Source organism: Pseudophryne corroboree, chromosome 5 (genome assembly GCF_028390025.1).
Source record: "Pseudophryne corroboree isolate aPseCor3 chromosome 5, aPseCor3.hap2, whole genome shotgun sequence".
Classification (NCBI taxonomy): Eukaryota; Metazoa; Chordata; class Amphibia; order Anura; family Myobatrachidae; genus Pseudophryne; species Pseudophryne corroboree.
The window spans coordinates 241,931,790-242,220,147 of record NC_086448.1 but is presented as its reverse complement, the minus strand read 5'-3'; positions in this window follow the sequence as shown (position 1 = coordinate 242,220,147).

Here is a 288,358-nt window from a genome sequence, read left to right as displayed (position 1 = left end):
AATAAAGCAGTGTGAGCACAGATATATGCAGCACACTGAGCACAGATATGGAGTGTTTTTCAGGCAGACAACGTATACTGGTGGTCACTGTCAGCAAAACTCTGCACTGTACTCCTCCTATATAATACAGCTGCTCCCCAGTCCCCACAATTAAGCAGTGTGAGCACAGACATATGCAGCACACTGAGCACAGATATGGAGTGTTTTTCAGGCAGACAACGTATACTGGTGGTCACTGTCAGCAAAACTCTGCACTGTACTCCTCCTATATAATACAGCTGCTCCCCAGTCCCCACAATTAAGCAATAAGCACAAATATTTGCATCAACATTAATAAACGGAAAGGACGCCAGCCACGTCCTCTCCCTAACATTTCCAATGCACGAGTGAAAATGGCGGCGACGCGCGGCTGCTTATATAGAATCCGAATCTTGCGAGAATCCGACAGCGGGATGATGACGTTTGGGCGCGCTCGGATTAACCGATCCATACGGGAGAATCCGAGTATGCCTCGGACCCGTGTAAAATGGGTGAAGTTCGGGGGGGGTTCGGTTTCCGAGGAACCGAACCCGCTCATCACTAGTTTATTCACCACTTGTTGTTGGCTACGGATGATGCCCCGCGAGGCCAGGGTCTTCGCTATGTTATGGTATATATGGGCATCCTTTACAGTACCGGTGATCTGGCGCCATATCTCCTCTACCCCTCGAATTCTTAAAAGCTCCCTCACCTCCTCATTTGTCCAAGACATTGCAGGGCTCCAGGGGTTAAAAAGCGCTGCGGGGGTCTGTTGTACCACAGAGCTGCAAAGTTCCTGCCTCCACGCTGTGTGATGCCTCTGAAAAATCACAACACCAGGAAGTGCCCAGAATAGCCAATCAGCATCAGCAAAGGCAACCCGGGAAGGCGGGACATGTCCCTGCACCGTTCATACTGGCCAGGGTCCCGGGAAGATCCCGGGACCAACCCTGGAAGATCCTGGGACCAACCATGGAAGAAAGCAGGGTTGAAATGCAGGGGCATGGTTCCCGGGATTCTGTCCCGGGACCCTTTCACACCAGCGCTACACCCGGGTTGTTGCCGGGATCATCCCGGGAAAATAGGCTGGTGTGAAAGGGGTATTAGTAACATGCAGGTGCACATGCAACAGAATCCTAATGCAACAATGTGTATTTCCAGAAACTGCCCCACTTTTTTGTACATGAAAAGAAACATCATAATTATCATTAGCACTTATACATGTCATACAAAAGAAGTAGTCAGTAGTCACCCCCTCGACATATGCAGGACTCAGAATATATAGTGACACTGGACGCACACCCACTACACTCACACTACACTTCTCTATGCCCAATTGACAACCAGAAATGCCCATTTCACAGATGGAGAGAAACATCCGCGATCCATCTGTCTCAGCCGGAGATACGCAGTGTGTTTGATATGACGTATATACAGTAGTGATGTGCACCGGAAATTTTTCGGGTTTTGTGTTTTGGTTTTGGGTTTGGTTCCGCGGCCGTGTTTTGGATTCGGACGCGTTAATAAATAATTTCCAGTCTATTCTGAACACCTCACACCTCACAATATTATTTTTAGTCCTAAAATTTGCACCGAGGTCGCTGGATGGCTAAGTTAAGCGACACAAGTGGCCGACACAAACACCTGGCCCATCTAGGAGTGGCACTGCAGTGTCAGGCAGGATGGCCCTTCAAAAAAATTGTCCCCAAACAGCACATGATGCAAAGAAAAAAAGAGGCGCACCAAGGTCGCTGTGTGAATAAGATAAGCGACCCAAGTGGCCGACACAAACACCTGGCCCATCTAGGAGTGGCACTGCAGTGTCAGACAGGATGGCACTTGAAAAAAATACTCCCCAAACAGCACATGATGCAAAGAAAAAAAGAGGCGCACCAAGGTCGCTGTGTGACTAAGCTAAGTGACACAAGTGGCCGACACAAACACCTGGCCCATCTAGGAGTGGCACTGCAGTGTCACGCAGGATGGCCCTTCAAAAAAATACTCCCCAAACAGCACATGATGCAAAGGAAAAACGAGGCGCAATGATGTAGCTGTGTGACTAAGCTAAGCGACCCTAGTGGCCGACACAAACACCTGGCCCATCTAGGAGTGGCACTGCAGTGTCACGCAGGATGGCCCTTCAAAAAAATACTCCCCAAACAGCACATGACGCAAAGAAAAAAAGAGGCGCAATGAGGTAGCTGTGTGACAAAGATAAGCGACCCAAGTGGCCGACACAAACACCTGGCCCATCTAGGAGTGGCACTGCAGTGTCAGACAGGATGGCACTTCAAAAAAATTGTCCTTAAACAGCACATGATGCAAAGAAAAATTAAAGAAAAAAGAGGTGCAAGATGGAATTGTCCTTGGGCCCTCCCACCCACCCTTATGTTGTATAAACAGGACATGCACACTTTAACGAACCCATCATTTCAGCGACAGGGTCTGCCACACGACTGTGACTGAAATGACTGGTTGGTTTGGGCCCCCACCAAAAAAGAAGCAATCAATCTCTCCTTGCACAAACTGGCTCTACAGAGGCAAGATGTCCACCTCATCATCATCGTCCGATTCATCACCCCTTTCACTGTGTACATCCCCCTCCTCACAGATTATTAATTCATCCCCACTGAAATCCACCATCTGAGGTCCCCGTGCACTTTCTGGAGGCAATTGCTGCTGGTGAATGTCTCCACGGAGGAATTGATTATAATTCATTTTAATGAGCATCATCTTCTCCACATTTTCTGGAAGTAACCTCGTACGCCGATTGCTGACAAGGTGAGCGGCGGCACTAAACACTCTTTCAGAGTACACACTGGAGGGAGGGCAACTTAGGTAGAATAAAGCCAGTTTGTGCAAGGGCCTCCAAATTGCCTCTTTTTCCTGCCAGTATACGTACGGACTGTCTGACGTGCCTACTTGGATGCGGTCACTCATATAATCCTCCACCATTCTTTCAATGGCGAGAGAATCATATGCAGTGACAGTAGACGACATGTCAGTAATCGTTGGCAGGTCCTTCAGTCCGGACCAGATGTCAGCACTCGCTCCAGACTGCCCTGCATCACCGCCAGCGGGGTGGGCTCGAAATTCTTAGCCTTTTCCTCGCACCCCCAGTCGCGGGAGAATGTGAAGGAGGAGCAGTTGACGGGTCACGTTCCGCTTGACTTGACAATTTTCTCACCAGCAGGTCTTTGAACCCCTGCAGACTTGTGTCTGCCGGAAAGAGAGATACAACGTAGGTTTTAAATCTAGGATCGAGCACGGTGGCCAAAATGTAGTGCTCTGATTTCAACAGATTGACCACCCGTGAATCCTGGTTAAGCGAATTAAGGGCTCCATCCACAAGTCCCACATGCCTAGCGGAATCGCTCTGTTTTAGCTCCTCCTTCAATGTCTCCAGCTTCTTCTGCAAAAGCCTGATGAGGGGAATGACCTGACTCAGGCTGGCAGTGTCTGAACTGACTTCACGTGTGGCAAGTTCAAAGGGTTGCAGAACCTTGCACAACGTTGAAATCATTCTCCACTGCGCTTGAGACAGGTGCATTCCACCTCCTTTGCCTATATCTTGGCCAGATGTATAGGCTTGAATGGACTTTTGCTGCTCCTCCATCCTCTGAAGCATATAGAGGGTTGAATTCCACCTCGTTACCACCTCCTGCTTCAGATGATGGCAGGGCAGGTACAGGTGTGTTTGGTGGTGCTCCATTCTTCTGTACGCGGTGCCTGAACGCCGAAAGTGGCCCACAGTTCTTCGGGCCACCGACAGCATCTCTTGCACGCCCCTGTCGTTTTTTAAATAATTCTGCACCACCAAATTCAAGGTATGTCCAAAACATGGGACGTGCTGGAATTTGCCCAGATGTAATGCACGCACAATATTGCTGGCGTTGTCCGATGTCACAAATCCCCAGGAGAGTCCAATTGGGGTAAGCCATTCTGCGATGATCTTCCTCAGTTGCCGTAAGAGGTTTTCAGCTGTGTGCGTATTCTGGAAAGCGGTGATACAAAGCGTAGCCTGCCTAGGAACGAGTTGGCGTTTGCGAGATGCTGCTACTTGTGCCGCCGCTGCTGTTCTTGCAGCGGGAGGCAATACATCTACCCAGTGGGCTGTCACAGTCATATAGTCCTGAGTCTGCCCTGCTCCACTTGTCCACATGTCCGTGGTTAAGTGGACATTTGGTACAACTGCATTTTTTAGGACACTGGTGACTCTTTTTCTGAGGTCTGTGTACATTTTCGGTATCGCCTGCCTAGAGAAATGGAACCTAGATGGTATTTGGTACCGGGGACACAGTACCTCAATCAAGTCTATAGTTGGCTCTGAAGTAACGATGGATACCGGAACCACGTTTCTCACCGCCCAGGCTGCCAAGGCCTCAGTTATCCGCTTTGCAGCATGATGACTGCTGTGATATTTCATCTTCCTCGCAAAGGACTGTTGGACAGTCAATTGCTTACTGGAAGTAGTACAAGTGGTCTTCCGACTTCCCCTCTGGGATGCCGATCGACTCCCAGCAGCAACAACAGCAGCGCCAGCAGCAGTAGGCGTTACACTCAAGGATGCATCGGAGGAATCCCAGGCAGTAGAGGACTCGTCAGACTTGCCAGTGACATGGCCTGCAGGACTATTGGCTTACCTGGGTAAGGAGGAAATTGACACTGAGGGAGTTGGTGGTGTGGTTTGCGGGAGCTTGGTTACAAGAGGAAGGGATTTAGTGGTCAGGGGACTGCTTCCGCTGTCGCCCAAAGTTTTTGAACTTGTCACTGACTTATGATGAATGCGCTGCAGGTGACGTATAAGTGAGGATGTTCTGAGGTGGTTAACGTCCTTACCCCTACTTATTACAGCTTGACAAAGGCAACACACGGCTTGACACCTGTTGTCCGCATTTGTGTTGAAATAATTCCACACTGAAGAGCTGATTTTTTTTGTATTTTGACCAGGCATGTCAATGGCCATATTCGTCCCACGGACAACAGGTGTCTCCCCGGGTGCCTGACTTAAACAAACCACCTCACCATGAGATTCCTCCTTGTCAACTTCCTCCCCAGCGCCAGCAACACCCATATCCTCATCCTGGTGTACTTCAACACTGACATCTTCAATTTGACTATCAGGAACTGGACTGCTGGTGCTCCTTCCAGCACTTGCAGGGGGCGTGCAAATGGTGGAAGGTGCAAGCTCTTCCCGTCCAGTGTTGGGAAGGTCAGGCATCGCAACCGACACAATTGGACTCTCCTTGGGGATTTGTGATTTCGAAGAACGCACAGTTCTTTGCTGTGCTTTTGCCAGCTTAAGTCTTTTCTTTTTTCTAGCGAGAGGATGAGTGCTTCCATCCTCATGTGAAGCTGAACCACTAGCCATGAACATAGGCCAGGGCCTCAGCCGTTCCTTGCCACTCCGTGACGTAAATGGCATATTGGCAAGTTTACGCTTCTCCTCTGACGCTTTTAATTTTGATTTTTGGTTCATTTTACTGATCTTTTGTGTTTTGGATTTTACATGCTCTGTACTATGACATTGGGCATCGGCCTTGGCAGACGACGTTGATGGCATTTCATCGTCTCGGCCATGACTAGTGGCAGCAGCTTCAGCACGAGGTGGAAGTGGATCTTGATCTTTCCCTATTTTTTTAACCTCCACATTTTTGTTCTCCATATTTTAATGCGCACAACTAAAAGGCACCACAGGTATACAATGTAGATGGATGGATAGTATACTTTATGGATGACGAGTGACGACACAGAGGTATGTACAGCCGTGGCCTACCGTACTGCTATATACAGTATAATGGACCTGGTGGACACTGTCAGCAGACTGCGTTTATAGTATAAAAAAAGACACCACAGGTAGACAATGTAGATGGATGGATAGTATACTTATGGATGACGAGTGACGACACAGAGGTAGGTACAGCAGTGGCCTACCGTACTGCTATATATAGTATAATGGACCTGGTGGACACTGTCAGCAGACTGCGTTTATAGTATAACGAAAAAAAGACACCACAGGTATACAATGTAGATGGATGGATAGTATACTTATGGACGACGAGTGACGACACAAAGGTAGGTACAGCAGTGCCTACCGTTCTGCTATATACAGTATAATGGACCTGGTGGACACTGTCAGCAGACTGCGTTTATAGTATAAAGAAAAAAAGACACCACAGGTATACAATGTAGATGGATGGATAGTATACTTATGGACGACGAGTGACGACACAGAGGTAGGTACAGCAGTGGCCTACCGTACTGCTATATACAGTATAATGGACCTGGTGGACACTGTCAGCAGACTGCTTTTACAGTATAAAAAAAGACACCACAGGTATACAATGTAGATGGATGGATAGTATACTTATGGACGACTAGTGACGACACAGAGGTAGGTACAGCAGTGGCCTACCGTACTGCTATATACAGTATAATGGACCTGGTGGACACTGTCAGCAGACTGCGTTTATAGTATAAAAAAAAGACACCACAGGTATACAATGTAGATGGATGGATAGTATACTTATGGACGAAGAGTGACGACACAGAGGTAGGTACAGCAGTGGCCAACCGTACTGCTATATACAGTATGATGGACCTGGTGGACACTGTCAGCAGACTGCGTTTATAGTATAAAAAAAAAAGACACCACAGGTATACAATGTAGATGGATGGATAGTATACTTATGGATGACGAGTGACGACACAGAGGTAGGTACAGCAGTGGCCTACCGTACTGCTATATACAGTATAATGGACCTGGTGGACACTGTCAGCAGACTGCGTTTATAGTATAAAGAAAAAAAGACACCACAGGTATTCAATGTAGATGGATGGATAGTATACTTATGGACGACGAGTGCCGACACAGAGGTAGGTACAGCAGTGGCCTACCGTACTGCTATATACAGTATAATGGACATGGTGGACACTGTCAGTAGACTGCGTTTATAGTATAAAGAAAAAAAGACACCACAGGTATACAATGTAGATGGATGGATAGTATACTTATGGACGACGAGTGACGACACAGAGGTAGGTACAGCAGTGGCCTACCGTACTGCTATATACAGTATCATGGACTTGGTGGACACTGTCAGTAGACTGCGTTTATAGTATAAAGAAAAAAAGACACCACAGGTATACAATGTAGATGGATGGATAGTATACTTATGGACGACGAGTGACGACACAGAGGTAGGTACAGCAGTGGCCTACCATACTGCTATATACAGAATAATGGACCTGGTGGACACTGTCAGCAGACTGCGTTTATAGTATAAAGAAAAAAAGACACCACAGGTATACAATGTAGATGGATGGATAGTATACTTATGGACGACGAGTGACGACACAGAGGTAGGTACAGCAGTGGCCTACCGTACTGCTATATACAGTATAATGGACCTGGTGGACACTGTCAGCAGACTGCGTTTATAGTATAAAGAAAAAAAGACACCACAGGTATACAATGTAGATGGATGGATAGTATACTTATGGACAATGAGTGACGACACAGAGGTAGGTACAGCAGTGGCCTACCGTACTGCTATATACAGTATAATGGACCTGGTGGACACTGAAAGCAGACTGCGTTTATAGTATAAAGAAAAAAAGACACCACAGGTATACAATGTAGATGGATGGATAGTATACTTATGGACGACGAGTGATGACACAGAGGTACAGCAGTGGCCTACCGTACTGCTATATACAGTATAATGGACCTGGTGGACACTGTCAGCAGACTGCGTTTATAGTATAAAAAAAAGACACCACAGGTATACAATGTTGATGTATGGATAGTATACTTATGGACGACGAGTGACGACACAGAGGTAGGTACAGCAGTAGCCTACCGTACTGCTATATACAGTATAATGGACCTGGTGGACACTGTCAGCAGACTGCGTTTATAGTATAAAAAAAAGACACCACAGGTATACAATGTAGATGGATGGATAGTATACTTATGGACGACGAGTGACGACACAGAGGTAGGTACAGCAGTGGCCTACCGTACTGCTATATACAGTATAATGGACCTGGTGGACACTGTCAGCAGACTGCGTTTATAGTATAAAGAAAATAAGACACCACAGGTATACAATGTAGATGGATGGATAGTATACTTATGGACGACGAGTGACGACACAGAGGTAGGTACAGCAGTGGCCTACCGTACTGCTATATACAGTATAATGGACATGGTGGACACTGTCAGCAGACTGCGTTTATAGTATAAAAAAAAAAGACACCACAGGTATACAATGTAGATGGATGGATAGTATACTTATGGACGACGAGTGATGACACAGAGGTAGGTACAGCAGTGGCCTACCGTACTGCTATATACAGTATAATGGACCTGGTGGACACTGTCAGCAGACTGCATTTATAGTATAAAGAAAAAAAGACACCACAGGTATACAATGTAGATGGATGGATAGTATACTTATGGACGACGAGTGACGACACAGAGGTAGGTACAGCAGTGGCCTACCGTACTGCTATATACAGTATAATGGACCTGGTGGACACTGTCAGCAGACTGCGTTTATAGTATAGAAAAAAAAGACACCACAGGAGTGTTTTTCAGGCAGACAAACGTATACTGCTGGTCACTGTCAGCAAAACTGTGCACTGTACTCCTGCTATAGCTGCTCCCCAGTCCCCACAATTAAGCAGTGTGAGCACAGATATAACATGCAGCACACTGAGCACAGATATGGTATGGAGCGTTTTTTTCAGGCAGAGAACGGATAAAAAACTGGTGGTCACTATTAGCAAAACTCTACACTGTACTCCTCCTAACAGCTGCTCCCCAATCCTCCCCACAATAAGCTAAGCAATCAGATCAACTGTGTATTATATAACTATATAAACGGAGAGGACGCCAGCCACGTCCTCTCCCTATTAATCTCAATGCACGTGTGAAAATGGCGGCGACGCGCGGCTGCTTATATAGAATCCGAATCTCGCGAGAATCCGACAGCGGGATGATGACGTTCGGGCGCGCTCGGGTTAACCGAGCCATACGGGAGAATCCGAGTATGGCTCGGACCCGTCTAAAAAGGGTGAAGTTCGGGGGGGTTCGGTTTCTCAGAAACCGAACCCGCTCATCACTAATATACAGTTTGATAAAACTCACTAGATGCAGACGCATTCAAGCTTATGTGTCACTCAGAATCAGGCCATAATTTGTGCCCTCAAAGTGTATCAATGCTTTGATATATATTGCCAGATAACATCAAAGGCTAGAAGTATTATATAAAGGCTGCAACTGAATAAAAATACACTGTTTTTCAATGCAACATACTGTAAAATACAGTATGACGTGGACCAGAATAAAAGGGGATTCAGTTCAAGTACAAAATATAAAAGAAATTAAACACAATTATCCTGAGATGAGTTACAGTATGAGTCAGACTATTCCTTATGTTTCTGGGATTGGTCTTTAATGTTGCATGAATGTTGCCTTATTTCAGAGAAAGTGACCTTTCTGAATCATGCTCTTTTCTTCCAGTATATTGTTACTTTTGTCTGCTGCTTGTTTCCAGTTGCCGTAAATGACCATGTAACATGCGGCTTCCAAGATTTATTTTCAGCAAAATCAAAATAATCCATGGCTATATCCAAAAATTAGCTTGAAAGCTTTAAATGGCAATATCTACAAAAAATACAGTTCTCAGCTGTATACAACTTAATCACTCTGTAATGATGCTCCTGATCCTTGGAAAATCCCTTTCAGTTTCCACTCCTCAGTAATACAGTACAAAAAATATTCCTTACTATACAGTAATTTAGAACGGTTTGTCTTCGGTCTATATGAAGCACAGACATAGGGGCTGATGCTCCGCTAGTGTATACTCATTTGTGGAGCGTGGTTTGAGAGAATTTGCACTATGCATGCTTAGAAATGGGTGCATGCATATAAGGTCAAGGCTGAATTGTTTGCAGCCCAAAATACACCTCTTGCACCTAGTATGGAGTTGGATGATAATGATGACTAGTAGCAAAGCAGGTACACCGATGCTTGCAAATCATCATATAGAAGAATATTAATTTTTCCCAATCTGGCCCATATTGTAAAATTGATTAATGCTGGTGAAGTTAAAAATAATTACTTAAGGTCAAATTAACCCAAGACACTGTTATCACCTGGCGTCATGTGTCCAAGTACGTACTCTCATCATGCTTAAGTCTACGGTTTACCACAGAAGTAACAGAGTTCTTACTGAAATCACATTTCACTACTGTTGAAATACATGAGTATATAAGCAAGTTAGCTAGTCATCCCCCCACCTCCCGCTCAGTATACAATGTACAAAACAAATTCCAATTCTTCTCCTAAGGAATTCAACTATTGAAAACACACATATGCACAAAGATACATACAACACACAATGAAAAAGAAGTTAGCAACAATTCCACATCCCCCATACTGTCACCGTTACCAACAGGCATGTATTCATAAAATGATTCTAACCACAGGGATGGGGAATACACAGTGCAATTTGATAATCCTTATGTTGACACTATATACTGTATGTATAAAAGTGGCATGTCATTGTTTACTCTAATACTAGTGACATTGTTAATATACTTTGAGTAGCATTTTATCGTTGTTGGCAAACTGGTGCTGGCAATTCGGCTCAGATGTCTGCGGTGTTGACATAAAGATTGGGGTTTTTTTTATCTGCGCACCGAGTCCTCTCTGTTTCGGACAAGCTGCCGTACTAAATAGGTGACCACCTACGTACGTAATCTATAGACAGGTAATTGTACTGCGCTCAGTCCTATGTTCATCTGTAGATGATGAAGGTCTATATATGGATAGTATTCTGTGTATTGATAAGGATAGTGGTAATAAACGATAACTGAAAAGGAGATTTTGTGTCTGTGTGTACCGTTTGTCTTGTGAGTTTAATAAACAACAGACCTGGAAAAGAATTAATAGGATTTTATTCTAATCATAAACTGTCCTCCGTTATGGTGCGTTTAGTACCAGAAAAAATGAAAACATAGAAGTAAAAATAATAAATAATAATAATAATAATAATAATAAAAATGAAACATATTTTTACTTCTATATTTTCATTTTTTCTGGTACTAAACGCACCATTTATTACCACTATCCTTATCAATACACAGAATACTATCCATATATAGACCTTCATCATCTACAGATGAACATAGGACTGAGCGCAGTACAATTACCTGTCTATAGTTGACATAAAGATTGTGGATATCCTTACTGCATATCCAGTAATGGAATACTCTGCTTCATACGTATCATGGAGCCCATCGAAACTAAGCTATCTGCAGGAAAAGCTAATCCCTGCTAAAAGTCTTTTTGATGGATACAACAATTTACAGTTCACCCTATGTGGCTGATTCTCAGTTGGGCATAATATCAATGTTCACGTAAGTTGTTATTTTTTTTTTGCATGTATCTAAATCCCTAAGAGTTGCACAGTGCATATACATCCCTTGTCTACACACAGAGTTTCAGGGCCGATTGAGTCTCACGAACTCTGTATTTGTCAGAACTGGGGATACTGGTGCCTCCGCAGGAGTTCCAGATGCCTGCTCTCTAAGTACTTGAGGAGCTTATAACATCCTGATAAGGTAGTGGAAGCAATAATGTAGAGAAATTGAAGGAGTTCTTGGGTCGGGAGTGCACTGTGGACACTTAATAGAACAAAGTGAAGCTATTATGAGTTGAGATCCGATGGAGATTAATACAATGGGAACAGAACTGATAGTGTAATTACTGGAATTGGACTAGAACTGGTATTACTGAGACGGCACTGGAACTGGAATGGCTGGAACCGGACTAGAACCGGAATTACTGAGACCAGACTGGAATTGGAATGGCTGGAACTGGAATTGCTGTGGCAGGGCTAGAACTGGAATTGCTGGAACCGGAATTGCTGGAACTGGGCTGGAATCAGAATTGCTATGACCGGGCTGAAACTGGAATTGCTATGACCAGGCTGGAATCGGTATCACTAGAGCCAGGCTGGAAATGCAGTTGCTGTGACCATGCTGGAATCATCATTACTGGATTGCTGAGACCAGGCTGGAACCGATATTGCTAGATCATTGAGACCAGGCTGTATTGCTGGATCTCTGAGACCGGGCTGGAAGTACTGCAGCGGGAGTCTGGTAACTGTAGTCAATGACAAAGGTCAGACACCAGACTAAAGTCTTGGAGGATATTTAAACCCTGGCCTGCAAGTGGATTGGCTGCCACACTCAGTTGATTGAAACTACGGTTCTCATTGGTGGGCAACCATCAGCTGCCTCTAGACAACAGGGTGGCACCCAGGACTGTAAGTGGCAGGAATGCCACAAGACTCCCCCACAGTTCTACAATTCCTGGGCCACCATCCCTGCTAGTGACACACACACCCTGACCTTCACTGATCGGGACCCTCGCCAGGACAGGGCTACATGATGGAAAGGCTGCGGCCGTGACCTCACAGTATTTGGTAATCCTGGGCAGTAATAGGATTGTTGCGGGTGTATTGCTGGAGTGGTTTCAGATTCAGATGCTTAATCACATAAATGGAGGTCATAGATACTGCACCTATCATGGGACTGGTGCATGTCCTGATGGTGCTTCCAATTGTTGAGACTGCTGCTGCTTATAGCAGTTATCCCAGTCCTTCAGCATTCAGATGCACTGCTGTTCACCAGAGGAAGGGCTGATACTAGCATTAGCATAAAGCAGAAGATGTAACTACAGTAAAAATAGTTAATAATACAATTGCAACAGCACCCAACTTAGGCATGTCCGGACCATTGGAGGGGTGGGCCGTAGCATTTTAGCTGGGGTGGGGGTGGGTCAGGACCCAGCATGTGGGACAGCCTTGCCCTGTGCTGGGCTGCCCACCGCATAAAAGATTTTTTGCAAAGCTACAACTGAAGCGGTATTGGGCCTTAAGTACCTTAACTGCATCTTTATAACCTCGAGCCTTAGCAGCTCTGCATTTTCGTAAAGCTTCATTAGACATCCATATTTGTCTTTTACGCTTTTTTACTTTTTGCAGGAAATTTTCACACTCATCAAGTACAACTTTCTTGATGTCTTCCGATAACTCATCTGGTGCATTGTTGTTTGTATCTAAGATGCTGAATGATCTTTGAATTCTAGTGGTATGTTTCAAAATCATATTTTGCTCTTTATATGATTGCTTTGCTCTTTTTAAGCTTTAATTTGATTTGAAATGCTAACAGTTGATGATGCATACCACAGTTGGTTCCAGGTTTCATCTTTGCTGAGATTATTGAGTTTTTCCATCTTATATACCCAATCATTTATAGTATACCCACTTAACTATGAGAGGTCTTCAGCTTTTACCCAGTAGCTTGTTGAGTACCTTCTGACCTGAAGGGCTCATCTTTCAGCACTATATTGAAATTTGTTTTTTGACAACTCTTCATAATTTTTCCAAGGCTAGATTACATATCTAGCATTGGAAAAATTATGGAGAGTTGTCAGGCCTTTCTTCCATGATTTGTCTTTGTCTGGCACCTCAACTGAGACCTGTTCACCATGAAAGGCCCTACCATTTGTAAACTAGTAATGGCATAGTTATTAACAAATTTCAAACTTAAATGTAATATTAATTTAAATAATTTTAAAATGGAGTTTAAAAGTGAATAGAAGGTGTCAATGAATGACTTGGATGCATCAGTTAGTAAGTGATGCAGCAGCGCAGTATGTGGTGATATATATTAAATGTATATAATTGAGGTAAATTCACAGAAAGTGAAAGTTTACTGCATCACTAATGAATCCCCCATATGTATTATTAATGTCTGCAGAAGATATTGGAGATATTTGGTGCGGCCCCATGGCAGAGCAGTCCCCATTGGTTTAGGTGGGCCTGGAATCTAGCTGTATGTATCAAGCTATGCTTTCTGGAGCTTGGTTCCAATAGCTAACTCCATCTTTAGATGTAGTTCTCCATTGTAGTTTTTTGTCCTGAAGAGGGATGCAGCCTGCGTATGTGTATTTCAACTGCTGATTCGGAAATCCAGACGTGCATCCATTGAAAAGACAACTGTGTATCAGAAGACCTTTCCTGGCAAGAAGAGAATTAAATGCTGTTATGCTACCAAGATAGGGAAGATGATTGCAATATAATTCCGATCAATGACACATCTTGCAATTAATAAAGATATATTAGTCTTGATTCTGTTTGGTATATGTGTGTGTTAGTTGCACAGTACAGAACAAATGTAATTTTATCTAAGAATGTTTTTGAAAATCTGATTTACTATTAATATTTATTTATTTAGTGCAGCCACCAATAATATTATGTAGTGTTGTAGAATATGTGAATATACAGTATAATCATTCCCACCAGTTCCTGACCTATTGGAGCTTACAGTCTAACTTCTGTACAGCACCAATACCCAACAGCTATCAGAAGCCAATTAACTGACCAATACTGTATGTATTTGAATCTTTGGGTTGAAATTAAAACACTCACATAAACAATGCAATCACAGTGAGAATATGCAAGCTCCATGCGGATAGGGTCCTATTAAACCCATAGTCCTGTGAGACAGCAATGCTAATTTCTGAGCTACAATGCTGTCATATGAGTTTGCTAACATATATTTTTATTTGTGCAGCTTATTATTTATCAAAAGGTTATTGGGTCTTGACGTGGTATCCGGTCAGAAGTTCAACAGTAACCATGTCGACATGCATAATGTTCAAACCACAATATCAACATCAGAATGTCAATAGGTTTACAATGTCGATATATGAAATGTTGCCATGTGAAATGTTGATGTGATGAGGATGCTGACAAGTAGGGTTAGGTTTCACAAAGGGGTTAAGTTTAGACTGCGGGGGAGGTTATAGTTAGGTTGCAGGGGGAGTGGTTAGGTTCTTAGGGGGCTAGGTTTAGGGACAGGAGAGAACTACCTACAGCAAAGCCACTGCTTCAGATGTCTGTACTGGGACTCATGCTCATGTGACCAATGGGACCTGGAAGAAGACACTGGAGCTGCTGCAGCTGCTGGGATAAGGTAAGACACCATTAGACCATCAGGGAATGTTTGTCGACAGTTCATCATGTCGAGATATTACCTACAGTATGTACAAAGAACAGGACGGAAAAGCCGCACACATTTCCATAGCTCAGTCCGGGTGCTGTAATTCCATATAGAAAGTATAATGAGACATTCCTATAACATGAGAATCCCTCCTCAGCCACAAGAAAGAAACCAGCACACCAGCAATAATCAATCCAAAAGAAGCTCTATTTCAGCATGGCAACAGTCAGAGTTGAAACCACATTATTTTCCAGTAAGGATAAACATGATACATCACATGTCCCTCTGGTGAAAAGGAGAATCCTGATCCACCTACAGTATGTAGATATGATGTCAACATATCAGCCATGTAGACATAATGAAGGTCTACAAGGTCCCTGTCGACATTTTGAACATGCCAACATAATGCATATCAACAGAGGGGATCATTAAATAATTTATATAAAGGGTGGATGTGATGAGTTGCTGGATGGAGGAAAAGAGACTTACAATAAAGAAATACAATTTACAATAAATAGTATCAGCAGTAGAGATGAGCGGGTTCGGTTTCTCTGAATCCGAACCCGCCAGAACTTCATGTTTTTTTTCACGGGTCCGAGCGACTCGGATCTTCCCGCCTTGCTCGGTTAACCCGAGCGCGCCCGAACGTCATCATGACGCTGTCGGATTCTCGCGAGGCTCGGATTCTATCGCGAGACTCGGATTCTATATAAGGAGCCGCGTGTCGCCGCCATTTTCACACGTGCATTGAGATTGATAGGGAGAGGACGTGGCTGGCGTCCTCTCCGTTTAGACACTTGATTTACTAATTTTGGGGAGCATTAGGAGTACTCAGTAGTGTACAGTGCAGAGTTTTGCTGATAGTGACCAGTGACCACCACTTTTATTTATAATCCGTTCTCTGCCTGAAAAAAGCGATACACAGCACACAGTGACTCAGTCACATACCATATCTGTGTGCACTGCTCAGGCTCAGGCCAGTGTGCTGCATCATCTATTATCTATATATAATATTATATATCTGTCTGACTGCTCAGCTCACACAGCTTATAATTGTGGGGGAGACTGGGGAGCACTACTGCAGTGCCAGTTATAGGTTATAGCAGGAGCCAGGAGTACATAATATATTATATAGTGAGTGACCACCAGACACACAGTGCAGTTTATTTAATATATCCGTTCTCTGCCTGAAAAAAGCGATACACACAGTGACTCAGTCAGTCACATACCATATCTGTGTGCACTGCTCAGGCTCAGGCCAGTGTGCTGCATCATCTATATATATATTATATATCTGTCTGACTGCTCAGCTCACACAGCTTATAATTGTGGGGGAGACTGGGGAGCACTACTGCAGTGCCAGTTATAGGTTATAGCAGGAGCCAGGAGTACATAATATTATATTAAAATTAAACAGTGCACACTTTTGCTGCAGGAGTGCCACTGCCAGTGTGACTAGTGACCAGTGACCTGACCACCAGTATATAATATTAGTAGTATACTATCTCTTTATCAACCAGTCTATATTAGCAGCAGACACAGTACAGTGCGGTAGTTCACGGCTGTGGCTACCTCTGTGTCGGCACTCGGCAGCCCGTCCATAATTGTATATACCACCTAACCGTGGTTTTTTTTTCTTTCTTTATACATACATACTAGTTACGAGTATACTATCTCTTTATCAACCAGTCTATATATTAGCAGCAGACACAGTACAGTGCGGTAGTTCACGGCTGTGGCTACCTCTGTGTCGGCACTCGGCAGCCCGTCCATAATTGTATATACCACCTAACCGTGGTTTTTTTTTCTTTCTTTATACATACATACTAGTTACGAGTATACTATCTCTTTATCAACCAGTCTATATATTAGCAGCAGACACAGTACAGTGCGGTAGTTCACGGCTGTGGCTACCTCTGTGTCGGCACTCGGCAGCCCGTCCATAATTGTATATACCACCTAACCGTGGTTTTTTTTTCTTTCTTTATACATACATACTAGTTACGAGTATACTATCTCTTTATCAACCAGTCTATATATTAGCAGCAGACACAGTACAGTGCGGTAGTTCACGGCTGTGGCTACCTCTGTGTCGGCACTCGGCAGCCCGTCCATAATTGTATATACCACCTAACCGTGGTTTTTTTTTCTTTCTTTATACATACATACTAGTTACGAGTATACTATCTCTTTATCAACCAGTCTATATATTAGCAGCAGACACAGTACAGTGCGGTAGTTCACGGCTGTGGCTACCTCTGTGTCGGCACTCGGCAGCCCGTCCATAATTGTATATACCACCTAACCGTGGTTTTTTTTTCTTTCTTTATACATACATACTAGTTACGAGTATACTATCTCTTTATCAACCAGTCTATATATTAGCAGCAGACACAGTACAGTGCGGTAGTTCACGGCTGTGGCTACCTCTGTGTTGGCACTCGGCAGCCCGTCCATAATTGTATATACCACCTAACCGTGGTTTTTTTTTCTTTCTTTATACATACATACTAGTTACGAGTATACTATCTCTTTATCAACCAGTCTATACATTAGCAGCAGACACAGTACAGTGCGGTAGTTCACGGCTGTGGCTACCTCTGTGTCGGCACTCGGCAGCCCGTCCATAATTGTATATACCACCTAACCGTGGTTTTTTTTTCTTTCTTTATACATACATACTAGTTACGAGTATACTATCTCTTTATCAACCAGTCTATATATTAGCAGCAGACACAGTACAGTGCGGTAGTTCACGGCTGTGGCTACCTCTGTGTCGGCACTCGGCAGCCCGTCCATAATTGTATATACCACCTAACCGTGGTTTTTTTTTCTTTCTTTATACATACATACTAGTTACGAGTATACTATCTCTTTATCAACCAGTCTATATATTAGCAGCAGACACAGTACAGTGCGGTAGTTCACGGCTGTGGCTACCTCTGTGTCGGCACTCGGCAGCCCGTCCATAATTGTATATACCACCTAACCGTGGTTTTTTTTTCTTTCTTTATACATACATACTAGTTACGAGTATACTATCTCTTTATCAACCAGTCTATATATTAGCAGCAGACACAGTACAGTGCGGTAGTTCACGGCTGTGGCTACCTCTGTGTCGGCACTCGGCAGCCCGTCCATAATTGTATATACCACCTAACCGTGGTTTTTTTTTCTTTCTTTATACATACATACTAGTTACGAGTATACTATCTCTTTATCAACCAGTCTATATATTAGCAGCAGACACAGTACAGTGCGGTAGTTCACGGCTGTGGCTACCTCTGTGTCGGCACTCGGCAGCCCGTCCATAATTGTATATACCACCTAACCGTGGTTTTATTTTCTTTCTTTATACATACATACTAGTTACGAGTATACTATCTCTTTATCAACCAGTCTATATATTAGCAGCAGACACAGTACAGTGCGGTAGTTCACGGCTGTGGCTACCTCTGTGTCGGCACTCGGCAGCCCGTCCATAATTGTATACTAGTATCCAATCCATCCATCTCCATTGTTTACCTGAGGTGCCTTTTAGTTGTGCCTATTAAAATATGGAGAACAAAAATGTTGAGGTTCCAAAATTAGGGAAAGATCAAGATCCACTTCCACCTCGTGCTGAAGCTGCTGCCACTAGTCATGGCCGAGACGATGAAATGCCAGCAACGTCGTCTGCCAAGGCCGATGCCCAATGGCATAGTACAGAGCATGTCAAAACCAAAACACCAAATATCAGTAAAAAAAGGACTCCAAAACCTAAAATAAAATTGTCGGAGGAGAAGCGTAAACTTGCCAATATGCCATTTACCACACGGAGTGGCAAGGAACGGCTGAGGCCCTGGCCTATGTTCATGGCTAGTGGTTCAGCTTTACATGAGGATGGAAGCACTCAGCCTCTCGCTAGAAAACTGAAAAGACTCAAGCTGGCAAAAGGCAAAGCACCGCAAAGAACTGTGCGTTCTTTGAAATCCCAAATCCACAAGGAGAGTCCAATTGTGTCGGTTGCGATGCCTGACCTTCCCAACACTGGACGTGAAGAGCATGCGCCTTCCACCATTTGCACGCCCCCTGCAAGTGCTGGAAGGAGCACCCGCAGTCCAGTTCCTGATAGTCAGATTGAAGATGTCAGTGTTGAAGTACACCAGGATGAGGAGGATATGGGTGTTGCTGGCGCTGGGGAGGAAATTGACCAGGAGGATTCTGATGGTGAGGTGGTTTGTTTAAGTCAGGCACCCGGGGAGACACCTGTTGTCCGTGGGAGGAATATGGCCGTTGACATGCCAGGTGAAAATACCAAAAAAATCAGCTCTTCGGTGTGGAGGTATTTCACCAGAAATGCGGACAACAGGTGTCAAGCCGTGTGTTCCCTTTGTCAAGCTGTAATAAGTAGGGGTAAGGACGTTAACCACCTTGGAACATCCTCCCTTATACGTCACCTGCAGCGCATTCATAATAAGTCAGTGACAAGTTCAAAAACTTTGGGTGACAGCGGAAGCAGTCCACTGACCAGTAAATCCCTTCCTCTTGTAACCAAGCTCACGCAAACCACCCCACCAACTCCCTCAGTGTCAATTTCCTCCTTCCCCAGGAATGCCAATAGTCCTGCAAGCCATGTCACTGGCAATTCTGACGAGTCCTCTCCTGCCTGGGATTCCTCCGATGCATCCTTGCGTGTAACGCCTACTGCTGCTGGCGCTGCTGTTGTTGCCGCTGGGAGTCGATGGTCATCCCAGAGGGGAAGTCGTAAGCCCACTTGTACTACTTCCAGTAAGCAATTGACTGTTCAACAGTCCTTTGCGAGGAAGATGAAATATCACAGCAGTCATCCTACTGCAAAGCGGATAACTGAGGCCTTGGCATCCTGGGTGGTGAGAAACGTGGTTCCGGTATCCATCATTACTGCAGAGCCAACTAGAGACTTGTTGGAGGTACTGTGTCCCCGGTACCAAATACCATCTAGGTTCCATTTCTCTAGGCAGGCGATACCGAAAATGTACACAGACCTCAGAAAAAGAGTCACCAGTGTCCTAAAAAATGCAGCTGTACCCAATGTCCACTTAACCACGGACATGTGGACAAGTGGAGCAGGGCAGGGTCAGGACTATATGACTGTGACAGCCCACTGGGTAGATGTATGGACTCCCGCCGCAAGAACAGCAGCGGCGGCACCAGTAGCAGCATCTCGCAAACGCCAACTCTTTCCTAGGCAGGCTACGCTTTGTATCACCGCTTTCCAGAATACGCACACAGCTGAAAACCTCTTACGGCAACTGAGGAAGATCATCGCGGAATGGCTTACCCCAATTGGACTCTCCTGTGGATTTGTGGCATCGGACAACGCCAGCAATATTGTGTGTGCATTAAATCTGGGCCAATTCCAGCACGTCCCATGTTTTGCACATACCTTGAATTTGGTGGTGCAGAATTTTTTAAAAAACGACAGGGGCGTGCAAGAGATGCTGTCGGTGGCCAGAAGAATTGCGGGACACTTTCGGCGTACAGGCACCACGTACAGAAAACTGGAGCACCACCAAAAACTACTGAACCTGCCCTGCCATCATCTGAAGCAAGAAGTGGTAACGAGGTGGAATTCAACCCTCTATATGCTTCAGAGGTTGGAGGAGCAGCAAAAGGCCATTCAAGCCTATACAATTGAGCACGATATAGTAGGTGGAATGCACCTGTCTCAAGTGCAGTGGAGAATGATTTCAACGTTGTGCAAGGTTCTGATGCCCTTTGAACTTGCCACACGTGAAGTCAGTTCAGACACTGCCAGCCTGAGTCAGGTCATTCCCCTCATCAGGCTTTTGCAGAAGAAGCTGGAGGCATTGAAGAAGGAGCTAAAAGGGAGCGATTCCGCTAGGCATGTGGGACTTGTGGATGCAGCCCTTAATTCGCTTAACAAGGATTCACGGGTGGTCAATCTGTTGAAATCAGAGCACTACATTTTGGCCACCGTGCTCGATCCTAGATTTAAAGCCTACCTTGGATCTCTCTTTCCGGCAGACACAGGTCTGCTGGGGTTGAAAGACCTGCTGGTGACAAAATTGTCAAGTCAAGCGGAACGCGACCTGTCAACATCTCCTCCTTCACATTCTCCCGCAACTGGGGGTGCGAGGAAAAGGCTCAGAATTCCGAGCCCACCCGCTGGCGGTGATGCAGGGCAGTCTGGAGCGACTGCTGATGCTGACATCTGGTCCGGACTGAAGGACCTGACAACGATTACGGACATGTCGTCTACTGTCACTGCATATGATTCTCTCAACATTGATAGAATGGTGGAGGATTATATGAGTGACCGCATCCAAGTAGGCACGTCACACAGTCCGTACTTATACTGGCAGGAAAAAGAGGCAATTTGGAGGCCCTTGCACAAACTGGCTTTATTCTACCTAAGTTGCCCTCCCACAAGTGTGTACTCCGAAAGAGTGTTTAGTGCCGCCGCTCACCTTGTCAGCAATCGGCGTACGAGGTTACATCCAGAAAATGTGGAGAAGATGATGTTCATTAAAATGAATTATAATCAATTCCTCCGCGGAGACATTGACCAGCAGCAATTGCCTCCACAAAGTACACAGGGAGCTGAGATGGTGGATTCCAGTGGGGACGAATTGATAATCTGTGAGGAGGGGGATGTACACGGTGATATATCGGAAGGTGAAGATGAGGTGGACATCTTGCCTCTGTAGAGCCAGCTTGTGCAAGGAGAGATTAATTGCATCTTTTTTGGGGTGGTCCAAACCAACCCGTCATATCAGTCACAGTCGTGTGGCAGACCCTGTCACTGAAATGATGGGTTGGTTAAAGTGTGCATGTCCTGTTTTGATTATACAACATAAGGGTGGGTGGGAGGGCCCAAGGACAATTCCATCTTGCACCTCTTTTTTCTTTTCTTTTTCTTTGCATCATGTGCTGATTGGGGAGGGTTTTTTTGGAAGGGACATCCTGCGTGACACTGCAGTGCCACTCCTAGATGGGCCCGGTGTTTGTGTCGGCCACTAGGGTCGCTAATCTTACTCACACAGTCAGCTACCTCATTGCGCCTCTTTTTTTCTTTGCGTCATGTGCTGTTTGGGGAGGGTTTTTTGGAAGGGACATCCTGCGTGACACTGCAGTGCCACTCCTAGATGGGCCCGGTGTTTGTGTCGGCCACTAGGGTCGCTAATCTTACTCACACAGCTACCTCATTGCGCCTCTTTTTTTCTTTGCGTCATGTGCTGTTTGGGGAGGGTTTTTTGGAAGGGCCATCCTGCGTGACACTGCAGTGCCACTCCTAGATGGGCCCGGTGTTTGTGTCGGCCACTAGGGTCGCTAATCTTACTCACACAGCTACCTCATTGCGCCTCTTTTTTTCTTTGCGTCATGTGCTGTTTGGGGAGGGTTTTTTGGAAGGGCCATCCTGCGTGACACTGCAGTGCCACTCCTAGATGGGCCCGGTGTTTGTGTCGGCCACTAGGGTCGCTAATCTTACTCACACAGCTACCTCATTGCGCCTCTTTTTTTCTTTGCGTCATGTGCTGTTTGGGGAGGGTTTTTTGGAAGGGACATCCTGCGTGACACTGCAGTGCCACTCCTAGATGGGCCCGGTGTTTGTGTCGGCCACTAGGGTCGCTAATCTTACTCACACAGTCAGCTACCTCATTGCGCCTCTTTTTTTCTTTGCGTCATGTGCTGTTTGGGGAGGGTTTTTTGGAAGGGACATCCTGCGTGACACTGCAGTGCCACTCCTAGATGGGCCCGGTGTTTGTGTCGGCCACTAGGGTCGCTAATCTTACTCACACAGCTACCTCATTGCGCCTCTTTTTTTCTTTGCGTCATGTGCTGTTTGGGGAGGGTTTTTTGGAAGGGCCATCCTGCGTGACACTGCAGTGCCACTCCTAGATGGGCCCGGTGTTTGTGTCGGCCACTAGGGTCGCTAATCTTACTCACACAGCTACCTCATTGCGCCTCTTTTTTTCTTTGCGTCATGTGCTGTTTGGGGAGGGTTTTTTGGAAGGGCCATCCTGCGTGACACTGCAGTGCCACTCCTAGATGGGCCCGGTGTTTGTGTCGGCCACTAGGGTCGCTAATCTTACTCACACAGCTACCTCATTGCGCCTCTTTTTTTCTTTGCGTCATGTGCTGTTTGGGGAGGGTTTTTTGGAAGGGCCATCCTGCGTGACACTGCAGTGCCACTCCTAGATGGGCCTGGTGTTTGTGTCGGCCACTAGGGTCGCTAATCTTACTCACACAGCTACCTCATTGCGCCTCTTTTTTTCTTTGCGTCATGTGCTGTTTGGGGAGGGTTTTTTGGAAGGGACATCCTGCGTGACACTGCAGTGCCACTCCTAGATGGGCCCGGTGTTTGTGTCGGCCACTAGGGTCGCTTATCTTACTCACACAGCGACCTCGGTGCAAATTTTAGGACTAAAAATAATATTGTGAGGTGTGAGGTATTCAGAATAGACTGAAAATGAGTGTAAATTATGGTTTTTGAGGTTAATAATACTTAGGGATCAAAATGACCCCCAAATTCTATGATTTAAGCTGTTTTTTAGTGTTTTTTGAAAAAAACACCCGAATCCAAAACACACCCGAATCCGACAAAAAAAATTCGGTGAGGTTTTGCCAAAACGCGTTCGAACCCAAAACACGGCCGCGGAACCGAACCCAAAACCAAAACACAAAACCCGAAAAATTTCAGGCGCTCATCTCTAATCAGCAGTTAATAATCTTAGAGATCTATTGCACAAAATTAAAGGAAACCATCACAGATAAATAACCTTAAAGTTGGAGCCTGTAACCTCTAACCGGGAAAGGTTATTCTCTGAAACTTAGTTGTTAACAGTCTCAAATGGATGTAGTAAAAAGTAGGTAGCAAAGGGTGAAGGTAGCTAGCTCTGCTCAGCCAGAAGTTAATGTCTCTTTTTCTATCTGGAAATAGTTACTGTACTTTTGGTTTATTACAATTTCCTGTTACAATGGAACTGTAGTAGATGCCTGGCAACTATGTGTCCTCCTTACAATGCTCTGGGTCAATTCACGGTTCGACGTGGTTCTCTTGGTAAAGGCTATGCACACTGTCCTGCTAGGCACTAGATGCTTTCATTTGCATGGCTCATCCTGGTACTCTTTATAAACTGTAGCTTCAAACTGTAGCTGACAACTAGCAATAAGGAATTATATGTCCCCGGATAAAGTTTATTTGACTAGTTAAGATTGCAGTTCTACGGGGCATAGGCAGCTGATGGGTTCAGAACTTATCTTGCTTGCAGCGTTCAATCTAAGTAACTGTGGATGCAGCTGAAAGTGTCTCTGTCACTGCTGTTCTTGCTCTGCTCTAACTCTGCAAGGACTAGCGACTAGTGATGAGTGGTGTGTGGCTACCGACCTGTAGTTCAACCAAAATGATGGCGCTATGACTGTATAAAAACTATTGTGATGTCCCTTTGGTATCTGCAATCACAGCTCTCTTTCTAGCAGCCTGTTACGGCCTCTTCTCTGCCCACTGGCTGTCAGTCTCAGTAAAGGTATTGTCTCCTGTGGCACCTCTCTGTGGGCGGAATGTATTAAAAGTAGAGATGTGCACCGGAAATCTTTCGGGTTTTGTGTTTTGGTTTTGGATTCGGTTCCGCGGGTGTGTTTTGGATTCGGACGCGTTTTGGCAAAACCTCCCTGAAAATGTTTTGTCGGATTCGGGTGTGTTTTGGATTCGGGTGTTTTTTCTTCAAAAAACCCTCAAAAACAGCTTAAATCATAGAATTTGGGGGTAATTTTGATCCTATAGTATTATTAACCTCAATAACCACATTTTCCACTCATTTCCAGTCTATTCTGAACACCTCACACCTCACAATACTATTTTTAGTCCTAAAATTTGCACAGAGGTTGCTGGATGACTAAGCAAAGCGACCCAAGAGGGCGGCACAAACACCTGGCCCATCTAGGAGTGGCACTGCAGTGTCAGACAGGATGGCACTTAAAAAAATTGTCCCCAAACAGCACATGATGCAAAGAAAAGAGAAAAAGAGGTGCACTGTGGTCGCTGGACGGCTAAGCTAAGCGACACAAACACCTCAATATCACAGGAATTATTCGTTCTAATCAATGGTATTATTGGTCCAAATCACTGGAAGAAAATGACAAAATCACTGGAATTATTCGTAAACATTTGTAGAAAGTCGCTGCTTTCTGATTCCAGAAATGCTCAGATATTCCTGCGAATCCACAATCCCTTCCCAGAGGAAAAAGAAATTGAGAAACTGTTGTTTGAGAACGTTTATTCTCTTTCCCTTACAAAGGAACAAACCACTTTCCAAGAAGACTGACGTTTTTGGGATTATGTAGACATAATGTTTTTGAATATAAATCCTAAAGCAGGTGGTGTATTAGAGCAAAAGAGTGCAAGAGAACAGCCATGCAGTTTCTGAAATATTATGACAAAATGTTACTGTATTTCATAAGCTCTCATTCTTTACTCTGCTAAGTACTGTTTGGTATACTGTATCTGGCTTCCATGATGTAGTTGTCCATTATTTCAGCTTCCATTGACCCTTTTTGAAAGCGGTAGAAGTTATTGATTCTTTTTTTTCCCCCTATTTTTAATTTTCTCCTGCATAGCCCAGTAAAATGTTGCAATGTTAAGCATTGACTTGTGCCTTCTGGGGGTCCACTTCTTCACCAAACCCAGCCAAATCTCATCCTAACCCTCTGTTCCACGTTCTCTATGTACCCCATCTGTGTCACCAATGTCTGTCTACCCCTCCCCTTTAGATTGTAAACTCTCACGAGCAGGGCCCTCTTCCCTCATGTGCTTATCCTTTGTCTTACTTTAATAATCTTCAACTGTACCACATCCAGCAGTCTTCTGCCACCTGATACTTATTCCAGTGTCATCTGCTGATGTAACTATGTTTATTTACCCTGTACTTGTCCTATACTGTCATCAACTATAAATTGCTGTTTTCCTGTTTGATTATTTATGTACTCTGTAATTGGGCGCTGCGGAACCCTTGTGGTGTCATATAAATAAAGGATAATAATAATAATAATAATAATAATAATAAGATTTTACTTACCGATAAATCTATTTCTCGTAGTCCGTAGTGGATGCTGGGGACTCCGTCAGGACCATGGGGGATTAGCGGCTCCGCAGGAGACAGGGCACAAAAATAAAGCTTTAGGATCAGGTGGTGTGCACTGGCTCCTCCCCCTATGACCCTCCTCCAAGCCTCAGTAAGGATACTGTGCCCGGACGAGCGTACACAATAAGGAAGGATTTTGAATCCCGGGTAAGACTCATACCAGCCACACCAATCACACCGTACAACTTGTGATCTGAACCCAGTTAACAGTATGACAACGTAGGAGCCTCTGAACAGACGGCTCACAACAATAACCCGATTTTTTTGTAACAATAACTATGTACAAGTATTGCAGACAATCCGCACTTGGGATGGGCGCCCAGCATCCACTACGGACTACGAGAAATAGATTTATCGGTAAGTAAAATCTTATTTTCTCTAACGTCCTAGTGGATGCTGGGGACTCCGTCAGGACCATGGGGATTATACCAAAGCTCCCAAACGGGCGGGAGAGTGCGGATGACTCTGCAGCACCGAATGAGAGAACTCCAGGTCCTCTTTAGCCAGGGTATCAAATTTGTAGAATTTTACAAACGTGTTCTCCCCCCGACCACGTAGTTGCTCGGCAGAGTTGTAATGCCGAGACCCCTCGGGCAGCCGCCCAGGATGAGCCCACCTTCCTTGTGGAATGGGCATTTACATATTTTGGCTGTGGCAGGCCTGCCACATAATGTGCAAGCTGAATTGTACTACACATCCAACTAGCAATCGTCTGCTTAGAAGCAAGAGCACCCAGTTTGTTGGGTGCATACAGGATAACAGCAAGTCAGTTTTCCTGACTCCAGCCGTCCTGGAAACCGATATTTTCAGGGCCCTGACAACATCTAGCAACTTGGAGTCCTCCAAGTCCCTAGTAGCCGCAGGTACCACAATAAGCTGGTTCAGGTGAAACGCTGACACCACCTTAGGGAGAAACTGGGGACGAGTCCGCAGCTCTGCCCTGTCCGAATGGACAATCAGATATGGGCTTTTGTGAGACAAAGCCGCCAATTCTGACACTCGCCTGGCCGAGGCCAGGGCCAACATCATGGTCACTTTCCATGTGAGATATTTCAAATCCACAGATTTGAGCGGTTTAAACCAATGTGATTTGAGGAATCCCAGCACTACGTTGAGATCCCACAGTGCCACTGGAGGCACAAAAGGGGGTTGTATATGCAGTACTCCCTTGACAAACTTCTGGACTTCAGGAACTGAAGCCAATTCTTTCTGGAAGAAAATCGACAGGGCCGAAATTTGAACCTTAATGGACCCCAATCTGAGGTCCATAGACACTCCTGTTTGCAGGAAATGCAGGAATCGACCGAGTTGAAATTCCTTCGTGGAGCCTTCCTGGCCTCACACCACGCAACATATTTTCACCACATGTGGTGATAATGTTGTGCGGTCACGTCCTTCCTGGCTTTGACCATGGTAGGAAAGACCTCTTCCGGAATGCCTTTTTCCCTTAGGATCCGGCGTTCAACCGCCATGCCGTCAAACGCAGCCGCGGTAAGTCTTGGAACAGACATGGTACGTGCTGAAGCAAGTCCCTTCTTAGCGGCAGAGGTCATGAGTCCTCTGTGAGTATCTCTTGAAGTTCCGGGTACCAAGTCCTTCTTGGCCAATCCGGAGCCACGAGTATAGTTCTTACTCCTCTACGTCTTATAATTCTCAATACCTTGGGTATGAGAAGCAGAGGAGGAAACACATACACCGACTAGTACGCCCACGGTGTTACCAGAACGTCCACAGCTATTGCCTGAAAGTCTCTTGACCTGGCACAATACCTGTCCAGTTTTTTGTTCAGGCTGGACGCCATCATGTACACCTTTGGTCTTTCCCAACGGTTCACAATCATGTGGAAAACTTCCCGATGAAGTCCCCACTCTCCCGGGTGGAGGTCGTGCCTGCTGAGGAAGTCTGCTTCCCAGTTGTCCACTCCCGGAATGAACACTGCTGACAGTACTATCACATGATTTTTTGCCCAGCGAAAAATCCTTGCAGTTTTTGCCATTGCCCTCCTGCTTCTTGTGCCGCCCTGTCTGTTTACGTGGGCGACTGCCGTGATGTTGTCCCACTGGATCAATACCGGCTGACCTTGAAGCAGAGGTCTTGCTAAGCTTAGAGCATCATAAATTGCCCTTAGCTCCAGTATATTTATGTGGAGAAAAGTCTCCAGACTTGATCACACTCCCTGGAAATTTTTTCCCTGTGTGACTGCTCCCCAGCCTCTCAGGCTGGCCTCCGTGGTCACCAGCATCCAATCCTGAATGCCGAATCTGCGGCCCTCTAGAAGATGAGCACTCTGTAACCACCACAGGAGAGACACCCTTGTCCTTGGAGATAGGGTTATCCGCCGATGCATCTGAAGATGCGATCCGGACCATTTGTCCAGCAGATACCACTGAAAAGTTCTTGCGTGGAATCTGCCGAATGGAATCGCTTCGTAATAAGCCACCATTTTTCCCAGGACTCTTGTGCAATGATGCACTGACACTTTTCCTGGTTTTAGGAGGTTCCTGACTAGCTCGGATAACTCCCTGGCTTTCTCCTCCGGGAGAAACACCTTTTTTCTGGACTGTGTCCAGAATCATCCCTAGGAACAGCAGACGTGTCGTCGGAAACAACTGCGGTTTTGGAATATTTAGAATCCACCCGTGCTGTCGTAGAACTACTTGAGATAGTGCTACTCCGACCTCCAACTGTTCTCTGGACCTTGCTCTTATCAGGAGGTCGTCCATTTTCTTCGAAGAAGAATCATCATTTCGGGCATTACCTTGGTAAAGACCCGGAGTGCCGTGGACAATCCAAACGGCAGCGTCTGAAACTGATAGTGACAGTTCTGTACCACGAACCTGAGATACCCTTGGTGAGAAGGGCAAATTGGGACATGGAGGTAAGCATCCCTGATGTCCCGGGACACCATATAGTCCCCTTCTTCCTGGTTCGCTATCACTGCTCTGAGTGACTCCATCTTGATTTGAACCTTTGTAAGTGTTCAAATATTTCAGATTTAGAATAGGTCTCACCGAGCCTTCTGGTTTCAGTACCACAATATAGTGTGGAATAATACCCCTTTCCTTGTTGTAGGAGGGGTACTTTGATTATCACCTGCTGGGAATACAGCTTGTGAATTGTTTCCAATACTGGCTCCCTGTCGGAGGGAGACGTTGGTAAAGCAGACTTCAGGAACCTGCGAGGGGAAACGTCTCGACTTTCCAATCTGTACCCCTGGGATACTACTTGTAGGATCCAGGGGTCCTGTACGGCTCCAGCGTCATGCTGAGAACTTGGCAGAAGCGGTGGAAGGCTTCTGTTCCTGGGAATGGGCTGCCTGCTGCAGTCTTCTTCCCTTTCCTCTATCCCTGGGCAGATATGCTTATGGGGACAAAAGGACTGAGGCTGAAAAGACGGTGTCTTTTTCTGCATAGATGTGACTTAGGGTAACAACGGTGGATTTCCCAGCAGTTGCCGTTCCCACCAGGTCCGATGGACCGACCCCAAATAACTCCTCCCCTTTATACGGCAATACATCTTTGTGCCGTTTGGAATCTGCATCACCTGACCACTGTCGTGTCCATAAACATCTTTTGGCAGATATGGACATCGCACTTACTCTTGATGCCAGAGTGCAAATATCCCTCTGTGCATCTCGCATATATAGAAATGCATTCTTTAAATGCTCTATAGTAAATAAAATACTGTCCCTGTCAAGGGTATCAATATTTTCAGTCAGGGAATCCGACCAAGCCACCCCCGCGCTGCACATCCAGGCTGAGGCGATCGCTGGTCGCAGTATAACACCAGTATGTGTGTATATACTTTTTAGGATATTTTCCAGCCTCCTATCAGCTGGCTCCTTGAGGGCGGCCGTATCTGGAGACGGTACCGCCACTTGTTTTGATAAGCGTGTGAGCGCCTTATCCACCCTAAGGGGTGTTTCCCAACGCGCCCTAACTTCTGGCGGGAAAGGGTATACCGCCAATAATTTTCTATCGGGGGAACCCCGCGCCTCATCACACACTTCATTTAATTTATCTGATTCAGGAAAAACTATAGGTAGTTTTTCCACACCCCACATACTGTAATACCCTTTTTTGTGGTACTTGTAGTATCAGAAATATATAACACCTCCTTCATTGCCCTTAACAAGTAACGTGTGGCCCTAAAGGAAAATACGTTTGTTTCTTCACCGTCGACACTGGAGTCAGTGTCCGTGTCTGTGTCTGTGTCGACCGACTGAGGTAAAATGGGCATTATAACGTCCCTGACGGTGTTTTAGATGCCTGGACAGATACTAATATGTTTGCCGGCCGTCTCATGTCGTCAATCGACTTGCAGCGTGTTGACATTATCACGTAATTCCTTAAATAAGCCATCTATTCCGGTGTCGACTCCCTAGAGAGTGACATCACCATTACAGGCAATTTGCTCCGCCTCCCAACATCGTCCTCATACATGTCGACACACACGTACCGACACACAGCACACACACAGGGAATGCTCTGATAGAGGACAGGACCAACTAGCCCTTTGGGGAGACAGAGGGAGAGTTTGCCAGCACACACCAAAAACGCTATAATTATACAGGGACAACCTTTATATAAGTGCTTTTCCCTTATAGCATTTTAATATATGTAGTCATATCGCCAAATCAGTGCCCCCCCTCTCTGTTTTAACCCTGTTTCTGTAGTGCAGTGCAGGGGAGAGCCTGGGAGCCTTCCCACCAGCATTTCTGTGAGGGAAAATGGCGCTGTGTGCTGAGGAGAATAGGCCCCGCCCCCTTTTCGGCGGGCTTCTTCTCCCGTTTTTCTGAGACCTGGCAGGGGTTAAATACATCCATATAGCCCCCAGGGGCTATATGTGATGTATTTTTAGCCATAAAAAGGGTATTATACATTGCTGCCCAGGGCGCCCCCCCAGCGCCCTGCACCCTCCGTGACCGCTGTGTGAAGTGTGCTGACAACAATGGCGCACAGCTGCAGTGCTGTGCGCTACCTCAGGAAGACTGTAAAGTCTTCTGCCGCCTGCATCTGGACCTCTTCCATCTTCGGCATCTGCAAGGGGGGTCGGCGGCGCGGCTCCGGGACGAACCCCAGGGTGAGACCTGTGTTCCGACTCCCTCTGGAGCTAATGGTGTCCAGTAGCCTAAGAAGCCAATCCATCCTGCACGCAGGTGAGTTCACTTCTCTCCCCTAAGTCCCTCGATGCAGTGAGCCTGTTGCCAGCAGGACTCACTGAAAATAAAAAACCTAAAAACTTTTTCTAAGCAGCTCTTTAGGAGAGCCACCTAGATAGCACCCTGCTCGGACGGGCACAAAAACCTAACTGAGGCTTGGAGGAGGGTCATAGGGGGAGGAGCCAGTGCACACCACCTGATCCTAAAGCTTTATTTTTGTGCCCTGTCTCCTGCGGAGCCGCTAATCCCCCATGGTCCTGACGGAGTCCCCAGCATCCACTAGGACGTTAGAGAAATAGGGTTTATAATCCCCAGGTGTATCTCACACATCACACAGTACAGTATATAGGGTGTATAATCCCCAGGTGTATCTCACACATCGCTCAGTACAGATTACAGGATGTATAATCACCAGGTGTATAACACACATTGCACAGTACAGTATATAGGGTGTATAATCCCCAGGTGTATTTCACACATCGCTCAGAACAGTATATAGGGTGTATAATCCCCAGGTGTATCTCACACATCACACAGTACAGTATATAGGGTGTATAATCCCCATGTGTATCTCACACATCACACAGTACAGTATATATGGTGTATAATCCCCATGTGTATCTCACACATCGCTCAATACAGATTACAGGATGTATAATCACCAGGTGTATAACACAAGTCGCACAGTACAGTATACAGGGTGTATAATTAATTACCAGGTGTATCACACACATCGCGCAGTACAGTATATAGGGTGTATAATCCCCAGTAGTATCTCACACATCACACAGTACAGTATATAGGGTGTATAATCCCCAGGTGTATCTCACACATCACACAGTACAGTATATATGGTGTATAATCCCCATGTGTATCTCACACATCGCTCAATACAGATTACAGGATGTATAATCACCAGGTGTATAACACAAGTCGCACAGTACAGTATACAGGGTGTATAATTAATTACCAGGTGTATCACACACATCGCGCAGTACAGTATATAGGGTGTATAATCCCCAGGTGTATCTCACACATCACACAGTACAGTATATAGGGTGTACAATCCCCAGGTGTATCTCACACATCACACAGTACAGTATATAGGGTGTACAATCCCCAGGTTTATCTCACACATCACACAGGACAGTATATAGGGTGTAAAATCCCCAGGTGTATCTCACACATCGCTCAGTACAGATTACAGGATGTATAATCACCAGGTGTATAACACACATCACATAGTACAATATATAGGGTGTTTAATCCCAAGGTGTATCTCACACATCGCTCAGTACAGTATACATGGTGTATAATCACCAGGTGTATCACAAACGTTTCCCAGTACAGTATACAGGGTGTATAATCCTCAAGTGTATCTCACACATCGCTCAGTACAGATTACAGGATGTATAAAATCACCAGGTGTATAATACACGTCGCACAGTACAGTATACATACTGGTCACAACAATGCAGCAGATATTGAGCACTGATCAGGATACTAGAAGTGACACAGAGCTGCAAGATACAGCAATGGCCTTCTGTACTGTACTATATGTATACTGCTGGTCACCAAAATGCTGCACTGTCCTACTATATACTACTCACAATATTGCAGCACAGAGATAGTATACTTGACACAGAGCTGCAAGATACAGCAATGGCCTACTGTACTGTAGTATATATGTATACTGCTGGTCACCAAAATGCTGCACTCTGCTACTATATACTGCTCACAATAATGCAGCACAGAGATAGTATACTTGACACAGAGCTGCAAGATACAGCAATGGCCTACTGTACTGTACTACTATAAATATATACTGGTTGTCCCCAGTCCCCACAATGCAGCACACTAAGCACAAATATTTGCAGCACACAGCACAGATATGGAGCGTTTTCAGGCAGAGAACATAGATATTTTCAGCACACTGAGCACAGATATTTGCAGCACACTGAGCACAGATTACGGAGCTTTTCAGGGAGAGAACGCAGCCATGTCCTCTCCGTTCAATCTCCAATGCATGAGTGAAAATGGCGGCAACGCGCGGCTCTTTATATAGAATACGAATCTCGCGAGAATCCGACAGCGGGATGATGACGTTCGGGCGCGTTCGGGTTAACCGAGCAAGGCGGGAAGATCCGAGGCTGCCTCGGAACCGTGTAAAATAGGTGAAGTTCGGGGGGGTTCGGATCCCGGAGAACCGAACCCGCTCATCTATAATTAAAATGCATTGCCGCCCCTCACCGTCCACTGCAGCAAGGCTAATCACATATGTACTAACATATGCAATTAGCATCGCAATGCGATGAAAGAGGCCCCCTGTGATACCTGTGAGAAGGTTTGCAGGGGTCTCTGAGGGATCCGTCACCTCCCAGCCCCAGGAGGTGATGTGTGCTGGGAGTCCCCAGGCTCCTCCTCCTCCCCCCTGCAGCCGGAAGCAGAAATGGCTGTGCTCCGGAGGACTAGGAGGTGAGGGATTGTAGAGCACACCAAGAAGCTGCCTGGACACAGGTGGCGGGGGGGTCGGCGGGTGCAGCACTGGGTGGCTGGTGCACCGGGTTACGGTAAGAAGCCCATAGGCTTCTATAGGGTATTGCCATAAAAAGGTGGCGATACCCTCTGTGTCAAAAAGCGGACGGCCAGGTCTTTGTACATATGAAAATGTGGTAAAACCCCCGAAAACTGGGTTTTATTGCATTTTTCCTTTAGTACATCCCGCCCGCAGGGAGGAAATCTGCTTCACCACACTGCGTTTATAGAGACACTGCAGGAGACTGGTACTGCACATCGGCTGCTGCTTCCCGGAAGCAGGGTCTTTTTTTCTGGTGAGCTGTGCAGCACTGCTGTCTTCAGTGATCACTGTTAATCCGTCTAAAATGGCCACCTACTGACTGCCAACTGTCCCGGCATGCGGCTGTTAACTGTCAAAGTGCATGCCAGCTGCAGCACAGAATATATCCTTAACCCAAGCTGCATTTTGGAGGTGGGGGAAAAAGTCACAGAAGTCACTTAAATGTCCATGGCAGCACTGATGGGTTTAACGACATTTAGTGTACACACTGGACGAGATTGTGAAAGATCTCGCTCAGATCGGCCCTTCTGAGCGAGAGCTTTCACTTTCTCGTCTAGTGTATATGGGCCCTTAATCCTGCCCTGGGTGAAACACAAAAGTACGTGTGATCAAATGCAAAGTATAATACAGCAATGATAAGGAGGCAACTTGTTTCAGAAAACAATTCATTCAAATTTACTGACTCTATATAACTACCAGCAATATTTCAGGGCATAGGGCTGGCATGCTTTTTAATGTATTGAATTTGACTCTAAGGCCTGTGTCTTGGGTCGTTTAAGAACCCATTAAACACTGCTGTGTAAACCCCAATGCACTAGCTGCCAAAGTACATTTGAGTGGATACAAACATATCACTGACAGGAAAATATACAACTTCCAGCTTGTAAACACTTCCACGTAAACTTTACTTTTTATTTCAGAGACATTTATTAAGCTAATGGTTTTGATGTAGCTTGCAAAATAAACAATATTATGGACTGAAAGTAAAGTAAAACTGTACCATTATACTATATTCAGCTTCTTAGCATATCATATATCAAGCACATGCTGTAGTCTCAATTAAACCATAAATAACGAGAGAACTATAACACAATTATTTGCCAATTTAAACTTCATTATAATAAACTGCACTGGTAATTAAACTTCAGCTTACAACATGGTCACCAAAGAGTAATTAAACCGAACAAAATGATTAGGCAGATCATTTCATTATTAAACAATTGATCATCTTTTAACAAACATCAGCATAAAAGTAGTCAAAACAGCTTACAGTCAGTAATAGCCATTTCTGCTTGGGTACTTTACCATATACAGTAGCTTTCAATAGTATTCATTTATGTTGCCATTTTTCATGTTTTATTTTCTTATGCAGTATCACAAACTAAAATTAATTTCTTAAGGGGTAATTAATTGAAATAAGGTTTGTGCAAACTGCAAGTTTTCACCTGATTTGATACACATGTCATGAATCAAAACTGCGTGGTCTTAAAATGGATTTATCAAATGGCGATTTATTAAACCATATGGCACATAGCAACTGAGTAGTCACAAATAAAAATACTAGAGATGTGCGGCGGACACTTTTCGGGTATTGTGTTTTGGTTTTGCATTTGGATCTCCATTCATGTTTTGGATCTGGATTGGTTTTGTCAAAACCACCCTTTCGGGTTTTGGTTTTGGATCTGGATTTTTTTCTTAAATAAACCATAAAAACAGCTAAAATCACAGAATGTGGGGGTATTTTTGATCCTACGGTATTATTATACTCAATAACATTCATTTCCACTCATTTCCAGTCTATTCTGAAAACCTCACACCTCACAATATTGTTTTTAGGCCAAAAGGTTGCACCGAGGTAACTGGATGACTAAGCTAAGTGACACAAGTGGGTGGCACAAACACCTGGCCCATCTAGCAGTGGCACTGCAGTGGCAGACAGAATGGCAGTTTTAAAAACTAGGCCCCAAAGAGCACACAATGCAAAGAAAAAAAAGATGTGCAAAATGGAATTGTCCTTGGGCCCTCCCACCCACACTATGTTGTATAAACAGGACATGCACACTTTAGCAAACCAATCATTTCAGCGACAGGGTCTGCCACACGAATGTAGCTGAAATTATTGGTTTGTTTGGGCCCCCACCAAAAAAAAGCAATTAATCCCCCCCCACCAAAAAAGTAGGAATTAATCTCTTCTTGCACAAACTGGCTCTACAGAGGCAAGATATTGTCCTCATCCTCCAATTCCTTACCACTTTCAGTGTGTACATCCTCCTCCTCACAGAGTATTAATTCGTCCCCACTGGAATCCACCATCACAGGTCCCTGTGTACTTTCTGGAGGAAATTGCTGGTTAAGGTCTTCCTGGAGGAACTTATAATTCATTTTGATGAACATCATCTTCTCCACATTTTGTGGAAGTAACCACCTACGCCGATCGCTGACAAGGTTACCGGCTGCACTAAACACTCTTTCAGAGTATACACTGGAGGGGCGGCAACTTAGGTAAAATAAAGCCAGTTTGTGCAAGGGCATCCAAATTGCCTCTTTTTCCTGCAGTATACATTTGGACTGTCTGACATGCAAACTTGGATGCTGTTATCAATATAATCCTCCACCATTCTTTCAATGGTGACAGCATCATATGCAGTGACAGTAGTAGACATGTCAGTAATTGTTGGCACCTCCTTCAGTCCAGACCAGATGTCAACACTTGTTCTTGACTGCCCTGCATCACCGCCAGTGGATGGGCTAGGAAATTTTATTATATTCCTCGCAGACCCACTTGTGGGAAAAAATTAAGGAGGAGCTGTTGACGGGTTATGTTCCGCTTGGAGTTGACAATTTTCTCACCAGCAGGTCTTTGCACCTCTGCAGACTGGTGCCCGCCGGGAAGAGAGATACATCGTAGGCTTTAAACCTAGGATCAAGCACTGTGGCCAAAATGTAGTGCTCTGATTTCAACAGATTGACCACCCCTGAATCCTGGCAAAGCGAATGAATGGCTCCATCCACAAGTTCCACATTCTTAGCGGAATCGTTCCATCTTAGCTACTCCTTCAATTTCTCCAGCTGCTTCTACAAAAGCCTGATGAAGGGAATGACTCAAGCTGGCAGTGTCTGAACTAACTTCACGTGTTGCAAGTTTGAAGGGTTGGAGAGCCTTGCTCAAGACGGAAATCATTCTCCACTGCACTTGAGTCAGGTGCATTCCCCCTCATTTGCCTATATCATAGGTGGATGCATAGGCTTGAATGGCCTTTTGCTGCTCCTCCATCCTATGAAACATATAGAGTGTTGAATTCCACCTCGTTACCAACTCTTGCTTCAGGTGATGGCAGGGCAGGTTCAGGAATGTTTGCTGGTGCTCCAGTCTTCAGCACGCAGTCGCTCAATGTCAAAAGTGGCCTGCAATTCTTTGGGCCACCGGCAGCATCTCCTACATACTCCTGTCGTTTTTCAAAAAATTCTGAACCACCAAATTAATTGTATGTGCAAAACATGGAACATGCAGGAAATTTCCCAGATGTAATGCACACACAATATTGGTAGCGTTGTCAGATGTTACAAATCCCCAGGAGAGTCTAAGTGGTGTAAGCCATTGTGCAATGATGTCCCTCAGTTTCTGTAAGAGGTTGTCAGTGGTGTGCCTCTTATGGAAACTGGTGATACACAGCGTAGCCTGCCTAGGACCAAGTTGGCGTTTGTGAGATGCTGCTTCTGGTGCCGCTGCTGTTGTTGAAGGCAATAAATCTACCCAGTGCACTGTCACAGTCATGTAGTCCTTAGTTTGCCTCGCTTCACTTGTCCACATGTCCGTGGTTAAGTGGACACTGGGTACAACTGCATTTTTCAGGACACTGAGGACATTTTTCTTATTGTCCCTGTAAAGTCCGGTAATCACTTGCCTAATGAAGTGGAATCTAGATGGGATTTGGAAGTCCCACTGCACTAATTGCGGATACCGGATGCACATCTAACACTAGCATAGTTGTTATGGCCTCAGTAATCCGCTTTGCAACAGGGAGACTGCTGTCATATTTCATCTTCCTTGCAAAGGACTGTTGGACAGCCAATTGCTTAGTTGAAGTAGTACAAGTGGTCTTCCAACTTCTTCTCTGGGATGATGATCGACTCCCAGCAGCAACAACAGCAGCGGCAGCAGCAGTAGGTGTACCACTCAAGGATCTTCTGGCGGAATCCTGGGTAGGAGAGGACTCGTCAGTCATGCCAGTGACATGTCCTGCAGGACTAATTACTTTCCTGACTGAGGAAGAAATTGATGTTGAGAGAGTTGGTGGTGTGGATTGCAGGAGCTTGGGTACAACAGGAAGAAGGGATTTAGGTGTCAGTGGACTGCTTACACTCTTACCCAAAGTTTCTGAACTTGACAATGACTTCTGATGAATGCACTGCAGGTGACGTATAAGGGAGGATGTTCCTAGGTGGTTCACATCCTTACCCCTACTTATTATGGATTGACAAAGGCAACACATGGCTTGACACCTGTTGTCCGAATTTGTGGAGAAATAATTCCACACCAAAGTGGTGGCTTTTTTGGTGTTTTGCCCAGGCATGACAATGGGCATTTTCATCCCATGGATAACAACTGTCTCCTCTGGTGCCTTATTCAAACAAACTACATCACCATTAGAATCCTCATCACCAACTTCCTCCACAGTGCCAGCTATACTAATATCCTCCTCATCCTGGTGTACTTCTACAGTGACATTCTCAATCTCAATATCAGCAACTGGACTGGTGGTGCTCCTCCCAGCACTTCCTTGGTGTGTGCAAATGGTGGTAGGATCCTCCTCTTTCCATACAGTCTTGGGAAGGTCAGGCCTAGACATCGCAACCGTAGACACAATTGGACTCTCCTTTGGGATTTGTGATATCTCTGAATGCACAGTTGTTTTTTCCTGGGCTTTAACAAACTGAATTTTTTTTATTTTTTGAGAGGGAGGAGGGCTTCTCATCCTCATGAGAAGCTGAACCACCAGTCATGAACATAGGCCAAGGCCTTAGCCTTTCCTTGCCACTTCATGTCGTGATTGGCATATTGACAATTTTACGTTTCTAATCAGATTATTTCTTTTTTTCCTTTTTATTAATTTTTGCTTCTTGGATTTTACATACCCTCTATGACATTTGGCATCAGCCTTAGCAGACAACATTGATGGAATTGCACCATCAATGTTCCGACTGGTGGCAGCAGCAGTTTCAGCACTATAACTGGGGACTGGTAGTAGTTCCTGATCTTCCACTATTTTTTCCTCCAAATTCTTGTTCTCCATTACACAGTACAGCACCCCTTTATTATTACAGCACACAGAACAGCACCCCTTTTAGTTTCAAAGCACCCCTGTAATTTTACAACATACAAGACAGGGCCAGTGTACTGTACATTTATTTTAACAACAGCACCACTGTATTTTTACAGCATACAAGACAGGGCCAGTGTACATTTATTTTAACAACAGCACCCCTGTACTTTTACAGCATACAAGACAGGGCCAGTGTACTTTTATTTTAACAACAGCAGCCCTGTATTTGAGCAGTGTAGTTTTATTTCAACAACAGCACCCCTGTATTTTTACAGCATACAAGTCAGGCCCAGTGTACTTTTATTTTATCAACAGCACCCCTTATTTGGGCTAGTGTACTTTTATTTTAACAACAGCACCCCTGTTTTGGTGCCAGTGTGCTTTTATCTTAACAACAGCACCCCTGTATTTTTACAGCATACAGGACAGGGCCAGTGTACTTTTATTTTAACAACAGCACCCCTGAATTTTTACAGCATTTCAGCATACAAGACAGGTCCAGTGTACATTTATTTTTACTGCTCCCCTGAATTTTTACAGCATACAAGACAGGGCCAGTGTACATTTATTTTCACTGCACCCCTTAATTTTTACAGCATACAAGACAGGGCCAGTGTACTTTTATTTTAACAACAGAACCCCTGAATTTTTACAGCATACAAGACAGGGCCAGTTTACATTTATTTTCACAGCACCCCTGATTTTTTACAGCATACAAGACAGGGCCAGCACCCCTGTATTTTCACAGCATACAGGAGGACAATGCCCCTGTATAGCACAGTGACACCCAGGACAGCAATACCCATGTACAGCTGCAGCACCCCTAACAGCACATGAAACACCAGGGAAAGCCAGGACAGCACCCCTAACATCAATGGGATACCACAGTGACAGGACAGCACCCCTAGAGAGCACACACTGATCCCTCCTGATGCCACCACCCACAGAGAGAGAAAGAAGTCTGTCTCCCTCACTCTCCAACTCTGGAGTGAAAATGGTGGTGACTCACAGCTCCTTATATGGAATCCAAAACCCGCAAGAATCCGACAGTGGGATGATGACATTTTGCCTTATTCTGGGATCTGCGTCTGGTGGGAAGTCCTGAGCCTGGCTTGGATCCCGGCTCGGATCGTGGTGTTCAGGGGGTTCAGTTCTCTGAGAACCGAACCCGCTCATCTCTAAAAAAAATACATGTTTTTTGTTTACTTTTTTTAACTATTTCTTCCATCAACAAGGGTAAAAATAAATAAAGAATTAAATATAATTTCTATACAATACAGAGATCCTTCTAGTGGTTTCTTGTAGAGCGCATTCCGCACAATACAGACAGCATTCTAATTAACTGCATAAAATCAGTGAACATTATATGGGATGTGATCAGGATGCCAGAATCCTAACATGTGGCCAAAATGCTGAGGCCGCAACTCTGACAAGGAATGAAATGCTGACTCCAGAATCTAGACCTCCAACATCCCAAACGTAAGTATGCTGAGGAATCTTAGCTTTAGGCCATGTGTGTGTGAGGGGGGCAGGGATATGGTTATAACTGTGGGGGTAGGGTTACGGTTAGGCTGCAGGGAAGGGAGGGCTAGAGTTAGGCTGCTGGTAGCGGGGTTAGTTTTAGGCACTCCCGGGGAGTTTTAGGCTGCTGGGAGGGGGGGTCAAGTTTAGGCACCACCAGAAAGGGTTAGTGTTAGGGACGTAGGTTAGGGTTGCACTGTAGGAAGGGAGGAGGGTAAGCATACTTACTTGACCCCTGCTGGTGTCGGTCTTCTGACTGCAGGTATCCCGAACCCCAGTATCCCGTATCACAATCCATTTTATAATCATTACACAACACAGAGAACATTTTATAGATCTTTACAACTTAGAGAGTGCATTATAGTGATGTCTACACACAAAAAAAATAAACCATTCTAGTGATATATAGAACAGAGAGCGTTCTAGAGCTCTGTATTCAATACAGTCAGCATCTTAGTGATATACTGTACCTACAATAAACTAAACATTATAGTAATCACTGCTAAATACAGAGAATATTCTAGTGCTCTCCGTACAATAAAGATATCATTCTAGTAATCTCAATATAATAAAGAGAACATTCTAAGACATAAATAATTCTCTGGATCAATATATCATACATAGACCATTCTTTAACCTCTACATAGAACATATTTTATGCTAATATTCAACTACAAACCTGCTCTGTAGGTCATTATAAAATGCATATCCCCGGATTCCCCAAATCTCTGATCACTCCACAATGTAGATCACCCACATTTTTGTTTGTACTACACTGTTGATTCCTAATATATCTAATGGTATTATTAGACCCCGGATATATAATGGCTTTATAAATAGCCACTATATTGGTGGTGTTGTCAGATGTCACAAATCCCCAGGAGAGTCTAAGTGGTGTAAGCCATTGCGCAATGATGTCCCTCAGTTTCTGTAAGAGGTTGTCAGTGGTGTGCCTCTTATGGAAACTGGTGATACACAGCGTAGCCTGCCTAGGACCAAGTTGGTGTTTGTGAGATGCTGCTTCTGGTGCCGCTGCTGTTGTTGAAGGCAATAAATCTACCCAGTGGACTGTCACAGTCATGTAGTCCTTAGTTTGCCCTGCTCTACTTGTCCTCATGTCCGTGGTTAAGTGGACACTAGGTACAACCGCACTTTTCAGGACACTGAGGACATTTTTCTTATTGTCCCTGTAAAGTCCGGGAATCACTTGCCTAGTGAAGTGGAATCTAGATGGGATTTGGAAGTCCCACTGCACTAATTGCGGATACCGGATGCACGTCTAACACTAGCATAGTTGTTATGGCCTCAGTAATCCGCTTTGCAACAGGGAGACTGCTGTCATATTTCATCTTCCTTGCAATGTCACGTCTTGCAAGGTTTGAGGATCCGGCAGCTGAGACTTGCCCAAGGAGGTAGTTGGCTGTGGATGAACGAGACGAGGGGGTTTGATATAGGGGGTAATTCGAAGTTGATTGCAGCAGGAATTTTTTTAGCAGTTGGGAAAACCATGTGCACTGCAGGGGGGGGCAGATATAACATTTGCAGAGAGAGTTAGATTTGAGTGGGTTATTTTGTTTCTGTGCAGGGTAAATACTGGCTGCTTTATTTTTTCATTGGAATTTAGATTGCAGCTTGAACTCACCCCACCCAAATCTAACTCTCTCTGCACATGTTATATCTGCCTCCCCTGCAGTGCACATGGTTTTGCCCAACTGCTAAAAAATTTCCTGCTGCAATCAACTCTGAATTACCCCCATAGTTCCTTCTCATGGGACAAGGGGCAATGAAGAAAGTAGCTGAGCTACGAGTCAGTGTATTGTAGTTCTTATGGATAGGGCTGAGGTAGAGAACTGTGGCTGGTGAACGATGACTTAAAGATGTAGTTGTAGACAAAGAACTGCGGGTTGTGGCTTGAAAGACGAGGTTATGAATAATGAACTGCGGAACTGTGAATAGTGGTTATAGACGTGGCTGGAGGCAAAGAACTGTGGACGGTGATTTGAAAGACGAGACTGTAGATCATGAACTGTGGTACTGTGGATGGTGGTTAAAGACGTGACTGGAGACAAAGGACTGTGGACTGTGGCTTGAAAGACGAGGCTGTAGATTATGAACTGCGAAACTGTGGATGGTGGTTAAAGACGTGGCTGGAGATGAAGATCTGTGGAGTGTGGCTTGAAAGACGAGGCAGAAGACCCGGGACCTACCGTGTCCAAAGAGTCTTACTGTACTGGGTTTTCCAGTTGCGCTTCCACAGGCAGCAGCAGGCTAGGAACAACAGGGCTGCAGCAGCAACAAAGAACCGACCAAGCAGGGTCGGGAGTAACCAGAATACAGCAAGAATCCTGGGAGCACAGGCTAAAGCACCTACAACAGGGTTGTAACTTGAAGCACTGGCGTCTTTGTCCTAAACCAGACCCCTTTTATAGGGAGAACTTCCCCTGGATTGGCTGGAAGAAACAGGAAACAGGAACTATGCTTCAAACTTGGTCTCCAACATGGCGGCACCCAGTAATGCAGACCTTTCTGCATAGCCACACAGCTCACTGCCCCTGGTCTCCTAGCAATGGCTCAGCAAGAGCTACCCGCTGCAGCGGCATCCCGCTGCCACGAGCGGACCCCCTCACCGCCGCTACTGCTACCCTTGAACCCGGCGCAGCAGCCCACCTCCGCCGCTGCCCGCATGCCGCCTAAGAAGCCAGCCCCACGACCCCAGCATACCGGTAAGACTTCGGACGCTGACATGAAAAGGACTGTTGGACAGTCAATTTCTTAGTTGAAGTAGTACAAGTGGTCTTCCAACTTCTTCTCTGGGATGATGATTGACTCCCAGCAGCAACAACAGCAGCGGCAGCAGCAGTAGGCGTACCACTCAAGGATATTCCGGCGGAATCCTGGATAGGAGAGGACTCGTCAGTCATGCCAGTGACATGTCCTGCAGGACTAATTACTTTCCTGACTGAGGAGCAAATTGATGTTGAGAGAGTTGGTGGTGTGGATTGCAGGAGCTTGGGTACAACAGGAAGAAGGGATTTAAGTGTCAGTGGACTGCTTACACTCTTACCCAAAGTTTCTGAACTTGACAATGACTTCTGATGAATGCACTGCAGGTGACGTATAAGGGAGGATGTTCCTAGGTGGTTCATGTCCTTACCCCTACTTATTATGGATTGACAAAGGCAACACATGGCTTGACACCTGTTGTCCGGATTTGTGGAGAAATAATTCCACACTGAAGTGGTGGCTTTTTTGGTGTTTTGCCCAGGCATGACAATGGGCTTTTTCATCCCATGCATAACTGTCTCCTCTGGTGCCTTATTCAAACAAACTACATCACCATCAGAATCCTCATTATCAACTTCCTCCACAGTGCCAGCTATACCAATATCCTCCTCACCCTGGTGTACTTCTACAGTGACATTCTCAATCTCAATATCAGCAACTGGACTGGTGGTGCTCCTCCCAGCACTTCCTTGGTGTGTGCAAATGGTGGTAGGATCCTCCTCTTTCCATACAGTCTTGGGAAGGTCAGGCCTAGACATTGCAACCATGGGCACACTTGGACTCTCCTTGGGGATTTGTGATATCTCTGAATGCACAGTTGCTTTAACAAACTGAATGTTAGGCTGCTGGGAGGGGGGTCAAGTTTAGGCACCACCAGATAAGGGGTAGTGTTAGGGAGGTAGGTTAGGGTTGAACTGTAGGAAGGGAGGAGGGTAAGCATACTTACTATACCCCTGTTGGTGTCGGTCTTCTGACTGCAGGTATCCCGAACCCCAATATCCCATATCACAACCCATTTTATAATCATTACACAACACAGAGAACATTTTGTAGATCTTTACAACTTAGAGAGTGCATTATAGTGATGTCTACACACAAAAAAAGAAACCATTCTAGTGATATATAGAACAGAGAGCGTTCTAGAGCTCTGTATTCAATACAGTCAGCATCTTAGTGATATACTGTACCTACAATAAACTAAACATTATAGTAATCACTGCTAAATACAGAGAATATTCTAGTGCTCTCCGTATAGTAAAGATATCATTCTAGTAATCTCAATACAATAAAGAGAGCATTCTAAGACATAGATAATTCTCTGGATCAATATATCATACATAGACCATTCTTTAACCTCTACATAGAACATAGTTTATGCTAATATTCAACTACAAACCTGCTCTGTAGGTCATTATAAAATGCATATCCCCGGATTCCCCAAATCTCTGATCACTTCACAATGTAGATCACCCACATTTTTGTTTGTACTACACTGTTGATTCCTAATATATCTAATGGTATTTTTTAGACCCCGGATTTATAGTGGCTTTATAAATATACTGTACATACAGTACACCCCCCCCCAATCTCTGTTGTTGACAATATACATATTCCAGATCTTTTGTGATGCCCCCAGAAATTTGTGAATAAATACAAGTGTACACAATCAGAAAAGCTGAACTGACCACAGAGCAGTCTCTTCAATTAATGGGTATGTGCTTGCAGTGCTTACAGTACTTACTGTATTTGTTCAGTTTTCCAGAGTGACAATTCTTAGATAGAGGTAAAGATAATGTGCATGTTATGCAAAGGCCTAATTGACCTTAGCACTGAGGAGGTTACAGAACTTGACGATAAAAAAATAGAGGATGCAAAAAAAGTAGAAGTGGCTGCCTATTTTTGTATAGCAAAATAATATCTAAAGCATTAAATGATTTAGTGTTTTTTTTGGCTAAATCTAAATATCAGAGTCTAAGTTGCGGCCAGTATTTTTTTTGTCAGATTATGACACTTTTTGTCTGTGCAAACTTTATTATGAGGGACTTCCACTGTGTTATTGACAACCACACTCACCCAGCAGCTTCTAAACCCCTTCCTCTTCTAGCCTCCTCAGTTGAAGTATATCACCCACTTATTGCTATGGCCACTATTTTATATAATTGTATTTTAGATTTTCCTATCTTTGCAACATTTCCAGATTTTTTTGTGTAAAGCTGGGTACACATTAGGTGATTTTGTTACAAATTTGCCCGATTCTGATGGATTGGAATGTCAAATTGTTAAAATCGTCCACTGTGTGCCCACTATGTCACTGATGATGCGTGCTACCACGGGTCGTCAATGATATTGCCTGTCGGGACCAGCTCAATCTGGTGATATTGTTAGTGAGGGCGATGATGCCAAATACAGCATGGCCCCCGCTCCCCTTTTGCCGTTGCTCCATTGCTGACAGCATCGGCAAGCGTGTATGCACTTGCTGATGCTGGCATTCCCTGATGGGTCCCATCTCTGCCTATGTAGTCTAATGTGTAACCAGCTTAACTTTTCCACCCTTCCACCTTCTCCTGCACTTGCACCTACTGTATATCCATGCACATGCAGCAGCAACTACAGTAGATGTCCTTGATTCTATTGTCAATTCAGCCTCTTATAACCACTCCTGTCTCTCATCTTACCCTACCTTCTGGCTCACAGATTTTGCCCTATTTCACAACATTGCTAGTTTCCTAGGGAGCCAGATATCTACATCTGTTAAAAAAACACTGACAATAGACAATAATTAATATGGCACATTAATACAGCCACTTGATGGGAATGCACCATATTAATGCACCATATTAAGAATAGGGTAGTCATTCCAGTTTTATAAATATCAAAAATAGAAAAAAGACAACAAACAAAATTCCCCAGTTTACTGCAAATGGCCCTGATAATGAGAATGAATTTGTACCTGACAAAAGCAATCCAGAGTAGAGATGAGCGGGTCAGGTTTTCAGAAAACCAAACCCAGACTAGCTTGCCCCTTCCAAGAGTATCTGAGCTAGGACTCGGATCTCCCCATCATCTCAGATTCCAAAACAAAGCAAAACATCATCTTCCAGGCATCAGAACTCACATTTTGGATTCAATATAAGTCCCTTCCATGGTGATTCAGGTGCCATTTCACACAGGACTAGCAGAGGTGTTGGATAAATAAGGACCCTTGCAGGATTTTGCATATTATATAGCGCGTAAGAGGAGACTATTTGTGTCACCCGCATGCCACTTTTAGTGTAAATAATGGCCAAGCTAGTTTTGATGTAGGCAGTTAGCAAACCATTATTTTTTATTTCTAGAGTGCAGGAATATGGTGGTGTGATAGCTAACAGAAATGCATTTCGGCTAAGTCTGATACATCATAAAACTGGTACACTCAACCCCCAGTAGTCCTCCTAATAAATAGGTCAGCATTTTATTTTTTAACTGGTGCACACATCCTAGTTCTCCTTCTACTATACAGAGCAGCATTACATTTTTTACTGGTGCACACAGCTTCCAGAGCTCCTTCTACTATACAGGGCAGCATTATTCTGGTCAGGTCTTTAAGAATTGGTCAACATTAGTTACACCTCTACTATGACTCAATTTGATATGTTAACCATTCATAGAATGGTGGAGTATTATTTTAATGACAGTTTACAAATGAGCATGTCAGACAGTCCCTTTGACTACTGGGCGTAAAAAAAGGCAATTTGGAGCCCCTTGTACAAACTCATTATGCCTTACTTAAGCTGCCCACCCTCAAGTGTGTACTTGGAAAGAGTTTTAACTACAGTCGGGAACCTTGTGAGTGATTGGTGTAGGAGGCTACTTCCTCAAAATGTGAAAAAGATGATGTTCATAAAATTTAAATGACAAAATCCATGAGGAAGACCTTTCCCACCAATTAGGTCAAAGTACAGAAACTTCTGTATTGTGTATTCCAGCAGGGATGAGTTAATATTTGATGATCATGATGTTAACACTGATGAGGGTGAGTATGAGGATGATAATGACAACATCTTGCCACTGTAGAGAGGAAATTATTAACAAAACAACACTGTTAGCTGTCTTAAGCCTGTAGAATGTTTTGGTTGGGTCCAAACAAACCAAGCCCTTCAGCAATAAAAGTGCCAGTCTATATTGCTGAAGTGCTTGGTTTGTTAAACTGTGCATGTCCATTTAATATACATTATAAGGTGGGAGGTCCCAAGGACCATTCTATATTGCACCAATTTTCTTTTCTGCCAGTGCTATGCGTCAATGTTTCATAGATATAAACTGCCATGTGTTTGTATCACTGCTCTGTCGCTTAGTAACAAGCCAGCTTGCTGCAGCCTTCTGCCAATATTGGTGAAAATTTTTTATGAGCTTCGAGGTGGTCAAAATTGACTGGAAACTAATGTTATTAATATAAAAGAAAAAATCATCACCAAAACATGTGAGTGCGGTTTTACAAAATTAGAACCACAACATGAAATTAATACTGATCCAAAACCAAAACATGGGGGTTGGTGCATATCTCTAAGATAGAGATCTCAGTTGAATGCATTTGCAAATCTATGGCAAGTCACCAGGCCATGGCAAGGCATTACTTTTGTGGTAGTACAGATATAGCCAGGCTCAGCTTACCCACAACGTATACACACAGGTGCACGCATCGTGAGAGTGACTAACTGAGCCTGGCTGCAACTATTCACACCCACGATTGCATAGTATGAATGCTATCAGTTGTGGGTGCAAACATATGCCTGCAATTGTGTGCACACACTATGAAAATCCAGTTATGGGTGTTAATAGCCACAGCTTAGATGACAAAGGCTACATCTGTACCTCTTCTACATGATAATAGCACCCATATATTTTTGTACTTTGAAATTACCTGGAAACACCCCAAGATCCTCCAACATAGCAATAATTTCATAATTTCAAGGGACTCCATGTAGTTCCAATTTATGTTCATTCTATTTTTTACATCTATTATGACAAATCACCACAGTGGGAACTCCAAACTTATGAACAGATGTCATCAATCTGCCCTTTAGCGCCTCCCACAACATTACTATAAATCCCAATTAAAGTCCATCCCCAGCCTGATGGAACACAATCATGGGCTACAGATGTGTAAAGAAGTAAAGTAAATTTATGAATGTCTGATAATCCATTTAGGCTTTTTATCAAAATGTCATGCACACCAAAATGTAAAGTAAAAAATGAATCAGTATGTAAACAAACATACCATAATATAATTCACTCACCCAGAACAATACAAGACAACAACAATAATAGGGGAGGACAGATGTTAGTAATACCCCTTTTATACTACATTTCCATGTCCAGCCTGAGTCACTGAACACTGGTTTCAAATTCAAGCTGTGTTACAGCAGCTTGAAACGCCAGTTACACAGTGGGCTGGACCTAGTTATTGCCATGGCTTCCCTCTGCCAGTACTTGGAGATGTCATCATTTCCAAGTATCAGAGAGACAGCTATTCATAGGATCTGTGTTGGATGACCCGGGCTAACCATTTAAAATGCCCCATTACATGGGTCCATCCCTGCCTGCTACCCATGTTGGATTTCCTGGTCAATTAACTTTGGTTCTTCCTCAAGGATGATTTTACACTGAAGGCTGACCCAGATCAACCTGGCAATAACCCGGGTTATTTTGGCCAGTGTGAAAGGGGTAAAACAGTGTCAAAGTATAACAGTGTAAAAAGGGGTATAACAAATCCTGACATGGTAACTGGACCAGAGGCGAACAAGAAAAATCTGCTAGGATATTTTCTATTGCATTAATATAACGTTCTTGTTGCTTTCATAATAAAATAAAAGTTCCTCAAAGAATCCCTGCAATCACAGTGAGTAGCTAGTCCTCAAGTTACCATGTCTAAACATAAATTCCTCAAAGGAACGTGTATGACCAAATAAAATGTTACAAAGCTTAGAAGTCATAAGCCAGTAGTCCTATCACATCAGTGGAAGTGGCTGCCTCAATATGGAATAAATGGTTGCCAAAATCTCCACAAGGAAGACCCATAAATATAACAAAATGCTTCAAAACTTGACCAAATTGATACTTGGAGACTGGAACCCCACAGCAATTGATATTATAAACCAAATAACATAAATCAATTTAGAGAGCAAATGAATCACAGGCGAGGATGATACATCCTGGTGGTTGATTGCATGTTTTTGCACTGAAAAACTATATTATGCAAGTGCTCCCATCATAATTTTAGAGAATCAATGATCTTCAAAAGCTTGAGCAACCTCCCTTAACTCAAACACCAAGCCAAGGCACCACACACCAGTACCCATCCAAAAAAGCGCCAAAGCTCATGGACCCTGTGGCATCAGTAAATAGTTGCAATGTCACATTATCAATCACCAGTGATAGCTGTATGAGCCAAATGAGCACATAAATTATATTAGAAAGAAAAACAGAGCAGATACTAAGGTTATATTTAATTTTTGCTGAAAAGTATAGAAACTGATTAGAATGGATGATACCAAATATGGACCTCATCAGTTTTCTACAATATGTATATGTGAACAAATAAAGTGGGGTACAGCACACAGAACAGTACCAACAATTGAACTCTCTCTCTCTCTCTCTCTATATATATATATATATATATATATATATATATACAAACAAGAGAGAAGAACAAGCTCCTATGGTGTAGTATTTCTTTCCAGGGTGCACAAATAACACACCAATAATAGAATTGCATACCAGATTGTGGCTTGTATTAAAGCATATCAATCCACTGCTTCATAATACATATACAGTATCAGAGTATGGCTATATTGTACCTTCCTCTAAGGAGTGGACTGGAGGCCGACCCCAGGACAGTGTGGGAAAGCAGCAGTGAGAGCCGAGGAGCAGAGAGAGAGGACAGCTGCGGCTGCTTGGCTGATACACGCAGCTCTCTCTTAGTCTGGTGGGAGTAAACCCTCAAGGAATCCTGGGATGTCGTCCAAACAATGTTGGCGCAGATGCAGGAAACTTAGGAGCCGAGTCCTACTGACATCAAATAGTGACAGTGAATTTGTTATCAGGGACTTGGATGACCCTTTAGAAGGAACATCTGCCCATTTAGGAATTACAACCACAACACTAAAAGACCCTCTCATAAAATCCAGGCCACCCATCGCGGGAGTCAAAACGAGAGACAGAAAAGGAGCCAACTCCAATACAGCCACACCACCATCCACTACTTGGACGTACTGGTGACCAGGGCCGGATTAACAATGGGGCGGATGGAGCTGCAGCTCCAAGCCCCCATTGAAAATAGGCCCAGAGAGTTCCCTGCAGTGCGGCCAGTGCTGACAGGAAAAAATATATTTCCTGTCATCACACACAGCAGCGCACTCACCTCCGGCTGCCCATTCACCCCACCACGGCACTAAACCTGGCTTTTCTTGCAGTATCGATGTGAGGCTCCGCCCCCGGGTCCGCCCAAAGCTCCTCCCCCATTCGACCAGAGGCTCCGCCCCCTACCAATCCAAAATGCATGCTTATACTAACCCTCCCCGCTGCAGCTTCCAAACAGGAAAAAGCTTCATGGAAGAGGGTGATGGTCTGGGGAGGGGCTGCTGTCTTTTGGGAGAGCTGTCTTTTAGGTGACTTGCAAAGCCAGTCTCCTCCTCTGTAAGTGGTGTCAATATCAGTAAGTTTTGTGTGTTGTGTGTGTGCTTGTGTATGTGTCAGTAAGTGGTGTCTGTGTCAGTAAGTGTTGCGTGTGTGTGTCAGGAAGTGGTATGTGTCAGTAAGTTTTGTGGTGTGTGTGTGTCAGTAAGTAGTGTCTGTCAGTTACTGGTGTCTGTCAGTAAGTTTTGTGTTGTGTGTGTCAGTAAGTAGTATGTTGTGTGTGTCAGTAAGTAGTGTATGTCAGTAAGTGGTGTCTGTCAGTAAGTTTTGTGTTGTGTGTGTGTCAGTAAGTAGTGTATGTCAGTAAGTGGTGTCTGTGTCAGTAAGTTTTGTGTTGTGCCATGTGTGTCAGTATGTAGTATCTGTCAGTAAGTGGTGTCTGTATCAGTACGTTTTGTGTGGTATGTGTGTCAGTAAGTTTTGCATTGTGTGTCAGTAAGTAGTGTCTGTCTGTAAGTTGTGTCTGTGTCAGTAAGTATTGTGTTGTATCTGTGTGTGTCAGTAAGTAGTTCCTATGTTGTGCGTGTGTGCCAGTAAGTAATGTCTATCAGTAAGTGGTGACTGCGTCAGTAAGTTTGTGTTGTGTGTGTCAGTTAGTAGTGTCTGTCAGTAAGTGGTGTGGTAAAGAATGAGTGTTTATGTTTTAATGTGGCACCTGTGAAAAAAAGTTAGTTATTAAAAACAAATGTTTACAGCCCTTTATATGAGCCCTTTGGCGGTGTAGTACACAGACTTGTCCGGAATTTAGACCTAACTGTCCCTACCTTACTGATGGCCACGGGATTACTCAGCCTGGTGTAGAAGCAGCTGTCCGTGGCTTGCTGGTATAATCGTGTCTCTCGCTACTGCTGCGTCCAGCGGGGGAGACGTGGTGGATAAGCGGTAACACAAAGGATCTATACAAACTAACGTCCAGCGGATCCAGCGATTGCCGAGTGACATCATCTGCTCAACTTCCCTGCAGCACGTCTCCCCCGCTGGATGCAGCGGTAGTGAAACGCGATTATACCAGCAAGCCACGGCCAGCCGCTACTACACCAGGCTGAGGAATCCCGTGGCCATCAGTAAGGTAGGGACAGTTAGGTCTAAGTTCCGGACAAGTCTGTGTACTACACCGCCAAAGGGCTTATATAAATGGCTGTAAACATTTGTTACTAATAACTAACTTTTTTTCACAGGTGCCACATTAAAACATAAGCGCTCATTCTTTACCACACATTTATTATTAGAATTTGAGTTGCTATATATCATTAGCGCAGAAAACATTTATATATAAATTGTCAGTAAGTGATATCTGAGGCATTTAGTTTATCTGTGTTAGTAAGCGGTATCTGTATCAGTAAGTTGTATCTGTGTCAGTAAAGGTTGTGTGTTAGTAAGTATGTATGTACCAATAAGTGTTATCTGTTAGTAAGTAGTGTCTGTGTCAGTAAGGGGTGTCTCAGTAAGTGGTCTGTGTCAGTAAGTTGTATCTATGTCAGTAAGGCGTGTCTGCCAGTAAGTTTGTATGTTCCAATAAGTGGCATCTGTGTCAGTAAGTGGCGTCTTTGTCAGTAAGGGTTATCTGTGTTAGTAAGTGGTATCTGTCAGTAAATGTGTTTGTATCAGTAAGGAGTGTCTGTGTATGTAAGTGTGTGTGTCAGTAAGTTTATATCAGTGTGTTTGTGTCAGTAAGTGTGTCTGTCAGTAAGGGGTGTCTATGTCAGTAAGAGGTCTCTGTGTCCGTAAGGGCTATCTGTGTCCATTAGAGATGTCTGTATAGGTAAGTTGTATCTGTCAGTAAGGGGTGTCCGTGTCCAGGGCTGCGTCAGGGGTTGGGGGGAACTGCTGGACAGGAGTACCAGTCCTGGATAGAAAGTGGGGCTCCCTCTGGCTCTTACAGTAAGGGGCTGACACTGTACTTAAGCTCTGGCCCGGCCGCGCAGAGCTTATCTTCCAGCTTAGATATGGCCCGGTAACCAGCCAACCTGGCAGCCCACCATTTGTGGGCCAGGAGAGTGCTCGGCAGCCAGCATCTTTTCACTGGTGAGAACCTTTATATTAATGTTGCTGCCGAGAGGGTGTGTGTGTGTGTGTGTGTGTGTGTGTGCAGTAAGTAGGTCGACAATGTTTTGGTCGAGCACTATTGGTCGACAATAAGTAGGTCAACAGGGTTTCTATGTCGACGGGGTCTTTAGGTCGACCTGTTCTAGGTCGACAGGTCAAAAGGTCGACATGAGTTTAAAAAAAGAAAAAAGAAATTGTTTTGAACTTTTTCATACTTTATGATCCATGTGGGCTACAATTGGGAATAGTAACCTAGCCCAAAGCATGCGTGGGGACACGGTGAACTAATTGGGGTTCCCGGTCACTGTACGGAGAAAACGACACAAAAAACCCATCAAAAAATCATGTCGACCTTTTGACCTGTCGACCTAGCATCCCTGTCGACCAATAGTGGTCGACCTACTTACTGTCGACCTTACATACCGCACCCGTGGTGAGGTGGGTCACAGAGACAGGAAAATGTGTGGGTGTCACTGACACAGATAGGAATGTGGGGGCAGTATTTGAGAGACAGAGGGGAATGTGGCGAGGGGGGTCACTGAGAGACAGGTCAATGTGGCCATGTGACTGAGGCAGAAGGTAATGTGTGGAGGGGGTGTAACTGAGAGACAGAGGGGAATGTGGCGAGGGGGTCACTGAGAGACAGGTCAATGTGGCCATGTGACTGAGGCAGAGGGTAATGTGTGGAGGGGGTGTAACTGAGAGACAGAGGGGAATGTGGCGAGGGGGGTCACTGAGAGACAGGTCAATGTGGCCATGTCACTGAGGCAGAGGGTAATGTGTGGAGGGGGTGTAACTGAGAGACAGAGGGGAATATGGCTATAGAGGCAGCATATGCATGTGTGAGGCTATGTGGGTCGAGGGGGGGGGGTTTACCTATTTTTTTTCAGTCCCAGGCCCCACAATTTCTGATGGCAGCCCAGTCCCTGCTAGTAGGAGTGTTTGTGTCACTAAGTTGTATCTATTATTAAGTATGTATGTGCCAATAAGTGGTGTCTGTGTCCGTAAGTGCCATATGTCAGTAAATGGTGTCTGTGTCAATAAATGTTTGTGTTAGTAAGGTATGTCAGTACGTGTTTTTGTGTTAGTAAGTGGAATATGTCAGTAAGGGGTGCCTGTGTTCATAAGTGATATCTGTCAGTAAGAAGTGTCTGTCTCAGTAAAAGGTGTCTGTGTAGGTGTCAGTAAGTGGTATGTATCAGTAAGTCTGTGTCAGTAGGTGGTGTGTATGTTAATAAGTGTGGCAGTTAGGTGTTTCAGTAAGTGAGTCTATATTTGTATTTGTGTCAGTAAGGGATGTCTGTTGGTAAGCAGTGTCTGTCTGCAAGTGTGCCTGTGTCAGTAAGAGATGTCTGTCGGTAAGTGGTGTCTCTGTCAATAGGTTTCTGTATCAGTAACTGTGTCCCATGAGCCCTCTGTTCAGTGTTTGCTCTGTTTTGCCCATATCTCTGCTCCCCTTTCCCTATCTCCTCTGTATTGCCCCCCTCTTTTCCAATCTTTCCACACCTGCTCTGTTTTGCCCCATTGTTTCTTCCCTTTCCACCTTCTTTGCATGTTGATACAGCTCTCTGTATCATATGGCGGTCACTGTGATGCTCCCTGTATTAAATGCTGGTCACGGAGATGCTCTCTGTATATATGGTGGTCACTGATGCTCTGTATTATATGGAGGTTACAAACTTTTTCTTGTTATAGCGCCACTATTAAGTGGTTGAAGGTAGGCATTAGCTTTAACCTCCATCGAGATAGACACACCCATGGCACAGGCCACACCCCTATTTAGACCACACCCACACCACACTGGTCACACCCCCACATCACTAATCACACCACCGCAGCGCTTGTCACACCTCCTGCCGAGGCACATAATAGGCCCTTCCTAAATTTCAGCTCCAGGCCCATGTGGACCTTAATCTGGCACTGCTGGTGACCCTACAAGCCAACAAGCTACATACCAAAGTGTTCTCTAAACAAACTGACCTAAACACCCTATTATTAGCATCCAGCCACCTTCCCAAACCGCTCAAGCGAGGTTTACCCAAATAACAAATGATGCAAGTAGTGAGGATATCCAGTAGTCCCGTGGCAGCTGCCAAAGTTATAGATACCATCATAGACAAGTTTGTAGCACGAGGCTACAACTTAAGTCTTTTACGGAAACAAAATCAGGAGCTGTTGGCGATCGTCAGGGAACAATTGTTACAACCAAAAGAGATATACAGTAATACCATGAAGGATGGCATTTACAGCATTGAGCCAGGCTGTACAGTGAGCCAGTCGTGCCTCATGGCCAATAATAATATCAGATAAAGATCTACATTCATTTAAACAGAAGAGATTTGTGACTTGCTATACAAGAGGAAGACACATTTGAGGCATGGTTGTCCATTCGGATATTACGGGATTCAAGAAAAGAGCTACTGAACCCCATTTTTTGACCAGACCCCCTGGATTTTATCGATGTCACAGATGCACTACTTGCTCCCATATGGTAACTGGCTCCACTTTCAAACATCCACAAACTTCACTCACTTTTCAGCTCAAACACACCCTCTCATGTATCTCCACACATGTCGTGTACATCATCATGTGTCCATGTAACCTATATTATGTGGTAAAGACCACTAGGACAGTCTGTGAATGCATGGCATTACACCAGTCATCAGTTAGCAAAGCTCTTACGACATCAGTGGCAGACCAACCAGTGGCACGCCATTTCCTACAGGCTTCCAATCCCCTGGCATCTGTGAAACACATACTAATCGATCACATACCACCATCCCTACGGGAGGGTGACAGAAATGGGAAGCTGCTTAGGTGTGAGAGCAAATTGATTCACATCCTAAACATTGTGCACCCCAATGAATTGAACGAGCACTATAATTGGAACGTGTTCCTTTAACTCATAATATTAGTGAACATTACTCCTATGCTTAATATATTTTGTACCGTATTTGGTTGCATCATTTCCTTCCCACATTTATTCAGATGAAGTGTATTATTATAGAGACTTAAATGCTAGCACTAGTCTTACCAATACTGGTTCTTATCTATTGCAACCCATTGTTTTGTTTATGCTGTAAGCATTTATTATTGTTAACCTTTGATATATATATGCTTCTGTTCCACAGCACCCCATGACGAGGGCCGTGAGGACAGCACAGTGTCATTCAGGTGGTAACCAGGCAACGGTGTACACTGTACACGTCACCATGCCAGCGGAAACTGTTTGATGTCACCAGAAGTGACACTCACAATTTCCAGCAGGCAGAAAAGCGGCCCGGACCTTGCTGTCCCGCGCCGTGATGTCTCCTGCCTATTTAAGTAAGTTGTTACTATACACACTGTTTATTCTGTCTGTTTGCTGGCCTTGATAATGGTGCATTAGAGCACCAAAATGTCGGCCATTTGTGCAAATATGCTTCTTCATACAAACCACTAAAGATTTTCATTGCATCTACTTTTGGAGTGCCGCAGTCCTTTCTGTTTGGATATTTTTACCTACCTTCTGAAGGCACCCATCCATTGTTCAGATCCAGCGAGAGTGCCGGTTCATTTCTACACACACACACACACACACACACACACACACACACACACACACACACACACACACACACACACATACACACACACACCCATACACACACCCACAACCACATATATATATATATATATATATATATATCATATTTATTTATTTATTTTTTTCAATTTCATTCAAGGGCTTTTCTATATAAGTGAATAAGTCACACTGGGGTGCAGAGCACAGAACAGTATAAACAATAGAACAATATTTTTGTTTACATTTTTTTCATTTCACAGCTCACCTCCTATTGTGGGTATTTAAAGGGCTTTTATATATACATGAATAAATGCAAGCAAAGGTTGTACAAACTTTAAAAACAACAAAACTTTTTTTTACTTTTTATTAACTTATATTATTTACTTGTTTCACAACTGACATGGGGATTCACACTGCTTATATGTGAATGCAGTGGGGTATGGCCTGCAAAGTCAGTGCAGCACCACTGTGTGATAGAAGTAATTAGACTAAGGGGACTGGACACAGCACAGCTACTTGATGGACACAATACAGCTTGTGAATGGACACAGTGACAGCACAGTTTGCGTATGGACACAGTGACATCACAGCTTGTGGAATATCACAGTGACATTACAGCTTGTGGAATGACACAGTGACACCACAGCTTGTGGATGAACACAGTGACAGCACAGTTTGTGGATGAACACAGTGACAGCACAGCTTCAGGGTGACTGATAGGGTTGCCACCTCATCCCTTTAATTCTGAATACATATTAATTACACATGTTCTGTGGTTGATTAAAACCAGGTGAAATGCAGTCTTGAAGTCAGCCAGCCACAGAACCTGTGTAATTAATGTGTGTCCAGAATTAAAGGGATGAGGTGGCAACCCTAGTAACTGAAATTAAATGGCACTGAATCACCACTGCAGGGTCCTTACATAGAATACAAAAGCCATAAGATTCCGATGCCGGGATGATAATGTTTTGCCTCGATTTAGAATCCAAGCCTGGTGGGAAAACCCAAGCCAGTGCTTGGATTTACTCGGTTACCAGAAGTTCAGATGGGCTTGGATTTCCTAAAATCCGAACCACTCATCTCAAGAAATAACGTATAATTCAAGTGTACATTCTGAAATCTGATCCTATAGGAGGTGGGGCCCACCGGGTGCAGGGGTTCACATGTACCTCTGTGGGCCAGTCCAACCCTGATCAGTTCTTTTAAGTTTTGTTTCAAACAATCATTTATTTGGTCTTATACAATAATAAAGTTGATAGTGCATGGTCTGCTTAAAATATTGCAGTTTTAAAGTTCTGTATCAATTACTGAAATGTCAAAACACACCTGCTCTTGTGTTCAGTTAAATATTCATTTTTTTCTTCTTTCCTCTATGGATGGGGTAAATTATCTTATAGGCAATTATATTATCTTTATTCCCTGGACAATTACTGACAAACAGATGTTCTTCACATATAAACATTATAATACCAGTGGAAGTGTAAAATTAATCTAGGTTGTGGGTTGGATGCTATTCAAGCCACAAACCTTTATTTCTTGATACTGACAACTAAAGGTTGGCTTGCAATGCATCATTGCTATCACTGTCTGACAAAAATGGAAAATATATCAAGTATATGACTTTTTGTAGCCAGGATAGTTAAAATGAATTTTTAATGGACACTTAAAATCAGATTCTTCTGGCAGAATGACAGGTGTTAAATAATAAAATAACAATTTTAAAATGAAATTACAGTCATCTGATTCCACTGCCTTTGAAAATTCATCTGTTTTAATTATGGGGATTTTAATTTTACAAATGATGTGGAGGTTTCCTGTGAACACCAATCGTTTTACGTTCTCCATCTGCTGAGTAATCCAGTAATAGGCCGAAATATTACGTTAGAGCTATCCAGATGAACTGCATGAAAAGGATTTAATGTACAACACTAGTATATGGTAAATGTATAATCCTCTAGCAGGACAGTGTAAACCTTTGCAGTAAATTGATCTCCTGTTGACCTGTTACATGCTTCTTGGGTTTCAGTAAAGGCCAGTACTCACGGCCCGATGCTGGAGAGATGTGTGCTGAGCGAACCGCTCAGCACACATCTCTCCCGGCGCTCAGCACAGCGCGATTGGTGCTGAGCGTGCGGGGGGAGACGGGGGGCCGCTCACTTCACCCAGCGGGTGAAGTGAGCGACCCGCTAGATTGGCCTGCATGCAGGCCAATCTAGCAGCAGCGATAGCGATGCGCGGGGCTGCGCATCGCTATCGCTGTTAGGGCTACACACGGAGCGATGTTGCTGAAAATCTAAGCAATCTAGTCAGATTGCTTAGATTATTGCTCCGTGTGTACCCCCCTTAACTCACCAAATGAACTTAATATTCGTTATAGGTAGATTGTATAGTGTACAATGAATGAATACATCAATTTCCCTATTAATTAACTTATGGATGTGGTACTTTCTTGTTTGAAATCATATTTTCTATGCTGTCTCAGCCATTACATATGAAATTTTATTCATGTAAATATTATAATTTGATAGACCTATTTGTGTTTTATATTAATGGTATGGATACTTATTTGTATGGTATTGAGCTATCATTCCCAATCCTTGCACATATTTAATTAATTATAAACTGCAAGAAAACAAAAGTTATGGTAGACTTAGCTTACTCTCTTTCTTCGAGGTTCATAGGGTCCACATGGAGAACATTGGGATTGTAGTTGGTGGATGAGAGCCAGGGCACCAAACAGTTAAGCTTTCTGGCTTCCCAGAACGTTCAACTCCTCTCCCCTACAACCCCGCCTCCATGCTCAATCAGGTCAGTTTTGTTAACAAGCCCAAAGCAGGAAGTGTATAGGAGAGAAGATATTGTACACATAAAAGAACACATTCTCGCAGGCAGGAGAAAGAAGTTCATCGATTAAGGTGAAACCTTGAGACCACTTTAGGAAGGTACCCAGGCCTAATCCGAAGAACAGCCCTATCATTATGAAAAATCAGGAAACGTGAATGACAGGAAAGAACTTCTAAGTCTGACACCCTCCTGGAAGAAGCAATAGCCAGCAAAAATATTGTCTTAGCTGTTAAACATTTGAGGTCCACTGACTCTAAGGGTTCAACAGGGGGCTCTTGAAGTGCCTCCAATACTACAGAGAGATCCTATGGAGCTACTAGGGGTACATATGGAGGTTGTATACATATGACCCCTTGAAAAAAAGTATGTATATCCGGTAGTGTAGCATTTTTTCTCTGAAACCATACTGATAGAGCAGAAATGTGTACTCTCAGAGAAGAAAGGCGTAAACCTAGACTTAATCCCATTTGAAGAAAAAACAGTATTCTTGATACTTTAAATATAGTATCGTAGCACTTAGAAGTATACCATGTGAAATAGGTATGCCATATCCTATAATATATATGTAAGTGCTGAAGCATGCTTGCGTGCCTTAAGCATCGTTTGAATTAGAGAGGTTGAAAATCCTTTTGCTGTTAAAATGGATGATTCAAGAGCCACACCATCAAAGACAGATGGTTCAGGTCTGGATGTAGACATGGCCCTTGAAATAGAAGGTCCTGTCGCTGAGGAAGTTAAAGGGGTTGCACTACTGAAAGGCTATGTAGGTCAGAGAACCAGTGCTACCTGGGTCATGCTGGGGCTATCAGAATGAGGTTTTCTCCTTCTTATTTGAATTTCCTTATTACCCTTGACAGAGGGGATACTGGGGGAAATATGAATGGTAGATATACTACTAGAACATCCATGAATGCTGCTTGCGGATCCCATGACCTGGATCCGTTTACTGGGACCTTGTGGTTGTGGCATGATGCCATCAGATCCACGTCTGGCCGTCCCATTCTGTCCACTTTTAGTTGGAACACTTCTGGCTGGAGAGTCCATTTGCACATGTGCACATGCTCACGACGGAGGAAGTCTGCTTCCCAGTTGAGGAGTCCTGGTATGAACACTGCTGATATGGCCGTTAGATGACGATCGGCTCACTTTAGTATTTTGGCTACCTCTTACATTGTCCTTTTGCTGTGATTGCAGCCCTGGTGATCGAAATATGCCAATGTTGTGGCGTTGTCAGATTTAATTTGCACAGGCCTGCCTTGGAGAATGCTGCATGCCAGTGTCAATGCTTTGTATACTACCCTCAGTTCCAGTACATTGATTGGTAACTGAGACTCTGCCAGGCTCCAACTCACTTGAAACTATTGTTGCTTGGTTACAGCTCCCCAACCGCAAAGGCTGGCATCTATAGTGAGAAGCACCCAATTTGAGATCCAGAAGGGGCGACTCCTGTCTAGGTAATTGCTATGGAGCCACCAAGTTAATGATAGGCGAACCTCCAGTCAGAGTCAGAGTTATTTTCTGCCATCTGATGAGGCTAACCATTCCATTTGGCTAGAATCAACTTTTGGAAAGGCCAAGAGTGAAATTGGGCAAATTCTACCATGTCAAATGTAGATACCATCAGGTCAAAGACATGCATGGCCAAGTGAATTGACACCTGAGGATGGTGAAGGGACTGCTGTATTTTGTCCTTAGTTTTCATATTTTGTTCATTGGTAGAAACAGTTATTGATTGTGAGAGTCTAGCAGGACTCCCAGATGTACCATCCTTTGGGATGGTATGAGTGAGGACTTTTTCCAGTTGATAAAGGCAACTCTGACTTTGTAGGAAGGCAATTGTTATTTGTAATTTGCTGTGTGATACCTCCTGTGAACTGTCCAGGAGCAGTATGTCATCCAGATAAGGAAGTATCCTGATTTCTTGATGATGCAGGTGTACTGACATGACTGCTATGACTTTTGTAAATATTCTGGTTGATGTATCCAGGCCAAATGTCAGTGCCTGGAACTTTTAGTGTTGGTTTATGATAGCAAACCTCAGGTATTGTTGATGTGACAGTGCAATAGGTATATAAAGATATGCATATTGTATGTCCAATGACACCATGAAATCCCCAGCTACATTTCTAGAACTATGGATCATAGGGTTTCCATGTGAAACTTTCACAAATCTATTGAGAGATTTGAGATTAAGAATAGGTCTGTATGTCCCATTTGGCTTTGGTACAAGGAACAGGGACAAATAATAACCCCTTCCTTTTGAGCCTGAGGAACTGGCACTATTACTCCTGATTGGAGGAGTGATTGAACCACTTTTTTCTGTGTCTGATGGAAGGATCATGTGAAAATACTGCTCAGGGGGACCTCCTTTGAAAGAGATTGGGTACCTGTGATAGACTACTTCTTGCACCCAAGCCTCTGAGTGGTCTTGATCTAGACTTGATCAAAGTGAAGAAGTCGGCTTCCCACCCTGATGTCCCCCAGGGGGAGGCCCGTCCCATCAGGCTATGGGCTTATCAGTTTTGCTAGGGGTTGTCTTGCTGCCCATGGCTGCTTAGTCTTGGGCTTAGTAGACTTCAATGCATTTGATTGCCTAGGAAACACTTGTACTTTCACTTTTCCTTGTGGGTGAAAGGTACGAAAATTTGAGCTCTTAGGCCTTGGTGCAGAAGCTGAATGGGGAAAAGCTGTTTTGGCAGCCACTAAGGATGCCACTATTTTGTATAGTTCTCCAAATGGAACATCTCTTGTAAAGGGTAGTACTTCCAGAGTTTCTTGGTGTCTAAATCCGCTTTCCAAGAGCAAAAACCCAATAATGCATCATGCAAGCACTGATGTTGGAAACGCTTTTTACTGCCAACACACCAGCATCAGATAGTGCTTCCCCAATGTAAGAAGTCGCTTTCTTGATACAATCCAAATATATTTTGCACTCTTCTGATATACTGTAACTAGAGGCAATTACTCCTCTATTGCCTGCCACCAAGATTCAATACATTTTGTTACTCATGAGGCTGCTATTGTAAGCCTATTTACAGCACCCATCAGTGAAAAGATAGACTTGAGGCAATTTTCAATGCATCATTCTGTGAGTTCCTTTACTGATGAAATAGTTGTGATAGGTAAGGTAGATGTTTTTACCAAACGTGTTATATGAGAATCCACTGGAGAAGGAGCCTCCCACCTCACACTATCCTCCAAAGGTATAGGATAGCGAGATGAGAGTAATTTAGACAGAGGAAACTTTTTATTAGAGGTTTTCCAAGGTTCCTGTCTAATTTCCATCAAATGGTCAGAATGTGGAAATTCTGATCTGATTATTTTCTTTCAGTTAAATACATCAGTTTTCTTAACAACAGCCGCAGGTTCATCTTCAGATAACTGAATGACTTGTTTAATTGCATCTATATTACCGGTACATCTACAGTAATAGAAGCCTCCTCCTCTGCTACACATGAATACATGACAGAGAGAGTATTCTCTTCACCTTCCTCCTCAGATGACTAATTTGAGTCTGATATAATAGTGGACTGAAAAGAAGATGTAGTATTACTAAAGATGAGCGGGTTCGGATCCCTGAGATCCGAACCCTACCGAACCTCCCTAACCGAGTCCGTATCCGAGTCAGGCTCGGGTTTTCCCACCAGACTCGGAAGCCCGAACAACGCAAAATGTCATCATCACGCTGTCGCATTCTTGCGGGAATTGGATTCCATATAACGAGCCGCGCATCACGGCCATTTTCACTCCAGTCTCGGAGAGTGTATTGAGAGGACGTTTCCTCAGTGTCTGTGTGGGTGGGAAAGTGGGGTGGCGAGTCTTGTGCTGTGTTGTGCTGCTCAGTCCAGTCCAGTGTAGTCAGTGTTAGAGATGAGCGGGTTCGGTTTCTCTGAATCCGAACCCGCCAGAACTTCATGTTTTTTTTCACGGGTCCGAGCGACTCGGATCTTCCCGCCTTGCTCGGTTAACCCGAGCGCGCCCGAACGTCATCATGACGCTGTCGGATTCTCGCGAGGCTCGGATTCTATCGCGAGACTCGGATTCTATATAAGGAGCCGCGCGTCGCCGCCATTTTCACACGTGCATTGAGATTGATAGGGAGAGGACGTGGCTGGCGTCCTCTCCGTTTAGAATAGATTAGAGAGACACTTGATTTACTAATTTTGGGGAGCATTAGGAGTACTCAGTACAGTGCAGAGTTTTGCTGATAGTGACCACCAGTTTTATTTATAATCCGTTCTCTGCCTGAAAAAAGCGATACACAGCACACAGTGACTCAGTCACATACCATATCTGTGTGCACTGCTCAGGCTCAGGCCAGTGTGCTGCATCATCTATTATCTATATATAATATTATATATATCTGTCTGACTGCTCAGCTCACACAGCTTATAATTGTGGGGGAGACTGGGGAGCACTACTGCAGTGCCAGTTATAGGTTATAGCAGGAGCCAGGAGTACATAATATATTATATAGTGAGTGACCACCAGACACACAGTGCAGTTTATTTAATATATCCGTTCTCTGCCTGAAAAAAGCGATACACACAGTGACTCAGTCAGTCACATACCATATCTGTGTGCACTGCTCAGGCTCAGGCCAGTGTGCTGCATCATCTATATATATTATATATCTGTCTGACTGCTCAGCTCACACAGCTTATAATTGTGGGGGAGACTGGGGAGCACTACTGCAGTGCCAGTTATAGGTTATAGCAGGAGCCAGGAGTACATAATATTATATTAAAATTAAACAGTGCACACTTTTGCTGCAGGAGTGCCACTGCCAGTGTGACTAGTGACCAGTGACCTGACCACCAGTATATATAATATTAGTAGTATACTATCTCTTTATCAACCAGTCTATATATTAGCAGCAGACACAGTACAGTGCGGTAGTTCACGGCTGTGGCTACCTCTGTGTCGGCACTCGGCAGCCCGTCCATAATTGTATATACCACCTAACCGTGGTTTTTTTTTCTTTCTTTATACATACATACTAGTTACGAGTATACTATCTCTTTATCAACCAGTCTATATTAGCAGCAGACACAGTACAGTGCGGTAGTTCACGGCTGTGGCTACCTCTGTGTCGGCACTCGGCAGCCCGTCCATAATTGTATATACCACCTAACCGTGGTTTTTTTTTCTTTCTTTATACATACATACTAGTTATGAGTATACTATCTCTTTATCAACCAGTCTATATTAGCAGCAGACACAGTACAGTGCGGTAGTTCACGGCTGTGGCTACCTCTGTGTCGGCACTCGGCAGCCCGTCCATAATTGTATATACCACCTAACCGTGGTTTTTTTTTCTTTCTTTATACATACATACTAGTTACGAGTATACTATCTCTTTATCAACCAGTCTATATATTAGCAGCAGACACAGTACAGTGCGGTAGTTCACGGCTGTGGCTACCTCTGTGTCGGCACTCGGCAGCCCGTCCATAATTGTATATACCACCTAACCGTGGTTTTTTTTTCTTTCTTTATACATACATACTAGTTACGAGTATACTATCTCTTTATCAACCAGTCTATATTAGCAGCAGACACAGTACAGTGCGGTAGTTCACGGCTGTGGCTACCTCTGTGTCGGCACTCGGCAGCCCGTCCATAATTGTATATACCACCTAACCGTGGTTTTTTTTTCTTTCTTTATACATACATACTAGTTACGAGTATACTATCTCTTTATCAACCAGTCTATATATTAGCAGCAGACACAGTACAGTGCGGTAGTTCATGGCTGTGGCTACCTCTGTGTCGGCACTCGGCAGCCCGTCCATAATTGTATATACCACCTAACCGTGGTTTTTTTTTCTTTCTTTATACATACATACTAGTTACGAGTATACTATCTCTTTATCAACCAGTCTATATTAGCAGCAGACACAGTACAGTGCGGTAGTTCACGGCTGTGGCTACCTCTGTGTCGGCACTCGGCAGCCCGTCCATAATTGTATATACCACTTAACCGTGGTTTTTTTTTCTTTCTTTATACATACATACTAGTTACGAGTATACTATCTCTTTATCAACCAGTCTATATTAGCAGCAGACACAGTACAGTGCGGTAGTTCACGGCTGTGGCTACCTCTGTGTCGGCACTCGGCAGCCCGTCCATAATTGTATATACCACCTAACCGTGGTTTTTTTTTCTTTCTTTATACATACATACTAGTTACGAGTATACTATCTCTTTATCAACCAGTCTATATATTAGCAGCAGACACAGTACAGTGCGGTAGTTCACGGCTGTGGCTACCTCTGTGTCGGCACTCGGCAGCCCGTCCATAATTGTATATACCACCTAACCGTGGTTTTTTTTTCTTTCTTTATACATACATACTAGTTACGAGTATACTATCTCTTTATCAACCAGTCTATATTAGCAGCAGACACAGTACAGTGCGGTAGTTCACGGCTGTGGCTACCTCTGTGTCGGCACTCGGCAGCCCGTCCATAATTGTATATACCACCTAACCGTGGTTTTTTTTTCTTTCTTTATACATACATACTAGTTACGAGTATACTATCTCTTTATCAACCAGTCTATATATTAGCAGCAGACACAGTACAGTGCAGTAGTTCACGGCTGTGGCTACCTCTGTGTCGGCACTCGGCAGCCCGTCCATAATTGTATATACCACCTAACCGTGGTTTTTTTTTCTTTCTTTATACATACATACTAGTTACGAGTATACTATCTCTTTATCAACCAGTCTATATTAGCAGCAGACACAGTACAGTGCGGTAGTTCACGGCTGTGGCTACCTCTGTGTCGGCACTCGGCAGCCCGTCCATAATTGTATATACCACCTAACCGTGGTTTTTTTTTCTTTCTTTATACATACATACTAGTTACGAGTATACTATCTCTTTATCAACCAGTCTATATATTAGCAGCAGACACAGTACAGTGCGGTAGTTCACGGCTGTGGCTACCTCTGTGTCGGCACTCGGCAGCCCGTCCATAATTGTATATACCACCTAACCGTGGTTTTTTTTTCTTTCTTTATACATACATACTAGTTACGAGTATACTATCTCTTTATCAACCAGTCTATATTAGCAGCAGACACAGTACAGTGCGGTAGTTCACGGCTGTGGCTACCTCTGTGTCGGCACTCGGCAGCCCGTCCATAATTGTATATACCACCTAACCGTGGTTTTTTTTTCTTTCTTTATACATACATACTAGTTACGAGTATACTATCTCTTTATCAACCAGTCTATATTAGCAGCAGACACAGTACAGTGCGGTAGTTCACGGCTGTGGCTACCTCTGTGTCGGCACTCGGCAGCCCGTCCATAATTGTATATACCACCTAACCGTGGTTTTTTTTTCTTTCTTTATACATACATACTAGTTATGAGTATACTATCTCTTTATCAACCAGTCTATATTAGCAGCAGACACAGTACAGTGCGGTAGTTCACGGCTGTGGCTACCTCTGTGTCGGCACTCGGCAGCCCGTCCATAATTGTATATACCACCTAACCGTGGTTTTTTTTTCTTTCTTTATACATACATACTAGTTACGAGTATACTATCTCTTTATCAACCAGTCTATATATTAGCAGCAGACACAGTACAGTGCGGTAGTTCACGGCTGTGGCTACCTCTGTGTCGGCACTCGGCAGCCCGTCCATAATTGTATACTAGTATCCAATCCATCCATCTCCATTGTTTACCTGAGGTGCCTTTTAGTTGTGCCTATTAAAATATGGAGAACAAAAATGTTGAGGTTCCAAAATTAGGGAAAGATCAAGATCCACTTCCACCTCGTGCTGAAGCTGCTGCCACTAGTCATGGCCGAGACGATGAAATGCCAGCAACGTCGTCTGCCAAGGCCGATGCCCAATGTCATAGTACAGAGCATGTCAAATCCAAAACACCAAATATCAGTAAAAAAAGGACTCCAAAACCTAAAATAAAATTGTCGGAGGAGAAGCGTAAACTTGCCAATATGCCATTTACCACACGGAGTGGCAAGGAACGGCTGAGGCCCTGGCCTATGTTCATGGCTAGTGGTTCAGCTTCACATGAGGATGGAAGCACTCAGCCTCTCGCTAGAAAAATGAAAAGACTCAAGCTGGCAAAAGCAGCACAGCAAAGAACTGTGCATTCTTCGAAATCCCAAATCCACAAGGAGAGTCCAATTGTGTCGGTTGCGATGCCTGTCCTTCCCAACACTGGACGTGAAGAGCATGCGCCTTCCACCATTTGCACGCCCCCTGCAAGTGCTGGAAGGAGCACCCGCAGTCCAGTTCCTGATAGTCAGATTGAAGATGTCAGTGTTGAAGTACACCAGGATGAGGATATGGGTGTTGCTGGCGCTGGGGAGGAAATTGACCAGGAGGATTCTGATGGTGAGGTGGTTTGTTTAAGTCAGGCACCCGGGGAGACACCTGTTGTCCGTGGGAGGAATATGGCCGTTGACATGCCAGGTGAAAATACCAAAAAAATCAGCTCTTCGGTGTGGAGGTATTTCACCAGAAATGCGGACAACAGGTGTCAAGCCGTGTGTTCCCTTTGTCAAGCTGTAATAAGTAGGGGTAAGGACGTTAACCACCTCGGAACATCCTCCCTTATACGTCACCTGCAGCGCATTCATAATAAGTCAGTGACAAGTTCAAAAACTTTGGGTGACAGCGGAAGCAGTCCACTGACCAGTAAATCCCTTCCTCTTGTAACCAAGCTCACGCAAACCACCCCACCAACTCCCTCAGTGTCAATTTCCTCCTTCCCCAGGAATGCCAATAGTCCTGCAGGCCATGTCACTGGCAATTCTGACGAGTCCTCTCCTGCCTGGGATTCCTCCGATGCATCCTTGCGTGTAACGCCTACTGCTGCTGGCGCTGCTGTTGTTGCCGCTGGGAGTCGATGGTCATCCCAGAGGGGAAGTCGTAAGCCCACTTGTACTACTTCCAGTAAGCAATTGACTGTTCAACAGTCCTTTGCGAGGAAGATGAAATATCACAGCAGTCATCCTACTGCAAAGCGGATAACTGAGGCCTTGGCATCCTGGGTGGTGAGAAACGTGGTTCCGGTATCCATCATTACTGCAGAGCCAACTAGAGACTTGTTGGAGGTACTGTGTCCCCGGTACCAAATACCATCTAGGTTCCATTTCTCTAGGCAGGCGATACCGAAAATGTACACAGACCTCAGAAAAAGAGTCACCAGTGTCCTAAAAAATGCAGCTGTACCCAATGTCCACTTAACCACGGACATGTGGACAAGTGGAGCAGGGCAGGGTCAGGACTATATGACTGTGACAGCCCACTGGGTAGATGTATGGACTCCCGCCGCAAGAACAGCAGCGGCGGCACCAGTAGCAGCATCTCGCAAACGCCAACTCTTTCCTAGGCAGGCTACGCTTTGTATCACCGGTTTCCAGAATACGCACACAGCTGAAAACCTCTTACGGCAACTGAGGAAGATCATCGCGGAATGGCTTACCCCAATTGGACTGTCCTGTGGATTTGTGGCATCGGACAACGCCAGCAATATTGTGTGTGCATTAAATATGGGCAAATTCCAGCACGTCCCATGTTTTGCACATACCTTGAATTTGGTGGTGCAGAATTTTTTAAAAAACGACAGGGGCGTGCAAGAGATGCTGTCGGTGGCCAGAAGAATTGCGGGACACTTTCGGCGTACAGGCACCACGTACAGAAGACTGGAGCACCACCAAAAACTACTGAACCTGCCCTGCCATCATCTGAAGCAAGAAGTGGTAACGAGGTGGAATTCAACCCTCTATATGCTTCAGAGGTTGGAGGAGCAGCAAAAGGCCATTCAAGCCTATACAATTGAGCACGATATAGTAGGTGGAATGCACCTGTCTCAGGCGCAGTGGAGAATGATTTCAACGTTGTGCAAGGTTCTGATGCCCTTTGAACTTGCCACATGTGAAGTCAGTTCAGACACTGCCAGCCTGAGTCAGGTCATTCCCCTCATCAGGCTTTTGCAGAAGAAGCTGGAGGCATTGAAGAAGAAGCTAAAAGGGAGCGATTCCGCTAGGCATGTGGGACTTGTGGATGCAGCCCTTAATTCGCTTAACAAGGATTCACGGGTGGTCAATCTGTTGAAATCAGAGCACTACATTTTGGCCACCGTGCTCGATCCTAGATTTAAAGCCTACCTTGGATCTCTCTTTCCGGCAGACACAGGTCTGCTGGGGTTGAAAGACCTGCTGGTGACAAAATTGTCAAGTCAAGCGGAACGCGACCTGTCAACATCTCCTCCTTCACATTCTCCCGCAACTGGGGGTGCGAGGAAAAGGCTCAGAATTCCGAGCCCACCCGCTGGCGGTGATGCAGGGCAGTCTGGAGCGACTGCTGATGCTGACATCTGGTCCGGACTGAAGGACCTGACAACGATTACGGACATGTCGTCTACTGTCACTGCATATGATTCTCTCAACATTGATAGAATGGTGGAGGATTATATGAGTGACCGCATCCAAGTAGGCACGTCACACAGTCCGTACTTATACTGGCAGGAAAAAGAGGCAATTTGAAGGCCCTTGCACAAACTGGCTTTATTCTACCTAAGTTGCCCTCCCACAAGTGTGTACTCCGAAAGAGTGTTTAGTGCCGCCGCTCACCTTGTCAGCAATCGGCGTACGAGGTTACATCCAGAAAATGTGGAGAAGATGATGTTCATTAAAATGAATTATAATCAATTCCTCCGCGGAGACATTGACCAGCAGCAATTGCCTCCACAAAGTACACAGGGAGCTGAGATGGTGGATTCCAGTGGGGACGAATTGATAATCTGTGAGGAGGGGGATGTACACGGTGATATATCGGAGGGTGAAGATGAGGTGGACATCTTGCCTCTGTAGAGCCAGTTTGTGCAAGGAGAGATTAATTGCTTCTTTTTTGGGGGGGGTCCAAACCAACCCGTCATATCAGTCACAGTCGTGTGGCAGACCCTGTCACTGAAATGATGGGTTGGTTAAAGTGTGCATGTCCTGTTTTGTTTATACAACATAAGGGTGGGTGGGAGGGCCCAAGGACAATTCCATCTTGCACCTCTTTTTTCTTTTCTTTTTCTTTGCATCATGTGCTGATTGGGGAGGGTTTTTTGGAAGGGACATCCTGCGTGACACTGCAGTGCCACTCCTAGATGGGCCCGGTGTTTGTGTCGGCCACTAGGGTCGCTAATCTTACTCACACAGTCAGCTACCTCATTGCGCCTCTTTTTTTCTTTGCGTCATGTGCTGTTTGGGGAGGGTTTTTTGGAAGGGACATCCTGCGTGACACTGCAGTGCCACTCCTAGATGGGCCCGGTGTTTGTGTCGGCCACTAGGGTCGCTAATCTTACTCACACAGCTACCTCATTGCGCCTCTTTTTTTCTTTGCGTCATGTGCTGTTTGGGGAGGGTTTTTTGGAAGGGACATCCTGCGTGACACTGCAGTGCCACTCCTAGATGGGCCCGGTGTTTGTGTCGGCCACTAGGGTCGCTAATCTTACTCACACAGCTACCTCATTGCGCCTCTTTTTTTCTTTGCGTCATGTGCTGTTTGGGGAGGGTTTTTTGGAAGGGCCATCCTGCGTGACACTGCAGTGCCACTCCTAGATGGGCCCGGTGTTTGTGTCGGCCACTAGGGTCGCTAATCTTACTCACACAGCTACCTCATTGCGCCTCTTTTTTTCTTTGCGTCATGTGCTGTTTGGGGAGGGTTTTTTGGAAGGGACATCCTGCGTGACACTGCAGTGCCACTCCTAGATGGGCCCGGTGTTTGTGTCGGCCACTAGGGTCGCTTATCTTACTCACACAGCGACCTCGGTGCAAATTTTAGGACTAAAAATAATATTGTGAGGTGTGAGGTATTCAGAATAGACTGAAAATGAGTGGAAATTATGGTTTTTGAGGTTAATAATACTTTGGGATCAAAATGACCCCCAAATTCTATGATTTAAGCTGTTTTTTAGTGTTTTTTGAAAAAAACACCCGAATCCAAAACACACCCGAATCCGACAAAAAAAATTCGGTGAGGTTTTGCCAAAACGCGTTCGAACCCAAAACACGGCCGCGGAACCGAACCCAAAACCAAAACACAAAACCCGAAAAATTTCAGGCGCTCATCTCTAGTCAGTGTATTGTGCTGCATCAGTCCAGCCAGTCACAGTGTTGGTGTCCTCTGCTGCTATATGTCCCCAGTGGTGCTGGCTGTTGTTTAAGTCCCTTGCATTTTTGCTGTGTTGTCTTGAATCAGACCAGGGGTAGTGTCTTGGGCAGCATCAGTCCAGTGACCAGTCACAGTGGTGGTGTCCTCTGCTGCCATATATCCACTGTAGCTGTATAAGTCCCTTTCAGTGGTGCTGGGTTGTCCTGCATTAGACCAGGGGAATTGTCTTGGGCAGCATCATTCCAGTGACCAGTCACAGTGGTGATGTCCTCTGCTGCCATATATCCAGTGTAGCTGTATAAGTCCCTTTCAGTGGTGCTGTGTTGTCCTGCATTAGACCAGGGGAAGTGTCTTGTGCAGCATCAGTCCAGTGACCAGTCACAGTGGTGGTGTCCTCTGCTGCCATATATCCAGTGTAGCTGTATAAGTACCTTACAGTGTAGCTGTGTTGTGCTGCATCAGACCAGTGGTAGTGTCCTGGCCATCAGTCATTCCAGTGACGAGGCAGTCACAGTGGTATACACTGCTGCTATATGTCCACTGCTGCCATGTAATAATAATAATAATAATAATAATAATAATAAGTCCCTTACAGTGTTGCTGTGTTGTGCTGCATCAGACCAGTGGTAGTGTCCTGTCCATCAGTCATTCCAGTGACCAGGCAGTCACAGTGGTATACGTTGCTGCTATATGTCCATTGCTGCCGTATAATAATAATAATAATAATAATAACAACAACAACAAGTCCCTTAAAGTGTTGCTGTGTTGTGCTGCATCAGACCAGTGGTAGTGTCCTGCCCATCAGTCATTCCAGTGACGAGGCAGTCACAGTGGTATACGCCAGGGACGTGCAGTCAGGGGAGGCAGGGGAGGCAGTGCCTCCCCTGTCATTAATGATTAAAATAATACAAATAAGATACTTATGACACATATTCTGTGTCATAAGTATCTTCTTTATCCTTTATATTATTTTAATAATTTTTATTGTGTTCAAAAAAAGTTTTAAACGTGTTTCGGAGGCACCGTTCTCGGTGCCTCCTGCTGTGAGTGTGAAAGCGGCGGAAGCGGGGGGCGGGGCCAAGCATCGGGCAGTAAAAGCCCATTGAAAAAATCCCTGTAAGCGGCACCCACTGGAAGTGCCGCTTTGACAGGGGCGTGCTTTCAGCCCATATGAAAGCACGCCCCTGTCAGTAATGTTGCTGTGATTAGACAGTGGGGTTGGCTCGAGTGGCAACCCGTCCCCAAACCACCTCCCTTCCTGGGCCAGCTACCACTCGCCCCCCCCCCTGCCGAGCTTACACCAGTGAGAGTCCCGTCCCCCCGGCCGTCCGTCCGTCCCCCCCGGCCGCCCGCCCGCGCGCGCGACGGAGTACACAACCGGGGCCATACCTGTTCGTTGTATGGCCACATCACATGCAGGGCTGCAGAGGAGGAACTGCCCCACTCCCAGGGCAGCACAGTGACAACCGCGCTCAGGGGCCTGAATGCTGTAGTCAGAGCTGTTTATGGCTGGTGCGGAGGGGATGATTGCTTTCCGCTCCTCTCTCTCTGTCCTCTTGTTTGTGGTGCCCTTATAACCTAGCTCCGAGTCCCAGCCATGGAAACAGCGCGGCCAGCACAGGAAGATCTGCGCTGCACCAGGTCAGATTTATAAAAAAAATATTTACTCGCTCTCACCTTGGGAGTGGGGGTGGGGGTGAAAAAGAAGCGCTGTATCACAGGGTGTCATGCGATGGGGGATACAGCTCACCTCAGATGTAATGAAAGGGGGAAACTGGAGGTTGTGGAGAGTGGAGGACCAAACTAAACTAACAGCACCAAAGCACAATGAGCAGAGTGGGTAGAGGGGGGGGGGGGATAGGATGGGAGTATGATGAGTCAGGGAGGTGAATAGGGATGGCATGATGAGCATGAAAATGTATATGTGTATTGGATAAGTGTGTACAGAATTTTCCCCTACCTCCAGTCTTCCTCTGAGCTGCGCTGTATCCCATCGCGCGCTGCACCAGGTTCAACAGAACCCGGCAAGTGACAAGATGCGGGTCACCTGTGTTGTGCTTTCTGACGGGCTGCAGATCTTATTCTCCCGCTAGTAGCTGCTTGCTGACCAGCAGGCCTGGCAACCTCCCTGCATCTCACAGATGTGCTGATTTTCTGTCCCTGGCCTTTCACACCCCTACTCCCTTGTCCCCTCACTGATACCTATTCCCCAGCCACTCACACCCCTTACTCCATGTCCCCTCACTGATACTTGTCTCCAGCCACTCACATCCACACCCCCTTACCCCGTGTTCCCTCACTGATACCTGTCCCCAGCCACTCACCTCCGCACCCCCTCCCACCATGTCCCCACACTAATACCTGTAGGCGACTCACAGCAGCAATGTACCTCATCCAACACCATATGTGGGTCTCCAACGTCCCTCAGCAACAGAACCAACCATTCACTCACTCACTCACTCACTCACTCACTCACAACATCACCCCACTGCCGGAACTCTTACAGTATAGATTAAAAGAGAGCAGGGTGACTTTATAGATGAAGAACCACAAGGGCCAGCATGTCCTCAAAGTCAGGGATGTATGAGGAGGAGGTGGAGGAATGAGATGGTGGTGCTCTGCATGGCATAATGTGTAAATGGGGCACTACTGTGCAGTGTAATGTGAACAAAATACACTACTGTGCGGCACAATGTGAATAATAGACACTTCTGTGCGGTATGATGTGATTTACGTACACTACTGTGTGGTGTAATGTATATAAGGATGGTGTAATGTGACGTGCAGACACTACTGTGTGGTGTTTCTTGTATAAGGAGTACTACTGTACCACCATATTTATGGCGCACGCTGTCCCTTTTTTGCATTTGCCCGTGGAGCCCCAATTCTCTTTCTGGCACAGGGCACCAAAATGTCTAGTTACAGCAGTGGTCTACCTCTTTGTCCTAGCCCCGCTGGATAGTGCAAGAAAGAGACGGGTGTGAGCTGCCGGAGGAGCGGGACCTGTCACTTCCACTCTGGCTGTCCGAGTGTACGTCATGTGTGAACTGTAAAGAGGTGAGATCCTTTTTCATCTTATATACTAACTTATACTCGCCGAGTCCCCTCTACACCTAACCTGCCCACTTCTTCCCCCCACTACTCCCATCCTGCCACCCCTTCTATTAGTCCCTGCCTGCCCCCTACTCTGCGCGGAATGCAGTTAAGTTCCTGACAGACGGGATCCCGGCGGGCGATATACGTTCCTGACGCCGAAATCCCGAAGGGCACCACAAGCCAGGCGTCTAAATACCGGTATCAAAATACCAACAGCCGGATTCCCGAATGTCCTTTTAGTGGGATGCGCCGGTGTCCTGCCGCAGGGGGGTCATGTTTAGGCAGGAGAAGGAGAGTTAGGCTTAGGGTGCAGGAACGGGAAGGTTAGAGTTAAGTACTGGGGATGAAGGGTTAGGTTTAGGCACATAGAAGGGGAGGTTAGGCACCAAGTGGGGAGGGTTTGGTTTAGGCATCAGGGAGGGTTAGGTTTAGGCACCCACAAGAGATGGTAAGGGTAGGGTGCATGGGAGGGTTAGGGTACTTTACAGGGACCTGTCGGCATTCTGATGGTTGGGATGCCGCTGTCGGTATTCTGACCGTCGGGATCCCGTCTGTATTTAAATCATACCAAACCCCTCTGCACTACTATTAGCAGTAGCGGGCATTGGCTCTGCGGTGGTAGGAATCTTTGGTGGGACTCGACGGTCATTATGGCTGCAGTGCCTCACCAGCCACTGACCTCACCGCACGCCACTGGTATACGCTGCTGCTATATGTCCACTGCTGCCATATAATAATAATAACAACAACAACAACAACAAATTCCTTATAGTGTTGCTATGTTGTGCTGCATCAGACCAGTGGTAGCGTCCTGGTCATCAGTCATTCCAGTGACGAGGCAGTCACAGTTGTATAAGCTGCTGCTATATGTCCACTGCTGCCGAATAATAATAATAATAATAACAACAAGTCCCTTACAGTGTTGCTGTGTTGTGCTGCATCAGACCAGTGGTAGTGTCCTGGCCATCAGTCATTCCTGTGCCGCATATGTGGGGTAATTCCAAGTTGATCGCAGCAGTTGGGCAAAACCATGTGCACTACAGGGGAGGCAGATATAACATGTGCAGAAAGAGTTAGATTTGGGTGGGTTATTTTATTTCTGTGCAGGGTAAATACTGGCTGCTTTATTTTTACACTGCAAATTAGATTGCAGATTGAACACACCACACCCAAATCTAACTCTCTCTGCACATGTTAAATCTGCTTCCCCTGCAGTGCACATGGGTGGTCATTCCGAGTTGTTCGCTCGTTGCCGATTTTCGCTATATTGCGATTAGTCGCTTACTGCGCATGCGCAAGGTTCGCAGAGCGCATGCGCTTAGTTATTTTACACAAAAGTTAGGTATTTTACTCACGGCATAACGAGGATTTTTCATCGTACTAGTGATCGTACTGTGATTGACAGGAAGTGGGTGTTTCTGGGCGGAAACTGGACGTTTTCTGGGAGTGTGCGAAAAAACGCTGGCGTTTCTGGGAAAAACGCGGGAGTGTCTGAAGAAACGGGGGAGTGTCTGGGCGAACGCTGGGTGTGTTTGTGACGTCAAACCAGGAACGAAACTGAGTGAACTGATCGCAATGGCTGAGTAAGTCTGGAGCTACTCAGAAACTGCTAAGAAATGTCTATTCGCAATTCTGCTAATCTTTCGTTCGCAATTCTGCTAAGCTAAGATACACTCCCAGAGGGCGGCAGATTAGCGTGTGCAATGCTGCTAAAAGCAGCTAGCGAGCGTACAACTCGGAATGAGGGCCATGGTTTTGCCCAACTGCTAAAAAAAATCCTGCTGCGATCAACTTAGAATTACCCCCATTGTCTTATATAACTTCCACAAAATAATGGAGAACAAAAATTTGGAGGTGAAAATAGGGAAAGATCAAGAACCACTTCCTCCTAGTGCTGAAGCTGCTGCCACTAGCCATGACATAGATGATGAAATGCCATCAACATTGTCTGTCAAGGCCGATGCCCAATGTGATAGTAGAGGGCATGTAAAATCCAAAAAGCCAAAGTTCAGTAAAAAGAACCAAAATGTTTTTTTTTAAATCATCTGAGGAGAAACGTAAACTTGACAATATGCCATTTGCGACACGGAGCGGCAAGGAATGGCTGAGGCCCTGGCTCATGGTTCATGGCTAATGGTTCAGCTTAACAAGACGATGGAAGCCCTCATCCTCCCACTTGAAAAATTAAAAGAGTTAAGTTGGATAGAGCACAAAAAGAACTGTGCATTCTGAGATGGTATCACAAATCCCCAAGGAGAGCCCAAGTGTGTCGGCGGTTGCGATGCCTGACCTTCCCAACACTGGATGGGAAGAGGTGGCTCCTTGCACCATTTGCACACCCCCTGCAAGGAAGGAGCACCCACAGTCCAGTTCCTGATATTGAAATTGAAGATGTCATTGTTGCAGTACACCAGGATGAGGATATGGGTGTTGCTGGCACTGAGGAGGTGTTAGGGTCTCCTGCTCTGTGATGCCATGTCGTCATGGCAACCGGGAGACAAGTGCTAGCGGAGTAACCTGAGCATAGCTGATACTCCGGTTCGGGTCTTTTGCTGTGCAGTGGTTACAGGCTCTGTGCACGGCAGGGGATCCGGTGCTGGTTTTTGTGCTCACAGTCTGTGAGGTCTGAGTGGGGCGTGGACAGCACCTGCTATATAAACCCTCTTCTCAGGTTAGGCAGATGCTGCTGAATCTTTGTTGGTTAGTCAGTTCCTGAAAGCTAGCTGGTACTGTGTAAACTTTGTATTTGTTTGTTGCTTACTGCAAATAGGCCTTGGGATTTGGTATTACACTCTGCCAATACAGACCTAGCAGTAAGACTGGAGTCAGTCGTTTAACCTGCTGGGGTTCTTTTGCTACTCTGTGAACCTAGCAAGTTTGCGGCTGTATTCTCAGACTTGCCTGCCAAAATCCTTTCTCACTGTGCAAGGTGTTCAGGTGTCAGTTTAGTGGCAGTAAGCTGAACCAGTGCACTGCAAGTGAGGACAAGGATTGTGGAGACTCTCCTTGTGTCTATTATTCCATCTCTGACCAAGGAGTTTACTGCCACACCCGTTGGTAACCCTTTAGGGTTTTGCTGTTGCCCTTAGCAACAGCATTTCGGGTTCTCTACGTATTAAATCACTACATCTTGCTTCTTTCCATCTGAGCATTCCTAATATTAGGGAGACACCCAGTTCCTTAGCCTTTGGGCTTCTCTGTTCACTTTGTGTTTATTTTGTTACCCTATCACCTTCTGTGTATGTAATGTCATATTCCCCAGTCTGTCTGTGAGTTCATTTGTTTTGCAGCCCTCACCGTTCAGACACCAGTACATTCCTGCTGGCACTGGTGTGCATAACATATTCAGCAGCCCAATACTCCTGTTGAAATTTTGTGGGAATATGGAGCATACCCCTCAAAATACTTTGCAACAGGTGGTCGATCAGGTGCAGGTCCTGACTCGACAATTTAATGATTTGTCCATTAAAATGCACACCTCGCAGGCCGCTGGCGGAGCTCCCGCAGCAGCAGTACCTTCAGGGGTTAAGGAGCCGAAAGTAAATCTCCCGGATCGTTTTTCTGGAGATCGCTCGCAGTTCTTTTGTTTCAAGGAGAGCTGCAAGCTATATTTCCAGCTTAGGCCTCAGTCTTCTGGGTCGGAGATTCAGCGGGTGGGCATAGTGATTTCCTTGCTACAAGGAGACCCACAGGTCTGGGCATATGGGTTGCAGCCTGACTGTCCGTTGCTTAAAAGTGTTGATGTTTTTTTTACGGCACTGGGCATGTTGTATGATGACCCTGACAAGACGGCCTCAGCCGAGGCTCAGATTTCGATCCTTAAGCAAGGGCGAAGGCCAGTTGAGGTTTATTGTACGGAGTTTCGAAGGTTGGCCCATGATACCCAGTGGAATGACCAAGCCCTGAGACACCAGTACCGAAGAGGTCTTTCTAACCAGTTAAAAGACCAACTGGTACAATATCCCTTGCCTGATAGCTTGAATCAGCTCATGCAGTTATCCATTCGGGTGGATAGACGGCTGAGAGAGTGCAGGCTTGAAAGGGAGACCGAGGTTTCCTTCTTTCCCAAGGGAACCTCAGACTCTGAGGAATTTTCCGAGGAGCCTATGCAGATTGGGGCTACCCAACTCTCCTCGCGTGAGAAGACGCGGAGGAGACAGCAGGGGTTATGTTTGTACTGTGGGAATAAAGGTCATGTGGTAGTATCATGCCCAGAAAAGCCGGAAAACTTCAGGGCCTGAGGGTGGTGGGAAATATCCTGTCAGGCCAGAAGTCAGAATTTCCCAAGAAGACTTTTATCATTCCGGTGACCTTGAAGATCCTCGGTCAAACTGTCAAGACTGAGGCCTTTGTGGACAGTGGGGCGACAGGGTTTTTATGGACCGCCAATTCGCCCTGAAACACTCTGTTCCCTTAGTACCCTTGGCATCGGAAATTGAGATTTGTGGGTTAAACGGGGAACCATTATCCCAGGGTAAAATTACCTCTTGCACTAGCCAGATTTCTTTGTCTATTGGAGCCACACACTCTGAAAAATTGTCCTTTTATGTGACTGTCTGTACTTTTGCCCCATTGGTGTTGGGGTTACCCTGGTTAAGGGCCCACAATCCTCAATTTGACTGGGTCTCTGGGGAGATTCTTAGTTGGGGTACTGATTGTTTCAGGAGTTGCTTGAGCCTTCCAGTCAGGCTTTCGCAGCTAAGTTTGCCAGGATTGCCAGGATGTTATGCAGATTTTGCGGACGTGTTCTCCAAAAGAGTTGCAGAGGTACTACCTCCCTATCGCCCCCATGACTGTGCCATTGATTTGTTGCCGAATGCTATAAGCTTCCCAAGAGCAGGTTGTACTCCCTGTCACGTCCTGAGACTCAGGCTATGGCAGAGTACATTCAGGAGAACTTGGCTAAGGGATTTATCAGACCTTCACAGTCTCCAGTTGGGTTGGGGTTCTTCTTCGTGGGTAAAAAGGATGGTTCGTTGCGACCCTGCATCGACTTCAGGGAATTGAACCGTATCACGATTAAAAACTCATACCCACTGCCTCTCATTTTGGTCTTGTTTGACCAGCTTCGTACTGCCACCATTTTTTCTAAGATTGACCTACGCGGTGCGTACAATCTAATCCGAATAAGAGAGGGGGATGAATGGAAGACTGCCTTTAATACCCACTCAGGGCATTATGAATATTTGGTGATGCCTTTTGGGCTCTGTAATGCCCCGGCAGTCTTCCAGGACTTCATGAACGATGTGCTCAGGGAATATTTGGATAGATTCTTAGTTGTATACTTAGATGACATCCTAATATTCTCCCATCCCCTGGAGGAACATCGGAAGCATGTACGCTTAGTCCTCCAGAAACTCAGAGACCACCGGCTTGGGGCGAAGCTGGAGAAGTGCGAATTTGAAGTTCAGCAAATCGCATTTCTAGGATATATTATCTCCCCAGAAGGTTTCCAAATGGAGGGTTCCAAGGTACAGGCAGTCCTGGATTGGGTGCAGCCCACTAGTTTGAAGGCGCTTCAGCGTTTTCTGGGCTTTGCGAATTTTTATAGACGATTTATCGCTGGATTTTCGTCTATAGTGGCGCCCTTGGTGGCACTCACTAAGAAAGGGGCGGATGTTGCTCACTGGTCTTGTGAGGCCAAAGCGGCTATTGCCCGTCTCAAAAGGGCATTTGTCTCGGCCAAGGTGCTGCGACACCCAGATGCAGAGCGTCCTTTTGTGGTGGAGGTGGATGCCTCTGAGATGGGTATTGGGGCAGTGCTCTCTCAGATGGGGGTGTCTGATAATCGCCTTCATCCCTGTGCTTACTTTTCCCGTAAATTTTCGCCTGCCGAGATGAATTATGACGTGGGTAACCGGGAATTGTTGGCTATTAAGGATGCACTCGAGGAGTGGAGACACTGGCTTGAGGGGGCTAAGTTTGTGGTCTCAATTCTCACCGACCATAAGAATTTGGCATATTTAGAGTCAGCGAAGCGCCTCAATGCCAGGCAGGCACGATGGGCTTTGTTTTTTGCTCGCTTTAATTTTTTGATAACATATCGCCCTGGGACAAAAAACATCAAGGCTGATGCGCTCTCGCGGAGTTTTGCTCCAATCCAGGAGACCACCGAGGAGCCATTGCCCACTGTGTCCCCATCATGTATAAAAGTGGGCATTACCCAGGACCTCTTGTCATTAGTCCTTAGAGCACAGGAGCAGGCTCCTCCAGATCTTCCGGTAGGTCATTTGTTTGTGCCTCCTAGGTTAAGACAGCGAGTGTTCCTGGAATTCCATGCCAAGAAGTCGGCAGGTCACCCGGGTATTGCCAGAACTCGGGAGTTGCTATCTAGGGCGGTGTGGTGGCCCTCGGTGGCTAGGGATGTGGATCAGTGGGTTCGGGCATGTGACATCTGTGCCCGAAATAAGACTCCTAGAGGGGTTCCTGTTGGCCCATTACATCCACTCTCTATTCCATCTAAGCCATGGACCCACATTTCAATGGATTTTGTGGTGGACTTGCCCAAATCCTCGGGGATGACAGCCATCTGGGTTGTCGTTGACAAATTTTCGAAGATGGCGCACTTCGTTCCATTGGTTGGGCTGCCATCGGCCAGACGCCTGTCTGAATTATTTATGCTGCATGTTGTGCGCCTCCACGGGTTGCCACTTGATGTGGTCTCTGACCGCGGATCCCAGTTTGTGGCCAAATTCTGGAGGGCATTTTGTTCCGATCTCCAGATTTCTGTCAGCTTGTCGTCAGGCTACCATCCGCAGTCTAATGGGCAGACTGAAAGGGTGAACCAGTCCTTGGAGCAGTTCCTCAGGTGTTATGTCTCCAAGTGTCAGACTGACTGGGTTGCTCATCTGTCCATGGCGGAGTTTGCCTATAACAACGCGGCTCACTCTGCTACAGGGATCTCTCCCTTCCTTTGTGTGTATGGGCATCATCCTAAGGCCAATTCTTTTGACCCCCTGGACTCCACGCCTGGTGGTTCCTCTGTGGTTTCGGTCCTTAGAGGTATTTGGAGGAAAGTGAAGAAAGCCCTTGTGTCTGTGTCATTAGTGACCAAAAGGGTTTTTGATAAGCGGAAAAGACCCTGCAGCTTCAAATTAGGAGACTTCGTCTGGTTGTCTACCAAGAATTTGAAGTTGAGACAGCCATCTCAAAAGTTAGGCCCCCGATTCATCGGTCCTTATAAGATCACTAGGGTTATCAATCCGGTGGCATTTCAGTTAGATCTACCACGTTCTTTGGGTATCAATAAAACATTTCATTGTTCCCTTTTAAAACGGGCGATTAGTAATCCTTCTTCCAGTGGAAGACCTTCCCCTCTTCTGATATGTGGCCAGAGGGAGTTTGTTGTTGAAAGGATTCTTGACTCCAAGATGGTTCGGGGTCGGCTGTCATTTTTGGTGCACTGGAAGGGGTATGGCCCGGAGGAGCGGTTGTGGGCGCGCAGTTGTGATCTTCATGCCCCCAGACTGTTACGCTCTTTCTTCTCGCAGTTCCCCGATAAACCCGGTGGTAGGGGTTCTTTGACCCCTCGTCAGAGGGGGGGTACTGTTAGGGTCTCCTGCTCTGTGCTGCCACGTTGTCATGGCAACCGGGAGACAAGTGCTAGCAGAGTAACCTGAGCGTAGCTGATACTCCGGTTCGGGTCTTTTGCTGTGCAGTGGTTACAGGCTCTGTGCACGGCAGGGGATCCGGTGCTGGTTTTTGTGCTCACAGTCTGTGAGGTCTGAGTGGGGCGTGGACAGCACCTGCTATATAAACCCTCTTCTCAGGTTAGGCAGATGCTGCTGAATCTTTGTTGGTTAGTCAGTTCCTGAAAGCTAGCTAGTACTGTGTAAACTTTGTATTTGTTTGTTGCTTACTGCAAATAGGCCTTGGGATTTGGTATTACACTCTGCCAATCCAGACCTAGCAGTAAGACTGGAGTCAGTCGTTTAACCTGCTGGGGTACTTTTGCTACTCTGTGAACCTAGCAAGTTTGCGGCTGTATTCTCAGACTTGCCTGCCAAAATCCTTTCTCACTGTGCAAGGTGTTCAGGTGTCAGTTTAGTGGCAGTAAGCTGAACCAGTGCACTGCAAGTGAGGACAAGGATTGTGGAGACTCTCCTTGTGTCTATTATTCCATCTCTGACCAAGGAGTTTACTGCCACACCCGTTGGTAACCCTTTAGGGTTTTGCTGTTGCCCTTAGCAACAGCATTTTGGGTTCTCTACGTATTAAATCACTACATCTTGCTTCTTTCCATCTGAGCATTCCTAATATTAGGGAGACACCCAGTTCCTTAGCCTTTGGGCTTCTCTGTTCACTTTGTGTTTATTTTGTTACCCTATCACCTTCTGTGTATGTAATGTCATATTCCCCAGTCTGTCTGTGAGTTCATTTGTTTTGCAGCCCTCACCGTTCAGACACCAGTACATTCCTGCTGGCACTGGTGTGCATAACAGGAGGAAGTTGACGATGAGGATTCTGATGGTGGTGTGGTTTGTTTAAGTCAGGCACCGGGGGATAAGCCCATTGTGATGCCTGGGCAAACTACGAAAAAAGCCACCTATTCGGTGTGGAATTATTTCTCCACAAATCCGGACAACAGGTTTCAAGCCATCTGTTGCCTCTGTCAATCTGTAATAAGTAGAGGTAAGGATGTTAACCACCTAGGAACATCCTCCCTTATACTGTACGTCACCTGCAGCGCATTCATCATAAGTCAGTGTCAAGTTGTGAAACTTTTGGTAAGAGCGTAAGCAATCCACTGACAAATAATTCCCTTCTTCCTCCTGTACCCAAGCTCCTGCAAGCACACCACCAACTACCTCAACGTCAACTTCCTCCTCAGTCAGGAACGTCAGTAGTCCTGCAGGACATGTCACTGTCAAGACTGAGGAGTCCTCTCCTAACTGGGATTCCTCCAGAGGATCCTTGTTTGGTATGCCTGCTGTTGCTGCCGCCACTGCTGTTGTTGCTGCTGGGAGTCGATCGTCATCCCAGAGGAGAAGTCGGAAGACCACTTGTACTACTTCCAGTAAGCAATTGACTGTCCAACAGTCCTTTGTGAGGAAGATGAAATATGACAGCAGTCATCCATTTGCAAAGCGGATAACTGAGGCCTTGACAGCTATGTTGGTGTTAGACGTGCGTCTGGTATCCACCAATAGTTCAGTGGGACTTCCAAATCCCATCTAGATTTCACTTCACTAGGCAAGTGATTCCCGGATTTTACAGGGACAATAAGAAAAATGTCCTCAGTGTCCTGAAAAATGCGGTTGTATCCAGTGTCCACTTAACCACGGACATGTGAACAAGTAGAACAGGGCAGACTAAGGACTATTTAACTGTAACAGCCCACTGGGTAGATGTATGGCCTCCCGCAGCAACAACAGCAGCGACACCAGTAGCAGCATCTCGCAAACGCCAACTTATTCCTAGGCAGGCTATGCTATGTATCACCGCTTTCTGTAAGAGGCACACAGCTGACAACCTCTAACGGAAACTGAGGAACATCATTGCAGAATGGCTTACCCCAGTTGGACTCTCCTGGGGATTTGTGATATCGGACAATGCCACCAATATTGTGCGTGCATTACATCTGGGCAAATTCAGCATATCCCATGTTTTGCACATACAATTAATTTGGTGGTGCAGAATTTATTGAAAAATGACAGGGGTGTGCATGAGATGCAGTCGGTGGCCCAAAAAATTGCGGGCCACTTTCGGCATTCTGCCACTGCGTGCCAAAGACTGGAGTGCCAGCAAACACTCCTGAACCTGCCCTGAAATTAACTGAAGCAAGAGGTGGTAATGAGGTGGAATTCAACACTCTATATGCTTCAGAGGATGGAGGAGCAGCAAAAGGCCATTCAAGCCTATACATCCACCTACAATATAGGCAAAGGATAGGTAATGCACCTGACTCAAGCACAGTGGAGAATGATTTCCATCTTGTGCAAGGTTCTCCAACCCTTTGAACTTGCCACACATGAAGTCAGTTCACACACTGCCAGCTTGAGTCAGGTCATTCCCCTCATCAGGCTTTTACAGAAGCAGCTGGAGAAATTAAAGGAGGAGCTAAGACGGAGCGATTCCGCAAAGTATGTGGGACTTGTGGATGGAGCCCTTCATTTGCTTTGCTAGGATTCAAGGGTGGTCAATCTGTTGAAATCACAGCACTACATTTTGCCCACCGTGCTTGATCCTATGTTTAAAGATTATGTTGTATCGTTCTTTCTAGAAAACACAAGTGTGCAGAGGTGAAAATACCTGCTGGTTAGTAAATTGTCAACTCAAGAGGAACGTGACCCGTCAACAGCTCGTCCTTCAATTTCTCCCGCCACTGGGGCTGCAAGGAAAAGGATAAGATTTCCTAGCCCACCCACTGGCGGTGATGCAGGGCAGTCACGAGCGAAAGCTGACATCTGGTCCGGACTGAAGGACCTGGCAACGATTACTGACATGTCTACTGTCACTGCATATGATTCTGTCACCATTGAAAGAATGGTGGAGGATTATATGAGTGACAGCATCCAAGTAGGCATGTCAGACAGTCCGTATGTATACTGGCAGCAAAAAGAGGCAATTTGGATGCCCTTGCACAAACTGGCTTTATTCTACCTAAATTGCCCCCCCCCCCCCCCCCCCTCCAGTGTGTACTCCAAAAGAGCGTTTGGTGCAGCCGGTAACCTTGTCAGTGATCGGCGTAAGAGGTTACTTCCACAAAATATGGAGAAGATGATGTTTATCAAAATGAATTATAAATTCCCCCGGGAAGACCTTTACCAGCAATTGCCTCCAGAAAGTACAGAGGGACCTGTGATGGTGAATTCCAGTGGGGACGAATTAATACTCTGTGCGCAAGAGGATACACACAGTGAAAGGGGTGAGGAATTGGAGGATGCGGATGAGGTCGACATCTTGCCTCTGTAGAGCCAGTTTGTGCAAGGAGAGATTGATTGCTTCTTTTTTGGTGGGGGCCCAAACAAACCAGTCATTTCAGCCACAGTCATGTGGCAGACCCTGTTGCTGAAATGATTGGTTTGTTAAAGTGTGCATGTCCTGTTTATACAACATTAGGGTGGGTGCAAGGGCCCAAGGACAATTCCATCTTGCACCTCTTTTTCTTCTTTGCATCATGTGCTGTTTGGGGACTAGTTTTATTTAAGTGCCCTCCTGTCTGTAACTGTAGTGCCACTCCTAGATGGGCCAGGTGTTTGTGCCGCACACTTATGTCGCTTAGCTTAGTCATACAGCTACCTCATTGCACCTCTTTTTCTTATTTGCATCATGTGCTGTTTGGGGCCTATTTTTTAAATCTGCCATCCTGTCTGCCACTGCAGTGCCACTCCTAGATGGGCCAGGTGTTTGTGCCGCACACTTGGGTCGCTTAGCTTACTCATACAGCCTCCTCGGTGCAACTTTTAGGCCTAAAAACAATATTGTGAGGTGTGAGGTGTTCAGAATAGACTGGAAATGAGTGGAAATTAATGTTATTGAGGTTAATACCGTAGGAGCAAAATTCCCCCCAATTTCTGTGATTTTAGCTGTTTTTATGTTTTGTTTTGTTTTTTAAATCATCCAGATCCAAAACCAAAACACGAAAGGGTGGTTTTGGCAAAACCAAGCCAAAACCAAAACACAAAAGTGGAATTAGAACCAAAACCAAAACACAAAACACGAAAAGTGTTTCACACATCTCTAAGTATTACTAGTTAATCTAGAATGCTGTTTGTTCCCTGGCAATATCTTTTGAAAAGCTGTAGATGTCTGTGCCAGACTTTGAGCTGAACTTGTCAGAGTTTCTACCCAGGGTAAATTTGTATCTGGGGCTGGTACTGGCATAGGGGACCCATGGCTGGTGTAAGTCTGTTCACCAGTTTACCCAATAATAGTGTAAAGGAAGCCCACGAGGTTCCTGTGTAGGTACAGGAGTAGTTGACTGACCAGGAGGTGTATAAAATGTAACAAATAGTCCATCTTGCACAACATCCTGTGTAGATAACCCCACAGAGCACATTTTAAATAAAAACAATAATGGGGTTTCTGACTGTTTGTGACCTTTTGCCTTGTTAGACATAACCGCAAAATTTGTGTGCCACACTCACACACTTTCATGGCAACAGTAACTGTATAACCAAGTGTAGCATGTGACAAAAGTCAGCAATTTAACTAATGCTCGGAATGTCCCTGAAAGCACCTGTCTCACAGGATATAAAGAAAAGTGATAGCTTTTATATATATATATATATATATATATATATATATACAGGTATATATATTAGAGATGTGCACTTGAAATTTTTCGGGTTTTGTGTTTTGGTTTTGGGTTCGGTTCCGCGGCCGTGTTTTGGGTTCGAACGCGTTTTGGCAAAACCTCACCGAATTTTTTTTGTCGGATTCGGGTGTGTTTTGGATTCGGGTGTTTTTTTCAAAAAACACTAAAAAACAGCTTAAATCATAGAATTTGGGGGTCATTTTGATCCCAAAGTATTATTAACCTCAAAAACCATAATTTCCACTCATTTTCAGTCTATTCTGAATACCTCACACCTCACAATATTATTTTTAGTCCTAAAATTTGCATCGAGGTCGCTGGATGACTAAGAAAAGCGACCCTAGTGGCCGACACAAACACCTGGCCCATCTAGGAGTGGCACTGCAGTGTCACGCAGGATGTCCCTTCCAAAAAACCCTCCCCAAACAGCACATGACGCAAAGAAATAAAGAGGCGCAATGAGGTAGCTGTGTGAGTAAGATAAGCGACCCTAGTGGCCGACACAAACACCTGGCCCATCTAGGAGTGGCACTGCAGTGTCACGCAGGATGGCCCTTCCAAAAAACCCTCCCCAAACAGCACATGACGCAAAGAAAAAAAGAGGCGCAATGAGGTAGCTGTGTGAGTAAGATAAGCGACCCTAGTGGCCGACACAAACACCGGGCCCATCTAGGAGTGGCACTGCAGTGTCACGCAGGATGTCCCTTCCAAAAAACCCTCCCCAAACAACACATGACGCAAAGAAAAAAAGAGGCGCAATGAGGTAGCTGTGTGAGTAAGATAAGCGACCCTAGTGGCCGACACAAACACCGGGCCCATCTAGGAGTGGCACTGCAGTGTCACGCAGGATGTCCCTTCCAAAAAACCCTCCCCAAACAGCACATGACGCAAAGAAAAAAAGAGGCGCAATGAGGTAGCTGTGTGAGTAAGATAAGCGACCCTAGTGGCCGACACAAACACCTGGCCCATCTAGGAGTGGCACTGCAGTGTCACGCAGGATGTCCCTTCCAAAAAACCCTCCCCAAACAGCACATGACGCAAAGAAAAAAAGAGGCGCAATGAGGTAGCTGTGTGAGTAAGATAAGCGACCCTAGTGGCCGACACAAACACCTGGCCCATCTAGGAGTGGCACTGCAGTGTCACGCAGGATGGCCCTTCCAAAAAACCCTCCCCAAACAGCACATGACGCAAAGAAAAAAAGAGGCGCAATGAGGTAGCTGTGTGAGTAAGATAAGCGACCCTAGTGGCCGACACAAACACCGGGCCCATCTAGGAGTGGCACTGCAGTGTCACGCAGGATGTCCCTTCCAAAAAACCCTCCCCAAACAGCACATGACGCAAAGAAAAAAAGAGGCGCAATGAGGTAGCTGTGTGAGTAAGATAAGCGACCCTAGTGGCCGACACAAACACCGGGCCCATCTAGGAGTGGCACTGCAGTGTCACGCAGGATGTCCCTTCCAAAAAACCCTCCCCAAACAGCACATGACGCAAAGAAAAAAAGAGGCGCAATGAGGTAGCTGTGTGAGTAAGATAAGCGACCCTAGTGGCCGACACAAACACCGGGCCCATCTAGGAGTGGCACTGCAGTGTCACGCAGGATGTCCCTTCCAAAAAACCCTCCCCAAACAGCACATGACGCAAAGAAAAAAAGAGGCGCAATGAGGTAGCTGTGTGAGTAAGATAAGCGACCCTAGTGGCCGACACAAACACCGGGCCCATCTAGGAGTGGCACTGCAGTGTCACGCAGGATGTCCCTTCCAAAACCCCCCCCCCAAACAGCACATGACGCAAAGAAAAAAAGAGGCGCAATGAGGTAGCTGTGTGAGTAAGATAAGCGACCCTAGTGGCCGACACAAACACCTGGCCCATCTAGGAGTGGCACTGCAGTGTCACGCAGGATGGCCCTTCCAAAAAACCCTCCCCAAACAGCACATGACGCAAAGAAAAATTTAAGAAAAAAGAGGTGCAAGATGGAATTGTCCTTGGGCCCTCCCACCCACCCTTATGTTGTATAAACAGGACATGCACACTTTAACCAACCCATCATTTCAGTGACAGGGTCTGCCACACGACTGTGACTGAAATGACGGGTTGGTTTGGACCCCCACCTAAAAAGAAGCAATTAATCTCTCCTTGCACAAACTGGCTCTACAGAGGCAAGATGTCCACCTCATCATCATCCTCCGATATATCACCGTGTACATCCCCCTCCTCGCAGATTATCAATTCGTCCCCACTGGAATCCACCATCTCAGCTCCCTGTGTACTTTGTGGAGGCAATTGCTGCTGGTCAATGTCTCCACGGAGGAATTGATTATAATTCATTTTAATGAACATCATCTTCTCCACATTTTCTGGATGTAACCTCGTACGCCGATTGCTGACAAGGTGAGCGGCGGCACTAAACACTCTTTCGGAGTACACACTTGTGGGAGGGCAACTTAGGTAGAATAAAGCCAGTTTGTGCAAGGGCCTCCAAATTGCCTCTTTTTCCTGCCAGTATAAGTACGGACTGTGTGACGTGCCTAGTTGGATGCGGTCACTCATATAATCCTCCACCATTCTTTCAATGGTGAGAGAATCATATGCAGTGACAGTAGACGACATGTCCGTAATCGTTGTCAGGTCCTTCAGTCCGGACCAGATGTCAGCATCAGCAGTCGCTCCAGACTGCCCTGCATCACCACCAGCGGGTGGGCTCGGAATTCTGAGCCTTTTCCTCGCACCCCCAGTTGCGGGAGAATGTGAAGGAGGAGATGTTGACAGGTCGCGTTCCGCTTGACTTGACAATTTTCTCACCAGCAGGTCTTTGAACCCCAGCAGACTTGTGTCTGCCGGAAAGAGAGATCCAAGGTAGGCTTTAAATCTAGGATCGAGCATGGTGGCCAAAATGTAGTGCTCTGATTTAAACAGATTGACCACCCGTGAATCCTTGTTAAGCGAATTAAGGGCTCCATCCACAAGTCCCACATGCCTAGCGGAATCGCTCTGTGTTAGCTCCTCCTTCAATGTCTCCAGCTTCTTCTGCAAAAGCCTGATGAGGGGAATGACCTGACTCAGGCTGGCAGTGTCTGAACTGACTTCACGTGTGGCAAGTTCAAAGGGCATCAGAACCTTGCACAATGTTGAAATCATTCTCCACTGCGCTTGAGACAGGTGCATTCCACCTCCTATATCGTGCTGAATTGTATAGGCTTGAATGGCCTTTTGCTGCTCCTCCAACCTCTGAAGCATATAGAGGGTTGAATTCCACCTCGTTACCACTTCTTGCTTCAGATAATGGCAGGGCAGGTTCAGTTGTTTTTGGTGGTGCTCCAGTCTTCTGTACGTGGTGCCTGTACGCCGAAAGTGGCCCGCAATTCTTATGGCCACCGACAGCATCTCTTGCACACCCCTGTCGTTTTTTAAATAATTCTGCACCACCAAATTCAAGGTATGTGCAAAACAAGGGACGTGCTGGAATTTGCCCATATTTAATGCACACACAATATTGCTGGCGTTGTCCGATGCCACAAATCCACAGGAGAGTCCAATTGGGGTAAGCCATTCCGCGATGATCTTCCTCAGTTGCCGTAAGAGGTTTTCAGCTGTGTGCGTATTCTGGAAAGCGGTGATACAAAGCGTAGCCTGCCTAGGAAAGAGTTGGCGTTTGCGAGATGCTGCTACTGGTGCCGCCGCTGCTGTTCTTGCGGTGGGAGTCCATACATCTACCCAGTGGGCTGTCACAGTCATATAGTCCTGACCCTGCCCTGCTCCACTTGTCCACATGTCCGTGGTTAAGTGGACATTGGGTACAACTGCATTTTTTAGGACACTGGTGAGTCTTTTTCTGACGTCCGTGTACATTCTCGGTATCGCCTGCCTAGAGAAGTGGAACCTAGATGGTATTTGGTAATGGGGGCACACTGCCTCAATAAATTGTCTAGTTCCCTGTGAACTAACGGCGGATACCGGACGCACGTCTAACACCAACATAGTTGTCAAGGCCTCAGTTATCCGCTTTGCAGCAGGATGACTGCTGTGATATTTCATCTTCCTCGCAAAGGACTGTTGGACAGTCAATTGCTTACTGGAAGTAGTACAAGTGGGCTTACGACTTCCCCTCTGGGATGACGATCGACTCCCAGCAGCAACAACAGCAGCGCCAGCAGCAGTAGGCATTACACTCAAGGATGCATCGGAGGAATCCCAGGCAGGAGAGGACTCGTCAGAATTGCCAGTGACATGGCCTGCAGGACTATTGGCATTCCTGGGTAAGGAGGAAATTGACACTGAGGGAGTTGGTGGGGTGGTTTGCGTGAGCTTGGTTACAAGAGGAAGGGATTTACTGGTCAGTGGACTGCTTCCGCTGTCACCCAAAGTTTTTGAACTTGTCACTGACTTATTATGAATGCGCTGCAGGTGACGTATAAGGGAGGATGTTCCGAGGTGGTTAACGTCCTTACCCCTACTTATTACAGCTTGACAAAGGCAACACACGGCTTGACACCTGTTGTCCGCATTTCTGTTGAAATAGTTCCACACCGAAGAGCTGATTTTTTTTGTATTTTCACCAGGCATGTCAATGGCCATATTCCTCCCACGGACAACAGGTGTCTCCCCGGGTGCCTGACTTAAACAAACCACCTCACCATCAGAATCCTCCTGGTCAATTTCCTCCCCAGGGCCAGCAACACCCATATCCTCCTCATCCTGGTGTACTTCAACACTGACATCTTCAATCTGACTATCAGGAACTGGACTGCGGGTGCTCCTTCCAGCACTTGCAGGGGGCGTGCAAATGGTGGAAGGCGCATGCTCTTCACGTCCAGTGTTGGGAAGGTCAGGCATCGCAACCGACACAATTGGACTCTCCTTGTGGATTTGGGATTTCGAAGAACGCACAGTTCTTTGCGGTGCTTTTGCCAGCTTGAGTCTTTTTATTTTTCTAGCGAGAGGCTGAGTGCTTCCATCCTCATGTGAAGCTGAACCACTAGCCATGAACATAGGCCAGGGCCTCAGCCGTTCCTTGCCACTCCGTGTGGTAAATGGCATATTGGCAAGTTTACGCTTCTCCTCCGACAATTTTATTTTAGGTTTTGGAGTCCTTTTTTTACTGATATTTGGTGTTTTGGATTTTACATGCTCTGTACTATGACATTGGGCATCGGCCTTGGCAGACGACGTTGCTGGCATTTCATCGTCTCGGCCATGACTAGTGGCAGCAGCTTCAGCACGAGGTGGAAGTGGATCTTGATCTTTCCCTAATTTTGGAACCTCAACATTTTTGTTCTCCATATTTTAATAGGCACAACTAAAAGGCACCTCAGGTAAACAATGGAGATGGATGGATACTAGTATACTTATGGATGGACTGCCGAGTGCCGACACAGAGGTAGCTACAGCCGTGGACTACCGTACTGTGTCTGCTGCTAATATAGACTGGATGATAATGAGATGAAATCAATATATATGTATATATAATATCACTAGTACTGCAGCCGGACAGGTATATATTATATATTTATTATGTAATGACTGATGACGGACCTGCTGGACACTGTCAGCTCAGCAGCACCGCAGACTGCTACAGTAAGCTACTATAGTAGTATGTATAATGAAGAAAGAAAAAAAAAACAACCACGGGTAGGTGGTATACAATTATGGATGGACTGCCGAGTGCCGACACAGAGGTAGCTACAGCCGTGGACTACCGTACTGTGTCTGCTGCTAATATAGACTGGATGATAATGAGATGAAATCAATATATATGTATATATAATATCACTAGTACTGCAGCCGGACAGGTATATATTATATATTTATTATGTAATGACTGATGACGGACCTGCTGGACACTGTCAGCTCAGCAGCACCGCAGACTGCTACAGTAAGCTACTATAGTAGTATGTATAAAGAAGAAAAAAAAAAAAAACAACCACGGGTAGGTGGTATACAATTATGGATGGACTGCCGAGTGCCGACACAGAGGTAGCTACAGCCGTGGACTAACGTACTGTGTCTGCTGATAATATAGACTGGATGATAATGAGATGAAATCGATATATATGTATATATAATATCACTAGTACTGCAGCCGGACAGGTATATATTATATATTTATTATGTAATGACTGATGACGGACCTGCTGGACACTGTCAGCTCAGCAGCACCGCAGACTGCTACAGTAAGCTACTATAGTAGTATGTATAAAGAAGAAAGAAAAAAAAAACAACCACGGGTAGGTGGTATACAATTATGGATGGACTGCCGAGTGCCGACACAGAGGTAGCTACAGCCGTGGACTAACGTACTGTGTCTGCTGATAATATAGACTGGATGATAATGAGATGAAATCAATATATATGTATATATAATATCACTAGTACTGCAGCCGGACAGGTATATATTATATATTTATTATGTAATGACTGATGACGGACCTGCTGGACACTGTCAGCTCAGCAGCACCGCAGACTGCTACAGTAAGCTACTATAGTAGTATGTATAAAGAAGAAAGAAAAAAAAAACAACCACGGGTAGGTGGTATACAATTATGGATTGACTGCCGAGTGCCGACACAGAGGTAGCTACAGCCGTGGACTAACGTACTGTGTCTGCTGATAATATAGACTGGATGATAATGAGATGAAATCAATATATATGTATATATAATATCACTAGTACTGCAGCCGGACAGGTATATATTATATATTTATTATGTAATGACTGATGACGGACCTGCTGGACACTGTCAGCTCAGCAGCACCGCAGACTGCTACAGTAAGCTACTATAGTAGTATGTATAAAGAAGAAAGAAAAAAACAACAACCACGGGTAGGTGGTATACAATTATGGATGGACTGCCGAGTGCCGACACAGAGGTAGCTACAGCCGTGGACTAACGTACTGTGTCTGCTGATAATATAGACTGGATGATAATGAGATGAAATCAATATATATGTATATATAATATCACTAGTACTGCAGCCGGACAGGTATATATTATATATTTATTATGTAATGACTGATGACGGACCTGCTGGACACTGTCAGCTCAGCAGCACCGCAGACTGCTACAGTAAGCTACTATAGTAGTATGTATAAAGAAGAAAGAAAAAAAAAAAAAACACGGGTAGGTGCTAGGTGGTATACAATATTATATATATATTATATACAATTATATATATATATATAATATATATTAAACTCATAAACTGGTGGTGATTATTAAACTGGTTGTCAGGTCACTGGTCACACTATCAGCAACTTGCAAGTAGTACTCCTGAGTCCTAAGCAGACAATCACAATATATATTATACTGGTGGTCAGTGTGGTCACAAACAATGGCAGTGTGGCTGGCACTCTGGCAGCAAAAGTGTGCACTGTACGTTATATGTACTCCTGAGTCCTGAGTCCTGCTCTCAGACTCTAACTGCTCCCCACTGTCAGTGTCTCCCCCACAAGTCAGATAATACAGTCACACTATCTCTCTCTATCACTTCAGCAAGTACTAGTAGTAGTAGTACTCCTCCTAATGCTCCCCAAATTACTACTGTGTCTCTCTCTGTCTCACTCTCTTCTCGAATCTCTATAAACGGAGAGGACGCCAGCCACGTCCTCTCCCTATGAATCTCAATGCACGTGTGAAAAATGGCGGCGACGCGCGGCTCCTTATATAGAATCCGAGTCTCGCGATAGAATCCGAGCCTCGCGAGAATCCGACAGCGTGATGATGACGTTCGGGCGCGCTCGGGTTAACCGAGCAAGGCGGGAAGATCCGAGTCGCTCGGACCCGTGTAAAAAAACATGAAGTTCGGGCGGGTTCGGATTCCGAGGAACCGAACCCGCTCATCTCTAATATATATATATATATATATATATATATATATATATATATATAGCAGAAAACCAGAAAAATCAGACAAAACTAGCACAAGTCACATACAATGCAGATAAATATACATTAATATAACTACAATGAGCATTTGTATCAACTACTCAGCTTGTTTGAAAGCAGGTAGGATATAAGTGTTTGTAAAAGACCTGGCTCTTTGGAGACGTTACAGGGAGACTGAGCCAAGAGTTATGGGAGACTTTGCTTGCTGCATGCTGAAGATGGCTGCCTTGGTCTCTGTGGGAAGAAGGGAGTGTTGTTTACAGCTCAAGGGTGATAAATCTGCAGTAGATTGACACCCAAAGCTGGGGGAGGGGATACAGGTTAAGCGCTGACTCCTCTTGCTGGACTTCCACCCCAGGTACTTAGGGCCTTTATAAATTTAGTATATACACTAAAACCTGTTCTATATATGCCCTGGTGGTCTAGTGGAATCCCTGACCGTAGCCAGTGTTCACGCCAGCACAATGGTCTGTATCCTGGGACATGCAGCGGACTGTGATTTAAATGTGGGTCCTTTAAGATGGGACCCTCTTACCTGCCCCCATATGCCAGCCATCCAGTCCTGGGGTCCCAAAAGTGAGCGGTGCTAGACACAGGGGAGGTAAAATCTGCCCCCCTCCCCTGCAGTGCCCATGGTTTTGCCCAACTGCTAACAAATTTGCTGCTGCAATCAACTCTGAATTACCCCAGTGTGCCCGCACACTGGGGTAATTCAGAGTTGATTGCAGCAGCAAATTGCAGCAGCCATCTTGGCATTGGCCATGCGGTAGTTTCGGCACCACATGGAGGTGATGGAGCTGTAGCACTGAAGTCTGCAAACTTACAGTGCTGACAAGCTCAGAGAAAAAAGACTTTTAAAATTGAAAACATAGGGCTGCTGCAGCATTCCCCTGAAAAGGTGCATCCCAGATTCCAGATGGCTCCAACACAAAACTGACCTGCCTGATCATGGAGGCGGGGTTATATGGGAGAGGAGCTGAGCATTCTAGGAACCAGAAAAAGCTTAACTGTTTGGTGCCCAGACTCTCATCCACCACCTACAACTCTGATGTTCTCCCTGTGGAGCCCTATGAATCCCGAAGAAGAAATCATAGTATAGTATAGTAAAATCATAATACAGGTTGAGTATCCCTTATCCAAAATGCTTGGGACCAGAGGTATTTTGGATATCGGATTTTTCCGTATTTTGGAATAATTGCATACCATAATGAGAGATCATGGTGATGTTACCTAAATCTAAGCACATAATGTATTTATGTTACATATACACCTTACACACACAGCCTGAAGGTAGTTTTAGCCAATATATTTTTATAACTTTGTGCATTAAACATTGACACAATTCATTTATGTTTCACATACACCTTATACACACAGCCTGAAGGTCATTTAATACAATATTTTAATAACTTTGTGTATTAAACAAAGTTTGTGTACATTGAGCCATCAAAAAACAAAGGTTTCACTATCTCACTCTCACTCAAAAAAGTCTGTATTTCGAAATATTCTGTATTTCGGAATATTTGGATATGGGATACTCAACCTGTAAATTATATACAGTATTACTTGAAAGCAGCCTTTATATATATACATTCATTAATATATCAAAGCTATAACTCATTGTCCAGAGTGGCCAATAATATTAATAATTTAATTTACATAGCGCTCTTTCTCCAGCAGGACTCATTTATGTTCAGAATCCACCAGCTCTCTCATGTGTACACTTAACGAATAAAAGAAATAAGGCTTCCATTCCCCTAACTAGCAGAACCATGGATTCAAATGTTAGGAACCTTTAACACTTAAGAGATACTCCCAAGTGTCCTGGCAATGGTTCAATCTCCTATAGTGCTGAAACAGGCAAAAGGTTGACTAGATGACTGTCTTAAAAATTATGGGGGTCAAACATGTGGGATCTCCATGGTTTTCAACATTTAAGGAAGGGAGGAAGCTCCAAAAATATACATACAGTATATGGAGTTCTTCTAAAAATAGCTATCCCTTCATCCATGCTTTCAAGACCCACCAGAGAAGGCACACCTTTATTTGGTTTTCATTTTTCAAAAGAGATTAGTTCCAAATGACTCAATGAAGATTACAAACTACTAATGTTAATATTGTCTGTCAAACTGAATGAAATAAGAACTGATGTTTCAGAACAGAATTTGTTCCATGGATTATGAAATAATTTAGTTGGGTTCCACTTCCTGGTCACAGTGAACACCAGTCCCTGCTTTACTGTATGTAGACTTTGTAGTTGTAATACCATATTCGAACCACAAATGCTGCTATATTTTGGAATTCTGCTGTTTCAGTAACGCAACAATGAATCAATCCTGATGCATTCCTAAGTATTTTATGAGGTTCACCTGTTGCTTGACCTTTAAAATATTGGATCTCCTTACTGTCAGACCCATGCCATTGGTGAGTTTATGCTGCCACAGAGTTATAGTTCCTATGATTTAGTACTGAGTCTGATCCTGTTCCTGCTAAACTGTGTTCCTGGCACTCTGCTACCAGTGTGCAATTACAATTTCCTGACACAATGCTGCCAATGTGCAATGCTGAGAGCCTGTCACTCTGTGGGCAATCCTGAGATCCTACCAGTCTACTTGCTATTTTAAATCATGAGTAGCTGATACATTAATACCTGATGGCTTCCTTGAGTTCCTGACACCCTGCTAATTGTGTAATCCTGATATATCTCTTTGTCTTTTGGACTACCAAACGACTGAGACTTCTCGTATGGTTTCAAGTATAATAGAGAACTCAGCCTACTCTGGGATTCTAGTGATGGCAATGGATAAAGCAGCATGCCTTCAACAAAATGAGAGACTTTGCTTGACCCTTTGGTAGACACATTTAAAAACATTTTTTTTAATATATTGATTCATTACCTGCTTATTTTTCACTAAATAACCACATTTTCGCATTCCTACATTAACAGCATACTTTGAAAGCAGTAATCTAATTACACATACGGTATGCTCCATAAATAGAATTTATTTTGTTAAATGATCTAATTAGCTAGAATTCATCCGACCAAACTGCAAACTTTGCAATTGTTTTTAAATTAGCACAAGCAGCAGATTGCCATAGGCAATGGATCATGATTTTTATCACACAATACAAAGCAATTTATTTGCAATGGGTTACATGATTACAGTCAATAAAAACCGGTCAAGGTTGCAAGATGAAAATAACATGAAGTTGTTCTTGTTAATACAGTGTATGTGGATTCATGTATAATTTATTTCCCATTTCCAGCATTATTCTTTCAGACTGCAAAGGTAACTCATTAACTTGGTTGTTTTGGCTATTTATCTAGATTTCATTGCTGCTTCCTTGTAATTTCTTTTGATAAATTCTCCATTTGATTTCCTAATGTGAAGTCATTACATTTTCTTTGAGCATTTACAAACAGAATGCTGACTGTTTGTTTCGTTTAATGTATTTAAAGTTCATCAATGAAACTGTTCATGCTTGTCTTACATTACATATATTACATTACTTCTAATAGGCTATAAAGTATAATAGTGTTAATATTATTTTAAAGGGGATGAAAACCCCAGTCTGCACAACAATATGTATCTCAACAATATTTATAATATTTAAGCAGTTTCACTTGTATCATGAAAAGGCACATGAGTCAGACCCTGGTGGTGCATATGTTTCATCAGGATTCAAGGTGGTTTTAAAAGAAAAGTCACAACAATTTGCTACAGTGTATTAAGGACATCATTCAGATGTATACAGTGCATCCGGAAAGTATTCACAGCGCTTCACTTTTTCCACATTTTGTTATGTTACAGCCTTATTCCATCCAGACTGGAATAAATTAATTTTTCCCCTCAAAATTCAACACACAATACACCATAATGACAACATGAAAAAAGCGTTTTTGAGATTTCTGCAAATTTATGAAAAATAAAAAACTAAGAAATCACATGTACATAAGTATTTGCTCAATACTTTATTGATGCATCTTTGGCAGCAATTACAACCTCAAGTCTTTTTAAATATGATGCCACAAGCTTGGCACCTTTATCTTTGGGCAGTTTCACTCATTCCTCTATGCAGCACCTCTCAAGCTCCATCAGGTTGGATGGGAAGCGTTGGTGCACAGGCATTTTCAGATCTCTCCGGAAATGTTCAATCGAATTCAAGTCTGGGCTGTGGCTGGGCCACTCAAGGACATTCACAGAGTTGTCCTGAAGCCACTACGTTGATATCTTGGCTGTGTGCTTAGAGTCGTTATCCTGCTAAAAGATGAACCGTTGCACCAGTCTGAGGTCAACAGCGCTCTGGAGCAGCTTTCAATCCAGGATGTCTCTGTACATTGCTGCATTCATCTTTCCCTCTATCCTGACTAGTCTCCCAGTTCCTGCCACTGAAAAACATCCCCACAGCATGATGCTGCCACCACCATACTTCACTGTATGGATGGTATTGGCCTGGTGATGAGCAGTGCCTGGTTTCTTCCAAACATGACGCCTGGCATTCATGCCAAAGAGTTCAATCTCTGTCTCATCAGACATAGACTTTTGTTTCTCGTGGTCTGAGAGTCCTTTAGGTGCATTTTGGCAAACTGCAGGTAGGCTGCTATGTGCTTTTTACTAAGGAGTGTCTTCTGTCTGCACACTCGATCACACAGGCCTGATTGGTGGATTACTGCAGAGATGGTTGTCTTTCTGGAAGGTTCTCCTCTCTCCACAGAGGAATGCTGTAGCTCTGACAGAGTGACCATCGGGTTCTTGGTCACCTCCCTGACTAGGGCCGTTCTACCCCAATCGCTCAGTTTAGATGGACGGCCAGCTCTAGGAAGAGTCCTGGTGGTTCCGAACTTCTTCCATGTATGGATGATGGAGGCCACTGTGCTCATTTAGACCTTCAGAACAGTAGATATTTTTCTGTACCCTTCCCCAGATTTGTGCCTCGAGACAATCCTGTCTACAGACAATCCCTTTGACTTCATGCTTGATTTGTGCTCAGACGTGCACTGTGAAGTGTGGGACCTTATATAAACAGGTGTGTGCCTTTCCAAATCATGTCCAATCAACTGAATTTACCACAGTTGGACTCCAATTACGCTGTAGGTACATCTCAAGGATGATCAGTGAAAACAGGATGCACCTGAGCTCAATTTTGAGCTTCATGTCAAAGGCTGTGAATACTTATGTACATGTGATTTCTTAGTATTTTATTGCTAAATAAATTATCAAAAATCTCAAAAAAAAACTTATTTCACATTGTTATTATGGGGCATTGTGTGTAGAATTTTAAGAGAAAAAAAAATAATTTATTCCAGTTTGGAATAAGGCTGTAACATAACAAAATGTGGAAAAAGTGAAGCGCTGTGAATACTTTCCAGATGCACTGTACCTCTGTCTAATTTATCATTTACAGTTAGATGCAATTACATTTAAATACAACCATAAAATGCACCCAGGTGAAAAAAAATGCAGGTTGCAACTGCAGTATGTAGAGTAGGCTACAAATGCAAAATCAGACAAGCTCTGCATAGGTAGCAAATGTACCACGCACACCATACAATTAACAGTAGTAAATGTGACAAGAATATGACTGGAGGCATGGCTTCACTGTGAAAGCAATAAATGGTCAAAAACACAGTAGACAAATCAAACACACAACAGTAAATGTCCAGAGAATTTAGATTATAAGTACCCAAGTCAATGGAGAATGTTAAATTAAAATCAGACAAGATGCAAACATACAATGTAACTTTTTTAAAGTGCTCACTAATGCTGCATACACACATATAGATATATCTGCAGATCAATTGGCTGTGTCATAGGCTGTGTTTGTAAAATATCTATAGGCGGATTGTGCAGCGTGTTGTGCATACAAACTGCCCGATCCATCATAAACGCCCAGTTGCGCTGTCAATAACAGCCGGCTTGTGCAGCAAGTGTACGGGCAAACTCGCTGCACAAGCCGCTGTAATATTGTGAGGAAAATAGAAATACATTTTGCAACTAATGATTTATAGCTGACAATCTGGCCTAACTTCACAGAGGCTTCTGAGCTTATTCATCCTTAAGTTTTGGTGTTAATATTTTATTGAACTGACAAAGTCACATTGGGGACTGCGATCCATTCCCATGCAAACACTATCAATCCTGTTACTGAAACCCTGCTCAGTCATTGTCTCCCTATCTATTTCCTACTATACCATTTCCCATATACTTGTATCACTGTTACAACTGCCTTTACAATGGTTTTAATTATCCATTGTTGTAACTCATTCTACATACTATGTTCTTGTCAAGTATTGCCATTGTAACTCATTGTAATAACTCATTTCTTCCTCTATGCTGTTTTAATTGACAGTGTCATACATCCTTGCATTTTAATTCCAACTGTACAAACCCATTGCCATTGTCCTATCTCACTGCAACTGTTATCCCTATTTGCCATTGTTATTTTTTAATTACCATTGTCATATCTCATCTATTTCCCTAGCCATTTACTTCAATCCAACATCTCATTTTTATTTTGTGCTTTAGATGTACTGACTTCCATTTTCTACCATCCTCATGTTCTGGTACTTTCAGTTGCTAGTCTACTCCTCTCTTCCTTTTTCATGCCCATATGATTTCTCAAATTCACCTACTTCTTACACTCCTTCTTCCTTTTATGTCTCACCTCACTGTCTCTTGCTCCTTGCTTTCACCCTCTATCTAATTTCCTCCTCCTTCCCACTCCTTAATGTCTCAGTACTTTCCTTCTCTTCACTACCTATTAGGTTTTAAGGGGTCTATTTACTAAGCTTTAGATGGAGATAAAGTGGACGGAAATAAAGTGCTGGCCAACCAGCTCCTAACTGTTATTTTTAAAACCCAGCTTGTGACATAGCAGTTAGCAGCTGATTGGTTGGTACTTTATCTCCATCCACTTTATCTCCATCCAAGTCTTAATAAGAAGATCCCTAACTTCCAGTTCTCCAGTTGGCTTTGGCCGTTTACTCATACAGCTGCACTGCTTCTCCTTTTCATGGCCACTGATGAGAATAATTTAAACCTTGGCCTTGATAGCTAAATTGTAGCCTATGGGCTACACACATCAAAACTTTCCTGTGGATTCCTCACCAGTACAATCCACTTGCACATGGTCAGGTAACACGTACAGCCAGTTTCCAAACCCAGAAGTAAAATGATCCCATTAGCAATCAGTTTACTTCTAACACATCTGTCTGTGGATATGATCTATGGTAAATCCCAGTGAGTCTTAGGCCCCCATTTATCAAGCCTTAGAGAGTGATAAATAGCACATTGATAAAGTACCAACCAGTCAGCTCCTAACTTTCATGTCATAGGCTGTGTTTGAAAAATGACAGTTAGGAGCTGGTTGACTGGTACTTAATCACTATGCTGTTTATCACTCTTCAAGGCTTGATAAATCTGGGCATTAATATCTTATTGCCACAGTAAGTGGCGATAAGAATTTATAATTATCGGGACTAATTCCTGATAATAAATATCCCCCACAGAATTCTTCCCATTGTGTCAATGTTATTGTCTCTTCAATATCCAGCACTGAGAAGTTCTTATAAGCAGCCTGTAGATATTTATATTATATATATATCTATAGATGTTTATTATTTGTTAGCACCAGCTCAAATCATACTGTACTTTAATAACCTAATGAATAAAGCATTGACTTAAAGAGCTAGTATGTAGCTGGATTAAATCAGAAGGAGGTTGTTCTGAATAGGAGAGACTGATCTGGATACTGGGGGTAATTCAGACCTGATCAATGCTGTGCGTTTTCGCACAGTGTGTGATCAGATCTGAACTGCGCATGCGTATGCACCACAATGCGTCGGTGCGTCGGACGACTGCACCGGGCATCGGTGCCTAGAAACGGGATGGTACGAAAAAAGCGATCACATGGGTGATCACAAGGTAATTGACAGGAAGAGGGCATTTGTGGGTGGCAACTGACCGTTTTACAGGAGTGTCTGAAAAAACGCAGGAGGGACCAGGCATTTTGAGGGAAAGTGTCTGACGTCAGCTCCAGCCCCGAAACGCAGCGGCTGAAACGCAGCAAACACAGCGGCTGAATAAGTCCTGGGCAGTGCAGAGACTGCACAAACTGATGTTTGTGCAGGTCTCCTATAAAAATTTAATGCACACCTACACACACACCATATACCCTCCACCTGTAGGCAGCGCCTATCTGATCGCAGGGATGCAAAAAATGCACCATAACGATCAGGTCTGAATTACCCCCATTGTTCACATGGAGTTCAGCTTAGAGATGCCATTAACTCTTCTAATCGTTTCATTGTAACACTAGCTGTTCTACCGGTTCTTCGCACGGGAGTTTCTGATTTTCACGGTTGTAAATATAAATGAGAGTTAAAAATGTGTTAAATCTATAGAGCTGTAAATTTTAGACTTTTTAATGTAAGTAAATATTAATCCATGGTACTTGGCGTTACCAGTGGAGCACTCGTAACAGATATGGTAAAAAATTGTCATTTTTCCCACCTGCAGAATACCTATGTTAAATTTCATCTTCCTAACATATCAGGAAGTAAGAGATTTAATGATGAGTCAGTCATTGAGTGAGTGAGGGTTTTTGCATTTGTAGTTTATTAAATTCTACAAACTGGAGGTGCAATCCAAACTTTGATCCGATTGTCCATTTGGATGTTATCATTCCTACAATGCAAGCCATGCATCGGTAATGATGTCATTAGGTCAACCCCCTTCTCATCCCCTTAGGGTTTTTTTTTTTTAAATCTAATGACGTAGTTTTCCTATTTCTCACCTGCAGAATACCTATGTTAAATTTCCTCTTCCTAACATATCGGGAAATAAGAGAATTAGTGATAAGTGAGTGAGTGAGTGAGTGAGTGAGTGAGGGCTTTCACATTTATATATATATATATATATATAGATATTATGTAATATTTAGATAGATAGAATTTTCTTGAATCTAAGCCATCCTTATGTTGACTAGCATTTAGAAAAAAATACAACTATGGGCCTTATTCAGCTTCAGCTGCAGTTTTGCTAATATAGCAAAACCACAACTGCTACCAGTCGCATGCTGGGGGCAGTCCAGCATGCTAATGGTAACCTATCAGAATACAATTTCGATCGCATCGCTGCTTTAGGGCAGCCTACTGCCTGCGCAGCCTGGTTGCGAAGGCAGTAGGGCCGCCAACATTTTTCCCATCACAGCGGCCGCATGTGACATCATGTGGCTGCTCCACAAATAGCCTCTGCCCGCCGTCATTTTCATCACCCCTCAATACCGCTTTCTCGCCCCATGAATGTTAACCAGGCAGATGAGTTATATAAGAAATGTCAGGTCTTGTGCAAACTCCTATCGTGGTAAAGGTAAAATGTAATGTGGTAAAATAAGAATAAAAAGTACAAAGTTTCTCCAAATTAATGAAATGTCTCATGTCCTCCAAGTAAAAACCTTTTGTTGGTCTTTATATTTTGAAATAGCCCATAAAAACTTTTTCTTATCCTTTATTTTCAAAGTGTGTTGATCGATTGTCCACCCTCTCTTCAACTCTGACTCTGGATGTATTATTTCTCCATCTCAGGTATATAGAGGGAGACAAGAGGTGTATGATAGTGTAATACAGTTTTATTTAAACAGGATAAGATAAAATCAAATGGCTGGCAGTATACCTCAATCAATGGTGTATAATGCACACCAAGTCTCATTTGTAATTTTGGCATCTACAGATGGAGCCACGTTCATCTTGGCTTCTCTGCTGCGCCTAGACACACCAGGGTTTATTAACATAAACCCTTCATCTATTGTTCTCAGCTGCAATACAATACACAGAGAACAATACATCAGGGGGTTAAGTCAATACAGCAGGGGATTAAGTCCGATTGCCCTGGCTCAATTAATACTATTAAAGGCCAAGATAAAGATGGCTCCATCTGTATGGTACCTCCCAGGAACAGGAACCCACCTTCAGAGTCCAAGGTTGGGTAATCTGTCAGGCTGGGTTGTCCTCACTAATGCATTTTGGCTCCCTGGAGGACATCAGACATTTCATTAATTTGGAGGATGTGAGAAACTTTGTATTTTTTTATTTTTATTTTACCAACTTACATTTTATCTTAACCACGATAGGATATTGTGCAAGACCTGACATTTCTTATATAACTCATCTACCTATATGCCATACAAGTGGGCATAAGGTCTTTAGCTGCACTGAAGCACCAAACTTATTCCATATTGTATCTGTTAACCAGCCAGAGGCGTTCTCATTGCTAAGATGCGATCGCATTTCCATGCTCCACGAACGCATAGTACAGGCCATGAGCGTGCATACTGGGCTACATAATGGGAAAATGCGATCTCATTGCAGCTGCTTATGCAGCTGAATAAGGTCCAATGTACATTTTGTGATATTATTGCTGTAAATAATGTATAACGGCATACAGATTATTGTATATGGAGAATATCTAAATGGCTTTTTAAACATTTTTCTTTTAGGTAAAGAAGAATCTTTGAACAAAAGAGTTTAAATATTTTCTTAAAATATTTCCTGTATTTTACTGTATTTTACAAATAGGAACCTTGCACACAGTTGCTCTCAATGCAATTGGATGTGGTACACTAATTGTAGTTCCCTGTGCTCTGACAGTGAAAAAAATGTCTGACCTTTTTGTGTTGACCATTTCCTGTGTCAACCTTTTCCTGTGTTAACCTTTTGTCAGTGTCGACCTAATGCATGTCGACAATATGGGGTCGACCTAATGACTGTTGACCTAAGCATTTTAGATATTCTATACGCAGGGTCGGACTGGCCCACAGGAGTACCAGGGAAACCACTGGTAGGCCCCACTGCCTGAGGGCCCACTCCTTCCTCTAGGGATCAGGTTCCAGACTGTGCACTTGTATTATACATGGTAGATATGTTGCATTACACTGCACTAACCTATTGTGTATTTCAAGCCTCTGTGGAGGCTGGCCACACCCCCTTTGTCGGCTGACCACACCCCTAAGTATGGGCCCCTATCACTGCATTCCCCCGATGGGCCCATCATGCCCCAGTCTGACACTGTCTATACCACACCCAAATTTTATAGAGCTACATTTAAGACAAACCAATTCTTGATATTCATATTCATTTTATTTGACCCAATATATTTGTATTCTATTTCTAAATGTTGTACTCCTCGAATGGTTTATTCATCTTACTATTTACATTTTTCTTAAAATTATTATTTTTTTGGGTCAAATTCTTTCTGTTTTGCTCAACTGAAAGCCGCTGTGTAATCTCTATATGAGTTGTTTTCCATGGTTCATTAAATTTGTTTGTTATTTCTGACTTTTAATTTGAATTACGTCTAAAAATGAAAATTATACACTTCTATTTTCATGGTCAGCACATCATTGAGTTTACAGCCTAACGTTTGAATTTTATTTATGCATCATAATATTTTTTTGTGTAGTAAATAGGAATTTGCCACCTGTTTATCTGCTGTTTCAAAATCACTTATCTTAATTTGCCACAGTGCTGAAGGTAATGTCATTTATTCTCTGACAGAGAGCCGTTTAATGTTTGCAGCTAGCATTTGATTAGTTTGTCTAGCAAAATGCAGATTATAATGCAGGTATCACAGAAGCTAGTTTAAAAATACTGTACTCCTCGATGGGAATATATGACCCATGCAGTCAGCTATAAATTTAAATAGACTTTTATTATTCAAATGGAAATACTGTGAATGCTGTTACAAAACAAATTATTCATGCAGGAAAATATATGAGTAATCAACAGAAGAAACATTAAATAAGTATAATGTTTATACTCTTGTTGTGTTATTATCGTTATTGAAAAGGAAAGTTTTTTCACATTACATTCAATATTGCTTTTACCTTTTAACCTCAGGGGTTTACAAATGAGCCACAAGATGGAGCTCTTCTTCTGACTTTAAGGTACTCCTAATTCCTTCTTGACTGGGGAGTGACAAAATCTTAAATATCAGGAAGTCTAACCTTCAGGCAGATGCCACCCAAATATGCGAATTGACCGCTTGGAACATAGTAAAAACAAATAGCTGTTCTCTGTTAAGTAGCAGTATAAATGATTACAGCACCTCACCTCTAATCACGTCTCATTGCACATCGTAAGTGCAGAGATTTTGCTAACCTGCTGGGGCCAATCTATACTGTTGTTCCGCAGAAAATCTGTGTGGATGCACTAAGGAAAACCCTCGCAGTGATGTATTTTCTGATGTGTAGTACAATGCTGAAAATGTAAAACTAATTGGCCTTAACTGGTGAGGCGAAGGGCTGGGTATGAAACCTGACCCCTTCACAAGTGTAGTTGTGGTAGCAGCAGGAGCAGTTTTATATTCCTATCAACCAGCTGGAGCCTCATTACAATTATTTAAATAAATTGCTAATTATTGTACCTCTAGGTTTCTTTCTATCTCATCAATTATATAATTTGTGCACTTCTCGATAGACTAAGGGCTCACAAAATTAAAAAAAAGTAAAATAAAAGTAAAAATAATAAAGAGTAAATGAATCACCTCTCTTAAGTAAGACATGATTTCAATCAGTAAAACTTGATGACCATTGTTCTATGTGTAATCACTTAGGAAGGACAGAAGGTTTTTTAAAATGCCAGTTGGAATTTAAACTATTAGGCTGTGTCAGAATATGTTTAGGAGCAAGGAGAGAAAAATTAAAGATATGTGTCTCCTCTTTATGGTCTGTTTGGGTAGTCCTGTTAAAGTTAATGGGTGGAGTTTTTGAGTTGGGTTGCTGGTTTAGAATGGAATACTGTAGAGGTGATGGGCTGACAGTTGGCCCCCATTTAAACCTTTTATTGTATAATTTGGGCAAGATGACAATACTTTTAGCAGGGCTGTTCCTTCCTTGCCGCCATATCTTTTCCCTCCTTTCATGAAATAAATAAAGCGGACTCTTTTCCCCACCAATTTATCTCTATGATTTTATTGTAGATTTTTTCCCCTCTTTTCACCTGGTGTGGAAATGCAGACAGACATCTACCTATAGGAGGTTAACCCCTTTGCTGTTCCTTTTGATAATGAGTGGCACTCTTGTCTCCATGTACACTACCCACTTACCTGGCATAAGATATAACAACCAACCAGATGGACTTTCATCACGTGACCATGCCCTCTTCCTCCATCCCTTCGTATTTTTAAAAGGAAATCAATTTCTCACATATGCAGAACAGATATCTTCCAGGTCCCTGGCTAACATAATTTGCCTATTTTTACACCCCAGAATGTGATATTCTGGAGTACATGTGTTGATTATAAATGTGCAAAGAGGGGGAACGTCAGGTCCTCTCAGGGCACTATGGGCACTATTACAATAATCAGTGCCCTCTAACACATGCTCTGCTGTGATCTGCACATGTATTGTATGATAAACTCGCCATATGCAACAGTCCACAGAGATTCATCTGGCTCACAATAAGACCCAGTATGTACAGTTACTATTGTAGTATGTAGTATATAATATGCAAGCTAAAACAGCTGTCACAGGGGCATCTACATGTACAATCAATTGGCTAAATAAGTAACAACAGGATTAAAAATTAGGTATATTTAGTGTGATTTTTGTTAGACATTTACAAGTCTTTTTTTTCAAAAATGTTTGTTTTTTTAATTGTAGCATTACATGAATAATAAAATATACAGTACCATCATACAGTAGCAGTGAACAATTTTTCCAAAAGTCTGTAGAAACTATAGAAATGTCAGTTATATTTATAACGATGGACAATAATCAGTAAATTTACAAGTGGGACAGAATGTCTCCGCAAGGAAAATGTACAATATATCAGTATAAAACAATTACATTGAAAAATAAAAGAAAAAGGAAAAATAAAGAAAAAGGTACCGTCCCTTGTACCCTCTAAAACACACCCAGGGGGAATGTCTCCCATGTAAAAAAAAAAAGGCCCATGATCACGTCATCTCCATCAGCAGTTATCTACCCCCTGGGTGATATGAGGATGAGCAGGGATAATCCTAAAGACAACACATTCAGGTGTAAGTAGCAGAAATTGACCAGGGAGTCCTCTGCATACGCCTTAACCTGCAGCCAATAACTTGAGTGGCATTGCCAAAAGACAACATACCGTATTTTTCGGACCATAAGACGCACTTTTTCTCCCCAAAAATGTGGGGGAAAAAGTATGTGCGTCTTATGGAGCGAATAAGAGCAGATGCAGATGGAGTTCGCGTGTAGCGGCGGGTCCTGGATGCTGCTGCTGCTGCTGAGCCGTCATCAGCAGAGCGCGGCGCATCTCAGAGCCCAGCAGCAGAGCCCGGCATCATGTGACTCCCCCCCCCGCTCCCCCACACCTCCTCCCTCCTCAGGAGTTTCCCTGCAGGCAGCGTTAGCTGAGTGCCTGGACATGGGGGAACCGGCGGGTCCTGGATGCTGCTGCTGCTGCTGCGCCGTCATCAGCAGAGCGCGGCGCATCTCAGAGCCCAGCAGCAGAGCCCGGCATCTACCCCACACCTCCTTGGTCCTCAGGAGTGCACCCGGGGCAAGCGTTAGCTGAGAGCCTGGACGCGGGGAACCACTGGTACTGTCTACAATATGTGTGTGTGTGTGTGTGTGTGTGTATGTGTGTGTGTGTCTGTGTATGCTGGCTCTGATGTGTGTGTGTGTGTGTGTGTGTGTCTGTGTGTCTGTGTATGTGTATGCTGGCTCTGATGTGTGTGTGTGTGTGTGTGTGTGTGTGTGTGTGTGTGTGTGTGTCTGTCTGTCTGTGTATGCTGGCTCTTTTTTTTCCAGTTTACTTACTCTAAAAACTAGGTGCGTCTTATGGTCCGGCGCGTCTTATGGTCCGAAAAATACGGTAAGTCTCAAGATATAAGTCTGCCATTTTCTCTGCACATCTATAACAGTTATACGTAGATGGTTGCCCCTGACAAAACCTCTATGAGGTGGTAAATAAGTCCTGTGCAAAATGTTTAATGATAGTTCAGATTATATTTTAGAAACAATTTACAGGCACTTACATGGGCTTTAAGTAAATTTTCTAAAGTTAAATGTGGAAAATTAGTAAAACAGTGCGATAAATCCTGATAAAATATAGAATGATTTAACTTCTCTCGGAGATGGCTGTAGTATACAGAGATTGCCTTCCCAGTCAAAGGTGGGTGTCGTAGCAAAATGTCAATGTTCTGCCAGTCTGCTTCTGAGAAGACCTTGACCATGGTACTGATATGAAGGTACACTATGGGATAGGCCTCCAATATGCTTAGCTATTGCCTCCTGGGACGTGAGATGCCTCTTTAGGTTATTATCTCCCATTACAGCTATGCCTACAAGTTTTCTACATTTATAAACTTTAGTTTAACTTTTAACTTTGACAAAAAGTCATAGTAATAACCCTAAAATGATCTTAACTCTTCTAGGCAACAACAAGCACTGCTGTAAAAACAATACGTCTGCTGTATGCTTAAACATTGTATTGCATTGATTGGAACGTTTGCTATTTTAATCAGCACTTAAATTGTAAAAATTCTAAATTCGCAACATATGTAATTTTATCACAGGAATCCAACATAATTTTTTAGACATGTATCATGCCGGCTGTGATAAATAATCAATGGTGCAAAAGCTTATTGCATTAATTTGTTTCTTTCTATATATTGTTGGACTGTTAATTTTCCTGTCATTATGAAAATAGCTGTATACTGTAGGATACAATGAAGATCTTACTAAATCATGTATAGCTTATCTCAAAAGAGGGACAGTTCCTGCTGCATAATGTGTAAAACAAACTGAAATCTTTGGCTTATTTTTACAGTATTTCATTTTCTCACCGATTTGTATAAAAACATAACTTGATCCAACATTAGTAATTGCTATAGATTGCCTGTAGTTCTTGAAATGGGTTTGCCTTCAATACTGGCACTATGCCTGGAGTTCATAACATAAGCTCAGTGCAGAGAGAGCCAATTGACACTTATAGGGATATTGAGCTGACATGAAGTTTATGTAACTTGGCCCATACTGGACAATGCTATAAAAGCTTCAACCAGTGTGGTCATGCCAGAAAGTATATAAAAAAGTGTTGGACGAAGAATCAAACTATTTCTTAAATGAAAATAGTTTATATATTAAAGGTCAATGTTTAACACTTTTCAAAGAGTCTGACTGTAATTTTACATTAGATACTAAAGGTCATATTCATCATAATATGCAATACAGCAATATTTAAGTTTTGAACTCGCCATTTTTTTTTGGCGACATATTTATTTTGTACTGATTAGTAGGATTCCTCTTACCAATCTGAATTTATTTCCTAATAGGAAGGAGCAAGACTCTGTTGACTATTGTAATCTAAAGATTATTGTTACATTTTATTTATAAGGCACTACAAGTGTTTAGCAGCACCGTAAATATGGCAGACACTAGAACAATACAGGGTAAACAGAACTTAACACTATAGTAACAGAAAAATTAAAACAGAGCATAGGTAACAATTAGCACCACAGTTCTCAGTACACACTACAGTTGAGATGTAAGGAATCAATTGAGTAGTCAGCACTGGAAGAGATAAACAGTAACAAGCGAGAGGAGATGCAGGTATAGACAGTCATAATGTAGGAGAGAGCTGTATTTGTAGCATTAAAGAAGATGGTTGTGAGAACAGGAGGGTAGAGGGTTCTGCTCCAAGGGGCTCACAATCTAGGAGGTGAGGGGTGACAGGTAACATGTGCGAGCAAGTGGAAGGCGGCTTGATGGTAGGAATTAAGCAAGGCATGGATGGCCAAAGCATGAGGCAGTGGGTTGGGAGGGTGGCCTTGAGATTAGGTTATGCTACAGAATACTTTTTGATCAACAGGTGGGTTTTCAGTGCCCGTTTGAAGCTTTGCGAGGTCATTGAGAGTCTAATAGAGCAAGGGAGCTTGTTCCAGTGAAGGGATTCGTGAATGGGATGCAGTGACCAGGGAAGAGGAGAGGTGATGGTCACTGGCCGACCATAGTGGTTGGGAGGGAGTATGTTAGAAAATGAGGTTGGCGATGTAGGGAGCAGTAGAATTAGAGGGCCTTGTATGTGAGGGTGAGGAGTTTTAAGATGGTGTAACTTTCTGCAGTTAATCTGGTGATGGGGATGGCGTGGAACATTACATCTTTAGTATATGTAGGATATATACATGATATCTCCTCTGTTATTACATTTCTGAAAGGTTCTGTTACTTAAACATTTAATGAATCCATTCACATTGATGAATAGGCCCCTAGAAAATGAATATTAAGAATACCTTCACTCTAGCCAAATTTTCGTTTTTGCCGGTACAAATGCTGCTCCGCTGCAAGTTCAGCCTTCTTACTCCTTAACACTTATGTGCTCTGGCAGAAATCTTGGCACAAACATGGAAAAACATCTTTTCAAATGTAATTTTTAACAAAATTGTCAAGCAAAATATTTTTTTTAAACAAATTAAGTTAAATAAAAGTTAACGTAAATTCACTGAGCAAAAAAGCAATATGAAAAGTTTTGAAATGATGTACTGTAGTTTAATCTTTTCATTGAACCAGTACTACAAGAAGAATGTACTGTCCCATTGTGATTCATTTCTTTATCACTAATTGTATACAGTATTAATGAGTTCTTTAAAAATTAAGTTTCTTAATGAGAAAGAATTACAATTTCCATGCACAAAGGAGCTCACTCAGAGATGGACGCAGATTGCTGCATACGCAGCCGTATCTGCGTCCTTCTCCTCACATGCTGGGGGCCGCCCAGCACAGGGCAAGACCACCCAGCATGTGTGAGGCCGCCTCCCAATGTGTCCGCAATTAAGTTGTGGATGCATCAGAACTAAGGTTGACCCCTGGCAGCACAGCCCAGCTACGCTGTCAGGCGGTCGGCCGACCTCACCCCCCCAATGCTGTGTCACTGCCCTGTGAACTCCCGTTGCTGTTAATCACATTGCAGTCACATCCATCGGAGATGCGACTGCAATGTGTGTACCTGCACATGCACAATATGGCCGCTGCGGGACACATTAGCGGCCAGGTCTGTATAATGGGCCCTACACACTGGCCAATCCACCACGGAGCTGCCCGACGGCGGATATGGGTGACGGGCGACCCGGCGGCGGGGGGCAGTGATGGGGGGAGTAAAGTTACTTCACTCCCCCGTCACACAGCTCTATAGAACTGCAGGCAAATATGGACGAGATCGTCCATATTGGCCTGCATGCACAGCCGACGGGGCACCAGCGATGAACGAGCACGGGGCCATGCATCGTTCATCGCTGGTGCCTCCACACTGCACGATATGAACATTATCTCATTCATTAATGAAAAAGATCGTTCATATCGTGCAGTGATGTCGGCCAGTGTGTAGGGCCCATTAGGCACAAAGTCAGTGCCCATCCAGGACTGGCACACTTAAGACATTGTTAATTTTAATTTTCCTTTGCATCTAAAAAGTACATCTTTGTCTTCAGCATCCCAGATATTTGATCTGTAATCTTGTGTTTATATACTGTAGGCTTTACCATCTTTTAGACAATAAAGTGGATAAAACACAGAAATTGTTTTATGTTCAGTAAAAAGGTCCACAGAGAAAAGTGACACAGAGCAAACATTAATCACATGGAAATTTCCACCTGCAACAAATTAAGTTTTTTTCAAAGTCATGGGAAAACAGCTGCCCCTATCACTAAGAATTGAGAAGATAATTTATATTACTATGACCTTAACAGTATCAACTATATAATTTAAAATGCAAAATAATAATAATCTTCATATTTGCTAGTTGGTTCCAAAAAGAAAAAGCTGAACATGACTTATTATATTGTACGTTCTGTTTTACAATACTGTGAATGCTATACTGTATACCTATAGTGGTGCCCAGTGTTGTCAAGAGGTCTGCCAGGCCTGGATAAAATGAAAAATATTTTTTTTGTAGTGCTGCACCACGCACTGAGTGAGTGAGTGGGGGTTGGGGGAGTGCCTTGTGATCCTTATCCAGGGGCAATTCGAGAGGGGAGTGTGATAAGTGTGATTGCTCCTTCCCTATCCGCACAGGCAGAGGCTGCTCTCTGGCCTCACTGCAGCCTAGCACACAGCAGTGTGTGCTGGGCTGAGGAGAAGAGAGTTCCTGCTGCTGCTGCCTGGTAAGGAAGAAGGGGTGGGTGTAGTGGTCCATGCTGGGTAATTAGTTCCACTCCCTGCACCCTCTCAGCAGCCATGGTGGTGCCTTGTGGATTCAGCTATTGAATATACTATGCTGTCTTGACAAAGATCCTGATCAAAACGTCAACTACCAGCAGAAGCTGATGAGCCGAGAGTAGTCAGCGAGGGCAGCGAGGAGGAGGGATGCTGAGCATGACCTGGGCCTTTGCAGAGATACTGTCTCCCTGCAGCCATGTTGCCTCCCACCCCCACCCTGCAAGGTGGATACACTGACAGCCAGCAAGCAAAAGTAAGATTTATTAAAAAAAAGCTAGTAGGATTACTAATGTGGAGCATATGTGTAAGGGGCATTACTATGTGGCATTAAGTATATTAGGACATTACTAATGTGGAGGCATATGTGTAAGAGGCATTACTGTGTGGCATTATGTGTATAAGGGGCGCTATTACTGTGTGGCATAATGTGTACAAAGGGCACTATTGAGTGGTGTAATGTGAATAAGTAGCACTACAATATGGTGTAATGTGACTAAAGAGTGATATGGTAGGATGTAATGTGTACAAGGAATGATACGTAGTGGTGTAATGTGAATAAGGAGCAATATGGTATGGTGTATTGTGACTAAGGAACAGTATGATTCAGTGTAATGTGAATAAAGAGGGATACTAGGTGGTGTATTGTCAACAAGGAATGAGATAGTATGGTATAATATGTATAAGTAACGATACGGTGGGGTATAATGTGTATAAGGAGTGATATGATGTTGTGTAATATGTATAAGGAGCAATACAGTGTGGTAGAATGTGTATAAGGAGCAAGATGGTGCGGTGTAATGTTAATAAGGAGTGATACAGTGTGGTGTAATGTGTAGAAGGAGCGATACAGTGCGGTGTAATGTGTATAAGGAGCGATACAGTGTAATAGTTATAAGGAGCAATACGGTGCAGTGTAAGGTGTATAAGGAGTGATACGGTGCAATGTAATGTGAATAAGGAGTTATGCAGCATGTTGTAATGTGTATAAGGAGCGATAGGGTGTGGTGTAATGTGTATAAGGAGTGATACGGTGAGGTGTAATAGGAATAGGGAGCAATATGGTGCAGTGTAATGTGTATTAGGAGTGATACAGTGTGGTGTAATGTGAGTAAGGAGGGATATTGGGTGGTGTAATGTGAATAAGGAGTGATATGGTGTGGTGTAATGTGACCAAGGGGCACTACTATGAGGTGTAATGTAAATAAGGGACACTATCATGTGATGTAACATGAATGAGGCACAGTGTCATGTGACATACAGATGAAGTCACGCCCAGGTGCACCTATCGGCAAGAGCGTCTCTATCCAGACGGGCACATGCGCCCACGACAGAGAGGCTCCCCATTCACTTGATTGGAAAGCGTCTCCGTCTGCATGCCCAGACAGAGAAGCTCAGAATGGGAGCGTCTCTGTGCACTCCCTGCGTGACTAGGCGGACGAATTGCCTAGTCATGCTGGAAGTGCACTTTTGCGATGGAGCTGTCTTAGATGAGCGAGGCTTCAGCTGTAATGTGAATAACATTGCACTAGTGTGTTGAGTAATTTGAATTGAGGGTACTATTGTGTGTCCACATCACTTTCCTAGAATTAAACATGCCCCCTCTTGGCCTGCACACCTATGGATGGTGCACACTGACCCTATTTCAAATTTGGGGGGTGCCAATGCTCTTGCTGATAAGGTCACCAAAATATGGATTGCTATGGGTGAGGGGTGATGGGTGCTGCTGGCTCCTGCTGTGATGCAGGGTGAATGTACTGTGCTAGGAGAGAGGTGCTGGGTCAGAGGCAGATCTAGCACGGTGCTGGGGGGCACCAGCCAAAATCTTGCTTAGGGCATCACATTGGTTAGGGCCTGCTCTGGTGGCCACTGTCATGATCTTACCCATGAACAGATCCTGAGTGTGGCCACATCGCAATTGTAATTAGCCGCGGCAAGCTGCGGGCCATGTGTGGAAGCATATGTACCATGCCATTCTATGGATCACAGGTGAGTATGAACATATGCGCACACTCATGGGAATGCTAATCATGGCAAACAAAATGCATTTGCTGGAATATTGTGTTCAATTCATGCCACCATATTATAAAAAGGATATTGGGAAACTCGAAAGAGTTCAAAGGTGAGCTATTAAACTGATTAAAGGGTTAGAGACACTGGAGTACGAGTAAAGGCTAACTAGGTTAAATATGTATACACTAGAAAAGAAACGTCTAAGAGGAGATATTATTAATATCTTCAAATATGTAAAGGGTCATTACAAGTAGTTAGCAGGGGATTTATTTATTAATAGAACTCTGTATAGGACACGTGGACACTCACTGAGGTTAGAGGAGAGAAAATTCCGTACAAAACGTAGGAAAGGGTTCTTCACGGTAAGGGCAATAAGAATTTGGAACTCCCTGCCAGAGAAGGTAATAATGGCGGACACTGTAAATGCATTCAAAATCAGATTGGACAGCTTTCTAGCTGAAAAAAGTATCCAGGGCTACAGCATTTAATATATTGACATTAAGTATCTGGGAGTGATACGAAATATAGTTGAAAATTGGTACGAAACCATTACTTCAGCTGGTGCATTATAATGTGCACAGCTAAACACAATACAGGCTGAACCTGATGGGCATTTCGCCTCTTTTCAACCTCAACAACTATGATTAGCTTGCAACCTGAGAGCTGACTTCTGTATATTCTTCATAATAATATAAGAAAAATGTAAAAGTAGTATGTTGGGCCTGATCGCACACTGGGGGTAATTCTGAGTTGATCGCAGCAGCAAGTTTGTTAGCAATTGGTCAAAACCATGGCCCTCATTCCGAGTTGTTCGCTCGGTAATTTTCTTCGCATCGCAGCGATTTTCCGCTAATTGCGCATGTGCAATGTTCGCACTGTGACTGCGCCAAGTAAATTTGCTAAGAAGTTTGGTATTTTACTCACGGCATTACAAGGTTTTTTCTTGGTTCTGGTGATCAGAGTGTGATTGACAGGAAGTGGGTGTTTCTGGGCGGAAACTGTCCGTTTTATGGGAGTGTGTGAAAAAACGCTGCCATTTCTGGGAAAAACGCGGGAGTGGCTGGAGAAACGGGGGAGTGCCTGGGCGAACGCTGGGTGTGTTTGTGACGTCAAACCAGGAACGAAACTGACTGAACTGATCGCAGTGGCAGAGTAAGTCTCGAGCTACTCAGAAACTGCAAAGAAATTTCTAATCGCAATTTAGAGAATCTTTCGTTCGCAATTTTGCTAAGCTAAGATACACTCCCAGTAGGCGACGGCTTAGTGTGTGCAATGCTGCTAAAAGCAGCTTGCGAGCGAACAACTCGGAATGAGGGCCCATGTGCACTGCAGGGGGTGCAGATATAACATGTGCAGAGAGAATAAGATTTTGGTGGATTATTTTGTTTCTGTGCAGGGTAAATACTGGCTGCTTTATTTTTACACTGCAATTTAGATTTCAGTTTGAACACAGCCCACCCAAATCTAACTCTCTCTGCACATGTTATATCTTGTCCCCTTGCATTGTACATGGGCCCTCATTCCGAGTTGTTCGCTCGGTATTTTTCATCGCATCGCAGTGAAAATCCGCTTAGTGCGCATGCGCAATGTTCGCACTGCGACTGCGCCAAGTAACTTTACTATGAAGAAAGTATTTTTACTCACGGCTTTTTCTTCGCTCCGGCGATCGTAATGTGATTGACAGGAAATGGGTGTTACTGGGCGGAAACACGGCGTTTCAGGGGCGTGTGGCTGAAAACGCTACCGTTTCCGGAAAAAACGCAGGAGTGGCCGGAGAAACGGTGGGAGTGCCTGGGCGAACGCTGGGTGTGTTTGTGACGTCAACCAGGAACGACAAGCACTGAACTGATCGCACAGGCAGAGTAAGTCTGGAGCTACTCTGAAACTGCTAAGTAGTTAGTAAACGCAATATTGCGAATACATCGGTCGCAATTTTAAGAAGCGAAGATTCACTCCCAGTAGGCGGCGGCTTAGCGTGTGTAACTCTGCTAAATTCGCCTTGCGACCGATCAACTCGGAATGAGGGCCATGGTTTTGCCCAACTGCTAACATATTTGCTTCTGCGATCAACTCAGAATTAGGACCTCTATGTTGATATTCACCCAAATGGACAATGGGCCTAATTCAGACCTGATCAGGGCCCTCATTTCGAGTTGTTCGCTCGCTAGCTGCTTTTAGCAGCATTGCACACGCTAGGCCGCCGCCCCCTGGGAGTGTATCTTAGCTTAGCAGAATAGCGAACGAAAGATTAGCAGAACTGCTAAGAAATAATTCTTTGCAGTTTCTGAGTAGCTCCAAACCTACTCACAGATTGCGATCAGCTCTGTCCATTTAGTTCCTGGTTTGACGTCACAAACACGCCCTTCGTTCGGCCAGCTACTCCCCCGTTTCTCCAGACACTCCCGCGTTTTTCCCTGACACGCCTGCGTTTTTTAGCACACTCCCGGAAAATGCTCAGTTACCACCCAGAAACGCCCCTTTCCTGTCAATCACTCACCAATCAGCAGTGCGACTGAAAAGCGCCGCAGAATCCACAGCAAATCTTCTAAGTTTTTAGTTAATTAACTAAGCGCATGTGCCCTGCGTGCCTTGCGCATGCGCATTTTGCAACAAATCGCTGCATAGCGAAAATCGGCAACGAGCAAACAACTCGGAATGACCCCCCCACAGCAGCACAATGTTTCTCTAATGGGCAAAACCATGCAGTGCAGGTGGAGCAGATATAACATGCAGAGAGAGTTAGATTTGGGTGGGTTATATTGTTTCTGTGCAGGGTAAATACTGTCTGCTTTATTTTTATACTTTAATTTAGATATCAGTTTGAATACACCCCACCCAAATCTAACTCTCTCTGTACTTGTTATATCTGTCCCACCTGCACTGCACTGCACATGGTTTTGCCCACTAGAGAAAATTTTTGCTGCTGCGATCAGGTCTGAATTAGGCCCAATGTTTTTATTCTGCTCATGCATCTGTTCTGGTTTTATACATACAGAGTTGCAGTACTGATTTGGACGCACGGTATTAGCAAAGTAAGGGGCGTTCCTGGACAGTGATTGGGAGGAAACAGGAGGGGGCTAAAACGGCACAAGGAAATGTTGCATCTAATTGGTATGTCACGGGTATGTTGCTGGAAGCATTAGTATACAAAGGTGCTGAACCACTCTCATAGGAGGCAATACTCAGAAGGAGAAACTGCAACAGTCATAGGGCTGGTGCAAGTTGTGATGGTCAGGCCAGATGAGTGATGTCAGAACCACATCATAGTACACTTAAAAAGTATCTGCAGGTGTTTAGTATACTCTGTTGAGTCAAACCTATGTTAAAATGTTTGGTCATACACCATCAATGCAGTGTCACTAAACAGCCATTCTTGTTCTCACAGGACCTGGCAGCTTACTTGTGCCAGGCGTCTTGCAATGCATTGTGTATTGAGACTAAGTGTATGAGGACTCATCGGTATGTGCAGTACAGTATAAATATATAATTGCATTATTTTTATGACATATTTTAGGTCTGTGTTTTTCCATGTCTACATGAGCCTCCTTATCTCCTCTTTCAGAAAACATCTACACAACCTGGAAACACACTTAGAGGTGTAGAGAGGTGGAGAAAATGGAATACTGTAGGTGCACTTTGCAAATGAGGCTTACGGTCATTAGGTCAACAGTCATTAGGTCGACGACTATTGGTCGACATGCACTAGGTCGACATGGTCATTAGGTCTGCATGGTCATTAGGTCGACATGAACAAGGTGGACATGGAAATAGGTCGACATGAGTTTTTTGGAAAAAAATCTTTTTTTTTTTACTTTTTCATACTTTACGATCCACGTGGACTACAATTTGGAACGGTAACCTGTGCCGAGCGCAGCAGTAGCGGAGCAAAGCACCGTGCCCGAAGGTGCACTAATTGGGGTTCAACGTCACTTTATGAAGAAAATGACACCCAAAAAAGTTAAAAACAAAAACCTCACGTCGACCTTTTTCCATGTCGACCTTGCTCATGTCGACCCAAATGACCACGTCGACCTAATGACCCTGTCGACAGTGCATGTTGACCAATAGTGGTTGACCTAATGACTGTCGTCCTAATGACCCATACCCGCAAATAAATATCCAAAGTTCAGCTCCACTACTGTAGAATTACCTCTTTGCGTAGAATGCTTTTATTTTTCTCCTAACATACAGTACTGTTACGTATAGCTTAATTCAAGATTACAGTAAGTGAATCATGAGAGTGTAAGGACATGATGGTGTATATTACTAAAGGGGAAATGTATGAAGAAGGACAAAACCTGATCTTTGCAGATTGTGCCTTAACTTCACCCACTTGCTCCTATCCGCTAGTGGAAATTTTGCGAAGAAAGTGAGCTGTTTGCAATTTTCCAGTATGTGACATTGCTACACTACTGTAGATGTTAGCCTTAAGCAGAACGCCACTCCAATATTTAATGATAGTACTGTATAATGTGCAACTGGATGTAAATCACACTAGTACTGACTATGACTGGCCTCACTAACATCTGCAATGTGATCCTCCAAGATATTCTTGGTCACTGCAGTGTGCAAAAAAAAACCCCGCATACGCAGCCAGATCTGTGTCCATCTCCTCACATGCTGGGGGCCACCCAGCACAGGGCAAGGCCACCCAGCATGCGTGAGGCCGCCTCCAAATGCATCCACAATTAGATTGCAGATGCATCGGAATGAAGGTTGATCCCTGACAGCGCAGCCCGGCTGTGCTATCAGGTGGTCAACCACCATTTTTTTTATAGCTGCATGTGATGTCACGCAGCCGCCCTGAAAATGGTCCCGTCATTCCCTGTTCAGCCAGCCCCACACCCCAATGCCACGTTGTTGCACCGTGAACATCTGCCGCTATCAATCACATTGTGGCCGCAACCTTCATGGGGCTGATATGCATGCGCAGTTTGCCTCCATTAGCAATCTGCGATGCGAGCAGCATTAGCGGCTAACTCAGAATCAGCCCCACTATGCATAATAAATTACTTAATGCGTTTCATTACATGGAGATGACTTCATCAGAGTGAAAAATGACACATGACACGTATAATATAACAGTCCTACAGTTACCTGACTTTCAGTTTTAATTTGGGACATATATGAGGATAAACTGAGAATTTTGGGGTGGGAAATAAAAATATTGAAATAAATGAAGTGGGTGGTCATATTTCTCTAGCAGTCTTGATTTAAAACGATGATTTTACTATTTCCCCAGGCTTAATTTTAGATGTATATATGAACCCAGAAAGTTAGATACAAATAGATTTTCCAGGGACAGATCCAAGGACAAAAAAGTGAGCACATGCACTTTTAAATGAGCTTACAGGACAAGTGCAGTAGGTGCACATGCTCAGAAGGGAACTGGCGCAGGCACACATTTAGTTTATAGTTGTACATGAAATCTTAAACTTGATAGTTTGAAAATGTTGGTCGATAATACCCTGCATTTTTTTATGAAGTGTACTAAAATGTTTTTTAATGGAAGTGGCAATAGGTGCAGGTAATTATTTAATGATGAGTAGCATTGGATTCATCTCAGGGCAAAGCTTATATAAAATATAAACAAAATCCAGCACTCTGCTCCACATACAATTATATCTGCCCCAAATGCCCTCCTAGATTTGTGAAGACATCAATGTACCGCAAAAGTAAGGCAAAATGCCCAGGAACTTTTTAAGTAAGAGTCAGTTACAACAGAAGCCCTATAGTTTTATATATATATATATATATATAAGCAGAAAGAAATCAGCGGCACTCCAGGGTTTAGTCAATCAAAGTGAGTGTATTCAAAGCATCACAAGATACATAAGTAAACCGACGTTTCGGGGCCCATCGCCCCTTCTTCAAGGTGTATGTGATGTGTGTGTTAGAAGCTTACCTTATAAACCGTGAGACCCCGCCAACCACACGTGAGGACGGACGCCGCCGGCCACTCTGTCTCCCTCGCGCTCCCTGGACTTCCGGGTTCCGCTCTGGGTGACGTCACGCTTCCTAGCGTCGGGTTGCTATGGCAGCAGCCGGCGCATAGGATCGCGCTGGCCGGGGCTGTCAGAATCAAAATAAGTGAACAATGAGTAAAAAAGTGGCGCACCCGTGCACAAAATGTCTGTGTTAAAATACAGTAGTGAAATCTTTTATAAGACATAGACATAGAGGTGGTGGCATTACATGGGGGTGTGATATGTATAAAACATATGAAACATATGGAACAATGGTTCTTTAATGCTAGGGGGCCGAAGTAGCCTAACTAAGGGGGGTGCTGATGGCCACAGGATCCATGTTGTGATCACCTCACCCAGGTATTAGAGGGGTGGAATCCAATTTAGTATCACCATAAATATAGGGTATCTATCAGCCTACATAGTGATTCCCTTGATCTAAGGACAAACAATAATACTCTATATTGTATAATATAGGGGTTCTGTAAACAATAATCTAAAGTCCAACATAGTACATCCATCTGTATTCGGTACCACATTAGTGCAGAGAGTTCCATGCGATGTTCTCATTTAAGCCCATGGGGCTTATGGTGTTAAGTTTAAAAATCCATCTTGCTTCAAGCGTGAGGAGTTTACCCCCTCTATCTCCTCCTCGGATGGTATCTGGTACTTGATCTATGAGGATATGTTTGAGTGAGCTTAATGAGTGTCTCTTCTCAGCGAAGTGCCTGGCTACAGGTTGGTCGATCTTCTTCCCCGACAGTGCTTGGCTAATGGCAGACCTGTGAAGGGCCATACGTTCTCTTGCTGTCCTAATGGTCTTCCCCACATAGCCTATGCCACATGGGCATGTTATGAGGTAGACTATGTATTTCGAAGTGCAAGTCAAGACTTGTTTGATTTGTCCCACTTTCTCGGACTGGGGAAACTTAAAGGAAGATCCTGTCAGCATGTGTGTGCATGTAGTGCACCCTAGGCATCTGTAGCATCCGGGTTTTTTCTTAAGGAAATTGGAGGGGGAGATGTCGCTGAATCCTGTTATGTCTGAGTGGACTATACTATCTTTGATATTTCTTCCCCTCAGAAAACACGCCATGGGTCTTTTAGACCTGAAGCATTTGAGGTATTCGTCGGTTCGCACTATGGGCCAGAGGGCTCTCACTGCTCTCTGGACAACTGGGCTGGTGGTGGTATATGTGGTTTTCCATGGGATTATCTGTTGGGTTGATTCAGCACGTTCGGCAGATGGAGTATGTCAAATGTCCATAGATAGAATCTCTTCCTTCTGTTGATCTAATAAGGACCTGTCGTATCCTCTTTGAGCGAATCTATTGATTAGAGAATCAAGTTGAATCACCAGCATTGCGTTATCACTGTTAATCCTAGCTAATCTCAACATTTGAGATTTAGGTAGGCCCTTGATTAATGGTCTTGGGTGATGACTGTTGGCCCCCAGTCTTGACTTGCACTTCGAAATACATAGTCTACCTCATAACATGCCCATGTGGCATAGGCTATGTGGGGAAGACCATTAGGACAGCAAGAGAACGTATGGCCCTTCACAGGTCTGCCATTAGCCAAGCACTGTCGGGGAAGAAGATCGACCAACCTGTAGCCAGGCACTTCGCTGAGAAGAGACACTCATTAAGCTCACTCAAACATATCCTCATAGATCAAGTACCAGATACCATCCGAGGAGGAGATAGAGGGGGTAAACTCCTCACGCTTGAAGCAAGATGGATTTTTAAACTTAACACCATAAGCCCCATGGGCTTAAATGAGAACATCGCATGGAACTCTCTGCACTAATGTGGTACCGAATACAGATGGATGTACTATGTTGGACTTTAGATTATTGTTTACAGAACCCCTATATTATACAATATAGAGTATTATTGTTTGTCCTTAGATCAAGGGAATCACTATGTAGGCTGATAGATACCCTATATTTATGGTGATACTAAATTGGATTCCACCCCTCTAATACCTGGGTGAGGTGATCACAACATGGATCCTGTGGCCATCAGCACCCCCCTTAGTTAGGCTACTACGGCCCCCTAGCATTAAAGAACCATTGTTCCATATGTTTCATATGTTTTATACATATCACACCCCCATGTAATGCCACCACCTCTATGTCTATGTCTTATAAAAGATTTCACTACTGTATTTTAACACAGACATTTTGTGCACGGGTGCGCCACTTTTTTACTCATTGTTCACTTATTTTGATTCTGACAGCCCCGGCCAGCGCGATCCTATGCGCCGGCTGCTGCCATAGCAACCCGACGCTAGGAAGCGTGACGTCACCCAGAGCGGAACCCGGAAGTCCAGGGAGCGCGAGGGAGACAGAGTGGCCGGCGGCGTCCGTCCTCACGTGTGGTTGGCGGGGTCTCACGGTTTATAAGGTAAGCTTCTAACACACACATCACATACACCTTGAAGAAGGGGCGATGGGCCCCGAAACGTCGGTTTACTTATGTATCTTGTGATGCTTTGAATACACTCACTTTGATTGACTAAACCCTGGAGTGCCGCTGATTTCTTTCTGCTTATCAAATTTAACACGGAGGGCACCCAGGACCATTACAGACTGTATCCAGTGAGTGCCGGGCTGTTCCACAATATATATATATATATATATATATATATATATATATATATATATATACATATATATATGTATATATATATGATCCAAAAGACAGAGGCACTCCCGGACTTCAAACTACTTCAAAAATCGTGGTGATTTATTCAACGTTTCGGGGTACTGACCCCATCATCAGGACACACACACATTGAATAAATCACCACGATTTTTGAAGTAGTTTGAAGTCCGGGAGTGCCTCTGTCTTTTGGATTGTATGGTAGGGGGTTGGCAGGCCCCAGGAGAGCACCCTGGCAAGGTATTGTACTGACTTCCATGGAGTGCCGGCTTTTGGAATCTGGTGTATATATATATATATATATATATATATATATTGTCCTTTGGACCGGCACTCAACCTTCTGTGCTATATGGCTCCGGTGCCTTCTGAAAATATTGCATACGTGTACCACATCAATCAAGCAGCGGCACTCGGAGACTTCGTATCGGTGAAAAATGAATAACAAATTTATTCCATGTCACAGCAAGGCCAACGTTTCGGGGCGCGTCTGCCCCTTTGTCAAGGTGAGTACAAAACTTTGTACTCACCTTGACAAAGGGGCAGACGCGCCCCGAAACATTGGCCTTGCTGTGACATGGAATAAATTTGTTATTCATTTTTCACCGATACAAAGTCTCCGAGTGCCGCTGCTTGTTTGATGTGGTACACGTATATATATATATATATATATATATATATATAGCAAGTCCAAAGGGCAGCACTCTAGATGACTTAATAAATCAGTGCACAGGTACCTGTACCATTAATAGAATATCAACTTTTCAAAATTGTACTTGGTTCTTTTATTGAGATACAAATGCAATATAAAACTGTCTAAGGACCCACACCAAAGGCAGTGTGACACCAGTAAGTTGTGACAAACCCATTACCAAAAACATTGCAAGTCCTACGGTAGCCTATTAAGATGAAAAGGATCCACTAAGCAAAGCAACAAACCATCGGGCAAACTTGAAAACATGGCTTGTTATGCATAAAATACTTCACTTAATAGAAAGCCACATTCCTTTCTAGATGTGCCAAAAAAAAATCTGTATTAAAAAAAGTCTAAGCTGCATGTCCTATATTTATATTTAGAGCGGTAATTAATCAATCGTATTCCGTTGCATTCCAGAAAGGCTAAATAAAATGAAGTATAAGGAACCTCTTTATATATCTACAATAATACATTACATGAACCCGTAAGGACCTTCACATTGTTACTGTCCCTATAAGTAATCACTTTTTTGATCTTAGTGCCCAATAACTGTTCATGAAAAGAATATGACTATTTATTAAAAAAATCGCAAGTCCAATTGTTCATTAAGACCTTTAGTAGACTGTGGGGTCTTTTACTAAGCCGTGGATGGAGGTAAAGTACCAATCACCAACCAGCTCCTAACTGCCATGTAACAGGCTGTGGGGTAGATGTATGAACCAGTAATAAGAGTGAAGAAGTGTGCCATAGTGCAGCTGCACTTGATAAATGGTTACTTCAAAGCTGATTGGTTGCCATGGCACACTTCTCCACTGCCACACTTCTCTACAGGGCCGTAACTACGTATGTGCCAGCGGTGCCTGGCACACAGCGCAGTCGCCCTGAGGGCGCAACTACATGCATCCCCTAAAGTCAGCGGCATTGTAATGAATCAAACTGACTCATTACAAGCTGCCCGTGTGCACTGCCGCTGGAGCAAGGAGAGGAGCAGCTCCGGAAGCAGGGTAGGTGGAGGGAGGGAGACGCAGGAGTCACAGCAGCACAATGTAATTGGTGGCGGTGCCGCTGCAGCTGTCTCTCGCCTTCCACATTGACTGGCCACCGCTGTGAATGCTGGGATGCACTTCCCGCATTCCAGAATTCATATCGTTGGCGGCCAGCCCAATGTGGAAGGAGAGGGACAACTGGGGTGATAGCTGTGCTGGCAACCCAATGATGCACGGGGCAGCATCTGTGTGGTTATGTATAGCTGAGGAGCAGTGACACACACACTCAGTTTTGTGCCCGGGGCAGGGGGTCAGTTTTTGGACATACAGTGGCACCGTGTTTCTCAGCCTGCTATGCCAGTAACTAACATGTGCTCAGAAGTGTGTCCCTACAGTACAATCAGCACACACATTGTATGAGGCCTGAGGATAGATCTGGGGACATGTCTAGGGTGAGTGCAGAAAGTTTGTAGCGCCAGTGCTGCCATGCAATGACACATCTATTTTCTTGTCCTGATCCTTTTCCTTTTAAAGTACTTTTATTTCTAAAATTTCTATCTGTATATTAGCAGACAAGAGTGTCCCTGCTTTGTACATATTTGGTTAAGTTTGCTTATAAGCAGCATTATTTATTATTAGCAGTATTATTATAATTGAATGCATTACCTGCCTGCCGTAATGTGTAAAAGGGGACTCTACCTGCTGTAATGTATAAAATATATCTCTACCTGTCATAATGTGTAAAAGGGGACTCTGCATGCGGTAATGTGTAAAAGGAGACTCTACCTGCCATAATGTGTAAATAGCGGACTCTACCTGCCATAATGTGTAAAAAGGGGAACTCTACCTCCCGTAATGTGTAAAAAAAGGACTCTGCCTGCTGTAAAGTGTAAAAAGGGGAACTCTACCTGCCATATTGTGTAAAAAGTGGACTCTGTCGCCATAATATTGTGAAAAGGGGGACTCTACCTGCCGTAATGTGTAAAAAGGGAACTCTGCCTGCCATAATGTGTAAAATTGGGCTCTGCCTGCCATATTGTGTAAAAGGGATCTTTGCCTACCGGAATGTGTAAAGGGTCTCTACCTGGTCAAGTGGCGCTACTGAGTGGCATAATTTGAATAATGGAGACTACTGTGCACCGTAATATGAATTGGTATTATATTGTGGCCACGCCCCTTCCCTATGAAGCCACTCCCCTATATTTTGGCCCTGTTTTAGACAAGGGGGCAGGCGTCAATGCCGTGTCTTGCACACAGCACTAAAATGTCTTGCTTTGGCACTGCTTCTCTATTTTTATCACTGCTTCATAAATCTAACCCTGTGGGTTTTTTTTGTAAAACAAATTTTATTGAGTTTTAATAATGAACATGAGCTATATCCAGGTCAAAGCAGAAAAAACAAAGCATTAAAGACAACAGAACCAACATTGTGTTTTTCGGTCTTAGAAGCGGTGTACATCCAGAGATAATCCTCATAACAATATGCAGTATCTGATGAAGTAAGCGAAAGAAAAGATGATCTTAAAAGGAAGAACAAAGTGGAAAGGATATGGAGGGGGAGGGTAGGGAAACAAAGTGATACCTGAGGGTAAGGAAAGATATAAAATAACCGGTAAAGACATAAGAGTTATATAAAGGAAGCAGGGAGGTATTGGGCGAAATACATGTCAGAACAGTGTATGGTTATTAAATGCTAACCCTGTGTTTGAAAAATTACAGGAGCTGGTTGGCTGATACTTTATCTCCGTCCACTTTATCTCCATCCGAGGCTTAGTAAATAGACCTATCTAATAAGAAAAATAATAGAGCTTCTAGTTGAAGCAAATGTCATGCATGATCTCCTCCTCTAATTGAGGTGGGGATGTGAACAATGTTTCTGTATCTAATGGTAGCTACATTGTATTTTGCTTCTAAGATGTGTTTTGCCACAGGCTGATCACTAAACCCTTTATCCAATGCTATCTTATACTGTAGAGCTCCTATGCTGTGTGACTCTTCCCCTGAACATACTGTATATTACGTTTTACCCATAAATCACTTGCTACAAGGACAGGTGATTAAATAAATCATTAATTTGGTGGTACAAGATTTAGTGGGCGGTATTCAATTATTTCTGCCCCCTTCCACACCCATTTTTTTTCTGCTGACGGGCTTGGTATCATCATTTCAGCTCGCTACCCCCGGGGGAAGCGAGGTGCCCAACCCTTTATGCAGCTAAACCTGATTACTATGTGCGTGATATGTGCGATAACAGGGATCACTTTAGAAAGGAGATTGGGCGTGAATTATCATTTGAATCCCGCCCATTGTGTCTAATTTTAAACTGTTTACCAGTTTGTGTGTATCTCCAGTAGACATAAAAGGAAAAGTAGGGCAATTTAAGGAGGAACAACATACCATTTTTTTAGGTCTTAAACTATGACACTGATTGTTAGCTGTCATGTCAGTTTTTATCAATACATCTCTGAGGTTCTAGCCTCTGGTGTAACTATGAGGATGGTATGAGTGTTTAGAGACATTAATGCTGAATCACTGGCTATGATTGGCCAGTGATTCCTGGTCAGTTGCTTAACTTGGCTACCATGGCTAAAGTGGTTAACCCATGTGATTCTATTAGGTGTGTGTTTCTTTTATTTAGGTTTTAACAATGTTTCCTGTAACACTATTATCGCTTTTACTTTTTGTTGTAAAAAATTGTTGAGAAAATACAGAGTTGGAGGAATTTCATGAGCATAGAGTCTAATTTTTGTTTAACAGCTTGTGGTTTATTATTAATTCTACACAATCTTAAAAATTGTTATTACAGTAAACTATTTTTAAATTACAGGATGACAACTCTTATAGTGTAGATTATTATTGTTGTTTGTTGGTATCAAATATATGGAAGTAACAAGTCTAAACTGTTCTATTACTGATGTTACATCTAAAAAATGTACTGATTTATATGCTGTAACGCAAATCTAAATTTTAGCGGTTTGTAGATCTGTTATGTGTTTCAGATTCCTTACTTCCTGTCCTAAATAACAACACGTGGTCTTAGTACAGTATCTAAGATACAAAAACATGTTTAACAATATCAACATCTATGAAGAAAATATTTTTCTCAGCTTAAAATATAAAGCAGTTCGCAAATGAAGGTGCAACCGATGACCCCATTGCACCCCTCCGATGACCTTTGCTGTCTGCAAAAATAAATCACCGTTAAAATAATAGTAATTGTATGACAATGTAACTGAACAAGAGATTACTGTTCGGTCCATCATAGGATACATTGTTGGTAATATATTTCCGTACTGCTTGTAAACCCGCTTGATGCAGAATGCAAGTGTAAAGACTATTGACGTCCACACTGAACAAGATCAGGTTATCCGGAAAAGCTGACAATGCTTCTAATACATTCAGAAATGTGGTGGTGTCTTTTAGATATGTAGATTCCCTCTAAACAAAAGACTGTAGAATTCCATCAAGGAAATTTGAAACTGTCTGGTATAAAGAGCCTCTTGCAAAAAAGATTGGTTGCCTCGAACCAAAACTATGAAAACTACCTGTTCCCTTCTATTTTCATTTCTTTCAGTCTACAACAGCTTTATGAGCTGTATTACTGAATCCTCTCAACACAATTGTCAGTTGCAGTCCTTTCTGCCACAAAGAGGTAGAGTAACTAAATACAGAGGACCTGATTCTGAAATGGGAATAAAGTAAGAAAGGACTGTAACTGTGCACCTTGGCAAAACCATGTTGCACTGCAGGTGGGGCAGATTTAAAATGTGCAGAGAGATTTGAGAGAGGTGTGTCCAAACTGAAATCCAAATGAAAGTTGCCCAGTATTTGCCTACATGCAAAAGCAGCCGGTATTTCCCTTGCATGTCCAAAAAAAGTTTGTATTTGCACCTCTTGCATTTCAGCATGGTTTGCTGAGGTATACAGTTACTTTGCTCTTTCTTTCCTTATTCCCATCAACACCTGAGGCATTAGCACCTTGCTTAGATTTTGTATGGAAGCTGTAGTCTTTGCTTTTGAAGATTCTGCACCTATCATTATTTTAGTTGTACAATGCAAAGTAGTATGTACTTGCTTGCATCATAATTTGTGGGACATGTTTCATTGCACTATAGTCTACTTTTACAATCACTAAACAAATTATTAATCTCTCGGAATACACAAAAAGGTCTAGAATGTTTTGTGAATGTAAAGCATTATTTGGCCATAAATCACTGGGACAGGTACACCACAGGGGAGTCCCATATATCTCAAAAATGTTTCTGCTGCAGCTGTTTTCCCTAATGTTGAGAATGTTAGGATATTGCTGATGCAGATCATCTTTTGGTTCCAGCTCACTGTAAGTCTCTGTCATGGGATGAATTATTTGCTCATACATATGTTCTGTTTAGACATGTATTTTGCCAAAACAATACTAAGCTTCCCTGATTCCTCTGTGCCCAGCCACATGTATCCAATTTCATGGCATAGCAGTAGGAAGTTAGTATCTAGGGGTTAGTAAACATGACAAACTTTACTTTCAACTTCTGTCTAAATTTATGTGCAAATGAGCAGGCGTTTAATATTCAAGAGTATATTAGATAACTTAATTGAAACAGAAATAGATAACTTTACAACACATCTATCAGAGCATGACAGCATCTTAAATTGACAAAAACAAAGTTAAAAGAACAATGAAGGGGCAAAAGCAGTGAGAGGTTAGTGAGAGCTGTGAGAGGGTAAGGAAAGCTGTGTGGGGAAAGTGAAAGATGTGAGTGGGTAGTGAGAACTTTGGAGGGGCAGTGATATATGGAGGGAAAGGGCAATGGGAGAACTACAAAGGGAGTAATGACAGTGATATTGAGGGGGCAGAGAAAGAGATATTGAGGGTCAGTGAGAGAGATCAAGGGGGAAGTGAGAGAGAAATCAAGAGGGCAGTGACAGAGATATGAAAGGGCAGTGTGAGATGTGGATGAAGTGGGCACTGAGAGAAGTATGCATATACAGTATAACATATGAAAGTGGTTTCCATATAACCTGGTATACAGCAGATTTGTCATTGACTGTAATGTATAACCATACGCGGGGTGTGCAATAAGTTTCCGGATAGATAGAGTAGACACAATCTGACTGTCTGATTGTGAACTGTAATCTCTGACTAAAGTTGAAATGTCAAGGTAGAAGAACCGTGTATACGCAGTACTGCCCACCGAAGAAGTCAGCATGTTCACTTCCTTCACAAACTTGTTATGGAGCTCAACAGAGGCCACTGGAGAGTCACGATCTTCTACAATACAAGACTGGTCTGCGAAAGTAGGAGAGTTTTGACACACATTGTGCTGCTGTGGAGGTAGCACTGACCCGAACCACTGTATTTGTGTGGTTTGCAGAATTTTGGTGAGGGAGATAGTCTCTCAAAGATGAGCAATTCAGCAGAGCTGTGTCTGCAATCAATGAGGACAACATTGCAGGAATGCGGGCCATAGTTGAGGTGGACATGAGGGTGATCATGGTTCAGAAAGAGAAGGAGATAGACATCAGGATCCATCAGCTTGATACTTCATGAAAAGTTTGGCCTGAGCATGGTTTCTGCATGCTGGGTGCCCCATCAGCTGACTCGAGAGCCAAATGAAAATTGGGTGATTTGGTGCCGCAATGCTGGTCAGTTTTGATGGTGGTCACTCAAACTCTGTCTGGAAGATCCTCAATAGTGATGAATTCTGGATCTACAGTTTTAACCCTGAGAGTAACAATAGTTGGCCCAGTAGACCCCAGTTGGAGGTGCAACGCCACAGATGTTGAGGTATGAGCGTTGCGTGGCCAAGAGGATGGTAGTTGTTTTTGTGACCAATATTGGTCACGCAGCTAGAGTACCACCTGCGCAGCAGTGCACCATAACTGGGGACTGGTATGCCAACCAATGCCTGTCGCAAGTGCTGGAAACCATTTACAGGTGCCAGCCAAGAACTTGCACTCATGGTGCCCTTCTCCATTATGACGATGCCCCTGCCCACAATTCCAGGAAAGTGGTGGAATTTCTGGTCCGTGAACACAACCAGGAGCTTGATCATCTGCCATACAGCCCAGACCTGGCCACCTGTGACTTCTTCGTGTTCCCACAAATCAAGTGCAAGGTGCATTGGATTCATTTTGCGTCACGGGAAGCTGCAGTGGAGACATTCATTCAGCATGTAGGAGACATACCAGCTTCAGAATGGTCCAAATGGTTTAAGAGCATGCAACTTTGCATATACTCCTCTGGCGAATATTTTGAAAAAATATAATGTTCACTTTGTTTGTAAATATACCACTTTTTGTGCATGCAAAATCTTATTGCACACCCCTCGTATGGCCAGGGGCTTGGAGTTGACTGGTGCAGGAGTTTATATGTTATAGTTAGCTGAATGCACAATTTTCTGGTTACATTGTCTGTATAACTGAGCTGCATATTTCACTATTGTTGGGAGTATTTTATGCAAGTAATACTTACTCGTGCTTCTGGTTTCTACAAATCATGTTTTTATTGCAACGTATCCTTTTTACGGGTTCGGTATGACATCCCGCCACCCGGGATGCTGAACATCAGAATCCCGACATTGGCATCCCAAGTGGTAGAATGCCGGCAGGGGGGCAAGCACAACGAAGCCCCATGCATGCTCGCTGCGCTCGCCCTGCTGTAAGCTCTGTGGCTATGCTCGCCACGGGTTCTATTCTCCCTCTATGGGTGTTGTGAACACCCATAGAGGGGGAATCACCTACCTTGCCAGTATACCGGCAGCGGTATGGTGCCCCTGTTGGGATCCCGGCATCAGTATTGTGACAGCCGGGATCCTGATGAGCGGTATGCTAACCGCATACCTTTTTCACAATGCTTCGTGGGATTCTCTTCTGCTTAATCAAGTGCTAAAATGAAAGAAAGCCTAGCTTAGCTCCTGAGCAAATTTCATATGGTAATAACTCAGCTGGTAAAAGATTGCCTCAAAAGGTATCTGTGATACCCCTAAAATGGGGCAACACTTTAAAAGGGTTAGTATGAACTGCATTTTTTTAAAACTTCTGTGGGGAAACCTGCACACTTAGAGCAGTGAGAAGCTGGCCGGCATTGCCTCGAACAGCATAGACTCTCTGTGAGAGTGGGACCAGAGAGAAGTGACTGTGAGCTGCTTGTCATGGAGGTAGGTAGGCAGGCACTGTTTGGAGCTGGCCTCCTTCCTTCAGTGCTGATAGGGCCTGGCATCTGACGATCCAGAGGGAAGAGACAGATAAGAACGAGACATATAAAAACAGCTGAAGCTTTCCACTGTGACTGGTTGCTTTTTTGAAGCTGTTAACAGAGATCAGTACATTACAGGAGGCAGTGCTGATCAGGCAGTCTGTTCCTCCTGTCCTCCGCCCCTCTTTCCTGCTTTTGAGAAGTGTGTGAACACTGTGAAGAGGGACTTCTGGATTTTGGAGCCGGCTGCAGAGGACAGCGAGGAGATGCTGAGGAGTAATGTACAGGAACTCACTTGCGGCTGCACCGGTGGGGATGGACACACATACTGTATAACTGTACAGATTAAAAAAAAATGAAAGTTTAACAGTGCTATAACTTATGGTGTAACCCTGTAATAACTGTCCCAAAAAACTTAAAAACACAATCCAATTATAATATTTCTGTTATACACATTAAATAGTATCATTTTGTATATGTATTGTTCACTTCCACTATATAACGTCTTTGAGATAAAATTCCAGTAAGAGTTACCTCCAAATGGGGCATGGAAAATAAGCCAGAAAAAACTATCTTAGAAAGGGGATGGGATTTATTTTCAAATAAAACAACGAAAATATATAAAACAAAATAAAAAAATTACACTTACATGTAAAGGGAACCTCTATCTCCAGGACGGCATACAAACGGCCATGTACTGCTGCTCAGGTGATATGATTCTTTTCCATCTACCTGCATGTTTTTTGTGTACTGTACTTTAATTGTTTTATATGGATATAAATCCCATCCCTTTTCTAAGATAGTTTTCTCTGCCTTATGTTCCAGGCCCCATTTGGAGGTAACTCTTGCCCTTAAGAGGGTAAAGCAGAGAAAGTATTTTAAAGACAGATAAAAAGAAACCTTTACAGGAGTCACATGGTACTTGAATATGTGACTACGGTATGTTGTACCCTGATGTTGGTGATCTCCTAAGGTAATAGCTTTATATAGGTCTACACGTGGTGATGAGGATTTGCTGCTAAAAGATACCTTTATAGGAGTTATTCACTTAATTTTCTTGTGACTTGGGTACACTGTTCTCATACACACCCATTTTTAGTCCATCATCTTAAATCTACTCACCTATTTCCTACGTTTGGACAAACTACAAAATGTTTTTCTTTTTATGAGGGATTGGAAAAAGCAAAACCAGAATTTGACAGGTCACCCGCAGAAGTCGGATGTGCTCACCCCATACTTAAGGACTGTGCGCCCCTATTTAAGGACTGTAAATATACTTATTGTGATATTGTTGGTTGAAACTAGGACTGTTGATTTTGTTTGGAGTTATACTTGTTGAGGATTTGGTGGTCCTTTCCACAATTGTCTGCACAAGCTCTATTATATGTTTACGCCTTTGGACTTTTTACAGTTTTTTGTAAAATAGCTCCATCAGTAAGGTATCTGCTTCCAGTGGCACCATACCGGCAGCAGTATGGTGATCCTGTCAGGATCCTGGCATTGGTATTGTTACAGGTAGGTTGTGGGTTCTAATCCTGTGTATGATACTAACAAAATGTATGCCTATAATAAAAAGGGAGTGACTTCTGAGGTGCAGATAGGTCGTGGTTTCTAATCCTGTGTATGATACTTACAAAATGTATGCCTATAATGAAAAGGGAGTGACTTCTGAGGTGCAGGGACTAGTGTGGGAGTCAGCCATGGAAGAGATCGCAGTGGTTAATAATGAACTAATTAAAAGTTAGTTGGTATCACTGCTATAGCTTCCTAAATAGAAGTCAGAACAGGAGACAAAGCTGGAAAGGTGCACCCTTCAGAGCAGGATCCTGACAGCAGCTGCCTTTGACTGTAATACCATAAACTTTTACCAGAAAATATATGCACAGTGATTGAATTATGATTGCTGTAGCAAGACATTAGTCGCAAAATGAGTATCAGAAAGACAGCTTTTGTGGATGGTAACAGGGAATAATCAGCCAAATTCAGGTGTGTCATAGCTGTTAAGATGGATTTTTCTGGGCATACATACAGATGTAGCCATGCTCATCTATCTTCAGTAAAGCGCGTAGTGCAAAAAACTAGTGACATTATGTTTGCCTGCACCTTATCACAGCGTGGTGTATTCGGTCACAGTGTAATGAATTAAGTCTCTGTTGGGTGCAATACTAGTGTTCGTCCACCAGGTGTCGCTGCTGAAAACTTCCATTGTGCATGTGTGAAGTCTCCATTGTAAAGTCAAAAGATGCTTGTAGTTTAAGAACTGCTCTTTTAGATGATCTCTACATTAACCACTTGCCTGGCATGGTCGCATCAGATGTGACCATGCCTGCAAGTGCTTCATCTGACCTGGTCGCAAAGGATGCGACCAGTCAGATAAACTGTGTTAGCAGTGGCAGTGAAGGGAAATTTCCCTCCGCTGCTGCTCTCAGAGAGACCAGAAGGTCCCTCTGCCTTCCAGCCTCCAGCCCCCAGTGCTGCCGATCATTGTTGATCGGTCAACACGGCAGGACCCCCATTCCCAGCGGCTGCAGACAATTGCAGCCGCTGGTTAGTGTAAATCATTGCCCTCAAGCCACCCCAGAACCCCTGTGTACATGGCAACTGTCTAGTCTCTAAAAACTAAAGTTGCAATGGCCACGATGTTCTAATGGTCGCGATGTTCCCGATCGATGTTTGAATTTAAAAAAAGATTTTTTTTTTGAACTAAAATCATTTTGGATAGGGTTAAATTCATGTTCTTCACCTAATTCACTCATCATTTTTTTTTTTACAATTTCTGAGTGGTTGGGGGGGAGAATCATCAGTTATGTGGTTAAGTAGAAATATGAACATAGAAAAAGATTGGCTCAGCATCTTCAATGCACACAAAGAAATGCACAGTTCAGAGAACTACACAGCTCTCTAAAAAAATCATTACAATCAGCAATAGAGTTGGGACACACAGCAATATAAAAAAATTACAAGAGACAGGTGACTGACACCTTCAGTCACATAGTGATGTTGCTCATTGTAATTTTTTTATAGTGCTGTGTGTCCCAACTCTATCGCTGATTGTAATGTTTTTCTTTTCTTTTAGATAGCTGTGTAGAACTCTGAACTGAAGTTTTCTTTGTGTGCATTGGAGATGCTGAGCAAATCTTTTTCTTTGTTCAAATTTCAAATTTTTTTGTGCATGTATATGTTAGTATGACAGAAAAGGCACTCCCTCACCTCACCGCACATTTCTGACCTTCATCCATAACCTCTTCCTCTCAAGTAACTTCAACCTTCTGATATTATTAGAAGCAGGTCTCACACTTGTGCACAATGGCCTCAATATTACCATTTCCATGAATAAAAACAGGAAGAAGTGTCTTTAACCATACCTCCCAACTGTCCTGATTTTCGAGGGACAATCCCATTTTTTGGGACTGTCCCACTGTTCCACCTGCGGGCCACAGTATCCCACGGTGAAGAGGGGGTAGGGCGAGTTGGGAGGCTGCTGGAACACATTAAGCTGCTGCCCTGCACCAGTAAATAGATGCTGTGTGCATGCACACAGCATCTATTCAAGGGAGGCAGAGAGGTTGGGGACATGGTCAGCAGTGCACAGAGCGCTGGTCATGCCCCCATTGTGACAAAAATGGTGGCATAGCTCACAATTGCGGGTATTCCCATGAAACCACATCCCCTTTCCTGAGATCGTGCCCTCTTCAGCAGACGCGCCTTCGGGGGCATAGATGATGTTGGGTGGTACGGTTAAACTTCTACATTTACCAAGTTGTACATTTATAGTTCTGCCAAATACTGCATTACTTACAGTACATTCCTCCCTATTGAAATGTGTGCTGTCCAGATATTTAAATCAAACTTTCTACATGTTGCTTTGAGCTATCGTCGACCTGGATCACCCAAAATAACTGCTTGAATATTTCCCTGACAGGCTCCCTCATTTATTTTTATTATTTGACATTCCCTCACTCTGAATTTCTTGTTCTCCAACTCATCCCTTTTTTCACTCATGTATGTCCCCTCCTTTATAAATTGTAAGCTCCAATGAGCAGTGCCCTCTTCCCTCTGTCTCTAGGCAATATCGCAAAGAATCCTGCCGATATCGACCTGATCATACGCGATACTGTTCACACCAGCTAGTGTGTACGCACTATGGGCCTAATTAAGCTTCATTCGCTGAAGTGCGGAAATCGCTATTCGGCGATCTTTGCACTTCTGCGCATTTGCGCATGCCACAACCTGCATGCATGAGAACTTAGATTATGATCACTCACAATCGCAATCTAAGTGTCAACAGGGGCTGGTGATGGGGCAGTATCGCTGTTTTTTTTTAAGGAGGTGACGCAGCGTTGAGGGAGGGCAGGCTGTGGCAGCTGTGTGATGTCACACACAGCTGCTGCAACCCAAAACATGGCAGCCCGGCGATTGCCTTCGAGGCTAGACTGCGGAAGCAGGGGGCTACCCTAAACATTTTAGCGGAGGGGAAGGATCCAGAATTCGGGGCGACCTTGCACTGTGCTGGGCGGCCCCCAGCATGCTAGAGAAAGGAGTTGTAGCTTTGCGAATTTTCGCAAAACTACAACTCATGCTGAATTAGACCCTAGATCCTGCACAATATCGCCTAGTGTGTACGCAACCTAAGAGTCAGTATATAATAATCTTTTATCATGTTTACATCCATGAATACATTTCTCTACCAGGGAGTTTCAAGATAGTGTTTTTGTTTCATGGGCTTTCACTTTAAGGATGAAAAATATACTTGGAAATAATATTGCTAAACTTTGAAAAGAAACTTAATAAAGAATTATTGAAAATGTAAAAAAATTGCAAGTGCTATTTTTGTTCATTTCTTTTTCTTTTTATATTTTTGCTGATTTTAAATTACACACAGCATTTCTGCTGCAGCTGTCTGATCTTTTGTTCCTTATTTTTTTTGCTGTTCTATTTCCAGATTTTATTGAAGATAAATCCTAAAAGGTATATACTGAAGAATCAATATCTGTGCTCATGTAGGAATGTTTAGTAATACATTATTGTGGTCAGGTCATCAGCAAGATAGAGCAATACATTTACCCTGTAAGAACAGTATCGTTGTTTCTACATATTAATTAATGGTCTTTCGCAGTCCGTACACTACTTTTGAGGTTTATTTTTTTCTAAGCAGAGCTGAAGGTTATATTTTGCCTCAACATTTTTTTGTCTCTACTCTCTTTTTCCATGTGTGATCAATAGCTCCTACCCCCATTCACACACATAAATGCTTTGACCAAAAGATCATTTGAAAGAAGCTGCAAATCTCTGTTTCCAGCCTGGAAGCTCTAAGCTGCTTATAGAAAATATGACATTTACAGCAATTCAGCAAATTGCTACATTTAAAAGCAGTAAACCATCAAGTCAAACGTTCTAGTATTATATAAGATACAGGGACAGTCAAAAAGCTTTATTCAGAAAAGCTTAGACGGTAGAAATCCGCAGCACCTGAGCAGAATAGCTAATCTAACAATTCAGATGCAATAATATTAATAATTAAGACCAGTTAACCGGCAATAGAAAAGAATCTCTGCAGTAATATCGTCAATGTGATATACAGTTTGTGATATCCCAACAGATACAACAGTTGGTGGCTGCACTGGGCAGGCTGATGTGTAAATTATTATTATATTGCATGATTGCAGCTTCAGACATCTCTGCTAGAGATGTTCAAAACTGGAGGGAAATTCCACACAAATCGAGTTGTGTGGTGGGACGCAGTGTTTTGCAGAGGACAGGAGCAACATTCTGACGATACAGGGCCAGAGTCGTACATAGGTGGTCATTCCGAGTTGTTCGCTCGCAAGCTGCTTTTAGCAGCTTTGCACACACTAAGCCGCCGCCTACTGGGAGTGAATCTTAGCTTATCAAAATTGCGAACGAAAGATTAGCAGAATTGCGAATAGACACTTCTTAGCAGTTTCTGAGTAGCTCCAGACTTACTCGGCATCTGCGATCAGTTCAGTGCTTGTCGTTCCTGGTTTGACGTCACAAACACACCCAGCGTTCGCCCAGACACTCCCCCGTTTCTCCAGCCACTCCCGCGTTTTTCCCAGAAACGGTAGCGTTTTTTCGCACACTCCCATAAAACGGCCAGTTTCCGCCCAGAAACACCCACTTCCTGTCAATCACATTACGATCACCAGAACGAAGAAAAAACCTCGTAATGCTGTGATTAAAATTCCTAACTGCATAGCAAATTTACTTGGCGCAGTCGCACTGCGGACATTGCGCATGCGCATTAGCGACTATTCGCTCCGTTGCGACAAAAAAATAACGAGCGAACAACTCGGAATGACCCCCATAATGCAAACACAAACCTCACAACATGACCCTCTCCAGAAGGGACAGAATGCTCTGCTCCTGGACTTCCCTCTTTATTTATGGCTGCCATCACATGTGCTGAAACACCTTTCTTATCCATTAACCTGTTCAACACAGGTGCCGACAATCATACATTAAGAAATAAGTCCAGAAGCAGAGAATTTTGTCCTTCCTGGAGAGGATCATGTTTGGAGGTATGCAAACAAATATCTGGCCACCCGCTACAAACGTAATTGAATTACAAATGGAATGCTAATGCTAACGCCCTAATACACATCTATGCAATAGCACTGACCCATACCTCCTAAAATGATCCCCTCCAGGAGGAACATAATGCTCTGCTCCTGGACTTCCCTCTTTTATGATTGCCATCACCTGTGCTGAAACACCCTTCTTATTTTTTACTGGACACCATTAGCTCCAGAGGGAGTCAGAACGCAGGTCTCACCCTCGCCATTCGTCCCGGAGCCGCGCCGCCGTCCTCCTCGCAGAGCCGGAAGATAGAAGCCGGGTGAGTATAAGAAGAAAGAAGACTTCAAAGGTGGCAGAAGACTTCAGATCTTCTATGAGGTAACGCTTCGTGCCATTGCTCCCACACACTACACACACTGCAGGCACTGATGGATGCAGGGCACAGGGGGGGTGCCCTGGGCAGCAATAAACCTCTAGGACTGGCTCATATGAATATATAGGCTGCAGAGGCAATATATTTTATAATCCCCCGCCAGTATAAATAAATTTGAGCGGGACCGAAGCCTGCCGCTGAGGGGGCGGAGCTTGATCTCACAGCACTAACCAGCGCCATTTTATCCACAGCACACTGCAGAAGCTGGCTCCCCGGACTCTCCCCTGCTGAACACGGTGACAGAGGGCAAAAAAAGGGGGGGGGGGGCACTTGTAAGGTGCAGTGAGTGTATAGATTTATCTATATGATTATGTAAAAGCACTGTTTATCTGGGAATTTTGTTTCCAGTGTTATTGGCGCTGGGTGTGTGCTGGCATACTCTCTCTCTGTCTCCCCAAAGGGCCTTATTGGGGGAACTGTCTCCATATATATATATATATATATATATATATATATATATATATATACACACAATCCCTGTGTGTGTGTGGGGGGTGTAGGTACGCCTGTGTCGGCATGTCTGAGGCGGAAGGCTCTTCTAGAGAGGAGGTGGAGCAGATGACTGTGGTGTATCCGTCGGCAACGCCGACACCTGATTGGTTGGACATGTGGAATGTTTTAAACGCAAATGTAACCTTGTTACATAAGAGATTGGACAAAGCAGAGTCCAGGGATAATACGGGGAGTCAATCAATGGCTTTGACGGTGTCACAGGGCCCTTCAGGGTCTCAAAAACGTCCCCTATACCAAATAGCAGACACTGATACCGACACGGATTCTGACTCCAGTGTCGACTACTATGATGCAAGGCTACACCCAAGGGTGGCCAAAAGTATTCATTATATGATTATTGCAATAAAAGATGTTTTGCATATCACAGATGACCCCTCTGTCCCTGACACGAGGGTACACATGTTTAAGGAAAAGAAACCTGAGGTAACATTTCCCTCATCTCATGAGCTGAACGCGTTTTTTGAAAGAGCTTGGGAAACTCCAGACAAAAAACTGCAGATTCCCAAAAGAGTTCTTATGGTGTATCCTTTCAAAGCACAGGACAGGGTACGATGGGAATCCTCGCCCAGGGTGGACAAAGCTTTGACACGCTTATCCAAAAGGTGGCGCTACCGTCCCGAGACACGGCAGCTCTCAAAGATCCTGCTGATCGCAGACAGGAAACAACTTTAAAATCAATTTATACACATACTGGTGCTTTACTCAGACCGGCTATAGCATCGGCTTGGGTCTGTAGCGCGGTAGCAGCTTGGACAGATACCTTGTCAGCTGATATTGATACCCTAGATAGGGATACCATTTTGTTGACCTTAAGTCACATCAAAGACGCAGTCTTATATATGAGAGATGCTCAGAGAGACGTCGGACTACTAGGTTCAAGGGCCAACGCGATGGCGGTCTCGGCTAGGCGAGCACTGTGGACCCACCAATGGACGGGTGATGCAGACTCAAAGAGGCATATGGAAGTTTTACCTTACAAGGGTGAGGTTTTATTTGGGGAAGGTCTCGCGGACCTAGTTTCCACAGCTACCGCAGGTAAATCTACCTTTTTACCTTATGTTCCCCCACAGCAAAAGAAAACTCCACAGTAAAAGATGCAGTCCTTTCGGTCGCATAAGTCCAGAAGAGATCGGGGCTCTTCCTTCCTCGCCAGAGGTAAGGGTAGAGGGAAAAGAATGCCTGCTACGGCTAGTTCCCAGGAACAGAAGTCCTCCCCGGCTTCTACTAAATCCACTGCATGACGCTGGGGCTCCACTGAGGGAGGCCGCACCGGTGGGGGCACGTCTTCGACTCTTCAGCCACGTCTGGGTTCAGTCGGACGTGGATCCTTGGGCAATGGAAATTGTATCCCAGGGCTACAAGCTGGAATTCGAAGACGTGCCTCCTCGTCGATTCTTCAAATCGGCTTTACCAGCTTCTCCCCCAGAGAGGGAGATAATTTTAGCTGCAATTCAAAAGCTGTGTCAACAGCAAGTGATTATCAAGGTTCCCCTAACACAACAGGGGAAAGGGTACTATTCAACCCTATTTGTGGTCCCGAAACCGGATGGCTCGGTCAGACCCATTCTAAATCTAAAATCCCTGAACCTGTTCTTAAAAAGGTTCAAGTTCAAGATGGAATCGCTCAGGACAGTCATCTCTAGCCTGGAAGGGGGAGATTTTATGGTGTCATTAGACATAAAGGACGCATACCTTCACGTCCCCATATATCCTCCTCATCAGGCATACCTGAGATTCGCTGTACAGGACTGTCATTACCAGTTTCAGACGTTGCCGTTTGGGCTTTCCACGGCCCCGAGGGTGTTCACCAAGGTAATGGCGGAAATGATGGTGCTCCTACGCAGGCAAGGAGTCACAATTATCCTGTACTTGGACGATCTCCTGATAAAAGCGAGATCAAAGGAACAGTTGCAGAAAAGCGTGTCGCTCTCCCTGGGAGTGCTACAGCAACATGTATGGATTCTAAATCTACCAAAGTCGCAGTTGGTTCCAACGACTCGGCTGTCTTTCTTAGGCATGATTCTGGACACAGAACGAAAGAGCGTTTTTCTCCCGAGGGAAAAAGCCCAGGAACTCCAGAACATGGTAAGAGACCTGTTAAAACCGAAAAGAGTGTCAGTCCATCAATGCACTCGAGTACTGGGGAAAATGGTGGCGACCTACGAGGCCATCCCCTTTGGCAGGTTTCATGCGAGGACGTTTCAGTGGGACCTTCTGGACAAGTGGTCCGGGTCCCACCTTCAAATACATCAGAAAATAACTCTGTCCCCCAGGGCCAGGGTGTCTCTCCTGCGGTGGCTACAGAGTGCTCACCTTCTAGAGGGTCGCAGGTTCAGCATTCAGGACTGGGTTCTGGTGACCACGGACGCGAGCCTCCAAAATCCTATTTTCTCTTACGTCCTACAGGATGCTGGGGTCCATATTAGTACCATGGGGATGTACCAAAGCTCCCAGTACGGGAGGGAGAGCATGGAGGTTCCTGCAACACTGCTTGACCAAACTTGAGGTCATCAGAGGCCAAAGTATTGAACTTGTAAAACTTGGTTCGACCCAGACCAAGTAGCAGCTCGGCAGAGTTGTACCGCCGAGACACCCTGGGTAGCCGTCCAGGAAGAACCCACCTTACGTGTAGAGTGTGCCTGTACGGATTTCGGACGCGGCAATCCAGCCGTGGAATAAGCATGCTGGGTAGTGAACCTGATCCAGCGGGAAATCGACTGCTTAGAAGCAGTACATCCAATTTTCTTTGGATCATAGAGGACAAACAGAGAGTCACTTTTCCTATGAAGAGCCGTCCTTTTCACGTAAATCTTCAAAGTCCTCACTACATCCAAGGCCTTTGAAGTAATTGAGGAGTCAGTAGCCACTGGCACCACAATAGGTTGGTTGATGTGGAAAGCCGACACAACCTTAGGTAGGAACTGTGGACGAGTCCTAAGTTCCGCCCTGTCTTCATGGAAGTTCAGATAGGGGCTTTTGCAAGATAAAGCCCCCAATTCCAACACGCGTCGTGCAGAAGCCAAGGCCAACAAGGTGTCCGCCTTCCACATGAGAAACTTGAGGTCAGCCTCCTGTAGAGGCTCAAACCTAGCAGATTGCAGGAACTGCAATACCACATCAAGATCCCACGGAGCCGTAGGCGCCACAAAGGGAGGCTGGATGTGCAGAACCCCTTTCAAAAAGGTCTGAACCTCAGGAAGAACAGCCAACTGTTTCTGGAAGAAGATGGACAAAGCAGAGATCTGGACCTTTATATAGCCCAGTCTCAGCCCCATATCCAGCCCTGCTTGCAGGAAAAGGAGAAAACGTGCAAGTTGAAACTCCACCACCGGAAATTTCATGGCCTCACACCAAGAAACGTATTTCTTCCAAATGCGATGGTAATGTTTAGACGTTACCCCCTTCATGGCCTGTATCAGGGTAGGAATGACCTCACTCGGGATACCTTTCCGAGCTAAGATCTGGCGTTCAACCGCCATGCTGTCAAACGTAGCCGCGGTAAGTCTTGATAAGCGATCTGCCCCTGCAGAAGTAGATCCTCCCGAAGAGGTAAAGGCTGTGGATCTTCCAGCAGAAGATCCAGCAGATCCGCATACCAAGCCCTCCTTGGCCAGTCCGGAGCAATGAGGATTGCCAGTACCTTTGTTCTTCTTACGAGCTGAAGAACCTTTGGTATCAGAGGAAGTGGGGGAACACATAAACTGACTTGAACACCTACGTGTTACCAGTGCGTCCACCGCCACTGCATGAGGGTCTCTTGACCTGGAACACTATCTCCATAGCTTCTTGTTGAGGCGTGAGGCCATCATGTCTATGTGGGGAACCCCCCACCAACCGGTTACCTCCTTGAACACCTCCGGATGGAGACCCCACTCCCCTGGATGGAGATCGTGTCTGCTGAGGAAGTCTGCTTCCCAGTTGTCTAAGCCCAGAATGAAGATTGCCGCCACCGCCACCACGTGCCTTTCTGCCCAGATGAGGATTTTTTTACACCTCTGACATGGCAGCCCTGCTCTTCGTTCCGCCTTGTCGGTTTATGAAGGCCACCGTAGTCACATTGTCTGGCTGCACTTGAACAGCCCGATCCTCTAGAAGGTGTGCTGCTTGCAGAAGGGCATTGTAAATGGCCCTGAGTTCCAGGATGTTTATTGGGAGAAGTGATTCTTGCTCTGACCATCATCCCTGAAAGGTTTCCCCCAGAGTGACCGCTCCCCAACCTCTTTACTTACATCTGTGGTCTAAAGGATCCAGTCTTGAATTCCGAACCTTCTCCCTTCCAGAAGGTGTGGAAGTTGCAGCCACCAGAGGAGCGAAATCCTGGCTTTCGGAGACAGGCGTATCCTCTTGTGCATGTGTAGGTGAGAGCCCGACCACTGGTCCAATAGGTCCAGCTGAAAGGGTCGATCATGAAATCTGCCGTACTGCAAAGCCTCGTAGGCAGCAACTATCTTTCCCAGAAGGCATATGCATTGATGAACCGACACCCGGGTAGGCTTTAGAACCTCCCGGACCATTGCTTGAATCACCAACGCCTTCTCCACCAGGAGAAATACCCTCTGCACTTCCGTGTCGAGGATCTTTCCCAGGAAAGACAGCCATCTCATCGGCTCCAGATGAGACTTTGGAAGGTTCAGGATCCAACCGTGCCTCCTGAGCAGCCGTGTCGCGAGCGCGATGAAACGCAACAACCTCCCCCTGGTCGACGCCTGGATCAGGAGATCATCCAGATATGGAATTATGTTCACCCCCTGTTTGCGGAGGAGAACCATCATCTCCGCTATCACCTTGGTGAATACCCTCGGTGCTGTGGAGAGGCCAAACAGCAGCGCTTGGAACTGATAGTGATCGTCCATCAGCGCAAACCTGAGATATGCTTGATGCGGCACCCAAATGGGAATGTGGAGGTAAGCATCCTTGATGTCCAGGGACACCAGGAACTCCCCCTCTGACAGTCCTGATATGACAGCTCTCAGAGATTCCATCTTGAATTTGAACTCCCTGAGATAAGGGTTCAGTGATTTTAAATTTAGAATAGGCCATACTGAACCATCCGGTTTCGGTACCACAAAAAGGTTCGAATAATAACCCTTGTTCCACTGCTGAAGTGGGACCAGAACAATGACCTCTAACACCACCAATTTGCTGATGGCTTCCAGAAGAATTGTCCTGTCTGCCAGCAGCGCTGGCAAGCCTGACTTGAAGAAACGGTGAGGCGGGGGATCTTGAAACTCCAGTCTGTACCCCCTGGACACTATATACAGAAACCAGGGGTCCAGATCCGACGACACCCAGACATGGCTGAACTGCCGGAGTCTTGCCTCCACCTGACCATCCTCCAGGCCTAAAACAAACTATAAAACCCCTTGCGCTATTTAGACTTAACTAGAGGCAACAGGACATGAATAAACTAAATAAAATAATTATAATTATAAGATAATTTTATTATCTATAAAATCAATCAAATGTGAACACAAAAATAGTTCATCAACAAATGAAATAATTAATATGCGCATATAAATAAAACTATAACATTAATTAAATAATAATAATAAGACTACTAATTGAGCATAAGAGGTGGATCCTATAACTAATACTGACCACAGTGGGCTAAAAATTGATAATGTCCTTGTTTTTAATTCTCAAATAGGACAGTCCCATTAGATGTGCTCATGAATAATTCATGATTAGATATCATATGGTGTGATATATATGAAGCCTTTGTTTATATATATCTCGATGAATAAACTTATCCAATTGCTCACATAAACAGATGGTTCTTTACTTATGGGATAACTGTTCAAAAGTCATGGAGGAATTGATATAACACCTGGGACTTTAGTGCATCGCAAGCACCTGTAGAATATAGCTCCCGTTTCAATTACCACAAATGGCGTCCTCCGTCTCCCACTGAAACTGGCTCTCGTACACACACCTTAACTGATTTGGAGAGAGAGATGTCAGTCCGGCTCCCGGAGCTCTGCGCACTGCAGGCGCTACAAGTTGATTCAGCTCCCGTCTTCAAGCCGCCGCATATAGCATCCTCCCGTCTCCTACTTCGTCAGTCTCGGACAACACTGCACATAAATGCGGACAAACAGCCGATGTCCACCGGGTCACAAATAGGGCACTTTCACTGATGCGTTTCGCTTCTAATTGAAGCTTCCTCATAGAGTAAAAACTTTATGACAATGTAGCCCTTTTTAAATAACAGCCTCGTATTAGATTGGTGCAATCATCCACCTAGATATATAGCACCTGTCTTAGATCCACCTCCTTGCTCACCTATTCCTTAATTAAATATTTCTATTAACTTCTCATATGCCCGCCTGTCTATATATACAAACACCTATTTGTAAAAAATGTGTTAGCAATATATATACACACATAAATAGAAATATGTAAAAGAAAATAGAAACAGTGCGCTGTCAAAAAAGCTGCTGGTGTAGGGGGTGGTAACTCCCCAAAGTGATATAGACAAAATGTAAAAATGGTAATCACCAGCGCTATGTTGTGTAAATTAAATATACTGCAGTTAAAACAAATAATGGACGGTAGGTTATGTTGAAAAAATACACAATAAATTTATTAAGAATACTATCTTAAAACCACAGATGCCTATAGCAACAAGAATTAATCATAAAAACGGCACATCCATATAACTCCTCAATAGAAGGTTGGTTCATACCCTGGCTAGGACTCCCTCTGGATTTGTGTCCATAGACTTGGTTGGAGATTTGATAAATGCAGTGGAGTACAAGGTGTCCCTTTTAAGCACACAGATGCAAGCGTTTCAGGCAGGCAGGGAACAACTCCAAATTCTCCCCAAATGATGATGTCCAAGGGAACGCTGTCCAATTATTGCCGTATGGGTTTGGAAGTACAAGAGTCCAACAGGAGTTAAGGTTTTCTTAAGGATGTGTCCGCAGTCTCTAACTCAACGCGTTTCGCTGGTGTTGACACCCAGCTTCCTCAGGAGTGAATGAGGAATAATTTTTTACATTATTCTAGTAATCACTATAACCCGTGGTTAAAAAATGTGCCGTTCAGTCAATTCAGTCGACTTCGTAGGAATTGTTCCTCCTTAGGTGATTATAGAAATCAAGCGGATTCTATGGCCAAGGATTTTATCGATAGAGGATATCCTAAAGCCCTAGTGAAGATAGCTCATAAAAAAGTAGAGACCATTGATAGGAAACAATTAATGAAAATTAAAAAGAAACCACAAATGTTCAATACAAATGGGGATTTGACCAAAATGTGTTATGTTTCCAAGTATAATAGTCAATCACATGAAATTAAGAAAATAATAAAAAGTAACTTCAAAATTTTACAACAGGATGCTATATTACAATCAGCAATCACATTGACTCCTAGAATTATTTTCAAGAAAAATAAGAATCTAAAAAACATATTAGCACCAAGTTTTTTGAAGAAACGAAAAGAAAATAACCCAGTAGCCCCCTCTAGTAATTTATGGTTGGCAACACCCACATTAGGATGCTTTAAATACGGAAAAAGTCGTTGTATTACATGTGGGTCTATAGATAACAGGGCTCTAAGTATCGAATCCAATACTACAAAAGAGAAATTCGAGATACGTGAATTTATCAATTGCGACACCACGTACTGCGTCTACGTACTGCAGTGCCCTTGTGGCCTGCAGTACGTGGGTCGCACTACTAGTTCGCTCAAAACCAGATTCAGGGTGCATAGACTAAACATCCTCAAACAGTTTTCCCACCATAGTGTGTCCCAACCCTTTTCTAATGTCCATCAAGGTAAGATTGATGGATTGCGTGTGATAGGGGTCCACCATGTTAAGATTACCATTCGAGGGGGTGACAGGTATCGTAAGTTGTGTGAGAAGGAAGCCTAGTGGATTTTTCAGTTAAGAACGTTGGCTCCTGCAGGATTGAATGAATGTATAGATTTTGAAACATTCGCCAATTAAGGAATGTTGGGTCCTCCTTGATACGTGGGGGGAATGGTGGTCCAGCAGATACCGGCCATTTCCAGGTCCCGCGTTCATGGGGGGTATCAACAAAGTGTAAAATCATCACTACTTAATTTAGATAGTAGTCTTAATTTGGGGGCAGCTTTTTATGATGTACAATTAGAATTAGAATGATCATCCCATATTAGTAGAGATCAACAGAGCTTTAGTTTTTGTGTGGCTATAGATTTGAGGTCGCAGGATCAAGTCCCTGTTGCTTTAAAATAGTTTTAGAGTAAAATAAATTAATTAATGAATAGAAGGATTAAAGGGATGAGCACTCTTATGGTGCTTACTTATATATATACTCTCTGTATCTTAATTTATGGAGTATTATTTGTATATAATAATAGGATGTGATGGTGATTGTTTATATAGAATTTTTGAACAAAATAACTATGGGTCTAATATATGATGTTTCTATAAAAAATGCTGCATTGAACTAGGGACGAGGGTAGCTTTGAGGTAGAGTGTTTGTTTACCATAGCGAGAGCTATGAGTTCGATCCCCGGAGGGTCTATCCCCTAATGTGAAAGGATCATTTATTTCATTTATTTCATTATTTATTATTTATTTTTTATTTATTATTTTTTATTTTTTATTATCATTATTATTACTATTATTATTTTCATTTTTAGTATTATTTCTGTCTCATGTTTTTAATATATATATTTTTATTATTGTTTATGATTGTGATTAATTATTGAAAAAAGGACGTTTTATCACCAGCAGATATATTTCTATTTATGTGTGTATATATATTGCTAACACATTTTTTACAAATAAGTGTTTGTATATATAGACAGGCGGGCATATGAGAAGTTAATAGAAATATTTAATTAAAGAATAGGTGAGCAAGGAGGTGGATCAGGAGGTGGATCTAAGACAAGTGCTATATATCTAGGTGGATGATTGCACCAATCTAATACGAGGCTGTTATTTAAAAAGGGCTACATTGTCATAAAGTTTTTACTCTATGAGGAAGCTTCAATTAGAAGCGAAACGCATCAGTGAAAGTGCCCTATTTGTGACCCGGTGGACATCGGCTGTTTGTCCGCATTGATGTGCAGTGTTGTCCGAGACTGACGAAGCAGGAGACGGGAGGATGCTATATGCGGCGGCTTGAAGACGGGAGCTGAATCAACTTGTAGCGCCTGCAGTGCGCAGAGCTCCGGGAGCCGGACTGACATCTCTCTCTCCAAATCAGTTAAGGTGTGTGTACAGAGAGCCAGTTTCAGTGGGAGACGGAGGACGCCATTTGTGGTAATTGAAACGGGAGCTATATTCTACAGGTGCTTGCGATGCACTAAAGTTCCGGGTGTTATATCAATTCCTCCATGACTTTTGAACAGTTATCCCATAAGTAAAGAACCATCTGTTTATGTGAGCAATTGGATAAGTTTATTCATCGAGATATATATAAACAAAGGCTTCATATATATCACACCATATGATATCTAATCATGAATTATTCATGAGCACATCTAATGGGACTGTCCTATTTGAGAATTAAAAACAAGGACATTATCAATTTTTAGCCCACTGTGGTCAATATTAGTTATATGATCCACCTCTTATGCTCAATTAGTAGTCTTATTATTATTATTTAATTAATGTTATAGTTTTATTTATATGCGCATATTAATTATTTCATTTGTTGATGAACTACCGGTATTTGTGTTCACATTTGATTGATTTTATAGATAATACAATTATCTTATAATTATAATTATTTTATTGAGTTTATTCATGTCCTGTTGCCTCTAGTTAAGTCTAAATAGCGCAAGGGGTTTTATAGTTTGTTTTAGTTCACACCCGATTTTAATCGGGTGGATTGTGTTGGCCATATCCACAGGCCATTTTACCTTTGTTGCTGCTGGATAGATTTCAGGAGGTATAAGAGATAATAATATTGGATTATATCCTAAATACTTGTGCGGAGTGGGTGTGACTGTGGATACGGGCACCCATCCGCAATTATATATATATATATATTCAATAGCGCCAGACATTATTAGTGGTCATCCTCCAGGCCTACCTGACCACCGTCATGCGGAGGACTTAGTGGTATCAGAAGTGGGCTTCTGGGTCTGGGAACCTGCGGGAGCAGGTTTCTTTCCTTTGGCACAACCACCTCTGAAGAAGGTGTACGAAGGCTTATTCTTTCTAGGCCTCGTGGTCCGAAAGGACTGTGACGTGGTAGACGAAAAGGGCTTCTTCATAGCTGGTGCAGCTGAGGGGAGAAAAGGAGACTTACCCGCGGTAGCCGTGGCAATCCACGGATCCAGTGCCTCCCCAAAGAGAGCCTGACCCTTGTATGGTAAGCCTTCCACTCAATTCCTGGATTCCGCGTTCGCAGACCAGTTGTGCAGCCAGAGACCTCTGCGAGCCAAGACGGACATGTAGGAGATCCCCGCAGCAATGGAACCCAGGTCTTTCATGGAATCCACCAGGAACCCTGCAGAATCCTGAATATTACATAAAAATAAATCAACGTCACCTTTTTCCAGCGTACTCGATTCCTCCTGCAGAGTGATTGACCACCTGGCAATAGCTTTACCAAACCAAGCACAGGCTATAGTAGGCTACAATATAGCCCCTGAAGCTGTGTAAATGGATTTCAGCGTAGCATCCACCTTGTGTTCTGCCAGGTCCTTTAACGCGGTAGATCCCGGGACCGGTAATACCACCTGTTTGGACATCCTGGAGACAGAGGCGTCGACTATCGGTGGGGACTCCCATCTCTTCCTATCTTCCTCTGGGAAGGGAAAAGCCACACCAAGATCCTCTTGGGAATCTGGAATTTCTTTTCCGGAGATTCCCATGCCTTTTCAAAGATAGCATTCAATTCTTTGGATGCCGGGAAGGAGAGGGGGGGGGGAGGGGGGGGCTACTTATTATCTGTAAAGAAGGCCTCCTCCACCTGTTCCGGAGCTGTGTCTGAAATGTGTAAAACATCCCTAACAGCCTCAATCATCAACTGCACCCCCTTGGCAAGTGATGCCGTCCCCCTCAACACATCCCCATCACCGTCTGCAGCGTCAGAGTCGGTGTCCGTATCATCCTGCATAATTGCCAGTGCACGTTTATGAGAATGTTCCGCAGGGGACCCCGAGGAGGCAGTATCAGACAATACCACCATAGAGGACTGGAGGACCTGAGTGGCATGCTCAGTCCTAGCCACCCTATCAGAAATCTGAGAAATAGTCCCCCTCAGAGAGACTAACCATTCTGGCTCTCTAGCTGGGATCTGCGCTAAAACAGTGCAATCCTGATTACATGGAGCAGCATATGAAAGAGTGTCCCTAGACATGTTGACCCACAACCTCAAACACCCCACAAACACACAGGGTCCTGGGCAGACAGAGTTTCCCCCCCAAGAATGGCAGGGAGACACAGAGATCGGATCCAACCCACACACAGCGCTGTTAGAGTATAGGGAAACCCTAAAACCCACGCTGACTGTGTCCCTTAATAGGTGACACAGTCTTAACACAGTCTCTCCCCCCTTCTACAACCCCCTGGTACCGTACAGATAGCTGGAGTTGAGCAGGAGGGACCTGGCATCCACTGACAGTGAGCTGCAGGCTGGAAAATGCTGCTGAATGCTGCTGGATCCACTGTGAGGAGAAGCTCCGCCCCCTCCATGGCGCTGTCTTCCCGCTCTCTTCAGATTATACTGGCCAGAGGAATTCAAGCTGGCTTGGATCCTTAGACCCCGACAGGCTGCTTATGGTCAGTTTTGGGACCGGAGCTTGCCCAGGGCATCCCCCCAGCGCCGCACCAGAGTACCGCTGAGCCTTCCAGGAGCGCGGTTAAGACCGAGCTCCTACCCACTAGCCGCCTACATTCACACTGTCCCTCCGCTTGCAAGGGGGGACAGTGACTCACTCGCCTATTTTCAGCATCCTGAGGGGGTGGCGGCTGGCTGCCGGGGCGAGCGTTCCCCTGCGGTGGGGCGCGATGAGACCCCTCTGGAGCTCAACGTCCAGTCAGCGGGGTCAGTGGCTCAAGACCCCGCAGGGCGGACCCTGCTCCCCCCCCTTAGTTCCACGATGCAGGGAGGCTGTAAAAAAACAAACTCTGAAATAAAGAAAACTAAACTTTACCTAAGAGAACTCTGTAGTGCTCCCCTAGCTGTGACCGTCTCCTCCGGGCACATTTTCGAAACTGAGTCTGGAGGGAGGGGCATAGAGGGAGGAGCCAGCCCACACTATTAAACTCTGAAAGTGCCAATGGCTCCTGGTGGACACATCTATACCCCATGGTACTAATATGGACCCCAGCATCCTCTAGGACGTAAGAGAAACAAAGTTTCCCGCAGAATGAGATGAATATTTTGTAAAACACTTTTTAAAAAAATCTACTCTCTGCTTTTCTATCCATTCTTCCACCTGATCTGGAAGGTCTTCTCTTAACCACTTGTAGATTGTTGCAATACATCATACTTGCCTACTCTCCCGCATTGGCCGGAAGGCTCCTGAAAATTGGTTGGCCCTCCAGCCCCCCCCCCCCCTTCCCCTCGGAAGAACAGGCAAGTCTCCCAATTTGTAGGTATCCCTGCCCAGCGCCCACTTAGTGAGTAAAGTGGGGGGGTCATGGTTAGCGAATGACACGATTCTCACTGAATCGCGTCATCATAGCCACGCCTACTGCTGTATAATGCCAGTAATTTCGGCATTACAGAGTGAGGGCGTGACTACAATGATGCGATTGTGGTCACCACACCCCCATTCCGCCCCCACCCCGTCCCCTTGACTCATCATACCTCTTCTCAGCCCCCCTGCTGAGCCGACCTAGCTGTTCTCTCCCAGAGAGAGCAGCCAGGATGTCGGCAACCATGATATATATTTTATATAAAAAATAAACACATTTCAAGAACAAAATGGCAGTACTAAATAATATATATCTAGCTTAATGCAGATAGGATCACCTACTGTAGGTGCTGAAATATTATAGCAGTCCCACAGGCATGTGAGTAATTATTTATGAATATACCAGGCATTTTACAATTTTTAAAGCGTGAATGAATTCACTGTTTGACATAAATAGATGCAAAAAATTTTGGCGAACTGAGCTGTACAGTGTATGATATATCTAAAGTAAACATTTCTTTACATGACCAGGCAAACAGAGCCTGTAAAGTTTTTTTTTAATGTTTTTATTCAGCAAAAGACATTGTAATCTCATCACAGGCGACATAGTACAAACTCATACATGGACAACAAAGAGACAAACAAGTAGAGATGAGCGGGTTCGGTTCCTCGGAATCCGAACCCGCCCGAACTTCATGTTTTTTTTCACGGGTCCGAGCGACTCGGATCTTCCCGCCTTGCTCGGTTAACCCGAGCGCGCCCGAACGTCATCATGACGCTGTCGGATTCTCGCGAGGCTCGGATTCTATCGCGAGACTCGGATTCTATATAAGGAGCCGCGCGTCGCCGCCATTTTCACACGTGCATTGAGATTGATAGGGAGAGGACGTGGCTGGCGTCCTCTCCATTTAGATTAGAAGAGAGAGAGTGAGATTGATTTGAGACAGAGACACTTGATTTACTGGAGCTTAGGAGTACTGTAGAGAGTGCAGAGTTTAGTAGTGACTGACCACAGTGACCACCAGACAGTGCAGTTTTATTTAATATAATCCGTTCTCTGCCTGAAAAAAACGATACACAGTGACTCAGTCACATACCATATCTGTGTGCACTGCTCAGCCCAGTGTGCTGCATCATCTATGTATATATCTGACTGTGCTCACACAGCTTATAATTGTGGGGGAGACTGGGGAGCAGTGCCAGTTATAGGTTATAGCAGGAGCCAGGAGTACATATTATTAAAATTAAACAGTGCACACTTTTGCTGCAGGAGTGCCACTGCCAGTGTGACTGACCAGTGACCTGACCACACTGACCACCAGTATAGTTAGTAGTATACTATATTGTGATTGCCTGAAAAAGTTAAACACTCGTCGTGTGACTTGTGTGGTGTTTTTTTTTTTATTCTATAAAAAACTCATTCTGCTGACAGACAGTGTCCAGCAGGTCCGTCATTATATAATATATACCTGTCCGGCTGCAGTAGTGATATATATATATTTTTTATATCATTATTTATCATCCAGTCGCAGCAGACACAGTACGGTAGTTCACGGCTGTAGCTACCTCTGTGTCGGCACTCGGCAGTCCATCCATAATTGTATACCACCTACCCGTGGTTTTTTTTTCTTTCTTCTTTATACATACATACTACATCTCATTATCAACCAGTCTATATTAGCAGCAGACACAGTACAGTAGTCCACGGCTGTAGCTACCACTGTGTCGGCACTCGGCAGTCCGTCCATAATTGTATACCACCTACCCGTGGTTTTTTTTCTTTCTTCTTTATACATACATACTACATCTCTTTATCAACCAGTCTATATTAGCAGCAGACACAGTACAGTAGTCCACGGCTGTAGCTACCTCTGTGTCGGCACTCGGCAGTCCATCCATAATTGTATACCACCTACCCGTGGTTTTTTTTTCTTTCTTCTTTATACATACATACTACATCTCATTATCAACCAGTCTATATTAGCAGCAGACACAGTACAGTACGGTAGTCCACGGCTGTAGCTACCTCTGTGTCGGCACTCGGCAGTCCGTCCATAATTGTATACCACCTACCCGTGGTTTTTTTTTCTTTCTTCTTTATACATACATACTACATCTCTTTATCAACCAGTCTATATTAGCAGCAGACACAGTACAGTAGTCCACGGCTGTAGCTACCTCTGTGTCGGCACTCGGCAGTCCATCCATAATTGTATACCACCTACCCGTGGTTTTTTTTTCTTTCTTCTTTATACATACATACTACATCTCTTTATCAACCAGTCTATATTAGCAGCAGACACAGTACAGTAGTCCACGGCTGTAGCTACCTCTGTGTCGGCACTCGGCAGTCCATCCATAATTGTATACCACCTACCCGTGGTTTTTTTTTTCTTTCTTCTTTATACATACATACTACATCTCTTTATCAACCAGTCTATATTAGCAGCAGACACAGTACAGTAGTCCACGGCTGTAGCTACCTCTGTGTCGGCACTCGGCAGTCCATCCATAATTGTATACCACCTACCCGTGGTTTTTTTTTCTTTCTTCTTTATACATACATACTACATCTCTTTAACAACCAGTCTATATTAGCAGCAGACACAGTACAGTACGGTAGTCCACGGCTGTAGCTACCTCTGTGTCGGCACTCGGCAGTCCGTCCATAATTGTATACCACCTACCCGTGGTTTTTTTTTCTTTCTTCTTTATACATACATACTACATCTCTTTATCAACCAGTCTATATTAGCAGCAGACACAGTACAGTACGGTAGTCCACGGCTGTAGCTACCTCTGTGTCGGCACTCGGCAGTCCGTCCATAATTGTATACCACCTACCCGTGGTTTTTTTTTCTTTCTTCTTTATACATACATACTACATCTCTTTATTAACCAGTCTATATTAGCAGCAGACACAGTACAGTAGTCCACGGCTGTAGCTACCTCTGTGTCGGCACTCGGCAGTCCATCCATAATTGTATACTAGTATCCATCCATCTCCATTGTTTACCTGAGGTGCCTTTTAGTTGTGCCTATTAAAATATGGAGAACAAAAATGTTGAGGTTCCAAAATTAGGGAAAGATCAAGATCCACTTCCACCTCGTGCTGAAGCTGCTGCCACTAGTCATGGCCGAGACGATGAAATGCCAGCAACGTCGTCTGCCAAGGCCGATGCCCAATGTCATAGTACAGAGCATGTCAAATCCAAAACACCAAATATCAGTAAAAAAAGGACTCCAAAACCTAAAATAAAATTGTCGGAGGAGAAGCGTAAACTTGCCAATATGCCATTTACCACACGGAGTGGCAAGGAACGGCTGAGGCCCTGGCCTATGTTCATGGCTAGTGGTTCAGCTTCACATGAGGATGGAAGCACTCAGCCTCTCGCTAGAAAAATGAAAAGACTCAAGCTGGCAAAAGCAGTAGCACCGCAAAGAACTGTGCGTTCTTCGAAATCCCAAATCCACAAGGAGAGTCCGACTCCAATTGTGTCGGTTGCGATGCCTGACCTTCCCAACACTGGACGTGAAGAGCATGCGCCTTCCACCATTTGCACGCCCCCTGCAAGTGATGGAAGGAGCACCCGCAGTCCAGTTCCTGATAGTCAGATTGAAGATGTCAGTGTTGAAGTACACCAGGATGAGGAGGATATGGGTGTTGCTGGCGCTGGGGAGGAAATTGACCAGGAGGATTCTGATGGTGAGGTGGTTTGTTTAAGTCAGGCACCCGGGGAGACACCTGTTGTCCGTGGGAGGAATATGGCCGTTGACATGCCTGGTGAAAATACCAAAAAAATCAGCTCTTCGGTGTGGAAGTATTTCACCAGAAATGCGGACAACAGGTGTCAAGCCGTGTGTTCCCTTTGTCAAGCTGTAATAAGTAGGGGTAAGGACGTTAACCACCTCGGAACATCCTCCCTTATACGCCACCTGCAGCGCATTCATAATAAGTCAGTGACAAGTTCAAAAACTTGGGCCGACAGCGGAAGCAGTCCACTGACCAGTAAATCCCTTCCTCTTGTAACCAAGCTCACGCAAACCACCCCACCAACTCCCTCAGTGTCAATTTCCTCCTTCCCCAGGAATGCCAATAGTCCTGCAGGCCATGTCACTGGCAATTCTGACGAGTCCTCTCCTGCCTGGGATTCCTCCGATGCATCCTTGCGTGTAACGCCTACTGCTGCTGGCGCTGCTGTTGTTGCTGCTGGGAGTCGATGGTCATCCCAGAGGGGAAGTCGTAAGCCCACTTGTACTACTTCCAGTAAGCAATTGACTGTTCAACAGTCCTTTGCGAGGAAGATGAAATATCACAGCAGTCATCCTGCTGCAAAGCGGATAACTGAGGCCTTGACAACTATGTTGGTGTTAGACGTGCGTCCGGTATCCGCCGTTAGTTCACAGGGAACTAGACAATTTATTGAGGCAGTGTGCCCCCGTTACCAAATACCATCTAGGTTCCACTTCTCTAGGCAGGCGATACCGAGAATGTACACGGACGTCAGAAAAAGAGTCACCAGTGTCCTAAAAAATGCAGTTGTACCCAATGTCCACTTAACCACGGACATGTGGACAAGTGGAGCAGGGCAGGGTCAGGACTATATGACTGTGACAGCCCACTGGGTAGATGTATGGACTCCCGCCGCAAGAACAGCAGCGGAGGCACCAGTAGCAGCATCTCGCAAACGCCAACTCTTTCCTAGGCAGGCTACGCTTTGTATCACCGGTTTCCAGAATACGCACACAGCTGAAAACCTCTTACGGCAACTGAGGAAGATCATCGCGGAATGGCTTACCCCAATTGGACTCTCCTGTGGATTTGTGGCATCGGACAACGCCAGCAATATTGTGTGTGCATTAAATATGGGCAAATTCCAGCACGTCCCATGTTTTGCACATACCTTGAATTTGGTGGTGCAGAATTTTTTAAAAAACGACAGGGGCGTGCAAGAGATGCTGTCGGTGGCCAGAAGAATTGCGGGACACTTTCGGCGTACAGGCACCACGTACAGAAGACTGGAGCACCACCAAAAACTACTGAACCTGCCCTGCCATCATCTGAAGCAAGAAGTGGTAACGAGGTGGAATTCAACCCTCTATATGCTTCAGAGGTTGGAGGAGCAGCAAAAGGCCATTCAAGCCTATACAATTGAGCACGATATAGGAGGTGGAATGCACCTGTCTCAAGCGCAGTGGAGAATGATTTCAACGTTGTGCAAGGTTCTGATGCCCTTTGAACTTGCCACACGTGAAGTCAGTTCAGACACTGCCAGCCTGAGTCAGCTCATTCCCCTCATCAGGCTTTTGCAGAAGAAGCTGGAGACATTGAAGGAGGAGCTAACACAGAGCGATTCCGCTAGGCATGTGGGACTTGTGGATGGAGCCCTTAATTCGCTTAACAAGGATTCACGGGTGGTCAATCTGTTGAAATCAGAGCACTACATTTTGGCCACCGTGCTCGATCCTAGATTTAAAGCCTACCTTGGATCTCTCTTTCCGGCAGACACAAGTCTGCTGGGGTTGAAAGACCTGCTGGTGAGAAAATTGTCAAGTCAAGCGGAACGCGACCTGTCAACATCTCCTCCTTCACATTCTCCCGCAACTGGGGGTGCGAGGAAAAGGCTCAGAATTCCGAGCCCACCCACTGGCGGTGATGCAGGGCAGTCTGGAGCGACTGCTGATGCTGACATCTGGTCCGGACTGAAGGACCTGACAACGATTACGGACATGTCGTCTACTGTCACTGCATATGATTCTCTCAACATTGAAAGAATGGTGGAGGATTATATGAGTGACCGCATCCAAGTAGGCACGTCACACAGTCCGTACTTATACTGGCAGGAAAAAGAGGCAATTTGGAGGCCCTTGCACAAACTGGCTTTATTCTACCTAAGATGCCCTCCCACAAGTGTGTACTCCGAAAGAGTGTTTAGTGCCGCCGCTCACCTTGTCAGCAATCGGCGTACGAGGTTACATCCAGAAAATGTGGAGAAGATGATGTTCATTAAAATGAATTATAATCAATTCCTCCGCGGAGACATTGACCAGCAGCAATTGCCTCCACAAAGTACACAGGGAGCTGAGATGGTGGATTCCAGTGGGGACGAATTGATAATCTGTGAGGAGGGGGATGTACACGGTGATATATCGGAGGATGATGATGAGGTGGACATCTTGCCTCTGTAGAGCCAGTTTGTGCAAGGAGAGATTAATTGCTTCTTTTTTGGTGGGGGTCCAAACCAACCCGTCATATCAGTCACAGTCGTGTGGCAGACCCTGTCACTGAAATGATGGGTTGGTTAAAGTGTGCATGTCCTGTTTATACAACATAAGGGTGGGTGGGAGGGCCCAAGGACAATTCCATCTTGCACCTCTTTTTTCTTTAATTTTTCTTTGCGTCATGTGCTGTTTGGGGAGGGTTTTTTGGAAGGGACATCCTGCGTGACACTGCAGTGACACTCCTAGATGGGCCCGGTGTTTGTGTCGGCCACTAGGGTCGCTTATCTTACTCACACAGCTACCTCATTGCGCCTCTTTTTTTCTTTGCGTCATGTGCTGTTTGGGGAGGGTTTTTTGGAAGGGACATCCTGCGTGACACTGCAGTGCCACTCCTAGATGGGCCCGGTGTTTGTGTCGGCCACTAGGGTCGCTTATCTTACTCACACAGCTACCTCATTGCGCCTCTTTTTTTTTTGCGTCATGTGCTGCTTGGGGAGGGTTTTTTGGAAGGGACATCCTGCGTGACACTGCAGTGCCACTCCTAGATGGGCCCGGTGTTTGTGTCGGCCACTAGGGTCGCTTATCTTACTCACACAGCTACCTCATTGCGCCTCTTTTTTTCTTTGCGTCATATGCTGTTTGGGGAGGGTTTTTTGGAAGGGACATCCTGCGTGACACTGCAGTGACACTCCTAGATGGGCCCGGTGTTTGTGTCGGCCACTAGGGTCGCTTATCTTACTCACACAGCTACCTCATTGCGCCTCTTTTTTTCTTTGCGTCATGTGCTGTTTGTGGAGGGTTTTTTGGAAGGGACATCCTGCGTGACACTGCAGTGCCACTCCTAGATGGGCCCGGTGTTTGTGTCGGCCACTAGGGTCGCTTATCTTACTCACACAGCTACCTCATTGCGCCTCTTTTTTTCTTTGCGTCATGTGCTGTTTGGGGAGGGTTTTTTGGAAGGGACATCCTGCGTGACACTGCAGTGCCACTCCTAGATGGGCCCGGTGTTTGTGTCGGCCACTAGGGTCGCTTATCTTACTCACACAGCTACCTCATTGCGCCTCTTTTTTTCTTTGCGTCATGTGCTGTTTGGGGAGGGTTTTTTGGAAGGGACATCCTGCGTGACACTGCAGTGACACTCCTAGATGGGCCCGGTGTTTGTGTCGGCCACTAGGGTCGCTTATCTTACTCACACAGCTACCTCATTGCGCCTCTTTTTTTCTTTGCGTCATGTGCTGTTTGGGGAGGGTTTTTTGGAAGGGACATCCTGCGTGACACTGCAGTGCCACTCCTAGATGGGCCAGGTGTTTGTGTCGGCCACTAGGGTCGCTTAGCTTAGTCATCCAGCGACCTCGGTGCAAATTTTAGGACTAAAAATAATATTGTGAGGTGTGAGGTATTCAGAATAGACTGAAAATGAGTGGAAATGATGGTTTTTGAGGTTAATAATACTTTGGGATCAAAATGACCCCCAAATTCTATGATTTAAGCTGTTTTTTAGGTTTTTTGGAAAAAAACACCCGAATCCAAAACACACCCGAATCCGACAAAAAAAATTCGGTTAGGTTTTGCCAAAACGCGGTCGAACCCAAAACACGGCCGCGGAACCGAACCCAAAACCAAAACACAAAACCCGAAAAATTTCCGGCGCTCATCTCTAGTATTTACCTGTCTATATAAATCTTGGTAGGGCAGTATCAATAATTTTGATATATCTCTTCAGTAAGGTGAAAGGAAGCATCTGGAAGGGATATAGCAGGCGGGGAAGGAGATCATTTTATATAAATGACATCTTCCAAAGCAGTAAAGTGGGAGGTGTTTCCATTTGTCAAAATCTGTCAACATTTGTCTAATAAAAAATGAGAAATTAGAATATAAATCATCAGGTAATATGGAATTCATAGACCTAAATAAGTAATAAACATTTGAGGGAAACCTATCACCCCACCCCATTCTAGCCTCTGGATATAATGCCAGAGCTTCCGTTTTTACAAAATATATTAAGAAACCTGAAATGTTGTGAAAGATTTTAAATATATGCAATAATGAAGGAAAAGCTGCTTGGGGATTGCTGAAATACAGAAGGAGATCATCAGCAAAGGCTGATACCTTAATCTCATGAGGCCCAACATTAATCCCCTTTCAATAAGCATCCTTAATAAAGACTTGAATCAAAGGATCTAGGGCAAGATTAAAGAGCAGCAGAGATACAGGGCAACCCTGCTGAGTGCCCCTTTATAATGCAAAAGAAGGAGAATTTAGTCCATTAATTGTTAAATAAGCCATGGGTAGAGTATAAAGCTTTCAAAAAATACCAATAAAATCTGGAACAGTGTTGAACATGTTACATGTAAAATATGTGACCAGGAAACGTGATCAAACACCTTGTCAACGTCACAGCTGACTATAATAGTCTTTTTGTTACTGACCTGCTGATTACTAACCATAGCAGCAATCAGCATACAGATATTGTGAACAGATGTACAGCCCCTTACAAACCTAGTTTGGGCAGAATTAAGAAGTCTAGGAAGTATAGTCTGGAGATGGTGTGCTTAACTTAAGTAGTTTCAGGTCTTGTTCATGTGTGAAATGGGTCTATAGGATGGAACTAACGTGGGTTCTTTACCCAGCTTCAGGAAAACTACTATCCTGGCTTCAATAAAACCATGCGGAGGTGATTGGACATTGGTAGAGAGTTGATCAAAGTCATTAAATGGGGCATCAAATGAGATGAAAGAAGCTTATAATATTCTGCTCCAAAACCATCAGCAGCAGGATATTACCTTTCGGAAGTAATTTTATGAGGGACTGAAGTTCAAGCTATGTCACCGGTTCAACGAAAGAATCCCTCTCTGAGGCTGTTAAAGTAGGAAGGTTAGCTCCATTGATAAACTGCACACTGAATGTTGGAAGCCCTATACCGCTCTTGGTAATAATGCAGGAAGCATTCAAAGATACTGTACGCAATGAGTCAGTAAGGGTTGTCGAAGAGCCTAAATTGAGCTGTAAAACATAAGAATGCAGTGAATATGTATACACTAGATTGGCCAGTAGCTTAGTGGGTTTGTTAAAGCTGTGAAAATACCTATTATGTTGAGCATTTTGTGAGTATGCTACGTGCACAATGCATCATACGCATGTTTAGCAGCAAGATACTATGGGGTATATGCAATTGCGGTCGAATCCCGGCTGGAATTCGACCGTTTTTAAATTCGACACAATTTGACAGTCGAATTCCGGCCGGGGGGTGCCGGAATTCGACATATTCAATACAAAATGGATTCGACAGTCCCGCTGTTGAAAAACGGAGGAATTGACGGATAAGTGCGTCCTGGATTCGACTTTTCCGACAGCGCAAAAATGGTTAAAAAACACTGAAAAAAAAATGCGTGGGGTCCCCCCTCCTAAGCACAACCAGCCTCGGACTCTTTGAGCCGGTCCTGGTTGCAAAAATACGGGGGGGGAGGGGAAATGACAGGGGATCCCCCGTATTTTAACAACCAGCACCGGGCTCTGCGCCTGGTCCTGGTGCAAAAAATACGGGGGACAAAAAGCGTAGGGGTCCCCCGTATTTTTTGTACCAGCACTGGGCTCCACTAGCTGGACAGATAATGCCACAGCCAGGGGACACTTTTATACCGCTCCCTGCGGCCGTGGCATTAAATACCTAACTAGTCACCCCTGGCCGGGGTACCCTGGAGGAGTGGGGACCCCTTAAATCAAGGGGTCCCCCCCCAGCCACCCAAGGGCCAGGGGTGAAGCCCGAGGCTGTCCCCCCATCCAATTGCTGCGGATGGGGGGCTGATAGCCTTGTTGAAAATGAAAGAATATTTTTTTTGCAGAAGAACTACAAGTCCCAGCAAGCCTCCCCGGCAAGCTGGTACTTGGAGAACCACAAGTACCAGCATGCGGGGGGGAAACGGGCCCGCTGGTACCTGTAGTTCTTCTGCAAAAAAAATACCCAAATAAAAACAGGACACGCACACCTTGAAAGTACAACTTTATTACATGCCGACACATACATACTTACCTATGTTGACACGCCGACTCTGTCCACGTCTCCAATGTCGACGACAATCCGGGGTACCTGAAAATAAAATTATACTCACATAAATCCAGTGTCCAGTGATGTTTGTAATCCACGTACTTGGCAAAAAAAAAAAAAACGCATACCCGATCCACACGGACTGAAAGGGATCCCATGTTTACACATGGGACCCCTTTTCCCGAATGCAGAGACCCCCCGTGACTGCTGTCACAGAGGGTCCCTTCAGCCAATCAGGGAGTGCCACGCCGTGGCACTCTCCTGATTGGCTATGCGCGTCTGAGGTGTCAGACGCGCATTGCACAGCCCCCTCCATTATCTTCAATGGTGGGAACTTTGCGGTCAGCGGTGAGGTCACCCACGGTCAGCGGCAGACCGCGGGTAACCTCACCGCTGACCACAAAGTTCCCACCATTGAATATAATGGAGGGGCTGTGCGATGCGCTGTCTGCCAGCTCAGAGGCGCATAGGCAATCAGGAGAGTGCCAGGACGTGGCGCTCCCTGATTGCCTGAAGGGACCCTCAGTGACAGGAGTCACGGGGGGTCACAGCATTCGGGGAAAGGGGTCCCATGTGTAAACATGGGACCCCTTTCAGTCCGTGTGGATCGGGTATGCGTTTTTTTTTTTGCCAAGTACGAGGATTACAAATACTAACAGGACACTGGATTTAGGTGAGTATAATTTTATTTTCAGGTACCCCGGATTCTACTTGTACAAGTGGACAGAGGTCGGCGTGTGAACATAGGTCAGTATGTGTGTGTCGGCATGTGTGTAATAAAGTTGTACTTGTCAAGGTGTGCGTGTCCTGTTTTTATTTGGGTATTTTTTTTGCAGAAGAACTACAGGTACCAGCGGGCCCGTTTCCCCCCCGCATGCTGGTACTTGTGGTTCTCCAAGTACCAGCTTGCGGGGGAGGCTTGCTGGGACTTGTAGTTCTTCTGCAAATACCAATATTCTTTCATTTTCAACAAGGCTATCAGCCCCCCATCTGCAGCCCTTGGATGGGGGGGACAGCCTCGGGCTTCACCCCTGGCCCTTGGGTGGCTGTGGGGGGGACCCCTTGATTTAAGGGGTCCCCACTCCTCCAGGGTACCCCGACCAGGGGTGACTAGTTAGGTATTTAATGCCACGGCTGCAGGGAGCGGTATAAAAGTGTCCCCCAGCTGTGGCATTATCTGTCCATCTAGTGGAGCCCGGTGCTGGTACAAAAATATGGGGGACCCCTACGCTTTTTGTCCCATGTATTTTTTGCACCAGGACCAGGCGCAGAGCCCGGTGCTGGTTGTTAAAATACGGGGGATCCCCTGTCATTTCCCCCCCCCATATTTTTGCAACCAGGACTGGCTCAAAGAGCCCGAGGCTGGTTATGCTTAGGAGGGGGGACCCCACGCATTTTTTTTTCTTGATTTTAACCCATTCCCACTAAAAACCATTCTCTCTCTATTTTAGTCAGTTGGAAAAAAAAATTCTTAAAAAAAATATTTAAATAATACTTGTGTCCCTCTAATAGACAAACCAAGTACATAATCCCTTCTAATATAAATAGATATGCTATTAGCAATTAAAAAAAACACAAAAAAAACATGTTTTAATTTTTTTAATTAGATTCAGCCAGCAAAGTGAGGCGGAAGGAAATTGACGATATTACTGTCGAAAAGCACTAAAGTCGAATCGACATTCTTCAATTGAATATACTTTTGTCAAATTGCTGCATTTTTACCTCTGCAGACATGTCGAATTTTCAAAATGTCGAATTGCAAAAAGTCGAATCTGAAAAGTCATTTTTTTTTGTCGAAAAGTACTGTATTGCATTGTCGATTTTTTTTTGAGTCGAAAATGCCCCATTTTTCAACATTTTCGGGAATTCAACCGCAATTGCATATACCCCTATAAATCTAGTGGGTATCTGGGGTATATTCAGTAAAAGAGAATCGGCCAAAGCATGGCTGAGGTCATCTAATTTAGAGGACAATAATTTGCGTTTCCCGGTCACATAGTCCATGATTTTTCCACAAATCACTAGTTTGGACGCTGTCCAAAACAAATTAATATCATCCAAATGCTATACATTATCATCCACATAATTAAGGAATGCCCTCTCGACATGATTATGAAAATCAGTTGAGTTATAAAAATAATCCGGAAATATCCAATTGTAGGAGGTAGACAGAGGGTAATTTAATAACAAAGTAATCCAGACAGGGTCATGATCGGATATGTTTATAAGTGCAACCCCTGTGTCCACTACTCATAAAAGCAATGAGAGAGATAGCAACCAAAAATCAATCCTTGAGGATGTATGGTGAGGATGGGAATAGAAAGTATATTCTCGTGAATTTGGATGTTGCCATCTCCAGGTATCACAAAGTTGTAGAGGATCAAGTAACAATAGCAAAGATGATGGAGGTGCCCCACTAACTCCACCTGTGGCTGAGGACCTGTCTGACCCCTGGGAAAATACACACCCCTAATATCAGTTTGCGCTCTAACTAATTCTATAATTTTACATATAAATCAGAGAAAAAGGGCCCATTAGAGTTAGGAGGAGCGTAAATAGTGGCTAAGGTATATAAAGTGCCATACATTGATATTTGAAAAAAAAATAAAAAATGGCCCCCTCTATCTATCCAAGTGTCTCTTATATTGTATTGCAGGTGCTTACAAAACAGAATCAACACTCCCCTACATTTATGTAGCTGTAAAGGATGAGGCCCTATATTCACCTAGCCAACTGTCTCTAAGGACATTTGGATCTTTTGAGTTCCAATGAGTCTCTTGTAAGAATACCACATCAGGTTTTAGTTGTTTGAGATGAGTTTACACCTTGCATCTTTTAATCAGAGAATTTAAACCCTCTACATTCGACTATACAAATATAAGTATGCTAACGTTAGTGGAAGAGGTAGCCATGTTAGCCTAGACCTACCCTAGGCCAAGTTAGACAAATAAATATATACCATAAGTGACCCTCACTCATCCCAGCAAGCAGGAATAGGGAACCAATAAATACCATGTCATTGTGAAAGGTGTACAACCAAAGATGCCTGTGAAGAACCAAATACATGTAAAAATCAACATTTTCAAAATTATTAGAATCATAAGAGGCAATCGGCAGGGTTGCCAGCTAAACCAGTTTACAAATAGCAGCTGAGAGACAGTGTAAAGAATAAGGGAAAGGGAAGAAGGATGCAGAGAATCAGTGCAAATCCAAAAGAAATCCGTCAAAATCAAAGGGTCAAGAAAAGAACAAGAGAAATGGAAAAACAAGAAAAAAGATGTTACGCCTGACTTGGAGGAAAACATAATAATAACAGTAGAAATATAAAGTTTTTATACTTGCCTGTGAACTTTTTATGCTTACTTTGAAGACACCATTGATTTGAGAATGGAAACACTGGGGCACTGCTAGTAATGTTTCAGTCGCTCAACAGATAGCAATTTTAACTGTCTGACCTTCATCAGATGTACGTAGGACATGACCTTAAAATGTGCAGTGTGTCTCTGACTGTGGGTGCAGTGATATACTTTTTATCAGTCCTGCAGCAAAAAAGTCAGGTTATAAGTTATCTGTAACAAGAAAGAGTATATTTAAATGGAGCGCAGAATCTAAAATAAATAAGGGATGAATCACATAGGATACTTGCAACACTACATAACTAATTAATATTTATCAAAAGAAGAAATAAATTGTTATAGCACACCAGTATTTCATGTTGATTATCCTAAACAGGTAAATAAATATAATATGGCGAGATGTATCAAGTCATGGAGCTATAAAGTGGCGAGGTTTGCGAGGAAACCAATCAGATTCCATCATTTGTCTTGAGCAGTCTTTGAAATGACAGAAGCGGATTGGTTGCTTCAAGCAACTACTTCTCTATATCTCTCTCCAAGGCTTGATACATCTCACCTATGGTCTCCTAAAAACACTTAAATATGAGTCACTGAATTAACACTGATACAAGTGTGGTATCCAGTCATCAGACGGCTGCACAGGAACTGCTCATCACATGACAATGCTGACACAGAGACCAGGTAAGTGACCAGTAAGCCACCAGTGGCATTATCAATGTCCACGGGCTGGATGTAATGGAGTCTGAGTTTGCCCAACGTGCGGTATACAGGACGAACTTGGACGTTTTTTTAAAGGGGCAGCCATTTACAAGACATGGTCTATATAATAACACCAAATAGATTGAACTGTTTATTGTTGTCCCAGGGCACCCACGATTGAGCTCTTCTTTTCTTTGTGTCGATGGTCTATATAATAACTGTCGACCTTAGATACCAGACCCACAAGTGTATACTGTAGTATGAAACCTTGCTAGAAAACAATTGTTGACTGTTTGACAACAAAGTAATCATGAGAAGAGAAAGTGTGGGATTTCTGCTTACTCCAGGCTTGTTCCATCTAACTTTTCCTGGCTCCCTGTCTTCTAACTGTCTTCTTATCCAGAAAGATCATTAGTAATAGTGTCCATGTGGACATGTCTCTTTTAGTACACATTTCTTTTTTGAAGATTTTTACATGTTAACGTATTTTACTGTAAACGTATTTCAGAAAAGAAAAATATTTGTATTTATTTGTATTTTTTCAGTTTGTGCAATATACTGTACAGTAAAGTTCCTTGTTTTTATTCTGATGGTGCTTTAAAAAAAAGAAACAAATTCCTTGTTTTTCTTCTGATGGTGCATTTAAAAACAAAAAAGAAACTTTGGATCATCAAAATTGGAGATCTGCTTCTGCCCATGATTGCATCCATTAACTGACATAAATTGTCCTTACAGGGATACAGTAGTTGAAGCCATTGGAAGTTAGGGTTTTGTGCAATCCCAATGCACATGTACAGTATCTAAAGTAGTTTTGGCCTCTTCAGAGATTGACTGGTGTTTATATAAGTTGTTCAGAAAAAGTATGTGAAACTAGAGCAGTTGTGTAATGAGAAACAACTCATTATTCTGTTCATGCTGGTGGTCAGTGTACCAGAAACACAGTGACGTCATTGTGTTATTATTCAAATAAAACACTAATGTATTACATAAGATAAACTTATATTCAGTATGTGTTAGCCCAAATAAATACATTTTGGATGTTGTAGTGAGTTTATCACTTGCCCATTGTGTTGCCCGAAATTTGCTCTTGCTCCGGCACTTTTTTGCAGCATTCTTTCTCTACACCACAGAAGAGAGGTAAGGTTCTCTACCCCAGACAATAAGACAGACAATATATATGCCAGAAAGGTTTTGTATTTATTACTTAAGATTCCACAAAGATGTTTGAGTGAATCACTGTACAAGGATGATTATTGGGTAGAAATTTTGTGTGAGTGATATAAAACAGATTTGATGAACAAAATAGCACAATGCAGACTATAAATACAAAGCTGAAATAATAAGTATTAAAGGTTTTCCTAATGTAAATAAAAAGTGTATGATATTGTGCAAATTAGCACCCTTTAAGTTTTTTTAAAAGGGTCTTATTTAAATCTCTATGTGCACGTTGTGGCCCTTAAAATGTATAAACAAAATAGAAGTTTGAATGGCATTATTGTAGCACTGATATATTTTATAGAAATAATGTCTGTCTCATAAAAGGTAGATGCTTTAGTATAACTCAATGGTTTGATCTTACCTCCTGTTGTCTGTTGTAGGATACCACTTTACCTATAGAAGATAGCTGGAACACTGGAACTTACTGTGGTACTGCAAGTTCCAGCCTCTATTTTTTTCCTGAAGCTTGGCTGTCCTGCTCTTTCTGCAGTTGGGTTCTCTAGGGGCCGGATGTAATAGCGCCCGAGTTCGGTAGCCGTGCTGGATGCTGGCCAAACTTGGACATTTTTTAATGGCTTAACCATGCCTTGTACATGATTGCACCTTTAAAAAAAATCTGAGTTCGGCTGTCATCCCACAGGCTGTGAGAAAGCACAGCCTAGCGATCAGGTCTGAATTACCCCCAATGTCTCCCTATCTGTGTTTCTCTTAAATATTCTTCAGCTCCTCTGCAGGTTCCCTGGGTCTATGGATGGGCAATCTCTTTCTTTTGTGCTTAGCAGTTCACTCTCTTATGGAGTATTTCTGCCACATATGGCAGTAATCTCTTGGATCTATTTACTAAGCCTTGGATGGAGATAAAGTGGACAGAGATAAAGTACTAGCCAAAACAGTTCCCAACTGCCACAGGCTGGATTTAAAAAATGACAGTTAGTGAGCTGACTGGCTGGTACTTTGGGGGTCATTCCAAGTTGATCGCTTGCTAGCAACTTTTTGCAGCACTGCAATCAGGTTAAAACTTGGCAAAACTGCGCATGCGTATGCATCGCAATGCACAGGAGCGTCGTATGGGTACAAAGAGAATCGGTGATGGGCGATGAATTTAACAGCCGATCGCAAGGTGATTGACAGAAAGAGGGTGTGACCGGACGGTCCCGGCCCCAGTACACAGAATGGATGCTTAGGTCACACGGGACCTGACCACATAGGGGATTCCCGCTTACCGTCAGTAACCGCCTGTTACTGACTCCACCCACTGCGCAGTGGGCAGGTTTATGCTGCCACCACCAAACTCCTAACCTGCCGTGGCGTTTAGAACCACGGTTCTGCTCTGTATGTGCCGACACACAGCCTTACTACACCTGTGTGGTGTTGACGAATCCCCACTAGTCACTGACTAGGTCTTTACCGGCAGCTGGCGGAAGGCGGAACTTGGAGATGCTGGTTCACCCTAGACAGCCGGTGAACGGGGCTAGGTTTAGCATAGCCCTGTAGGTCACAAGATGATGCAATCTTCTTGAGGCAGATAATGTTTTAATGCCAACAAAAAGTTCTGAAAAGAACTTAGCAGTACAGCAAGATGTTACAACAGAAATAAAATGGTATAATACAATTTGGATGCTCGCAGGCCTCCTTTTTATGTCCATTTTCCACACAGTACAACAGGGGGTCATGTCCTCCCTGAGCCCTTTCTATCCAATCAGGATATCTTACAAAATACAAATAAATTAATAAAATAATTTCCTCTTTCCTGTCACACAGACGTTTGTTATCAGTTTAACATTCACTATTGATAAATTTATCACATAGCTTCAAATACGGTTTGTATTTTATTTCCCAAACAAATGTTATTCCTTCCTGCATCTACCGTTCAGGATTCATATATCAATGAAACCAGCTACATAAATAAATACTGGTTCCCAACCCAATCTGACACTCACAGCCACTGTCTGCCGTGCATTGTCCAACATCAAAAGGGTTTTTGTCGTTCACACCTCTCTGCTAGGACAGGGCAATTAGTATGCCACTTCCTATTTCCAGAGGATAGGAGATGCTAATTCAGACAGATATAGTAAGTGCATTTTTCCCTTTAAAATACAGGTGACCACATCTTAAATATAAATACATTTAAAAATGCAATCCTATAACAGTGCACAGAGCACTACATATGACGTTAAAACAGATCATTAAACATACTTTTAAACAGTCCGCGCCCTGCGCTGTAAGTACGTTTAACAGTGACGCCAAGTGCGGGTCTGGGACTGAGGGTCTACAGCACAAAGGTCGACACACCTTAGGTTGATGCCAATTGGTCGACACACCTTAGGTCGACATGGACAAAAGGTCGACATGGAAAAAGGTCGACATGAGTTTTTTATGTTTTTTGGTGTCGTTTTCTTCGTATAGTGACCGGGAACCCCAATTAGTGCACCACGTCCCCTCGCATGGCTCGCTTCGCTCGCCATGCTTCGGGCATGGTGCCTTCGCTCCGCTAACGCTTCGCTCGGCACACTTTACCGTTCCAATCGTAGTCCACGTGGATCGTTAAGTATGAAAAGGTTAAAAAAAAGAAATAAATCGTGAAAAACTCATGTCGACCTTTTTCCATGTCGACATTTTGTCCATGTCGACCTTTTGTCCATGTCGACCTAACGGTGTCGACCAATTGGCATCGACCTAAGGTGTGTCGACCTTTGTGCTGTCGACCTGGAGTCCGGATACCCCAAGTGCCTATTGTCCAAATGGTGCCTTGCAGCTGAGGATTAACCCCTTCAGTGCCGCGGCCGCCATTACACATGTGGCTGGTTAGTCGCTCCGGCCACAGAGGGCACTTATGGGTGTCAACTGACCGTTTTCTGGGAGTGTTTGGAAAAGCGCAGGCGTGTCCAAGCATTTGCAGGGCGGGTGTCTGATGTCAATTCCGGGACCAAAAAGTCTGAAGTGATCACAGCGGCTGAGTAAGTCCAGAGCTACTCAGAAACTGCAACAAACTTTTTTGTGCCGTCAGCTGCAAAAGCATTTGCACACTTGCAAAACGAAAATACACTCATATAACCCATAGGCGGCGACTATCTGATCGCAGCACAGAAAAAAGTTGCTAGCGAGCGATCAACTCGGTATGACCCCCATTATTTCTATCCAAGTCTTAGTAAATAGACCCCATTGTCTCTTAGGAGCTCTTTTTCCCTTTCTCACCAATTCATGTTTCACTCTCCTGCTCAGAACTGCCATTTTTTTTAGCCTGATCGCTGCGCTGCGATCAAATGCCACTAGCGATCAACTCGGAATAACCCCCAAAATACAGAAGAGTTAAGTAAAGCAGCAATAGACAAGCTACACAGGCATAAAAGAAAACCTTGAGCACACAGACATCATAATGCATGCTTGATGTAGGAATTTTGGGTAATAACTTCCAAGGGTTGTGTTTTCCACTTTCACAAGGTACCAGGTGAGGCAGCCATCTTGGGCACACTGCGTAGGATTACCCTGGGTGTAATAGTCTACACCTAGAAGAGATAACATAAAATGGGGAGATTATAGTGCAACGGGACAATACAGTCTGTGTCTTCCCCCCTCTCCTTCCTCCCACACACCCCACAGTCTGTCTCTCCCCAAAGACTCCATGCTGCATTCCCAGCTCTCCCACCCCATCCCAAAGCCCTGTATACCCTTACCAAGCCACTCTTTCCCCAAGGAGAAACTCACCTGCACTTCACTCAGCAGTATCCAGACCTGAATATCACACAGCAGACCCCAGAAAGAAGAGACAGGTGCAGGGCACTGGAATCCTGGTCAGCAGAGCTGCTGCCATATTCTGTAACTGCCTGCAACAGAGTTGGACCTGGTAGAGCGGGTGCACATTTGCGCCACACACTCACTGTGTGTGAGAGGCTCTTGTCACTCTGAGTCTGCGCACACACCGCCTATAGCTTGCTGCTTTATTAGGACAAGATGGCTCACATCCCTGCTGGGCACTAAGTGGCATATCCTTGGGGCCCCTCTGAACCTTGGGGCCCGGTACAGGTGTGCCCTTTGACATCCCCTGTCGCCGGACCTGGGTGGAGCTGGTATGAATTATTCATGCTTGGACCTTTTTAGTGTCATGGGAGATAATACCATGCCCCATCTATGTCATGACTATGCCCACGTCTGTTGGCATGCCCCCAGCTTACAATATTTATCAGTGCAGTTTCTCATTCAAGATGGAATGGGGTTAAAAGCCTTGGAGAATGCTAAAGTGGAGATAGAGAAATTACCAGCCAATCAGCTCCTAACTGCCATGTTATAAGCTGTGTTTGAAAAATGACAGGAGCTGATTAGTTGGTAGTACATCTCTCTCCTCTTTATTACTCTCCAAGGCATAGAACATCTGGCCAATACTGTAATCTGAGTACACCAAATGTTCAGTCTATTGGAGCTATGAGTACCATATGCTCACCATAAGAATAGCAGATATATCATTGGATGCAACATGACCTGAGCTATTCTCATTGGATAATTATTGAATCACCGTCACAGCTAAAAACATTGCTCTATTTAACCACACCTATTGTACATCAGCTGGTTGTATTAATGCCTTTTTTTGTCACATTTCCGCAGTGTGACAGCATTCTTTGCTTAACCACATTCGTGCCTGCATACAGTGCCGAACTGGGGCATGAAGGGTCCACCGGGGGTGGGGAAGGCAGTGGGGCCCACTGGGGGTTTTCCCTGTACCCCTGTGGACCAGTCCAACCCTGTCGGTATGTATCTCTCCAACAAAGGGAATATCCACAAACATTAATAGTAAGCTAATTTCATTCCATCTTTTAACACTTATAGAATACTATTTTCTTTCTTGTACATGTAAAATGTTAAATATACGTATACATTAACAACACTCAGACTTTGAATTGATACTTTGAAAATCCTGGTTTGTGTCTTACCTGGAGTAAGCAATAATGTTCACATAAGTGTAGTCTAGGTACTGTATGCTATATGTGATATAATTGTAGTCATGTGATGATTATACTAATATTTTATTGTATTTTACATATCTTTTTACATATCTTTTATTTCTCATACAACTTTTTATGTCATTCACCAATAATTTACATGTAAGTATTTTGCAAACTACTATATTATAGTGTTCTCTTTTTGGATAACAAATGCAAAGAATTCTCTATGTTAACTTCTGAGTGGTTTACAAAATTTAAACACACTTTATGGGGTTTTTTTTTTTAAACAAAAAATATTTATATACATCTTATAAAACACAACCATTTTTGTGTATACTATACACATGGGAAAGATGTACTAAGCTTTTTAAAGTGATAAATTGGAGAGAGATAGAGTACCAATCAGCTCCTAACAACTACGTACAGTGTGCTACAGGCTGTGTTTGAAAATTAACAGTTAGGAGCTGGTTTATTGGTAGTTCATCTCTTTCCACTTTCTCTCTCTCAGAGGTTTAGTACATCTTTCCCAGTCATTTATAGATGCAGAATTTTTTTTAAATATATAGTGTACTGCTCCTATGCATTTAAAGCTACATACTGTATACTTCTTTCATATCTTTGATACTGTAAGTACCATTTATACTTTAACACCAGATATATATTTGTAAATAATATATTTATTTTATGAAATTTTTCTATTTCAAATAATGTTACATTTTATTTAACATAATATTAAAACTATGCCACAAAGTTTGTTGGGCCAAATTTTTTTGAAGCAAACTATTTTCCCTCCAGGGCTTCAATTTGTCTTTCAACATTTACTCACAAGTGGTCCAATCACTGGATGCTGCAGGAACAGATGCCTCATTTCCCTCAGGCTCCCTGGGGCACAGAACTAGGGCCAAACCCTGGAGCCATGTGGACCAGTTGATTAGAAATGTCTGCCAGGATCAAGCCAACCTCCCTCACGGAGCTCAGCATAGACCCAAGTTATGCTGACTGCTGGTTTTTAATCTCCTCCGGGATCTGGCATACAGTATATTAACCTGTTTCAGGGTTAATCTGATTGTCTCACTTCCTCCAGGAGACACACAGCTTGTGTATGTGTGGGAGCAGCAAGGGAAGAGGAGGTCAGTGTTCTTGGCATCTCTCCCTCCTGCTCCTTAGGGTTAGTGGTGTTCTGTTACAGTACCTTCATCCTGATAAGAACCTGTTGGGTGCGTTGTTATTAATAATATTATTATTATTATTATTATTATTTATATGGCACCTCAAGGGTTCTACAGCACCTTACAAAGTACATAAACAAATGAGCAGAACAAGATAACAGTGACTTACAGTACAAGACAATGCTGGACAAGTACATGGTATATAAACATTGCTGCATCAGCGATCATAATACTCAAGAAAGAAGCAAGGCAGCAACAACCAGTTTGGAACAAGAGGACCTGTTTCTGTAAAAAAAGCTTTTTAGCAATTCATCACTCACCTGCCCCTGCAGGATAGGTTTTTCAGAAACCTTCAGAAATGAAGCCGGCGCTGCCGGGACATGGTGACTGCCATCTTGTATCAAGTCAGGTGACTGCAATTCAGCCAGTCTAGGACCAACCTGGCTGCACATGACTGCTGTAGTCAATCCCTATCCAGTGCACCCTATATAAATCACTATAGGGGCAAAATTTACTAAAGTTCAATTTTGGTGATTCAAGGGATTCAGGGCAATTCTAAAGCCAAATTCAACTCACATCCTAATAAAAATCTAATTTCTGAAAAACATCAATGTTTTCCCATAGCCCAACATAGAATCCCCTCATTTACTAAAGTTTGGTTTGAAATCGAATTCAAAATTGAACTCTAAATCATATCTCAAATCCCCAAATGTTTAGAATGATATTAGACATTTCATTTTGGCTTCTAAACCTATTCTAATGGAAGGAAATTGATAGTGATTAATTTTTAAGTACCCAAAAGCATTTAGGGCAGTGTGGAAGTAGTAATAATGGATGACCAAGGTTATGGTATGTTGTGCACCTACCTGCACAATGAAAACACATTCTGACTAAGGGAACCCTGTAGAAGCAATCAGAGCACCATCAGCAGCTTCATGAGTTGAATAATGCACATATTTATACAAGAGTACAATATTGGGCAATTTATCTGGATGATATAATGAATTTTAAAATCATGAGAGTTGTAACTGACTATCATGGTTCGTCCCATGATGCCTACATCCTCATCAATTCATCCCTGTCTGCAAAAATTATTGTGGGACAAACACCAAAGGAATGGTTGTTGTGTAAGATAGCAGTATGAGCTAATAAAGCAGCTAATATTAATTGTTACTATATTGTTCTAATTTGTTCCCCTTCCAACTAAAAAGGTTATATTGGCTATGGCTGTTGCTCCTGGCTTCTGACTCCATTGACAAATCATCAAACTTCTGCTGAGCATAAGTATAAAGAGGTACATACTGTACTGTATAGCCACTCAACCCATGACAGAGTGCACCTTTGGTTTATTTAAAAAATATTCGGAAGACATATTATTATATAGTTTTGTTAAATTGTTCGATATTTACTCTGCTGCTGTCATTTGCATAATTGCACATTAAATAAACCACCCACCTCAGATTATGCAATAAACAGGGAGCAGGCAGATGTTTTGTTACCAAAAACTGACTATGTGAACACATAGGGGGGTATTCAATTGTTTGAAAAGTCAGTTGGGTGTTTGTTTTTTTCCTATGCAATAGACAGGAAAAAACAGACAATCAGCCGACTTTTCAAACATTTGAATTCCCCCTAGTAAATTGAAGGCAGTCAGGATTAGAATTAATCTTATTACCAACTATTTAATCCGTATTTTTGTCATAAATTAAAAAAACCACAAAATTTTAAACATCAGTTATGTTTTCATGTATAAAACAGTGTAACGAGAGAGCTTCCCATTTAATTAGTGTGCATGTGATACATTTGGACCAATAGGAAGCAATGAGGAAGTTCTATTCGATTTTACATTTTATTTTCCTGGGGATTTCAATGGGGATTTGAGGTTCGATTTAGGAAGGGATTTCCTAAATTTAACTCAAAATTGAATCCAAAAATTGATCAACATCTAATTCAATTTGAAGATCGAATGCAAAATCGATTTTTAGTAAATAAGGAATTTTTCAAAAAGTTTAGAAACTCAAAAGGAATCGCTTTCAATTGATTTTGAAGATTCATAAAGTGGTTTTCAAAATCAAATTTTATAAAATATACCCCAGTTGCTTCCTCCACAGTGCAACTTCTGTGTTTCCTGTATGTCTACTTGGACTGCATTACCCAGAATATTTACTCCACATTATCCTTTACTGTTACTGTGTAATTCCATTCAGCAAGTCCTGATGGTTTGTGCAAAGCCTTGTGTTTTACTGATCAGCTTCTGCTGCTCAGCTGTTCCAGTTTGCTGCAAGCAACAATGCAGGAAGTCCTGATGCATCTGTTTCTAGTGTTCAAGCACTTGTTCAGCATTAGACATGTCTGCCTACTTTGTTTTGCAGTTTATTATTCAGCCTCAGCCTCTCAACTGTTCCAGTTTGCTGGTAATAATTTCACAGAGCAGCAAGTTCTGATGCTTCTGTTTCAAGTAGAGATGTGCATCGATCCCGTGTTTTGGTTTTAGTTTTGGATCTGTATTAACGCTGTGTTTTGGTTGTTGTTTTGCTAAAACCATCCTCATGTTTTGGTTTTGTATCTGTGTTTTTTTAGATACTTAAAACAGATAAAATCATGTCATTTAGGGCACATGTTTGTTCATACAGTATTATTAACATCAATAACTTTACTTTCCAGTCATTTCCAGTCAATTTTGACCACCTCACAGCGCATAATATTGTTTTCAGCAATATTGGCCAAAGGCTGCAGCATGCTGACTAGCTACACTAAGTGACAGAGTGGTGGCACAAACATGACAGTGTGAAAGAATATAGCACATCTATGAAACATTGCGGCACAACAGTGGCATGCAGATTGGCGGTTTAATAAACTATGCGACTCCAGGTTATTTTTTATCACAAGGCTAAAGCTGCAAACACACAAGTTTTATTTATATTTTAACACACTGTAACTTTCTGTGCTTCTAGTAATAATGACACTCCTACAGTGCCTTTTTTCCTCTCCTCAGTGGCATCTTCTTCTATCTCTTGCAGCCCCTCCCCCCTTCTATCGCTTGCATTGCTTCCACTTTCCTCATATTCCTCTTCTGCAGCTTCTCCTTTTCTCTAATGCAGTGATTCTACTGTCATACCTTCCCGGATAGGGGGCAGTGGGGGATGAAAAGGAGTACCAGGTGAGATAGATGGGGTACAGTCAGGGTAGTGACAGATAAGGGGACAGTGGGCCAGATGTACTAAGCCTCGCAAAGTGATCATTTGCATGGTGAAAAAGTACAAGCCAACCAGATCCTAACTGTAATTTTCCAAACCATAACTATAACATAGCAGTTAGGAGCTGATTGGATGGTACTTTATCACCGTGAAATGTATCACTTTTCAAGACTTAGTACATCTCCCCCACAGTGACAGTAAGTGATATAGATGAAGTGAAAAAGTGAGAAAATCAGTGAGCAATTAAATCCACCAGTGCAACTAATGTATACGTATCATACAGTGCATCCAGAAAGCATTCACAGCACTTCACTTTTTCCACATTTTGTTATGTTACAGCTTTATTCTAAAATGGAATAAATTAATTTTTCCCTCCAAATTCTACACACAATACCCTATAATGAGAACGTAAAAAAAGTTTTGTTGAGATTTTTGAAAATGTATTCAAAATAAAAACTAAGAAACCACATGTATATAAGTATTCACAGCCTCAATTGTCTGTAGACCTCCAAGACAGGATTGTCTTGAGGAACAAATCTGGGGAGGGGTACAGAAAAATATCTGCTGCTTTGAAGGTCCCAATGAGCACAGGGGCCTCCATCATCCATAAATGGAAGAAGTTCGATACCACCAGGACTCTACCTAGAGCTGGCTGGCCATCTAAACTGAGCAATCAAGAGAGAAGGGCCCAAGTCAGGGAGGTGACCAAGAACCCGATGGTCACTCTGTCAGAGCTACAGCATACCTCTGTGGAGAGAGGAGAACCTTACAGAAGGACAACCATCTCTGCAGCAATCCACCAATCAGACCTGTATGGTAGAGTGGCCAGACGGAAGCCACTCCTTAGTAAAAAGCATATGGCAGACCACCTGGAGTTTTCCAAAATGCACCTGAAGGACTCTCAGACCATGGGGAAAAAAATTCTATGTCTGATGAGACAAAGATTGAACACTTTGGCGTGGATGCCAGGCATCATATTTGGAGGAAATCAGGCACCACTTATCACCAGAGCCGGCCCTAACCAATATGATGCCCTAGGCAAGATTTTGGCTGGTGCCCCCTAGCACCGCCACTAGTCCTGCAGGAGATGCCTGGCATGAGTCAGCTGGCAGCTCTGCTAACGTCGGGCGCCTTTTGTTTATGAAAATGCATCTTATTTGCATTGCTATGTGGCTAGTTGCACAAGCAGCTTCTGCTGATTAAAATAATATGCAGCATGCCTATATTCTGTGTGCGACTGCGGCTGTATCTGCATACGAAATGCTACATTACAGTGATTTCCAGGAATACACTGCAACGTAGCATTTCGTATGCAGATACTGCCGAAGTCACACACAGAATATAGGCATGCCGCATATCATTTTAATCAGCAGAAGCTGCTGGTGCCCCTAAGCATACCAAATGCCCTAGGCAATTGCCTAGTTTGCCTATGCCTAGGGCCGGCTCTGCTTATCACCAGGCCAATACCATCCCTACAGTGAAGCATGGTGGTGGCAGCATCATGCTGTGGGGATGTTTTTCAGTGGCAGGAACTTGGAGACTAGTCAGGATAGAGGGAAAGATGAATGCAGCAATGTACAGAGACATCCTTGATGAAAACCTGCTCCGGAGCGCTCTTGACCTCAGACTGGGGTGACGGTTCATCTTTCAGCAGGACAAAGACCCTAAGCACACAGCCAATATATCAAAGGAGTGGCTTCAGGACAACAACGACAGGATTAGGTTTCAGAGTACTTCTCATTTACCGGCCTCCTGGAGATGGAAAGATATTTCTACAAGAAATTGCAGACACTGTTGCTGGCCTGGTTCTGGAACATCAAAAATGGCTCATCCTCGGGGATTTCAATGCATGGGTGGATGATGAGCTCTCACGCCTTGGCCAAGACCTCCTGTGCACAGTGAATGGTCTGGGCTTCACACAGGTCATTCCCTCTGTCACACATAAAAGTGGTCACACTCTCGATCTTGTCTTTCAGATTGGATTAGAAGTCACTGACCTAAAAATAAACCCAGTCATCTGGTCAGACCACTACTCCCTTTGGTTCTCAGTTGCAACCCCTCAAATAAGATCTCTTCCCATGGAGTTGACCAGGTATCATCCAAGGAGGGGTATGACTCCCCAGGCTTTTGCAGCAAATCTGGATCTCTCTGCTATAATGGGTGCCTGTGAAGATTCCTGTTCCCTAGTCCGTTATTATAATAGGGATGTTATGGCTGCAATTGATATTATCGCCCCTGTGCGTATAAGACCTCGTAAACCACAACGTCAAGCTCCATGGTTCGACAACAGTGTTAGTGAGCTCAAGAGAAGGGGGCGTAGACTGGAAAGATGATGGAGGAAGACTAACCTAGTGTATGACAAAATAAAACTAATAAAGCATAACGAAGAATATCAATTGACAATCACTCGTAAGAAATCACAGTTCCTGTCAAATGAGATCACAGCAGAAAACAATAGGCTAGCTCAACTTTTCCGCTCAGTGGAGATGCTTTGCAAGCCTGCAAGCCAGCATGCCTGCAGACTGATTAGACCCTCTCCCAGGCAAGATGCAACGAGTTTGCAAACTTCTTTGCAGATAAAATATCACCATCTGGGCTGGAATCTCCACAGTGCCATCAAAGGAGTGCCAAACTACAAAGCCTGCTAATATAAGCTACGTGCCTTCATGGACCAGCTTTGACCCAGTGGATGTAAGGGACACTGATAAAAATTGCTCGGATTTTGCGTCCCACCACCTGTGATCTGGACCCAGCTTCAACCAAACTTCTAATAGGACCAATTATATCCATACAACCTGTCTTTGCAAAAATTGTTCAATGCTCTTTGCTGACAGGCATTTTTCCTGGACCCCTAAAGGAAGCAATTATTAGACCGCTTCTTAAAAAACCTAATTTAGATCCTGACTGCATGACCAACTACAGACTAGAGATGTGCACCGGAAATATTTCGGGTTTTGTGTTTTGGTTTTGGATTCGGTTCCGCGGCCGTGTTTTGGATTCGGACGCGTTTTGCCAAAACCTCCCTGAAATTTTTTTGTCGGATTCGGGTGTGTTTTGGATTCGGGTGTTTTTTTACAAAAAACCCTCAAAAACAGCTTCAATCATAGAATTTGGGGGTCATTTTGATCCCATAGTATTATTAACCTCAATAACCATAATTTCCACTCATTTTCAGTCTATTCTGAACACCTCACAATATTATTTTTAGTCCTAAAATTTGCACCGAGGTCGCTGGATGGCTAAGCTAAGCGACACAAGTGGCCGACACAAACACCTGGCCCATCTAGGAGTGGCACTGCAGTGTCAGGCAGGATGGCACTACAAAAAAAATAGTCCCCAAATAGCACATGATGCAAAGAAAAAAAGAGGTGCACCAAGGTTGCTGTGTGACTAAGCTAAGCGACACAAGTGGCCGACACAAACACCTGGCCCATCTAGAAGTGGCACTGCAGTGTCAGACAGGATGGCACTTCAAAAAAATTGTCCCCAAACAGCACATGATGCAAAGAAAAAAAGAGGCGCACCAAGGTCGCTGTGTGACTAAGCTGAGCAACACAAGTGGCCAACACAAACACCTGGCCCATCTAGGAGTGGCACTGCAGTTTTCTAGTGAGAGGATGAGTGCTTCCATCCTCATGTGAAGCTGAACCACTAGCCATGAACATAGGCCAGGGCCTCAGCCGTTCCTTGCCACTCCGTGTCGTAAATGGCATATTGGCAAGTTTACGCTTCTCCTCAGACGCTTTTAATTTTGATTTTTGGGTCATTTTACTGAACTTTTGTTGTTTGGATTTTACATGTTCTCTACTATGACATTGGGCATCGGCCTTGGCAGACGACGTTGATGGCATTTCATCGTCTCGGCCATGACTAGTGGCAGCAGCTTCAGCACGAGGTGGAAGTGGATCTTGATCTTTCCCTATTTTACCCTCCACATTTTTGTTCTCCATTTTTTAATGTGTGGAATTATATGCCAGTATCAATAGCAATGGCCTACTACTATATATACTGCGCACAACTGAAATGCACCACAGGTATGGATGGATAGTATACTTGACGACACAGAGGTAGGTAGAGCAGTGGCCTTCCGTACCGTACTGCTATATATACTGGTGGTCACTGTCAGCAAACTGCAAAACTAAAATGCACCACAGGTATATAATCTAGATGGATAGTATACTTGATGACACAGAGGTAGGTAGAGCAGTGGCCTTCCGTACCGTACTGCTATATATACTGGTGGTCACTGGTCAGCAAAACTCTGCACTGTACTCCTCCTATATAATATACTGGTGGTCCCCAGTACCCACAATAAAGCAGTGTGAGCACAGATATATTCAGCACACTGAGCACAGATATGGAGCGTTTTTCAGGCAGACAACGTATACTGGTGGTCACTGGTCAGCAAAACTCTGCACTGTACTCCTCCTATATAATATACTGGTGGTCCCCAGTACCCACAATAAAGCAGTGTGAGCACAGATATATGCAGCACACTGAGCACAGATATGGAGCATTTTTCAGGCAGAGAACGGATAAAACTGGTGGTCACTGATCAGCAAAACTCTGCACTGTACTCCTCCTATATAATACAGCTGCTTCCCAGTCCCCACAATTAAGCAATATGCACAAATATTTGCAGCAACATTAATAAATGGAGAGGACGCCAGCCACGTCCTCTCCCTAACATTTCCAATGCACGAGTGAAAATGGCGGCGACGCGCGGCTCCTTATATAGAATCCGAATCTCGCGAGAATCCGACAGCGGGATGATGACGTTCGGGCGCGCTCGGGTTAACCGAGCCATACGGGAGAATCCGATTATGCCTCGGACCCGTGTAAAATGGGGGGGGGGGGTCGGTTTCCGAGGAACCGAACCCGCTCATCACTACTACAGACCGGTATCAAACCTTCCTTTCCTTGGTAAGGTTATTGAGAAAGTGGTTGCAAATCAACTGGAAACCCGCCTGACAACCCATGATATTTATGATCAATTTCAATGAGGATTCAGGAGAAGACATAGCACAGAAACAGCCCTGGTGTGTGTGTTAAATTATCTTCTGATGGCAAGAGATAGAGGTGACTTCAATATTAATCCTTCTAGATCTCTCGGCAGCATTTAATACCGTGGACCATGGGCTTCTGATTGAGCGACTGATACATTTCTGTGGTCTGGATGGCACAGTCCTAAGCTGGTTCAAATCATTTCTCACAGGCAGGTCACAGAGAGTATCGTCTGGATTATACTCATCACCACCAGTGCCATTGCCATGTGGTGTCCCACAAGGTTCTATACTATCCCCCATGCTTTTTGCAGTATACATGCTCCCATTGGGCGAAATAATCAGGCGCCATGGCCTGGTCTACCACTGCTATGCAGATGATACACAACTGTACTTGTTCTTTGCTCCGGGCACTGATAACCCAATAGCAACCCTAAATGGCTGTCTAGCTGAGCTACAGGAGTGGATGAGCGCCAGTTGGCTGCGACTGAACCCGGATAAAACAGAAGTCCTTATGATACGACCGCAACATCAAAGGACAAGACTGCAGCATAGCCAACCAACTGGAATTACACTCGGGGATTCAGAATTACAGACCAGTGATCGTGTGCGGAATCTTGGCGTTGTCCTGGATGGTGGCTTGACACTTAAACATCAGATATCAGCCACAATCAAATCCTCATTCTTTCACATGAGGAACATAGCCAGAATCAAGCACTTAATTCCCTCAGATGATCTGCCAAAAGTCATACATGCATTTGTATCATCTCGATAAGACTACTGTAATGCCCTCTACCTTGGTCTCCCATCAAGAGAATTGCAACGCTTACAGCTGGTGCAAAACACAGTTGCCAGGCTGTTAACCAACCAGACCCGTTCTAGCCACGTAACACCCATCCTCTACTCCCTTCACTGGCTGCCTGTAAGATGGCGAATCATCTTCAAGATTGGCTTACTGAGTTTCAAAGCATTACATGACCAGGGCCCAAGGTACTTGAAACAGCTTCTGACCCCATACTGCCCCACTCGATTACTGCGATCTGTAGATGAAGGACTTTAGCAGTACCTAGAATCTACCGTAATTCATCTGGGGGTCGAGCTTTTAGTCATGCGGCTCCGACTCTATGGAACTCACTTCCCCGCACAGAGCGAGAGGCCCCAACTATAGAATCCTACAAAAGTAGACTCAAGACTTTCTGTTTACTCAAGCATTTCCATAGTGTCCCTTTTAGTATCTTCATGCTTCTGTATTTTATGAAAATGTACTTCATTATTTTCTGTACTATATTATGCTATGTATCTGTTAAGCGCCTTGAGTCCTATTGGAGAAAGAGCGCTATATAAATAAAATTATTATTATTATTATTATTATTATTAACTCTGGGAATGTCCTGGATTGGCCCAGCCAGAGCACAGGCTTAAATCCGATTAAATATCTTTGGAGAGATCTGAAAATAGCTCTGCACCGACGCTTCCCATCTAACCCGATGGAGCTTGAGAGGTGCTGCAAAGAGGAATGGTTTGTGAATACTTATGTACATGTGATTTCTTCTATATTTTTTTATAAATTTGCAAAAATCTCAAAAACACTTTTTTCACATTGTCAGTATGGGGTATTGGGGGTCATTCCGACCCGTTCGCACGCTGTTCTTTTTCGCAGCGGTGTGAATGAGTTGGTTCTGTGCATGCGTGGCAGCTGCAGTGTGCATGCGCGTTGTTGCCCAGCGATGGCCATCGCTGGGCAACAACAAGAAGAACGAAGAAAGCGATCGCTACCACGATCACAAGTAGATTGACAGCAGGAAGGCGTTCCGGGGCGACAACTCACCGTTTTCTGGGAGTGGTGAGTCCAACGCAGGTGTGTCCAGGCGTTTGCAGGGCGGGTGTCTGACGTCAATTCCGGGACCGCACAGGCTGAAGACATTGCAGCGGGTGAGTAGGTTGAAAGCTACTCAGAAACTGCACAACATGTTTTTGCATAGCACGGCTGCACAAGCGTTCGCAGCCTTGCTATGCAAAAAAGCCCTCACCCATAGGCGGCGTCTAATTGATCGCATGGGCAGCAAAAAGTTGCTACGTGCAATCAACTCGGAATGACCCCAATTGTGTGTAGAATTTTGAGGCAAAAATTAATTTATTCCAGTTTGGAATAAGGCTGTAACGTAACAAAATGTTGAAAAAGTTAAGCAAGGTGAATACTTAAGTATTCACTGTAAGTGTACATCCAAAACATAGCTATAGAAGAGCAGTTACGCATCACAAAAAGCGCTCTTAGGATATAAACAGTAACCTTAAACAAATGGTAGAACATTTGCATGCACACAATAGGATTCACAATATTCACCCCAATATGTTCCAAATGAGACGTAGGTGGTATGTATTTCAGATAGATTTGGTTTTCACTATATTTGCATTTAGGGGGTCATTCCGAGTTGATCGTAGCTGTGCTAAATTTAGCACAGCTATGATCATGAACACAGGCATGCATGGGGACGCCCAGCACAGGGCATGTCAGTGCCGTCCCCCCCGCAGAAGTGCAAAGGCATCGCACAGCGGCGTTGCCTTTGCACTTCAAGAGTAGCTCCCGACCAGCGCAGCTTCAGTGTGCTCGCCAGGAGCTTCTCTTCGCTCCCTGGCCCGCAGTGGCTACAAGTGACGTCACGCAGCCACTGCGGGCCACTCCCCACACGGTCCGGCCACGCCTGCGTTGGCCGGACCGCACCCATGAAACGGCGGTCGAATGCCGCCGTTTCGCCTCCTCCCTCCCATCGACCGCCTCTGCCTGCGATCATAGCACAGCGACGGGCGCCGTCGCATGCGCAGTTCTGGCCCTATCGCTATGCTGCGAAAAACTGCAGCGTGCGATCGGGTCAGAATGACCCCCTTAATCTGTAAAATACAATGTGTTCACTTCCACACAACGTATGGTTAATGGTAGACACATAGGGAGTAATTCAGACCCGATCACTGCTGTGCGTTTTCACACAGCGGGCGATCGGGTCTGAACTGTGCATGCGTATGCACCGCAATGCACAGGCGCGTCGGTTTGCATTGACGGGGAGCACTGGGAAGCGAAAGGATGGTGCGAAAAAAATGATCGCACGGGCAATCGCAAGGTGACTGACAGGAAGAGGCTGTTTGTGAGTGGCAACTGACCATTTTAAATGAATGTCTGGAAAAATGCAGGAGGATCCAGGCGTTTGGAGGGAGGGTGTCTGACGTCAGCTCCGGCTCCAATCATCACAGCGGCTGAGTACTGTAAATCCTGGAATGTGCAGAGACTGCACAAACTTTTGTTTGTGCAGCTCTCTGCACATGCGATCGCACACCTGCACAGCAAATTCCCCCTCCCCCTGAAGGCGGCGAATACCTGATCGCGGGGATGTAAAAAATGCACCCTAGCGATCAGATCTGAATTACCCCCATAAAGAGCAGAAATAGTGCAGTGATCCTTTAAAAAGAGTGGCTTTAATACACTGATGCGCTTACAAACAAAAGTAGATAAACAACAATTCAAAAGGATTCCCCAGTAAGCCACACAGCTCGGCATTCGGCAAACCCTTGTGTCCTATCAGGATGGAAAACTGAACAAGTGAGCGACCCCAAATTCAGATAAAAGGGGTCACATCTAAGGAGTATTACCACAGCTTCGCCAGAGAACACTTAACACGGAGAGATCCGTGTTTAAAATCTAAGCAATCTGACTAGATTGCTTAGATATTAAGCATGGATTTGCCGTGTGTATGCCCCCCCCCCCCCGTCCACCCCCCCCTCGCTCACATCCCCCCCCCCTGCTCAACACAGCATGATGTGTGCTGAGCGGTCTGTGTTAAGATCGCTCAGCACACATCTCTCCCATCAGTACCCCCTTAAGGATAGTGACAGATAAGGAGTCAGTGAGCGATGAGGAGTGACAGGTGAGAGAACTGGGGTACAGTAAGTGTAGCAACAGATAAGGAGACAGTGAGCGATGAGGAGTGTCAGGTGAGAGAACTGGGGTACAGTAAGTGTAGCAACAGATAAGGAGACAGTGAGCGATGAGGAGTGCTAGGTGAGAGAACTGGGGTACAGTAAGTGTAGTGACAGATAAGGAGGTAGTGAGCGATGAGGAGTGTCAGGTGAGTGAACTGGGGTACAGTAAGTGTAGTGACAGATAAGGAGACAGTGAGCGATGAGGAGTGACAGGTGAGAGAACTGGGGTACAGTAAGGGTAGTGACAGATAAGGAGACAGTGAGCGATGAGGAGTGCCAGGTGAGAGAACTGGGGTACAGTAAGTGTAGTGACAGATAAGGAGTCAGTGAGCGATGAGGAGTGCCAGGTGAGAGAACTGGGGTAAAGTAAGTGTAGCGACAGATAAGGAGGCAGTGAGTGATGAGGAGTGCCAGATGAGAGAACTGGGGTACAGTAAGGGTAGCTACAGATAAGGAGACAGTGAGCGATGAGGAGTGACAGGTGAGAGAACTGGGGTACAGTAAGTATAGCGACAGATAAGGAGGCAGTGAGCGATGAGGAGTGCCAGGTGAAAGAACTCGGGTACAGTAGTGTAGCGACAGATAAGGAGACAGTGAGCGATGAGGAGTGCCAGGTGAGAGAACTGGGGTACAGTAAGGGTAGTGACAGATAAGGAGACAGTGAGCGATGATGTGTGCCAGGTGAGAGAACTGGGGTACAGTAAGTGTAGCGACAGATAAGGAGACAGTGAGCGATGATGTGTGCCAGGTGAGAGAACTGGGGTACAGTAAGTATAGCGACAGATAAGGAGGCAGTGAGCGATGAGGAGTGCCAGGTGAAAGAACTCGGGTACAGTAGTGTAGCGACAGATAAGGAGACAGTGAGCGATGATGTGTGCCAGGTGAGAGAACTGGGGTACAGTAAGTGTAGCGACAGATAAGGAGACAGTGAGCAATGAGGAGTGACAGGTGAGAGAACTGGGGTACAGTAAGTGTAGCGACAGATAAGGAGACAGTGAGCGATGAGGAGTGCCAGGTGAGAGAACTGGGGTACAGTAAGGGTAGTGACAGATAAGGAGACAGTGAGCGATGAGGAGTGCCAGGTGAGAGAACTGGGGTACAGTAAGTGTAGCGACAGATAAGGAGACAGTGAGCGATGAGGAGTGCCAGGTGAAAGAACTGGGGTACAGTAAGTGTAGTGACAGATAAGGAGACAGTGAGCGATGATGTGTGCCAGGTGAGAGAACTGGGGTACAGTAAGTGTAGTGACAGATAAGGAGACAGTGAGCGATGAGGAGTGCCAGGTGAGAGAACTGGGGTACAGTAAGTGTAGCGACAGATAAGGAGACAGTGAGCGATGAGGAGTGCCAGGTGAAAGAACTGGGGTACAGTAAGTGTAGTGACAGATAAGGAGACAGTGAGCGATGATGTGTGCCAGGTGAGAGAACTGGGGTACAGTAAGTGTAGTGACAGATAAGGAGACAGTGAGCGATGAGGAGTGCCAGGTGAGAGAACTGGGGTACAGTAAGTGTAGTGACAGATAAGAAGACAGTGAGCGATGATGTGTGCCAGGTGAGAGAACTGGGGTACAGTAAGTGTAGCGACAGATAAGGAGACAGTGAGCAATGAGGAGTGACAGGTGAGAGAACTGGGGTACAGTAAGGGTAGTGACAGATAAGGAGACAGTGAGCGATGAGGAGTGCCAGGTGAGAGAACTGGGGTACAGTAAGTGTAGCGACAGATAAGGAGACAGTGAGCAATGAGGAGTGACAGGTGAGAGAACTGGGGTACAGTAAGGGTAGTGACAGATAAGGAGACAGTGAGCGATGAGGAGTGCCAGGTGAGAGAACTGGGGTACAGTAAGTGTAGCGACAGATAAGGAGACAGTGAGCGATGAGGAGTGCCAGGTGAGAGAACTGGGGTACAGTAAGGGTAGTGACAGATAAGGAGACAGTGAGCGATGAGGAGTGCCAGGTGAAAGAACTCGGGTACAGTAGTGTAGCGACAGATAAGGAGACAGTGAGCGATGATGTGTGCCAGGTGAGAGAACTGGGGTACAGTAAGTGTAGTGACAGATAAGAAGACAGTGAGCGATGAGGAGTGCCAGGTGAGAGAACTGGGGTACAGTAAGTGTAGCGACAGATAAGGAGACAGTGAGCAATGAGGAGTGACAGGTGAGAGAACTGGGGTACAGTAAGTGTAGCGACAGATAAGGAGACAGTGAGCGATGAGGAGTGCCAGGTGAGAGAACTGGGGTACAGTAAGTGTAGCGACAGATAAGGAGACAGTGAGCAATGAGGAGTGACAGGTGAGAGAACTGGGGTACAGTAAGTGTAGCGACAGATAAGGAGACAGTGAGCGATGAGGAGTGCCAGGTGAGAGAACTGGGGTACAGTAAGGGTAGTGACAGATAAGGAGACAGTGAGCGATGAGGAGTGCCAGGTGAGAGAACTGGGTTACAGTAAGTGTAGTGACAGATAAGGAGACAGTGAGCGATGAGGAGTGTCAGGTGAGAGAACTGGGGTACAGTAAGTGTAGTGACAGATAAGGAGACAGTGAGCAATGAGGAGTGACAGGTGAGAGAACTGGGGTACAGTAAGTGTAGTGACAGAAAAGGAGACAGTGAGCGATGAGGAGTGCCAGGTGAGAGAACTGGGGTACAGAAAGTGTAGCGACAGATAAGGAGACAGTGAGCGATGAGGAGTGCCAGGTGAGAGAACTGGGTTACAGTAAGGGTAGCGACAGATAAGGAGACAGTGAGCGATGAGGAGTGACAGGTGAGAGAACAGGGGTACAGTAAGGGTAGCGACAGATAAGGAGACAGTGAGCGATAAGGAGTGCCAGGTGAGAGAACTGGGGTACAGTAAGTGTAGTGACAGATAAGGAGACAGTGAGCGATGAGGAGTGCCAGGTGAGAGAACTGGGGTACAGTAAGGGTAGCGACAGATAAGGAGGTAGTGAGCGATGAGGAGTGTCAGGTGAGTGAACTGGGGTACAGTAAGTGTAGTGACAGATAAGGAGACAGTGAGCGATGAGGAGTGACAGGTGAGAGAACTGGGGTACAGTAAGGGTAGTGACAGATAAGGAGACAGTGAGCGATGAGGAGTGCCAGGTGAGAGAACTGGGGTACGGTAAGTGTAGTGACAGATAAGGAGTCAGTGAGCGATGAGGAGTGCCAGGTGAGAGAACTGGGGTAAAGTAAGTGTAGCGACAGATAAGGAGGCAGTGAGTGATGAGGAGTGCCAGATGAGAGAACTGGGGTACAGTAAGGGTAGCTACAGATAAGGAGACAGTGAGCGATGAGGAGTGACAGGTGAGAGAACTGGGGTACAGTAAGTATAGCGACAGATAAGGAGGCAGTGAGCGATGAGGAGTGCCAGGTGAAAGAACTCGGGTACAGTAGTGTAGCGACAGATAAGGAGACAGTGAGCGATGATGTGTGCCAGGTGAGAGAACTGGGGTACAGTAAGTGTAGCGACAGATAAGGAGACAGTGAGCAATGAGGAGTGACAGGTGAGAGAACTGGGGTACAGTAAGGGTAGTGACAGATAAGGAGACAGTGAGCGATGAGGAGTGCCAGGTGAGAGAACTGGGGTACAGTAAGTGTAGCGACAGATAAGGAGACAGTGAGCGATGAGGAGTGCCAGGTGAAAGAACTGGGGTACAGTAAGTGTAGTGACAGATAAGGAGACAGTGAGCGATGATGTGTGCCAGGTGAGAGAACTGGGGTACAGTAAGTGTAGTGACAGATAAGGAGACAGTGAGCGATGAGGAGTGCCAGGTGAGAGAACTGGGGTACAGTAAGTGTAGCGACAGATAAGGAGACAGTGAGCGATGAGGAGTGCCAGGTGAAAGAACTGGGGTACAGTAAGTGTAGTGACAGATAAGGAGACAGTGAGCGATGATGTGTGCCATGTGAGAGAACTGGGGTACAGTAAGTGTAGTGACAGATAAGGAGACAGTGAGCGATGAGGAGTGCCAGGTGAGAGAACTGGGGTACAGTAAGTGTAGTGACAGATAAGAAGACAGTGAGCGATGAGGAGTGCCAGGTGAGAGAACTGGGGTACAGTAAGTGTAGCGACAGATAAGGAGACAGTGAGCAATGAGGAGTGACAGGTGAGAGAACTGGGGTACAGTAAGTGTAGCGACAGATAAGGAGACAGTGAGCAATGAGGAGTGACAGGTGAGAGAACTGGTGTACAGTAAGGGTAGTGACAGATAAGGAGACAGTGAGCGATGAGGAGTGCCAGGTGAGAGAACTGGGGTACAGTAAGTGTAGCGACAGATAAGGAGACAGTGAGCAATGAGGAGTGACAGGTGAGAGAACTGGGGTACAGTAAGGGTAGTGACAGATAAGGAGACAGTGAGCGATGAGGAGTGCCAGGTGAGAGAACTGGGGTACAGTAAGTGTAGCGACAGATAAGGAGACAGTGAGCGATGAGGAGTGCCAGGTGAGAGAACTGGGGTACAGTAAGGGTAGTGACAGATAAGGAGACAGTGAGCGATGAGGAGTGCCAGGTGAAAGAACTCGGGTACAGTAGTGTAGCGACAGATAAGGAGACAGTGAGCGATGAGGAGTGCCAGGTGAGAGAACTGGGTTACAGTAAGGGTAGCGACAGATAAGGAGACAGTGAGCGATGAGGAGTGACAGGTGAGAGAACTGGGGTACAGTAAGGGTAGCGACAGATAAGGAGACAGTGAGCGATGAGGAGTGCCAGGTGAGAGAACTGGGGTACAGTAAGTGTAGTGACAGATAAGGAGACAGTGAGCGATGAGGAGTGACAGGTGAGAGAACTGGGGTACAGTAAGTGTAGCGACAGATAAGGAGACAGTGAGCGATGAGGAGTGCCAGGTGAGAGAACTGGGGTACAGTAAGTGTAGTGACAGATAAGGAGACAGTGAGCGATGAGGAGTGCCAGGTGAGAGAACTGGGGTACAGTAAGTGTAGTGACAGATAAGGAGACAGTGAGCGATGAGGAGTGCCAGGTGAGAGAACTGGGGTAAAGTAAGGGTAGTGACAGATAAGGAGACAGTGACCGATGAGGAGTGCCAGGTGAGAGAACTGGGGTACAGTAAGTGTAGCGACAGATAAGGAGACAGTGAGCAATGAGGAGTGACAGGTGAGAGAACTGGGGTACAGTAAGGGTAGTGACAGATAAGGAGACAGTGAGCGATGAGGAGTGCCAGGTGAGAGAACTGGGGTACAGTAAGTGTAGTGACAGATAAGGAGACAGTGAGCGATGAGGAGTGCCAGGTGAGAGAACTGGGGTACAGTAAGTGTAGCTACAGATAAGGAGACAGTGAGCGATGAGGAGTGCCAGGTGAGAGAACTGGGTTACAGTAAGGGTAGCGACAGATAAGGAGACAGTGAGCGATGAGGAGTGTCAGGTGAGAGAACTGGGGTACAGTAAGTGTAGTGACAGATAAGGAGGCAGTGAGCGATGAGGAGTGCCAGGTGAGAGAACTGGGGTACAGAAAGTGTAGCGACAGATAAGGAGACAGTGGGCGATGAGGAGTGCCAGGTGAGAGAACTGGGGTACAGTAAGTGTAGTGACAGATAAGGAGGCAGTGAGCGATGAGGAGTGCCAGGTGAGAGAACTGGGGTACAGTAAGTGTATCTACAGATAAGGAGACAGTGAGCGATGAGGAGTGCCAGGTGAGAGAACTGGGGTACAGTAAGGGTAGTGACAGATAAGGAGACAGTGAGCGATGATGTGTGCCAGGTGAGAGAACTGGGGTACAGTAAGGGTAGTGACAGATAAGGAGACAGTGAGCGATGATGTGTGCCAGGTGAGAGAACTGGGGTACAGTAAGTGTAGTGACAGATAAGGAGACAGTGAGCGATGAGGAGTGCCAGGTGAGAGAACTGGGGTACAGTAAGGGTAGTGACAGATAAGGAGACAGTGAGCGATGAGGAGTGACAGGTGAGAGAACTGGGGTACAGTAAGTGTAGTGACAGATAAGGAGACAGTGAGCGATGAGGAGTGCCAGGTGAGAGAACTGGGGTACAGTAAGGGTAGTGATAGAAAAGGAGACAGTGAGCGATGAGGAGTGCCAGGTGAGAGAACTGGGCTACAGTAAGTGTAGTGACAGATAAGGAGACAGTGAGCGATGATGTGTGCCAGGTGAGAGAACTGGGGTACAGTAAGTGTAGTGACAGATAAGGAGACAGTGAGCGATGAGGAGTGACAGGTGAGAGAACTGGGGTACAGTAAGGGTAGTGACAGATAAGGAGACAGTGAGCGATGAGGAGTGTCAGGTGAGAGAACTGGGGTACAGTAAGTGTAGTGACAGATAAGGAGACAGTGAGCGATGATGTGTGCCAGGTGAGAGAACTGGGGTACAGTAAGGGTAGCGACAGATAAGGAGACAGTGAGCGATGAGGAGTGACAGGTGAGAGAACTGGGGTACAGTAAGGGTAGTGACAGATAAGGAGACAGTGAGCGATGATGTGTGCCTGGTGAGAGAACTGGGGTACAGTAAGGGTAGTGACAGATAAGGAGACAGTGAGCAATGATGTGTGCCAGGTGAGAGAACTGGGGTACAGTAAGTGTAGTGACAGATAAGGAGACAGTGAGCGATGAGGAGTGCCAGGTGAGAGAACTGGGGTACAGTAAGGGTAGTGACAGATAAGGAGACAGTGAGCGATGAGGAGTGACAGGTGAGAGAACTGGGGTACAGTAAGTGTAGTGACAGATAAGAAGACAGTGAGCGATGAGGAGTGCCAGGTGAGAGAACTGGGGTACAGTAAGTGTAGCGACAGATAAGGAGACAGTGAGCAATGAGGAGTGACAGGTGAGAGAACTGGGGTACAGTAAGTGTAGCGACAGATAAGGAGACAGTGAGCGATGAGGAGTGCCAGGTGAGAGAACTGGGGTACAGTAAGGGTAGTGACAGATAAGGAGACAGTGAGCGATGATGTGTGCCAGGTGAGAGAACTGGGCTACAGTAAGTGTAGCTACAGATAAGGAGACAGTGAGCGATGAGGAGTGCCAGGTGAGAGAACTGGGTTACAGTAAGGGTAGCGACAGATAAGGAGACAGTGAGCGATGAGGAGTGTCAGGTGAGAGAACTGGGGTACAGTAAGTGTAGTGACAGATAAGGAGGCAGTGGGCGATGAGGAGTGCCAGGTGAGAGAACTGGGGTACAGAAAGTGTAGCGACAGATAAGGAGACAGTGAGCGATGAGGAGTGCCAGGTGAGAGAACTGGGGTACAGTAAGTGTATCTACAGATAAGGAGACAGTGAGCGATGAGGAGTGCCAGGTGAGAGAACTGGGGTACAGTAAGGGTAGTGACAGATAAGGAGACAGTGAGCGATGATGTGTGCCAGGTGAGAGAACTGGGGTACAGTAAGGGTAGTGACAGATAAGGAGACAGTGAGCGATGATGTGTGCCAGGTGAGAGAACTGGGGTACAGTAAGTGTAGTGACAGATAAGGAGACAGTGAGCGATGAGGAGTGCCAGGTGAGAGAACTGGGGTACAGTAAGGGTAGTGACAGATAAGGAGACAGTGAGCGATGAGGAGTGACAGGTGAGAGAACTGGGGTACAGCAAGTGTAGTGACAGATAAGGAGACAGTGAGCGATGAGGAGTGCCAGGTGAGAGAACTGGGGTACAGTAAGGGTAGTGACAGAAAAGGAGACAGTGAGCGATGAGGAGTGCCAGGTGAGAGAACTGGGGTACAGTAAGTGTAGTGACAGATAAGGAGACAGTGAGCGATGAGGAGTGCCAGGTGAGAGAACTGGGGTACAGTAAGGGTAGTGACAGATAAGGAGACAGTGAGCGATGAGGAGTGTCAGGTGAGAGAACTGGGGTACAGTAAGTGTAGTGACAGATAAGGAGACAGTGAGCGATGATGTGTGCCAGGTGAGAGAACTGGGGTACAGTAAGGGTAGTGACAGATAAGGAGACAATGAGCGATGAGGAGTGCCAGGTGAGAGAACTGGGGTACAGTAAGGGTAGTGACAGATAAGGAGACAGTGAGCGATGAGGAGTGCCAGGTGAGAGAACTGGGGTACAGTAAGGGTAGTGACAGATAAGGAGACAGTGAGCGATGAGGAGTGCCAGGTGAGAGAACTGGGGTACAGTAAGTGTAGCTACAGATAAGGAGACAGTGGGGTAAATTTACTAAGCTCCCGATTTTGACCGAGATGCCGTTTTTTCATCAAAGTGTCATCTCGGTAATTTACTAAGCACTAATCACGGCAGTGAGGGCATTCGTAATTTTTTGCAAGTCCAAGTAAAAAATTACGAATGAATACACCATCGGTCAAAACGCGGCTGTTTAAGTATGAATCTCGGTCATTTACTAAGAAGTGCAAAGCAAAAAAAAACAAAACACTGCCGTGAAAAATTACAACTCGTAAAAAAGTGCTAAAAAAAAACTGACCTGCTTTTTTTTTCCGTGATTGGATAGACATGCACGGATCCATGAGATCCGTGCATGTATATCAGTTGGAAGGGGTGGGAAAGTGCTTATTTTTTCAATAAAAATTGCGTGGGGTCCCCCCTCCTAAGCATAACCAGCCTCGGGCTCTTTGAGCCGATCCTGGTTGCAAAAATATGGGGGAAAAAATGACAGGGGTTCCCCCATATTTAAGCAACCAGCATCGGGCTCTGCGCCTGGTCCTGGTCCCAAAAATACGGGGGACAAAAAGAGTAGGGGTCCCCCGTATTTTTAAAACCAGCACCGGGCTCCACTAGCTGGACAGATAATGCCACAGCCGGGGGTCACTTTTATATAGTGCCCTGCGGCCGTGGCATCAAAAATCCAACTAGTCACCCCTGGACGGGGTACCCTGGGGGAGTGGGGACCCCTTCAATCAAGGGGTCCCCCCCCCCCAGCCACCCAAGGGCCAGGGGTGAAGCCCGAGGCTGTCCCCCCCCATCCAATGGGCTGCGGATGGGGAGGCTGATAGCCTTTGTTGTAAAAGAAAAGATATTGTTTTTAGTAGCAGTACTACAAGGCCCAGCAAGCCTCCCCCGCATGCTGGTACTTGGAGAACCACAAGTACCAGCATGCGACGGAAAAACGGGCCCGCTGGTACCTGTAGTACTACTACTAAAAAAATACCCAAAAAAAGACAAGACACACACACCGTGAAAGTATAATTTTATTACATACATACACACATACATACATACTTACCTTAAGTTCCCACGCAGGTCGGTCCTCTTCTCCAGTAGAATCCAAGGGGTACCTGTTGAAGAAATTATACTCACGAGATCCAGGGGTCCAGGCTCGTCGGGAAATCCAGGGGTAATCCACGTACTTGCATAAAATAAGAAAACGGAAAGCCGAGCCACGAACTGAAAGGGGCCCCATGTTTTCACATGGGACTCCTTTCCACGAATGCCAGAAACCCACTCTGACTGATGTCTAAGTGGGTTTCTTCAGCCAATCAGGGAGTGCCACGTTGTAGCACTCTCCTGATCGGCTGTGTGCTCCTGTACTGAGTGACAGGCAGCACACGGCAGTGTTACAATGTAGCGCCTATGCGCTACATTGTAACCAATGATGGGAACTTTCTGCCCTGCGGTTGACCTAAAGTGACGTCACCGCTGAGCAGAAAGTTCCCAGCATTGGTTACAATGTAGCGCATAGGCGCTACATTGTAACACTGCCGTGTGCTGCCTGTCAGTGAGGACAGGACCACACAGCTGATCAGGAGAGTGCTACAACGTGGCACTCCCTGATTGGCTGAAGAAACCCACTTAGACATCAGTCAGAGTGGGTTTCTGGCATTCGTGGAAAGGAGTCCCATGTGAAAACATGGGGCCCCTTTCAGTTCGTGGCTCGGCTTTCCGTTTTCTTATTTTATGCAAGTACGTGGATTACCCCTGGATTTCCCGAGGAGCCTGGACCCCTGGATCTCGTGAGTATAATTTCTTCAACAGGTACCCCTTGGATTCTACTGGAGAAGAGGACCGACCTGCGTGGGAACTTAAGGTAAGTATGTATGTATGTGTGTATGTATGTAATAAAATTATACTTTCACGGTGTGTGTGTCTTGTCTTTTTTGGGGTATTTTTTTAGTAGTAGTACTACAGGTACCAGCGGGCCCGTTTTTCCGTCGCATGCTGGTACTTGTGGTTCTCCAAGTACCAGCATGCGGGGGAGGCTTGCTGGGCCTTGTAGTACTGCTACTAAAAACAATATCTTTTCTTTTACAACAAAGGCTATCAGCCTCCCCATCCGCAGCCCATTGGATGGGGGGGGGACAGCCTCGGGCTTCACCCCTGGCCCTTGGGTGGCTGGGGGGGGGACCCCTTGATTGAAGGGGTCCCCACTCCCCCAGGGTACCCCGGCCAGGAGTGACTAGTTGGATTTTTGATGCCACGGCCGCAGGGCACTATATCAAAGTGACCCCCGGCTGTGACATTATCTGTCCAGCTAGTGGAGCCCGGTGCTGGTTTTAAAAATACGGGGGACCCCTACTCTTTTTGTCCCCCGTATTTTTGGGACCAGGACCAGGCGCAGAGCCCGATGCTGGTTGCTTAAATATGGGGGAACCCCTGTCATTTTTTTTCCCATATTTCTGCAACCAGGATCGGCTCAAAGGAGGGGGGACCGCACGCAATTTTTTTTTTTAATTTTACAGTGTTTAATTAAAAAAAAAAAAAAAATAGAACCCCAGCACGGATCACACAGATCCGGCCGAGATTAATTGTAAAAAAGTCGGCAGTGTTTTGCTAATCACTGCCGTAAAAAACACAAAAAAAACACGAATGACATCGACATCGGAAGAAAAGAAAAACCCGAATACGACAGCTTAGTAAATCCATCGTAACAAATTCAAAAAGTTGCAGTTTTACACTTTCGATGTCATTCGTGATTAAACTTTGACCTGAAACAGGAAAATACGAATCTTAGTAAATTTACCCCAGTGAACGATGAGGAGTGCCAGGTGAGAGAACTGGGGTACAGTAAGTGTAGCGACAGATAAGGAGACAGTGAGCGATGAGGAGTGCCAGGTGAGAGAACTGGGCTACAGTAAGTGTATCTACAGATAAGGAGACAGTGAGCGATGAGGAGTGCCAGGTGAGAGAACTGGGTTACAGTAAGGGTAGTGACAGATAAGGAGGCAGTGAGCGATGAGGAGTGCCAGGTGAGAGAACTGGGGTACAGTAAGTGTAGCTACAGATAAGGAGACAGTGAGCGATGAGGAGTGCCAGCTGAGAGAACTGGGCTACAGTAAGTGTATCTACAGATAAGGAGACAGTGAGCGATGAGGAGTGCCAGGTGAGAGAACTGGGGTACAGTAAGTGTAGTGACAGATAAGGAGGCAGTGAGCGATGAGGAGTGCCAGGTGAGAGAACTGGGGTACAGTAAGTGTAGCTACAGATAAGGAGACAGTGAGCGATGAGGATTGCCAGGTGAGAGAACTGGGCTACAGTAAGTGTATCTACAGATAAGGAGACAGTGAGCGATGAGGAGTGTCAGGTGAGAGAACTGGGGTACAATAAGTGTAGTGACAGATAAGGAAACAGTGAGCGATGATGTGTGCAAGGTGAGAGAACTGGGGTACAGTAAGGGTAGTGACAGATAAGAAGACAGTGAGCGATGAGGAGTGTCAGGTGAGAGAACTGGGGTACAATAAGTGTAGTGACAGATAAGGAGACAGTGAGCGATGAGGAGTGCCAGGTGAGAGAACTGGGGTACAGTAAGTGTAGCGACAGATAAGGAGGCAGTGGGCGATGAGGAGTGCCAGGTGAGAGAACTGGGGTACAGTAAGGGTAGTGACAGATAAGGAGACAGTGAGCGATGAGGAGTGCCAGGTGAGAGAACTGGGGTACAGTAAGGGTAGTGACAGATAAGGAGACAGTGAGCGATGAGGAGTGCCAGGTGAGAGAACTGGGGTACAGTAAGTGTAGCTACAGATAAGGAGACAGTGAGCGATGAGGAGTGCCAGGTGAGAGAACTGGGGTACAGTAAGTGTAGCGACAGATATGGAGGCAGTGGGCGATGAGGAGTGCCAGGTGAGAGAACTGGGGTACAGTAAGGGTAGTGACAGATAAGGAGACAGTGAGCGATGAGGAGTGCCAGGTGAGAGAACTGGGGTACAGTAAGGGTAGTGACAGATAAGGAGACAGTGAGCGATGAGGAGTGCCAGGTGAGAGAACTGGGGTACAGTAAGGGTAGTGACAGATAAGGAGACAGTGAGCGATGAGGAGTGCCAGGTGAGAGAACTGGGGTACAGTAAGTGTAGCTACAGATAAGGAGACAGTGAGCGATGAGGAGTGCCAGGTGAGAGAACTGGGGTACAGTAAGTGTAGCTACAGATAAGGAGACAGTGAGCGATGAGGAGTGCCAGGTGAGAGAACTGGGGTACAGTAAGTGTAGCTACAGATAAGGAGACAGTGAGCGATGATGTGTGCCAGGTGAGAGAACTGGGGTACAGTAAGTGTAGCTACAGATAAGGAGACAGTGAGCGATGATGTGTGCCAGGTGAGAGAACTGGGGTACAGTAAGTGTAGCTACAGATAAGGAGACAGTGAGCGATGAGGAGTGCCAGGTGAGAGAACTGGGGTACAGTAAGGGTAGTGACAGATAAGGAGACAGTGAGCGATGAGGAGTGCCAGGTGAGAGAACTGGGGTACAGTAAGGGTAGTGACAGATAAGGAGACAGTGAGCGATGATGTGTGCCAGGTGAGAGAACTGGGGTACAGTAAGTGTAGCTACAGATAAGGAGACAGTGAGCGATGAGGAGTGCCAGGTGAGAGAACTGGGGTACAGTAAGTGTATCTACAGATAAGGAGACAGTGAGCGATGAGGAGTGCCAGGTGAGAGAACTGGGGTACAATAAGTATAGTGACAGATAAGGAGACAGTGAGCGATGATGTGTGCCAGGTGAGAGAACTGGGGTACAGTAAGTGTAGCGACAGATAAGAAGACAGTGAGCGATGAGGAGTGCCAGGTGAGAGAACAGGGGTACAGTAAGTGTAGTGACAGATAAGGAGGCAGTGAGCGATGAGGAGTGTCAGGTGAGAGAACTGGGGTACAATAAGTATAGTGACAGATAAGGAGACAGTGAGCGATGAGGAGTGTCAGGTGAGAGAACTGGGGTACAATAAGTATAGTGACAGATAAGGAGGCAGTGGGCGATGAGGAGTGCCAGGTGAGAGAACTGGGGTACAATAAGTATAGTGACAGATAAGGAGGCAGTGGGCGATGAGGAGTGCCAGGTGAGAGAACTGGGGTACAGTAAGGGTAGTGACAGATAAGGAGACAGTGAGCGATGAGGAGTGTCAGGTGAGAGAACTGGGGTACAATAAGTATAGTGACAGATAAGGAGGCAGTGGGCGATGAGGAGTGCCAGGTGAGAGAACTGGGGTACAGTAAGGGTAGTGACAGATAAGAAGACAGTGAGCGATGAGGAGTGCCAGGTGAGAGAACTGGGGTACAGTAAGTATAGTGACAGATAAGGAGGCAGTGGGCGATGAGGAGTGTCAGGTGAGAGAACTGGGGTACAATAAGTATAGTGACAGATAAGGAGGCAGTGGGCGATGAGGAGTGCCAGGTGAGAGAACTGGGGTACAGTAAGGGTAGTGACAGATAAGGAGACAGTGAGCGATGAGGAGTGTCAGGTGAGAGAACTGGGGTACAATAAGTATAGTGACAGATAAGGAGGCAGTGGGCGATGAGGAGTGCCAGGTGAGAGAACTGGGGTACAGTAAGGGTAGTGACAGATAAGGAGACAGTGAGCGATGAGGAGTGTCAGGTGAGAGAACTGGGGTACAATAAGTATAGTGACAGATAAGGAGGCAGTGGGCGATGAGGAGTGCCAGGTGAGAGAACTGGGGTACAGTAAGGGTAGTGACAGATAAGAAGACAGTGAGCGATGAGGAGTGCCAGGTGAGAGAACTGGGGTACAGTAAGTGTAGTGACAGATAAGGAGGCAGTGAGCGATGAGGAGTGTCAGGTGAGAGAACTGGGGTACAATAAGTATAGTGACAGATAAGGAGACAGTGAGCGATGATGTGTGCCAGGTGAGAGAACTGGGGTACAGTAAGGGTAGTGACAGATAAGAAGACAGTGAGCGATGAGGAGTGCCAGGTGAGAGAACTGGGGTACAGTAAGGGTAGTGACAGATAAGGAGGCAGTGAGCGATGAGGAGTGTCAGGTGAGAGAACTGGGGTACAATAAGTGTAGTGACAGATAAGGAGACAGTGAGCGATGAGGAGTGCCAGGTGAGAGAACTGGGGTACAGTAAGTGTATCTACAGATAAGGAGACAGTGAGCGATGAGGAGTGCCAGGTGAGAGAACTGGGGTACAGTAAGGGTAGTGACAGATAAGGAGACAGTGAGCGATGAGGAGTGCCAGGTGAGAGAACTGGGGTACAGTAAGGGTAGTGACAGATAAGGAGACAGTGAGCGATGAGGAGTGCCAGGTGAGTGAACTGGGGTACAGTAAGGGTAGTGACAGATAAGGAGACAGTGAGCGATGAGGAGTGCCAGGTGAGAGAACTGGGGTACAGTAAGGGTAGTGACAGATAAGGAGACAGTGAGCGATGAGGAGTGTCAGGTGAGAGAACTGGGGTACAGTAAGGGTAGTGACAGATAAGGAGACAGTGAGCGATGAGGAGTGCCAGGTGAGAGAACTGGGGTACAGTAAGTGTAGTGACAGATAAGGAGACAGTGAGCGATGAGGAGTGCCAGGTGAGAGAACTGGGGTACAGTAAGGGTAGTGACAGATAAGGAGACAGTGAGCGATGATATGTGCCAGGTGAGAGAATTGGGGTACAGTAAGTGTAGTGACAGATTAGGAGACAGTGAGCGATGAGGAGTGCCAGGTGAGAGAACTGGGGTACAGTAAGTGTAGCTACAGATAAGGAGGCAGTGAGCGATGATGTGTGCCAGGTGAGAGAACTGGGGTACAGTAAGGGTAGTGACAGATAAGGAGGCAGTGACCGATGAGGAGTGACAGGTGAGAGAACTGGGGTACAGTAAGTGTAGCGACAGATAAGGAGACAGTGAGCGATGAGGAGTGCCAGGTGAGAGAACTGGGGTACAGTAAGTGTAGCTACAGATAAGGAGGCAGTGAGCGATGAGGAGTGCCAGGTGAGAGAACTGGGTTACAGTAAGTGTAGCGACAGATAAGGAGACAGTGAGCGATGAGGAGTGCCAGGTGAGAGAACTGGGGTACAGTAAGTGTAGCGACAGATAAGGAGACAGTGAGCGATGAGGAGTGCCAGGTGAGAGAACTGGGGTACAGTAAGTGTAGCTACAGATAAGGAGGCAGTGAGCGATGAGGAGTGCCAGGTGAGAGAACTGGGTTACAGTTGTGTAGTGACAGATAAGGAGACAGTGAGCGATGATATGTGCCAGGTGAGAGAACTAGGTTACAGTAAGGGTAGTGACAGATAAGGAGACAGTGAGCGATGAGGAGTGACAGGTGAGAGAACTGGGGTACAGTAAGTGTAGTGACAGATAAGGAGACAGTGAGCGATGATATGTGCCAGGTGAGAGAACTAGGTTACAGTAAGGGTAGTGACAGATAAGGAGACAGTGAGCGATGAGGAGTGCCAGGTGAGAGAACTGGGGTACAGTAAGGGTAGTGACAGATAAGGAGACAGTGAGCGATGAGGAGTGACATGTGAGAGAACTGGGGTACAGAAAGTGTAGCGACAGATAAGGAGACAGTGAGCGATGAGGAGTGCCAGGTGAGAGAACTGGGGTACTGTAAGGGTAGTGACAGATAAGGAGACAGTAAGCGATGAGGAGTGCCAGGTGAGAGAACTGGGGTACAGTAAGTGTAGCAACAGATAAGGAGACAGTGACCGATGAGGAGTGCCAGGTGAGAGAACTGGGGTTCAGTAAGTGTAGTGACAGATAAGGAGACAGTGACCGATGAGGAGTGCCAGGTGAGAGAACTGGGGTACAGTAAGTGTAGTGACAGATAAGGAGACAGTGAGCGATGAGGAGTGCCAGGTGAGAGAACTGGGGTACAGTAAGTGTAGCTACAGATAAGGAGGCAGTGACCGATGAGGAGTGCCAGGTGAGAGAACTGGGGTACAGTAAGTGTAGTGACAGATAAGGAGACAGTGACCGATGAGGAGTGCCAGGTGAGAGTACTGGGGTACAGTAAGTGTAGCAACAGATAAGGAGACAGTGAGCGATGAGGAGTGCCAGGTGAGAGAGCTGGGGTACAGTAAGTGTAGCAACAGATAAGGAGACAGTGACCGATGAGGAGTGCCAGGTGAGAGAACTGGGGTACAGTAAGTGTAGCAACAGATAAGGAGACAGTGAGCGATGAGGAGTGCCAGGTGAGAGAACTGGGGTACAGTAAGTGTAGTGACAGATAAGGAGACAGTGAGCGATGAGAAGTGCCAGGTGAGAGAACTAGGGTACAGTAAGGGTAGTGACAGATAAGGAGACAGTGAGCGATGAGGAGTGCCAGGTGAGAGAACTGGGGTACAATAAGTGTAGTGACAGATAAGGAGGCAGTGAGCGATGAGGAGTGCCAGGTGAGAGAACTGGGGTACAGTAAGTGTAGCGACAGAAAAGGAGACAGTGAGCGATGAGGAGTGCCAGGTGAGAGAACTGGGGTACAGTAAGTGTAGTGACAAATAAGGAGACAGTGAGCGATGATGTGTGCCAGGTGAGAGAATTGGGGTACAGTAAGTGTAGCGACAGAAAAGGAGACTGTGAGCGATGAGGAGTGCCAGGTGAGAGAACTGGGGTACAGTAAGTGTAGTGACAGATAAGGAGACAGTGACCGATGAGGAGTGCCAGGTGAGAGAACTGGGGTACAGTAAGGATAGTGACAGATAAGGAGACAGTGATCGATAAGGAGTGACAGGTGAGAGAACTGGGGTACAGTAAGTGTAGTGACAGATAAGGAGACAGTGAGCGATGAGGAGTGCCAGGTGAGAGAACTGGGGTACAGTAAGTGTAGCAACAGATAAGGAGACAGTGAGCGATGAGGAGTGCCAGGTGAGAGAACTGGGGTACAGTAAGTGTAGCGACAGAAAAGGAGACAGTGAGCGATGAGGAGTGCCAGGTGAGAGAACTGGGGTACAGTAAGTGTAGTGACAGATAAGGAGACAGTGAGCGATGATGTGTGCCAGGTGAGAGAATTGGGGTACAGTAAGTGTAGCGACAGAAAAGGAGACTGTGAGCGATGAGGAGTGTCAGGTGAGAGAACTGGGGTACAGTAAGTGTAGTGACAGATAAGGAGACAGTGACCGATGAGGAGTGCCAGGTGAGAGAACTGGGGTACAGTAAGGATAGTGACAGATAAGGAGACAGTGAGCGATGAGGAGTGACAGGTGAGAGAACTGGGGTACAGTAAGTGTAGTGACAGATAAGGAGACAGTGAGCGATGAGGAGTGCCAGGTGAGAGAACTGGGGTACAGTAAGTGTAGCTACAGATAAGGAGGCAGTGAGCGATGAGGAGTGCCAGGTGAGAGAACTGGGGTACAGTAAGTGTAGTGACAGAAATGGAGACAGTGAGCGATGAGGAGTGCCAGGTGAGAATGAAGTACAATAAGGGTATTATATAATAAACAGGGAAGGCTGAATGCAGTTGAATTGGATTATATACCAATTATCTGCTTTTTTGAATAAAAGAAAAGGCTTCTCTGTATCACAATAAAAGGAATGCATTGTAACATCTACATACATTTTAATAAAATACCCACATTTATTGTTTTTTGGTTTTGATCATTAATTGCTGCTGCAGTCTTAGGAATTTAAAAGCATAGACATATACACTGCATTGATCTCTCCTAAGTAATTAATACCATTTTACCAGCATATCCACATTCCAACATTTTCAACTCCTTTAGGAAAAATCACCTCCAGATATTTAATTGGTCCCCCTTGTGGTAGTAGTTGTAGTAGTAACTCTATGATATTTAATAACAAAAAAAGTAAAAGATAAAAAATGCTAAGATAATAAAATCAATGCCAGACCTAAGGCCCTCATTCCGAGTTGTTCGCTCGCTAGCTGCTTTTAGCAGCATTGCACACGCTAAGCCGCCGCCCTCTGGGAGTGTATCTTAGCTTAGCAGAATTGCGAATGAAAGATTAGCAGAATTGCGAATAGAAATTTCTTAGCAGTTTCTGAGTAGCTCGAGACTTACTCAGCAACTGCGATCAGTTCAGTCAGTTTCGTTCCTGGTTTGACGTCACAAACACACCCAGCGTTCGCCCAGACACTCCCCCGTTTCTTCAGACACTCCCGCGTTTTTCCCAGAAACGCCAGCGTTTTTCCGCACACTCCCATAAAACTGCAAGTATCCGCCCAGAAACACCCACTTCCTGTCAATCACACTCCGATCACCAGAACTATGAAAAATCCTCGTTAGGCCGTGAGTAAAATACCAAACTTTTGTGCTAATTTACTTGGCGCAGGTGCACTGTGAACATTGCGCATGCGCAGTTTGCGACTAATCGCTCCGTAGTGAAAAAAAATAACGAGCGAACAACTCGGAATGACCCCCTAAGTGCGCTGACTTGCACAGACCAGCCATATAACATAATGCACAGACCAGCAATATAAAATAATGGCCCTCATTCCGAGTTGTTCGCTCACAAGGCGATTTTAGCAGTATTGCACACGCTAAGCCGCCGCCTACTGGGAGTGAATCTTAGCTTCTTAAAATTGCGAACGAAAGATTCGCAATATTGCGATTACACATCTCGTAGCAGTTTCAGAGTAGCTTCAGACTTACTCGGCATCTTCGATCAGTTCAGTGCTTATCGTTCCTGGTTTGACGTCACAAACACACCCAGCGTTCGCCCAGACACTCCTCCGTTTCTCCAGCCACTCCCGCGTTTTCCGGAAACGGTAGCATTTTTTCCCACACGCCCATAAAACGGCCTGTTTCCGCCCAGTAACACCCATTTCCTGTCAATCACACTACGATCGCCTGAGCGAAGAAAAAGCCGTGAGTAAAAATCCAAACTTCATAGCAAATTTACTTGGCGCAGTCGCAGTGCGGACATTGCGCATGCGCACTAAGCGGAAAAAAGCTGCGATGCAAAGAAATTTTCCGAGCGATCGACTCGGAATGACCTCCAATGTTTATAACTCCCTATCGAAGAAGTGTTGGAGCCTGTTGTATTCTGTGTGCTGATGGGAGATAAAACGTGGACTGTTCCTACCAGTATAAAAGAGCACATTCATCTGTCCAGACTATTCAATGATGTCTCAAAGGTTAATTCAATTAGAAAACATTTATTATAATATAAAAATAATACGCAGTTATTGTATATCATAAAATCATCAAGAATAAGATATTAATAAATATTAAAACAATCAGCGATTGTACAGTAGGTTGCAGACCCCTGGTGGCTTTGTACCATTCAATTATAAATGTTCTGTAGTAGGTCACAAATACAATAAAAAGCTTTTAGCAGGAAGGAGAGAATGTGGAAAGTGTGTGTCAGGTGTTAAGTCTGTGTTATCCGTGAAACTGAGATACTTACAGATGTGTCCACATGTAAAAAAGCAAAGATGTAAGTGGACACATCTGTATGTGTATAGAATTATCCAACACCGTTGCTATCAAGGTGCTCTGGCATTTACTGTAATGGAAAGTTCACTTTTTATATATGTGGACACTGTTGTGGATGATAGAAGTATACCACCAGAATGTACTGTATATGGGGCAAAAACAGTGCCTAAAACCGAACAGCAGGTCAAGCTGTCGCAGTCTCCGAGTATAAGTAGGCAGGGTCTCGCAACAGGTGTTCTCTGTATAAACCTACAATGTCCCACTGCACCTCTCAATTGGGGACTTAGCACACATCACAGCGGGTGTCTGTACACACTCTGCGATGTGTGCTAGCCTGTTCCTAACTAGACCACAAGGCTCAATGAGAGCCTTGCGATCTAGCCAGATCTTGTCTGCATGCAGTCAAGATCTGAGCTGGTGATAGCAACGCGTGGGGCTGCGCATCACTATGGCTATGGGGTATACACACGTGTGATCAGTGCTTCATTTCTAAGCGATCTAGACAGATCACTTAGACAATAGGCTAATATTGAAGTAGGTGGAAGCTTGCCTATTATGAATGAAGGACCATGTGAATCAGTGAGGATGTCTAAAGTAGAGATCCTTATACAAATGGGTAACCTCCCGCCATGTGGTTCAGCTGGGAAAACTGAATTGCTGGCTGTGGTCCCGTTATAGTAAATGATAAGCCAGGCTTTTTGTTAGTGCCAGCCAGAGTGTAACTGCACAGCAGTCTATGTGGTGAAAGGAGTCGGTAATTACCGATGTAGTTACAGTACGCCCATTGTGGCTGTGACTATGCATGGGTTCACCTTGTTTGCCGGGATACACGCACATACTGGCATGCATCTTCATCATGCCCACTCCCATTAACAGTGTATTGAGCGGTAAAAGCCGCAGCCTTGGGCGGCCAGTCGTGGGTGCGACTAGGCGCATCTGGAGTGCCCTTGCGGCTGCTTCAGTGTCACAATGAGCATGGCTCCTTCTGTCTGTATTAATATGGGTGGAGGAAAGGGATGGGGGAAACTTGAGCACTGGTGGTGAGATATAATATACCGCTGAATGAATTGGAAAAACCACAAAAGTTTGAAATTACGTCCTTCACTGAAGGGTACTATAACAATAACTCATGTGGAGGTGCACCCCTGAGAGTAAGCAATAGTGTACCAAAAAAGAAGAAAAAGAGACTCTCGTTTTTTGTGGGGCACTCATTGAAAGATATTACATAAAATATAACTTTTATTGATTATCATTAAAAAAATGTTGTCACAAACCAAGACTAGGACATGAACATGCACACATAAATACCAGAATTCACAAAAAAAACAAAAAAAAACAAAAAAAACCACGCCTAAATTTACGCGTGGTATGAACACACCGTGGGGAGATACACGTGACCTGGTCAGGGTCAATGTTATTGATCCTGACAATAGTTCCTGCAATAATAAGCATTGACAGTCCTCTAACAAGAGGAGACAAGTTGTAGGATGATATAGTCGGCTGAAACAAGAAGCGGTAGCCCTATAGATAGATTTACCATAAATTTCAGCCTGTTGTAATGGATGCTACTGGCGTAGAATATAAGTAACAATAACAGTGTTGATTAGTATGTGTCCAAACTTCATAGCACATACAATCTCCCCATCGATTGTATATCATATACAGGTTGAGTATCCCATATCCAAATATTCCGAAATACGGAATATTCCGAAATACGGACTTTTTTGAGTGCGAGTGAGATAGTGAAACCTTTGTTTTTTGATGACTCAATGTACACAAACTTTGTAGAATACACAAAGTTATTAAAAATATTGTATTAAATGACCTTCAGGCTGTGTGTATAAGGTGTATATGAAACAAATGAATTGTGTGAATGTACACACACTTTGTTTAATGTACAAAGTTATAAAAAATATTGGCTAAAATGACCTTTAGGCTGTGTGTATAAGGTGTATATGAAACATAAATGCATTCTGTGCTTAGATTTAGGTCCCATCACCATGATATCTCATTATGGTATGCAATTATTCCAAAATACGGAAAAATCCGATATCCAAAATACCTCTGGTCCCAAGCATTTTGGATAAGGGATACTCAACCTGTATTCCCTTAGAGAGGTAGTAGCGAAATAATCTAATAATTATTCAAGATCTAGGATATAAATCTCCATAATATGAGTAAAAACTGATCCTGTAATTGTCTTTGTGCAAATACTATTGATTTTCTCAGTGCAGTGTACCGGTAAGCCTATTATTAGTAGAATTGGTAATTTCTTGGTAAAAAATGTCCACTATATATAACACCCTGATCCGCGTCTCAGGTATTGGCAGGTTATTGCTGATTGAATTTGTTGTCTGGGCAGAAATATCTAGTATGCCTCAAGAACACACTGTAGCAATAAATGTATCAATCTTGCTCCTCATATGTAACCATCATATTGATATTCAGAAATCAGTATAACATGGTATACATCTAACATATCCTCTAATACGTGTATGTAAAAAGATGGCTTAAAGAGGTAAGGAGCATATGAATGAGCTGGTACAAATTGCAGAAAAGGGGAAGAAAAGGCACTCCTATCATTGATGCAGTGGGGTGGCTTCTGTTTACTGTGTGACATGCATTAATACAGTAAATGAGCGTGGCCCATCTGCACTTAAGGGTTGAAAACAGAGAGAATGCTTCTGCTTTTGAAAAGATCACCCTCGGGCACCCTGATGTAACAGCGCAGGGGGTCCTCTGAGTTCTCCTTATGACAATGAGAGGGCACCGAAAAATGATTTAAGAAACATAGTATCAATAAGATGAAAATAAAGAGCACCAATCCCCTTTTGAATGTATGCTGCTTCCTTGCATATGTGTATACATTGATGCCAGGTTAGCGGTACCTTCCTTATGCCTATAGGGCCTGGAAGAAAGTAGTTAGGTGACAGTGCTGGGACCCTAATGGTACTAACGGTCCTGATGCCGCAAGGTATTGCAGGACCCGTTACCCACCATACGGTCCCGCCGGCTGTCACTCGAAGTGAAAAGTACCTGAGAGTACGCGTGGATGTCAGGGTGTACGGCTCCGGCTGCACTGCACTGAGCCTCAGACAGCTGTTTCGCTTTCCGGCTTCCTCAGTGAGACACCCTGTAACCAGGTGCTGGTGTTGTTTAAAACTAGGTGATGTCCAATCAGGAGCGGGGGTGTGTGGCTATCAATTAGGCCTGTGCTAGTACCTGATGAGACCTGGTGTGTGCATTATGTCTGAGGTGTCAGTATTCTGTATGTATGCAGATGGCGGCCGTCAGTGATACAATGTGCGGCTGGATATGCGAATCTTGATATGGTACTGCGGCCTTAATCCATAACTCGTCAGATCTGGTGCTGGGAGAATGCATTTTGCCTCATTTGCAGATCTCAATATGGCTGGAATGGCATAAGTTCAGGGGGTAGGTTCGGTTTCCGCGATAACTGAACCCACTTATCTCTAGTTTCAAGTGTCCCTGCACTCTTCCATTATCAGGCACGTTTGTCTACTTTAGTTCTGCAAGTCATCATTTAGTGTCAACTGCTAAGCTGTTCCAGTTTCTGCCAGTAACTACTTCCATTGCAGCAAGTTCTGTTGCTTCAGTATCAAGCATTCAAACACCCTTTACCATCAGGTTTGTCTGCATTCTTCTATTCTGTATTACAGCCATCAACCATGTCTGTGGGTTGCAACTATTCCTGTGGGTGCAGTCCATATATCTTATGCAATCACAATTATCTACTACTCCTGGGTACAGTTAATCCTTTACCTAATCAAGTCATCCTGTATCTACAGTCATCTGTTAATCCCTGTGTGGCATCAAGACATCCTTCTCCCACATTCATTGACTAATCCTGCATGCAGTCTGGCAAGTCTCCATCACTTCTATGGACAGCCTCTGATTCTGGGTCTCAGCCTCTGTATCTTTAACCTGCAACACAGCATCCAAGCTCCACTGCTACTTCGCTGACTGCCTCCTTACCATTGGAGTTTACCCATTCCTGTACAAGATTTTTCAACATTACTTAAGGATTGTATTTGCCAGACCTGCTGGTAATGCATGACTATTGCTGTGTTCTATTTCCCTCCAGTTTTCATTAATTCCTCTTATATGAAATAGAACTTGCTTAGACCTCTAAGTTTTCTTTACAAACCAACCTGCTGCATAAACACCTCGGATAAAGACACCTTCAATCAAACACAAATCTTGACAATAAGAGAAGGAAAATCACATGAGGGAAGAAAGCAATGCTCATGAGAGTTAACATTCTAAAGCAGAGGGACAGACCGGTGTGACACAGATGGAGTAAACAGTGAGCATGGGTTAGGATGAGAGATTGCTGGGTTTGATAAAGAAGTTGGTCTTGAGAGCCTGTTTGTAGTTTTGTAGAGAGGTGGAGAGTCTGATAGGGAGAGAATTCCAGAGACATGGAGCAGTACATGCAAAATCTTGAAAGCAGGAGGGATGAAGAAATCAGTTGGCAGGAGAGGCGGCGTTCAGTAGTGGAGAAAAATGGGAGTATGGGAGCCTGAAAGGAGATGAGGTCAGAGATGTAAATAGGAGAGGAATAGGTGAGAGCTTTGTAAGTGAGCGTGAGAAGCTTAAAATGGATTATGAAAGGGAAAGGGAGCCAGTGTAGGGCTTGTAGGAAAGAGGTAGCAGACACAGTATGTTTGGAGAGGAAGATGAGCCGGGCAGCAGCATTGAGGACAGATTAAAGTGCAAACAGGCAGGAATCATGGAGGCCAGTTAGGAGGAGGTTACAGTAGTGTAATCTGAAGATGACCAGTGAGTGGGTCTGGGTCTCTGTAGCATCCAGGGTGATAAAGGGTCTGATCCTGGAATTATTTTTGAGATGGAAATGGAAGGACTGTGAATTATACTAAATGTGTGGTTTGAAAGAGAGGGAGGTATCAAGGATAACTCCAATACAGTGTACTTTGGGGCTTGAGGAGATAGTTGAGCTGTCAATTGATCATGAAATTGTGGGCTGTGCTACTTTGAAGCTGAAACTCCCTTAACTATTTTCTAGACTCATTTCTTGGTTGTGATATACTGATCTTCGTAATATGCAACGACTGGCCCCCTCCCCCAGTTAATCTCCTGCTGTCTAACACCTTCTCCCCTGTTCCTTATTTTACATCTTACCTGCCCCCATATGCTTCTTTACCTACTGTAGCTTTGTTTATGGTCATCACTAGAATCATTGCTAGACCTACAAGATAAAAGGTTTGCACCTTTGATAGTCTATTGCTTCTTAACGAGCCACAGTATATTTCTCTGACTGTCTTCTTTGCTTAGAATCTTTATTTATCACTGCTAACCATGCCATATCTGCTATTTTGTCCCCTTTGTTGTATTCTATACTTTTATACAGTATCTTTATTTAAATAAATGAAAACTTTGTAAAAACAGATAAAAAATTGTGGGATGTGAGGAGAAGCAGGAGAGTAGGAAGATGATCAGGTCAGTCTTAGACATGTTAAGTTTAAGAAAATGCTTGGACATCCAGGAAGAGATAGCAGAGAGACAGGTGGAGATTCGAGTGAGGAGATTGGGGGAGCAGGTCAGGGGAGGAAAGGTAGATCTGAGTATCATCAGTACATATATGATACTAGAGATCAAAAGGGCTGATGAGATCACCTGAAGAGTATGTATAGAGGGAGAATAGTGGACAATAGAGCCTTAAGGGATGCTTACTGTTAGTAGAATTGAGGGTGGGAAGTGAAGTCATGAGAGAGATAAAGAAGGAATGGTTAGAGAGGTAGTAGTAGGAGGACAGTTAGGAGGGCAGTATCATGCAGACCAACGGTGTGAAGGATTTGCAGGAGGAGAGTGTTGTCTACAGTGTAAAAAGCAACAGAGAGGTCAAGGAGAATGAGCAGATAGTAGTGGCCCTTTGATTTGGCAGCAAGGAGGTCATTGCTAAGTTTTGTGAGGGCAGTTTCAGTGGAGTAGAAAGGACAGAAGACAGTCTGAAAAGGGGTCAAACAAGGAGTGGGAGGAAAGAAATACAGTAAGGTGGTTGTACACTATATTCTCAAAGAGGTTGGGAGAAAAAAGGAGGAGAGAGAGGGGTCAGTAGTTGGAGAGAGTGTTAGGCTCAAGGGTATATTTTTTTAAAGAATAGGGTAGACAAGGGTATGCTAGAAGCCAAAGGGAACAATGACTAATGAGTGGGAGAGACTGAGGAGGGGTGGGAACAGGCTGGAAGAGAGAGGTAGTGGAGAAGGTATGAGGGAATAGGGTCAAGTGGGGAGGTGTTGGGGGGGACTGGATGAGTGTCATGACTTCTTATCCAGATACATGGGATAAATAAATCAGAGTTGGTAAGATGGATGGGAATGGGTGGTCTGGGAAAGGAGGGACTGGAATACTGGGGGTATGGTGGGTTGTGATATCCTGACATTTGGAGTAAATTTTAGATGTGAAGTAGATGGCAAAGTCAAAGGCAGAGAGTGAGGAGGAGGAGAGGGGCGAAGAGGGAGTAGGCAGAGGAGGGAGTTGAAAGCGGCAAAGAAAAGCTGGTGATTTCTTGACTTGGAGGAGATGAGGTTCTTTAAATATAACTGTTTATAGTGACAGAAAGTGCAGCACTGTAGGATGGAAGTATACATTTGAAATAGAGGAAGCCTGCCTTAGAGTGTGATTTCCTCCACTGGTGCTCAGCGGTTTGTGAACACGTTTGCAGATATCTGGTGTATTTGGAATGCTACAATTGATGCATTAATCTGCAACGGTGAGTAGTGACCACCTGAGCAATATAGTCAAGAGCAGAAGTATCGGAGGCATTGTATAGGGTTGTGGCTTGTTTAGAGCAAGAGAGATGGAGAGAAAAAGAGAGAGAATAGCAGAGAGAAGTGAGTTGAATAGGGTTGATATGGAAATGATGTTGATAACCTTAATGTTACGCTTAGTAATGGTAGCTTTAGAATGTGGAGAAGCAGAGAGTGATCAGTTAATATAAAGCAGCTGATGGTCAGAGATGGGGAATGGGAAATTGGGAAATATCACAACGGTGAGTGAAGACCAGATCAAGTGAGTGACCATTCACATGGGAGGGTGAGACCAAATTTGGAAGAGACCAAATGATGATGTTAGGGTAAGTTGTTTAGAGGTAGAGGATTATGTGGGGATATTGATTGGGATGTTAAAGTCACCTAAGATAATGGAGGGAAGAGAGAAAAATGAGGGAGCCAGGAAGCATAGTTATCAAGGAATTTGGAGGGATAGCCCTGGGGATGGTAAATGGCAGCTACTCGAAGTTGAACAGGATGGAAAATGACATATAGCATGAACATCAAATGTAGAGAATGTAAGGGACAGTTTTGAGGTATGATTGGTAGCAGTAAGAGAAAAAGTTGTAAGGTTGTTAATGTACTAAATTCATCAAACATTGATACTTACCTCATTTTAAAAAAACGTTTATCTCCAATGCATTTTGTTTGAAAAATGTATGCTTAACTAAGATAAACATTTGTGATTTGCCTACGTTAGTTAATGAAGTATCATATATTGTGCTAGCCAAATTCATTGTTCAGAAACACTAATGAGAGAAAGAGAAGAGGGATTGTCAAGATAGTAAATGCTCTTGAAAATGTATTTTCAATATACAATATCACTTTCCCACTTTATGTGCTACTCGGCATATGAGCAAATTTGTACTTTATTGCAGTTGACATAAATTGGATGCATATATTGTAGAGTATATCTTGAGGCATGCTTTGCTCTGAATATGCTCACAAATCATCACTTTTGACTCCATGTTGCTAATCTTTCAGGGAGGCTTCATTCAAGGCTTACTAGGTTGAATATGTATACAATGGAACAGAGGCGTCTAAGAGGAAACATTATTAATATCTTCAAATATGTAAATGGACATTACAAAGTGTTATCAGAGGAATTGTTTATTAAAAGAACTCTATATAGGACACGAGGTCACTCGCTGAGGCTAGAGGAGAGAAAATTCTGTACGCAATGTAGGAAAGGGTTCTTCACTGTTAGGGCAATAAGGATTTGGAATTTCCCAGCCTGAGAAGGTGGTAATGGAGGACTCTGTAAATGCATTTAAAAACGGATTGGATACATTTCTGACTGAAAAAGATAGCCAAGGTTATAGCATTTCAAATATTGACATTGATAATCTGGGAGGAACATGATTTACAGTTGTTAACTAGACATAAAACTTTATTTCAGTAGGGACATTATAATGAACTCGGATTAATACAGAATACAGGATGAACCCGATGGCCATTTTGCCTCTTTTCAACCTCTTTAACTATGTAAGTATTGTTTTGGAGTGTGGGAGGAAACCAGAGCACACAGAGGAACTTCATATAATTACAGGGAGAACATACAAACCTCACACAAATAGTGCCTTGGTCAGGAATTGGCCTTATAACTACAGGACCGTGACACATTAATGCTGACCAATACACCAACCATGATGCAGATACAAAAATTCCACATTTAATGCAACAACATAGAAAAAAATAAATTAGAATTGTAACCTAACACATTTGAAAATGTAATAACAGACATTAAACAAGCACACAGCCATACAGGAGCTACAGAATGATACACATGCAGTAGCATCAGGGCTATTTTAATGTATAGACACAATAGGCAGCTGCCCAGGGCCCCACAATTCTAGAGGCCTTCAAGCAGATGTGGGCTGGGCAAAGGGCCATCTGCCCCCTGGACTGGTGCCTACAGAGCTACTTGGGAGGCAGGTTGAGAATGCTGCCCAGTCACTCTGATTATGAATTACACACAATCAGAGCAACTAAACATTTTAGACAAGTTGGCCTAACGTGTTTAAGTCCCCAGATAGTGAAACACACACACACACACACACACACACACACACACACACACACACACACACACACACAGCAGACTGGCACCTACTTTTATTGACTTTGCCAGTGTAGCCGCTAATAAGCCTGCTATATGGCTGGGAGCCCAGAAGATTCAAACTAACTCTCAGGAATGGAGATACTGTATGCCCTATTATGTCCCTGAATCCCAGGGACTCTTTAAAATAGCTATTCAACACAATGGGATTATTTATTAAGTATCAAATTTAAAAAAAGAACACACATACAAACCATATACAATATCCACATTACTTCTCTCACTATATACTAATATTGCAATATATTTTAAGATTATCAACTAACACCAAAAGTCTTCAGCTTCTGGTGAGTCCTACATGTTCCTCAATTCTATTATTTGTGTCACAGAACTTCAAGTGTGGGAATATATTATTAAACTAGCATACTGTACTACAAACAGCAGTGGACTATCTATATTACACATAGGATTCAAATAACATTAAGCAAAAAAATAAGAAAAAAAATAAGAATATTTTAAATTATTGTTTGCATATTATAGTATTCTACATCATGCAGAATTTCTTGACCTAATACAGATGCATTAACTGACAGCAAATTTACTCTGCAAGTTTTGTGGTTCACCAAAGGAAGTTAATGGTCAGTGAAAACCATAGCAGGAACTAATCATTCTGACACGCCAGAGATTTAAACCACTGAGGTTAGCAATGTCTACTATAGTAATTACTGTGACACAAATTACTCTGAATTTGAAAATACCTCAAGTAGTCCCATTAGGGTGATTATAGGTTCCCCTCTCCAAAGTTAAATGTCACATTATAAGAATAAATACATTTTGTAATCTAACAATAAATATATTTTATAGCAAGAGAAGTATGACATGGGACTTAAAAAGTCTGCATGACTTGTTTCCAGATGTTAAACAGGTTTAATTCACCTATCAAATGTCTACAAATTGATGGATTTTCTAGGTGAGAATAATTTACAGATAATAAGTTAGGATTAATACTTAAAAAAAGTGAAACATCTGGTTAGCCTGCAATAAATGGTAATATAACTGATAACAGTAAAGCAACTATTATAATAATTTCTAAGATGAGTACAAAATAAAAAAGTAAAATAAAAAGAAATCAAATTAGAAGATATAATTGAACTATTACAGGAATTTACAAAAGAAGCATATAATATTGTAGTTCAGTTCACAGAATGATTTGCAATACTGACAAAAATTCTAATTTATTTAATACTTTCAAATATTTAGACTTATTAAATAATTTTTTTAAAGTTATTACACAGGCATAGGATGTTGTTAAATTTTGTCATTTGTATGATTTTTATTATGGAAAAATGAAATATAAAAGACAATTGTTTTTCTAAATTCCATGTTTTTTTTGTTTCTTTTATTTCACCTTTGTAAAACGATTAGTTTGTGAAAAAAACTGAGTTTAGTAGACTCTCAAAATCTGAAAAATGACTGTGGTCATTTCCACACAGAAATAACCACATTTAAGATAATTTATCACATTTTCCAAAATTAACTTTAACCATATTTACTCAGTTATTTTTTTCTATGTTGAAAACATTTTCTGTATGAAAGCCTATAGGCATAGATCTGTATCTCAGTATTAGAAATATTATTTAAATTCTACACAATTTATACTTACATGTATATTTAAATATACCAATAACCCACTGAAGACTGAAGATACAGTAGAATGTTATGTCTGATTTTTATGGGGAGTTTAAGAGAAAACTTTAATTTGTTAGACTTATGAAGTGTACATTAAAGTGTTTTCTTCAGGACACATGATGAATGTTTAGTAGCATGTGCAAGGTATGGAAAATTGAAACAATAAAATAAAATATTTTTTATTAATTGATCATATATACTAATAAATAGTACAATGTAAACAGTATAATATAGACACTGAAAAAAACTAACTTCCGCCTTAAAGGCTAAATTCAATTTAAATGTAAAATTTAGGTTGTTTGTGGAAGTTGTTGTTTGAAACATAAACAGTGTGCAATCAGGGCAATCATTTGCATAATATGCCGAGTGCTTCCAGTGATGCTGCACTCACATAAAGGATTGAATGATTGGGAGTGAATTATTCTGCGTGCACTGGTGCATTGTTGTAATTTAGGCAAATGCCATAGAATATCATTTGCTTCAAAGAGGGAGGTCCTGCATCTGTAGGTAGCATTATTAAAAAGCTGATAGTACAGTATATTCTACATTTTAGAAAACAGAGTAAGGGATCAATCACCAAGTGATATCTAAGTGGACAAGTAGACCTATGCACGTGGTGACTGTCTTCTGGATACTTGAGGACAGCAGTAAGGTGTCAGAGTGTTAGAAGGTGAGGTTTGCTGATCAGTGTTACAAGTGTAAAGGATGTGTTAAATATGTCACATAAATAAAAACAAACACAGGGTGATGTAGGTGTTAAAAATAAATGTAAGGTGGTGATGCCCCAAAGTGGCCCAGCCAGAGCAGTCCAAGGAGCCCCATGCCTCAAAAGTTCACCCCCAAACTGACTTTCTATATAATTGAAAGGATCTTACCTATAGCTTTTGTGCAGTCAGCATGTGCTAGTTCCCTGTTAAAAGCCTGAGAGGCAGTGAGTGGGGTGCTAATCCAAAATGAGGGTGTACCAAGCCCTCAGGTGTGTATATACACACATGTACAGTAATATAGAATCTATTGTGGGGAGGGGGCCTGGACTGCACACCCTGCGCTCTTGTTCCTATATTGTAGTACTAAGTCCCAGCAAGGTAGCACATCCCATTATAAGAATTTAGGGTGTGCAGTCCAGGCCCCCTCCCTACAATATATGCATATGGAATGGCAAGGAATGTTCCCAGAGTGATGAGAAATGGGTGGCTTGTACAGCAACATTGACATGCCCCCATTTTTCAGTGGCCACATCCCTTACTGCATGTGGCCAGGCCACTCCCACTTTTTGTCATGTGTGCACATAGTGGGGTGCCATTCTTCATCTTGCCTTGGGCACATAAAACCCTAGTTGTGCCTCTGTCCTGTTTCAGTGTACCCCAGAGATGGGCTGAAGCTCAGGGCTATTCCAAAAAATTCCTTGCCAGTGGGTGCTAGGTTGATAGTGGGGGCTTGTAAGTGATATTGTCTTTAACAGGAGGACTACAGGTCTCAGCAAGCTTCCAGCCAAGCCCTAGTGTACATTGGAGAGGAGTTGTGTGTGAATTTTAGACTGCTGTGGAGGGGTCTTTTTGTTTACTTACAGTACCTGATTGTTCTAAAATGAATCCTGGCAGTGGCAGTCTGGGTGGTCTCTTGTCTGAGTAAAGATTGTGCTGGGACTTTTTATTTTTCCCGTCAGTTGCTGTTTAGTGTGACTACATCTCCCAGCATGCTCCTCTGGAATTTCCTGTTTGTGCTGGCCTTGAGAAATTAACACACCCCTAGTCATGTCTTAATGTCGTATTAAAAGGGATCAAGTGCTGGGGGAGAATCTGTCAGTCTTTCCATATTATTAATCTCCTGAAAGCAGTGTGAGTTTAGCAGCTCCAGAGAAGTAAGAGGCAGCAGGAACATTTTATGCTAACAGAGCCAAGGCAGCAGGTATTCTGAAGGTGCTGGGAGGTCCACTGGTATATGGACCTGCTGTGACACGACCATAGGGGTAATTCAGACTTGATCATAGATTTAGATAATAAATTTAGCACATAGGGGGCAATTCCAAGTTGATCGCAGCAGGATTTTTGATAGCAATTGGGCAAAACCATGTGCACTGCAGGTGAGGCAGATATAACATGTGCAGAAAGAGTTAGATTTGGGTGGGTTATTTTATTTCTGTGCAGGGTAAATACTGGCTGCTTTATTTTTACACTGCAAATTAGATTGCAGATTGAACACTGCCCACCCAAATCTAACTCTCTCTGCACATGTTATATCTGCCTCCCCTGCAGTGCACATGGTTTTGCCCAATTGCTAACAAAAATCCTGCTGCGATCAACTTGGAATTACCCCCATAGATCATAAATTTAGCACATCTACGATCACTTTCACAGACATGCGGGGGGACGCCCAGCACAGGGCTCTTCCCCCCTGCGCACAGGTACAAAAGCATTGCACGGCGGTGAAGCTTTTGTACCTGAAGAGTAGCTCCCTACCAGCACAGCTCCTGCGTGCTGGTGGGGAGCTACCCATCTCTCTCTGGGTCGTAGCAGCTGCATGTGATGTCATGCAGCCACTGCGGCCCACTCCCTGCACGGTCCGGGCACGCCTGAGTTGCCCAGACCGCGCCCCCAAAATGATGGCCCAACGCAGCTGGCCCGCCCCCTCCCGCTCAGCGAACGCCTTTGCCTATCAATCAGGCAAAGGCGATCGCTGGGCTGAGATGCCGATCGCATCTCTGGCATGCGCTGGTGCACTGTGGCACCGGTGCATGCACAGTTCAGACCTGATTGCCCACTGTGCAAAAACTCACAGCAGCGATCAGGTCTGAATTAGACCCCATGTTGGTAAAGCGCAGTGGACGTGCAGCTGGGACCCTTAAGAGTTTGCTGTAGGTTTTTTTTTACCTGAGTCCGCTGGAACTGTTTATCCGAGATCTTGGTAGGAACTGTATTAAATTGGGGAAACTGCCTCTGATGAGTTTTGGGGACTCTGTTGGAAGTTCTGCAGAGACTGGTGTTCCATCTGTTAATCATAACATGTTGTTAAAAGCCCTTTGGTGATTGTGTCATTTTACCTAGGAGGCGTGTGGTGTTTTTACATTACCTTTCAACAAATGCATGATTTTTTTTCCAATGATAGTTTTTTATTTTATTTTTTTACACTGGGGTAGAGAACATGGATGGATGGACAGAGCACCCCTGGATGGACACAGCACGGACACGTCTGATCAATACAAGCCCCAAAGCCATAGTGAAAATGGTGCAATCCCAGGAACCTTTATAGAATCCAAAACCTGCAAGAATCCTACAGCAGGAGGATGACAATTGGCCTAGTTTTGGGATCCGAGTCAGGCGGGAAAACCCAAATTCGACTGGAATCACGGCCCAGAACGCTATGTTCAGGAGAACCGGACCAGCTCATCTCTAATCTTAATCTGTATCAAGCATGCTGTCAATAAAGTGGCTACAGTGACTCAAGTCATAGGCAGAATAAAGCAGAATTTTTATTTTACCTATGTATAAGGCAGAGCTGCAATGTGCTGGCTAGAGCATTAAGCAAACTTCAGTCTGTTGACTGATGTTAGTGCTAGTGTACGGCAGATCTCTAATTTCAGTGGCACTGACCATTCTGACACATGCAGCCAGGGGCGGAACTGTGGGAGGCAGTGGAGTCGGCTGCCGCCGGGCTCCTGGCCACAAGTGGGCGCATCTCCTCCACTGTCTCCCGCAGCCTGAGAACTGCGCTGCTATTGCAGATGGAGGAGCTGTGTCAGTGACACGGAAGCTGCCTCCTTTTATAAAGAGAGATGGCACTGGCTGCAGCTAGGGGGAGCTCCAGAGCACAGCTCCTCCCGGGCCCTTAGTAAGCCAGCCGAGGGAAGCTCAGAACTCTCTGCTCCTCCATGCTCTGGATGATAGCCAAAGGTAGGCACTGTGTGGGGGGTGGGGGAGAGGTGTATTTGGGGGGGAAGTACTGTGTTTTGTGTGTGCTTGTTTTTAAGTGAGGTGTGTGTGTTTTTAAGGAAAGTTGTACATTCAAGTAAAAGAGGCATGTGTGATGTGTGTGTGAGAGTGGCATGTGTGTGAGAGGCATGTATGTGTATGTAAGTGAGAGGCATATGTGTGTGTGTGTGTGTGTGTGTGTGTGTGTGTGTGTGTGTGTGTGTGTGTGAGGCATGTGTATGTAAGTGGGAGGCATGTGTATGTAAGTGAGAGGCATGTGTGTGTGTGTGTGTGTGTGTGTGTGTGTGAGAGGCATGTGTATGTAAGGGGCCCTACACACTAGGCGATGCGCCACCAAGGTGCCCGACGGCCGATACGGCCGACGAGCGACCCGGCGGCGGGGGGGCAGTGACGGGGGGAGTGAAGTTTCTTCACTCCCCCCGTCACTCGGCTCCGTAGACTTGCAGGCAAATATGGACGATGTCGTCCATATTGGCCTGCATGCACAGCCGACATGGCCCCAGCGATGAACGAGCGCGGGGCCGCACATCGTTCATCGCTGGGGACTCCACACTGCACGATATGAACGATATCTCGTTCATTAATGAACAAGATCGTTCATATCGTGCAGTGAAATCGCTATGTGTGTAGGGCCTATAAGTGAGAGGCATGTGTATGTAAGTGAGAGGCATGTGTATATGAGAGGCACGTGTATGTGAGAGGCACTTGTGTGAGAGGTGTGTGTAAGTGAGAGGCACGTGTGTGAGAGGTGTGTGTAAGTGAGAGGCATGTGTATGTAAGTGAGAGGCGTGTGTGTTTAAGTGAGACGTGTGTGAGTGTTTAAGTGAATGAGGCGTTTGTGGTTTTTTTAATATATATCTAGTGTTCACGCTAGGTGTCTGCCCCTTTTTTAGACAGCTGAATCCCGCCCTGCCAGTTTTTGTGCGCCCTGCCGCCCCGCCGTTTGCTGCCTGCCGGACCCCTCCACGTCGGCCAGCCGTGCGCCGCCAGACCCGGTACGTACATGAGAGTCCCCCTGGGCTAAATTAACCTTGTAAGTATTTTGCAGCTGTAAACATTAATCTCAGTGCTCTCTACCTGGTGCAATGTATCTCAGTGCTCTCTACCTGGTGCAGTGTGCCTCAGTGCTCTCTACCTGGTGCAGTGTGCCTCAGTGCTCCCTACCTGGTGCAGTGTGCCTCAGTGCTCCCTACCTGGTGCAGTGTTCCTGAGTGCTCTCTACCTGGTGTAGTGTGCCTCAGTGCTCTTTACCTGGTGCAGTGTGCCTCAGTGCTCTCTACCTGGTGCAGTGTGCCTCAGTGCTCCCTACCTGGTGCAGTGTGCCTCAGTGCTCCCTACCTGGTGCAGTGTGCCTGAGTGCTCTCTACCTGGTGCAGTGTGCCTCAGTGCTCTCTACCTGGTGTAGTGTGCCTCAGTGCTCTCTACCTGGTGCAGTGTGCCTCAGTGCTCTCTACCTGGTGCAGTGTGCCTCAGTGCTCCCTACCTGGTGCAGTGTGCCTCAGTGCTCCCTACCTGGTGCAGTGTGCCTCAGTGCTCTCTACCTGGTGCAGTGTGCCTCAGTGCTCTCTACCTGGTGCAGTGTGCCTCAGTGCTCTCTACCTGGTGCAGTGTGCCTCCGTGCTCTTTACCTGGTGCAGTGTGCCTCAGTGCTCTTTACCTGGTGCAGTGTGCCTCAGTGCTCTCTGCCTGGTGCAGTGTGCCTCAGTGCTCTCTACCTGGTGCAGTGTGCCTCAGTGCTCTCTACCTGGTGCAGTGTGCCTCAGTGCTCTCTACCTGGTGCAGAGTGCCTCAGTGCTCTCTACCTGGTGCAGTGTGCCTCAGTGCTCTTTACCTGGTGCAGTGTGCCTCAGTGCTCTCTACCTGGTGCAGTGTGCCTCAGTGCTCTCTACCTGGTGCAGTGTGCCTCAGTGCTCTCTACCTGGTGCAATGTGTCTCAGTGCTCTCTACCTGGTGCAATGTATCTCAGTGCTCTCTACCTGGTGCATTGTGCCTCAGTGCTCTTTACCTGGTGCAATGTGTCTCAGTGCTCTCTACCTGGTGCAATGTGCCTCAGTGCTCCCTACCTGACGCAATGTGTATAATGTGCTCTATCTGACGCAATGTGTATAATGTGCTCTATCTGGAGCAATATGTATAACGTGCTCTACCTGGCGCAGTGTGTATAGGAGGTTCTAACTGGTGCAATGTGTATTAGGGGCACTACCTTCCCCACGAAACAACGCCCCTAGATTTTTGCTGCGCACCTTCGGTGCGCACTGTCCATGTTTTGGCCATAGGAATGGGAGCACCAAGCATTATAGTATGTACCTAAGTTTGCCCATCTAACTTAAAAATGTGCCCTCCCGAATGAAAAATGTGCCCTCCCCGTGATCAGCACCCTGCCCTAAAAAAAAATACCACAGTGAACACTAATTATATTGGCACACCGCTGCGCCAAAGCATCTCCATGGAGACCTGGCGGGTGAGGGAGCACTGTAGGTGTACTATAATGGTATGCTGGTGTCTGTTTTATTGTAATGACTGACTTGGAGTGCGTCCACTTTCTATGTGTATCTATATTACTATTGGGAAAGGTACCTGAGCACGCTGCTACTGTTCACCCTGGGTGCCGGATAGCTACATATGGTATGTGTGTGTATGTGTAGGGGGGCACCAAAATGTATCATGCCTCCGGGCGACTAGGACGAACTTACGCCACTGCATGCAGCTATCAATTTTGACAGCTACGAGGTGTCATTGCCCCATTAAAACCTACTGTTACTGGGCAGCTGCTACGGCTGCTGGCTGCGCACAGGAGATCTCACAATAGTAGCAAGATTTCATGCATGCGCACTGGATCTGGCTGGGAGAGGGACAGTGCATCAACACAAGGCTTATGAGCTTTTAAGGCTGACAGGAATCTTGCTGCTAGTGTTTCCTGTTTCCTCGGTATAGATGCGAAGCTGGAAAAGAAATACCGGCATGATCAGTGCCTGGTAATATATCTACCCCTTTGTCTGTCATTTCCTGTATGGTACTGCCATATTCAGCTGGGATGCACTGTTCCAGGCATGTCACAGCATTCCTGATTGTTGCTGAGCTGGCTGCATAGGTGCAGCCTTATTGTTTCAAAGCCAGATGAACACACCTTTCAACCAGATCCTGCTGCTGCGCTCACATGCGCTTACAATTGCAGCCAAGAGCTCCCTATTTAAACCTACACCTGTGGCTCAGCCTTTGTCAGAACAACTCTCTTCCTAGTGCTTGTACTGTTTGACCCCGGTCACCCTGTATGATCACTCAGAGACTCACTTCCCTCCCCCCAAACATTTGACAGGCGTCAATATACTGGGTCAGTGTCAGGATGGAGATGAGCCCCTTTCTGGCTGCTCAAATTCCTCACAGCCTTTCTCCACCTGCCTCCAGGGCCCTTCTCTACCTACCTCCAGAGGCCTCCTCCCATGCACCTAGCTCCAGTCCCTACAGTATGTGGATAGTTACTGTGGGACCAGCACTGTGCCATATTATGACACAGGGTATTCAGTTGCAGGTGTTATTGCCCATTTTTGAATCCATTTTCGCCTATGCCATTTCGCTTTTTTTGGTTGAATTGGCATGGGCAAAAATTGTGCCAAAAATGGGCAAAAACCCGCAAATTCGCCAAAACATGTATCAGCGATGAATTCGCAGATACACGTGGTTTTGCCAGTGCTGTGTTTTCGACTGGTCGAAAAAATTTCACTAATTGAATACCCCCTATAATCTTAGCGACTTGTCAGTAAATTTCTTCGACCGAAAAGAAGAACTCTCGAACGCCAGGTGTACTTTCTGTCAAATTTTCCTAAGACGACACACAGGAGTAGCAGACGAATCAGACTGTTGAAATGGAGTGAAGGCATTGGAGTTAGGATGAAAACCAAAAACACAAGTGAAAGGTGACATGGAAGTAGAGAAATGTCCAGAATTATAATATGCAAATTCAGCTAAAGGTAGATGCTCAACCCAATCATTCTGACACTTGGAAACATAACAACGCAGATACTGTTCAAAGGACAATAAATGTCAAGAGGGTAACACTTGGAGTATTGTTTCTGGCACAGAAACTGCACAAGCTCCCGCACATCTTTCTTGATGGTTGGCTCCCATATGAAACATAACAGGAGATTCAAGATTTTAGATATACCTGGAGCCCCAGAAGTTTTACTGATATGAAATTCAGATAATACAGCAGTTCTAAGGTTTTCAGGAACAAACAGAAGTCCAGATGGCGTTTTTGAGGGAGCTTGTGTTTGTTTATACTGACTAGATATGTGAAGCAAGATATAGAGTAAGACTGGCTAGCACACACTTTGGAGAGATGATTGACACTAGTGGTTTGGAGACCTCTTGAACTGGAAGGAAACGCAGAAACAGGGCATCTACTTGCCTGCCTTGAATTCAATCTTTTTGCAGAATCAATGTACAACAATTTCTTGTAATTGGTGAGTACCATGACCACATATCTGGCACCCGCCAGCCAATGTCTCCATTCCTCCAGTGCCCATTTGATGCCCTGGAAGAATCCTTTCATTGTTTCTCCCTGCTACTTGTTTTGTGGTAAGATATTGTATTTATGCTATTTCTACTATCTCTTTGTGCTTTAGATTCTGAGCCTTACACCTGTTAAAGTCATGTGACACATTTCAAAATAGCTTTGTCATGGAATGCGGGCAAATTGTATAATACTTTATGCCTGTATCAATATGCACATCAGCTAAGACATAACTGAATAGAAAATATGTGTTTTCCTTGTGCCCTTGGTATGTATTAAATGTGCAGTGGCTGAAAACATGAGAAATAAATAAATATAATCTTCCATGGTGAAAAAATGTCCAAAGGCTAAACCCAATTGCCAGTGTTTTGTTCATCTTTGACACCTCTCAATGTGATCCTAACTGCCTTTTGTACAACAAGGATACAGCACAAATCCCCAGAGACTGGCTACAATTCATCTCTGTAATAGTTTTCTTGCCACTGGAGTCTTTAAAGGATATGTATTGCCTACTGTCTTTCTACTATGAGAGAAGGCAGTGCTGTTTCTGCATATTAAAATAAATAATGTAGGAACAAAATACCAAATGCACTGCTTTAATGCTTTGTTTAATTGAAATGCACAGGGCGCACTGAACTGTGTAGCACAGTGTACTTTTCTCCATTCAAAATAATGTAACATTTGTAATGTTTTTATGGGGCTGAGAATTTCAGAATTAGAAACGAGCTTTAGTCTGGCAAAGGCAATATTATGCTTGGGTGATTTTGTCATGGGCATGTTAAAATTCTCGTTATTAAACTGACAGGGAGCCTGATTGAATTTTTAGTACAATCATAGCCGCTGTCATTGAATATAAAAGTGTTTAATGAATATTTGGTATTTCTATAAGCTACAAGATGACATGTTGTGGAAGATGGTTATAACAGAAGCTTAAATAAAATTGTCACGCTATGAAGCATATGAAACATTGGTTGCACCAAAATATAATGCATGTGAGGTTTTTGTTTTTTTTTAACTTTCATGTGATTAGAAACACAATATAATTTAGTTGTGACATAATTATCATATTACTATTCAGGTAGTTGTATACTAGTTCCCTCATCCTTTATAGCAGTAGCTCTCAACTTCAGTCCTTAAGTACCCCAACAGGACATGTTTTGTGAATTCCTTTAACTATGCAAATGTGAGTAAAACTATTTCCCTTGCTCAGTCATTACCACATGATTGCAGGAACCTGTAAGAGTGTGTTAAAATGGTTCCAGGCACAAGCAAACAATGCTTCTGATGGTGACTTACATCCCTAAAGGGGAAGAGGACATTAGGGCCACTGGGCCTGTACTAAGGTGAACATGTATTGCTATGTACTTGTACTGATGTGATCCTGTACAGCTATGTACTTGTACTGATGTGATCCTGTACAGCTATGTACTTGTACTGATGTGATCCTGTACAGCTATGCACTTGTACTGATGTGATCCTGTACAGCTATGTACTTGTACTGATGTGATCCTGTACAGCTATGTACTTGTACTGATGTGATCCTGTACAGCTATGTACTTGTACTGATGTGATCCTGTACAGCTATGTACTTGTACTGATGTGATCCTGTACAGCTATGTACTTGTACTGATGTAATCCTGTACAGCTATGTACTTGTACTGATGTGATCCTGTACAGCTATGTACTTGTACTGATGTAATCCTGTACAGCTATGTACTTGTACTGATGTGATCCTGTACAGCTATGTACTTGTACTGATGTGATCCTGTACAGCTATGTACTTGTACTGATGTGATCCTGTACAGCTATGCACTTGTACTGATGTGATCCTGTACAGCTATGTACTGGTACTGATGTGATCCTGTACAGCTATGTACTTGTACTGATGTGATCCTGTACAGCTATGTACTTGTACTGATGTGATCCTGTACAGCTATGTACTTGTACTGATGTGATCCTGTACAGCTATGAACTTTTACTGATGTGATCCTGTACAGCTATGTACTTGTACTGATGTGATCCTGTACAGCTATGTACTTGTACTGATGTGATCCTGTACAGCTATGTACTTGTGCTGATGTGATCCTGTACAGCTATGTACTTGTACTGATGTGATCCTGTACAGCTATGTACTTGTACTGATGTGATCCTGTACAGCTATGTACTTGTACTGATGTGATCCTGTACAGCTATGTACTTGTACTGATGTGATCCTGTACAGCTATATACCTGTACTGATGTGATCCTGTACAGCTATGTACTTATACTGATGTGATCCTGTACAGCTATGTACTTGTACTGATGTGATCCTGTACAGCTATGTACTTATACTGATGTGATCCTGTACAGCTATGTACTTGTACTGATGTGATCCTGTACTGCTATGTACTTGTACTGATGTGATCCTGTACAGCTATGTACTTGTACTGATGTGATCCTGTACAGCTATGTACTTGTACTAATGTGATCCTGTACAGCTATGTACCTGTACTGATGTGATCCTGTACAGCTATGTACTTATACTGATGTGATCCTGTACAGCTATGTACTTGTACTGATGTGATCCTGTACAGCTATGTACTTGTACTGATGTAATCCTGTACAGCTATGTACTTGTACTGATGTGATCCTGTACAGCTATGTACTTGTACTAAGGTGATCCTGTACAGCTATGTACTTGTACTGATGTGATCCTGTACAGCTATGTACTTGTACTGATGTGATCCTGTACAGCTATGTACTGGTACTGATGTGATCCTGTACAGCTATGTACCTGTACTGATGTGATCCTGTACAGCTATGTACTGGTACTGATGTGATCCTGTACAGCTATGTACTTGTACTGATGTGATCCTGTACAGCTATGTACTTGTACTGATGTGATCCTGTACAGCTATGTACTTGTACTGATGTGATCCTGTACAGCTATGAACTTTTACTGATGTGATCCTGTACAGCTATGTACTTGTACTGATGTGATCCTGTACAGCTATGTACTTGTACTGATGTGATCCTGTACAGCTATGTACTTGTGCTGATGTGATCCTGTACAGCTATGTACTTGTACTGATGTGATCCTGTACAGCTATGTACTTGTGCTGATGTGATCCTGTACAGCTATGTACTTGTACTGATGTGATCCTGTACAGCTATGTACTTGTACTGATGTGATCCTGTACAGCTATGTACTTGTACTGATGTGATCCTGTACAGCTATGTACTTGTACTGATGTGATCCTGTACAGCTCTGTACCTGTACTGATGTGATCCTGTACAGCTATGTACTTATACTGATGTGATCCTGTACAGCTATGTACTTGTACTGATGTGATCCTGTACTGCTATGTACTTGTACTGATGTGATCCTGTACAGCTATGTACTTGTACTGATGTGATCCTGTACAGCTATGTACTTGTACTGATGTGATCCTGTACAGCTATGTACTTGTACTGATGTGATCCTGTACAGCTATGTACTTGTACTGATGTGATCCTGTACAGCTATGTACCTGTACTGATGTGATCCTGTACAGCTATGTACTTATACTGATGTGATCCTGTACAGCTATGTACTTGTACTGATGTGATCCTGTACTGCTATGTACTTGTACTGATGTGATCCTGTACAGCTATGTACTTGTACTGATGTGATCCTGTACAGCTATGTACCTGTACTGATGTGATCCTGTACAGCTATGTACTTATACTGATGTGATCCTGTACAGCTATGTACTTGTACTGATGTGATCCTGTACTGCTATGTACTTGTACTGATGTGATCCTGTACAGCTATGTACTTGTACTGATGTGATCCTGTACAGCTATGTACTTGTACTGATGTGATCCTGTACAGCTATGTACTTGTACTGATGTGATCCTGTACAGCTATGTACTTATACTGATGTGATCCTGTACTGCTATGTACTTGTACTGATGTGATCCTGTACAGCTATGTACTTGTACTGATGTGATCCTGTACAGCTATGTACTTGTACTGATGTGATCCTGTACAGCTATGTACTTGTACTGATGTGATCCTGTACTGCAATGCTATGCAAAATAATTAGTACATGTAATTACTAGTGCCAGTCACTTAGATCCTAATAGGACAAGAATCAGTCTAGGTAAGTTCAAATACGTCCTTAACAGGTACTAGACAAAGAGAATCCAGAAATATTGGCAGTAACTTTAATTGCTTCTAATATATATATGACAATTTGAATGTGTCTGCTAACAAAATCAAGCCACACTGTACCACAAGTCATCATGCAATTGTAGGTATAGAAACTGTGTATCAGATCGGTCAGACTTACAGCAAGATACTGTAAGGTCCTGATATTGGCAGTTATTCAGTACGGATTGCAGATTATGCTATAAAGCAGAATATACAATCCTTTCTTTTGCATGCTGGGGGCCGCCCATTGCAGGGCAAGGCCGCTCAGCATGCACAATGGCCTGCCCAGCGGCTGCGACCACAATTTAATTGCAGTCACAGCAACTGTGGATGACTCCCTGCAGCCACAGCTAGGCTGCATATGAAGGTGGTCAGCCGCCATTTTTCTCATCAGAGTGGCTGCATGTGACGTCATGTAGCCACCCTGAAAACGCCACCCACCCCCTTTTTCCCCATGACACCCCTGTAATGCTCAGGGAGAGGTGTTTGCATTCAATGTGCAATGATCACATTCAGCGGCCGTGCACGTGCAGTGTGGTGCCTGTGCAAGAGCGTTGGTGCCGTCTCCAACTAAAATAAGCCCCATTGTGGAGTGTGTTTGCATTCTCGATAATCTACCCATATTTACTATGATTTTATCATGATTTCCTCATCCTCCTTGGTGTGACAGAAAATCATTCACATTAAATGTAGCACAGATATCAGGACCTTCCATTTGCCGAAAAATCATGCCAATTTTTAGTTTGAGCAAAAAATTCTCATTGTGTGCAGCTAGCTTTAGATCTGTACATAGGGCAACTGTAGAATTTCTGCTACAGTAGCTGAAGCAGATTGTAAAAGTGCACTACCCTCCTCAGTCAATACCCAACTGACAACTACAACTATTTCTAATTATTGGATAGGGAATATAGGGGGTTATGTAATAGCCATTGACAGGTAGAGGCATTAGCAGGGCAGCTGGGAGAGACAACGGACTGTTGCAGGAGTGGTGCAGGGAAAACGGTGGTGGGGGCCAGGGGCGCAGGGAGGATGGAGCAAGTGGAGCTCAAGCTCCAGGCGCAGCTGGGGACAGAAGGCACCAGCTCCCTGTAACACAGCTGAGAGCTGGGATCTCGGGGTAGGAGGAGAAGACTAGAAGAGAGGGAAGGGGTGGCCATTACACTGCCTGCATGTTCCATGTCACTGATTGCAGTCCAGCGCAGTGCAGTGTGGTGTGTTGTTAGGGAAGTGGGGAGGTTGTTAGGAGAAGCTTCCTGGCTATCAGGGATCTGCATTTAGTGATCTTGAACATGCAGGCAGTGTGGTGGCCAACCCTTCCCTTTCCTCAGTCCTTTCCTTCTACTCATGGAGGCCCAGCCTGTCAATCACATAGAAGCTCCACCTCTCCAGGCTAGAACGAGGAGCTGCTCTGCTGCTGCCCACTTGGTGAGAATTAATGTGTGTATACTGTGTGTATATGTGTGTATATGTTTATGCCTGTGTATACTGTGTGTTTATGTGTATGTGTTTGTGTGTGTAAATGTGTTTGTTTGTAAATGTGTGTATACAGTATGTCTGTGTGCTTATGTGTGTTTACGTGTATACATGTATGTGTGTGTTTATATCTTTGTATACAGTGTATGTGCATGTATATTTGTGTTTGTGTGTGAATATATCTGTGTACATGTGTGTGTTTATGTATATCTGTGTGTATATTTGTGTGTTTATGTGTGTATGTATAATTGAGTGTGTATATATCTGTGTATGTGTGTGTTTATGTATGTCTGTGTATATCTGTGTATATTTGTGTGTGTATATATCGGTGTATATGTGTGTGTTTATGTATATCTGTGTGTATGTTTGTGTGTTTATGTGTGTGTATATATCTGTGTATATGTGTATATATCTGTGTATATGTGTGTGTTTATGTATGTCTGTGCCTAAATGTGTTTGAATCTAGGTATGTATGTATGTATGTATGTATGTATGTGTGCTGGTGGGTGGGGGCGCCGTGACGTGGCCCTGCTCCGGGTGTCATGTCTCCACGCTATGCCTCTAGCGGTGGCATTTTCTGGACAGCTACGTCACATGCAGCCGCTCCAAATGAAAATGGCAGCTGCTTTTGCAGCCAGGCTGCAAAGGCCGGAGGTTGTCCACAGTTTCTGTTACCAGGCCTGGCACTACCTGCTCAGCCAAGAGATGCAAAGCAGGGAGGTGCCAGACTGGAGAGGTGATCTACCTGCTTTGCATCCCTGCTGCTGTGCCTGTTTCCTCTGCTGCTGCTGCTGCTGCTGCTGCTGGTTTCTGTGCCTTTCACTCTGACAGCAGTGTCGTCTGCAGCTTGTAGCCTCCTTCTCCCCCATTCCCTATGACAACGTCTGTGTTCAGCTGAAAAGGGGGTGGAGCTACATGTTGCTGAGGGTCGAAGCTACACGGGACCTAAGGGGTCGGAGCTACATGGGGCTAGGGTGCTCTAGATCCTACCAGCCAGCCATCTAGACAGACAGATAGGTAAGTGGATTTAAAGCGTGAGTGAAAAAAAGTGTATGTATGTATGTATGTATGTATATGTGTGTGTGTTTGTGTACTGATGTCAGGATCCCAAACAGTTAACAGCCCGCTGTTCAGTATCCAACCAACAGGGACTATTCCAACTCATGGGTGTCCATGACACGTGGTGAGCGCAGCAAGCCCGCAAGGGGTATCATTTCACTTGCCCCCTCTGCCGGCCATATAACTACCAAGATCCCGGTGTTGGTATGGTGACTGGCGGTCTCCAGATGTATGTATGTATGTATGTATGTATGTATGTGTGTGTGTGTGTATCTGTGTGTGTATATATGTGTGTGCAGGTTGGGGTGTCAGAGTGTTTTTAGGTTGGGGGGAGATATAATCTGAGTTTGGCGCCCTTAGCTTCCCAACATACTGTGACAGTGGGTGACATGATAGGCATATGTGTGGGTATTAGCATTATTAGTATAAGCATTACCTACAACATGGTAAGCATGGGATCCAGTCAGAATGCCAATGGTAGGGATCCTGACAGTCAAAATACAGATGCCGGAATCCCAGCACTGCTCAGAATGCCGATGTTGGCATCCTGCATAGGATCACAATCCCCGCACCGGAATACCTATGCCAGGGATCCCGAACTTCTGTGTGCTAGCCACCAGAGAGGTTGCCACAAGGGGTGGGTAGGGGGGGGTAGGTTTAGGCTGCAGGAATGGGGGTTAGGCACCCCTGGGGAGATTTGGGGTTAGGCTGCAGTAGTGGGGGGTGGGAGGGTTAGGTTTTGGCTGCTAAAAGGGAAGGTTAGGTTAACATACTTACCTGACCCCCGTTAGGGTTCTAACCATCAGGATGCCGCTGTCTGTATTCTGACTGCCGGCATCCCGAATGCCAGTATATCAGCACCAACCATAAGCACAGGATTGGGGTTCAGAAGGTTTATGACAGGGAGATGTGTGGGGGCATTACTATTATTAGCATTACCTGCAACATGGTGACTACATGACAGGGGTTAATTTAAAGCCGACCTCTACTCTAAAGGTCAGGCAGAACACCTCCATTAGTAGGTTCTTGCCCAGGCTATCCTGGTAGGCAGCATTTGCTGGCAGTTCCCTATACCCCGGCTTTCCCCTGGCGATCTTCCACAGAGATAGCCTGATCTCTAGCAGCAGGACCAGACTCTCACTGAGCCGCTTCCCTGTGGGCAGAAAGGATGCAAACTCTTGTCCCTCATTGACCAGGCTGGGGTCCTCCCCTCCATACAGCTAATCCGTGTAGTGGGACATACATCTCTTGGGGGGTAATTCTGAGTTGATTGCAGCAGGATTTTTGTTAGCAGTTGGGCAAAACCATGTGCACTGCAGGGGAGGCAGATATAACATGTGCAGAGAGAGTTAGATTTGGGTGTGGTGTGTTCAATCTGAAATCTAAATTGCAGTGTAAAATAAAGCAGCCAGTATTTACCCTGCACAGAAACAAAATAACCCACCCAAATCTAACTCTCTCTGCACATGTTATATCTGCCTCCCCTGCAGTTCACATGGTTTTGCCCAACTGCTAACAAAAATCCTGCTGCGATCAACTCAGAATTACCCCCTTGGTCAGCATCACACCTCCACTCTGCTGCCTCTTTCCTGCCGGAACATCAAATGCATGGCCTAGTTGTCTCAAGCCATGAGTGGGGAGCATCCCATGTGGCGGGGCCAGAGAGGATGGTGGAAAGAGAAGAATATGGTGGCATGAGTGGGGGCAGAGGTTATTACACAGGTGTGGCAGCAGTATTTCACCTGCCTGACTGAAGCTACTCTGCCACTGTATTGGCACCTCTCTCATGTTTGGTAGGAGTGTGCTGCCCCCTTGCCCCCCACATTCCAATGGCCCTGTGTGCATGCATTATGTATAAATGCATCACTACTTCCGGGGGCATTATGTGTATAAGCGGCAACACTACGGGCGGCTTTATGTATAAGCGGCTCAACTAGTGGAGGAATTATGTATGTGTACCCACTATAGGGGGCATTATGTATAAGTTGCACTACTGCAGAGGGCAATATTTGTATAAATGCACCACTACTGGAGGCATTTTGTATAAGAATCACTACTACTAGGGGCATTATGTGTATACGAGGCACTACTACTGGGGGCATTATGTGTATAAGTGGCACAACTACTATGGGCATTATGGGTATAAGCGGAACTACTACTTGGGGTATTATGTGTATAAGTGTCACTACTACTAGGGGCATTATGTGTATAAGCGGCACTAGTACTGGGGGCATTATGTGTATAAGCAGGACTACTGGGGGCATTATGTGTATAAGTGGCACTACTCCTGGATGCATTATGTGTATAAGGGGCACTACTGGGGGCATTATATGTATAAGCAGCACTACTGCTGCGGGCATTATGTGTATAAGTGGCACTATTGGGGGCATAATGTGTATAAGCGGCACTACTACTGTGGGCATTATGTGTATAAGTGGCACTACTACTAGGAGCATCTCATATATATTTGCCAAGATCTGTGACTCTGTTTCCCAGTGTATAATGCTGGGCAGGGCTCTAGCAGGGTCTGCCCTTCTGAATAACAGATCACTGTGAGCTAGAAACACCCACCCTCCCACAGATCCACGTCATTACTAGCCCTGAGCCAGATACACAGGCTGCAGACATATGCCGCAGTGGTGACAGCTCCATTAGCGAGGGCTTACAGTGCGGATCCCCCTCCTCTCCCCCCCTTCCACAGGTTACACAGCCACTGGGCCACATACACAGGCTGCAGCCATATGCCGCGCTGCTGACAGCTCCTTACCTGAGGGTTAAAGCGCAGCTCCCCATCCCGTCCCAGATCCCGGTGGAACACACAGAACAGATGCAGTGATGTGAGGGATGTACGCCGGGTGCAGCCAATGGCTTGACAGTGGTGGCCCGTGACATCACGGGGTCGACCTTCTGCTGTGCTGTGGCGGCTGCTGCTGTACACACAGCGTGGTGGCTGCCCGGTGCTGCTGGGGACAGCGGTGACGTCACGGGGGTGGGGTTTCCAGTGTGCTCCGCCGGCTGTTGCTGTACACACTGCGCGGTGGCTGCCTGGTGCTGCTGGGGCTATGGTGTAGTGGGGACAATATCATTGCTTCAGGTACTATTAGATAGCAAACATGATATTGCATTGTCTGTGTACTGCTGTGGTAAAGCCAATGGGGCGCAGTTGTTAACAGGGTGTCATACATAGTATTGCGCCAGCTGGCAGCCCAAGTGTATGAGGCATTACATAAACACTACCAAACACTACCCTGCTGCATGCATGCCCACAGGGAACAGGGCAACCCCAGCTGGGTCCCGCTGCCAACGGCCAGCCCCTTCTCTATGGCTCAGGTTCTACATTGTGCAACTATACATATGCATATATTATACTGCACAGGACTAGGGTGTATTCTGTATGCCGCCCTTTGGCCGTGCAATATTTAACCACTAACACAATTATGATTGCAGGTAATACTCCATATAATACAAATATAGCACGGCCTAAGGGCGTGCAGGGGTTCCGAGGGCGTAGTCCCTTATGTCGTTGTGAAGAGCGCTCATAGAGTGCGATGAATCACCTAGTTATGTGTATTTCTTTTATTGGGGGCAGTGATACTCGGTGAGAGTTGGAGGTTGTCCAGGCTCTTAGTTTCCACTGTCAAATGGATAGCTAGCAAAGTGAGCCTTTTATTTCTGTAACATTGGTGACTGCACCTGTTAACAAGCAAAAGCCTGGGCAGTGTGTCCTTTCAATGTTGTGTAGCTGGCAGCTTGCTATTGGTTGGTGCTGGGCAGGCAGCCGGGATCATAGCCTGCTGAAAAACACAACACCAACAGCTTGCTTCTATAGCTTGCATGGTGCACCGCACGCTAGTCGAAGCATTTCATGGCAAAGACAAAAGTTTAAGACAGTAGTCGGCATAGGAGAGAGCCCAGGTACTGGAGCTCACCCACACAGCATCGGAGCCAGCTGTGGGCAGACAGGTGGGTCAGACACACTGCCCCAAAGCCGACTGCTGTCTCACTGGAGCAGCACAGCACTGCTCATTTTAAAAAAACAACTTTGCTCCTCTGTAACTCCTCAGTGCCCCCTAAAATCCTGCACCCTGCCTCAGTACCTGTAGCCTCGTCCTGTCTTGCCTCACTTTCACTAACCTCTCCTCACTTGAATCCATCCTCAACAAAACATCAATCCATCATCAACACCACACCAGTATTAACCATATGTTGAGACAGTCACTAAACAACATTGACTGGGAAGTTTTGTTTCATGGAAAAGACACAACGGAAATGTGCGATGCTTTAAAAGGGTTGCTTGATAGCAATATTCACAAATTCATTCCCATGAGCAGTAAACGCAGAAGTACTAAACACAGACCAATGTAGCTTAATAAGGAGGTCAAAGAAGCAGTGGCTAATAAGAGTCGTGCTTTCAAAGCATTTATATCTAATGGAGGGGAGGAGTCATTCCATTATTATAATGAATGCAATAAGAATTAGAGATGAGCGGGTTCGGTTTCTCTGAATCCGAACCCGCCAGAACTTCATGTTTTTTTTCACGGGTCCGAGCGACTCGGATCTTCCCGCCTTGCTCGGTTAACCCGAGCGCGCCCGAACGTCATCATGACGCTGTCGGATTCTCGCGAGGCTCGGATTCTATCGCGAGACTCGGATTCTATATAAGGAGCCGCGCGTCACCGCCATTTTCACACGTGCATTGAGATTGATAGGGAGAGGACGTGGCTGGCGTCCTCTCCATTTAGATTATAAGAGACTGAGAGAGATTTACTGGAGCTAACTAGGAGGAGTACTGTTACTGTAGAAGTGTAGAGACTGAGTGGAGAGAGTTTACTAGTGAGGACAGTGCAGTTTACTTTATAATCCGTTCTCTGCCTGAAAAAAGCGATACACAGCACACAGTGACTCAGTCACATACCATATCTGTGTGCACTGCTCAGGCTCAGGCCAGTCTATATATAATATTATATATATCTGTCTGACTGCTCAGCTCACACAGCTTATAATTGTGGGGGAGACTGGGGAGCACTACTGCAGTGCCAGTTATAGGTTATAGCAGGAGCCAGGAGTACATAATATATTATATAGTGAGTGACCACCAGACACACAGTGCAGTTTATTTAATATATCCGTTCTCTGCCTGAAAAAAGCGATACACACAGTGACTCAGTCAGTCACATACCATATCTGTGTGCACTGCTCAGGCTCAGGCCAGTGTGCTGCATCATCTATATATATTATATATCTGTCTGACTGCTCAGCTCACACAGCTTATAATTGTGGGGGAGACTGGGGAGCACTACTGCAGTGCCAGTTATAGGTTATAGCTAGAGATGAGCGGGTTCGGTTTCTTTGAATCCGAACCCGCACGAACTTCACTTTTTTTTCCACGGGTCCGAGCGACTCGGATCTTCCCGCCTTGCTCGGTTAACCCGAGCGCGCCCGAACGTCATCATGACGCTGTCGGATTCTCGCGAGGCTCGGATTCTATCGCGAGACTCGGATTCTATATAAGGAGCCGCGCGTCGCCGCCATTTTCACTCGTGCATTGAGATTGATAGGGAGAGGACGTGTCTGGCGTCCTCTCCATTAGAATAGAGATAGATAGATTAGATAGAGAGAGATTGTGCAGAGTCGCAGACAGAGTTAGTTTACCACAGTCAGTGACCAGTGCAGTTGCTAGTTAACTTTTATTTAATATAATATATCCGTTCACTTCTCTCTGCTATATCCGTTCTCTGCCTGAAAAAAAAAACGATACACAGCACAGTCAGTCACACAGTGTGACTCAGTCTGTGTGCACTCAGCTCAGCCCAGTGTGCTGCACAGTCATCAATGTATAAATTAAAAGCTTATAATTAATTGTGGGGGAGACTGGGGAGCACTGCAGGTTGTTAGCAGGAGCCAGGAGTACAATTATATTAATTAACAGTGCACACTTTTGCTGCAGGAGTGGTGACCAGTGCCTGACCACCAGTATAGTATTGTTGTATACTACTAATATCTCTTTAAATATCAACCAGTCTATATTAGCAGCAGACACAGTACAGTGCGGTAGTTCACGGCTGTGGCTACCTCTGTGTCGGCACACGGCAGGCAGTCCGTCCGACCAGAATTGTATTATTTATTATTATATACCTACCACCTAACCGTGGTTTTTTTTTCATTCTTTATACCGTCATAGTGTCATCCTAATTGTTACGAGTATACTACTATCTCTTTATCAACCAGTGTACAGTGCGGTAGTTCACGGCTGTGGCTACCTCTGTGTCGGCACACGGCAGGCAGTCCGTCCGACCAGAATTGTATTATTTATTATTATATACCTACCACCTAACCGTGGTTTTTTTTTCATTCTTTATACCGTCATAGTGTCATCCTAATTGTTACGAGTATACTACTATCTCTTTATCAACCAGTGTACAGTGCGGTAGTTCACGGCTGTGGCTACCTCTGTGTCGGCACACGGCAGGCAGTCCGTCCGACCAGAATTGTATTATTTATTATTATATACCTACCACCTAACCGTGGTTTTTTTTTCATTCTTTATACCGTCATAGTGTCATCCTAATTGTTACGAGTATACTACTATCTCTTTATCAACCAGTGTACAGTGCGGTAGTTCACGGCTGTGGCTACCTCTGTGTCGGCACACGGCAGGCAGTCCGTCCGACCAGAATTGTATTATTTATTATTATATACCTACCACCTAACCGTGGTTTTTTTTTCATTCTTTATACCGTCATAGTGTCATCCTAATTGTTACGAGTATACTACTATCTCTTTATCAACCAGTGTACAGTGCGGTAGTTCACGGCTGTGGCTACCTCTGTGTCGGCACACGGCAGGCAGTCCGTCCGACCAGAATTGTATTATTTATTATTATATACCTACCACCTAACCGTGGTTTTTTTTTCATTCTTTATACCGTCATAGTGTCATCCTAATTGTTACGAGTATACTACTATCTCTTTATCAACCAGTGTACAGTGCGGTAGTTCACGGCTGTGGCTACCTCTGTGTCGGCACACGGCAGGCAGTCCGTCCGACCAGAATTGTATTATTTATTATTATATACCTACCACCTAACCGTGGTTTTTTTTTCATTCTTTATACCGTCATAGTGTCATCCTAATTGTTACGAGTATACTACTATCTCTTTATCAACCAGTGTACAGTGCGGTAGTTCACGGCTGTGGCTACCTCTGTGTCGGCACACGGCAGGCAGTCCGTCCGACCAGAATTGTATTATTTATTATTATATACCTACCACCTAACCGTGGTTTTTTTTTCATTCTTTATACCGTCATAGTGTCATCCTAATTGTTACGAGTATACTACTATCTCTTTATCAACCAGTGTACAGTGCGGTAGTTCACGGCTGTGGCTACCTCTGTGTCGGCACACGGCAGGCAGTCCGTCCGACCAGAATTGTATTATTTATTATTATATACCTACCACCTAACCGTGGTTTTTTTTTCATTCTTTATACCGTCATAGTGTCATCCTAATTGTTACGAGTATACTACTATCTCTTTATCAACCAGTGTACAGTGCGGTAGTTCACGGCTGTGGCTACCTCTGTGTCGGCAGTCGGCAGGCAGTCCGTCCATCCATAATTGTATTATTATTATAATATATACCACCTAACTGTGGTTTTTTTTTCATTCTTTATACCGTCGTCATAGTGTCATACTAGTTGTTACGAGTATACTACTATCTCTTTATCAACCAGTGTACAGTGCGGTAGTTCACGGCTGTGGCTACCTCTGTGTCGGCAGTCGGCAGGCAGTCCGTCCATCCATAATTGTATTATTATTATAATATATACCACCTAACCGTGGTTTTTTTTTCATTCTTTATACCGTCGTCATAGTGTCATACTAGTTGTTACGAGTATACTACTATCTCTTTATCAACCAGTGTACAGTGCGGTAGTTCACGGCTGTGGCTACCTCTGTGTCGGCAGTCGGCAGGCAGTCCGTCCATCCATAATTGTATTATTATTATAATATATACCACCTAACCGTGGTTTTTTTTTCATTCTTTATACCGTCGTCATAGTGTCATACTAGTTGTTACGAGTATACTACTATCTCTTTATCAACCAGTGTACAGTGCGGTAGTTCACGGCTGTGGCTACCTCTGTGTCGGCAGTCGGCAGGCAGTCCGTCCATCCATAATTGTATTATTATTATAATATATACCACCTAACCGTGGTTTTTTTTTCATTCTTTATACCGTCGTCATAGTGTCATACTAGTTGTTACGAGTATACTACTATCTCTTTATCAACCAGTGTACAGTGCGGTAGTTCACGGCTGTGGCTACCTCTGTGTCGGCACTCGGCAGCCCGTCCATAATTGTATATACCACCTAACCGTGGTTTTTTTTCTTTCTTTATACATACATACTAGTTACGAGTATACTATCTCTTTATCAACCAGTCTATATATTAGCAGCAGACACAGTACAGTGCGGTAGTTCACGGCTGTGGCTACCTCTGTGTCGGCACTCGGCAGCCCGTCCATAATTGTATACTAGTATCCAATCCATCCATCTCCATTGTTTACCTGAGGTGCCTTTTAGTTGTGCCTATTAAAATATGGAGAACAAAAATGTTGAGGTTCCAAAATTAGGGAAAGATCAAGATCCACTTCCACCTCGTGCTGAAGCTGCTGCCACTAGTCATGGCCGAGACGATGAAATGCCAGCAACGTCGTCTGCCAAGGCCGATGCCCAATGTCATAGTACAGAGCATGTCAAATCCAAAACACCAAATATCAGTAAAAAGCCTCTTTTTTTCTTTGCGTCATGTGCTGTTTGGGGAGGGTTTTTTGGAAGGGCCATCCTGCGTGACACTGCAGTGCCACTCCTAGATGGGCCCGGTGTTTGTGTCGGCCACTAGGGTCGCTAATCTTACTCACACAGCTACCTCATTGCGCCTCTTTTTTTCTTTGCGTCATGTGCTGTTTGGGGAGGGTTTTTTGGAAGGGACATCCTGCGTGACACTGCAGTGCCACTCCTAGATGGGCCCGGTGTTTGTGTCGGCCACTAGGGTCGCTAATCTTACTCACACAGCTACCTCATTGCGCCTCTTTTTTTCTTTGCGTCATGTGCTGTTTGGGGAGGGTTTTTTGGAAGGGCCATCCTGCGTGACACTGCAGTGCCACTCCTAGATGGGCCCGGTGTTTGTGTCGGCCACTAGGGTCGCTAATCTTACTCACACAGCTACCTCATTGCGCCTCTTTTTTTCTTTGCGTCATGTGCTGTTTGGGGAGGGTTTTTTGGAAGGGACATCCTGCGTGACACTGCAGTGCCACTCCTAGATGGGCCCGGTGTTTGTGTCGGCCACTAGGGTCGCTAATCTTACTCACACAGCTACCTCATTGCGCCTCTTTTTTTCTTTGCATCATGTGCTGTTTGGGGAGGGTTTTTTGGAAGGGCCATCCTGCGTGACACTGCAGTGCCACTCCTAGATGGGCCCGGTGTTTGTGTCGGCCACTAGGGTCGCTAATCTTACTCACACAGCTACCTCATTGCGCCTCTTTTTTTCTTTGCGTCATGTGCTGTTTGGGGAGGGTTTTTTGGAAGGGACATCCTGCGTGACACTGCAGTGCCACTCCTAGATGGGCCCGGTGTTTGTGTCGGCCACTAGGGTCGCTTATCTTACTCACACAGCGACCTCGGTGCAAATTTTAGGACTAAAAATAATATTGTGAGGTGTGAGGTATTCAGAATAGACTGAAAATGAGTGTAAATTATGGTTTTTGAGGTTAATAATACTTTGGGATCAAAATGACCCCCAAATTCTATGATTTAAGCTGTTTTTTAGTGTTTTTGGAAAAAAACACCCGAATCCAAAACACACCCGAATCCGACAAAAAAAATTCGGTGAGGTTTTGCCAAAACGCGTTCGAACCCAAAACACGGCCGCGGAACCGAACCCAAAACCAAAACACAAAACCCGAAAAATTTCAGGCGCTCATCTCTAGTTATAGCAGGAGCCAGGAGTACATATTATATTAAAATTAAACAGTGCACACTTTTGCTGCAGGAGTGCCACTGCCAGTGTGACTGACCAGTGACCTGACCACACTGACCACCAGTATAGTTAGTAGTATACTTATATTGTGATTGCCTGAAAAAGTTAAACACTCGTCGTGTGACTTCACTTGTGTGTTTTTTTTTTTTTTATTCTATAAAAATAAAACTCATTCTGCTGACAGACAGTGTCCAGCAGGTCCGTCATTATATAATATATAATATATACCTGTCCGGCTGCAGTAGTGATATATATATATTTTTTATATCATTTATCATCCAGTCGCAGCAGACACAGTACGGTAGTTCACGGCTGTGGCTACCTCTGTGTCTCTGCACTCGGCAGGCAGTCCGTCCATAATTGTAATACCACCTAACCGTGGATTTTTTTCATTCTTCTTTATACATACATAGTTACATAGACATCTTCTCTTTATCAACCAGTCTATATTAGCTGCAGACACAGTACAGTACGGTAGTTCACGGCTGTGGCTACCTCTGTGTCTGCACTCGGCAGGCAGTCCGTCCATAATTGTATACCACCTAACCGTGGTTTTTTTTCATTCTTCTTTATACATACATAGTTACATAGACATCTTCTCTTTATCAACCAGTCTATATTAGCTGCAGACACAGTACAGTACGGTAGTTCACGGCTGTGGCTACCTCTGTGTCTGCACTCGGCAGGCAGTCCGTCCATAATTGTATACCACCTGACCGTGGTTTTTTTTTCATTCTTCTTTATACATACATAGTTACATAGACATCTTCTCTTTATCAACCAGTCTATATTAGCTGCAGACACAGTACAGTATGGTAGTTCACGGCTGTGGCTACCTCTGTGTCTGCACTCGGCAGGCAGTCCGTCCATAATTGTATACCACCTAACCGTGGATTTTTTTCAGTCTTCTTTATACATACATAGTTACATAGACATCTTCTCTTTATCAACCAGTCTATATTAGCTGCAGACACAGTACAGTACGGTAGTTCACGGCTGTGGCTACCTCTGTGTCTGCAGTCGGCAGGCAGTCCATAATTGTATACTAGTATCCATCTCCATTGTTTACCTGAGGTGCCTTTTAGTTGTGCCTATTAAAATATGGAGAACAAAAATGTTGAGGTTCCAAAATTAGGGAAAGATCAAGATCCACTTCCACCTCGTGCTGAAGCTGCTGCCACTAGTCATGGCCGAGACGATGAAATGCCAGCAACGTCGTCTGCCAAGGCCGATGCCCAATGTCATAGTACAGAGCATGTCAAATCCAAAACACCAAATATCAGAAAAAAAAGGACTCCAAAACCTAAAATAAAATTGTCGGAGGAGAAGCGTAAACTTGCCAATATGCCATTTACCACACGGAGTGGCAAGGAACGGCTGAGGCCCTGGCCTATGTTCATGGCTAGTGGTTCAGCTTCACATGAGGATGGAAGCACTCAGCCTCTCGCTAGAAAAATGAAAAGACTCAAGCTGGCAAAAGCAGCACAGCAAAGAACTGTGCATTCTTCGAAATCCCAAATCCACAAGGAGAGTCCAATTGTGTCGGTTGCGATGCCTGACCTTCCCAACACTGGACGTGAAGAGCATGCGCCTTCCACCATTTGCACGCCCCCTGCAAGTGCTGGAAGGAGCACCCGCAGTCCAGTTCCTGATAGTCAGATTGAAGATGTCAGTGTTGAAGTACACCAGGATGAGGAGGATATGGGTGTTGCTGGCGCTGGGGAGGAAATTGACCAGGAGGATTCTGATGGTGAGGTGGTTTGTTTAAGTCAGGCACCCGGGGAGACACCTGTTGTCCGTGGGAGGAATATGGCCGTTGACATGCCAGGTGAAAATACCAAAAAAATCAGCTCTTCGGTGTGGAGGTATTTCACCAGAAATGCGGACAACAGGTGTCAAGCCGTGTGTTCCCTTTGTCAAGCTGTAATAAGTAGGGGTAAGGACGTTAACCACCTCGGAACATCCTCCCTTATACGTCACCTGCAGCGCATTCATAATAAGTCAGTGACAAGTTCAAAAACTTTGGGTGACAGCGGAAGCAGTCCACTGACCAGTAAATCCCTTCCTCTTGTAACCAAGCTCACGCAAACCACCCCACCAACTCCCTCAGTGTCAATTTCCTCCTTCCCCAGGAATGCCAATAGTCCTGCAGGCCATGTCACTGGCAATTCTGACGAGTCCTCTCCTGCCTGGGATTCCTCCGATGCATCCTTGCGTGTAACGCCTACTGCTGCTGGCGCTGCTGTTGTTGCCGCTGGGAGTCGATGGTCATCCCAGAGGGGAAGTCGTAAGCCCACTTGTACTACTTCCAGTAAGCAATTGACTGTTCAACAGTCCTTTGCGAGGAAGATGAAATATCACAGCAGTCATCCTACTGCAAAGCGGATAACTGAGACCTTGACAACTATGTTGGTGTTAGACGTGCGTCCGGTATCCGCCGTTAGTTCACAGGGAACTAGACAATTTATTGAGGCAGTGTGCCCCCGTTACCAAATACCATCTAGGTTCCACTTCTCTAGGCAGGCGATACCGAGAATGTACACGGACGTCAGAAAAAGACTCACCAGTGTCCTAAAAAATGCAGTTGTACCCAATGTCCACTTAACCACGGACATGTGGACAAGTGGAGCAGGGCAGGGTCAGGACTATATGACTGTGACAGCCCACTGGGTAGATGTATGGACTCCCGCCGCAAGAACAGCAGCGGCGGCACCAGTAGCAGCATCTCGCAAACGCCAACTCTTTCCTAGGCAGGCTACGCTTTGTATCACCGCTTTCCAGAATACGCACACAGCTGAAAACCTCTTACGGCAACTGAGGAAGATCATCGCGGAATGGCTTACCCCAATTGGACTCTCCTGTGGATTTGTGGCATCGGACAACGCCAGCAATATTGTGTGTGCATTAAATATGGGCAAATTCCAGCACGTCCCATGTTTTGCACATACCTTGAATTTGGTGGTGCAGAATTTTTTAAAAAACGACAGGGGCGTGCAAGAGATGCTGTCGGTGGCCAGAAGAATTGCGGGACACTTTCGGCGTACAGGCACCACGTACAGAAGACTGGAGCACCACCAAAAACTACTGAACCTGCCCTGCCATCATCTGAAGCAAGAAGTGGTAACGAGGTGGAATTCAACCCTCTATATGCTTCAGAGGTTGGAGGAGCAGCAAAAGGCCATTCAAGCCTATACAATTGAGCACGATATAGGAGGTGGAATGCACCTGTCTCAAGTGCAGTGGAGAATGATTTCAACGTTGTGCAAGGTTCTGATGCCCTTTGAACTTGCCACACGTGAAGTCAGTTCAGACACTGCCAGCCTGAGTCAGGTCATTCCCCTCATCAGGCTTTTGCAGAAGAAGCTGGAGGCATTGAAGAAGGAGCTAAAAGGGAGCGATTCCGCTAGGCATGTGGGACTTGTGGATGCAGCCCTTAATTCGCTTAACAAGGATTCACGGGTGGTCAATCTGTTGAAATCAGAGCACTACATTTTGGCCACCGTGCTCGATCCTAGATTTAAAGCCTACCTTGGATCTCTCTTTCCGGCAGACACAAGTCTGCTGGGGTTGAAAGACCTGCTGGTGACAAAATTGTCAAGTCAAGCGGAACGCGACCTGTCAACATCTCCTCCTTCACATTCTCCCGCAACTGGGGGTGCGAGGAAAAGGCTCAGAATTCCGAGCCCACCCGCTGGCGGTGATGCAGGGCAGTCTGGAGCGACTGCTGATGCTGACATCTGGTCCGGACTGAAGGACCTGACAACGATTACGGACATGTCGTCTACTGTCACTGCATATGATTCTCTCAACATTGATAGAATGGTGGAGGATTATATGAGTGACCGCATCCAAGTAGGCACGTCACACAGTCCGTACTTATACTGGCAGGAAAAAGAGGCAATTTGGAGGCCCTTGCACAAACTGGCTTTATTCTACCTAAGTTGCCCTCCCACAAGTGTGTACTCCGAAAGAGTGTTTAGTGCCGCCGCTCACCTTGTCAGCAATCGGCGTACGAGGTTACATCCAGAAAATGTGGAGAAGATGATGTTCATTAAAATGAATTATAATCAATTCCTCCGCGGAGACATTGACCAGCAGCAATTGCCTCCACAAAGTACACAGGGAGCTGAGATGGTGGATTCCAGTGGGGACGAATTGATAATCTGTGAGGAGGGGGATGTACACGGTGATATATCGGAGGGTGAAGATGAGGTGGACATCTTGCCTCTGTAGAGCCAGTTTGTGCAAGGAGAGATTAATTGCTTCTTTTTTGGGGGGGGTCCAAACCAACCCGTCATATCAGTCACAGTCGTGTGGCAGACCCTGTCACTGAAATGATGGGTTGGTTAAAGTGTGCATGTCCTGTTTTGTTTATACAACATAAGGGTGGGTGGGAGGGCCCAAGGACAATTCCATCTTGCACCTCTTTTTTCTTTTCTTTTTCTTTGCATCATGTGCTGATTGGGGAGGGTTTTTTGGAAGGGACATCCTGCGTGACACTGCAGTGCCACTCCTAGATGGGCCCGGTGTTTGTGTCGGCCACTAGGGTCGCTAATCTTACTCACACAGTCAGCTACCTCATTGCGCCTCTTTTTTTCTTTGCGTCATGTGCTGTTTGGGGAGGGTTTTTTGGAAGGGACATCCTGCGTGACACTGCAGTGCCACTCCTAGATGGGCCCGGTGTTTGTGTCGGCCACTAGGGTCGCTAATCTTACTCACACAGCTACCTCATTGCGCCTCTTTTTTTCTTTGCGTCATGTGCTGTTTGGGGAGGGTTTTTTGGAAGGGACATCCTGCGTGACACTGCAGTGCCACTCCTAGATGGGCCCGGTGTTTGTGTCGGCCACTAGGGTCGCTAATCTTACTCACACAGCTACCTCATTGCGCCTCTTTTTTTCTTTGCGTCATGTGCTGTTTGGGGAGGGTTTTTTGGAAGGGCCATCCTGCGTGACACTGCAGTGCCACTCCTAGATGGGCCCGGTGTTTGTGTCGGCCACTAGGGTCGCTAATCTTACTCACACAGCTACCTCATTGCGCCTCTTTTTTTCTTTGCGTCATGTGCTGTTTGGGGAGGGTTTTTTGGAAGGGACATCCTGCGTGACACTGCAGTGCCACTCCTAGATGGGCCCGGTGTTTGTGTCGGCCACTAGGGTCGCTTATCTTACTCACACAGCGACCTCGGTGCAAATTTTAGGACTAAAAATAATATTGTGAGGTGTGAGGTATTCAGAATAGACTGAAAATGAGTGTAAATTATGGTTTTTGAGGTTAATAATACTTTGGGATCAAAATGACCCCCAAATTCTATGATTTAAGCTGTTTTTTAGTGTTTTTTGAAAAAAACACCCGAATCCAAAACACACCCGAATCCGACAAAAAAAATTCGGTGAGGTTTTGCCAAAACGCGTTCGAACCCAAAACACGGCCGCGGAACCGAACCCAAAACCAAAACACAAAACCCGAAAAATTTCAGGCGCTCATCTCTAATAAGAATGCAAAAAAGTAATAAGGGCGGCTAAAATTATAAATGAAAAGGAAATCGTTAGAGAGAGAAAAAACAATCCTAAAAAGTTTTATAAATACATAAACAGTAAAAGGTTAAAGAAGGAGATCATAGGCCCACTAAAAGATGAACTGGGAGCTTTGATAAACAATGATAAAATAAAAGCGGAAATACTGAACAGGTTTTTTTTTTCCATTTTCACCAGGGAGTATCAGACGGTGAGAGTAGGTCATAACAATAGTGAAGGTAATGACTCTTGGCTTGATTAAGTGAGGAAGTGGTCCTGGAGAGACTAAGCAACATAATGATTAATAAATCACCAGACCCAGATGGTTTTCATTTGAGGGTTATTATGAAGCTTTGGGCACAGCTAGCAAAACCCCTATACTTAATTTTCCATAGTTCAATTAGATCAGGCATGGTACCAAAGGATTAGCGCATAGCTGAGTAAGTGATTTTATGTAAAAAGGGAACTAAAAATAACCCTGGTAACTATAGACCAGTTAGTTTAACCTCTATAGTGGGCAAAATATTGGAAGGTATTTTGAGGGATAGCATAGAGGATTATCTGCGGTTTAATAAGATTATTAGCAGATGTCAGCATGGGTTTGTAAGGGACAAATCATGTCAAACTAACTTAATTAACTTTTAAAAGGAAGTGAGCGACAATCTTGACTAGGGAAAAGCAGTTGATGTGGTGTATTTAGATTTTGAAAATGCCTTTGATACAGTGCCTCACAGGAGACTGATCATCAAATTAAGGGAACTTGGCATAGGATATACTATTTGTACATGGATAGGTAATTGGCTGGATAACAGAGTACAACGAGTAGTGGTCAACTGGATTTTCTCCAGCTGGTCACCAGTAGTCATCAGAATACCACAAGGGTCCGTACTTGGCCCGCTACTGTTCAATATATTTATCAATGATCTAGGAATAGGCCTGGAAAGCACAGTGTCAATCTTTGCAGATGATACTAAACTGTGAAAGGTAATTAATTCAGAAAGCGATGTGGAGTCTCTACAGAATGACTTATTTAAACTTGAAACCTGGGTGTCTAAATGGGGAATGAGGTTCAATATAGAAAAATACAAAGTTATGCATTTTGAGACAAAAAACACACATGCATCCTACACTCTAAATGGGGAAAATATAGGGGTAACTGTGGTGGAAAAAGATTTGGGGGTGCTCATAGATAATAAGCTTAATAACAGTACACAATGTCAAAATGCAGCAAAAAAGGCAAGTAAAGTGCTTGCATGCATAAAGCAGGCCATTGAGACAGGGAACACGAATGTAATCTTACCACTGTACAAATCATTGGTACGTCCACACCTGGAATATTGTGTTCAATTTTGAGCACCATATTATAAAAAAGATATCGGGGAACTAGGAAGAGTTCAAAGGGGAGCTACTAAATTGATTACAGGGTTAGAGACACTGGAGTATGAGGAAATTCTTACTAGGTTAAATATGTATACACTAGAAAAGAGACGTCTAAGAGGAGACATTATTAATATCTTTGAATATGTAAAGGGTCATTACAAGGAATTAGCAGTGGATTTTTTTATGAAAATAACTCAATATAGGACATGTGGGCACTCACTGAGGCTAGAGGAGAGAAAATTCTGAACATAACGTAGGAGAGGGTTCTTCACAGTAAGGACAACAAAGATTTGGAACTCTCTGCCAGAGAAGGTAATAATGGCAGACTCGGTAAATGCATTTAAAAACGGTTCGTACAAATTTCTACCTGGAAAAAGTATCCGGGTTATAGCATTTAACATAGTGTCATTAGTATCTGGGAGGGGTAAGAATCGTTGTCAATTGGTACTAAACCATTACTTCAGCAGGTGCATTATAATAGGAACAGCTTAACACAGAATGCAGGTTGAACCCGATGGGCATTTTGCCCCTTTTTAACCTCACTAACTATGTAACTATGTAACCAATTAATCCGCCTCTCCCTCTCTTACAAAGCATTATGGCTTTCATCCCTTATTACAACTTTGATCTCAGCTCTTTAAACACTCCTTCTTGTCCACCAGCTCTGCCAACATCTGGTGCCTCACTTCCATTACTACAACACATTCCCACCTCCTTTCTACAGAGTAAATGCCAAAGCCCAAGATGGGACAAAGTTGTGGGAGGTAAGGGGTGAAGTAGCAAAAAGAGAGAAAGTGGACTAGGACAGAGCAGGGGGCAGGACAAGGTGGAGAATCAGGTGGGCCAAGGTTGCTCAGCATATGCTGGGTTCTTTTACTAGTTGTTAATGACCAAGGACAAAGTACATGGAAGAGATAACTTAATTTCAGATATCACAGACTGGAGATGTAATGAAAATTTTTCATAAAATGTAGGTATTAATGATCTGAATACTACAATAGTTGGCCGTAATAATTTTTGTTATTTTAAGTTATTGTGTTCCTGTACAATCTGTACAGTTTCCTTTTAATCTATTATCTGTTTGTACATTTGTATTTCTTTATAGCTACAATGTGGTATGAAACCAAACAAATACAGTACTTGTATCTTCTTTGAAGCAGCACTTGTTACTTTTCAGAGCTTCCATATGCTATTTATAGGAAACGGATATTCTGCAGTAAGCATTTGTGCACTTGGGTTTCATAAGTGATTTTTAGAGCAAAGCAAGCTTATTACTTTATAATAGGAAAGCACAGACATTTATAAATCCCTTGTGATTTCTAAAATTCAGCACAAGTAGACTGTAAATATTTTAGAATCATGGTGCAAGTATAATATCGCAGGCAGCATTAGTATATGCTTTACAATAATTCAGCTAGACAGACCCAAAGGACATCTACATTTGCACTGTAGGCTTTTTCTAATAATACACTAAAACAATGCAAATTCTTAGTTGCTTACTGTAGAACGTTGTAATGTGACATGACAATGAACAGCAAGAGTGTGTGCTTCCTTTGTGTAGATAGGGATATACAGTAGTGTCACTAACATACACTTAATTGGTCTTTTAAGAAAAAATAAATCTTAAACTACCAAATATAAGGTGAAGCAAGGAACAGAGTAACCTTAAAAGACCTTTGGTGTTTCAGCTAAAGGATGTTTTACAAAGTACAGGACGATCTCTACAACTAAAATTCTACATTTTGTGTACACAGATTTAACATATATGTACTATACAAACATTACATAGTGATATGATAACTGACAAGATGTTTAAATGGTTAAAGATAACAGACTAAGGGGGACATGTACTAAGCAGTGATAAAAGTGAGCCAGTGGAGAAGCTGCCCATGGCAACCAATCAGCTGCTCTGTATACTTTTATAGTATGCAAATTATAAATGTTATGTCAATGCTGATTGGTTGCCTTGGGAAACTTCTCCACTGGCTCACTTTTATCACTGCTTAGTACATGTACCCTAAGGCCCAGATTTATCAAGCCTTGAAGAGTGATAAATAGCATGGTGATAAAGTAGCAGCCAACCAGCTCCTGTCATTTTTCAAACACAGCCAGTGACATAGAAGTTAGGAGCTGATTGGTTGGTACTTTATCACCATGCTATTCATCACTTTCCAGTGCTTGATTAATGGGGGCCTAATGGTTCTATTTACTAAGCCTTGGATGGATATAAAGTGAACGGAGATAAAGTACCAGTCAGCTCCTATCTGTCAGTTTTCAAACCCGGCAGGTGTTATGCAGTTAGAAGCTGATTGTCTGGTACTTTATCTCTGTCCACTTTATCTCTATCCAATGCTTAGTAAATAGACCCCTTAACCACTTGCTTGACATGGTCTCATCAGATATGACCACATCAGGCTGGGCTTTCCCTAACACCTTTGCAGTCAGAGATGCTCACTGGGTTCCTGCTGGAAGATAATCCTCCAACAGTGGCCAATCTCAGAGGGACCTCCTGGCCCCTCTGCTTCTTTGTTCCCTCCCACTGTGCCTGCCTTGCAGCCAATCACTGCTGATCTGGCAGCGCAGGCTGCACCCCCCCCCCCCCCCCAGAAACAGCCCTTAGTATCAGATTATCGATGTTTATACAAATGTTTAAACAATAAAATCTTGTTGAATTTGGTTGACATAGATGTTCCTAACCTAATTGTAATTGGAGGTTGCTGCATGAGTTAATGTTAATTTAATGTGATCTAATTTTTTATGGTATTTTTATAGTAATTATTTTGAGCAATAGAGTAGAACCTGCAGAAAAAAGCAGGGTTCCTTCCTTGTCAGGAGCTGCAGGCTTAAAAGCAGTGATCAATACATGAAATAAAACTTTAATATTCACTATTGTAGTTAATATAGTGAGTGCAGAGCACCTGTGCTTATATATATATATATATATATATATATATATATAGCAAATACCCACACACAAAGGGGTTAAAAGGGGTGAAATGATTATTAGGACATCCCCCCTCACAGGGGAGAATTAAGACAGCCCACCCAGCCAGGGCTATAAAGAATGCATGGTGCTGGCGATACCAAGTAGCGGAGGTGGGAGGACACAATGCTCTGTTCCTGGATGTTCTTGCCACTGGCAGTTGCACAGCAGTCCATTATTCAAATAGTGGAGCCAAATCAACTGCCACCCCTAAACACTGTCAAACATTGCTGGATGTGGCTCCCTTATTTGAATAATGGACTGCTCTACAACTGTCACTATGGTTCAGGAGATTTTGTGATGAGTCAGTGGTATTTTGCCTTTAAAGTACTTAACCAACCTATTTCCAGTCATAAGAGGATAGTGTCTCAATTATCAGAGGTTAACCTGTCACTTGAACTAAACATTGCCGAACCTCTCAGAGAGCAATAGGAGGAAAGGAGAGACAGATATTTTGACTCTTGAATACATTAAAGGAAACCTTGATAGTCAGCAACTGCTTATCTGCTGTGTAAAGGGTACTGACAGCTCTCCCAGTGACCTTAAGTGTTGTGCAAAAATCTTTACCTTTTTAACTCAAAGGAGGAGCCTAAGGAGAGTGAGAAGCTAAGTAAGGAAACCTAGGGCTCTTTGGAATAGAGTCAGCCTGTCCCTGCAAACCTTACATATGTAACATACTAGGAAATCACATTGTATGATTTTAAAACAATTTATTTGTATATTCTTGCGGAAAATAAATATTTGTACAATCAAAAAGTTTAACTCAATACTTTGTAATATAACCTCGGTTGACAATTACAGAGATCATACGTTTCCTGTAGTTCTTGACTAGGTTTGCACACACTGTAGCAGGTATTTTGGCCCGCTCTTCCATGCAGATCTTCTCTAGATCTGTCATGTTTTGGGGCTGTCGCCGGGCAACACGGACTTTCAACTCCCTCCACAGATTTTCTATTGGGTTGAGGTCTGGAGACTGGCTAGGACACTCCAGGACCTTGAAATGCCTCTTATAGAGCCACTCCTTAGTTGCCCGGGTGGTGTGTTTGGGGTCATTGTCATGCTGGAAGACCCAGCCACGTTCCATATTCAATGCTCATACTGAGGGAAGGAGGTTTTTGCCCAAAATCTCACAATACATGGCCCCATTCATCCTCTCCTTAATACGGATCAGTCGTCCTGTCCCCTTTACAGAAAAGCAGCCCCAAAGCATGATATTTCCACCCCCATGCTTCACAGTGGGTATGGTGTTCTTGGGATGCCATTCATCAGTCTACTCCCTCCATACACGGCGAGTGGAGTTAATACCAAAAAGTTTGATTTTGCTCTCATCTGACCACATTACATTCTCCCAATCCTCCTCTGGATCATCCAGATAGTCACTGGCAAACTTTAGATGGGCCCGGACATGTGCTGGCTTAAGCATTGGGACCTTTCGGGCGTTGCAGGATTTCAATCCATGATGACGTAGTGTGTTACTAATTGTAACCTTTGTGACTGTGGTCCCAGCTCTCTTGAGGTTCATTGACCAGGTCCCCCCTTGCAGTTCTGGGCTGATTCCTCACCATTCTCAAGATCATTGATACCCGACGAGGTGAGATCTTGCATGGAGCTCCAGGTCGAGGGAGATTGTCAGTGATCTTGTATTTCTTCTATTTTTTAATAATTACGCCAACAGTTGATCTCTTCTCACCAAGCTGCTTGCCTATTGTCAAGTAGCTCATCCCAGCCTTGTGCAGCTCTACAATTTGTCCCTTGTGTCCTTAGACAGCTCTATGGTCTTGGCCATGGTGGAGAGGTAGCAGTCTGACTGTTTGAGGGTGTGTACACAGGTGTCTTTTATACAGATAACCAGTTCAAACAGGTGCCATTAATACAGGTAACGAGTAGAGTATAGAAGAGCTTATTAAAGAAGAAGTAACAGGTCTGTGAGAGACAGAAATATTGCTGCTTGGTAGGTGTCCAAATATTTATTTTCCACAAGAATATACAAGTAAATTGTTTAAAAATCATACAATGTGATTTCCTGTTTTTTTTTTTCAGATTCTGTCTCTCACAGTTGAAGTGTACCTATGATGGAAATTTCAGACCTCTCTCATCTTTTTAAGTTGGTCAACTTGCCCAATCGGTGGCTGTCCAAATACTTTTGCCCCACTGTATATATATATATATATATATATATATAAAAATTTTATAGATCAGTGCGCTTATCCACAATTCGGTAGTCCCGTGTATATAATTCAGCGGGTATCAGCAATCACAGTCTCACTGTATACACGATTCACAGAAAATTATTAAAGTCCGGACTATTTAGTCCTCTGTGAACACCTTCCAATCCGTTCGGCGGCTGCTCAGTTCTTCAAAAGTGACGTAAGTTATATACGGCTACAAAATTCAGTGAAAGTAGAGGGGAAGAACAAGCGCCTTATGGTGTAGTAAGTTATTAAAGGTGTGCCAAACACGCAGACAAAGAATTGCGTACCAGATAGTAACTTGTATCAAGGCCTATCAACCTCCTTTCCAGAAGTTTCTCGCCACTAGCTGTATCCTCTGTGTGGGCTGAAAACATCCAGGAACTGCAGCCTGTGATGAATGTCTCTTTAGCCTGACCTCCTCTCCTGTTTCTGGGTAGCTGTCATTTCTAAATCTGACTTCTGATCCAGGTCTTAGCACCTTACAGTGTTGCTGTGTTGTGCTGCATCAGACCAGTGGTAGTGTCCTGGCCATCTGTCATTCCAGTGACCAGGCAGTCACAGTGGTATATGCTGCCACTATATGTCCACTGCTACAGTATTATTATAATAATAGTAAAAAAAACAACAAGCCCCTTACGGGTGGTCTTCAGGTTGCCGACTGTTGGGATCCCAGCGCACAGTATACCGGCGCCGGAATCCGACAGCCGGCATACCATCAGATTTTCTCCCTCATGGGGGTCCATGACCCCCCTGGAGGGCGAATAAATAGCGTGGTGCACGTAGTGCGCCCCCGTGCCCGCAAGGGGCTCATTTGCACTCGCCACGCTGTCGGTATGCTGGCGGTCAGGCTCCCGGCGCCAGTATGATGGTCACCGGGAGCCCGGCCGCCGGCATACCATACTACACCAGTCCCTTACAGTGTTGCTGTGTTGTGTTGCAACAGACCAGTGGTAGTGTCCTGGCCATCAGTCATTCCAGTGACCAGGCAGTCACAATGGTATATGCTGCTGCTATATGTCCACTGCTGCCGTATTATAATAATAATAATAATAGCAACAACTACAAGTCCCTTACAGTGTTGCTGTATTGTGCTGCATCAGACCAGTGGTAGTTTCCTGGCCATCAGTCATTCCAGTGACCAGGCAGTCACAGTGGTATATGCTGCTGCTATATGTCCACTGCTGCCGTATTATAATAATAATAATAATAGCAACAACAACAAGTCCCTTATAGTGTTGCTGTGTTGTGCTGCATCAGACCAGTGGTAGTGTCCTGGCCATCAGTCATTCCAGTGACCAGGCAGTCACAGTGGTATACGCTGCTGCTATATGTCCACTGCTACAGTATTATAATAATAATAATTTTAACAACAACAAATCCCTTACAGTGTTGCTGTGTTGAGCTGCATCAGACCAATGGTAGTGTCCTGGCCATCAGTCATTCCAGTGACCAGGCAGTCACAGTGGTATACGCTGCTGCTATATGTCCACTGCTACAGTAATATAATAATATTAATAATAATAATAATAATAATAATAACAACAACAACAAGTCCCTTATAGTGTTGCTGTGTTGTGCTGCATCAGACCAGTGGTAATGTCCTGGCCATCAGTCATTCCAGTGACCAGGCAGTCACAGTGGTATATGCTGCTGCTATATGTCCACTGCTGCCGTATTATTATAATAATAATAATAATAATAATAATAATAATAATAGCAACAACAACAAGTCCCTTACAGTGTTGCTGTGTTGAGCTGCATCAGACCAATGGTAGTGTCCTGGCCATCAGTCATTCCAGTGACCAGGCAGTCACAGTCGTATACGCTGCTGCTATATGTCCACTGCTACAGTATTATAATAATATTAATAATAATAATAATAATAATAACAACAACAAGTCCCTTATAGTGTTGCTGTGTTGTGCTGCATCAGACCAGTGGTAGTGTCTTGGCCATCAGTCTTTCCAGTGACCAGGCAGTCACAGTGGTATATGCTGCTGCTATATGTCCACTGCTACAGTATTATAATAATAATAATAATAGTAATAATAACAACAACAAGTCCCTTACAGTGTTGCTGTGTTGTGCTGCATCAGACCAGTGGTAGTGTCCTGGCCATCAGCCATTCCAGTTACCAAGCAATCACAATGGTATACGCTGCTGCTATATGTCCACTGCTACAGTATTATAGTAATAAAAACAACAACAACAACAACAACAACAACAACAAGTCCCTTACAGTGTTGCTGTGTTGTGCTGCATCAGAGCAATGGTAGTGTCCTGGCCATCAGCCATCAGTCATTCCTGTGCCGCATATTGTGTTATATAACGCCAAGAAAATAATGGAGAACAAAAATTTGGAGGATAAAATAGAGAAAGATCAAGAAACACTTCCTCCTAGTGCTGAAGCTGCTGCCACTAGTCATGACATAGATGATGAAATGCCATATGCCAAGGCCGATGCCCAATGTGATAGTAGAAGGCATGTAAAATCCAAATAGCCAAAGTTCAGTAAAAAGACCCCAAAAAAGAAATGTAACTGGTCTGAGGAGAAACGTTAACTTGCCAATATGCTATTTACGACATGGAGGGGCAAGGAACGGCTGAGACCCTGGCCTACGTTCATGACTAGTGTTTCAGCTTTACATGACAATGAAAGCCCTCACCCTCCCGCTAGAAAAATTAAAAGAGTTAAGCTGGAAAGAGCACAGAAAAGAACTGTGCGTTCTGAGATGGTGTCACAAATCTCCAAGGAGAGTCCAAATATGTCGGTGGTTGCGATGCCGGACCTTCCCAACACTGGACGGGAAGAGGTGGCTACATCCACCATTTGCACGCCCCCTGCAAGTGCTGGAAGGAGCACCCACAGTCCAATTCCTGATATTCAAATTGAAGATGTCACTGTTGAAGTACACCAGGATGAGGATATGGGGGTTGCTGGCGCTGAGGAGGAAGTTGACGATGAGGATTCTGATGGTAATGTGGTTTGTTTAAGTCAGGCACTGGGGTAGACACCTGTTGTTGTGCTGCATCAGACCAGTGGTAGTTTCCTGGCCCTCAGTCATTCCAGTGACCAGGCAGTCACAGTGGTATACGCTGCTGCTATATGTCCACTGCTACAGTAATATAATAATAATATTAATAATAATAATAATAATAATAATAATAATAACAACAACAACAAGTCCCTTATAGTGTTGCTGTGTTGTGCTGCATCAGACCAGTGGTAGTGTCCTGGCCATCAGTCATTCCAGTGACCAAGCAGTCACAGTGGTATATGCTGCTGCTATATGTCCACTGCTGCCGTATTATTATTATTATAATAATAATAATAATAATAATAATAATAATAATAATAATTTTAACAACAACAAGTCCCTTACAGTGTTGCTGTGTTGAGCTGCATCAGACCAATGGTAGTGTCCTGGCCATCAGTCATTGTCTGAGGAGAAACGTTAACTTGCCAATATGCTATTTACGACATGGAGGGGCAAGGAACGGCTGAGACCCTGGCCTACGTTCATGACTAGTGTTTCAGCTTTACATGACAATGAAAGCCCTCACCCTCCCGCTAGAAAAATTAAAAGAGTTAAGCTGGAAAGAGCACAGAAAAGAACTGTGCGTTCTGAGATGGTGTCACAAATCTCCAAGGAGAGTCCAAATATGTCGGTGGTTGCGATGCCGGACCTTCCCAACACTGGACGGGAAGAGGTGGCTACATCCACCATTTGCACGCCCCCTGCAAGTGCTGGAAGGAGCACCCACAGTCCAATTCCTGATATTCAAATTGAAGATGTCACTGTTGAAGTACACCAGGATGAGGATATGGGGGTTGCTGGCGCTGAGGAGGAAGTTGACGATGAGGATTCTGATGGTAATGTGGTTTGTTTAAGTCAGGCACTGGGGTAGACACCTGTTGTTGTGCTGCATCAGACCAGTGGTAGTTTCCTGGCCATCAGTCATTCCAGTGACCAGGCAGTCACAGTGGTATACGCTGCTGCTATATGTCCACTGCTACAGTAATATAATAATATTAATAATAATAATAATAATAATAATAATAACAACAAGTCCCTTATAGTGTTGCTGTGTTGTGCTGCATCAGACCAGTGGTAGTGTCCTGGCCATCAGTCATTCCAGTGACCAAGCAGTCACAGTGGTATATGCTGCTGCTATATGTCCACTGCTGCCGTATTATTATTATAATAATAATAATAATAATAATTTTAACAACAACAAGTCCCTTACAGTGTTGCTGTGTTGAGCTGCATCAGACCAATGGTAGTGTCCTGGCCATCAGTCATTCCAGTGACCAGGCAGTCACAGTGGTATACGCTGCTGCTATATGTCCACTGCTACAGTAATATAATAATATTAATAATAATAATAATAATAATAATAATAACAACAACAACAAGTCCCTTATAGTGTTGCTGTGTTGTGCTGCATCAGACCAGTGGTAGTGTCCTGGCCATCAGTCATTCCAGTGACCAGGCAGTCACAGTGGTATACGCTGCTGCTATATGTCCACTGCTACAGTATTATAATAATAATAATTTTAACAACAACAAATCCCTTACAGTGTTGCTGTGTTGAGCTGCATCAGACCAATGGTAGTGTCCTGGCCATCAGTCATTCCAGTGACCAGGCAGTCACAGTGGTATACGCTGCTGCTATATGTCCACTGCTACAGTATTATAATAATATTAATAATAATAATAATAATAATAATAATAATAATAACAACAACAAGTCCCTTATAGTGTTGCTGTGTTGTGCTGCATCAGACCAGTGGTAGTGTCTTGGCCATCAGTCATTCCAGTGACCAGGCAGTCACAGTGGTATATGCTGCTGCTATATGTCCACTGCTACAGTATTATTATAATAATAATAATAATAATAGTAATAATAACAACAAGTCCCTTACAGTGTTGCTGTGTTGTGCTGCATCAGACCAGTGGTAGTGTCCTGGCCATCAGCCATTCCAGTTACCAAGCAATCACAATGGTATACGCTGCTGCTATATGTCCACTGCTACAGTATTATAATAATAAAAACAACAACAACAACAACAACAAGTCCCTTACAGTGTTGCTGTGTTGTGCTGCATCAGACCAATGGTAGTGTCCTGGCCATCAGCCATCAGTCATTCCTGTGCCGCATATTGTGTTATATAACGCCAAGAAAATAATGGAGAACAAAAATTTGGAGGATAAAATAGAGAAAGATCAAGAAACACTTCCTCCTAGTGCTGAAGCTGCTGCCACTAGTCATGACATAGATGATGAAATGCCATCTGCCAAGGCCGATGCCCAATGTGATAGTAGAAGGCATGTAAAATCCAAATAGCCAAAGTTCAGTAAAAAGACCCCAAAAAAGAAATTTAACTGGTCTGAGGAGAAACGTTAACTTGCCAATATGCTATTTACGACATGGAGGGGCAAGGAACGGCTGAGACCCTGGCCTACGTTCATGACTAGTGTTTCAGCTTTACATGACAATGAAAGCCCTCACCCTCCCGCTAGAAAAATTAAAAGAGTTAAGCTGGAAAGAGCACAGAAAAGAACTGTGCGTTCTGAGATGGTGTCACAAATCTCCAAGGAGAGTCCAAATATGTCGGTGGTTGCGATGCCGGACCTTCCCAACACTGGACGGGAAGAGGTGGCTACATCCACCATTTGCACGCCCCCTGCAAGTGCTGGAAGGAGCACCCACAGTCCAATTCCTGATATTCAAATTGAAGATGTCACTGTTGAAGTACACCAGGATGAGGATATGGGGGTTGCTGGCGCTGAGGAGGAAGTTGACGATGAGGATTCTGATGGTAATGTGGTTTGTTTAAGTCAGGCACTGGGGTAGACACCTGTTGTCCGTGGGATGAAGAAGCCCATTGTGATGCCTGGGCAAACTACCAAAAAAGCCAACTCTTCGGTGTGGAATTATTTCTCCACAAATCCGGACAACAGGTGTCAAGCCATCTGTTGTGTCTGTCAATCTGTAATAAGTAGGGGTAAGGATGTTAACCACCTAGGAACATCCTCCCTTATACGCCACCTGCAGCACATTCATCATAAGTCAGTGTCAAGTTGTGAAACTTTGGGTAAGAGCGTAAGCTGTCCACTAACACCTAAATCCCTTCTTCCTCCTGTACCCAAGCTTCTGCAATCCACACCATCAACTCCCTCAACGTCAACTTCCTCCTCAGTCAGGAATGTCAGTAGTCCTGCAGGCCATGTCACTCTCAAGACTGAAGAGTCCACTCCTAACCGGGATTCCTCCGGAGGATCCTTGAGTGGTATACCTGCTGTAGCTGCCGCTGCTGTTGTTGCTGCTGGGAGTCAATCATCATCCCAGAGGGGAAGTTGGAAGACCACTTGTACTACTTCAACTAAGCAATTGACTGTCCAACAGTCCTTTGTGAGGAAGATGAAATATGACAGCAGTCATCCTGTTGCAAAGCGGATAACTGAGGCCTTGACCTTATGTTGGTGTTAGACGTGCATCCGGTATCCGCCATTAGTGCAGTGGGATTTAGACAATTTATGGAGGTATTGTGTCCCCGGTAACAAATCCCATCTAGGTTCCACTTCACTAGGTAGGCGATACCGAGAATGTACAAAGACGTCAGAAAAAGAGTCACCAGTGTCCTACAAAATGCGGTTGTATCCAGTGTCCATTAACCACGGACATGTGGACAAGTGGAACAGGGAAGACTAAGGACTATATGACTGTGACAGCCCACTGGGTAAATGTATGGCCTCCAGCAGCAACAACAGCAGCGGCACCAGTAGCAGCATCTCGCAAATGCCAACTCATTCCTAGGCAGGCTACACTATGTATCACAGCTTTCCGTAAGAGGCACAAAGCTGACAACCTCTTACGGAAACTGAGAGACATCATCGCAGAATGGCTTACCCCAATTAGACTCTCCTGGGGATTTGTGATATCGGACAACGCCACCAATATTTTGTGTGCATTACATCTGGGCAAATTCCAGCGCGTCCCATGTTTTGCACATACAATTAATTTGGTGGTGCAGAGTTTTTTGAAAAATGACAGGGGTGTACAGAAAATGCTGTCGGTGGCCCAAATTGTTGCGGGCCACTTTCGACATTCTGCCACCGTGTGCCGAAAACTGGAGCGCCAGCAAACACTTCTGAACCTGTCCTGCCTTCAACTGAAGCAAGAGGTGGTAACGAGGTGAAATTCAACACTCTATATGCTTCAGAGGATGGAGGAGCAGCAAAAGGCCATTCAAGCCTATACATCCATCTACGATATAGGTAAAGGAGGGGGAATGCCCGATTTGTGCACAGTGGAGAATGATTTCTGTCTTTTGCAAGGTTCTCCAACCCTTCGAACTTGCCACACGTGAAGTCAGTTCAGACAATGCCAGCTTGAGTCAGGTCATTCCCTCATCAGGATTTTGCAGAAGCAGCTGGAGAATTTGAAGGAGGAGCTAAGACGGAGCGATTCCGCAAAGTATGTGGGACTTGTGGATGGAGCCCTTCATTTGCTTTGCCAGGATTCAAGGTTGGTCAATCTTGTTGAAATCAGAGCACTACATTTTGGCCACCGTGCTCGATCCTAGGTTTAAAGCCTAAGGAGAGTGAGAAGCTAAGTAAGGAAACCTAGGGCTTTTTGGAATAGAGTCAGCCTATCCCTGCAAACCTTACATATGTAACATACTAGGAAATCACATTGTATGATTTTAAAACAATTTATTTGTATATTCTTGCGGAAAATAAATATTTGTACAATCAAAAAGTTTAACTCAATACTTTGTAATATAACCTCGGTTGACAATTACAGAGATCATACGTTTCCTGTAGTTCTTGACTAGGTTTGCACACACTGTAGCAGGTATTTTGGCCCGCTCTTCCATGCAGATCTTCTCTAGATCTGTCATGTTTTGGGGCTGTCGCCGGGCAACACGGACTTTCAACTCCCTCCACAGATTTTCTATTGGGTTGAGGTCTGGAGACTGGCTAGGACACTCCAGGACCTTGAAATGCCTCTTATAGAGCCACTCCTTAGTTGCCCGGGTGGTGTGTTTGGGGCCATTGTCATGCTGGAAGACCCAGCCACGTTCCATATTCAATGCTCATACTGAGGGAAGGAGGTTTTTGCCCAAAATCTCACAATACATGGCCCCATTCATCCTCTCCTTAATACGGATCAGTCGTCCTGTCCCCTTTACAGAAAAGCAGCCCCAAAGCATGATATTTCCACCCCCATGCTTCACAGTGGGTATGGTGTTCTTGGGATGCCATTCATCAGTCTACTCCCTCCATACACGGCGAGTGGAGTTAATACCAAAAAGTTTGATTTTGCTCTCATCTGACCACATTACATTCTCCCAATCCTCCTCTGGATCATCCAGATAGTCACTGGCAAACTTTAGATGGGCCCGGACATGTGCTGGCTTAAGCAGGGGGACCTTTCGTGCGTTGCAGGATTTCAATCCATGATGACGTAGTGTGTTACTAATTGTAACCTTTGTGACTGTGGTCCCAGCTCTCTTAAGGTTCATTGACCAGGTCCCCCCTTGTAGTTCTGGGCTGATTCCTCACCATTCTCAAGATCATTGATACCCCACGAGGTGAGATCTTGCATGGAGCTCCAGGTCGAGGGAGATTGTCAGTGATCTTGTATTTCTTCTATTTTTTAATAATTACGCCAACAGTTGATCTCTTCTCACCAAGCTGCTTGCCTATTGTCAAGTAGCTCATCCCAGCCTTGTGCAGCTCTACAATTTGTCCCTTGTGTCCTTAGACAGCTCTATGGTCTTGGCCATGGTGGAGAGGTAGCAGTCTGACTGTTTGAGGGTGTGGACAGGTGTCTTTTATACAGATAACCAGTTCAAACAGGTGCCATTAATACAGGTAACGAGTAGAGTATAGAAGAGCTTATTAAAGAAGAAGTAACAGGTCTGTGAGAGACAGAAATATTGCTGCTTGGTATGTGTCCAAATATTTATTTTCCACAAGAATATACAAGTAAATTGTTTAAAAATCATACAATGTGATTTCCTGTTTTTTTTTTCTTCAGATTCTGTCTCTCACAGTTGAAGTGTACCTATGATGGAAATTTCAGACCTCTCTCATCTTTTTAAGTTGGTCAACTTGCCCAATCGGTGGCTGTCCAAATACTTTTGCCCCACTGTATATATATATAGATATATATATATAAAAAAAAACAAATTTTATAGATCAGTGCGCTTATCCACAATTCGGTAGTCCCGTGTATATAATTCAGCGGGTATCAGCAATCACAGTCTCACTGTATACACGATTCACAGAAAATTATTAAAGTCCGGACTATTTAGTCCTCTGTGAACACCTTCCAATCCGTTCGGCGGCTGCTCAGTTCTTCAAAAGTGACGTAAGTTATATACGGCTACAAAATTCAGTGAAAGTAGAGGGGAAGAACAAGCGCCTTATGGTGTAGTAAGTTATTAAAGGTGTGCCAAACACGCAGACAAAGAATTGCGTACCAGATAGTAACTTGTATCAAGGCCTATCAACCTCCTTTCCAGAAGTTTCTCGCCACTAGCTGTATCCTCTGTGTGGGCTGAAAACATCCAGGAACTGCAGCCTGTGATGAATGTCTCTTTAGCCTGACCTCCTCTCCTGTTTCTGGGTAGCTGTCATTTCTAAATCTGACTTCTGATCCAGGTCTTAGCACCTTACAGTGTTGCTGTGTTGTGCTGCATCAGACCAGTGGTAGTGTCCTGGCCATCTGTCATTCCAGTGACCAGGCAGTCACAGTGGTATATGCTGCCACTATATGTCCACTGCTACAGTATTATTATAATAATAGTAATAAAAACAACAAGCCCCTTACGGGTGGTCTTCAGGTTGCCGACTGTTGGGATCCCAGCGCACAGTATACCGGCGCCGGAATCCGACAGCCGGCATACCATCAGATTTTCTCCCTCATGGGGGTCCATGACCCCCCTGGAGGGCGAATAAATAGCGTGGTGCACGTAGTGCGCCCCCGTGCCCGCAAGGGGCTCATTTGCACTCGCCACGCTGTCGGTATGCTGGCGGTCAGGCTCCCGGCGCCAGTATGATGGTCAACGGGAGCCCGGCCGCCGGCATACCATACTACACCCGTCCCTTACAGTGTTGCTGTGTTGTGCTGCATCAGACCAGTGGTAGTGTCCTGGCCATCAGTCATTCCAGTGACCAGGCAGTCACAGTGGTATATGCTGCTGCTATATGTCCACTGCTGCCGTATTATAATAATAATAATAATAATAATAATAATAGCAACAACAACAAGTCCCTTACAGTGTTGCTGTGTTGTGCTGCATCAGACCAGTGGTAGTTTCCTGGCCATCAGTCATTCCAGTGACCAGGCAGTCACAGTGGTATATGCTGCTGCTATATGTCCACTGCTACAGTATTATAATAATAATAATTTTAACAACAACAAGTCCCTTACAGTGTTGCTGTGTTGAGCTGCATCAGACCAATGGTAGTGTCCTGGCCATCAGTCATTCCAGTGACCAGGCAGTCACAGTGGTATACGCTGCTGCTATATGTCCACTGCTACAGTAATATAATAATATTAATAATAATAATAATAATAATAATAATAATAATAACAACAACAACAACAAGTCCCTTATAGTGTTGCTGTGTTGTGCTGCATCAGACCAGTGGTAGTGTCCTGGCCATCAGTCATTCCAGTGACCAGGCAGTCACAGTGGTATATGCTGCTGCTATATGTCCACTGCTGCCGTATTATTATAATAATAATAATAGCAACAACAACAAGTCCCTTACAGTGTTGCTGTGTTGTGCTGCATCAGACCAGTGGTAGTTTCCTGGCCATCAGTCATTCCAGTGACCAGGCAGTCACAGTGGTATACGCTGCTGCTATATGTCCACTGCTACAGTATTATAATAATAATAATTTTAACAACAACAAATCCCTTACAGTGTTGCTGTGTTGAGCTGCATCAGACCAATGGTAGTGTCCTGGCCATAAGTCATTCCAGTGACCAGGCAGTCACAGTGGTATACGCTGCTGCTATATGTCCACTGCTACAGTAATATAATAATATTAATAATAATAAGAATAATAACAACAACAACAACAAGTCCCTTATAGTGTTGCTGTGTTGTGCTGCATCAGACCAGTGGTAGTGTCCTGGCCATCAGTCATTCCAGTGACCAGGCAGTCACAGTGGTATATGCTGCTGCTATATGTCCACTGCTGCCGTATTATTATAATAATAATAATAATAGCAACAACAACAAGTCCCTTACAGTGTTGCTGTGTTGTGCTGCATCAGACCAGTGGTAGTGTCCTGGCCATCAGTCATTCCAGTGACCAGGCAGTCACAGTGGTATACGCTGCTGCTATATGTCCACTGCTACAGTATTATAATAATAATAATTTTAACAACAACAAATCCCTTACAGTGTTGCTGTGTTGAGCTGCATCAGACCAATGGTAGTGTCCTGGCCATCAGTCATTCCAGTGACCAGGCAGTCACAGTCGTATACGCTGCTGCTATATGTCCACTGCTACAGTATTATAATAATATTAATAATAATAATAATAATAATAATAATAATAACAACAACAAGTCCCTTATAGTGTTGCTGTGTTGTGCTGCATCAGACCAGTGGTAGTGTCTTGGCCATCAGTCATTCCAGTGACCAGGCAGTCACAGTGGTATATGCTGCTGCTATATGTCCACTGCTACAGTATTATTATAATAATAATAATAATAATAATAATAGTAATAATAACAACAACAACAAGTCCCTTACAGTGTTGCTGTGTTGTGCTGCATCAGACCAGTGGTAGTGTCCTGGCCGTCAGCCATTCCAGTTACCAAGCAATCACAATGGTATACGCTGCTGCTATATGTCCACTGCTACAGTATTATAATAATAAAAACAACAACAACAACAACAACAAGTCCCTTACAGTGTTGCTGTGTTGTGCTGCATCAGACCAATGGTAGTGTCCTGGCCATCAGCCATCAGTCATTCCTGTGCCGCATATTGTGTTATATAACGCCAAGAAAATAATGGAGAACAAAAATTTGGAGGATAAAATAGGGAAAGATCAAGAAACACTTCCTCCTAGTGCTGAAGCTGCTGCCACTAGTCATGACATAGATGATGAAATGCCATCTGCCAAGGCCGATGCCCAATGTGATAGTAGAAGGCATGTAAAATCCAAATAGCCAAAGTTCAGTAAAAAGACCCCAAAAAAGAAATTTAACTGGTCTGAGGAGAAACGTTAACTTGCCAATATGCTATTTACGACATGGAGGGGCAAGGAACGGCTGAGACCCTGGCCTACGTTCATGACTAGTGTTTCAGCTTTACATGACAATGAAAGCCCTCACCCTCCCGCTAGAAAAATTAAAAGAGTTAAGCTGGAAAGAGCACAGAAAAGAACTGTGCGTTCTGAGATGGTGTCACAAATCTCCAAGGAGAGTCCAAATATGTCGGTGGTTGCGATGCCGGACCTTCCCAACACTGGACGGGAAGAGGTGGCTACATCCACCATTTGCACGCCCCCTGCAAGTGCTGGAAGGAGCACCCACAGTCCAATTCCTGATATTCAAATTGAAGATGTCACTGTTGAAGTACACCAGGATGAGGATATGGGGGTTGCTGGCGCTGAGGAGGAAGTTGACGATGAGGATTCTGATGGTAATGTGGTTTGTTTAAGTCAGGCACTGGGGTAGACACCTGTTGTCCGTGGGATGAAGAAGCCCATTGTGATGCCTGGGCAAACTACCTAAAAAGCCAACTCTTCGGTGTGGAATTATTTCTCCACAAATCCGGACAACAGGTGTCAAGCCATCTGTTGTGTCTGTCAATCTGTAATAAGTAGGGGTAAGGATGTTAACCACCTAGGAACATCCTCCCTTATACGCCACCTGCAGCACATTCATCATAAGTCAGTGTCAAGTTGTGAAACTTTGGGTAAGAGCGTAAGCTGTCCACTGACACCTAAATCCCTTCTTCCTCCTGTACCCAAGCTTCTGCAATCCACACCATCAACTCCCTCAACGTCAACTTCCTCCTCAGTCAGGAATGTCAGTAGTCCTGCAGGCCATGTCACTCTCAAGACTGAAGAGTCCACTCCTAACCGGGATTCCTCCGGAGGATCCTTGAGTGGTATACCTGCTGTAGCTGCCGCTGCTGTTGTTGCTGCTGGGAGTCAATCATCATCCCAGAGGGGAAGTTGGAAGACCACTTGTACTACTTCAACTAAGCAATTGACTGTCCAACAGTCCTTTGTGAGGAAGATGAAATATGACAGCAGTCATCCAGTTGCAAAGCGGATAACTGAGGCCTTGACCTTATGTTGTGTTAGACGTGCATCCGGTATCCGCCATTAGTGCAGTGGGATTTAGACAATTTATGGAGGTATTGTGTCCCCGGTAACAAATCCCATCTAGGTTCCACTTCACTAGGTAGGCGATACCGAGAATGTACAAAGACGTCAGAAAAAGAGTCACCAGTGTCCTACAAAATGCGGTTGTATCCAGTGTCCATTAACCACGGACATGTGGACAAGTGGAACAGGGAAGACTAAGGACTATATGACTGTGACAGCCCACTGGGTAAATGTATGGCCTCCAGCAGCAACAACAGCAGCGGCACCAGTAGCAGCATCTCGCAAATGCCAACTCATTCCTAGGCAGGCTACACTATGTATCACAGCTTTCCGTAAGAGGCACAAAGCTGACAACCTCTTACGGAAACTGAGAGACATCATCGCAGAATGGCTTACCCCAATTAGACTCTCCTGGGGATTTGTGATATCGGACAACGCCACCAATATTTTGTGTGCATTACATCTGGGCAAATTCCAGCGCGTCCCATGTTTTGCACATACAATTAATTTGGTGGTGCAGAGTTTTTTGAAAAATGACAGGGGTGTACAGAAAATGCTGTCGGTGGCCCAAATTGTTGCGGGCCACTTTCGACATTCTGCCACCGTGTGCCGAAAACTGGAGCGCCAGCAAACACTTCTGAACCTGTCCTGCCATCAACTGAAGCAAGAGGTGGTAACGAGGTGAAATTCAACACTCTATATGCTTCAGAGGATGGAGGAGCAGCAAAAGGCCATTCAAGCCTATACATCCATCTACGATATAGGTAAAGGAGGGGGAATGCCCGATTTGTGCACAGTGGAGAATGATTTCTGTCTTTTGCAAGGTTCTCCAACCCTTCGAACTTGCCACACGTGAAGTCAGTTCAGACAATGCCAGCTTGAGTCAGGTCATTCCCTCATCAGGATTTTGCAGAAGCAGCTGGAGAATTTGAAGGAGGAGCTAAGACGGAGCGATTCCGCAAAGTATGTGGGACTTGTGGATGGAGCCCTTCATTTGCTTTGCCAGGATTCAAGGTTGGTCAATCTTGTTGAAATCAGAGCACTACATTTTGGCCACCGTGCTCGATCCTAGGTTTAAAGCCTACGTTGTATCTCTCTTTCCGGCAGACACAAGTCTGCAGAGGTGCAAAGACCTGCTGGTGAGTAAATTGTCAACTCAAGCGAACGTGACCCGTCAACAGCTCCTCCTTCAATTTCTCCCGCCACTGGGGCTGCAAGGAAAAGGATAAGATTTCCAAAACCACCCGCTGGCGGTGATGCAGGGCAGTCAGGAGCGATAGCTGACATCTGGTCCGGACTGAAGGACCTGACAACGATTACTGACATGTCGTCTACTGTCACTGCATATGATTCTGTCACCATTGAAAGAATGGTGGAGGATTATATGAGTGACAGCATCCAAGTAGGCATGTCAGACCTACATATACTGGCAGGAAAAAGAGGCAATTTAGATTCCCTTGCACAAACTGGCTTTATTTTACCTAAGTGCAGTCGGTAACCTTGTCAGCGATCGGCGTAGGAGGTTACTTCCACAAATTGTTGAGAAGATGATGTTCATCAAAATGAATTATAAATTCCTTCGGGAAGACCTTTACCAGCAATTGCCTCCAGAAGTACAGAGGGACCTGGGATGGTGGATTCCAGTGGGGACGAATAACTACTCTGTGAGGAGGAGGATCTACACAGTGAAAGGGGTGAGGAATCACAGGATGAGGATGAGGTCACCATCTTGCCTCTTTAGAGCCAGTTTGTGCAAGGAGAGATTGATTGCTTCTTTTTTGCTGGGGGCCCAAACAAACCAGTCATTTCAGCCACAGTCGTGTGGCAGACCCTGTCGCTGAAATGATTGGTTTGTTAAAGTGTGCTTGTCCTGTTTATACAATATAAGGGTGGGTGGGAGGGCCCAAGGACAATTCCATCTTGCTCCTTTTTTTCTTCTTATCATCATGTGCTGTTTGGGGACTATTTTTAGTGCCATCCTGTCTTACACTTCCGTATATGTCCAGAGGTACTGCCATTTAATTCCAGTGATTTGGACGTATAATTCCAGTGTTTTTGCCATTTAATTCCAGTGATTTGGACGTATAATTCCAGTGATTTGGACGTATAATTCCAGTGGGAATTGTTTGTGTCACTTGGCTTAGTCATACAGCTACCTGATTGTACCTCTTCGACATCTTTGAATGTGGTGCTGTTTGGGGCCTAGTTTTTGAAAAGTGCCATCCTGCCTGACACTGCCATATGAGTCCAGGGGTACTGCTGTATTAGTCCTGGGGTACTGCCGTATAAGTCCACCAATTGCAGAATTTTAAAAAAATGACAGGGGCGTGCTGGAGATGCTGTCAGTGGACCAAACAATTGTGGCCCACTCTCGACATTCAGCCACTGCGTGACACTACTAGATGGGCCAGGTGGTTGTGTTGCTTAGCTTAGTCATACAGCAACCTCGGTGCACCTTTTTTTCTTATTTTCATCATGTGCTGTTTGGGGCCTTTTTTTGATATCTGTCCTCCTGTCTGCCCCTGCAGTGCCACTCCTAGATGGGCCAATTGTTTGTGTCGCTTGGCTTAGTCATACAGCTACCTCATTACACCTCTGCTACTTCATTGCATGAGGTGCTGTTTGGGGCCTAGTTTTTGAAAAGTGCCATCCTGTCTGACACTTCATTGCCACTCCTAGATGGGCCAGGTGTTTGTGCCGCACACTTGTATCGCTTAGCTTGGCCATCCAGCTACCTAATTGCACCACTTTTCCTTCTTTGCACGATGTGCTGTTTGGGGACTAGTTTTTGAATAGTGTCATCTTGTCTGCAACTGCAGTGCCACTCCTAGATGTGCCAGGTGTTTGTGCCGCACACTTGTGTTGCTTAGCTTACTCATACAGCCACCCCGGTGCAACTTTTAGGCCTAAAAACAATATTGCGAGGTGTAAGGTGTGAGCTGTTCAGAATAGACTGGAAATGAGTGGAAATGAATGTTATTGAAGTTAATAATACCGTAGGACCAAAATTACCCCCAAATTCTGTGATTTTAGTTGTTTTTATGTTTTTTTCAAAAATCATCCAGATCCAAAACCAAAACATGAAAGGGTGGTTTTGGCAAAACCAAGCCAAAACCAAAACACGAAAGTGGAATTAGAACCAAAACACAAAACACCAAACTTGCCCGCCGCACATCTCTATTATATATATATATATATATATATATATATGTATATATATATATGTAAAAGATAGACGTAATCAGCGCCTAATAATGCCTAGAAAATGACGGTGGGGACATAGAATGATATTTAGTGAAAAAAATGGGACAAGCACTTATCTCAGATAGGAATCTTCGGTCCTCAGACCAATATCATCACAGTAATATGCAAAAGAGAAAAAGAAACAACCAATAGTGTGTACCGTTTAAACCTATATGTACTTATAGCATTTTTCTACTTAATGAGTGTTAATTGGAAATGCTCCCAGAATATCACACTCCACAATAGCGTAGTAGAAAGATAATTTTTCACATTTAATTAAGTGCAGTACATAAAATGTATCCACGGTTTAAAACGAGCAGGTATCGCACGTACAAGAAACAAATGATATAGAAGCTTATCTGTCCATAAAAATAGGGTCCAGGATTTACCCTGGACCTTCTTTTGATGGACAGATAAGCTTTGATATCTATTGTTTCTTGTACGTGTGATACCTGCTCGTTTTAAACCGTGGTTTAATTTATGTACTAAAGTAAATGTGAAGGGAGATATCCTGGACCCTATTTTTATGGACAGATAAGCTTCTATATCATTTGTTTCTTGTACGTGCGATACCTGCTAGTTTTAAACCGTGGATAAATTTTATGTACTTAATTAAATGTGAAAAATTATCTTTCTACTACGCTATTGTGGAGTGTGATATTCTGGGAGCAATTCCAATTAACACTCACTAAGTAGAAAAATGCTATAAGTACATATAGGTTTAAACGGTACACACTATTGGTTGTTTCTTTTTCTCTTTTGCATATTACTGTGATGATATTGGTCTGCGGACCGAAGATTCCTATCTGAGATAAGTGCTTGTCCCATTTTTTTCACTAAATATCATTCTATGTCCTCACCGTCATTTTCTAGGCATTATTAGGCGCTGATTACTTCTATTTTTTACACATTCTAATCGCCATAATTTGTTATCAGCTGCCACCCATGTTTGTAAGGAATGCATGTGAAAATATTTTAATTATAAGAAAATATTTTAATACAGATTATATTTGATCCACATGAGCGCACATTTATACATTTTGTACATTTTGACGATAGATATATATATATATATATAAATATATATTAGTGATGAGCGGGTTCGGTTCCTCGGAATCCGAACCCGCCCGAACTTCACCTTTTTTTTTACACGGGTCCGAACGACTCGGATCCTCCCGCCTTGCTCGGTTAACCCGAGCGCGCCCGAACGTCATCATCCCGCTGTCGGATTCTCGCGAGACTCGGATTCTATATAAGGAGCCGCGCGTCGCCGCCATTTTTCACACGTGCATTGAGATTGATAGGGAGAGGACGTGGCTGGCGTCCTCTCCGTTGTATTAGAAAAAAAAAAACTGAGTGACTTAGTTTTAATTGTGGGGAGGATTGGGGATGGGGAGCAGCTGTTAGGGAGTACAGTGCAGGGTTTTGAGTTTAATCCGTTGTTTCTCTGCCTGAAAAAAAACGCTCCACCATATCTGTGCTCACTCAGTGTGCTGCACTGCTGCATGATATATCTGTGCTGAGTGCACTGCTCACACTGCCTAATTGTGGGGACTGGGGAGCAGTTATAGCAGGAATACAGTGCACAGTTTTGCTGACAGTGACGACCAGTCCAGTATACGTTTGTCTGCCTGAAAAACACTGTGGTGTTTTTTTTTTCTTTCTTCATGCTAGTTTGTTTAGCAGTCTGCTGACAGTGTCCACCAGGTCCGTTATACAGTATATTATACATATAATTAAGCACTAAGCAGCAGTACGGTAGGCCACGGCTGTACCTACCTCTGTGTCGTCAGTGCACTCGTCGTCCATAAGTATAAGTAATACTATACTATCCATCCATCTACATTGTATACCTGTGGTGTTTTTTTTTTCTTTCTTCATAGTCATACTAGTTTGTTTAGCAGTCTGCTGACAGTGTCCACCAGGTCCGTTATACAGTATATCATATATATAAGCACCAAGCAGCAGTACGGTAGGCCACGGCTGTACCTACCTCTGTGTCGTCACTCGTCGTCCATAAGTATAAGTAATACTATACTATCCATCCATCTACATTGTATACCTGTGGTGTTTTTTTTTTCTTTCTTCATACTAGTTTAGCAGTCTGCTGACCCTGTCCACCAGGTCCGTTATACAGTATATCATATATATAAGCACTAAGCAGCAGTACGGTAGGCCACGGCTGTACCTACCTCTGTGTCGTCACTCGTCGTCCATAAGTATAAGTAATACTATACTATCCATCCATCTACATTGTATAACTGTGGTGTTTTTTCTTTCTTTCTTCATACTAGTTTGTTTAGCAGTCTGCTGACAGTGTCCACCAGGTCCGTTATACAGTATAATATCATATATATAAGCACTAAGCAGCAGTACGGTAGGCCACGGCTGTACCTACCTCTGTGTCGTCACTCGTCGTCCATAAGTATAAGTAATACTATACTATCCATCCATCTACATTGTATAACTGTGGTGTTTTTTCTTTCTTTCTTCATACTAGTTTGTTTAGCAGTCTGCTGACAGTGTCCACCAGGTCCGTTATACAGTATAATATCATATATATAAGCACTAAGCAGCAGTACGGTAGGCCACGGCTGTACCTACCTCTGTGTCGTCACTCGTCGTCCATAAGTATAAGTAATACTATACTATCCATCCATCTACATTGTATACCTGTGGTGTTTTTTTTTTCTTTCTTCATACTAGTTTAGCAGTCTGCTGACCCTGTCCACCAGGTCCGTTATACAGTATATCATATATATAAGCACTAAGCAGCAGTACGGTAGGCCACGGCTGTACCTACCTCTGTGTCGTCACTCGTCGTCCATAAGTATAAGTAATACTATACTATCCATCCATCTACATTGTATACCTGTGGTGTTTTTTTTTTCTTTCTTCATACTAGTTTAGCAGTCTGCTGACACTGTCCACCAGGTCCGTTATACAGTATAATATCATATATATAAGCACTAAGCAGCAGTACGGTAGGCCACGGCTGTACCTACCTCTGTGTCGTCACTCGTCGTCCATAAGTATAAGTAATACTATACTATCCATCCATCTACATTGTATACCTGTGGTGTTTTTTTTTTCTTTCTTCATACTAGTTTGTTTAGCAGTCTGCTGACAGTGTCCACCAGGTCCGTTATACAGTATATCATTTATATAAGCACTAAGCAGCAGTACGGTAGGCCACGGCTGTACCTACCTCTGTGTCGTCAGTGCACTCGTCGTCCATAAGTATAAGTAATATTATACTATCCATCCATCTACATTGTATACCTGTGGTGTTTTTTTTTTCTTTCTTCATACTAGTTTGTTTAGCAGTCTGCGGACAATGTCCACCAGGTCCGTTATACAGTATATCATATATATAAGCACTAAGCAGCAGTACGGTAGGCCACGGCTGTACCTACCTCTGTGTCGTCACTCGTCGTCCATAAGTATAAGTAATACTATACTATCCATCCATCTACATTGTATACCTGTGGTGGCTTTTAGTTGTGCGCAAAATATGGAGAACAAAAATGTGGAGGTTAAAAAAATAGGGAAAGATCAAGATCCACTTCCACCTCGTGCTGAAGCTGCTGCCACTAGTCATGGCCGAGACAATGAAATGCCATCAACGTCGTCTGCCAAGGCCGATGCCCAATGTCATAGTACAGAGCATGTAAAATCCAAAACACAAAAGATCAGTAAAAAAATGACCCAAAAATCAAAATTAAAAGCGTCTGAGGAGAAGCGTAAACTTGCCAATATGCCGTTTACGACACGGAGTGGCAAGGAACGGCTGAGGCCCTGGCCTATGTTCATGGCTAGTGGTTCAGCTTCACATGAGGATGGAAGCACTCATCCTCTCGCTAGAAAAAAGAAAAGACTTGCGGCAAAAGCACAGCAAAGAACTGTGCGTTCTTCGAAATCACAAATCCCAAAGGAGAGTCCAATTGTGTCGGTTGCGATGCCTGACCTTCCCAACAGTGGACGGGAAGAGCTTGCGCCTTCCACCATTTGCACGCCCCCTGAAAGTGTTGAAAGGAGCACCCGCAGTCCAGTTCCTGATAGTGAAATTGAAGATGTCAGTGTTGAAGTACACCAGGATGAGGATATGGGTGTTGCTTGGGCTGGGGAGGAAATTGACAAGGAGGATTCTGATGGTGAGGTGGTTTGTTTAAGTCAGGCACCCGGGGAGACCCCGGGTCTTTCTTTAAGACACAGGGGATGTTGGGACTCCTCTTCCATGTATTTGTCCCAACATTACGAAGAAAACAAATTACATCATGGGTGAGAGAGAATAGAACCAATATTTAGGGTCCTGTTCAATATAATATGAAGGTGGGGTAGCATAATCAAATAAATAAATAACAAATAATAGAAAATAAAAAATAAAAAACAAAATACAAAAAATAAACAATTTCATAATTCAGTAAATTTATTTACGAGTATAAAAAAAATTTCTTTTTGGTTTCCTGCTTCATACGCCTATTTGTTTCCTCTTTTTCCTCGGTACATAGATAAGTCTCTCAGAATTTCCTTTTCCTATAAAAGTACAAATGTACTGAATTTATATTGTAGACTGACGTTGATAGTCAGCCACAAGATGAGAATATTATTATTTTTTAATCAATTACATATATGTTATTGTGTTTATTTAAATAATATAAAAGAAAGTAATTTATCTATTTATTTCTTATATAATTTTTTAGTTTTCCGTTCAAATCATGTATTTAATTACTCAATCATTAGTTAACTCCGTCATTGTCCTATAGAAGTATCCTATGAAATGTATTTAATAATATTATCTATAGGTAGAGAGAGCTCTGATTTAACTATCAGATAAACCACTGCCATCTAAACAACCAAGGGTGTTTTGATAAATGATTTTCTTTTATTAACTTGCCACTGATTACATTGATTAAACATGTGAGTGTTTGATTGTGAGCACTTTAAATAGAACAGACACTGCCACAGGAGTCATCTTTGAAAAAGTCATGTGTTGTGTGACGAAACGCGTCAGGACTCCTCCCCTTTTCTCACCTATTGACCACACGATTTGGGACACAACCCATAGCTCCAATTTACCGGCCATAGGAGCAAACGGTGTACGTCTCAACATAGGACGAAACCGCAGCATCAGCTCAGCATACGGATAGTGGCCGGACGTCATTTCTTCTCCCTCTCATTATTCACTGACAGCATACGTCCAGAGAGCAGTGGAGAAGTACTACAGAGTGCTGGATTCCCACAGCGGCTTCAATCCAATCAGCCGCGCACCTGCCTCTCCCCACACACTACAGCGGGCGGTGCACGCCCAGGGGAAGAATTACACAACTGTGGGATTCCGGCGTGTATGGATAGACTCTCCGATCTACTGTTCATTGGGCAATTTGAATCTACCTGAGGACGCTCGGGTTCTGCAGCCCTACTGGAGAGGTAATTCAACATATTAATTCCATACAATTGGCTTCTGGAACTTTAAGGCAATGTATCATACAGTTTAACACTCACGGAAGCATTCCATTGCCTTCAATAATTACACTCTTATCCAGTAACTGTGCTTCATCCAAACAGTGGATTATAACAGCCTTGGCTACAGTGTTACAACAGCTGATACATTTGAACTGCCGGCAGTTGATCATTGTGTATCAATTCTTTAATTGTTTGCTGTAACAGCACAAGCAATCCATGTGAGCGATTTATCCTATATGTGTGGCAAATTTGTGAGAATAGGGATATCAATTGTGTTTTATATTTAATCCTGTGCCTAACAAAGTGGTTTTTTATATCTTTTTTATATCACTTTTATATTGATTTAATTTAAGAATAAATATTCAATTTAATTTTATCCCTTGGTTGTGATGAATTTATATTTTTACAGTGCCAAAATGAAATGAGCGCCTCTATTTTTTCCTTTTTTTGATCCATTATCTGTGAGAGTAACACATAACTCTCTATAGAGGCGAACGTACATTTTTTGCACTACTAATCTCAGAATTAAGACACTAGTCTGGTATAATGTATAAGTGATTGACACAGGCGCAGCAACTTTTCTCTCCATACCCGGGGAGACACCTGTTGTCCGTGGGAGGAATATGGCCATTGACATGCCTGGTGAAAATACCAAAAAAATCAGCTCTTCAGTGTGGAAGTATTTCAACAGAAATGCGGACAACAGGTGTCAAGCCGTGTGTTGCCTTTGTCAAGCTGTAATAAGTAGGGGTAAGGACGTTAACCACCTCGGAACATCCTCCCTTATACGTCACCTGCAGCGCATTCATAATAAGTCAGTGACAAGTTCAAAAACTTTGGGCAACAGCGGAAGCTGTCCACTGACCAGTAAATCCCTTCCTCTTGTAACCAAGCTCGCGCAAACCACACCACCAACTCCCTCAGTGTCAATTTCCTCCTTACCCAGGAAAGCCAATAGTCCTGCAGGCCATGTCACTGGCAAGTCTGACGAGTCCTCTCCTGCCTGGGATTCCTCCGATGCATCCTTGAGTGTAATGCCTACTGCTGCTGGCGCTGCTGTTGTTGCTGCTGGGAGTCGATCGTCATCCCAGAGGGGAAGTCGGAAGACCATTTGTACTACTTCCAGTAAGCAATTGACTGTCCAACAGTCCTTTGCGAGGAAGATGAAATATCACAGCAGTCATCCTGCTGCAAAGCGGATAACTGAGGCCTTGACAACTATGTTGGTGTTAGACGTGCTTCACAGGGAACTAGACAATTTATTGAGGCAGTGTGCCCCCGTTACCAAATACCATCTAGGTTCCACTTCTCTAGGCAGGCGATACCGAGAATGTACACGGACGTCAGAAAAAGACTCACCAGTGTCCTAAAAAATGCAGTTGTACCCAATGTCCACTTAACCACGGACATGTGGACAAGTGGAGCAGGGCAGACTCAGGACTACATGACTGTGACAGCCCACTGGGTAGATGTATTGCCTCCCGCTGCAAGAACAGCAGCGGTGGCACCAGTAGCAGGATCTCGCAAACGCCAACTCGTTCCTAGGCAGGCTACGCTTTGTATCGCCGCTTTCCAGAATACGCACACAGCTGAAAACCTCTTACGGCAACTGAGGAAGATCATCGCAGAATGGCTTACCCCAATTGGACTCTCCTGGGGATTTGTGACATCGGACAACGCCAGCAATATTGTGCGCGCATTACATCTGGGCAAATTCCAGCACGTCCCATGTTTTGCACATACCTTGAATTTGGTGGTGCAGAATTATTTAAAAAACGACAGGGGCGTGCAAGAGATGCTGTCGGTGGCCAGAAGAATTGCGGGCCACTTTCGGCGTGCAGGCACCGCGTACAGAAGACTGGAGCACCACCAAAAAAACCTGAACCTGCCCTGCCATCATCTGAAGCAAGAGGTGGTAACGAGGTGGAATTCAACCCTCTATATGCTTCAGAGGATGGAGGAGCAGCAAAAGGCCATTCAAGCCTATACATCTGGCCACGATATAGGCAAAGGAGGTGGAATGCACATGTCTCAAGCTCAGTGGAGAATGATTTCAACGTTGTGCAAGGTTCTGCTGCCCTTTGAACTTGCCACACGTGAAGTCAGTTCAGACACTGCCAGCCTGAGTCAGGTCATTCCCCTCATCAGGCTTTTGCAGAAGAAGCTGGAGGCATTGAAGGAGGAGCTAAAACAGAGCGATTCCGCTAGGCATGTGGGACTTGTGGATGGAGCCCTTCATTCGCTTAACCAGGATTCACGTGTGGTCAATCTGTTGAAATCAGAGCACTACATTTTGGCCACCGTGCTCGATCCTAGATTTAAAACCTACGTTGGATCTCTCTTTCCGGCAGACACAAGTCTGCAGGGGTTCAAAGAACTGCTGGTGAGAAAATTGTCAAGTCAAGCGGAACGCGACCTGTCAACATCTCCTCCTTCACATTCTCCCGCAACTGGGGGTGCGAGGAAAAGGCTACGAATTCCGAGCCCACCCACTGGCCGTGATGCAGGGCAGTCTGGAGCGACTGCTGATGCTGACATCTGGTCCGGACTGAAGGACCTGCCAACGATTACTGACATGTCGTCTACTGTCACTGCATATGATTCTCTCACCATTGAAAGAATGGTGGAGGATTATATGAGTGACCGCATCCAAGTAGGCACGTGAGACAGTCCGTACGTATACTGGCAGGGAAAAGAGGCAATTTGGAGGCCCTTGCACAAACTGGCTTTATTCTACCTAAGTTGCCCTCCCTCCAGTGTGTTCTCCGAAAGAGTGTTTAGTGCCGCCGCTCACCTTGTCAGCAATCGGCGTACGAGGTTACTTCCAGAAAATGTGGAGAAGATGATGTTCATTAAAATGAATTATAATCAATTACTCCATGGAGACATTCACCAGCAGCAATTGCCTCCAGAAAGTACACGGGGATCTGAGATGGTGGATTCCAGTGGGGACGAATTAATAATCTGTGAGGAGGGGGATGTACACAGTGAAAGGGGTGATGAATCGGACGATGATGATGAGGTGGACATCTTGCCTCTGTAGAGCCAGTTTGTGCAAGGAGAGATTGATTGCTTCTTTTTTGGTGGGGGCCCAAACCAACCAGTCATTTCAGTCACAGTCGTGTGGCAGACCCTGTCGCTGAAATGATGGGTTGGTTAAAGTGTGCATGTCCTGTTTATACAACATAAGGGTGGGTGGGAGGGCCCAAGGACAATTCCATCTTGCACCTCTTTTTTCTTTCATTTTTCTTTGCGTCATGTGCTGTTTGGGGAGTATTTTTTAGAAGGGCCATCCTGCCTGACACTGCAGTGCCACTCCTAGATGGACCATGTGTTTGTGTCGGCCACTTGGGTCGCTTATCTTACTCACACAGCTACCTCATTGCGCCTCTTTTTTTTTCTTCTTTGCGTCATGTGCTATTTGGGGAGTATTTTTTGGAAGGGCCATCCTGCCTGACACTGCAGTGCCACTCCTAGATGGGCCAGGTGTTTGTGTCGGCCACTAGGGTCGCTTAGCTTACTCACACAGCTACCTCATTGCGCCTCTTTTTTTCTTTGCGTCATGTGCTGTTTGGGGAGTATTTTTTGGAAGGGCCATCCTGCCTGACACTGCAGTGCCACTCCTAGATGGGCCAGGTGTTTGTGTCGGCCACTTGTGTCGCTTAGCTTAGCCATCCAGCGACCTCGGTGCAGAATAGACTGAAAATGAGTGGAAATTATGGTTATTGAGGTTAATAATACTATGGGATCAAAATGACCCCCAAATTCTCTGATTTAAGCTGTTTTTTAGGGTTTTTTGAAAAAAACACCCGAATCCAAAACACATCCGAATCCGACAAAAAAAATTTGGTGAGGTTTTGCCAAAACGCGTTCGAACCCAAAACACGGCTGCGGAACCGAACCCAAAACCAAAATACAAAACCCGAAAAATGTCCGGTGCACATCACTAGTATTTTCTCCTTATCACATTCTATAATAAGGATTTACAAACAGAATCATATTAAAATGATGCTTCTAAGCTGGCAATGTATAACAATGTATCCTTGTGTGGTTCAAGGTATTAAGGGGTACATTTACTAAGCAGTGATAAGAGGGGAGAAGTGAACCAGTGGCGAAGTGCCCGTGTCAACCAATCAGCACTGAAGTAACATCTATAATTTGCATACTATAAAATTATAGAGAGCTGCTGATTGGTTGATGGGGCAACTTCTCCTCAGGCTCACTTAATTCTTCCCCATCTCCACCTCTTGCCATATACACTGCGACTTTTGAATCACCCTGTAGATATTTCTCACACAGAGACAAAATCTTGTGTTAGTAGTGCATTCAACTCACAGCTGCACATCATCATGCATACAGTATGCAGGTCCTAGATCCACCATTTATGATGAATAATCATTTTTACCTCTGTAAAAGCCTTCATGTTGTATATCAAGTCTACAGTATTTTGTAAGTGCAGGCACAAGCTATTGCAAGAAAAAATATCCATTATGGGGGTTATTTAGAGTTGTTAGCAAGCCAAAAAGTTAGCAATTATGCAAAACCATATTGCGCTGCAGGTGGGGCAGATGTAACATGTTCAAAGAGATTTAGATTTGGTGGGTTATATTGTTTCTGTGCAGGGTAAATACTGTACTGGCTGCTTTATTTTTACATTGCAATTTATATTTCAGTTTGAACACACCCCATCCAATTCTAACTCTCTCTGCACATGTTACATCTGCCCCACTTGCAGTGCAACATGGTTTTTTCCAGTTGCTAACTTTTATGTTTTTCTAACAATTCTGAATAATCCCCTGTGTGTTATCTGTTAATTACAAACAAAATATAAAATTCTGGCCCTCATTCCGAGTCATTCGCTCGCTAGCAGATTTTAGCAGCATTGCACACGCTAGGCCACCGCCCTCTGGGAGTGTATCTTAGCATAGCAGAATTGCGAATGAAAGATTAGCAGAATTGCGAATAGAAAATTCTTAGCAGTTTCTGAGTAGCTCGAGACTTACTCCTACACTGCGATCAGCTCAGCCCGTTTCATTCCTGGTTTGACGTCACAAACACGCCCTGCGTTCGGCCAGCCACTCCCCCGTTTCTCCAGACACTACCGCGTTTTATTCTGGCACGCCTGCGTTTTTCCGCACACTCCCAGAAAATGGTAAGTTTCCGCCCAGAAACACCCACTTCCTGTCAATCACACTCCGATCACTTCAACGATGAAAATTCTTCATTCGGACGTGAGTAAATCTACTAAGTTTTGTGCTAAAATACTTAGCGCATGCGCACTGCATACCATGCGCATGCGCATTTTTGCCTTAATCGCTCCGTTGCGAAAATTAGCAACAAGCGAAAAACTCGGAATGACCCCCTATGTGTAGCAATGTCACCACATTTTAGAATACGAGGCTAATATGTCATAATACCATAAGAAATGCAATCAAATCTTCTATGAAATTTAAATAGTGGGTACTACTTGACATACAGTAGGATTGCATACATATGTAGGCAATGGCATGCCACAATGCTGCTTTAGTTTTTATTGGATCATGTAAGACTAGCGTTAGCACTACTTTACAAAATTGGTGGAAAGACTGTTAAAGACCAGGTCTTATGGGGCCCATACATCTACAATGGGTTGTCCCAATTTCACATTCTGCTGATGATGGAGTCGGGGAATTGGGAAAGTTCTAAATGATGTAAATCCCTGATTTGCCAATTCTATCCAAAAAATGATCGGGATCGGTGAGTCGGGAGTTTTAACGTGCTGAATTTACTCATTCCCTGACGGATTGCCGATCAATGATGTCCACTGACCAACGGGTTTGATAATTTATTGGCAACAGGAAATTTTGATACTGATATATTATTTGCACGTAAGAGGAGTCATCCTATGAAGTGAAGTATTTTTTTTCGAAACAGCAGTGAGATGTACACAGTGAAAGGGGTGATGAATCGGACGATGATGATGAGGTGGACATCTTGCCTCTGTAGAGCCAGTTTGTGCAAGGAGAGATTGATTGCTTCTTTTTTGGTGGGGGCCCAAACCAACCAGTCATTTCAGTCACAGTCGTGTGGCAGACCCTGTCGCTGAAATGATGGGTTGGTTAAAGTGTGCATGTCCTGTTTATACAACATAAGGGTGGGTGGGAGGGCCCAAGGACAATTCCATCTTGCACCTCTTTTTTCTTTCATTTTTCTTTGCGTCATGTGCTGTTTGGGGAGTATTTTTTAGAAGGGCCATCCTGCCTGACACTGCAGTGCCACTCCTAGATGGACCATGTGTTTGTGTCGGCCACTTGGGTCGCTTATCTTACTCACACAGCTACCTCATTGCGCCTCTTTTTTTTTCTTCTTTGCGTCATGTGCTATTTGGGGAGTATTTTTTGGAAGGGCCATCCTGCCTGACACTGCAGTGCCACTCCTAGATGGGCCAGGTGTTTGTGTCGGCCACTAGGGTCGCTTAGCTTACTCACACAGCTACCTCATTGCGCCTCTTTTTTTCTTTGCGTCATGTGCTGTTTGGGGAGTATTTTTTGGAAGGGCCATCCTGCCTGACACTGCAGTGCCACTCCTAGATGGGCCAGGTGTTTGTGTCGGCCACTTGTGTCGCTTAGCTTAGCCATCCAGCGACCTCGGTGCAGAATAGACTGAAAATGAGTGGAAATTATGGTTATTGAGGTTAATAATACTATGGGATCAAAATGACCCCCAAATTCTCTGATTTAAGCTGTTTTTTAGGGTTTTTTGTAAAAAACACCTGAATCCAAAACACACCCGAATCCGACAAAAAAAATTCGGTGAGGTTTTGCCAAAACGCGTTCGAACCCAAAACACGGCCACGGAACCGAACCCAAAACCAAAACACAAAACCCGAAAAATTTCAGGTGCACATCCCTATATATATATATATATACACACACACACACACACACACACACACACACACACACATGCAGTGTATCCATTTAAAGGGTCTAAAATTGATTAATCACTTATTCAAAGTAAATTGGAAGGCTAAGTTCTCATACTGTAATTGTTGGTTTACAGTAGCCCAGCCACAAAATGACTGTACCAGCATGTGTAGCTGACGCTTCTTTTAATGGGATTTTGAAGGAAATGGAGCCTTTGTATAATAGAGAAGTATAGCATACAGTCAGTTTTTGAGCTTAGGTTTAGACATGTTTCTGAAAGATTCATGAAAGATTTATAGTTTTCTAAAGAAGCAAGAACATTTGAAAAAGAAAAAATCTTTTAGCTTACTTTTTCAGTAACAAATCAGTCAGTAATATCTACTATGCCCATGGAAGCTTAAAAAGGACAGAAAGAAATATTAAATGCTTAGAGACTAATCAACAACATTTCAGTAGTTGACACAATAATGTTAGCATAATAACATATAAATTTAATTATTTTTGGGCATAACTGCTTTTAGCTATTGCCTATATTTTTTTTATATAAATCACTATTTAAAATTAATATATTAAACACCTTATTTCTAGGTTTTACGTTTTCATGTTCAACACATTTAGTTCACTGCCCTGTTTCATTCTTGTGATGAAAAAGAAAACAGAATGTATTTTATTTCTACCTAGATACTTTATTTAAGGTCACGGAGGATAAGTCGCTGGCACAATGTGGGAAATATTACTAAATAAACTCTATCACTGCCAACCATTGGCAACAATTTCCACTGAGAATTCCGTGATGATATATAACAGAATGCTGACTACAATGATATTAATGATAATGAAGTTGAAGATGATACTTTATGGATTTGGTCACCAGACAGTGTCTATTATGATTTATTTAAGTGTAACTTCTCTGTCGCCTACTCATGGCAAACGCTTTGTATTTTCTTTCTTTACTCCCTTGGCATTTACACTGAACTGCAAACACAAAGTATTTTATATACTCACTTCTCACTGCTGTTTCGAAAAAAAATACTTCACTTCATAGGATGACTCCTCTTACGTGCAAATAATATATCAGTATCAAAATTTCCTGTTGCCAATAAATTATCAAACCCGTTGGTCAGTGGACATCATTGATCGGCAATCCGTCAGGGAATGAGTAAATTCAGCACGTTAAAACTCCCGACTCACCGATCCCGATCATTTTTTGGATAGAATTGGCAAATCAGGGATTTACATCATTTAGAACTTTCCCAATTCCCCGACTCCATCATCAGCAGAATGTGAAATTGGGACAACCCATTGTAGATGTATGGGCCCCATAAGACCTGGTCTTTAACAGTCTTTCCACCAATTTTGTAAAGTAGTGCTAACGCTAGTCTTACATGATCCAATAAAAACTAAAGCAGCATTGTGGCATGCCATTGCCTACATATGTATGCAATCCTACTGTATGTCAAGTAGTACCCACTATTTAAATTTCATAGAAGATTTGATTGCATTTCTTATGGTATTATGACATATTAGCCTCGTATTCTAAAATGTGGTGACATTGCTACACATAGGGGGTCATTCCGAGTTTTTCGCTTGTTGCTAATTTTCGCAACGGAGCGATTAAGGCAAAAATGCGCATGCGCATGGTATGCAGTGCGCATGCGCTAAGTATTTTAGCACAAAACTTAGTAGATTTACTCACGTCCGAATGAAGAATTTTCATCGTTGAAGTGATCGGAGTGTGATTGACAGGAAGTGGGTGTTTCTGGGCGGAAACTTACCATTTTCTGGGAGTGTGCGGAAAAACGCAGGCGTGCCAGAATAAAACGCGGTAGTGTCTGGAGAAACGGGGGAGTGGCTGGCCGAACGCAGGGCGTGTTTGTGACGTCAAACCAGGAATGAAACGGGCTGAGCTGATCGCAGTGTAGGAGTAAGTCTCGAGCTACTCAGAAACTGCTAAGAATTTTCTATTCGCAATTCTGCTAATCTTTCATTCGCAATTCTGCTATGCTAAGATACACTCCCAGAGGGCGGTGGCCTAGCGTGTGCAATGCTGCTAAAATCTGCTAGCGAGCGAATGACTCGGAATGAGGGCCAGAATTTTATATTTTGTTTGTAATTAACAGATAACACACAGGGGATTATTCAGAATTGTTAGAAAAACATAAAAGTTAGCAACTGGAAAAAACCATGTTGCACTGCAAGTGGGGCAGATGTAACATGTGCAGAGAGAGTTAGAATTGGATGGGGTGTGTTCAAACTGAAATATAAATTGCAATGTAAAAATAAAGCAGCCAGTACAGTATTTACCCTGCACAGAAACAATATAACCCACCAAATCTAAATCTCTTTGAACATGTTACATCTGCCCCACCTGCAGCGCAATATGGTTTTGCATAATTGCTAACTTTTTGGCTTGCTAACAACTCTAAATAACCCCCATAATGGATATTTTTTCTTGCAATAGCTTGTGCCTGCACTTACAAAATACTGTAGACTTGATATACAACATGAAGGCTTTTACAGAGGTAAAAATGATTATTCATCATAAATGGTGGATCTAGGACCTGCATACTGTATGCATGATGATGTGCAGCTGTGAGTTGAATGCACTACTAACACAAGATTTTGTCTCTGTGTGAGAAATATCTACAGGGTGATTCAAAAGTCGCAGTGTATATGGCAAGAGGTGGAGATGGGGAAGAATTAAGTGAGCCTGAGGAGAAGTTGCCCCATCAACCAATCAGCAGCTCTCTATAATTTTATAGTATGCAAATTATAGATGTTACTTCAGTGCTGATTGGTTGACACGGGCACTTCGCCACTGGTTCACTTCTCCCCTCTTATCACTGCTTAGTAAATGTACCCCTTAATACCTTGAACCACACAAGGATACATTGTTATACATTGCCAGCTTAGAAGCATCATTTTAATATGATTCTGTTTGTAAATCCTTATTATAGAATGTGATAAGGAGAAAATACTAGTGATGTGCACCGGACATTTTTCGGGTTTTGTATTTTGGTTTTGGGTTCGGTTCCGCAGCCGTGTTTTGGGTTCGAACGCGTTTTGGCAAAACCTCACCAAATTTTTTTTGTCGGATTCGGATGTGTTTTGGATTCGGGTGTTTTTTTCAAAAAACCCTAAAAAACAGCTTAAATCATTGAATTTGGGGGTCATTTTGATCCCATAGTATTATTAACCTCAATAACCATAATTTACACTCATTTCTAGTCTATTCTGAACACCTCACACCTGACAATATTATTTTTAGTCCTGAAATTTGCACCGAGGTCGCTGGATGGCTAAGCTAAGCAACACAAGTGGCCGACACAAACACCTGGCCCATCTAGGAGTGGCACTGCAGTGTCAGGCAGGATGGCCCTACCAAAAAATACTCCACAAACAGCACATCACGCAAAGAAAAAAAGAGGTGCAATGAGGTAGCTGTGTGAGTAAGCTAAGCGACCCTAGTGGCCGACACAAACACCTGGCCCATCTAGGAGTGGCACTGCAGTGTCAGGCAGGATGGCCCTTCCAAAAAATACTCCCCAAACAGCACATGACGCAAAGAAAAAAAGAGGCGCAATGAGGTAGCTGTGTGAGTAAGCTAAGCGACCCTAGTGGCCGACACAAACACCTGGCCCATCTAGGAGTGGCACTGCAGTGTCAGGCAGGATGGCCCTTCCAAAAAATACTCCCCAAACAGCACATGACGCAAAGAAGAAAAAAAAGAGGCGCAATGAGGTAGCTGTGTGAGTAAGCTAAGCGACCCTAGTGGCCGACACAAACACCTGGCCCATCTAGGAGTGGCACTGCAGTGTCAGGCAGGATGGCCCTTCCAAAAAATACTCCCCAAACAGCACATGACGCAAAGAAAAATGAAAGAAAAAAGAGGTGCAAGATGGAATTGTCCTTGGGCCCTCCCACCCACCCTTATGTTGTATAAACAGGACATGCACACTTTAACCAACCCATCATTTCAGCGACAGGGTCTGCCACACGACTGTGACTGAAATGACTGGTTGGTTTTGGCCCCCACCAAAAAAGAAGCAATCTCTCCTTGCACAAACTGGCTCTACAGAGGCAAGATGTCCACCTCATCATCATCGTCCGATTCATCACCCCTTTCACTGTGTACATCCCCCTCCTCACAGATTATTAATTCGTCCCCACTGGAATCCACCATCTCAGATCCCCGTGTACTTTCTGGAGGCAATTGCTGCTGGTGAATGTCTCCATGGAGGAATTGATTATAATTAATTTTAATGAACATCATCTTCTCCACATTTTCTGGAAGTAACCTCGTATGCCGATTGCTGACAAGATGAGCGGCGGCACTAAACACTCTTTCGGAGTACACACTGGAGGGAGGGCAACTTAGGTAGAATAAAGT